Source organism: Arctopsyche grandis, chromosome 4 (genome assembly GCF_051622035.1).
Source record: "Arctopsyche grandis isolate Sample6627 chromosome 4, ASM5162203v2, whole genome shotgun sequence".
In the NCBI taxonomy this organism is placed as follows: domain Eukaryota; kingdom Metazoa; phylum Arthropoda; class Insecta; order Trichoptera; family Hydropsychidae; genus Arctopsyche; species Arctopsyche grandis.
In genome coordinates, this window is record NC_135358.1 from 18,970,248 (window position 1) to 19,254,611 (window position 284,364).

General features: G+C 32.9%; 7 protein-coding genes across 10 annotated transcripts; 5 read left to right on the top strand and 2 right to left on the bottom strand.

Moving 5' to 3' along the window:
* Positions 1-60,241: 60,241 nt before the first annotated feature.
* On the top strand, positions 60,242-77,257 carry rut (adenylate cyclase rutabaga). Its single transcript, XM_077428570.1, has 18 exons — positions 60,242-60,361; positions 62,588-62,737; positions 63,621-63,739; positions 63,819-63,930; positions 64,005-64,132; positions 64,206-64,364; positions 64,434-64,591; positions 64,701-64,846; positions 66,487-66,570; positions 68,011-68,196; positions 68,273-68,551; positions 69,337-69,596; positions 69,848-70,088; positions 72,324-72,485; positions 72,559-72,772; positions 72,858-74,562; positions 74,640-74,724; positions 74,795-77,257. Exons 1-18 carry the CDS (start codon positions 60,242-60,244, stop codon positions 75,215-75,217), a joined length of 4,731 nt encoding a protein of 1,576 aa, XP_077284696.1. The 3' UTR covers positions 75,218-77,257.
* A 2,883-nt stretch (positions 77,258-80,140) lies between these two features.
* Positions 80,141-123,524, top strand: baz (par-3 family cell polarity regulator). 2 transcript variants are annotated; one of them, XM_077429267.1, is made up of 19 exons: positions 80,141-80,475; positions 116,664-116,867; positions 116,942-117,091; positions 117,164-117,363; positions 117,440-117,565; positions 117,780-117,877; positions 117,966-118,162; positions 118,260-118,460; positions 118,536-118,781; positions 118,855-119,030; positions 119,104-119,255; positions 119,339-119,996; positions 120,066-120,244; positions 120,324-120,461; positions 120,531-120,648; positions 120,721-121,078; positions 121,154-121,218; positions 121,405-121,491; positions 121,576-121,901. In XM_077429267.1, the coding sequence occupies exons 1-19, from the start codon at positions 80,356-80,358 to the stop codon at positions 121,712-121,714; spliced, it is 3,612 nt and encodes a 1,203-aa protein (XP_077285393.1). In that variant the 5' UTR covers positions 80,141-80,355; the 3' UTR covers positions 121,715-121,901. The 2 variants fall into 2 exon arrangements, with proteins under 2 accessions (XP_077285393.1, XP_077285392.1); XM_077429266.1 differs by lacking the exon at positions 80,141-80,475 and adding an exon at positions 102,999-103,301 and having other exon boundaries at positions 121,576-123,524.
* Positions 123,525-125,737: 2,213 nt separating this feature from the next.
* On the top strand, positions 125,738-129,378 carry Golgin84 (golgin A5). 2 transcript variants are annotated; one of them, XM_077430216.1, is made up of 10 exons: positions 125,738-126,283; positions 126,354-126,521; positions 126,600-126,777; positions 126,861-127,139; positions 127,222-127,399; positions 127,532-127,629; positions 127,735-127,882; positions 127,956-128,031; positions 128,110-128,270; positions 129,050-129,378. In XM_077430216.1, exons 1-10 carry the CDS (start codon positions 125,887-125,889, stop codon positions 129,116-129,118), a joined length of 1,752 nt encoding a protein of 583 aa, XP_077286342.1. In that variant the 5' UTR covers positions 125,738-125,886; the 3' UTR covers positions 129,119-129,378. The 2 variants fall into 2 exon arrangements, with proteins under 2 accessions (XP_077286342.1, XP_077286343.1); XM_077430217.1 differs by having other exon boundaries at positions 128,116-128,270.
* Positions 129,351-134,261, top strand: Rlip (Ral interacting protein). Of its 2 annotated transcripts, none has more exons than XM_077430214.1 (10): positions 129,351-129,520; positions 129,758-129,893; positions 130,003-130,198; positions 130,270-130,417; positions 130,499-130,608; positions 130,946-131,097; positions 132,165-132,333; positions 132,407-132,531; positions 132,961-133,141; positions 133,242-134,261. In XM_077430214.1, exons 1-10 carry the CDS (start codon positions 129,445-129,447, stop codon positions 133,998-134,000), a joined length of 2,052 nt encoding a protein of 683 aa, XP_077286340.1. In that variant the 5' UTR covers positions 129,351-129,444; the 3' UTR covers positions 134,001-134,261. The 2 variants fall into 2 exon arrangements, with proteins under 2 accessions (XP_077286340.1, XP_077286341.1); XM_077430215.1 differs by having other exon boundaries at positions 129,384-129,520; positions 130,006-130,198.
* LOC143911358 (putative glutathione-specific gamma-glutamylcyclotransferase 2) lies at positions 133,980-135,449 on the bottom strand. Its single transcript, XM_077430218.1, has 3 exons — positions 135,047-135,449; positions 134,672-134,900; positions 133,980-134,594 (listed from the first exon to the last, which is right to left on the bottom strand). Exons 1-3 carry the CDS (start codon positions 135,179-135,181, stop codon positions 134,410-134,412), a joined length of 549 nt encoding a protein of 182 aa, XP_077286344.1. The 5' UTR covers positions 135,182-135,449; the 3' UTR covers positions 133,980-134,409.
* Positions 135,450-142,251: 6,802 nt separating this feature from the next.
* Fmo-1 (Flavin-containing monooxygenase 1) lies at positions 142,252-150,626 on the top strand. Its single transcript, XM_077428638.1, has 8 exons — positions 142,252-142,333; positions 144,344-144,562; positions 144,642-144,780; positions 145,052-145,223; positions 145,309-145,584; positions 145,660-145,823; positions 145,908-146,051; positions 149,769-150,626. The coding sequence occupies exons 2-8, from the start codon at positions 144,369-144,371 to the stop codon at positions 149,961-149,963; spliced, it is 1,284 nt and encodes a 427-aa protein (XP_077284764.1). The 5' UTR covers positions 142,252-142,333; positions 144,344-144,368; the 3' UTR covers positions 149,964-150,626.
* A 3,077-nt stretch (positions 150,627-153,703) lies between these two features.
* On the bottom strand, positions 153,704-243,143 carry wge (BAH domain and coiled-coil containing protein winged eye). Its single transcript, XM_077429380.1, has 14 exons — positions 243,120-243,143; positions 241,423-241,543; positions 241,295-241,381; positions 190,592-190,696; positions 180,093-180,860; positions 177,236-177,385; positions 165,145-165,228; positions 159,823-159,981; positions 156,567-159,742; positions 156,257-156,485; positions 155,212-156,125; positions 154,949-155,134; positions 154,705-154,869; positions 153,704-154,613 (listed from the first exon to the last, which is right to left on the bottom strand). The coding sequence occupies exons 1-14, from the start codon at positions 243,141-243,143 to the stop codon at positions 154,413-154,415; spliced, it is 6,369 nt and encodes a 2,122-aa protein (XP_077285506.1). The 3' UTR covers positions 153,704-154,412.
* Positions 243,144-284,364: the final 41,221 nt, after the last annotated feature.

The window sequence follows — 284,364 nt, forward strand, 5'->3', positions numbered from 1 at the left end:
TTAGTGAAACACGTTCCTTTATAAGATTTATGTTTCTTTAAATTTTTGTTTAATTCTTCTCTAGTGGATTTTCTTATTTATGATTTTCCAATATTTTTTTCTTTGAAACATTTTCTATATTTTCATAATACTCTTTTTTGATTAACCGTTTACAAATATAATTGCATAATTACATATTTCAATTAATATCACAATCGAAAGATTATTAAATTAGAAAATTGAGAAAAGTTCTCACTTTTTCTTTAATTTTAAACCCTGACGTATTTATTAGAAATAAAATCAAGTGTCCGAATTTTGTGTAATTTTCCATATATTTCGAAACGTATCTGTTTAATATTCCGATATTAATCGCGCGACCTCTATTGAACCCGCATTATAATGCCTACGCCCCCACGTATTCATAAATTGGATTTCTGCGGCACATTTTCCAATTTTCCGACAAAATTTCAATCGTCGGGCTCACCCTTTCGCCTTAATTCGAATTTTGGGATAAAAATCGACCAAGTCGACGTTTCCCTCGGGGTGCTTTCTTTTCCAGCATCAGGTGTCGATGTATCATTTTGTTTGGCCGAGGAGCGCAGGCGCCAATCACTATAATCCTCCCACTCAGTGGCGGCACTCCTCAAACCCGCAAAAATGCCTTACTTCATCCACCTTTCCAGTGGATTTTATACTCTCCAGTTTCACCCAGTCGTTCCACTTGCAATATTGGTGTTTGCCGCACCGGTATAATGTTTGCGGATGCGCTCTTTCGGAACGCGTTTATTCTGCAGAATCCGACCGCTGTTGATATTGCAAAATAAATGCCAAAGGTTGCCATCGTTTATTTTTTCGCTGTCGTCTAATTTCCTTTTTAATATATGTATGTTTCCCTTTTAATACATACATATGTACGTACACGTTCTTATTGTTTCATTTACATATTTCAAAGGGTTATAACAAACATTTAATGTAAACATGTAGTGAAAATCTTTGTAAATTGCACGTTAATCGAATCTTAAACTGTCTTCTATTTATCTACTAAATCGAATTATAGATGGTAGATTTATCTTTGAATTTCGTCATATTTAATAAATTTACAATTTATTCACGGTTATAATGAAATGAATTCCACAATCGAGCGAATAATTGAATTTTCACAATAGTGCATATATGGCGGTAACGCAATCAATATATTTTTTCGTTTTTAATATGCCTCACTCAAAACTCGTTATTAATGGGTACCATTTATCGGCCATAATATGCAAATGAGCATCTCTAAAACATTTCACCCGGCAAATAAAAAGATTGCCCCTCTCTAAAATAGCTCGCACGACCCAATCGGGGTCCGCCCGGAAAATCAAACGTCAAATGGGTTGCCAGTAACAAAAATAAAATTTAAATGAATAAAACCAACTCTAACTTAACCTAACGTAACCTAACCTATCCTTAAATAAATAAGTGTTGGCTGCTAAGATATTACGATGTGTTCGCTTCCGCATCCAGTCCCACACATGCGACTTAAAAAAAAGCCAAATCAAAACAGATAACAAAAAGTGGACCAAGAGAAGCGCTATCATCCAACTGTAAAAATTATAATTTTACGGATAGGGGCCAGTTAAAATGTAATTGGATATTATTTCACTGTACTATACCCAGTGAAAATGTAACTGGTTATGATTTCACTGAAATGTCAAATTTTATTTTTACTAACCTCCTTTATTGTTACTCATGCAACCCATTTGACGTTTGATTAGCCGGGCGGACCCCGATTGGGTCGTGCGAGCTATTTTAGTGATGTTAATTTGACATTAAATATCGTTTTGACATACATATGTCTTGTAATTTATTTTAGAACCGTGCAAAAACTATTATTCCGTAATTAATTGCTGATTACGACTGAAATTAGATTTATTTTTGTCTACAAAACCTAAAAATAGTTGTCACGTTGTCATCTATCAACCTTACTGATTCACTGAAGGTTAACGGATTGTTGATCAACCAGTTTACAGCTGTTAGGATAAGTTACTACCATTCTTTTTTTAAACTCGTCTATGTAGTATGCAATTTACACGAAATTATATTCCGCTCTACATACACACTAATGTTGGTATTTATTAAAGCATTTTTCTTTGTATAATGGCATTCGATAAAATCTTATACACCTACATATGTATGTATTCCGTTTTTGTACTTTTTGTTTGTCCGCGTGCTTTATCGTCTCGAGGAATGTTTGAAAATTAACTTTCACAAATGAATACGTACGGAGTTTTCGCGGTTTTGATACGATATTATACTTACATTACGAAAAGTGTCTGTTGGAAGCGTCATCGGGGGAAATCCGTCATTTTAGTTCGTTGTGTCCATTTGCCGCCGTCTCTTTCAGTAATTTAATATTCGAAAATGGCTACAGTTCCATCTCAAAGGAAAATATCCGACGGTATTAATTATTTTTAGCACTTCCATTCACTCATCTACTTGGCGTTCGTATTTTATTTGCCAACGTTTTATTGTGACTTTTAAACAGCGAAATACATACATACATAAATCATGCACAAGTGCCGGCAGTTGGAGAGTGTGTAAAATGGATGTTTTACCTATTTCCCAGTGGTAGCATTCGAATGCAACTAATCTCGTGTATAAATAGTTCATAACACGAATAGCATTAGATATTTACCTCTCTCGTACGCGTGTGCATTCGTAAATGCAATTGCAACGTTCCAACCTCCCCGTTTAATATGATCTCGTGCATATATGAAATTAAATGTGTCCGCCTGGTCAGTTTTTCGCAACCATTCTAACTTAGGTTCCAATTTCGAGTTAAATTTTTTAATGGCATTTCAATGAGTTTAATAATTTGTGTGCATGTTTTATGAGTAACGAATATGATGATGGATGATACTGAATCATCAATGCAGCAATATTCGTCGCATTTGTTATTGGAATTGATCTACATACCATGTATGCACATAAAAGCGGGTGTAAAAAAAAATATTATTTTTGAAATTGAAGTCCAGAATCAGGGCTGGAGTATAGATTGGAGACATATTTTTTTATTTAGAATACTCCATAGTCCTGTTGGAAAATGCAAAAATTTATATCTCGAATTATAAATTTATATCTTAAAATAATTACCATTATTTTAAGGTTCCAAATAACCGTAAAATAATGGTAACCGGTTTCGGGCGATTTTTCTTATGGATTACCCGGTTAACCGATATTTAGTATTGAAAATAATAATACGTATGTACATACATATTACCTATTATGTATGCATGTACATATGTAGGTCTTGAATTTTTTTCTTATAGAAATTAATAAAAATTAATAATAAATTTTCACGTACATAAAACTATATACATAGATACATATGTTTTTATGTACATGCATATATACATTGTAAACACTCTGGAATTTTTTTAATTTTCTTTTATAAACAGATATTTTCCGATGACCATTGAGTATAAAAGTGTCGGGTTATTATTACTACTAACAAAAACATCTGGTGGAATATTTTTTTACATCTACATTCAGCTGCAATTTTTTTTTTATTATTAAATAACCGTTGAGCCGAAAAACGTGATGAAGTTAGTTCTCTATAGTCTATACTGTGCATTTTATTTTTCAATAAAAAGTTTTCCTTAGTGGCTTGTTGTTGCTTTTTTCTCGATAATTAGGTTAAAAAATCGATATGGATCGTATAATCATCCAAATCTTGCTGGCATAGGTAGGTCGACATATATGTAATTTAACTAATAATGATTTCGGCTGAAATTTGAACCCACGACTTCTCAAACGGTATTACATATGTACATTATACTTCAAATATTGTGGAATGTAATTAGTATGTATAAGCAGTTGTATATTTTTTTCCACATATATGCTATTTTTATTCGCAGTCATTATAAAAATGCCACATTCTCAAATGTTTGAAACAACTAAGCCAGAGTATATGTATGTATGTACATACATATGTATGGATTTACTCATAGGTAAATGTAATGCGGTAGCGTGCCACATTTTATATCTCGTCTACGTTGAAAATGGTTGTCAAATCTTGATTTGTATGTCGACTGGGGCGACTGTGTTTGTTTATTTTTGCCATGTTTATATTTGTGGCTGATTCATCTTGTTACAGTGGTTTCCTCGGCGCGTCAGCTAAAAATGAACCACCTGGCTGTCGTGTGGTCACAAGCCAAACTCTCGTTTTCCCGTGACCAACAAAATTCGGAAGTTTTTCCGCTCTTTCCTTCTACGTCACGATGAATTTTATTTTCGCACCCAGTTTCTACCTTAATCGGCTCACCGTTAATTAATTGAACTGATCTCATCGCGTGCTCGACCATTTGCGCCAATTTCGCACTCCTTCCAACTGGCGAATCGGTTTAACTGGTCGTTCACATCTCGCTAAATAAATTTATTTTATTGGATTTCTTTTAAACACTCCGTAGTAAAACGTGGGCGTATCGTACGTATTATTAAATTTATTGCGTTTTCATTTATTTATTCCTCCTAAAAATACATGAGCGTATTTCTGCGAAATTTATATCATATAATGTTATATCATATTTGAGCCACGAATTGTAAATATTGTTTCGATGGCTTTATTGAGCAATAGACGATTTAAATACTCCAAACATTTTTATAATAAAATGCATTTATGTAATAGTATGATCAAAATTCATCCAATATTCCAGACATTCTACCAGTGGCGTAGCGTTGGCGGAGTGCAGTCGGCAGCAAAATATCCCACTCCTGTCGCAATTGATCGTTTGTACCATTTTTGGATAGTTTTCTATCCCAAATCCATGACAGATTTTTAGGACGTAAACATATACTTGAAAATTTCAAATGTTTGCTTGCTGATGGAAAAAGCTCCAGAAAGAAAAAGTGTTTTAAAAAATAAAAAGTGTTTTAAAAAATAAGATACAGACTTCGGGGGAAATTTACAACCAAGATATATTTTGTGGGCCTTGCATTCTAACTGGAGAGTTGGAAATGTGGTGGCAATATATAAGGACTAGTGAAAATCGACCAAAAAACGCACTAGCTGCAATTGCAATTTGCAATCCTTCCAATATTTACATACTTCTAAAAATTCTAGCAACACTTCCGGTGACAACAGCCACACTACGATGACGAAAAACATATTTAAGAAATACGATGTCGGAAAATCGACTAAATGGACTTGCTTTATTAGATATTCATAAATATAAATTTAGTGCAGAAAAAATATTAGATAAATACGCGATTGGATTGGATTGGATCTGTGAATTTCGTCCTTTTTTAAAGTATTCATTATTTTTATTTTATTTGAATTTTGTTCATACCATATGTTTATTACGTATTTACTTTATTACTTTATCTATGTCTTTTATATGTTGTGATTTTATATTAATTAAATATAAATTATCTTGCCTTTTTTCCTGTCAAACCCCCCCCCCCCCTTGACAAAATCCTGGCTACGCCACTGCATTCTACACTCCGTTTTTTTATTTTATTTATTCTTGATGATACTTTAACTATCGTTTTAATTATTGCAGTCAATTATGTATGCATAATTTCCATATAATGTCGGCTTAAATTACATGTTATTAATTCACTTGCATTGTATAGTGTTTCACAATTATAATTTTTAATATTACACAATTTTTATTGAAATTTTTCACGCTTACAAGTTTGTTCGTCAAGGTTTTTCGTAGTGCGAATCTCGTTATAAGCGTCTTCGTACATCGTAGCTCACTTGGTATATTAAGTATATCATATTATTTACACTCGTTCACTTGCGCGGATAAACCCTTCTTGATATTGATTTATCGTCTCGTACATAAATTTCTATGTACATACCTTGTATAAATGTATACATACGTACATAATACATTTATCAATATATAGCTATCATGTGAAATAACGCACATTCTCCACGCACTCCAGATTCATTATTAATGTATGTACATATATAATTCAATTTAACTATTGTTTGTTAACACCACATACATATATGTTTGTATGTTTGTATGTTCATAAATACATATACATATATCTACATTCGATGTTCAGCATCTCGCGAACTTCTGAAATGGCATTAACGTAGAAGGTCAAAACAGTCTTTTTTCGTCGCATTTTCCGAGTATCGAATTACTCGTCAAAATTGAAGTTTGCCTAGTGAAAGTAAACAACGCTTTAATTCGATTTTCCTTTGCCTGTAAGTTATATCGAAAATATGTACATATTATTTGTATGTTTAATACAAATATGAATATACAAATCTATTTCTAGATATGTCTCAATCATAAATCAAAGTTTTATGTACATACATATGTATGTAAGTTTTATGTTGTTTGATTTTTTTCTGTATATCTATATATTCTGCGTCGAATTTTTTGCTACAGAATTGTTTTTGTGAAGATTATCTTAGAATTATCTATTTTGGGAAACTTTGTTTCCTGATTGACTGCTACCCGTTGCTATTTGTACCAGAAACGATTTTTTATTTATTTTAAACATAATGAAAAGATGTTGTCCAATTTTTCAAGTAACATGCACATATTTAACATCCATTATATTTTTAATATAGAATTCAACAACTGAAATATTATAACACATTACAAGATTTATTATTTAATTTAAATTTAATGAAAACAAATGATTATTAAATTATTTATAAACCAGAAAATATTGAAAATGATGTCGGAACGATATTTTTCACACAAAGATAATCATTTATTTACAGATATATTTATATTGTAAGGTTTTCTTCTATATCTATGAGAATGTCTGTATAGTGTGCGTTAATTAGCAGCATTGATAAACATCCATTCTCTTATATACTTGTAGATAAATATTTTTCGTTCGATATTCTGTTTAATGTAACCGTTGGAATTTCTTAACATTTGTAATTTGCGTGGGTGTGTTCATTACTGGGCGTATCGTAGTTTTTCATCTGAGGGGGTTTTCTTTGTCGTCGTGGTAATTTTCGGCGTATACGTGGGGAAGTTTTGAATTATCGCAGTGAAAATTGTGTTCGTGTTTCGTATCATTAAAAAATTGTATAATTGTATAAAAAATTGTATCATTTACAATATCAGTGGAAATCAACGCTGTCGCCTAATGAGTCTTGTTTTTTTTCTTTTAGTTGAAAATGCTTTTATCTTCATGTCAGTGAACTGGGGTACTTGATGTAGAAACTTATTTGTTTTATTTTAATTTGTTTCAGATACCACTATTGGTTCAAACGCTGAAAGCGAATCTTACATATAAAACATGTACTTATGAAACGTGATACAACAGTTTGAGATTCGCAAGTCATTTTATCGTAAGTGTGAATTTATATGAACGTTATCCTGATTCTATTTATTGTCCGTTATTATTTATATTAAATTAAATCTCTTAAGATTGGAGAAATCTTCAATTATTAAATTTAACGTTTGATTTTTTCCGTCAACGGTTTATATTTTATAACTGTTTTTTTTCTTTTCATCATAAAAAAAATCTATCGACGAATGAAAAGTTCCGCATCTTTCGCCGTTTAATACACATTCAAAGAGAATATAAATAATGTAAAAAATAGGGCGCACGGACGGTTCTTTTTCGCAGAATTTTAGGTATTTGGATTTAAAATAAATATCGCTTATTTTTTGTTTGTTCTCGATAAATCAGGATGGGATTGATTTTATAACGCAAACTTTTATTGCTTCTTTTTTTAGAAAAATATTTCCTTTTATTTACTTTATACATTTGTTATTTCAGTTATTGTTACATTTGTTTCTCGTACAAATCCCTAGGCAATATTATGATTTTTTTCTGGCAATGATACGTCTTTTTCTTCAACGAATTTTAGTGAAACACGTTCCTTTATAAGATTTATGTTTCTTTAAATTTTTGTTTAATTCTTCTCTAGTGGATTTTCTTATTTATGATTTTCCAATATTTTTTTCTTTGAAACATTTTCTATATTTTCATAATACTCTTTTTTGATTAACCGTTTACAAATATAATTGCATAATTACATATTTCAATTAATATCACAATCGAAAGATTATTAAATTAGAAAATTGAGAAAAGTTCTCACTTTTTCTTTAATTTTAAACCCTGACGTATTTATTAGAAATAAAATCAAGTGTCCGAATTTTGTGTAATTTTCCATATATTTCGAAACGTATCTGTTTAATATTCCGATATTAATCGCGCGACCTCTATTGAACCCGCATTATAATGCCTACGCCCCCACGTATTCATAAATTGGATTTCTGCGGCACATTTTCCAATTTTCCGACAAAATTTCAATCGTCGGGCTCACCCTTTCGCCTTAATTCGAATTTTGGGATAAAAATCGACCAAGTCGACGTTTCCCTCGGGGTGCTTTCTTTTCCAGCATCAGGTGTCGATGTATCATTTTGTTTGGCCGAGGAGCGCAGGCGCCAATCACTATAATCCTCCCACTCAGTGGCGGCACTCCTCAAACCCGCAAAAATGCCTTACTTCATCCACCTTTCCAGTGGATTTTATACTCTCCAGTTTCACCCAGTCGTTCCACTTGCAATATTGGTGTTTGCCGCACCGGTATAATGTTTGCGGATGCGCTCTTTCGGAACGCGTTTATTCTGCAGAATCCGACCGCTGTTGATATTGCAAAATAAATGCCAAAGGTTGCCATCGTTTATTTTTTCGCTGTCGTCTAATTTCCTTTTTAATATATGTATGTTTCCCTTTTAATACATACATATGTACGTACACGTTCTTATTGTTTCATTTACATATTTCAAAGGGTTATAACAAACATTTAATGTAAACATGTAGTGAAAATCTTTGTAAATTGCACGTTAATCGAATCTTAAACTGTCTTCTATTTATCTACTAAATCGAATTATAGATGGTAGATTTATCTTTGAATTTCGTCATATTTAATAAATTTACAATTTATTCACGGTTATAATGAAATGAATTCCACAATCGAGCGAATAATTGAATTTTCACAATAGTGCATATATGGCGGTAACGCAATCAATATATTTTTTCGTTTTTAATATGCCTCACTCAAAACTCGTTATTAATGGGTACCATTTATCGGCCATAATATGCAAATGAGCATCTCTAAAACATTTCACCCGGCAAATAAAAAGATTGCCCCTCTCTAAAATAGCTCGCACGACCCAATCGGGGTCCGCCCGGAAAATCAAACGTCAAATGGGTTGCCAGTAACAAAAATAAAATTTAAATGAATAAAACCAACTCTAACTTAACCTAACGTAACCTAACCTATCCTTAAATAAATAAGTGTTGGCTGCTAAGATATTACGATGTGTTCGCTTCCGCATCCAGTCCCACACATGCGACTTAAAAAAAAGCCAAATCAAAACAGATAACAAAAAGTGGACCAAGAGAAGCGCTATCATCCAACTGTAAAAATTATAATTTTACGGATAGGGGCCAGTTAAAATGTAATTGGATATTATTTCACTGTACTATACCCAGTGAAAATGTAACTGGTTATGATTTCACTGAAATGTCAAATTTTATTTTTACTAACCTCCTTTATTGTTACTCATGCAACCCATTTGACGTTTGATTAGCCGGGCGGACCCCGATTGGGTCGTGCGAGCTATTTTAGTGATGTTAATTTGACATTAAATATCGTTTTGACATACATATGTCTTGTAATTTATTTTAGAACCGTGCAAAAACTATTATTCCGTAATTAATTGCTGATTACGACTGAAATTAGATTTATTTTTGTCTACAAAACCTAAAAATAGTTGTCACGTTGTCATCTATCAACGCTACCGATTCACTGAAGGTTAACGGATTGTTGATCAACCAGTTTACAGCTGTTAGGATAAGTTACTACCATTCTTTTTTTAAACTCGTCTATGTAGTATGCAATTTACACGAAATTATATTCCGCTCTACATACACACTAATGTTGGTATTTATTAAAGCATTTTTCTTTGTATAATGGCATTCGATAAAATCTTATACACCTACATATGTATGTATTCCGTTTTTGTACTTTTTGTTTGTCCGCGTGCTTTATCGTCTCGAGGAATGTTTGAAAATTAACTTTCACAAATGAATACGTACGGAGTTTTCGCGGTTTTGATACGATATTATACTTACATTACGAAAAGTGTCTGTTGGAAGCGTCATCGGGGGAAATCCGTCATTTTAGTTCGTTGTGTCCATTTGCCGCCGTCTCTTTCAGTAATTTAATATTCGAAAATGGCTACAGTTCCATCTCAAAGGAAAATATCCGACGGCTCGCGGCGTCATTTTCAATACATTTTCAGATGGAAGTGTCCCGGCTGCCTGCGATACGCTCATCTTCTTCAATTTATCGTGTTTCAAATTTATCTCTTTGTTCCTACCTCCCCTAGAGACTGAAATAATAAAACCGAGAGCCGGCTTGCGGAACTATAACCGAAAAATGAGTCGATTTCTTCCATTCGAGTATTTTACATATATACATACATATATACCATTACTTTCTATAATATTCTTGCATTTATATTCATTTTACTATCGCACAAATGTGTCTCGTTATTTTTTATCGCTCCTATTTCAGTTTCTTTGTGAGAGAACGAGCCGAATGTGAGAGGGGGGGGAGGGTACGTTAAAGAATAATTTAAAAGATAAAGTTAAACAGTCGTTTTGCGAAAATTTAATAAACAGTTATCATTTGTACTGTATTTCACCCATACAGACACGAAACATCTATAGCAGATACGTTTTGATAAGAGTGAGAATAAAATCCATTGTCACGTTTTATAAACCGGTCTGTTGAACCACACCCAAGAAATGCTTGCATATGACCGGGTTGGGGTATTTTTAATTGCCATCTGTCACGATACTTTTTGTTTGTACCTACATATTTTTATTCATGAAATGGTTATAAATTTATATAAAAATTAAATTCAATTATGCGCTATTTTTGATATCGCTCGAAGAACTTCCAGTTGTCGTTCTTTGCAGATGCCTTTTGACCCATCCCATCGTTTAATTTAATCAATGTGCATATATGTAGTATAGTATAATACATAGTATAGTATGATTTGTAATAAACAGTTTTAATTATATACATTTAGTTATTATCGTGGCCTCGTTATACTCTCGTCTGTAAATAAGGGGATTGGAAAATTGTATATTTTCCTATAATAATTACGTTTCTCGTGAAAATACTTGGACAAAGATGTAAATTTTCGTTAAATATTTGTTTGTTGATCAAAGCATTATTCTCTCCTGAAAAATTATTTCGCTGTGCCTCAATTGAGAGTTTTCTTATTTTGATTACTTTGTATTTTTCCTGGTGGTAATTTTTTTTTACCAAATGTGTATTACAAAGGATTACAGGTTTATTTACCTTTTAATACAATATTCATTACTTTTTTTATATGCATATTTATGTATAATATAAACGTAGCACAAAAATTTGCTCTGAAGCCAATAAAAGCACAACTTTTGATATCAAATAAGGATATTTCCAAACTTTTCGTTCATTGACTTTTAATGCGTTCCTCGAGCATCTCTCTTGTTGAATAAAACCATACATACATATTTATTTGTTACGAAAAGCATATTTTGAAATTGAACAGAAGGAAGTGTTATTGATCTGGCACACGGTTGTTATATACATATAGAATGTATAATAGATGTATTGACATACATACGTCTTCCATTTTTCTTTTCTGCTGTTATATTAGATGTATGAACATATGAATAATAGAAGTGGAAAAGTGTCGAAAATAAGTTTTTCAATCAAAGTACAGGTCGTCCGCTTACATGTGCTCTGTTTTCGTTGTTTACCGAACCTTTGTCAAACTATGTGTCGTCTGTTGAAAACGTGTCGCGAAAAATAAAATAGGTGCTCACCGACCCTTATTTCATTTTTTTTTTATATTTTCGCACAACACGGAGACGATCCGCTTGACCTCTCTTATGTTTTTACCGTCGCATCTTCGAGAGGTCGACCGTGTGTTTTCCGACTGAGGGGACTCGAAAAATCAGTAGATACATCAGTGCGTAGAATTATTTAAACATCCCCTCATCTCGAATGGATGCTCATTTAAATAATATTTATATAAAATTGTATTTATTTCAGTGTGTTCGTAATAAGTTTCATCTTGCTCCTCGTGGCTTCCCTTTACCCCGGTTTCGCTCCCCAGGATGAACGTCGCGACGCTCCAGGATTATTAATTTTCCGGCGGGTGCGCTGCGATATGATGTTACATAGTCGTGTTATCCTAAGAGATTTATTAAAATCGTAATTGCTTTTCTTTGTCACTGGGTCTCTGCCGTTTCATTTTTGCGGTTATTGTCGCGTATTTCTGTTACCATATTCAATTCATTAACGCGCCAACATTCTAAAAGGTATTCATTCAACTTTAATTGCGTCTACTTATTTGTATGGGACAATTGTAGTTTTCATACACTACGTTATATTATTCGCATGCCATTCCGTATGTTTTTATAGCCCGAAAATCGTCGCTGACATTTGGAATTTTCAGTTTGATTTCATACATTTGTTATATGCAATATCACCACACTATTCCACTAGCATGTACGACAAAACATTCAGACAACTGCCATCTCATCGCTAGCTATTTTTTTTCGTAAACTCAATAAAGCAGATTTATTTCATCATTTGTATGAAAATTTAATGGCGTATATCATTTAGCAGTACAAACTTCATTCTCGTTATTTTAATTTCAATTTTACTGAATGTCATATTATTAAACCACTTTTAAAATTCAATGAACGTATAAAACCCTCAACATGAGGCCATCACTACTTCAACGAATACAATCTCAATGACCCTGAAAGACACATAGCTGCTGTATTTTTTTAAAAAATCACAATATAAAATGACAAAATCACATGCACACATTAAGGGCAACCAAGCCGCACCGTGCGACTTGCGGGTGACTTGGTTGAGGGTGACCAGACCAATGCATGCTGGTAGATGGGACATGCCACACCCGTCACATATTTGTCGCACACATTTCCATACATTTTTTCGCAAAGACAAAGTTGCACGGTGCGGCCCGGCCCTAAGGAATGCATGCGATAAGGAACTCAAGGATATATGTGTATATATATATATATATATATATATATATATATATATATATATATATATATATATATATATATATATATATATATATATATATATATGTATGCTCTCTGTGTACATATATATCATTTATGTAAATATAGATACATAATTTATTTTCAAATCAAAAACTCTCACCTGTCATATGTTGGTTTTTCGAAACGAATTTTCGAGTTATCGCAAAGAAGATATGGTATCTGAAATTGAATATGCACTCGTTAAATTTATCTACATCTATGTGTGTATGTAGTTGCCGTCGTTTCCGACGTTTGAAGATATCTTTGAATTTCCACGTGTCACGTTTTCGCTTTTACATTTGGTCTTTGTCCAAATATCAGTAGCTTGTCAATTCTACAATGTCGAAATATTATCGAACTAAAGTTGGTTCATATTCTAAAATAGCAACGACAACTTGCATATAAGAAAATTTTCATCTTTTTTTTATGTCTCTATATCACACGTTCATTTAAGTACAATTTTCAACGTGAAACAATTACAACATTTTTATTACCATTATTAGTTTGACTTTACACTAGTTAAATGTTAAATACGAATTTACATTATAATAATAAAATACGATGAATTTTTGAAAAATTATGTAAATTTTTTTCGTGCAGATTACTTTAAAGCAAATTACTTTTTTGGTGTTGTGTAATTTTTGTCCAGGGTGATACATTTTTATTGTTAGGCTTTTTTCTACAGACGAAATTTAAAAATGAATAGAATTTCGCGGTTAATTCGTAATAAAATACTAACAGTATTTTTAACAATATCTCGTAATTATTTTTTCCTCATTGCAAAACTCATTTTTAAAGTAGAAACAATGAATATAATACACGCTTTTCCATTATTTTCGAAAAAAATGGCGAGCTTTTTATGTGCGAATATAAAAATATTTGTATTCGAAAAATAACGTAATACTCGACCATTTCTTTGACCTTCGTATTAAAATTTAACGGGAAAGCTCGCACCAGAAAAAAATTACGTGCTTTCGTTTGTTACGTTAAGTTAAGTTACGAAAAAGACGTCGTGCTTTCGTTTGTTTCTTGCGAAAAATCTAGTGTTTTGTTTGCTGAAAGTTGACTTAATCCATTCCTCCATTGTTTGTTTTTATGTATTTTGTGACTATATGCTTTTCATTCTTTTTTATATGCGAAATTGTTCGAAGCGTTTTCGCAGATACAATTAAAGTCATTTGCTACAAGAAGGACTGTATTTTATAACTTTTAACGGTTCATTAAGTCTGCTTACCAGAACTGTCCTAATTGCATTAGCGATTTTCGCTCATTCTATTCGAACTCGCATTTTATTTTTCCAGCCCTGTAATCAAAACCATTCGAGTGTTTTTAATCGAAATCGTCCACATACTAAACAACTGGGGCTGTTTTCAGCCATCGGTTTGTAATAATTTATAGTGGAATAATGCGATTTTTCGCTTCGTTCGATTTCGGTCATTTTTTTACTAACATTCCGGCCGAATTGTGCTATCGAAATTGACATTGAGTTATTTTCTTCATTTTAAACTCCTAAAAATAATATACTAGTCAAAAATAGACGACTCTTTAATTTATGTATATAATCTTGTATAATATGTGTACATACATGATAGGAATTGTAAGATAGTTCATCATTTTTGCGAAATTTGAAAGCTTGCCAATTTTTCTATGAAAAACATTTTCTTCTTTGTGTACAACAAGATTCATCGTATCATGCTGAAAAAATTAAAACACATCACTTGGGACATTGATCTTCATAATCGCCTATCTTCTTACAAGGCCCAAGTTGCTTTTATCATAATTGTTGTATTATACAAGTCTATCATCATTCATTGTCTTTCTATTTTTTTCCGATTCAGTGATGTATGTATGTAAACATCTCGGCTCTTTATCGACGATTTGTACATAATTCTATCGATAAATAATCAATCGAAGTGTCAGTTTATCGAAAATAAATTGCACAAATCTCAAAAAGCTTATTATTTTTACAACTAACAAGCTGCGTGAATATCACAAACAGTTTTGTTATCATCTGAATAATCGATAGTGTTAATTTCTAATTTGTGACTTGTATTGATAAAATAGTAGGGCACGCATATTATGTAGTACCTTTATATATAGGCGGTATGAACAACAAAGTACATACATATGTATATTGTACGTATGTAGAATTCAAGGAATAATTTCTGCTATTTTGTATGACATTTGTTTGGATGCTCGATCGCTGCAGCTACTGAAAAGGAAATTGCACCAAGCATAAATTATACGCGTTCATATTGTTCGATCGTCAGATGCCGAACGCACATGCAAATCATCAACAGAAGGATATTGTTATACATATCGAACGCGTGCAGCGATGCATCGGCGTGCGTCGACTGTTTTACGGTGTGCAACAATTTCGTATTTGCACGGTAAAATTCCGTTTACCCTTCCGATGTAAATTTCCGGGTTAGGCAGTGTGCAGATTTGGGTCAGACATTGTGCAGCCATGCGATATTTGCGCAGGTGACCATCCAATTAGGACTACACCCTCCGTATCGACCTGTTTGCTAATGTCACACAACATTGATTTGACCTTAACCCTGCCGAGTTTAAATGTTCAGTTTTTTTTTTTTCGAATATAAATTCCGACTATTTTTAATGTAATTTCATAATTTGGTAGTACATCTTCAATTATTTTTAACAGTTTACTATTGCTGATCGTGTTATTTCCCTAGTGGTTTTAAGGTTCGTTTATACATATCAGTACAGCCCAAGCCGGAAATCTGCACGTAAACAGCAGCTCGAAAAATATTCGTGCTGCTGTTAACGTGATAAATAGTACATGTATGTACATCCTATATAAACACATTCACATCTTAATGTCCAAAGTATCCAAAACAGCAGTAAGCGCCACAATCTATTCACATTATATTGCAGTATATGTCACCGAAATGCATCAAGCAGAAATGGTCACTGAAAATAATTCATGCATCACGTTACGTCATAGTAGCAAGTGCACCCGTACTAATTATTAGAGGTAGGATAGCCAAGGGGCCGCTCATTGTTCCATTGTTGTAAATCCTTTGTAAAAAAGGTTCGGCAAACCTTTAACAATGCATTTACAACATTTGAACAATACGCGGCACCTTCTGGGTCCGGGCTTTACTAATTATAGTGTCATTCTATTGTTAGTACAACATTGACAATATTGACAATGATACGACGCAGGCAATATTGTGCCGTATCGTTGCGCTCTGTAACGTATTTGTAAGCCGATTTTGCTTTGCATTCGTCCAAAACAAGTATAAATGTGCCGAAAATGGGCGGTGCTGTATAGTATGAATATGAGTAGTGTTGTGTCGATCTGTTCACATGCGCTCTATTTCAAATATTAAATTGATTCAAGTACATACATATGTGTGTATGTCGTTTGAGAATATCTCAAATAGCTTTTGTAATTCTGGACAATTGTTCAGCACAGTCCAAAAGGGTACGAAATGCGGAAATGCTTTTACCGCAAACCGTACTTTTACCGCAAGCCGTACTTTTACCGTTCATAATATTGTTTTAACACCAATGAAAATATTTGCCATTCAAACACGTTGCTATGTATTTTCTCATTGAAAGTATTTGGAATTAGCGTATGAATGTAAACTAACTTTTATTTAATGGTAAATATTTGATTCGAAAAGTTATTTACACGGTGTTGAATTGTACACATTTGAACTATGTATGTACATATGTTTCATATATTTTTATTTGAATAAGCACACCTTTATTTATTTGCGAATTTGTGTCGTCGCTATAATAAAAATCAACCAATTTTTTTGATGTGGAAAGTCTGAATTAAACTTATAATATCATATTCATGTTTGTGACATTTTCGATTAGTTACGTCAATTTCTTTTAGAGAAATAAAGTTTGTTTCTTAATACTTTCCTTTCACATCTCGCCGAAATTCATTTTTTTTCTAGAAGGAAAACTCCGACATGTAATAAGATGTGTGTTTTTTTCATCGCGCTTTTGCGGCCCTCCAGTTTTTCCGAATTTTCTCGCCTTGTGCCGAACATTCGAGAAAATTGCTTTCGAGCTTCTCTCGATCCTTAAAAATCTCCATGAAACAGATATATTTTAATTCGAGACGTATGTACTTCTTCGAAATCCTTAGTCTGTATATTTATTATATTAATATTTATACTTAAAGACAGTTATTTAGTAAACCTGTTATTTGTTTTATATTTAACAATCATCTGCAAAACTTCAACTAATGCCATTGTGTAGTGCAATTATATTATATTCTCCCAATTGTGTATGTTAACGATGACGTTAATTTGTCTGCGATGTAAAGGTCGGTTATTCATCATTTTCTTGCACAAAAAACTACGCGACTCTTTCTTAATGTACTTTATACCTACGCAACGTTGTCATATCATTGTGTGATTATCTTTTCGAAAATGTGTAATTAAGATAATGTACCCACATTATATGTATGTTTCCGAATAAATTGAAACTCATTCTTCGCTTAGTAATGAAGCAAACATTCAACCGCTTAATATAAATAGCAACGTATTCCATAAATGAGCGAGCATATCAATTTTTCCTAGTCTGTGGATAATGTCGAGATATTTTCGTAAATTATTTTTTTGTTTTACCTTGTAATCGTGAAAAATTGATCGCATGTGCTACGCAATTTTTGTGAACGGGATATTTAAATTTGGCGAAAACTTTTTCGCGAAGTAATTTGCTCCGTACGTATGTATATAAATATTTATGCGTCCGCACATATGTTTGATCATATAATTGAATAAGTGTTGGGGATTCTAGATATTTTAAACGATGAATTTCGGATTTAGCTTCCATAACTTCAATTTAGAACAATTGATGGAAAAGTACACTAACCTATGTACTTATTTTGAAGTACCTTCACATTTGAGCTTGCAAACAAACATCTAACGCACATATTTGATTGAAGGTGTGGTTTTTAGTTTATTTACATACTAGCTGAACCCGGCATGCGTTGCAACGCCACAATAACGCATGCAATTCCCGTTCCCGTTTTCATTCCCGTTCCCATCTGTCCGTTGAGCGGTTTAGGAGATAATTGAATCCAAAAAAAAAAAAAGACACCTACATATATGAGTCATTTATAAAATTTAGTTAAGATCCGTCAGCTGGAAGTGGCAGTTTACTTGAGTTGTGGCCACTATTCTGTCCACACCCCTGAACGTATCAAGCTGAAAATTTATATTTGTATTCTTTATGTACTAACTTAGAGCTGATAAGGTTTTGATCTGAATTCGTAAACCGGAAGTAGTACTTTTTTTTAAAACAGTATTTCATTATTTTATTTTAACCTTTTAAATTATTTTTATTTTCGTGATATTTAATGTGTATAATAATTATAGTGATTTTAAGTAATAAAAGTTTATGTTTAATACCAAGTAATTTATAAAATTTAGTCTAGATCCGTCAAACGGAAGTTGCAGTTTACTATTGCTCGATTTTTTTTCCACTATTTTTTTCGACCCTTTAAATATATGTACATACATATGTATGTGCTCTTCACGAAAAAAAATCCAATATGTTTCTTGTATCAATGTGATGTAAAAAAAATCAACAAATTTGATAAGTGGAATTTTTTTCCCTTAGAACAGTCGAAAATATTGTGACCACACGATTTTTTTTACCCTTCCTAACTGAAAATTTATATTTGTATTCGTTATGTACGAACTTGCAGTTGATACGGTTTTGGTTAGAATTCATAAACTGGAAGTTATGATTTTTTTTAAAACAATTTTTTCATTATTTTATTTTGACCTTTTAAATTATTTTTATCTACGTGATATTTTATGCTTAAGCAATTACTTATAGTTTTATTAAGTAATAGAAAAATTTGAAAAAAATCCGACAACCTTAACTTTGAACTTTTGATTTGTGTGAGTTTTCCTGCATTAGCGCTCAAACTTGTATCGAAAATTTTCTCATAGCCAGTAGATGTGAAAGTGCACATACATATGTGTGCGCCATTGTCGAATTTTTTTTAGAGATTTTCAAATATTACATATCTTGCATATTTTTTTCTATTTAAGCTATTTAATTAGGAATATGAAAGGACCCACATTAACGCGTTTAAAATGGTTCTCAAAAGTTTTTTTTTTTTTTTTTTGAGAATTTTTCAGTTCGGCAGACGCTGTGTTTTAACAGCATCCCTCTGTGATGTCAATCCATTTAATAGTCTTAGCTGGAAATACCGAAATTTCCTTCTCTCACTTCGCCAGCACCGTACCCCATATTTATTTATGTTGAATAGAGCTTTGTACGCTGAATTCGGGAACAACACCTCTTTGTTGCGGTACGTGTGAAATGGACGCGGCTTTTTTATTCTTTTGTAAAATTTATCTTATGAGCGCTCCATTATGAATTTCTTCTTTATCTCTTTATATCGCATGTCCTTTATTCATTATTCCATAGTAGGTAAATCTTTTTTGCTTACAAGTGCGCATGGAATCGTTGAAAATTTTTCAGCGTAGTCATATTATTTCTAAGCGTAGTTTCAGAGCTTGTTTTCATATCGGTATATTTTGTGCTTAATATGTTGAAGAGTGTGCTTTTAACATATTTGCAGAGTGCGTCGGTCGCATGCAACGGTAAAGTGCACTCGGTCCGTTTGCATGTAAATAATGTCGAAGTAAATTCGGCCGGCAATGTGGTCTCATAGCTGCACTTGTGTGCATTGGAATTTCTCTCACAATGCTGTTGTTGAATATATGTAAATATTGTTTTTGATTGATTTTTTTGTCACGATCATTAAATTATGCCATCGTCCTGTCTTTTTTTGCTGTATTGATCGCAATACTGTAAGCGTATAATACCTACATAAATCGTAATCACACGAGTAGTGATAATTCTTAATCCACAGCAATCCAATTTTGAAGAAGTTGTTCGCCGTTCGTTAATGGTTTGTAGAACGCCGTTCGTTAATGGTTTGTAGCAATTTTTGCTATTAGAAAAATAATGTATTATATTTATAAGGCGGATGGAAGTTTTAATGACTTTCAAGTAAACGTATCGTTGGCTTAAAAGTAACTCAAAGTAACGGTTTGAGGATTTACGAATTCGTTAGTGTATTCAAAGAAATTATTTATAGAAATATGCGGCAAGGTACTTATTTAAATTAAAGGAAAACTTTGTTACTGACGAGGGATCTTGAACAGTGGCCTGTGGGTCCTTTGACAGTTTGTATATTGGTTTCAGAAAGTTTTTATAATTTCCCTTTGTTTTGAAACATACTTTTGTAAAGTAAATTGAAACAAATCAATTATTAATGAAGTCTTTTTATTTTAACCTTATGTAAAAAAACGTTTTTATTTTAAAACATTAATTTGCTTATACAACGTTTTGTAATTTAATATTTGCCAGTGAAGTTTCCCCAAGAGAGGTTTTACGGTCATTTTCTGCTGTATTGCAATTACTACTTAATGCCCGAACTTTAATCGTATATTTAATCGTAATGTATAGTTTAATCGAACTTTAATTTAAGAGATCGTGTTCAGGTTTGTTTGAAGTATTTAGATTTAGTGGTTAAAAATTAACAATATCGTTCAACAAGACATTTCCGACCCTCACATAATTTTCACTATTTTTTAATATTCTACGGTATGTATATGTTTACATTTTTACATACATATGTACGTAGTAACAATAGTAAAAGTTTTGTTAATGCGAAAACTCGAGATTTTGACTGATTGAACACTGATCACATTTTTATGGTCTAGAAAAAATGTGTTTGTGTTTATCTTGAAGATTTTTTGAAAATCTATTTTTTTTCGATACTTCGATAGTCATATCGAACTGAAATGTAATATCCTTTTTGGTTTCAATTTCGACAACCGGAAGTAGAGCTTTTGTCTTGTGTGAATTTCCCTACATTGGAGCTCAGAATTGTATCGAATATGTTTTCGTCGTTATCGAATATGCTTTTTTTATACTTCTTATATTCCTCAAATACATACATAAATAATTTCATGGGTTGGTCACTTTTTTTATTTTATTACATACATTTCTATCTTAGGTGCCGTGACTGGAATCACTCCAAGGTGACACATATTGTTATATTGTTTTTGTGCATAAGTACTAACTTTCAAACATTACTGTACAATTATATATTTGTATAATACAATAGATACATCTATGGACAGACTTTGATATACATATGTACATATGTACAGCAAATTTGAGAGAAATACTTATTTATAGAGAATGTATGTACGTAAGTATCATATTTAGCCAGCAGCATGGCTCGGTAGTTGCGTTGATACTAAGCACCGAGAGGTCGCCTGGTTCGATCCCGTGAGCTGACCGCGATTTAATAGAATTTATTCCGAGTATAATCATTAATGCTGCTGGTCAGATTTGGATATTTGTGACTCCAAGATCTCCCCAGCAGCGTATTTGGTTAGACCGCTCTACTGGTAAAAAAATGCTTGAATTTGGATAAGCATATTCACACGTACATACATATTTCATTATTCTGAAAAGGATTCATTACATTGAAGCCTTCTCCGGTTTATATCCGAAGGCCAAGTTTTCGATTTATGTAACTTTATTAATTGCGCATACGGCACAAGTTTTAATTAAAATTTGAATAATGTGTGACGAAACATCGCGTTTCTGTCTTAATGAATCAAAACGTACAATTGAACAGTGCCATATCGTACACGTGAACCATTTAGTTAGAGGGTATGTACATAATTAATGCTTTAGCAACTGCAAGTGACTGCTTCTCCCCCGGCTTAAGCTACATTCAATTTCTCCAATCTGTTAAGTGCTTTCACTTCTAATCATAAAGCCGGATTTATGAGGATTATACGTTAATTTTATATATTTGGGGCACACATATTATGTATATGTATGTACATACATATGTACATTGTACGTACCCAGCACCGCGGAACACCAGATCAATTTTAGGATGTTGTCCTCGCATCGGAAATGGGTTCACATTAATTTTCTATCCAGGATTTAAACCTAATTACATGCGGTATTAGTAATCCTCGTTAATATGTACGCTAACATCGGATCGATTCAATGTATCAGGTTTGGCGAAGCTCGTCTTTAGCTAATGGTCCATGTAAATAATTTGAAACACGTTGCACTAATGTTATATGTATTAAGTGCAGCATAGGACAGTGTCGCGCGTGACCTTATTTAAATATGTAAATTTGCACATGAAATGTTATAAAATTGAATGTGAATGCGTATGGTCATACAAACATATGTATGTTCATCGATAAATAATTTTTTTTTGAACAAAAATATAATATACAATAGAATTGTGCGTTGCACTCATATACTATAGTGCATACCTTTTTATACTATTTATTATGTGACTATACATTTTTATTCATTGTTATTTTTGTTTCAGATTTTTTCCAACATGTTTGAGACTTCCTGTGAGAACGTTGGCAATTTTTTGAAGTAACGACACTGGTAAGACATTTCAATTCAAATTTAATAGCCATTTTATTTTTAAAGTGGGTGTAATTGCCCATTTACACAATTATACACCTATTGATATTTTGAAGTTCAATGTCAGTTTAACGTCTTCAAAGCCTTTTATTAGTTAATAATTATTTTATATTGACGGACACACCCACACCTTAATTCTTTATAAATTGTAATCGATAATAATTTATTAATTTTTAAAATTATTCTTTAAAACCGAAATAGCATTGACATATTGTTCGAGTTTTTAGCTAGCAATTTTACCGATTTAAAATTCAGCACACTTCCAAATAACCCTTTTAAACGAAAACAAAAAATAGTGTGGCCAGAACACTATCCCAATAAACATGTTACAATAGAAAATACTCAGTATAAAATAGTATTAATAGTAGGGAAAAATCCCAAATGAAAATACGTACTTTTGATTTGAACTGGACGACATTTAGAGAGATTTGAAAGCTGAAAAGTACTACAAATGAAAGATAAAATACCCGACTATAGATTCCAATATTCATTTTTAACAGAAAATTGACATCGACCGAACAACACCAAGATATAGAAAAATCGCGCGATTTAAAAAACACATACATATCTCCGAATCTCGAGCCAATCAACATTTTTTATTGCCAGATTCGTGTTCACTGTGCATAGATCTATAAGAAAAGTCATATCTTGTCTCTGAACCAAAAAAAAAAAAAAAAAAACAGTGTAATCAATCAAGTCAATTAAACTCAATATGTATATTTAATGATACCTTCATTTGTTCTTCTGTTCGGCGTAAGTTTACTTCAATGTTGGGTCTTAAAAACCTATTTGTATTACTTTCTATTTATGTCCATTTTTGTATAGTGTGATACTTTTGTACATATGTACATATATGTACATATGTGTATAGAAGGAACACCTTCGAGGGAGTCTCAGTGTTTGAAACATTAATGTCATATGTAGTTATATAATAATATCCTAAATAGCATAATTTTAATTGTGCCTCTCCACTTTTATTCAATTAATCACTTGCCGTTTTCACTTTTTGCTGATCCTCATTTGAATGCAGATGTGTATGTATGTATGGAGATGCCTTTGCCTTGATGTTCGGTTGAATGTTTTGTTTGCGCATATTATTTGTCAACAGTCAGTCATAGCAGTAAACCACTCTCGCGGAAACCCAAAACGGTATAAAATGTCCCCTTTATTATACCAATAATATTTTCCCTTTGTTTTCGTCTTTGTCGATTTTCGCCCCCGTATTCATTCTCTCTGTCCTTGGATTATTTCATGCTGTCGCTAAGATCTTTTAGTAGTGTGTTTACTCTAGTTCAATCGGCTAAGGTTAAATATAAATTGCCATTGAATTTTTACGTTCAATTTGGGGTGTAGTATTTCCCACGGGGACCGCTCACAGCTCTTTGGACTTTTTTCCCCTCTTTTCCCCCATATGTGGGAGTTCCCGAGCTGGCACAGCACGTTTGTTCGGATCGAGCCGTGATTTCCAACGCTCAAACCTATTACGTTTTCCTTTTCACGTTCCTTACGTAAGTTTTCCTTTGCCAATTTTACCGCCCACGTCTATTTTTCAGCCGCGATAATTTATCACGACAAATTTTAACGCTTTCGACTTCACCCCCTATGATAGCTATACGGCACATAAAATATTATCCTACGCCGGATACGTATGGAACTTTTACGAAACCACGCTAATTTTGACCCAATTTTTTTTATTTGGGAATATTTCAGCAGTACCTATTGCGTATACATATTTAATTTTTAATTTATATACTTTTCGGTATACACAATTTGTCACTTTATCGTCTGAGGTGGTAATGAGTGGTTCCGTAGCGGCGAAACTCATTTGTATGAGAAACGATGCGTTGTTCCTTGAGAGTTTCCAGTCAAAACTTTTCTTCGTTAATATGATAATTGCCCCGTTAATATCTCGGGAGTGACTTGTCAGTTTACCTTTATAAATTACTCGTTAATTTGTCCTACGCTAAATCCTGTCTCGGTGTTTGCAATTTGTCTTCCGTTCAAAAGTATTTTCCCCTCCCCACCTACGTCGTTACACGAGCTAGCGATTGTCGTTCACTACATATGTATCCTATGTATCAGAAGTTGTCAAACTACGGTTTGCCACTCGCATTTAACTCGCCCATACATTGGCTAAAACTTTTATATCATTTTTGATTCGAAATATGTTTTTAATATCTACAACACTAACACTCAATAACAAATTGTTTCCTGATTTTTTTTTGATTCGTTGTTTGGATACCTTGAAATTATATTGTATTATAATAGACGTTACAAAACTTATTTTATTTATCTTAACCACATGTAATATTACAATTATCATAATAATTACTAATTTAAAACTATCCAGCTAAAAAATTGAAGTTTTACTAGGTTTATTTTAATTAGGTGATGTAATACATATGTAGACAAGAATACTTGCAATCAATTTTTGACCAAACAATTTTTTTTAATTTTACAATTATAAATATATTTATTTTAATTATGTATAGACAGCAAAGAGTTCCTAGGTTCAAGTCCCAGCTAAATATGCTGCTGGCGAGATCTTATTGAAACAGATCGACCGTCTCCTGTTAGAATCTTCCTATTTTTACAAACCTCTTCTTACTTCAGAAACGATTTGGTCATGTGACAAAGTTTGTTTTAAGCTTAATTGTTGTGACGGATCCAATAAATCGGTATCCCCCTCCTTCAGTTTCTCGCAAATTCGAGTTATTAGGATTTCGAATTTGTTGATTCTTAATGCTACCCTCATAATGTATTTCTCGCAAATTTTCTGTTTGTCAAAAAAAAATGTTGAGTATCCATAGATGTCTCTATTGTATTCTATGTACTATTATGGTTGAAAAATTGTAAGTAGGTACTTATGTATGTATGTTCAAAAATAATTTTACCATACGTGTCGCCTTGGGGTAGTTCCTGTTATGGCACATATGACGTATGAATGCAATTAAATACTAATAAAACTTGTTGTCAATGTGATATTTAATCAAATTTTTTGAATAATTGTATTCAACATTCAATTATAGAATTTCAGTGTGTGAATATGTCATATTTTCCAAGTTGATACATAAAAATGAAGTATTTTTAACTATGTTTATTATATTTATAAGAAGAATAAATACATTATACAGAATTCGGTTCATTCGCTCCACTATTAAAGTTGGTCATCCCTCCGTTATCTATACATCCTTTAAATAACACCAGTGGAGTGTGGAATACGTGAGACAAATCGCTGGAAGCGATGTATTTTTACTCTCTGGATCTGAATTAAACAATTTGTGCGGTCGCTCTCGTATCCAAACATGCTTCGGTAAGCGCCCCGGGGCGGCTGCTTTTCTTCAAGTACGTTAAGCTCACGAGTTCCGCTTGTCGTGCTGACCTTTTCCAAACCTCCGCTTATCTCACCCACTAGTACTGTAGTACTCTATGGAACACCTGAGGTGAACGAGCTTTCGAGCTTTAGAACCTGGCGAAAATCGAAATGTCACCTCTGCGACCCGACATTCCGACGAGAGCGTCACCGTGACAAATCTAGAGGAAAGACTCACACCCATTATACGCCCGACCTCGGATCAAATGGCTTTCGTGAAGCTTTTCCGAGTTTTCTCCGCAGCTACAATCTATCTCTCATATGTGCGTGATTAATATCGCACTCTCTCGCTGTATGGATGACAAATTCTTTCTTATTGTATTCAAGTTGTTATTTACGCTTGATTGTCTCTATACAATATGTAATTTCGCCGTGATATTAGAACATTCTCGTGTAAGCTAAGCTCTTATTCGTCCTACAATAATTAGATATACGGAATCAAACTTAAATAATAGCGCAGTATTCTGAAAATGTATTTAATACGGGGCTAGTCGAGAGATATATTCCTTAATTTATTTAAAATATTCGATTGAAGTACATATACATACATATATGAAAATGATTATAAAAAAATCCGGCAAAATGTTTCAGCGATTAGTTTGTCTCTACACTTTATATTATATCCACTTCACAGTTGTCGGTATTTATAACGGGCAAAACGACAGTATAATAGTCACTGTAACTACCTAAATTTACATAAAAACTTCAGATTTATAAACATGAACGTTCCAGTCTATGAAGCCATTGAATAAAACTGCCAGAACTTTCCATCTTTCTTTTGAAATTTACTATTTTTTTTTTATTAAAAACAACTTTATTTCTAAAAGCCGATTATTAGCATTGAAAGCATATCTACTTTTAAAAAACAAACGTCCCGCTGTACGTTAATATTATTCAATTTTCTTTTATCTATAATAAAATCCTTTGAGAATTGCTCTATTAATTTTTCATTCAAATCGCTCAGAGATGTTTCTTTCAAAGCCATGCATTTCAATGCTTAACTGAAGCGTAAAACACCACACAGCACTAACGAGTTTGTCCAAACCAAGCTAGAGAAGCACCGCAAAAAGCATGAAACATTTTACACATTTTGGGGTACTTTCCATTCATTAACATTATCATAAAATAGTCATTAATTCACTTGCTTTATTAGTCGCCGTGTTCTACGATTTGGGTATTGCGTGTTGATTTTTTTGATACAGGCACGAATCGAGATGGTGAGAGTGATTAGGTTAAGTAACGTTAAGATCGCGACGCAACACCCCACGTCCAGAGTTATATCTTCTTTCTGGTTCACAAATTAGCCGAGGGGCCTTCGTTAATTACTGGGGGGCCCAAACTGGGGCCTAGTGTGGAATTGGTGGTGGCTTTTGCCAGCCAATAGATGTTAATCTCAATTGTTTTGCGCATTTTTGTGTTGCGTTATGCCGCATACTTATATTACGGACACGCGCAACACAATATACGAGCTCTATAAAATGGCCCCGCAATGAAAATTTATTCTCTGATGTAATTTCTCGATGTAAACACACTATGTGGTTTTACGTACGATATGATGTGTGCGAGCTCGTTGTATCGACAATGAACCTGTGCGTTGCACGTGTTCGTTTATTGACTCGTAAAGAAGATGTTTTAATGTTTTTTTTCCGGCACGTGATGTTTACGTTGTGTGTCTATTAAATTGATATTCGACGTGTAATATGTATGTATTTGCTCTGTGAAAATTAAATAAACCATGGTCCAATTTGAGATGTTGTGCTCCAAATATTTCTATGTATGATATAAGAATTGTATCTACGAATGTAATTCATCGATTTCGATTATTTTGCTCGTATTATGTATATAACTGCTATTGTTCAATTAATTATTTTATGGCTTATTGTATTACAGTATTACATAATGGCGAATCGTATAATAGTGTCGTTTTGTATATGAATCGATTTAAATTTATTTTTGTTTTCATTCAAATTTGATTTGATTTGACTCGGTACGTTATTAAATGTGGTAAATATATTTAGAATTTTATTGGAATATCTTTTGATGTTCTGAATAACATATGTATATTTTTAATTACTTATTGTTGGAATATGCGAATTATAAATTAATCTAAGTCAAATTGGCGTTTATCGTTTTTGAAAAAAAAGAAGAAGCAAATAAAGATAGATTATACAGGTCGTGGTTTAACTTGTCTTACCTCTTAAAAACCTCTAAAAAAGGTTTTAACTCTTAAAAATTTTTGATGGAACCTCTATTATTTTTTCTGTTGACACAGATGGTTGTATTCATTTCTATTTGATTGACTAAACATTAGACAAACAAAAAAAAAATAACTGACTAGCATACCACTTTTAACTTTTAACCAATCAACTGTGTAATTTTGGTGTGTTTACTAAAAATTAAATAAAAATAAGGGGAGTTACCATTGCCAGTCAACTTAAAAATTTGAAAAAAACTTCAGTATCAGTTCGATCGGACTAACGGTGTTCAAAAAATTCCCAAAATACACAGACACTCACACACACATTTCGCGTGATCACAAAACTTTATCTATTGTTACCACGTACATAGATAAAGTAAAAAACCGCAAGACTTTGGACTGAGGTATTTGCGGCTCAAAATGATCCAAATGATATGAGCTTTCAACCCTTTAAGGCTTTGCACTTAGCTACCAAACACCCTGTATATTAAAATTAGATAACTAATTGAATAAATTCGTTGATATTAATCAATTCTTTGAATAGCGAAATTTCCGAGAAATCAACATAAGTTCAGGGCGTGTATATTTCTGTAGAGTTAAAAGCTTTCGTTGTGAACGTTTTTGCTGCTAAAATTAATTGAAACAGTGCTTTAATTCAATCCATTTACCATCCTCAAATTTTCGCAAAACTTTCAGTCGAACTCCTGAAACAAATGCTGCCCGAGATTAATTGCGTTTAGCGCGTTCTCTAAACACACGCATTTCGTTATTTTCTTTAGTAAAATATTTAAGGTATTTTGTTCTTTAGTCAGTTTCGCTCGTATTTCATCAAGGGTACATATTTCGACTACCTTTTAATATTTTTAAATTTCAATGAAATCCGAAAAACATACAACCCATCAAGCCGTGAAAACAGTGTGTTACATATTTTCGCTATTGATTCGGCAATTTGATTAAAGTCTAAATTTTCTACATCGTCATATGTCATATCGTCATATGTATGTACATCGTCATAAGTATGTACATCGTCATTTACAGCCATTCACCATCCACTGTTGGATGAAAGCCTCTCCAACACATTTCCATTCGTCTCTGTTTTGCGCATCTCTCATCCAACTCATCCACAGATTTTTCTAACTTAGTCTACCCATCTTCCTTGCGGCCTTTCTTTCACCCGTTTACATTCTCTTGGGTACCACTTCTTTCCTCTATTCTTATAGTTACGTGACCCACCCATTGCTATTTCAATTTCTTCAGTCTCTCCACTATTCATATACATATGTACATATGTATGTAGATACTAACTACCCTTGTCATACTTCTCACCCATGTATTCCGTTTCTCATATATTTTACCACTTCCGACCATACAGCGTTCAATACTTGAAGTACATTGCACTTTGTGTAATATCTTGACACTCATGCATATGTGCATACTATAATATAACAATATATGCTCACATACATATGTACATATGTACATGACGTAATCTTTTAAATACGCAAAGTTAAAAAGTTTTGTTGAAACATCTCTAAAATTATTTAAATAATATTTAAATATACACATTTTGAATTATTTTCACATAAAAAGATTATATATAACGCTTATTTTTAAGAACCTCCATTGTGCAGAGAAGCAGACGTTGGGTTTTTTTTTTCAATGGATTACATGCTGTATTCATGAGAAGGGTTGTTATCGAAGCATCGACCAATGGCGTGAAGCGCTGAAGTGAATTTGAGTAGAGTCTACGGTTATAAAAATTGAATTTGCTTTAGTCATGCGACATTTACGGCTCGAGGGGGTTAATTAAATGGTATTTAACCCTCGTACGACAAACGCTCGGATGTTTGCGGTCAAACAGCCGCGTGTGTCGGTTTCATTCCCTGTAACATGTGCCACACGTCAGGTCAGACTATCCCGCAATTGTTTCATATCAAATGTCTTTTAATTTCCTACTGCGATCGTGTTACCTTTTGATGTGTCCGTCGGTAAAACAGAAAGGGTTCTATTTGTGTATATAAATATACATTCATATATCTACATACCCTCCACGTCCGCTCGCAACGGCCACGTGGGTACTGTTCAATTATCCTCTCAATTAGTCAAGAGTGTTTCACTTTTATTTGAGATGATTTTACGGTTGAAATGTTTTTTGCTTTGTGCCTATGTAAATTGATCATTTATTTTTCATTCCAATGTTGACTATCGTGCTCGATTCTATCATAAAATTGTTCTCATTAGTTATTTTTTTCCTCTCGCTGTAAAGTTTCATCGAAGGTTATCGCAGAAATTGCTTTTTTTTATCCATTACGCCTACGGTCAATATTGTGCATACTTAATTAGGTAGTTACAATATTGGACATAAAGATAAATTTAACGCATTTTCTCTCAGTCGTAATAATTTCAGTGACGATCATGTTTAAGCTAGTGTTTTTTATTGCAAAATATAGCCTTAGTAGTGGTTTTACCCGGCTTCGCTCGGTAATTGTAATATAAACAGCTTAAACATGGCTAATCTTATAGTAAACATTCATTTGTTTATTTATTAAATTTATTTTAATCAAAAAAAATAATATTCAATCATTAAAATTGATTTATTTTCGATGCTCCCAACCAAACCTTACATAAATAGTTACATTAAACCTTAAATACAAAGTCTGTCGAAATTTTATATTAGATGTGATGTTACATATGTATATCTTTCATAAACCTTGTCACTTTCTGGATTGTAGAAAATTAAATAATGTACAGTGATCTACTAATAACCTTGTTTACATTTATACCTAATTAGTATGTAATACTATTCTTACCCAATTTACAATAATTCAATGAATTGCATTCAATCCGAACTGTTATTTTGTTGAGTAATTTACTAAAAATTTACGATTATTTCTAAATAACAACTAGAAAATGTTTACTTTTACAACGATGGCAAATTTTGGCTCGATTTAAAAATTAACTGGGTTTTAACCTTATATTATATATTAATAACAATTATTACAGAACATTAATAAAATAATTGATTATATCAGATGCACGCGTATCGTAGATGCTTTTCCGGCTCGCCCACTTCCTTTCGATGAAAATCGCGAGTTTTCCCCGACGCACACACTACGAGTATATTACGGTCTCGGGATTAACGAGATAGGCGATAACAAACGAGCTCGGCATATTTAGTTCAGATTGAATGGAACACAAGCCGTGAATTTTATATGAGGGGCTCGATTAACAATGAAAGTGCGTGGGTGGCAAGAAAAACGAATGACTTGGCGTATTTCCATTGATTAAACACTGGCTCCGAACATGCGGAAAAACGCACAACAACAAACACACATGTATATATCTACGTATACATATGTATATAATATGGGCATTGTGTGCCATACGACCCTGAATACTCTTACCGTTTGTATTATTGCCCCCACGGAGTCTGAAACGAGTGCCTATTTTTCAGCTATGAAAGTCCTTTTATCGACCTGTTTTCGTCGCTGCTGGTGAAACTCGGTTAAAATATATTAAAACGGAAACGGGAAATGAAAATTATTTTGTGCGACACATGTTACTCCTACAACTCTTCTCCAGGAATACTATTTTCATACTGTTATTTTTGCTTGCAAGCTTCCTCTGGAGACGTGCGTTTATGCATTGCATACATTTATATGTATAATGCTTGCATATCCTCGAATTGTTACCTAATATAATTCTGTAGTGTCCAACGTACCGTTGTACATTTTTATAATTACTATGCATATTAATTTGAATTTGGCCTAATTGTGTCTGTAGTATTTGTGTAAAAAATTTATCTTTAAAATTACAATTATTCTATTATATGTATCTACCTACATATTTTAACTCGAGCGTAAAGGGGTTGCTTTAATTTAATTAAAATTACAGTTGAATTGCGAAACACTGTATAATATATAAAATGTTAGAATAAGTATTTCATTCCACAATTGGAAAATGTTATCCGCTTCTCTCAACTTCTATATTATTCTTCGTTTCTATGTATGTATATGTAGGTCGAAAGGCTAGAAAAACGATCCAGTTTTTTCCTCTAGTTTGCGTATTTGATTTCTTTATCTCTTTTTTCGACGGATGTACATTCATATGTGGTTTCGGGTTATGGAATGATTGTATTTATCACTTTAATGCCATTTAATTCAATGAAGTGACGGGAAGGAAATGATAATGATTCGATTGTGTCCTAATCTACTAAATAATTACATACATATTTCAAATTATTGTTAAAACTTGCATATTGTAACGGCATACTTCTCGATAGTATCTCTATACATATGGTATTACATACATACGGGTCTACGTGACGAGCCAGAATGTTAAATTACAGAAAACACAAATATCGAAAATCGAAAGATCTTAAGTCGAAAGATCAAAAAAAAAGGGTGCATGGTAAACGGTACATACTCACTTAAGTTGCGCGAGCAGGGTACAACAGGAACAAGAGGAACTCTTACATTCTGGCTCGTCACGGAGACCGCATACATACATATGTACTTAATTTTTTTCTTTAGAATATTCTCAAATCATTTAAACAAATTAACCGACAAACTTTCCTCTTTACAAATTAGAGAAAATCGTTTAATAACTTTTCTGAGTAATCTAAACCATTTTAATCCCAATGCTTTATAACTAATTAATATACTGAAGTATATATTTAAAATTGAAAACACTTTCAAAATTTTATGGCAAATTAACATTATTAAGGCTCAAACCGCGCAAATGCTATTGGTACGGTAATGTTGGAAAAACCAACACAATAATTTATTCAATTCCCAAAGCTATCAAAAATAATAATAAAAAGGGATTTTATAATTCCCATTACCGTATACAAACAAGTTATTTTCATTACTAAACATTTCTCCGCAGCCTTTTATCTAATTCACAGTTGGGCACGATAATTATACGAAGGTGTATATTAGTAATAATTGTTTTTCCGGCACGAATGCGTTCAACTTTTTTTTTGTTTTAACTCGTTAGGTATATTTGATTTCGTTTCCCGTCTGAACCACCCTTTTTCCTCCCCCACCGTTAACAGGTAGATATTACGAATACATGAAGTTGCGTTTGTCGGCCCTTTTTTATCGCATGAAAACTGGGTGCGCCACGGGCAAACACGACCCCTACAAAGTTTTCAAATAATAATTATTATATATATATATATATATATATATATATATATATATGTGGGATTTTATGTGTGTGAGCGAATTATGTAATGGGTAATGTTAAGGAGTGATGTACAAACAGTGGTACACATGAGTGTACACTGTTTGTGAGTTGGCAGAAGTGTGATGCCAACTGACGGTGAGTAGTCGAACCGTTGGCCGGGCGGCCGCCGGTGGTGCGTACGCGCACGTGTTTATACTCAATGGTACAATAAACGTACATTGATGGACCAACATCGTCTTTGATTATCTCTCCCGCAATCCTCCCTATATCTTTGGATTCTACATATATATATATATATATATATATATATATATATATATATATATATATATATATGTATATCGCAAATGAGTGTTTTTTTTCCTATTCATACGTAATTCAAACGAAACACAAATGTTTGAGGGCACGTAATTGAGAATAATTTAATTTTTTCTTTCTTTTTTTATACGAAATTCGCGAGGAAGCTGTCAGTGTCAAAATTACTTGAACTGCTCGTTGCGTATCACATGAAAATTCAATTAAAACCTCCCACGCGTATTTGTGTGTATCGTACGCTTGTGTGTAATTTAATTTTTCGGTCTTACAAATACATTTTTCATTTGTCGCTTGTATAATATTAAACATTCTAAATGAGCCTTGTGTGAAAGATGCACATATTCGATGGTTGTTCGTTTACTACACCCATAATTGAGCCGTAGTGTACGATCGCATAATTAAATAGACAGGTTGCGTATCTATCGAATCAACCGCTTTTTGAGATTTTAATTGAACGCGGTATATAATCAGCGAGAAAATCGTTTTTAGACGATGTAAAATAATACACTTAAAACTAAGATGTTTTTGTTGTCGAAATATGCTATAATAATACAGTACATAATAATATAAATATGTATAGAGATAATTTTAAGGCACTCGGTGTATGGACGGAAACAGAGGAAGGGGTCGATTCCAATTTAAAAATTGCATTTTTTACCGCTCAACTACGAAAAATGATGGAATAGCACCATATATTTGCAATGTCAATTCTATAGGGAAGTGGTTTTTACGCTTTTTTAACTTTTTAACTGCATTATTAACACATACCCTGTATTTTTAATAAAATTTCATTAAAAGGTGTATTTTTAAATCCTCCAAACTTCATACAAAAAATGTTATTTAAAAGATTTAATTTCAAACTTCCATTCATAGATATCATGCCAGCATATCTTTATCCAAAATATTGATAAATAAATTAAAAAATATATACAGCCGTGGACAAATGTATTAGGCCACTTGTAAAATATGCTTTTGACCGAAAATACACGGGTATTTGAGACACCCACTGTCCGCATTGCAGCTTACTAAGAATTCCTCTATTGTTTTTACCCTACTTTCTCTTCTTTGGGTTGCTTATTATGTATTTAAGTAAAATTTGAAATTGTCCTTTTTACGAAAATCAGTGTTTCGAGAGTTGTGGTTGCCTCGTATTGTTTTTGTTGTTACCGTTTTTTTTTTTTTTTTAATGAAGTGCACCTTCTTTTATTGAAAAATACCAAAAGCACGGGAATCTAGTGAAGGGAACAGGGCTAAGATGATTTTAATACATTTCCAAATGTAGGGAGCAGTTAAAATTTCCAAACAACTTAAATTATCGCGATGTGCGGCACAAACGAGATTAAAAGCATATAGTGAAATTGGTTCTTTAAAAAATTGATCAAAATCGTGAAGAAGCGGGCTCTCATAGAGATTTTTCGTAAAATTCGAGCAGTTCATAATGAGTTTATATTATACAAATATAAGTATACATGAAATGACAGAAAGAATAGTGATGTCGATGCCAATTTTTCAATCAGAATATACTGTAAAGTAGTACATATCATAATTGTGAAAATTCCCTATTTTAATATAATACTACTGTAGAGTTCGAGATATAGGGAAGATTGCAGGAGAGATAATCAAAGGCGATCTTAGTTCAACCTTATGCGTTTATTGTTCAATATAAGAATATACACACGCACGTAGCCGGTGGCCGCGGCCACACTCTACTGTCTACCGGAGTCTGGGGTACGAACTGTTAACACTATACACTCATGTGTACCACTGCCTGTATACCATTCCTCAACATTACTCATTACATAATTCACTCACACACATAAAATCCTACACTAAATAGTATCGTTGAAAGCAGAAAACCAATTTTTAACCTCTCATAGCAATATACTTATGAATTCGAGCATTCTTAATAACAATATAGCAAAGTAAGAAAACGATCGGATAAGAGGCAAACTTTTTCCTGAATTTTAATCGTAAGTGAAACGCAAAAGAGGTTAGTAAAAAGGGACTTCATCATATCAAGGACTTCGCTGCGTCGATAAGTGTCATTAAAAAATAATCTTTCCCAAAAAAATTCAATAATCGTTCATAGATGTATTTTATATTTAGATTTCATCCATACTAAAAATGTATATGTATACATATGTATATGTATGTATTTTCCAAAAAATCAGAAACTAATTATTATATATTGTAAGATAGACTCATCAAACGGAACTAATGATGGATTAAGAGTGCAATATTCGCTTTGCTCGTGCCAACAGGCTGTCGTGATTGAACTATGATATTTAACAATGTGTATGTGTTGGGATATAAATCTGGGTTTATCGAGGAAGCCCTGCAGGGATGACTGCTTACGCACTGTTTGCCGCGTAATGGCAGAAGTTGGCCGTTCAAACGAAGACATAACTTGCTTAGTTATCGATTCAAAGCACGGAACCACAGGCTTTAGAAGCCTCTGTTCAAATCGTTGTGGCCTCTCTTCATTTTTGAAGGAATTACCTGAAATTGATTTCGATGGAATTATTCGCTCGTGCAGAAATCCTCGCCTTGCTCTCTCTCGCGAGACGAAATTTAAGATATTTATACGTGAAAGTATTCGCAAACCTGCCGGCGAACGTCTTTTCTGCAATCTGTTCTTATAATATTGTATGAACGCTGTTGATGTATGCACGCTATTGAACGTATTTGATTTAATAAGTGTGAAGCGTGCGAATTCCGTCTCGTAATAAATGTTATTTTTTAAGTACTACATAGCTTTGACGTTAGCTTATTTCGGGCTTTTTCAATATGTGTATGTATGTAATTGGATTTGAGAACATGTGAGCCATGCTGTTGAATTTAATTTGTATCTCTAATTCTGGCAAATTCATACAAACAATACATAAATGAACCCCGTCCCGGTGACAGCTTTTACGCAGTACAAACGGTAATAATAACATTCGAGTTCAAAATCTCAATACAAAGGATTTCACTTTAATTTGCTTCTTGTACAAAGAAAATGTCCTAAATGCGTTTAAGTCTTAACAAATGATAGCGGTTTCCAATTAAAATATTTTTGACTTATTTATGACGTATGAAATTAGGATGGAGTGTATTTGGGCGATTGAATGCCGTTTTCAAATCTATAATTATTATCTTATTCAGCAGTGGCGTACCTGAATAAGAAAAAGATCTTCGATCAGTATCTTGCCAGTGATGACGTATGGGTGCGAAACTGGGGCATTGAACACCAGAATGCTGCACTAGGTCCAGTACACTCAAAGAAGTATGGAACGCAATATGCTTGACATAACGAGGAGAGATATAAAACGGAATGCGGAATGCGGAAAGTGTTTGATATAATGATGAGGGTAAAGAGATTAAGATGCCAATGGGTGGGTCACGTAGCTAGAAGAACGGACGATAGATGGATGAAAGAATGTAAAACGGTGCTAGGAAGGCCGCAAAGCAGAGAAAAATTTATGGGATTAGGATAAATAATAGTTGCCCAAAACGGAACGAATGGAAGCATGTTGGAAAGGCCTTCATCCAGCAATGGATGGCGAATGGTTGTGAATGATGATGATGATGATGACATTTCGTTATTATAATGTTATTAATCATTTTAAATACATCAACGTAAAAAAGATTTAGTCGTATATCATGTTTTTGACTATTCAAAAATAACGACAAGCATCAACATGCGTCCGCATATGGGTAAAGCCAACAGGCAACTGGATGACTCATACGCTCGCGCACTCCGAAAATATAGCTGTCTCTTTCTGTCGTATTGATTCGTCGATCAACAAGAATATGCAAGCTAACAGTCAAAAACGTGACTTACGCTACCGCCATTAAATCATACTTTGGAACGTAGAAATGTATAAATGTATTTTTTTACGATCTACCCCTTTTCTAAATCATACAAAATCTTTTGAAATAAATTTCTTGCAGTTCATTCTCGGAATACAAGAAATAGAGGGTGTATAGCTTTGAAAACCACAGTTATTGCGAAAAACGTAAAAATGGGGGCACTCGCATACCCCACTTCGGTGAGGGAGGGTTAATCAAAATTTGTCACAAGCGGTATAAATTTATTTAAAAATAATGATTTGATAACTTTATACATATACATGTGTAATTGTGTACATACATCGATTTTTAATAGGAATTTCATGTACTCGATAAAAATGCAAAAAATCTTTTTGGAGCGAGTTTTATTGGAATGAATACCTATGTACATATTTATACGTAAATGGATTAAATTTAAGTCTTCTTCGGCTTCTGATTAATTTTAATACTACATTGGTTCTTTAAATACATCGAACAGTTATTACTAGACATCGGATGGTCGTCGGGGCAATTATTGCAAATATCAATACACCGTTCCAATAATTTTACCTACATATAATAAAACTTCTTATCCGATTTCTAGTTTTTACAGATGTACTGATATTTAATAAAAAATCTTTTTGTTCCTGGATCGCTAGAATTTTTTAAGTGATGAGGGTTCATACTTTTAGGCTTACTGAAATTTAATTGTATGTATAATTTACATATATTCACCCGTGTAATATTGTTTATCTTTAATTCGATTGAATTAAATCGCGTCTTTTGTAAGCACGCCTACGCCATATGTGGTATAAAATATATATTTTTAATTAATTGGATTATTAGGGGAGTAAGGGATTTCATCGTTATGCTTGTTGAAAAATTAAAACGCAAAGTCCAACATTGAAACGTAGGGCTCAATGTTAAGGTCGCATAATCTGCCGCCGTACAATAAGCGAAGACTCCGGGAATAATTTTATTCATGGTGTGGTGATTTTCCAACGTTTGTTTTGTTTTGAATACGTAATTTTATTGCTCTAAGGAAATTGTAATTCGCATTACTACTAGTGTTTTTTTTATCGTTTTATGAGATGAAATTGTATTACTTACACATGTCTATCAAGCTATTGTATAAATTTAAATTATGATTCCTAATCGATTTCAATAACGTACAAGTTTTATCAGTATGGAGCGGCACTACATATTATACATATGACGTGCCATTTGATTTTGGCTCAAATTTTACACATCGTTGAACACTGATATCATTAATTAATATTTACCAAACATACCGTATTTTTTTCAGTGTACGAACTTGCATAATGATTTTTATGAAATCTTATTACATCTAATTTTTTTTTCTTTTAGGTAAACGGTTTAAATTGTTACGAAACGCTGAGCGAGGACCTAACGAACACACTTCCATTATTTTTTAATTAACGCCAGATAGGTTTTTTCACGAACACAAAGCAATTATAAGGGCGAAAAGAGAAATGGATAAAATAATGGAAGTTATTATATATTTCGGCGGCATTGCAAAGTATCAGATTAATCCCAGATTTTACGTTAATAATATATTTTTACAGCACTAATGAGAATTATGTAAGTGCATATCTCTCAGATTATTCGTTTCTACTATTAATTTCGATATCAATGCGAAAATTTTGATGAATTTAAAATTTATCACATTATCCCACGGAACCTCAAACTACGGCCTATAATAGGCTAGAATTTAGCCCTACCGGAATTTTTTCTGACCTTCAAACATACATACTTACATATGTATATCAAATTGCAAGAATCTCAACCATACCATAACGTATACATTAATGTAAATCCAGTAAATTTCCTCCTGATACTTAATATTCTTATTTGGCCCTCGTCCTAAAAACTTTTGAGACCCTACATTATACCATAAATGGAAATTACATTTATCAACTAAGAACGTACAAATATATGCAAAAAGAGACAAATTGTTGAAATTTATTCAACTTCGTTTATGTCAATACAAAAAGCTAGCTTTTGACATGAATATATATGTATACATAAATATTATAAATATAAAATTTTATATACATAAATATAATAAATATTTTTTGAAATTATGCACATTCAAATAATGATGGCCAATAGGCGGTAAGTGGCTAATGTGGTTAGGAATCGTTTTAATAATGAAATCAGATAAATTGGCACTCTCTGGTAGGAAAAGAGTGACTTGAATTTACAAATATCCGAGTATGACTCGGAATACATTCTTTTCAATCGAGGTCAAACTAGGACTTGAATCAGGGACCTCTCGATGGTTAGCATTAACTCTAACATAGATTTATGCTACTGGCTAACTATGTATATGACTTCATTATTTATGTATACTTATCGAACTGTCACCTTAACGGTTTATTATTTTTTAATCACGATTATGCTATAATATATAAAAAAAAAATATATATATATATATACATATATATATATATATATATATATATATATATATATATATATATATATATATATATATATATGTACCATTTAATCAATCACTTTGCGATTGACCTATGTACATACATATGTATGTATGTTCCTAGCTAGGACTTGCTACTTACTGTTTTTCTATGCATTCATCTGTATTTGATGAATAAGATATCATTCTTTTTCGTGTGATTAATTGAATTGTATACAGAATGCAGAGCTCTTCATATTTTTATTGGTATCAATGATCTTCGTAAAGCAGAATCCGTAATTAATAATGAATATCTTATGCCAATATTCAATTCTATGATATCGCCGAGCCTCATTACTTTTCTTTCTTCTTCGACGTCTATCAAAGGAGATTTATTCTTAGCGGAATAACTGGATTTCCAATGCGATCTCAACTGAAAGTTCAATCTAGTTCCAATCAGTTACATTGATTAGTTGCCATTCCTAGCGAAACGTCACTTTTGCTCAGCAATTCAATTTGAAACCACAGATTGCAAACGAACAAAGTATGTATTATATATTCTCAACTTGTTCAAATGTCAATCGGTGATCAGTGCTGCAGTGATATCTAAGATCCTCTTTTGTTGACACTTGGACACGTATCCTAAACATCGATGTGGAATGAATCAAGAATGGGTGCGGCCATCCGTGCAAAAATATACAAATATTTCGTACTTGGTGAAATGTCGTATCGGCTTGTGTGAAGTACATATGTACATACGTGAGTATTGTTATCGATTGAATTTGGGTCTATAGAAAATGAGTTTTTAACACAAGTAGGCGGAACTCTTCTACGAGTTCCGTATGCAATGTATTCATTCGTGTCAATGTAGAGTTATAAACGTGGGAAGATCAAGTTTATTGAACTTAAAAACAGTGTGTAGCAAAATGCGTGTGCACGCTGCATACTAGCGCCACATTTAAGTAATTTGAACGCGTTATATTGATTTTGGTATAAAATTGCCGATTTTAACTCCCGAATATTTTTATTATTATAGCGTAATTGTAAATTAGTTTCGTGTTATGTTTCACAAACTTTTCGATTAATTAATGCTTTAGGTTGTGCTAACTTTTTATCGAAAAGTTTTCAAATTAACAATCGTTGTCTGCGCATCTAGAGCCCAATAGTAATTTTATACCGTTGAATTTATGAGAAACCTTACATCGATTATTCTGATCGTATTATTATTATGTCGCCTTTCGAATTCTACCTTTAAATTTTCGTTCCCATCTTTTTGATTAACCTTTCAGTGGAGTTTGTCATTCGTGCGCTTGAGATAAAATTGTCTGTTTCGCATTAAATATTTTTTTATCTCGCTCATTAAACGCGACGAGTTGATTTATTGGGTTTCAAGTTTTTTTATAATGACACATTCAATGATTCAATTTACTATGCAGATTGGCGACCATTTTGAATTTTTATCTCTTCACTCCAATAAAGATATTCGAAATGTTTTGAACCTTATTCTTTGTAAATATTCAGAACTAATTACATTAAACCGTTCTCTAGTTTTAAATCCGCGAACATGAGAAGTTTTCATTGTTTATTCTATATAATTATCCAGCATCATAGTTTGGTGGTTGCGTTAATGTTAATCACCGAGAGATTGCCGGGTTCGATTCCGTAGGTTGACCTCGATTGAAAAGAATTTTAATCAGAGTATTTATATAGTGCTACTTGGATATTTGTGATTCCAAGTCGATCGTTTCCTCTCAGAGTTTACCAATTCATCTGATTTAATTGTTTATGTCCATCCGGTGTAGGATGACCCATAAGCCAGCAGCGTGGCTCGGTCGTTAAGCTTCTGCTTAACACTGAGAGGCGCCGAGTTCGATCCCTTGAGCTGACCTCGATTGAAAAGAATTTTTCTGAGTATATCTGTAATGCTGCTGGTCAGACCAGGATTTGTGACTCCTGGTTGATCGTTTCCTATCAGAGTTTGCCAATTTTCTCTGATTTCATTGTTGAAACGATTCCCGATTAAAAATTGGCTAAAAATCCTTCCTACCCACTATGTCACCACTATTTGAGTATGATTAATGTAAATATTACAATAAAAATGTATGTACAATTCATAGATGTCTCGTTAATTGTCGAGTTTAAGTCAGTGTCTCGTAATTTAGCGACTTATATAATAAAAAATGCTGTATTGTTTGTAATTTGGCCAGGAAGGCGCATTGGGGTTTACCTGTAATGCCTTCCTGGTATGAAAAAAAAAAAAAAAAAAAAAAAATAAAAAAGATAAAACGCATATAGCTCAGTGGTTGCGTTTATGTTTAGCACCGAGAGTTTATTGGGTTCGATCCCGGGCTAATCTTTAATATACTGCTGGTTAGACTTGGATGTTTGTGAGTCCAAGTCGATCGTTTCTTAACAGAGTTTGCCAATTTCATATGATCATTATTGAAACGGTTCCTTAAAATTGGCAAAAAAAAATCATCCTACCTGCTGTCACAAATCTTCTTTATTAATGTATGTATAATTTGTAAAAATTTATGTACAAGTATAAAAATCCATAGTTGTCTCAACTGATTGATTAATAAATTAATTGTTAATTTCGTGTTCTTAAGCTTCTCGAAATACAGTGATTTATGTAATAAAAATACTGCATTGTTTGTAATTAATTGTCCATTGGGATCTTCCTATTATGCCTTCCTGGTATATATCTATGTAAAAATAAAATATGCTGTCCTTTTCACCCCATTACGGCCAATAGCATTTCGCGCGTACAATATTCTACTGTCTGCACGAAATGCTATTGGTTGAGAGGCGGTGAAAAAGATAGCATATACGTTTTTCCTAAGTCTCTTCCAACAGCGGACCAAGTATAAAACGGTTCCTCATAAAATTGGACAAAACCATCCCACCCACTATGTCACCAATATTTGAATAAGATTTCAAAATTTATAATCAATAAATTTATATATGTACAAGTTTAATAACCTAGATTTTATCCCGGGGCAACCCGGAAATGGCATCATAGGAAATATTTTAAATTGGGTCCATCGGCTATGCCAAGTATTAAATTATTAATAATTACATATGATGCAGCGAAATTTGATTAAATACTTAATTCCACATTTAATGTCGCCCACTTTCAATAACAACCCAGCAGGAATTTTCCGACTTCCTAGCGATTCAATCTGATCCAAACAGGTGAAATGTCAGCGCTTGAAATAAACTGCAACGTCATTTTAAGCAGAATTTCATGCCACACGCCAGGTATCACACTTGTCCAACTTAAGCCACGCAAACCTCAGATCGTGTGATAATAACGATTACCGTCGATCTTACATACATTAGTCGTGTGGGATATCATTTTAAGGCACAACACTGCCTCTGTATGTGGCTATAGCTCCAACAACTCAATTGCCCCAACGAGAAGCTTGAATCTTGAACAGTTGAAGCTCGTCTTGCACATGAGCTCGACCCGTTTCGCGATACCACCAGTTCATAATGAGTCAATGGGCAGTCATCGCCAAGCCTTGCCCCTCGTCTGTTGTATTTATCTATCGGCGGTTCTAAGCGTCTGGCCCGAGATGCGGCCATTAGCGCCGGTGGGCCGCATCTATATTTAAATGGTGGGCGTGAGATGCTGTTTACAAACTAGTTGGCCTGTGTGATTCTCTGTGTTCCACAATGACGTACCTCTGGAATCTCTTTGGTGTCGACCGTACTTCAACGAGTGCCCATAACTACATATTTTACGGTACTAGCTCTCACCCAGTGCTACTGCTACTATACATACATATGGATGTGTTGGCGTATCGTCTCAACTTCCGACCAACTCTCGAGTATTGGTACAGGCCTTTCAATTAGACGTACCGCAACTGTGTTTACTCCAAAGTTGTCTAATGGTGGTGTGTAAGTGGTATGCGCTAGTATAAATTGACTTTTTGATAATAAATTGTGCTCGTTTTCGAGTGTAACTGTTTCACTATAATAGTCTTTTTTGTGCTATGCAAAGTGTCTTAAATAAGCAATACACGCTCTCGAGTTTACATGTATACTCAAAAATTACTCGGTTTGAACTTTTTTAGTGTTCATTTAAAAGTTCTTATTCCTACGATCAAACAATACTTTCCAAGCTCGTGAGTGTGCTTCAAATGAATCGCCGACTTTAGAAATGATGCTCATAATAATGCTCTTTTATTTACTAAGATGACTTTAGTGTGGTGAACATTTATCAATTTTTATTATATTATGCATACTCAAAAAATAAGGCTGGTAGTTTAATCCTGATAAAAGTTTTGTGTGCTTTTAGTAGCCCTGGATAAGGCATAATATTGTTAATTGAGAAGTTCGAAGTTCAAATCCTGGCTGAAATGTTAAAACCCTGTATAAATACATATTTCATTTTCTCAGTTATTTGTATTTGTATATTATCTCCACTAAAAGGCGACAATACCGAGTTGACACGATACTAGTGCACTCAGACAAAGTTCGCTAATTTGGTCACTCGGACGTTACTCGAATGCTACTCAGGAGGTGCCACGTTACGAGTAGCGTCCGAGCGCAATGGTCTGGGTTTACTCGTATCGTGTGAAGCCGATATTACTTAAGAAAGTATTCATCGCGATGATATGTATAAATTTCGTTCGAAATGTATTATGCTGAAAAGAATTTAGATAATTGAAAAATTATATTTAAGGCAAAACTCAATATAATCACTTTTATATCAATAAATTTCCCATGAGAGAAGTAAAGCATATTGCGAGCTTAACTGCTAGTAAATAACAACTTCGTTATTAAGAAAAACGTACTAAACGAGCCTTTTTGTTTCGTATATTCGTATATGTATGTATGTAGGTGATCCCTGTAAGGCTTTTTTTCCTTAATGAGTTTTTGCAAATGAATAGTTCGAAACACGTTGAATCTATTGATCATATATTAAAACATGAATTATGCGATTATGTTATTAAAATATAATGTAATTCATAGTAGCTGGAAAGTCTTGTATCTTGTAAACTAACTAACTTCTACCACGGAAAATAAAGACACTGTTTAATATAATCACTGAGTTGTGGAGTAAGGAGTAAGAAGTTTTGGAAACCAAACTCATGTGAAACGCTTGAATATTATACTTTGTAGTCAAATTACTATAATAATATTATGTAATTACGTATCTCAAAGCAAAACACACTTGGAGAAGCCATCGCGTACTTTATAATAATTAATATGTTGGAATTCTATTACGCGATGGCTACTGACTTTTTTTACATATTGCCCATCAGTTCTACCACATTGCCTCTATCCATGCTGTGCGACCATTAAATTTTCTCAGAAGCAATAAAATAAATTGCTATTATAGCATACTTTGGTGTTGGCGGTTTAATTGAATTTTATTGTGACAGGATGATCGGATGGCTCAAGTGAGCGCAGAATATACATATATAAGCAGGAGGAGGATGGGATAAGGTGATTTTGAGCTGTTTTAGTTAAAGCGAGTAACTGGAGTCTTCGTCTTCCGTACTCTGAGTTCTTCTTCCATATAAATTGCGTAATATAACAGTGTATTCGATTAAACGGAGCGAAATTTGAACTTTGATAACAAGGCTACCTTCCCATCGTTCAATCAAGGCAAATCGAAAACATATTGAAGTCTTTTTATATATAACTGATCGAATAACAGATAAACGTATTGAATCAAAATAGTTGGATCTAACTAAAGTTTGAAATTTTGTACGGTGTAAGATGAAAATTATAGCTCTATACTTCAACGATAACGGAAGTCACCAATACTATAATATGGTACATATGTATAGTGGTGTAGTGCCAAATAAAAAAGAACCAGGTCGGTGTTTAATTTTTATGACCCCCCCCCCGCTTTTTTCCTTACTAAAAAAAAGTTGTATCCTTATATTGGTAGTTGAAATATTTATAAAAAAAAATCAAATAATAATTAACAAATATTCTTACTTGTTGAAATTATGATGTATATTTTTTATATTTTATATACTTCCATAATGCACCCTTTTCAACATCTTTGATTTTGCAAAACCCGTGTTTGTGTGTCAACAGCAACATTTGCTTTTAGCAATGCTAAAACCATGTAAATATGTACATACATATGTATACATATGTCAAAAAACTATCAAATTTTAGCATATGAATTCAGAGATGACTGAGTTCCCTCATTTTATCTATCCTTAAGTGCATATGGTCAATAGTTGAAAGAATGTTTTCTTTCGAAGTTTTGGGTGGTTTTAGATAAAAAAAGTCAGTAAATTTCATTAAACGTCTTTTAAGTTTTGAATGTGCTCAGATTACTATTCGATTGTGGTCATCGAGAGTTAGAACGAGAGTCTGCTCACAATATTTTGAATACAAAATTGTATATGAAATTTTAGTCAAAATATTTGTAATTGTACTCGAAAAACAATGTTTATATCAATCGAAGTGCCAGGGCAGCGACCTGGCTCAAAAAGAAGTACCCGGTCGGTGACCTGGCCCGACTACACCACTGGGTATATATGTATGTTATCTGTGAAATTCGATTAAAAATGGTAAATATATTTGGGGCTCAGTGACTTTTTTCTACTTGAAATACAAACACATTACATTTAAAAGATGTAATCCAATGAGTTTCACCTCCATCCCCAAACTAAAAGAAAAACAAAGAAACGAAAAATGGAGAAACATTAGAAAATTTACCAAATTAACAACTGCAAAATAAGAAAAAAAAATACCGGATTATTTTTTGCACATTGTATAATGCATTGTGCAAAAAATATTTTTATCCTCCAAAATTAAATACGGGGTAACGCTCCGTTTTGACGCATATAAGGATTCATTCAAAACGAGTTAATGTTATTTCGAATGCCTATTTATATTTGCTAAAATTAACAACCGTATCCCCTTGTTATACATATATATCTAAAAATACATATACTAATTGTTTAATTTCGCAAATAAACGCTCTTGATTTAAATTCTGAAATACAATTTATTATCTGACTGTATTTCCGATGGTTTTTTCTCAATTTTATTTATGTTTACTTTGAAAATTTTACATCCACATACGATGAATATCATGGAATAGTCAGCTGCCAACTGTCATTTTCCGCATCCTCTATTGCTATTGACACGTGGTTAACCCCACCCATGACACGTGTCTTTTCATATCCCTGCAGCTCTTTTAAATAACGGGCTTAATCCACTAATTGGAAAATTTACAATCTATCTATCTATCATAAACAACTTCGAAACGAGTCACTTAAATTTGTTGTTAATTAATTTTCTTTCCTATTCTACGGATTTTAATTATTTGATACGAATATCGTAATTCATATTATACATAAATCACTCCCTCATATAGAATTTCTAAAACCATCAAATATGTATCGTCGGTATATTAGAAAAATTTATCAATTCCACATTTCGACTTTTCTGTGTTATTCATTCCGCCATATTTATTTTTACTTTAAATAGCAAGTCGCATTTATAAATATGTAGATGTTAATAAAACGACACTGAGCATTATTAATCACGTCCAACAACAAAGCATTTATTTTCTGCTTACCGTATATTTGGTCATACATAGGTTCATATGTACATACGTATGTATGCATACTTAAAAAAATGATAAAAGAGTGGAAATAATTTGGACTTGGTCAATTTTCCAGCATACCGACGAAAGGTTTTTCAATTCCCTTATTTGGGACTCTGAAATGAAACCTTTTCCTTTTTACAAGCCTCTTGTATATTTCACTTCGCTCTTTTTATTAGAGATTTTGCTTTATATTATACATTTGTAGTACTCCATTCAAGCCTTTCTTTAATTTAAGTATTAATGTACGCGTAATTAAATATTTCAAGTACATATTTTATATTGGGCGTTCATTCTTCGTCTGCTCATTCTTTCATTTTTTATTCCGTATTTTCATTTAAAATTATGTACTTTTGTTCATTTAAGTTCGTTCACGAACATACTAGTTTGTTCATACACAAACTATTGGTATTAGTTTAGGTGCTAACAGTCAAAAGCTATCTTCAAAAAGACTCACCAGGTGTCGAGTGAAACTTTTAACTGTCAAAACCTTTTGGATGTCAAAACGCCAAGTATTTAAAAGGGAAATTCTTTGGAGACCACATTACAACGTGGCTGTAAATCCCGGTAATAAAGCATGGGACAAATGATCGACAATACTTAAATTTATGCCTTATAGTTTCTGCATAAACAAACTAGTGCATTTGTAAATTTATTCTTTTTCTTTACGTTATAACCGGCCAGATTGGTTCGTCTATGAACAAACTGGTATGTTCATGAACAAATATATGTACACTTGGGCTGTAACGTATACATACATACATACATACATAGAAGTTCTATGATAGAATATTTATCGGAAAAATGCAAGGGCAATTGAAGTAAAATGATAAAAGCGCTATTTCACAATGGAATTGAACGTTTTATATGCAACCCAGCGATATAAAGGACACATTACATTGTACGTATTATATATTATATGTACAATATATATATTGCTTTAGGTTGTTGTCGATTTTATTTTGTATTCGAAACTGTACGTTTATTCAAGGGTAATAAAAGCACACAGACGGATTAAAGCCGATTGGAGCTTTGTATTGGAAGACGTACAAAGCACGGTTGCATAAGCAAATCACGCATTCAGTATACGGCTTCAAATCCCAACAGGCACTGATGGCTAATGAGTCCACTGTGTGTGTCTCACAACAATCCCCCTCAAACATTATGGCTCAATGTCTCCTGATGGATTTGCGAATATCCAATGCCCAGTATCTGCAACATAATATATAGTTTGTTAGTCCATTATAAATCAATTAGCCCCATAAACCACTACGGCGCCGAATCATAAACAAAAAATCTTAACGTGTAACACATACATACATACATTGTATATTGTTTGAGATGTGGTTAATTGTTTGTTTTTGATTTATGAAATACTTGTGATCACTTTTGAATTTTAATGTTAAGAATATATCCATGGTTAGAACGCGAAAAAAGTATACGGACATTGATGTATGAAGATCGTTTTGCGATTTGCAGAGCAAAGTTGGCTCACTTTATTCATCTGTCAAACCTTCGACAGGCTGGTGTCTAACCAACAAAAGCTGATTTATTGCGAATGATAAGTTAAGCATGAGGAACGCCCCCTCCTCCCCTCTTCATGGAAGTGGTTGTATTTCGACCAGTGCGAAAACGATTGATAGTCTACGAGAACTCGATCTGATTGGTCATTCAAAACCATGTCGACAAGGACAAAAGCGAAATCGAAAATGAACTAAATTTAAAATAATCACTTAATAATAATTTTAATACACCTACAGTTTTACCACATCTCTAAAAGCCTACATTTTAAACTTTGATTTTAAGCCTACATTTTAAACTTTGATTTTAAGCCTACATTTTAAACTTTACATTTTAAGTCTTTGATTCCCAGCTCTAACCCAAATAAATATATTTACAGTCTCCAATGCTTTCCAGCTGCCGAATTCCACTTGCTACATGACAAATGTACATATGTAGTTGTTGAATCTTTCTCTTATTTATTTTAAAATGGTTTCCTGAAGGCTTTTCGTGTTTCTGACGTTCTCTCCCTACTTTTATGCCCTCTACACATGCTGACGATCCGAATCTAAAAGTTTCTACGCGCTTCAATCGACTTTATCTTGAATTGTTGGAAACCTTCTCCATCCACTCTTTAAGGAAAAGTTTAAAAAGCTCGAGTGGTTCGTTTCATAAATTATCCGAAATCGTTGGGTCCAGGCCAAAAGGGATTGACTACCTTTCCTGTACTTGAAGGTACCAAATTGACCGCATATACATATGTACCAAAGAAAAACAACATATAAAATATATATCTATTGCTTAAAATCTTACAAAATATTTCGTATTTTCAGTAGCTGTTTATATCCGTAGCTACATATATAATATACATTCATAGGTTGGGTCGGTACCCAGAGACTGTAAACCCCAGTTAGAACTTGGAACTTAATTGCAGGCCACTTGATTGATCTGCGCACCACTAGTACATCAATCGGTTTTTGATGTGGGCACGTTTGTCTACATAGAGATACATTTAATTAATTTATATAGTTGATTATCCCCGGGAGAGGCTTATAAATTTTACTTGTAAATTCAATTGCCTCTTATCGGGATACAAGTTTGGCTCTCTAGGGATTTTTCAAAACTCATTCGCGCGTCAGTCACTTTTTCTTACCAAACATATATCATTTATTTATTAGGTTAGTCCTTTTCCTTCAAAAGTTAGTGTGGGACACAACTTTCAAACGGGTCAATCGAAGTTTTTCATCTATTATTATCGTTCGAATTTTTTGCTTCGTAAAATTGTGCACTTTATTCTACTATTTCTGTGAAAGCAGGCAAGTGAGGCAACGTAGCTACGATAATACATACTTTTTATTTGTTTATTTTTTTTATATTTTCCCATGATGCCACTACGGATTTCCCCTGAGCGACACCTATGATATTAAACTTGTACATATATAAATTTGTAATCATATTCCAATAGTGGCGACATAATGGGTAGGGTGGATTTGCTAATTTGATGAGGAACCATTTCAATAATGAAATCAGATAAATTGGCCAACTCTGATAGGAAATGATCGAAAATATCTATGTCTGACCAGCAGCATTACAGAAATACTTCCGAATAAAATCAAGGTGAACCCAGGAACCTCTCGGCGGTAGCATTAAGAGGGCTGTACACCTGAAACCTTAATTTTGTTGCCGTTCCTTTCTTCGATATATATATTGAGTGAATGCGACAATATTTTATTTACTTATTTTTAATTTCATTTCATACCAGGAAGGCATTACAGGTAAACCCCAATGCGCCTTCCTGGCCAAATTACAAACAATACAGCATTTTTTATTATATAAGTCGCTAAATTACGAGACACTGACTTAAACTCGACAATTAACGAGACATCTATGAATTGTACATACATTTTTTATTGTAATATTTACATTAATCATACTCAAATAGTGGTGACATAGTGGGTAGGAAGGATTTTTAGCCAATTTTTAATCGGGAATCGTTTCAACAATGAAATTAGAGAAAATTGGCAAACTCTGATAGGAAACGATCAACCAGGAGTCACAAATCCTGGTCTGACCAGCAGCATTACAGATATACTCTTTAAAAATTCTTTTCAATCGAGGTCAGCTCAAGGGATCGAACTCGGCGCCTCTCAGTGTTAAGCAGAAGCTTAACGACCGAGCCACGCTGCTGGCTGGCTATATCAATATATATATATATATATATATATATTGAGTGAATGCGAAAGTTGTGCTTCGACCAGATAAAACGTATTTTAAATTGACAAAATCGAGGTTTCGAATTCTCCTACTTTCTCCTCCAAAACTGGACCAATTTTAAAAAAAAAATCATCATCGGTATGAGTAAGATATTTTCTGTGCAACTATGCGCGTATTTTTTTTTAAATCGACCGTTAAATAAGCACGATGGACTCTTTTCGTGGGTGTAAAAAAGAAGCGATTTTATTGATGTTTGGCGGCTCCTAGCTCCTATAAAAAAAAAGTAATAACTAAACGATAGATGCAAACCAATGGTGGACATCCATAGCATATTAAAAAATAATTTCTCTAGTGCCATAATTGAGGAAGGGAGAAGTCTAATACGTTTGTATGGACAAGGCGTTGGTGTCCAGTCCTCTTAACGCAACCGCCGAACTATGCTGCTGGCTTAATTAATCCAAAATCTCAACTGGTTTAATTACGTAAACGTCCGAAAAGCAGTACGCTATTCGTTCATTCGGTTAAAAATAATTCCGAATAATTCTATTGAAAATTTTAATGGATTATTTATTAAACAATGTCGCGAACGCGTCACGTCCTCTTAAAATTATAATGCTTTTATAGAAACTCTACCCCTTCCTTTACGGACTTAGCTAATTTAATGCCCCGTTTCAACCGGAAACTTTCGCGTCAATTTCAACTTTGTTTAAAATCATATTCTTTCGAGATGGCTTTATGAGCGGCAAAAGTTTCTCGCGTGGGTTGCTTTTCACGCCTCACTTTTCACAAGCTTTCGCGGATGGTTAAATAAATGTTTTAGTTTTAATATATATATTTATATATCCAGGAGTCTTTACAATCTAATGTAGATAGAACAAGTAACCTTTTCGACTTTGCTCTTTTTATGTATCGCCTCTTTTTCAGTCGGTAGCTCGCCAGCAAAAACAGCGTTACTCTTGTCGCATCGTCGGCACGTGGGGTATTATTAATTCACAATTGAGTTGGCATTGTTTCCGAAACTGTTGGACGCGGTACAGGCGAGCTTTCCATCCCCTTTGTCTTCTCGTTGATGTCTCTCAGGAACGCTGAAAACTTTTTGACTTGTCTTCTGCGGTGTTCGCTTTTGCACAGTTGACAGTCTTTGTTCCTCAAGTATTTGACCCTCTTTGTTCTACGACTATTTGACAGATTCTTCTACTTTCGCTCTCGACAAAAATCGCTCACAAAATGAACAACGTAATAATGGCATAGAAACGGAGGTAAATAAATTTTATATCTATATATGAAGCCTGTACATACATACATTCACGTTTTAAAACGGAATATCGAAAAAAATATTTAAGCTTCGACTGAAATGAAAAATGGTGCATTTATTTTAGCCAACCAGCATATACCTAATACTTGCGAACAAAGTGGTCACGGATTCAATCCAATTGGTTGCTGCTGGTCAGACCTTTGATATGTGACTCCAGGTTTATCTTTTCCTATTAGAGTTTGTCAATTTATCTGATTTTTATTGAAACGGTTCCAAAAAATTGGCAACCTATACCTATTTTCTCGCAAAATTTCGAGTTTTTCAGCATGTCGAATTTTGCTGATTTGTATTAAATGCTTCAAATTTGTCCATATATGTCTATGTAGATGTTAATTGTTGTTTGTATTTGCCTTTTATAATACTTACAATACTTCTGTACAATATTTGACCATAGATGTCAAACATTGTACATATGTATGTATTATGTAAATATGTATATAAGTGTATGCGATTAATAATCTGTATACCACACTTGTCGCTTTGGAGCAATCTATTAATACGATTGCGCATGATTGATTGAAATAAAATATACGTGTATATTTGTAATATTTTTGTTTGAAATAAATTAAGAAAAGATTGTCTTATGTTCAAAATAGTTGCTTCAATTTGTAATTGCATTTTATTTCAAATTTTGCAAGAGTTTCAATGGTCGTGATCAATATCCCGTTGAAGATGTTATTTGAAATGTTACATTATTCTAAATTAACCAATTTATTCAAATATTACGCCTCGGCGAATATTCGTCGAAATTTGCGCTCGGCTCCTTATTTACATATTATTTTAATTGAGAATTGAATTTTTTGAATTTTTTCGTTTTTAACTTAAAACTTTTCCATATTGTGTTGAAAATAGGTCACCAAAGCTTTGTCTAATACGTATTAACATTATATATTATACTCACATACATACATATACGCAATCTAATAAATAAGAAAGTTTCTATAATAACACAATTTCCCGACAGCGTACTTTAATAAATAATGAAATATTATTTTCCGTTTTAGCACGATGTCCTCGTATGAATTATGATAAAAATAACAGTATAAATGTGTGTATACCAAAAGTGTATATTTGCCACTTCTATATTCTACCGGCTTTGCGCCATTTTGCTACGGAAATGTCCACATAATCAGGATAAGATTTATTTATTTCGACAAGAAATTTTATATGTACCTACCCATGTTCTTTGTGGGTTGGAGGAATATTCTCTTCAGCAAAAAAAAAGCGCTCCCCTCGAGGGAAACGTTTTCCCTTTCACGGTCATTCTAATCTCCTTTTGTGAATTTTCCGCGAGAGATTTCATAGGTCAGCATGCTTTGACTTATCAAATCGAGTTACAAAAAAAGATGTATCCGCATACATATGTATATCGAATTAGCATATCTTAATATTTCCAGGTTCCGGAACGGAAATGCCCGTGCACTGTATTGTGAAATAAATCAAAAAGAGTGTATATATATATGTATATGTACATGTTATATAATATATTCGTTCATGTGCTTGACGGCTCACATTTATATGTTAACAAATTAGACGGGATAACGTCTTCCGGATCGAGTCAATTAAGCCCTTGCAATTTTTCCCATTTCCGACAAGTCGACCATAAGCTGAATGTATTGACCCTCGTCGAAACCATCTCTGTTTTAATCCAATTCCCGAAGGGATGAATTACGTTCGCCATTTGTGCCATATTTTCCCTTAGGAGGAAAATTATATTTTTTAACGTGCGCTTATACTGCGATGTCCGGAAATTTATCGTTCGAGACGAAATTTTATTATTTACTTGAAAATATACATGAAGAAAATGGAATATCATTAATGAATAAGTACTTTAATTTTTTTCAAACGATTATTTTTTTCCAAATAGATTCAATATTATAATCCTATTATATTTTGTATATAAAAACGAATTTTTGGATTTGAATTCACATTTGTAGTCGCCATTTTACATCTCCCTTCTATTTTCCTTTTTCTTATATGCGGTTTTCTTTACGCATGTTTTCGTCGACGTAGATTTTGCTCTGATATTAAATGATATGGAAAAGTAGACATATCTATTACAAAAGTATATATATGTATGTAGGTACATATGTACGTTCAATTTCCTCAAAAATTGTGTTAAATAGGTCTTTATTTTTGTATGTATTTACATACATTTGTATAACTAAGGCGAGTACATATTAGCCGTTATATTTGAAACTCCAATTTTCAGTTCCAAAAACACTATTTCTGTTCGACTTAATTCACAAATTGTTATGACTTATTTTTTTAATTCGATATGTCCAGAATCACGGAAAAGCAGAATAAATGTATTACAGGCCATCATTATTTTTTTTTAATTACATATTAAACGCAACACATTTTGTTCAATGTTTTGCGAAATATTTCTCTAAATGAAAAGTCAACTTATGCCACTTTCAAATATAACGGCTCATATATTGTTCGTTATATTATATTTTAATAAATGTGTGTATTAAAATACAGAAATCGTATGTACATACATATGTATTAACATAATTAGGTATGTATATTTATAACTAAATATTGTACTCACATGTGTATATAATCGTACCTGCATAGTTTTGTCGACCTTTCTAGCAGTATTACATATATTATACGTAGTATTTTTTAGATAATTCAAACAACCGTTGTAATTAGAAAACTTTAATTGGGAGGGTTGTTTCTTATTAGCTTGCTTAGGTTCGACGCACCTACTAATTACTACGAAGAATAATATTTTGATGATTAATATTATTCTCTTGGCCGTTCCCACCCATCCCTTCCATCGATCGTCTGTGGATAATCAAACAGACTTTTATGCTTCGTACTGTTGTTTCAAAGTGTCGTTCGCGCATTTTTCTTCTATCTGATCCTCCCGCATATAATATTTTTTTCTTTTCCCACCAGAAAGTTTCTTATTTTAAACTTTTATGTCAATAATCGTTTTAGGTTTTCTTCCTCTCATAGGAACTTTATGGAACGTTCGAAGTTAGTCAGCTCCTCGGCAAAAGTTTAGCTTCTCTCGTGTTAATCTTGAGTTACTTTGCGGTTTAAGGGTATCATGTCCTCAAGTCGAGGGGCTACACAAGACACATCAACCATTTGAGAAAATTGGCCGAGTTTCATATTTATGTGTCCGCATTATATAATAAATGGGATCGAGCGAGTCATTTGTTGACTCGCCGAATGGATCGAACTGTTTACTTTCACCGCATTGTAACCTCTCCTAGGGGTGAAATTCTCTTTTTCTCTATCTTTTGTTTTGGTTTTATTCTTCATAGTGGGGAGATCGGTCCCCCGGACCATTATCCGGGTCGTATCTTTCGCCCTTACTTCGAATATACGCCGTTTCATGATTGAAGTTTTTATGTTATCCTCATTATCATATTATGTTATTTCGCTAGTTTCAAACATATTTTTCTTTTCGATTCGAAGCCTACCTTTTTTGCGAACGAAGTTACCCTTAGAATAAATTTTCTAGTGAATTTTTCACCATTGAAATTTATTTCTGAACATTTTTTTATAGTTTGCAGTTAGTTTATCGTAGTTTCGTACCGCTATTGTTACGCTACTGCATTTCCACTGCAGTTCCATCAATACGACGACAACTTTCATCCTATAAAAATACGTTGGAAAAAAATATACCTTCGGTGATTTCATTTAAATAATTAATACACAGATATACAGATTTCAATACATATAAACACGTAACTGGAAATCAACTAACGTATACATATTTTAACTGCGTCGATTGTTTACAAATTTTATCAGATTAGAAACACATTTGATTTCTAATTGTAATTACGTGCAATGAGTACTACGTACTTCATCATAAGTATTATTTCATGTTAATAAATTATAATATAATATATATGTATAAAATTTTATTAAAATACTTGAATTACTTAAACAATTTTACGATCAAAACCGTACGTTTCATTTTTATTAAAAAAAACTTTTCACTTACGTTACATTGGGGAATGCTCTTTATGTTTGTTTTTTATTTCACATTTATTACCAGTTGAAAAGTATGAATTTCAAATCCACATAAAGCCCACATGCAGACAGACAGACGGACGGGTCCTGTTTGGTTCGATAACGTCGTTGCTTTTTTTTTCCTCGTCTTTTCCACACCACCATCCGTAAAGCCATCACGGATGGACCAGTTTTACGTTTACGTCATAAAAGCAAAAGAAGCAAGGAAAAATAACGAATGAGATCGTTGTTCCTATTTACGGTTGATTTATCTCGCCCTTGCGGGTTTTATGTGTCTTCTGAATATAAATGAAGTCTATTTCGTAATCTAACCCTTCAGGTTATTACCTTCACATTGATACAAAAATACCGTCACATTGATTTACATACATATGTATGTAATTGCGTACTATAAATTCGACGATAATTTAAAATTATTGAAAGTACCAATTTTTACAATGTTTCGAATATACATTGTAGTTTAGTTTCCACGCGTGTTACGTAAAATACCACACCCTCTTCAATATATGATTGACGAAAGCTTTCATCTTTTTCTTTTTAGCATCTACCTCACGTTTACATTAAATATATCTCAAAAGATTTATGGCACGAATAAAATCCCTCTCAACTTAATTGCCCAAAGTCGTAAAATAAAAACTTTCTATATATAATATTAAATTATTGTTTCAGGTACAACCTTTTGAGTTTTCAGTACTATCCATCAGTGCGATTTTATACATTTTTTACTTTCATACTATATATGTACGTGTATTATACATGTATACATAGGATTTTGCTGAACCCATTTCGGATTGACGGGTAATCGAACACTGAGCCTAGGGGTTCGTTCTTCCGATTTATTTTATTATCTCCGAAACGTAAACTATACGCTCTTACATTTTTTCTGAGGAAGCAGACCGGACTACTAAATATGCGAAAGCTCGCTCGCCTTTAGAGTGAAGAATAACTTTAGTGGTTTCAATAAGGAATGTATGTTTGCTCGTACCTAAACTCTAGTAAAAGCGAAATTTCAATCCCCGAATTTTTTATGTAACCGAATAAACATTTTTCATAGAAAATATTTCTGGAATGACTATGACCGTATTCGTAATTTCCTGACATTCTCTATTTTAGTAATCTAGTAAAGCATTTCAGAACCTTGTGGCGTGACTTATAACCTATTCGCTCTTTACAAATTACTGTGAAGTTGAACTTTGCAATTTTCCGCACGATATATCGTTCAAGGGTGACTTTTTGCCTTTGCAATCGATCTGCAGGAACTTCAATGTCAACTGAATTTTCCTGCCTGAACATCAAATACTATTTTTTAAAAGTATGCCATAAAAAGTATATTTTTCTATACCCCAATCCGATAACTCTTGCAATGTAATAATTTAGTGAAACCCTTATTTTTAACGTTATTATTAACCCTCATGGTTTTGCGGTCGGTCAGTCGCTTCAAGGCATGGCGTGATATTAGACGCCTTATTTTTATAGTCTGAATCGATTTTTACGTTAAAATAGAAAGTTAAAGTTAACTTATGGCAGGTCGGAAAATTTCTCCCTCTCTCCCTGGTCTCTATTATTTTGTTAAATTTGGAACGGTATCTTTTTATGTATATCTAAGATTTTAATCTTTTCGGAAGAGCCAAAATAATCGTTATTTCGTTATTACACAAAATCCCTGTTTGTTTCATTATCTGAATTTTTTTCGACCTCGGTCCATTGATCATTCGAAAGAAAATCAAATTATAGATTTATTATCATCTCTTTTTGTGTTATATTATTTCATTAGGTGTTTGTATTTTTAATAAGTATGTATGTACGTATGTACATACATATGTACATTAAAATAAATAAGTATTCGCTTTTAGATGGCTTTTTTTTTAACTGAAATCAGAAAAATGTAATCCGCGTGGTGGAGACTTTTGGGATTATTAAAATTCTTTATATTTGCTTATCGTTACATTTTTCCAAAAAAAAAAATTAATAGTAAAGTAAAAATGCAAATTATAATTTAAAATCCCCTTGTAAATAAATTCGTGATTAAGTATCCTTTCGTTGTGTTTTCGTAATTGTATATTAATTCAATCCCAAAAACATTTTCCAATAAATGATATTATAATATAATACTATTCGTAATACTCATAAATCTCATTTTGCTGAATAACTCATTAGCGAATTGAATATTCCGAACCATTAAATTTATCATAGTAGGTTTCCTGGTGAATCGAATATTGTAGAAACCAACACATCGTTTATACATGCATGCATAAATATCTCTCCATGCAACATCACACCAAATAATAAATTTTCGTTGGATATCCACCACCATGATGAAGTTTAATACAATCTTCTAATGTCACAAGAGTATAAGTTCTCATATAGAGAATAGAAGCGTAACGGAAAGTGAACACTTGTGGTCAGAACGGTTCGGTGTCAATTTCGCACATGGCGAGCTCGCACACGACAATCGAGAATTGGAGTGTCAGATATTCCGTATTCGCAATTTTCGTGGCAACGATTGTTGTCGTTTACCGGTAAGAACACACTGGATCGTACGGCACGGACGTGCTCTTGGTTTCCAGGCGTATCTTTATGTCATTATTAATTCGCATGATCTTATTAAATTTTTCCTATATTTCTTCAAATATGAGAATTACCGGTATCGATCACTGTCAATACAAAGATAAAATATGCTTGCCGTGTACCACCCTGTGTCTGCATATTTATAGGACATATGAGAGCGCGATGGGAATAACTGATATTTAATACTAGTGTTGTACCCGATGACATATCATCTCATGGATGTTGGTATATTAAGTTATTAAATAAAAAAAAAGTAAAAATGTGTTGGTTCGATCCGCACGCGGTTTAATTTTTTCAAATAAGGTATTTGAAAAAATATATTTAATTTAATATTTATATTTAATTGCTTACTATGAAAAAAAAGGTAAAAACTACTTACATACATACTTACATGTAAACAATATAAAACACCAATAGAAAAATTAATCAATTAAATGAATTTTCAATACATGGCGGTAAATTCTCTGCCTAGAGGAAAAATTGGTAGCAAATAGTATATATATAAGTTTTTTTCTTTTGTTATATCTTATCGTATACGATTTGGCAGTGGTTTAGCTGTGACGTACATATATATGTCGAATCGAAACGACTATTATAGTACAGCGAGCGTTATCTCAGACACACAGAATAGCGATATTATATATATGATATTTAACCTTATGTGTTCATTTCTTTCCAGGATGTTGAGAAGGGTGCTCGGCCCTTAGCGGCATGGACCACGCGGTGAAGGCAACTGGTCCTCGCAGTGTGTCTCGCCTGCTGGACCGACAACGGTTCGAAAATGAAGAGTTGGAAGCACTCTACAGACGATATGCGCTCAAATTGCAGAGAGCTTCGGTTTCAACAGCGCTGGGGCTCGTGCTCGTGCTGGCTACCTGCCTGGGGGCGCTCGGAGCCATCTATGCGCGCGCCCCAACCCCCCAGAGCCTCTGGTACGGGGGCGGAGCCGCCTGGTGCGGGGCTCTGCTCCTGGCCGTGCATGCAAGGCCGGCCAGCGACTCGCGTCTATCGTGGGCCTGTAGGGGTGCTCTCGCCGCTGCAGCCCTTCTGGCCGTGGCTGGACTTTCTGCCGGAGCCGCCCGGGGCAAAGCCGCCGCCCAGGGCGCCTGGCATGTCGTATTTGCCGTATTCGTCGCTTATGGCATGCTACCAGTGAGGGGGTGGGTTGCAGCTCTTGTGGGATTGCTACTTCCACTGGCTCACACACTCACTGTCATCTTCCTGCTGATGCCCACTGACTTCCCCAACCTCGCCTGGCAACAGGTACATATATGTATTTTAAAAATATATTTTTTCCCATGATGCCGTCACAAGTTGCCCCTGAGTGACACCTATGGGATTCAACTTGGACATATATTTATTTATTTATTTTAAACATACCATTGTGGCATAACAGGAATTCCTAAAGCGCCACAATGGTCAAAAAATATAACACAAAAAAGAAAAAAAACAAAATAACAATTAAACATAAACATAAATACATTCATACATAAACATAAAAAATAGCATTTAATAATAACAGATAAAGTAAAAATATCAAATAAAATATAGCATAAGGAATGCCTTGCACCTACAGCCAGTTTCAATAAATATGTAAGAAACAACTACAAATACAAAACATCCCTGTAAGGCCCAAATGGAAGAGAGTTAATCAAAATTTCACTCATAAATCACAATCAATCATGAAAACAATGATGAGCGCAGACTACCAGATAAATGGGTTAGAGTAATTTCCGACAATTTACGCTCACTAAGGTGGAAAATATCACATTCAGTCTCGGCAGCAACGATTTCATTAAGAAGTCGGATAGCCCTTGGAATAGGAGCCATTCGAAAAAGGACTGTGCGGGCAGGAGGTACAGCCAGCAAATGATGATGTCTACCACGCACATAGTGATATATAAATTAATAGATTATAAATTCGAAATCATATTCAAATAGTGGTGACATAGTGGGTACGGTGATTTTGCCAATTTGATCAGGAACCGTTTCAGCAATGAAATTTAGATAAATTGGCAAACTCTGATAGGAAACGATCGACTTGTCACAAATATCCAAGTCTGACCAGCAACATTAAAGATTAGCACGGGATCGAACCCGGTAACCTCTCAGTGCTAAACATAAATGCACCAGCAGTTTCGAAATATTTCTGCAGTGCTACCAGCAGCACTGCAGAAATAATTCTGAATACATTCATTTCCATCTAGGTCAACCCAGGGCTTCTTGGGAACCTCTCGGTGGGTAGCATCAACGCAACTGTCAAGCTATGCTGCTGACTAATATTTATAGGACTGTAAGTAAGAAAGTACATCTGTAGTGCTGCTGGTTGGATTTGGATATTGTGACTCCAGGTCGATCGTTTCCTATCAGAGTTTGTCAATTTTCTCTGATTTCATTATTGAAACGGTTCCCGTTTAAAAAAAAATTGGCTATAAATCCTTCCTACCTACTATGTCACCACTATTTGAAGTATGATTAATGTACAATAAAATGTATATACAATTCATAGATGTCTCGTTAGTTTTTCAGTGTCTCGTAATTATTATTTTGATTCTTTTCTTTTCTGTTATATTTTTGACCATTGTGGCGCATTAGGAATTCCTGTAATGCTACAATGGTCCAAACTTTAAATAAATAAAATAAGCGTCGATTTGAGGCGTTCTTGGCATAGGGAAAATTCAATTAAAAAAAATTGTATATCTTGCCTAATGTTCATTATGAAATATAAATTTCATAATAAAATTTATAATATTGATTTTACTCTCCAATCTTGATACTTGTTTTAACATTCTGGTACATACATATATATTTACTTTCAAAACAGTATGCTTTCATGTTCTGAATCTAGTTAATGCAGTACAAGTGCATGAATGCGGATTATCAATATTATTCATGTTAGGGTTGAACTGGTAAAACGTGTATTCAGTTTCAATTTACTTTTATGTGTGTATTCCGGTTTTTTTACATTGAAGAAGAATTGAGATGGTTCTTCTTAATTAATATTCCATAATTTAATAAAATTTGTTCGCTAATTCTGTAATACATCCATCAAAGATATTTTTCCGGACTTTGACTGGCGAATTTATGCACGCTCTGATGGGTCAATAAGTTAATCAGTTTAATTTTTCTATATTGTCTCTAATCAAAGGCACGACCGACGGCTCGATTTCCCGATATGCCGTGAAATCGCGTTTTTGAAATCCTGTAACACTATTAATGTCACCCTTTGAAGCGATCTCGTTTCAGCCGGTTAGCCCCGTTTTCGGTTAACTGGTTCAGAAACTTATGCTCACTCTTTAACTGCGATCCGACGCTCACCCGAACGACCCTTTCATATGATAATATGTATAATTATAAACACACACAACACCACGTTCGTTTTCTAATTTTATCCCCCAGCAATAATATTTGTATATAAATTTCTTTGTGGAAACACTGCCATGTGAAGCAATTGTCGCATTGAAATAATGCTATTTAACGGGATTGCAGATGATCGCAAACGTTTTGGTTTTTGTGTGCGTGAACGTCGTCGGAATCCTGATGCATAACCTAATGGAACATGCACAAAGACGAGCTTTCCTAGACACCAGGAATTGTATTGCAGCTCGCTTGGAAATGGAAGATGAAAATGAAAAATTGGTAAAATCTAGCTTATACACATTTAAACCAATAACACTGAGCAACAAAAAATATTACCAGAGTGGAGACTAACCAATCTTTACTAAGTTTGATCCACTGAATTCGAATATGATAATGATTTTTGTTGGTTGGTGATCGTTTAATCTAGTATTGTTGTGCTCAAAGTGAGTATTGGAATCAATAGTCAGATATTTTTTCTATTGATTGTGATTTTTTATTGTTTTAAAATACTGGTAATTGATTTTCTAGCTAATTTTAAAAGTCAAAAATACATATTTTTTTACGGATGGCAAGTCCGCCACTTACGTGCGTAAGTGGCGGACTCTCGCTTGCCGTCCCGCTTGCACCAACGTTTCTGGTGTACGCTCACGGAAACTGAACGAAAGTTAGCAATTACCGCTCGAGTTAGTACGTTTAGATAAAAATAAAAAAAATATAGAGATAGAAAACCAATCCTTCTGAACGTGGTGAAATAAAAAACTGACCAAAAAAATGCAAAATAGCACAGAAAAAATCCGTAAAAAAAATTTATATTTTTGTCTTTTAAAATTCATTATAAGTATTTTATAACAATAAAAAATCACAATCAATAGAAAAAACATCTGACCATTGATTCCAATACTCACTTTGAGCACAGCAATACTACATTTTGAATTAAAGACCGCAAAAGCAAAAAATCTGTAAAAAGTGCGCATTTTTTTAAACGCTCATATCTCGTTAAGGACACCCAAACAACAAAAATCATTATCATATTCGAATTCAGTGGGTCAAACTCAGTAAAGATTGGTTAGTCTCTGCTTTGGTAACTTAAAAACGTGATTTTTTGTTGCTCAGTGTAATTAATTAGTATTTACTTTACTTGTACGTATTGTATATGTTTTAGGAAAGACTATTATTATCAGTATTACCACAACATGTTGCAATGGAGATGAAAAATGATATTATATCACCTGTCGAAGGACAATTTCACAAAATTTATATACAAAAGCATGAGCAAGTCAGGTTAGTCTTCGTTGTATTGACGAATTGACAAATTATTTCGTATAAATTGTATTATTCAATGTTTTACATTGTTTTCTAGCATATTATTTGCTGATATTGTTGGTTTTACGGTTTTGGCATCACAATGTAGTGCTCAAGAGTTGGTCAGATTGCTCAACGAACTCTTTGGTAGATTCGATCAACTGGCCAACGTAAGTATCATACAATTCATACACATAATATGAAAATTTATTTTCTTTGTATTCATTTTTTTTATACTTTATAGGATAATCATTGCTTGAGGATAAAAATTTTGGGAGATTGCTACTATTGTGTATCAGGATTGCCAGAACCTCGGTCCGACCATGCCAAGTGTTGTGTAGAAATGGGACTGGATATGATCGATGCTATTGCGTGAGTGTTTAAGCATTGTTTGTTGTTTTTTTTGTAAAGGGAAGAAAAATTTATGCAACGTTTTTGATTGTAGATCTGTTGTGGAAGCTACTGACGTCCAATTGAACATGCGTGTGGGTATACATTCTGGACGTGTATTGTGTGGAGTGTTGGGATTACGTAAGTGGCAATATGATGTTTGGAGTAATGATGTCACGCTGGCTAATAATATGGAGGCTGGTGGAGAACCTGGGTAAGTTTATTGAATCATGCAAAATGATTTTTGTTTTATGCGTATGTTTTTAATTAAATTAATTTTCAGTCGAGTACATATTACTCAAGCTACTCTGGAATATTTGGGAGGTGCTTACGAAGTGGAAGCAGGGCAAGGTAGTACAAGAAACGCATACTTGAGGGACCATAGTGTCACCACGTATTTTATTGTTCCACCTCCGAGACGAAGGAAGGTAAGATTTCTTCGTACACTCAATTGTAAAATATGTATGTGACGTATAGTGTGATTTATTAATACTATTTTTACTATCGGTATGTGTGTGTTTTCAGATGTGCCTTGGTGGAAACATGATAGGTAGTGCCGCAAAACGAAAGCTTTCGTTTAAAAATGTTTCAAATGTTGTGGTCCAATTACTACATTCTATTAAATTTAACGTCGACGTACCTTTTTCGAATATGGCCGCCTCGCCTCAGGATTTGAAAGCAAATGCTGCGCGAAAGGTATACTTTTTTAATTATGTAGTGCAGACGTTGTATTGTATTAGATTGAGTCTCGATTGAAAAGTTGAAGGTGGTGGGTTTTGAAAAATATTTTTGGTATAGATAATGCCTTGATTAACACATGCATGCCCTCCTGAAATAAAAATTATATTTCAGTCAAATTTCTCGATACATAATCTAAGAAAATTCATGTAATTTTCAAATAAACAGTAACACGTATGTATGTGATTTTAAGTCTATTTCAATTTAAAAAAAAATTAAGCCATTTTATATTGATTATATTAAATTAAAATTTCACATATACACTATGAAATATTATTGTATTTATTTTATATTATTTAATTTTGTATGTATAATCATGACACGGTTTTATTTCACTTAAGCTTTTCAATAGTTTCAATTGATATTTTATACACAAGCTTAGGTTTATTGTTTTATTAATATAAATAGTGTTAATATTTATTATTTGCAGATAAGTTCTAATTACAGAAATATGCTTTAATTTGAAAATTTATTTTTGAATATATAGGATAATATGTATTTTTATGTTTGATAAACAGAAATGAGTATGCACATATAATAAAATAATTTACTCAGTTTGAATATTTCAAATAAATGTTTTGTAGACTACATTCAGATTGAATAAGAAATGAATTCTGCGAACACATTTTTTAAGTGCTATAAAAATTATTATCAATATATACATACATAGACTATTAAGCATGTTTAATCGTAATCGCTTGAATTCTATAGGTAATTTGGTATTCTAATTGAATTCGTAAAACTTCAAATTGAAATCCCTTTATACTTTATTTTATTTTAATATTCCAAAATTTATTGTGTACGTCAATTTCAGTTTGGTATGTATAATATTACGTTGATTATAAAAGTCAACTAAAAACAGTATACTCATTTAATTTTGTATTATATTTTTGTTTCAAAAAAAAACGTAGCAAAGAATAAAAGTTATAGCTTACTGAAAATTAAAAATTGCAAGCGCACAAATGCAAACTACTATGTTTATGATCATATGAATGAAGTAAATTGCGTTTGCATCGATTGTTAATTTTCAGCATGCCATATTTTATCGATATTGTGTGTGTACTTCTATACCTATCTAGATGTTAAATATTGTAAAATCACTAAAAGCATGGGTCACTGTTGCATTATAGCTTTTTTATATTGGCAAAATCTAAAAAGTACGTATTATACATATGTATCACCAAAACATATATTCGCGTGATTAAGGTGAAAATTTAAAATATTTTGACAACGAGTTCCCAACCAGATTTTAAAATAATGCTACAAATAAGGAATGTGAAATCGTTTTTGAATAGCGGTGTTTCTACATCAGTATAGAATAAAACTGTTATGTCAATCAAGAGTTTAAATGTGTGTGTATATTTTATATTGTCAGTGTTGATTTGATATATTTTAAATACATATATTCCAACGTTGTTTGGATTGAAACTTATCGTATTTGTAAATTATGTACATACATATTTATGTGTTAATTCAAACAAAAGTCACTGTCGATAATCTTCGATGTGTCTTAATTACAAATTGGGATAAGTTTTCGATGTTGTAAAATTGTATGTTAGTTGGGTATATTATTTTGTATAACGGGCAATGCGTGGCAGGTACTGGATCTTCAGAGAGCCCTCCATGCAGAGCCTGGCAGTGCCGAAGCTGTATTGCCGCTGCGGGCAGTCGGTGTATCCTCTGTGAGTGTGCTGCCCCGCGCCCCCGTCCCCGCCACTGCCCCTGCCCTTCCTGACACGCCCCCGGCCACATTCGATGCCACCATGGCCAACTATGCAACCATTGCACATTCATCGTCGACACTTTACTATCAAACAAACGTATTTATTGGTTTTTTGGTTTATTGCTATTCATTTTTCTTTTGTTTCTTTTTTTTCTTTTTTTGGTTTTGGGTTGGGAGCATTTTACAGTTTTTTGCTAAGAAAATATTTGACTCAAATTTTACAAAGCACTCAATCGGCGAGTTTTGTTGGTTGCAAAAGCGTTTTACAATTATTAGGATAATAATATGTTTATGGTGTGTCATTTTTGCCTGTTTATTTAATTATAATAATAATTTGTTTAGCTTTTGTGTTGTTTCTTTTTACATATGGACTACTTGTGGTAATGGATCTATTCCACAAAAGATTTTTTTTTTACATTTGCAACTTCTCAAGTATTTTTTGTATAAAAGACAAGAAAAACCGTATTAAACAACAGATTGTTTGTATGTACTTATATATTCTTATCGCTGTTACATATTATTTCAAAATTTTGTAAGTTTGATTTGATGGTGTACATAAAAGATTGAGACGTTATTAATGTAAAAAATATCCTTATTTAATATGAAATCCACATAGTTCCACTATGCAGAACTAAAATATATGCTTTTTTTATATTTAATTTTGTTTTGCTTTTTTAATTTGCTACTGTAATAAAATAAATTTAACATGTATAGAATGCATCTTCAAAATAAATAAAAAAAAAAACAATTGAATTCTTTATATTAACTGTTTTCTATTATTTAGTGTTTTAATTTAATATTTCAAAGTTTCAATTATATTTTAAGTCTGTGTAAAATTATTCTGATGATTATGTACTTATATTTAAGTGTTTTTATTTAAACTGTTTAATTCTAAGTTTCTATTTAATTAATATTTTGCATTTTTTTAAATTTGTGAAGCTTCAATGTATTTTATTGGCATAAAATTTACTAGTACTCACTATGTGCATCCGATTAAATGCATTTCATCTAGTAAAGTTGGTTTGCAATGGCTATGCATGAACAAAAATGGTCGTGGGGTGGTTTGTTAATACATTCTCCTATTATTACACAATCTACTAATAAATCCATTAAACGCATGATATCTAACGATACATTTATATGTTCATACTCATTCAATTACAATGTTTCAAATCAACATTTATTTTTCACTAATATTTTTGCATGGATTTTGTTTTCATTTAATACATAATATATAATCCAATTTCCATTTAACAACAATAACAGCATGTATGCAACTTTCTTTTTTATTCAATTTCAATCAATTACTATTCATAACATTTGTTAAATATGTTTTAAAATGTATATTTCAAATTTTACTTTGAGTACTGTGATTATTATCCCAATTAATTCATTTTAGAACAAAGTGACGGATAAATTTAAAAGACCTTTGAAAAAGAGACACTCATCAGTCTATCATCAACCATCTAACAGGGTGAACAAATATTTAGCGCAAGCTATTGAAGCTCGTAGTGTTGATAGAGAAAAATCTACCCATGTTAATTTAGCGACTTTGTGTTTCAAAGATTCCAACAAAGAAGCTCAGGTATGCTTTTAACACTAATGTATATAAATCAACGATATTATTGTTTTAGGTTATTAAAAGTTGTATTTACTTTTAGTACCATGCTGATGTTGATGGCGGTTGGGTAGGATCTCTAGCTTGCGGTTTGGTCGTACTAGTATCCGTGGGATTATTGCAAGCTGCGGTTTTACCCCGGACTACCATACTTTTACTGTTGTTTCTAACGGCATTCGCTTGGTTGTCAGTTGTCCTGATGCTCCTCATGGCAGTACGCTTGAGGTGGATTTTATGGGATATGTCTAGATCTTTCCCTCTACGCCATGCTGTTACTGCATTTACGATTATATTAATTTACACGGTGGCCCAAGTGAATGTGGTGAGTAGACTTTATTTAAATTGTAATATACATACATATATACTATGGATATAAGTATGGCTCGGGGGTTGCTTTTATGTTAAGCACCGAGTGGTTACCAGGTTCGATCCCGTGCTAATCTTTAATGCTGCTGGTCAGACTTGCCAATTTATCTGATATCATTGATGAACCGGGTCCTCCAAATTGGACAGCCATGGCTCTAGCCCAGGGGCCCGGGTTCGCGAGGAAGCCCAGCCCCGAAATATATTTTTTTTAATTTCTTATGAAATTGAGAAGTGTCTTTCGTCTTCGTAGTTATGTTCAAGTAGTAACTTGTCGATGATACCATGACTTCTATTTGAAACTTGTGAAAATATTTGTTATCACTTATCAGGTGATCGTCAATCTTATAACTCCTTAATGTGTATTTTGAAAAATATTAATGAAATGATTTATAATTTCAATTTTGAAACTTTTTTTGGGGGGGGGGGGTCGAGCATGCTAGCCTAGGGGCCCGGCTTGGGATGTACGGGCCATGATGTCACCAATATCTGAATTTGATTTACATATGTACAATATATAAAAATTTATGTACAAGTCTAAATCCATAGTTGTCTCTATTTATTAATTAATTAAATAATTAATAGCTCATTTCGTGTTCTTCAGCATATTGAAATTCAGCGATTAATGTAATAAAAAAAATGCTACAATGTTTGTAATTGTCTAGGAAGGCGCATTGAGGTTTCTGTTAAGCCTTCCTGGTATATATCTATGTAAATAAATAAATAAATTGCTTTTGCTTCCAGTTTACTTGCCGACGTGTGGATTTTTGTGGTGAACAAAATCTCACCAATTCCGAGCAACACACATGGTCTGATCATCGCGCATGTCCAATTCCTCTATACATTTCACTGTCGTGTTGTTTATCTTTACTCGGCGTGGCTGTCTTTCTAAGACTTCCCATAGTCTTGAAAGGAGGTTTGCTCGGTATTATGACTACTGGATATCTATTATTGATGCAGGGGACTCACTATCATTTGTTCGATTGTTATGACAAAATTATTGGGTTGGTATTTTTAGTACTTACAGGGGCTAGACCCTAGCGCCTTGTCCATACAAAGGTATTAGACTTCTCCCTACCTCAATTATGGCACTAGAGAAATTATTTTTTAATATGCTATGGATATCCACCATAGACATGGTTCTATTTTTCTTATACGTTTGTATGGACAAGACGCTGGGGTCCAGCCCTCTTAACTATATCACCATAACAAACCTTGTAAAAAGAGAGCTTTCTATTGTTTAATTGAATTTTAGATCTGTGGTACCATCTGGAGTTGTTTCTTGTGTTGAGGTTGTAGCCTTGGCCCTAGCCGTTATACTACACGCTCGACAAGTGGAGTGGACCGCCCGGTTAGATTTTCTATGGCAAGCTCAAGCTCGCGAAGAAAAACGCGAAATGGACGCGTTGCAGACAAGCAATAAACGAATATTATTTAACTTATTACCAGCGCACGTGGCTACGCATTTCCTCGATAACCAATTCCGAACGAATATGGTAAGTCAACCATTTTTTTGCGTAAATTGATTAATTTGCTAAAAGTGAATATTTTATTACGTATTTTTAAACACATTAACAATGTTTTATCATGATATATCTATGCTATAGATTTTATATGCGTATTTGATTTTTGAAGAATATTTTTAGTTGTATTGTGATGTGTAGTAGATGTAACGTGACAATTTCCGTTAAATATAATATGCATAGCAATCCGTCAGTATTTTCGATTAGATATGAGCATGCTCATAATAAATTCCATTAAAAGTAAACATCATTTCATATATAATATTTAGCTTTTGTGACAAATAATATTTGTTTAGTATTGATTTAAAATATCTGTACAATTTGATAGTAGGCAATTTGACTTAAAAGTATCTTTTTTAAAATTTCCCAATGCATAGAATTTCGTAGATTCCTTTAAAGAATTCATTTTTGGAATCCATCGTTGAAAGTAGAATACATACATACATACATATATTGTTGAACACATTAACCATACAATTTTATTTTATTTTTACATAATTTTGGTTATGTCGTTTGATCATTTATCACTTTGATCTACAATTGTCATCAAATGGTTGTTTATATACCTACATATATATATGCAGTATAATATTTACATATCAAATCAGTGACTCACATATATAAAAAGTTTCCTCGACAAAAGGTATAACGATACAAAGTCTACGACAAAATGATAACGTGACTAAATAATTACGGGCAAAATGTTTTCACGACATAATGTGCACAGACAAAATGATAACGCAACATAATGTCTAAAGACAAAATGATTACATGACATGATAGATACACAAGAATTTCATGTCTTCTTATTTACGTAACAATAACGTTGATTACACATTCGAAAATCTTTACAATCATTATGGTACTTTTTGGAACTCATTATATTTAAAAAAAAAACTAAGTCTTATACAATGAATCAAACGTGCGTTGTACATATTCTAATATTATGTAATTCTGTTGATTATGAAAAGCATTTACAATTGTCGCTGTAAAAAATATGTATAACGTCTATTTTAGTTACGTGTACCTAGGTATGATTAGTCATAAGAAGAAAAAATCAAGCCCACCAAAGGTTCACAATAAAGAAAGTCAAAAAAATCATTGTTTTCTTATTAATACGTAGAATTCGAAACTTCTTATGTTTGTTATTTATGGTTAAATTTCCATTAGACTTGCTTATCTAATATTTATTTATTAATAGTACAAAGGACGTTTATATGTAAATCTTCGTCACCACTCTTTTTATTGAATACTTGTACGTTTTTTTCGTTAAAAAAATTTGTTTTTCAAAGTATGAATGTTTTGTATAAGTACATTATGTTGCGTAATAATTTTATCGGCAGACATTATGTAGCGTCATAATTTTTTTTCCGTTGACATTTATGTCGCGTTATCATTTTGTCGTAGATGTTGTGCCGTTAGACGTTTTGTCCGTAGACATTTTGTCGTGACACCATATAAAATATGTTGTAATTATTTTCCTATCAGTTTTATCAAAATTTTAATGGGAGATTCGTGTGTTGTATAAATAAGTAATTTGAAATTCCATGAATTTGTATTATTCAGATGTTAAAACGGTTCGGTGATTACATCCCAAATGTGAATCGTTACCAGGATAACCGTCATTACAATAATCGCTCGCGCGGGTCTTCTGTCGCATGAAAATTCGTCGTATAGGATAATTTCCATACAGAAAACTGTTCAAAACTGCCCAAATCTCGTAAAAAAAAAGCATTTGCTGAGCAATATTTTGGCAGTTTTCTGTTCGGCAATTTTCCTGTGCGACGAATTTTCGTGCGACAGGAATCCGCGCGAGTGATTTTCGTAGCAGCGGTTATCCTGGTAGCGATTTACATTTGGGATGTAACCCGTTTACCGATAAAACACTATCATGGTGGTGGCAATTTAAAACAAAAATGTGTTATTTTCATATAATGCATGAACAACCAATCAAAACTTTGTGTTTTTGTATTAAAACCATTAATAATGAGGCTGCTGTAGTATTTATTCACATTTTAATATTCTTACAAATTCGTTATTAAACAGCTCATTATTTCAAGTCACGGTTTCATAATTTTTTTTTTATTAATATCACGCCAAACATTATTTTCATGTATTATTATCACTTTGTGACTTAATCCCTGTAGTTTAGGCTTGGTGCATGTTTATATTGGGTGTTTTTGTTTGTGGTGTACTGTACGCGTACAGAACACATTGTCCCAGGACCTGTATCATCAGTCGTACAGCCGCGTTGGAGTCGTGTTCGCGTCCATCACCAACTACCACGAGTTCTACATGGAGCTGGACGGGAACAATCAGGGCATGGAGTGTCTGCGTCTTCTGAATGAAATTATCGCTGACTTCGATGAAGTAACTTTCGTATCTGTAACATGTACGGAATTATTCAGAGTTGCTGTATTTTAAATTATGTTTCGTTTTTTAGCTCTTAGGAGAGGAACGATTTACAGCAATTGATAAAATCAAAACTGTTGGCTCGACTTATATGGCAGCCGTAGGTCTCATGCCTGCTAAGCGAATGACTGATGATGCCTCTTCTAAAAAATATTTAGCTACCTTAGTTGAGTTTGTATTTGCCATGCGAGACAAATTGAAAGATATTAATGAGAACTCATATAATAATTTCATGCTTCGAGTTGGTAGGGTTTTTTTATTATTGAGTAATTTATAATTTTTCTAGTTCGTATAGTTGAGGAAAAAGTAGTTACGTATTTCTATTTATAGGTATCAATATCGGACCTGTCGTAGCTGGTGTAATCGGTGCAAGAAAACCGCAATATGATATATGGGGTAACACGGTAAATGTGGCTTCAAGGATGGACTCTACAGGTTTACCTAATCACACTCAGGTTACGGAAGAAGTATACCAAATTCTTAAAGACATGCCATATCAGTTTGTATGCCGAGGCAAAGTCAAAGTAAAAGGCAAAGGTGAAATGACTACTTTCTTCATTACTGAAAAACTTATGCCAGGTACTGTAGGTCAAAGTCCGACCATGCCACCCGGTATGTCGAATGCTTATGGAGGTGTAGCTACACCATTAGCTATGATTCAAAATCCTAGTCGACGCGTTGCTCCACCACCTCGCATGCCGTCATTGAGAGAAGCTCCAACTTCCCAATGTGGTAATACAAACGGCCACGAAGAAAGTGATCCCCTTCTCCCGACAGGCTCAAAAACGACTAATTCCAATAACAACAAAGGAAGTAGAAGTCGAAAAAATAGTGGTAAAAAAAACGTCACTGAAGAAGAACTTCCGCCACCACCTCTACCACCACATCAAAATGCATGTTATGCTGGTCCACGTTGGCCTCCTCCACCTCGGGCTCTTGTTCCACCTTGGCCTCGACCACAACCCAGGCAACCACTTCCAAGAGCACCACCTTCACCTGCTAGACGTCGAGCTAAGCCGCGTGCTCTAACACGGCATCGTTCTTCGGAGAGTCTCCCAGGAGCTTCATCTCGAAGTCCAAGAATACACTCGTCTGCCGATGAATTGAGTTCACTCACACGATCTCCTAGCATTAGTTCTTCTGATGAAAGCTACTCCCGTACGACAGACGCTTCCCCGTCACCACCGAGAGCATCACTAGCACCTCCACTTCCAGCACCGTGGTTATTCCCCACAGGAGTGCTCGTAGATCCCGCTGGTCCGACGCCAAACAGAGGAGATAGTTGTGCCAGTTTTGAATATATTAGTCGACAAACAAAAGTACCAAATAATATTTTAAGTGATCGCATTAGACATAAAGTTACCAAACTGAAAAGTTCGCCTGGCGAAGACAGATTGCACAATGGTGTTATCACAACCTCGAGTAGAGAAGACGATACTTCATCGAGGGCTACAATAAACCACAGTGAGGTGTCGTCAAAACGAGATGGTTGCAGTCAGACAGATAAAAAAGATGTAACCTCTGCCCATCAGGGTCAAAGAATACCAACATATTCTAGCTCTGGAAGTATTAATAAGCATTCTCCCATGACAGCAGCTAATGTTAAAATATTAAATAATGAAACAAGAGATACATATGTGAAACGCAGTCCACATGACATTGCCTGTGTTCCACCATTTGAAAGAGAAATACAGAAAATTTTAGATGACCAAAATTTACTTAAAAACAACCCACCCAAACCCGAAAGGAAAGAATTGAGATTAGATCTGGATCCAATTAGGAATTGCAACAATAATAATAGTCCAATGCACGCTGTTGGATTAGCTGCTATAACCCAATTAGCTAGACAGCAAGATGAACTAACGAGTCCACAAAGAAATGGTACATGTAATGGTATCATTACTGGACCGATTACAATGAATGGACCCATAAATTCTCCAATGAGACCAAATTCAGAATTTCCCGGAGTCCTTCCTACAGATGTTGTTGTCACTATACCATCACCTAACAACACATTGAATAATATGCATAGAAGGTATTTTAAATTAATTGTTTTGAAGTTCGACACATGTATTTATTAATACTGAAAATAACAATCATATCATTTTTCAGCTATTCTTGTGAAAAAACTGACAATGAGTCATCAAATGAAATTATTGAAGATTGTCATTCTCATCTTCATAATCAAAGAAATCAGGTTGGGATTTGATTTTTGTAATTTTTTTATTCCTATAATGAGTATTTTCGTAATCACTTTGATTTTTCAGGACCACTCTGGAGCCATTACTGAAAGAGGTGTCTTTGGCGAAAGTCAATCGGAATGGAGTTCATCGTGTTCCGAAGGTGAAGCAGACAATGGTCCTGCTGAAAGTACGGGATACATCACCGATGATCCTGCTCTTGAAAACGTTTCAATGTTAAATGAAGCTGGACTTACGGATGCTGAAGGTGCGTTAAGTGATGTCAATTCATGCTATTTCGACCGAGAAGATGCTAGTGTGTCGTCACGGGCATCTTCTCGTCTTTTAGACTCTGAAGCCCTCGTTTCATTGGAATCGTTGAGCGGTGTGTACGATTCAGATGAACCAGCCAACCGTTACCTCGCCAACATTCGCACGATGAGTGAGTCTATCACAAGGAACTTTGGTCAAGCAAATCTCGCGACTACGGACGGCGACAGTGACGCGTAGTAAACTGTGATAGCAACAATTTTGTTACCCTTAATTTTTAATGTTTCACTTTGTATTAAAATGTAAACTTGTACTTTATCAAGTCGTTAAGAAATTTTCATATAATTTTTGTAATTGAAACGTATATTTGAGTGATTAAAGCCATACTTTGCTGTTATACAGTTTTGATGTGGTTGTAAATGTACATATAATTGTATAATATTAAGAATTTTAGCAAAGCCAAGCATTTGAGATAATTTAGTAGTATGTATGTAATTCTATACATTGACAGACTGAGAAAATATATTAAGTAAAGGGGGACTTAAATTTGCTTTATTTTTCCATTGATTATTTACATAAATATCTTTCTTTTAAAATTATTGTGCTATCACTTCGATTTAAGTACATCACATTTTAATTTCCTGGTTATGTTTTTAAACTTCGTTCTTAAAAATGTATTCATGTATTTGCATAGCTTTATTGTAAATCATTTTAACATTCTATTTGAATTATTTTTTATGAAAGGGGCATAAAATTGTCTTTGTTGAAGAGATATTTATTCGTTCATTGTCTTAATTGATAATTTAAAATGAATGTTAATTAAGTGTCTTTAGTATTTGATTCTTAATATCGTATGTACTTAATTTATTATATTAACAAGTTACTAAATTTTATAAGAAAAAAATGGATTTAAATATTTTAAAATGTACGTATTTTGCGAATTGTATGCATAGTATTATTTTTAGACGTTTTGAAAATAATAGCAAATTTGGATTTCTCTTCTCTCTTAATTGTGCCTATGCCTTTGCAGTCTGAAATACATAAAATCCTATTCAACAGTTGTTTGTGTAATACACACATGTTTACATTAATGTAAACTGAAATCTTGGATTTGATACTTTGTCGTGAGAGCACTGCTTTCAATCCTTTAGAATTGTTATATTAAAAAGCATAATACATAGTTGTGTACTGGACACTTAATATTTTATCGTCTGATCTCGAAGGCAGTACAGGAAATGTACATGTATTTGTTACAGATATTACAAAAAAATAATTTATTTAAAGATTTGAACATTTTTATTATTTCATAGAATAAAAAAATTTAGCCCATTATATTCTGTTGTCTCAATGTGGATTGTGCAATTTTTTATATGTACATATGTATATGTAAAATAATCATAGAGAGCAACAAATGGTGACAAAATAAATATTTGTAAATAAATATGTAATTGATTATACAGTGATCTCTACAATTATAAGGTGCTTTCACAGATGTGCAGTATTTTTGTTAATTTGTTTTCGGTTATGATTTTTTGTAGTCTATTTATTATCATTTTTTTAATATTTATTATACATATTTCCATTGTTTAAGAACGTACAATGAAAACATTGATATTATATCTATTTGTAGTGATCGTAACTGGATAAAGTATTATTTTTTCCATAAAAATGTATTAAATCTATGAGATTTAATTTATTTAATATTAAATCAGCCTTCAATTTTATCGTGTAATGAAGGGTTAATATAAAATCGGAGTAACGGGTTTGTATATGTAATTCATTATTCTCGCCATGATCAAAATTTCTATCTATGTAGTAGTTTCGTATACTCTTATCATAATTACATGTATTTTTTTATTATAAATTTATAAATATCATTTATCGAATATCTATTGTGTGCTATCGAACAATATTTACGACAGTATGAATTGTAAACATTTTAATTTTGAAATTTACCAACTTTTTGTATCGCAAAATTTTCTGTTTCGAAAAATCATAATGTATTTAGTCAATTATAGTAGTCGAATAATCTTTCTAAAATTGTGTATTTTGTAAGTGTTATATTGTGAAAAATTGATGAAAATTTTCCTTTTTTAATAATGTTCGATTAAAAAATTACTCAATTGTAATGATGATATTTATTTTGTATTACTACTTTAAATTTATTTTATATATTATTGATACTGCACATCCGTCATTATGAATATTGTGTAATAATATTTTATTTGTTATATTTCACTGTCGAAATATTGTTGTTTTTAATAAAAGCAATATTTATCAAAACCATTTTTTATTTTAAGTTGATTTACTATTTCTAAAGATCAATAATTATATTACTAAATTAAATCAGTCAACCAAAGAGCTATTCAAAGTCGACGACCGTTGGGTAGAATTGTATGGTATCCCTTTTAAATTACACGTGAAAAATTTTCGACCAGATTCAGAAACACAATTTATTTTAAAATTACATGAAATAAAACATGGAATTTATTTCTCAATGCAAAAAATAGTACAGAACATAAATATTTGTCATTCATAGAATGGCGCAGTGCGCCGTGTTGTGATCGGGTCGGTATGGCAACATCGAGCCAACGGCTATATTCAATTGCATCCTTGTACCTGCGTCACAACGCGCACATATTACATATTAAAATCATCGATGATATAGTACATACAAACCTAATACTAGATATTATAATTGCATGGGCTAAATTTTTCTATTGTTTACTAAATTAGAAACTTTGTTTAACAAATTAGAAAAATTCACTTTCTTTCAAAAATAAGAATCGGTTCAAGATCCGGTCTCGTAAATCCAGTCCAAGAGTTCTTACTATATAACAACTAGGGCATCCAATCCTGGAATCCCGGTGTTTTCTGGTACCGTGAATCGTGGTGCTGAAACTAGTCTCAATACCGGGATTACGGTGCTGGCAGAAACTAATATATATAAAATATAAAACAACGTTATATTAGGTCATCCTTTTTTAAAATCAGGATTTTTGAGAATCAGTTGTGTTTCAACCGTCGGTCTGAATACGTGTTCTGGACGCATGCACTCTTCGTCATCAAATTTTGAGCGCCTAAATAAATCATCAATAATGAACCTGGTTGTTAGCATGTACAAATCATTAGATAATATTTTAGAGCCAGATGCAGAAACACATGTAATAGACGACGACCTAGAGGAAGGCGAACTAGAAGTTGAACAGTCCTTGTAAGAAAAACTTGATAAATCAATTAACAAAAAATTAAATTCAAACACCAGATTAATTAAATATAGTCAAAAAAGAGCTTCAAAATTTCAGAATTGATGGTAAGCGTGGAGCAAAGTTCAAAAATTGTTATTATAATTTAAGCTTCATACCACCCGCTAGTGTGAAATCTGAACGTATTTTTTCAGCATGCGGAATAATCGCGACTAAAATAAGATCATCGTTGGACGATGAAACCTTAAACACTTTAAATTTACTTCGATCTCATTTCAAAAATAATAATAATAATTAAATTCAGTACTATATAATAAAAATAACAAATATAATAATATCTAGATACACGTATACTGTGTAATGATTTTTTTTCCTCTTATTTTGTTATTTATACTCTTATTTTATTATATATTATTATCACTAATATTTTAAGTATATTTGTATTTATGTGTATTTTTTTAAATAAATATAAAAATATTCAAATTGAAAAAAAAAAATTTTTATACATTTAATTTCCCGGGATCCCGGCATCGGAAATTTTCTGCACTGGACAATATGTTGCTTATCAAAGTAAAAAAACCTTCAGCTGGTGCATTTTTTCCTGATAAATAGAAACAACATTTGACTAATTTGCCAATATTTTTGTAGGAGACATCAATTTCGCCGAAGAATTTGTATATTTATCCATCTATTACATAAAAAAGTGTGTTGGTTTTATCTCACGACTTACCAGGACAGACACCCAAAAAACCAGTACTGTCCCGATAAAATCAGTACGAATGGCCACCTTACATTAAATATAATAAAGCATAATTGAAATTAACTGTAGCTTAGTGTAAATATGATAATTTACAAAACGTCGCACAAAATTTCAGGCCACCCATTATTATTGTTGCAAAGCATCATTCTCGCAAAATTCAACGACATAACCATTATTAATATCCGAGGAATACTTTGATTTTTAAATGCTTTTAATTATTGCCAAATTATTTTCACAATACATCTTATATATACTTTAACAGCTATTGATCAACTGATCATTTTTTATTTTACAATTTTAATTTAATTTGGTTAGTAATCATAATATTATATTAGTCTAATGTTAATGTACAGCATAATAGGAAAAATAGTTTACAATTCTTATAAATGCTCATAATACATCTAATGCATAATATTAATTAAAGACTCTGTAAAGTCGATGACCCAAAGCAGATTGTGTTTAGGTAATCTGTGTTTATACCTGAAGGGTATAGACATTTTGTTGTAATCACCGAGACTCTTCACAAGTGTGTTAGTATGGTTATTAGTGATTCTGTCATAGAATCTACTGGTTAGTTTGTTAGTAATGTCTGTAACAAACGGAGTATTATTTATGGCACGCAGTTTTTTCAAGTTAGTATAAATGGGTGTGTTATAAATTATTTTTAGGGATTTATTTTGTATTATTTGGAGTTTGGAAAGGTAAGTATTTGAGGTGTTATTCCATACAGGCGAAGTATAGGTGGTTAATAATGGTAATATGAGCACGCGATATAATTTTATTTTATTTTGAGTTGATAAAGAACTATGGCGATTAAATATTGGGTATATTGAGGATAAACCCAGCATCACCTTGTATTTCACATCACGGTGATTACCGAAACTCTTCACGAGTGTGTGTTAGTATGGTTATTAGTGATGCTGTCATAGAATCTACTGGTTAGTTTGTTAGTAATGTCTGTGACTAATGGAATATTATTTAAAGGAATAATTTCGGACGGACGCACATATAGCGAAACGTTCGAAACGTTCGTCGTGTACATGTGTTCGTGGATGAAAAAGCACGACGCAAAAATGAACGCAGGTGCAAGGTGTGTTGAGTGTGGCTTTGGTGCGCGTTGATTGGCGGTGGAAACCGGTTGCGAGGCGAAGGGGGGGGAAACGCGCGGGGAATGGGCAAGAGGGGGGGAGGCGAGTTGAGTTTGAAAGTTGCGTCGGCGGCGCCGAACGCGTCTCCCGCATTCGCATTCGCATTCGCGGCTCTCTTTCGCCGGCCTCTGTTTCCGATTCGTTTGCGATCGTCGCCACTCGCGAGTGCGTATTCCTCATGCCTGTGACGAAAGTGACCAGTGATCAGTGACTTTAGATAGTTTGGATCGGAGTCAGAGCTGGTGCTGGTGCTGGTGGTGGAATATGAAGGTGACTGTGTGCTTCGGGTCAGTGCGCGTGTTGGTGCCGTGCGGCGGCGGACAACTTCTGGTGCGAGAGCTGGTCGCCGAGGCCACCAGGCGATACCGCAACGCCACCGGCAAGGTCAGACCCCACACACCCCACACAACCCACACCCCACACCCCACACCCCTCACCCCTCACCCCACACACTCCAGAAACTCCTCACTCCGCGACTCACCTGCATTCCTCATCGTCGAAAATCTGCCAGCGCCCTCCCCTCCCCTCGCAACAAAGCGAATGACAGGTGTGCCATCCCCCTCTACAAAGCCCTGTAAACAAACCGACGTCAAAGTTCATTTGTTTTTTTTTTTTTATTTCAATTTTTAATTCGAATTCAATTCCGCCATTTTATTTTTCCACATTCTACTATACAAAATATGCATTCCCTCCCCCTAATTATCATGTACGTACATAACATACGTGACCGTTGTTGAATCGTATTATTCATCTCGACCGCAAATCTCTACAATACAAATGTGCACGCCGTATGGCCGTCCGTCCACTCTGTACGATTTTTTGCACGTACCATAGTGCATATATATTGCACGTGAAAAAGTTTCGCCAAATTGTCCAAATTGTTTGCAAGACTTAACCTCTCACTCACTCGCTCGCAATATGTATAATATGTATATATATGTATAATGTATGCGCACGTTTGATCGTTGACATAACTTGCGAGTCAATAACCTTCGCGCCAAATCCTCGTGGACCTCTTTAAATTCGATACCGAACCGAGAGAGACTCCTCGAGTTGTCTCTATTTACGATTTGGATGTAGGAAGTTCCTCGCACTGGAAACCTTGACGACTTCATTTGCATCGTTATGTGCGAACTTACCGCATCGACGACTGATTAATTGTTTTCGTTTGTTGGTCGGTTCAATGCTGGCCCCTTTCGCCTTTCGAAGGATGTCGAAGAAGTTGACATTTTTGCGCGAAAGCAGGTGTTTTCAATTGCGAGCCGTTAAATGCAACGCACACTGTACGAAAGGAAGAAAGGTCAAAGACGTTGAAAAGACGTGAAAAACTTGAAATGTTAATTTATACTATTTATAAATTTATACTATATATACTATACATAAGAATGTATATACATTTGCCTTTTTTCACACGTATGTACATGATGATTTTGCGAAATATTATACGACATAAAAATTAAGTAAACTATGTTTTAAAATATAGGTTTTTCATTTCAAATGACATTGAAACGGGGTCAATTTGAAATGAAAATTATTTAATTTGAAATGAAAAAGTGTCAATTTGAATTGAAAAAGGATCAATTTGGAATGAAAAACCTGTATAACATTCTCAAAAAAAAACTGAATTCTTTTCAAGACAATTCCATTGTGCATTCAAAGAATGGGGAATAAATGAAGGAATAATGTAAAAAAAAAAGAAATAAATAAAGGAATAATGTAATGTAATGGGGAATAAATAAAGGAATAATGTAATTTATTTTTTTACATGTGATAAAATTATGTAAGTTAAAAACATTTTCACCTGTATGTATGTATATACCTATGTGGATATTTCACTAAGCACCTTTATCACTATAAGTAGAGGTAGGACCGGAAGCGTGCCGTTTATTGTTCAATTGTTGTAAATCCTTTGTAAAAAAGGTTCGGCAAACCTTTAACAATGCATTTACAATATTTGAACAATATACAGCCCCCTCAGGGTCCGGGCTTTATTTATGTCTCTAATACCATGTCGTTGACACCCAAAGTCTCTTAAAGCTGATGTGTATATTTTGATGATAGTTAATGTCTAAACTGACTGCGTCATCCATTTGATTTGATCAATTTTTGTATCATCTACCTAAGTTGACAATTTTGAATCACATCAATGACTAATTGGTGAACGTTTTCTGTCTTATCTCAAAAATGTTTAGTCGTTTCCTTTTAGTGCACCTACTCTTTAACGATTATCGTATAAAGTGAAAATGGTTCTTGACTCATTTCAAATTAAAATATATAGTAGATATACTTCAAATTCTGTGTCGTAAATGTTTTACTGGAAAGAGATCATACATTTTCACTTTTGCATTGAATATATAATTTTGCTATTATTAAAACATTTCATAAAATTAAACCATTTGTACCAAATACGATGTTCATCAAGATGTATTAGCGTAATGTATCTTAATACTTTCCAAAATTTATGTGAAGAAATATTTACTATTTCAACTTTAAACATACTACTTTACAACTCCATACATATGAGCCGTTATATTTGAAGTCCAATTTTCAGTTCCAAAAACACTGTTTTTGTAAATACATAATTCACAAATTGTTATCACTTTTTTTAATTCCGTATGTCCAGAATCTTTGAAAAGCAAAATAAATGTATTAGAGGCCACCAGTTTTTTTTTTTATATTTTTAAACACGGCATTATATTTAATGTTTTGCGAGATATTATATCTCGAAATATAGGAAAAGTCGACTTATGCCACTTTCAATTATAACGGCTCTTATATATGTATGTGTGTATGTATGTAGTTGACTTTTCGAGAAACATCGTAATTATCATGGATAACCTAACCCTTTTTTAGTTGCTATCTACTGATTTCTATAAAAATATCACGATCTACGAATATGCAGGGAGGAATTAATAATCTTTTATATGAAGTTTAAAAATATAGAGCATTTATTAAAAATTCAGTAGAAAAAAAAAATAATCATATAAAAATATAGGACCGTAATCTTTTACTACATTAGATAAATTATTTTTGATGAGATCGTTGACACTGCCCAGATTTCGCAATATTTTTAAAGTCGGTATTATACAATGAAAGAGATAATCGTTAACGATGATCAATATGTTCATCACCCAAAGAATATCGTGTATCTGATTTTATAATGTCCATATTAGAAAATTTGGATTCAGCGAAAACAAGCCAAATGTGGCGTCCCCCAGGCCAGTTTGGTTTTCAGCGTTCTCATTTTCTTTCAACAATGAAAAGTTATTCTTTAACATGTATTGAAAATAAGTTTCATTGAACGTTAAAGAAGAATTTTCATTCATATTAAGAGGGCTGGACAGCAGCACCTTGTCCATACAAACGTACTATACTTCTCCCTTCCTCAATTATGGCACTAGAGAAATTATTTTTTAATATGCTATGAATATCCACCATTGGGGTGCATCTATCGTTTTATTTTTTTGGTTAATTATTTTTTATAGGAGCTAGGAGCCGCCAAACATCTATAAAATCGCCTCTTTTTTACACCAACGAAACGAGTCTAGCGTGCTTATTTAACGGTCGATTTAAAAAAAAATACGCCGATAGATGCACAGAAAGTATCTTTCTCATACCGATGATGAAATTTTTTTAAAAATTGGTCCAGTTTTGGAGAAGAAAATAGGAGAATACGAAACCTCGATTTTGTCAATTTAAAATACGTTTTATCTGGTCGAAGCGCAACTGTCGCATTCACTCAATATATATATTGATATATATTGTCGCATTCACTCAATATATATATCGAAGAAAGGAACGGTAACAAAATTAAGGTTTCGGGTGTACAGCCCTCTTAAATATTTAGTTTTGAGTCACGTTTCAACAATATTTTATTAAAATAAAATTCCAAGCAACGATTTACACCGACGACAGTTGATCGTTCGACTTGTTTTATTTGCGAGTATTTCATATTTGATAGTCAACTTCCTGCATTCCTTGTAATTCACAATATTTTATAGTTAGTATTGTTATATCAAGTAGACAAATAGAGTGAATGCAAAATGGTTTATAAATTGTAAAAGTTTTTTTTTACTAGCCTCTTCGCTTTCGATTTTTTTCAATATTATAGTTAAAAACAAATAAGGGCGTCTCACGACGCCCCTTGGCCATAGCGCCCGTAGGCCTAGGCCTTGTGTACTGTCCCCTAGAGCCAGCCCTGTGTGTACATATTAATACATCAGTACAATAAATACTTTTAAAAATATATATTTTTTTTAAGTTTTAAAAAGTTCAAAAGTTTATTTTTATCTTTAATATATAATTTCGAAAAAGACTGTATTTATTTTACATAGATATATACCAGGAAGCCTTGATAGGGAGACCCCAATGCGCCTTCCTGGATAATCAATTACAAACAATGCAGCATTTTATTATTACATAAATCACTGTATTTTCAGAAGCTGAAGAACACGAAATAACAATTAATTATAGAATTAATCCATCGAGACATCTATGGATTTAGATTTTGTACATAATTTTACAAATTATACACACAATAAATACAGAAGATTTGTTTGAGGAATCGTTTCAACAATGATCAGATAAAATTGGCAAACTCTGATAAGAAACGATCGATTTGGAGTCACAAATACCCCCAAATCTAACCAGCAGTATGGTGGATCGAACCCACTGATCACTTGGTGCTAAACATAAGCCATACTGCTGGCTATATGTATGTAACTATCGTTGGTTCGTAGAATCCGTGACGTAAAGTTTAACAAAAATCAAATAAATTTAAATAAAATAAAACTATCAAATAAATTTAATAAATGTCTACTATTAGATTAGCTATGTTTAAGCGGTTTATATTACAAATACCGAGCGAAGCCGGGTAAAACAACTAGTTTCTTATAATTAGAAGATCCAATTTTCAACCATTTTATAAATTTCTCAGTTAAAGCATTTGAGAAATTGAGTTGATCATCCCAGAAGGATGGAAAAGCAAACACGCAAATAGGAATTTCCAATGAATTTTTCAGAGGTTTTTCCTTCATCAACGTGACTTACCGTCTCGAAAAGTCACAAACGCATTAGGACTGCGGTAAACGCAAACTTATTTTTAGGAGAAGGAGTTCTAATCTAATCGGAGGGCACAACCCGTATCAGTCTCGGAAGTAGTAGTAGCGTGAGTCAACGCGACTCTCCTTATCGATTGCATTGTTCGCGAAGGTGTTGCCCACCGAGCAGGTTCAGGTATCGGCATTCGCCAAACATTGGCTAACAAATTACGCAACCGCGGATTCCACATTCTCAAAACTCGGCAGATTCGATCGAGATATAACCGGCATTTGACCCGCGGCGCACTTTCGGAAAAAGGTCTTGAGATCCAGTACGTGAGACCGCACTCTATTGACGTCTTCAAATCATCTGAGTACCCTGCAATCTGCTAGGAAACCTTAACGACTCTTCTTTGAAGCATTTGTAAATCAGAAAAAATATCAAAGATGAAACCACTTCGGTTTGTGAATTCAACCATTCTTTCTTTGCACCATACCGAAACATTCACCGTATTTTTTGATCACACCTCGTGTATTTTTATTGCTGTCTGCTTTTTTTTTGTTGGTAGGTATTTGCTCTATTCGAAAATCGGATCGAAGGCTACTCTGCTCCAAAATGGCACTTCTCTCCACATTACATGTATACATCTACATTTTGCTATAGTTGTGTGCATTTTAGACTTCTGAATCACGTAGTATATACTACCTGTATACACGTCAGTTGGAAATGAGAGGCCCGCACGTGGGTTGGCACTCATTCCAACTGCTTGCAATATTGATTTGTGGAAACCTTACAAGTCCTGGTCTCACAAATACGTGTGTAGAGCGCATCAATCACGAACTGTGTGCTAACAATTGAACACGCTCAAATATGCATACGTAGTATTTAGCAGATTGACTGATTATTTTTTTTTAGAGCTTTTTCTTGTTCTGTTAGGAGACAAGGCTGCTGTCAAGTGTGCAGGTAGTGAAAATTTAAAATTAGCATCACGTGTACATGGCGTTGCCCACACCCATGCTTTGTTTTCATTATGCCAAACGCGTGCATAATGCGTGCTCACGATCACAACGTTTACATTCGTGTCTTTTGCATGGTTGTTTTAGGTCTGTCTTGGTTTTGATGCTTACCTGTTGAGTGGTTGAAGCTTTACCCGATGTATACCTGTGGCTATTGGAGACGACAGGTATGCTGTGTATTATCTCGGTATGGTAAATAATTTACTTGTTTCAATGGTGTGTAAATCGGTAGCCAATTCCTTTTCAGCTTACTTTAATATCTTTGAGAAATGCTTTATATGAATGCCTAGGAGATAGAAGATCTATTTGCGTCTCGCATACTGAATGATGATCTTTCGCATTTCCGGTGATGATTTTCAGAAATGATTTTAATTGTTTTGGGAAGATTGAAGACTCCCTTATTTAGACCGGAGCCAGATTTTTGTCCTGTTGCTTAAAATTTTATAACTCGACCCGTATTTATTTAGTTAATATGTGTATATGTAGCTACACATCGACTGCTATATACGATTATGCTCGTTCTTTCATACTTAACAATGGTTGACGTTTGAAATCTAATTAATGAAAACTGCATTCCGTGAAGACGTTTGTGTTAATTTTTTTTTGCACATAAGCTAACGGCTACCATTTACGGTTTTCAAATCTCCAAACATGTGAATTTGTTCATTATTTGTTAACTTGTACATATGTAAAACAAGTGATTAAGCCATTTTGGCCTTACTGACAAAAATACGTGCAAGCTTTTTTCAATGCATATGTACATTGGTTTTTCAGAGTTTGTTAAAATTCTTCTATTGTCTTAGTAATAGAATACCTTTATTATCACAATAGTCTAATGCAACTTAACTGTTGAGAAGTGTCAAACTGTCAAATATGTATGTATGTAGGTTCAGCATGCGAGGTATTTTAATTGATATTACAAGTCTTCACTAGTCTTCGGCGTTGACTAGGTGCTCGTCAAATAACAATAGCCTGCTCAATTTATATTTATTTAAATTGGCACACATACAGTATAATATATAAACAAGAAAGCAGAATAATGAGACAAAAAAATAATAAATACAAATAAAAATATAATACTCCATATACAGTGAGCAATGCACATATATACAATGCAAGAGAGCATGGTTGACAATAGTAAACCATTTTTTGTGCCAAAAGCATCGTCCCAATGCCGATCTCTGCTCATCACTAAGCTTCGGCGCGACCCTGCGCACCATTGTTCATTTTTATGGTGAACCTTTTTTTTTGCTCTCTAGCTTTGTAGTTTGCCCTCTTTCCTGGAAAATAGCCCCAAAACTCCAATTTTTTGTTCAAAAAGCGCGGTCCCGCGCCTATCTCTACTCATCACTAAGGACCGGCGGACAAGATAATTGAAGTCTAAAAAAAATGGTTCACTATTGTCAACGGTCTTTTTTATATCCTGCTTTCTCGGACAATGGAGAGGTCTATTGTTATTTTATGGCAGCAACAGCATTTATGTCACCGGACCCAGAAGGTGCCGTGTATTGTTCAAAGGTTGTAAATGCATTGTTAAAGGTTTGCCGAACCTTTTTTTACAAAGGATTTACAACAATGGAACAATGGATAGCACTGTGACTATCCTACCTCTATTTATGACTATCCTTTACCAATTCCAAGATACTGATAATTTATTTGATTTTCGAACGTCGATTAATATTCCACTTATTGTAATTTATATTCTAAATGGTTCACAAATAAAACTACGTCTCTTTTAAATACATCCATTAATAATGAGTTACCAACGTGTGGCTAACTTATTGAGAGCTGGATACCTCGTCGATTTATATGCCACTCTCAAAATTACCAAGTTGAACAATTACGTTATAGTGAGGTTTACTTGTCGATACAAATCGATACTTCAGTCTTACCATTACAAATTCGTTTCCGCACACATTTCGGCGAACACAATAGACGAAAAATATGTAATAATAATCGTTTCCTATGTACGTATAATATAAAAAAAGAACAATGAAACGTTTGTGATTTTTCTCCGCCATAATAAAAGTTGCGATGCTTTGATGAATATGCGTCAATTGATTCGCATAACCGTTGATTTCGTCTTATCACCGCGCGTAATAATTACGCGATGATGCAACGATTTGTTTTTCGTCAAGACTTTTGATAGACGAAATTCTGATAAAATGCATTTTTATATGACCTGAAATAGGCGTACTTAAATATTCATACGAATTTATCCTGTTCGTTTTGATCTTTGTCAGTGCATGATGCACATTGTATCGACTTGCATGTCATATCGAACGTGAGTCGAATTCCGGCTATTGTCCTCGTGAATGCATACATGTATAATAAATATGTTCTTATAATTTGTCACAATTGAAATGTCGCCGATTTTATAACCCTCTCGTTCCACCACATTCAAAATGCACGCGATTATTTTTCTCCGTTTCAGTTTTCCAAGAAAATTGCCATATTTAAACGTAAACGCTCGAATTATTGATTGCTCTGTTAATTACACCCGAAATTACGGCGCAATTGTTTTTCATGCCGCATAATGTTTTTCATCCATTTTCACTCGAAATTCATGTCATATGTGTGTTCGCTGATTCGTTAAAGTGTGCTTTGACCGTTAATTAGTACAGCTAACTTGAATGCGTTGATTTGAAATCAGTAGAATTACTTTTGAGTTATAATAGTTTTCGTGCAGGAATTTAAAATTAAGTTGTCGAATGTCGTTTATATGTATATCAAAGGTTCTTTTGAAACTCGTAAACATAAAACAAAATGTCGCAATAGTTAATAAACTATCAAAAGTATTTAATCTAATTAAAATCTTGGTCTGATTCGTATTATTTCGAATACATATTTTGGATCAAACGAAAAATTAATATGCTTGAAATGATTTGTTTGTTATTATATTTCTTAGGGTCTTATATTTTAATCAAAGTATTTTATTATGTTTGAAGGCTTTAAAAACTTCATAGCGGATTATGTACTTAGTATCTGAAGCTCATATCGTTTTTTAGGGGGTTCAAAGGGTTTATATTTGGAGTTGCCTACATGACCTTTATAAGCCATAATGATGATGCTCAAGTTAAATCCTCATTCATTATAACTTTATTTGAGAAAATTTTCGCCTGTAACACTATTGAGAAGTGCACTAACTACAATCACAATTGCTTGAGCATTTAGTTAATTATAAATGACATAAGCCAATTATAAATGACAAGTACTGAATATTGACATACTACTTGAATATGTCAATATTCAAGTAGTATGTCAATATTGAAATACGTATATATGTACATACGTTCATTTTTACAAAGTTTATTTTAAGTTTACTTAATCAATCAAAACTTTGCCATTTTGCGAGGTTTGGCCGACAATATAGATTTAAATTGCTTCCGCTAGTTCGATGGTGAAATATAATTGTAATAAACACGTTTAAAAAACCAACAATTTTGCAGGCGATGACAGCTAACCAAATAAATTATCTAGATGGCATATTTTTATAAGATTCAACAAATTTATCGGATCCGTCACTACTACAAGATCTTGCCAAAAGGGTATTTGGCCGGGACTTGAATCTAGAACCTCTCTATTGGTGTGCAATTGCTCTACAGTGCACCATGCGGTGGCTTTTGTTGTTTCTTTTTTTACAAACCTCTTCTAAGCTTGTCTTCGTTTTGTATTCGGTGAGCCACATTTGATGTTACATATGCAGAAATAACCTCAATAACCGAAGCTACAGTTTGACCACACACAAATCGAAGAATATGGGTGTGTACGTTCAAAGTGAAAATGTTACTTACGAATTCCCCAACCTTCAACCGAAAAGTTTCCTCAAACCGAAGTGTGCTTCTTTGAAGTTAAGCTACATATGTACATATTTATCTCTTCAGCAAATTTCTCAAAGTCTATTTTATATTCAATTTCCACTAACAACCTTATCAATTTCGCCTTTGATAAAGTCAACCATTTACTTTGATCCTGCAACGTATGTACATACGTTGATATTTACTTTCGGTTTAACCCCTCACGGTCGACCGACGGTTTTCAACGGCTCTTGCGTAGGTGTGTTGCACAGGTGTGTTCTCCCCCACCTGCCCTCTTGCCCTTCCCCATTAAAATTTCATATCGTGACGTCATCGTTCGGAATGTTGCGTGTTTGTATGCCAGAGTACATGCTATTATACTACCTGTGTGGTTACATTGCGGTCCTCTCATTACTGCGCCCGAATTCCTTTGGTCCTCATCTAGGATAGATCGGAAAGGACCTCTTTGTAGACGAAACGGGTTCCACAGGTACATGTATGATGCATAGCATCGAGTTTCCCTCGTCCTTTCTGATCTATCCTGGGTGTACGTGACGAGAAAGTACTCCTTTAATTTTTTTCTCCTCTTCCACGTCACGGAATTTTTGACTATTGTAGATAGACCCTCTCGAGCCGCACGTACCTCTGCCCCAGAGCATCTCGGCCGGACAAAAAATTTCGTCGGAATGTAAAATAACCAAAAAGTATCATCACTCGGGGGAATTATATAGTTTGAAGTTGCCCGACTATCGTAATCTTCATTCTGAACTAAACCTCTTGTTTTCAAACTGTGTTGTTAAGCCTGCGGTTGATTCAACTTGTGGGGGACTACTCATTTTAAAATTTAACCAATATACAAAATACAGAGGCATTGAATATGATGTTAAATTTATGATCTTGGTTGTTTATTCGTGTACTGTCAACTCTTCCATAACATGCTAAAACAGATATAAGAAGGTAAATGAAACATATGTATGTAGTTGTGAAAAACATGATTCAAAATTAACGTCCTCCTGCATATGTATGTATCTTTTGACACATATGTCTTTTTGTTGAACTTGGAGGGTTGACACAATTTATTTCTAACAGTCTAGCAATAAAATCATTGCTTCGTTCTTATTCGTCCCACGTTGAAAGGTCAAAGAGTATCATCGGAGATGTCAGTAATCCAACTGTTGTCCATCTTTGTCCATTTACTCCATTATAATAAACAGTATTCAAATCCATTTAAAATCCATCAACTAATACAATGTTGTGACCTATCTATGACCTAACCCAGTACCGCATTCCTAGGATGTAAGTATGTATGTAGAGCTAGCTAGCTGATCGCTTAAATCCAATTTAGACGTATGCTCGACACTGATAAAGCTATTATAATTAACGAGGCTACCTGTACAGGGTCCGAGGTTGAGGTCGTACTATATGCCTGTCTATATATACTTATACTAATCAATTTAATTCCCCGTGCTCTTACTTCGAAGTTCTGTTTCTGGAGAATTTCCATGTGTATTTTTCAAGGCTGTGGAGTCATTGAAAATTGAGTTGTTTCTCATTGTATGTACTAAGTTTGAAATATCTCTTGAGTACTAATACAGAGTGCCGAGTATATACGTGAGATGATTTGATAATCTTTTAATATAAACTTTTTTCTTTTAAAGTTTTATTTATTTATTACATACCTCTTATTATTTATGAACATTCATGAAACTAATAAAATGTAATCATTTAGACTATCCAGCACTGCAAGACAACAACCCTGCACAGCAGTGCACGGAAAAGATTGCTTCTATTCATACTATACAGCAGCGCATGTTCCGACTTGACGATATTTGACAATTCACAAAGTTAAATTTTGTCACAATATGACGTTTCCGAAAATATTAATATACGCATGCACATTTTCATCAGTACGCTTGCACTTGCTACTGTCCCGTCGTGCGTGAATATTTCCAGTGACGTGTACTGCTGTATAATATGAAGAGATTGTGTCGGCTACTGCTGCTACGTCTACGCCACGTACATATACTCTTCGTACTGCCGTTTACGTGCAGCTGCCGGTCTATGCTGTGCCAGTATGAACAGATATTTCGCAGTAACGAATTTGTCAAATATCAGGCCTGTCCTCAATTTCACCTAAACATGAGAAAAAGATAGAAACACCGCCTCTCAGATCTGCGTACAGTACGATATTCATATACATTATTAAATAAATAAATACATGTCGGAGTCGGAGTCGGAGTCGCTCGAATTTTTAATATGTTTATATGTAGTCGCGACTCCACAGCCCTGGTTTTTTTTTTATTCGAATCCACGTTGAATGAAATGATGTGGTGGAAAAAAGTCTTCTCATCACAAGTCTTTTGAGGCTTTTAAAAAGACGCGAGGACTCTATTGAAGCGGTAGTATTATAGGTATACATAAATACTCTGCCTATACATACATATATACATACGTGTATGTATACTGATGATGTTTTCGAAAAGCGTTTGAGATTTCTGTTCTGTACGTGCAGTATGTTTATTGGTGGTTCGTGTTTCGTGTTGTAAACGGGTATACATACGTACGCATTTTAATAAGTGTGCTTTATTTTTAAAAGCGCATTTCATTTTATTTTAAATATTTACAAACCGGTCCACATTGTTTTCCGCATACAAATAACCATACGCACGCACGACATAGTAAATGTTGCATTCAATAATTTTGATTGAATTTTCACGTTTACATTTGTTGAATAAAAAGACTGCATTTAAATTTATGAATTTGTACAACATTATTTTTTTCATTATTTAAAAACTTTTAGTTATTTTGGACACGGACATTGTATGTGAACAGCCGACGAATATTTATTGTATGAATATTTAAGTTTTACAGTACAAAGCTTTTCATTAAAAGTTTGATTTATCCTCTACTTATGTACCTGCATAATTTGATTTAAATAAATTAATGTATAGGATAATGATAAATAGCCAAAATAAAATATTCAAAGCAATAACTGATACTAACTTTAAAATATTGTTACTATTTATACTATTGTCACTAATATCTATCGTATATACTGCACTAATTTGATTTATATCAAAATGTTCCTGAATATACGTACATATTTTAAAGGTTTTTTTTGTATCATGCCATGTACTCGTATATGGCGAATTCATCGACATTATGTAGTTATAGGTGTCCCGACAAAACCGCACGGGACAAAATCGCTTGAACGAAACTGTGCAGCGACAAAAGCGCGCAGACCAAAATACCGCGTCTACAAAATAATAAATATAGAAGGGGCTTATAAATAAATACAAAAACAAGTAATTGAAAACAAGTATTAGAAAAATCCGGTAGAACACAACAGTGATAAAATAATAATTGTTTATTTATTTTGAAAGTGTACTTTTTGATTATTTTGGTATTTAAGTACGATTTTGTCGCTGCGCGGTTTCGTCCAAGCGATTTTTTCCCGCAAGGTTTTTCGCCGTACTTAAAACCCCCCCCCAACAAAAGTTTTTCTATATGTGCAGTGTATAAATGTTTAATTACATCAGAAGGCAAATTCGATGATGTTAGACCGACTTGCAGTTTGTCCAAATACAGCTTCATATGAGGATCGTTTGATTCCTTAATGGAATTTTTCAGAAATTTGATAGTCCTCAGTCCTTTCTTACAATTGGTGCTGTTATGATCTAGCATCCAAATCGATATCATGTTTTCACCGACTGGGTTGGCGAAATTATACTTCTATTATTGAAATAATAATTTCACTGTAACATATTGCATATGTTGAGATTGAAATTTAATAAGATTATACTCCGAGCAAACACACAGAATATAAGGAACATCGTACATATTATAATTTATACATTATCATACACGTTGTTAGTCACAGGTAGTTTCCGGTTAGGGACTTAATTCGCACACCTTGCTCTTATTCTTGGAAATGATTACACACGCACACGTATTTACTTTACTTTGCCCCATTCAAGTGCCACTATGTGGAGGCTCAAACGAAGATGAGCTGATGTATTATATGTACATACATATCTTCGCTTTTGTTATTGTTTGTTTGTTATTTCTAGCGCACGTGGATGACAGGCTTGTTGCCCGACCTTTTATCATAGACTGTGGTTATGGTTCCGATTTTAAAAACTGCGATATTAATACGTACATAAGTACGCAGTATATTACTTCTGTGTTTGCATATGTATGTACAATGCTCTCATGTTGGGGGAAACAATTGTCAACATTTATGTTTGCAATTCGTAATTTTTTATTAGTTCGGAAATTCTTTTATCGCAATATAATAGAAATATTTACACGAACACGATTGTATTATTAACTGTCCAAAAACCACTCATTTTCAATATATAGAAAATTATTTCGCATGTGTATGAAACTCTAGGAAAACGTGTTTTACTGTACCGATTATTAAAAAAAAACACGCTGTCATCACATATTTGTTTGAAGCCTCTTCCAACGTATATTGTACTAAATTTTTAATTGTTCATTTTTCGCTTTCGATTCTTATACCGGGTTGACACTAGGGATTCCAATTCTGAATATTCGATTACTTTTTATACGAACTTATTTTTTTTATTTTCAATCTACAGCACATTTAGTTATCTTGAACTTCTTAAAACTACAAATAAATAATTTAAAGCTACTATTCGAATATATTGGAATATTTGGGATCCCTAGCTGACACGATACAAGTGCACTAAGACCGAGTTCGCTAATATGGTCAATCGGACGTTACTCGTAATGTGGCAATGTCCGAGTAGAGTGACATCCGAGTAACGTCCGAGTGAGTGCATTCGTATCGTGTCAACCCGGTGTAAGAATCGAAAGCGAAGCTACATATGTATGTATATATATATTAATAAATAATTATTAATTACGGAAAAACATTGCGCATTATCTGACCTCGGTTTGCGTTGTCTCTTTTGCCAAAAGTTGCATGGGCGGCTTCTTATATTTATTCGTTTTGTCAAATCTAATACTAAATGAAAAAAAAAGAATTCAGAAAACAAAAAAAAAATGAAGCATCGGAAACATAAAAATATCATGACATCCGAAAAATGATCCAAAATGCAAATTAGCATCATTTTGATGGAATATTTGCCGATGAGCGTTGTTAAAATTGTCAGAAAAAATATCTACTGCAATTTTGTCTCTAAATAGACAGATATTTCTTACAAAAAAATTGGAAAAATCCTTCTTTTCAAATAGAGTGGCTATATTTGGATTAGTCTTCCAAATGTATTAGTAACTTATAGTAACCTCTGTAAAAATAAACTTGATGATATCCCGAAAAATAATGGATTTTTGTAATTCTTCTTTCCTTTTTTAGTATATTCTTTTTGTATTTTATTTCCTCTAGTTTGGTTTTATATTTATTTTTTGTTATTATAATTGTCAAACCCCTTGGGTCCATCGGATAATGCAGCTTTTCCCAAGTATTTTAAATAAAAAATAAACATGTATAGCAAAGATTTAAATATTTTTAATCTCTATTAGTACAACTGGGAGGATGGGGGGCGTTAAACGCCTTATTAAATTACAAAATAAATTATTATGTATGGTATGATTTTTGAAAATAGGCTGCCAAGGGGTAGGCGAATCAAAAGGTAAACCGATATTATGAACTAATATGTATGTTTGTCCCTGTATGTATGTACAAGGCTTTACTCCTAGTATTCTAAACAACAGAGAAAGCATCACTAATCGATTTCTTATTGCGTATATCGAAATCGTTTCATTTTATTGCAAACATTCGAAAGAGCAACGTTTGTACCGCGGAAAACCAGTGTGGGTCGTCGCCTATTTCACAATTCAATTTTTTAACTTCGTTTATCGGTCGTTCTCAAATTGTCGTTGCGTAAACATTCTGCGGCATGCAAATACGATTTAAATTTTAGCATACATAATATGCAATGTCGTTCCTGTTCGTTTGAATAACGCATGACATTGTACAGAGTCGAGATCAAACGTGCATTCTTAATTAGGAATCAAGGTGTGTATCACCGCAAATATCTACGGTGTGATTCAGTCGATATTGAATACCACTATGAATGTGTATATATGTACATATATATGGTGCTCCATATTCCATTCATTGTTCTATCCGACGCAGTGAGAATATCGTTACATAATTAAAAAAAAATTGCACATGCACGCTCCGAAATATGCGTTTCGCAACGTGAAGTGCATACGGTGGTTTTTTTGTTTTTTATTGAAACTCGGATACTTTAGATTCAGAATGCAGTTATTATTTGTTATTAATCGTTTTGGGGGCGTTATTTGTATCGGTTTCTCACGCGTTTTGTTTCGCACGCTGGCATGATAGTGTTTTAGATTTCGTGTTGAATGTTCCTCTATGTATGGTATCGATTCGATGCTGTATTGTTTCAAATTTTTGAGTATTATGTGTTTTTGAAGGAGACAGTGTGATTTTCATTGAGTCTGCGACACATCCTGTTGCATTTGAACACCATTCAGTGTATGTATATGTTACAGTCCGAGTGTTCACTCCGGTTCGTTCACGAACATACTAGTATGTTCATGAATGAACTATTTTAGTTTAAGTGCTAAGTTCAGTCAAAGTTATCTTTAAATAGACTTACACAAGTGTCGCATGAAATTTAAGCTGTCAAAACCATTGAGATGTCAAAACGCGAAGTATTTAAAAAATAAATTCAATGGAAACCACATTACAACGTAGCTATAATTCCTGTTTCCGTTAATATATTCAAAATATTGGAACCTAGAGTAAGCATAGAGGGTGGGACAAACAATTGAGAATACTTAAACTTATGCCTAATAGTTTGTGCATGAAGAAATTGGTTCGTTTGTTAAATTTTTATTTACTGTACAATATAACTGGCCAGTTTGGTTCATATTATGAGCAAGCTAGTACGTTCATGAACGAACGAAATGTACACTTCGACTGTAACATATTACATATGTATTCAATGTATTGTAGAAGTTGCTATAAATATTTAAATTATTATATACTAGTGTTTTTACCCGGCTACGCTCGGTATTTATAATATAAACGCTTAAACATGGCCAATCTAATTGTAAACATTTTATTAAATTTATTTGAATAGTTTTATTTCATTAAATTGAACGTCACTGATTCTACGACCCGTGAACAAACGAAACAAACAAACATACATACATATAAAGTCTCTTTCGAAATTATATATAAGATTTGCTGCATAAATGTATTGCATTATCGGTTTTTTTTATCTATGCTTCACGCAATAGATGACGTTCAAGAGAAAATTTGGCCTTGATATTTTATCTGATTTGAATCTAGTATCGATTCCTGATCATATTTTCATATATCATATTTTTTGGAGCTTATTCGAACATATTTAATCTTATCACACTGAAACTTTTGTAAATGAAATGCTAATCGCTACGTTATAGTTTTATATCTCCTAAATTGCATAATACTTTAGTTGAATCTTTTCTTCATACGATATTTTTTTCTGAACCGGAAGTACCTTTTTGTATAGGTTTTAGCTTGTTTTTCGTGCATGCATGTTAATTTAGTTAACGTATGGTGTTGTATATCTCATTGTATAGAACGTAGTCGATACACTTGCTTATAATATTTATATGATTGCTCAATGAAATAATGGCAGTGCTGAGAATTTTAAATATTGGTTGGATTCACCGTATCAATTCTAGATTTACTATCACAGTTCACTGCCGTGAAAACGTGAATTTTTCTTCGAATTTTGTTTGAGCTGTCAGATAAGTTATTAAATTAGCATCAGATAATGTTAATTTGTCGTTCCATCACATGGAACGTTCTGAACTATCATGATCAAGATGACACGATCGTATACATCAGGAATGAGATCGACATTTCCAGATATAATTATGTATGTATGTATATGCAGAATATAATACGTATTTGTGATCAATGTTTAATCATTGGTCACTAATGCAGTTACAATTTAAACGTGTGAGTTTCATATTCGTTTGAAATCTGCCCAATAACAATGTACTTGCATCGAAATCCTATTGCAGTGACTCACTTTTGATATTAAAATAAGTAATGGTGTGCAGTGTGTAAAAAAAAATAGGCTTTGATCATTTGGTTCCGTAAGTTAGATAGATGGTCGAATGTGCATTTTTGCAATTGCATCACCTTTTCGTTGCTACCTTCAAATATGCACATACATAGTTGATTTTAACGGAAAGAGAATATTTTTTTGTGGTATCGTATGTTATATGGTCGTGTACTTTTCGTTGAATTGTTTGCATTTAACGTACTTCAGTATGATTATCTTCAGGTATTCACGTTTTTATTTGATTAACAGGTACGTTACTTAGATTACAAATGTGTGCATAGTATTTCAAAAAATTCTTATCAATTCTACACAATCCGATAGTTGTCTTCATACGCCCACTTTTTTGCAGTGCTAAACTTTAATAGACATGAATTTACACAAATATTTTGCTTTTTTTTCATAATTTATTGTTTTTTATCGCATTTTGTTTGCATAATATTACACAGGTGGTGTATAATTTTTAACTGGTGTGCGACTTTGCTAACTTTACTTTAAAGCTTGTATGAATTTTCGATAGATGGCGCTATGTACTTGGTAATAATTTAAAACATTTTAGCGGTATGTACATATTTGGTAACTAACCTGAAGTGTTTATTCAGAATGTGGCCGTATTTTTTCAATATTTGCTCTGCACATTTTAATATGTTTGAAACCCAATCTGTCGAACAGTTTATAATTAATCAAAAAGAAATGTTGAATCAATACGTATTTGTATGAGTCATCGAGATTACACTTTTTTTCATTCGCGGAATTTTCGTATTGTTAACACTACTAGATAGTATTAGGAACGTTCTTGTGCAATACTGTGTCTGTCTTGCACAAGTGCCGAGAGCCACGAAAGCGGGTTATCTTGTCAGAAAACTCCACAACCATTGCAAATAATAAAACGCGAAACTATGCGCGAAGAAAGTACGTGGGAATGTTTTCTGTAGCGAAGTAAATGCATTTGGAACGTTTATTGGAAATACAAGATTTCGCTGGATCTATCTATCAACATTTAAAAAAAGACGAAGTGATTCACATACACTGATTTGAAATTGTACGTTTGAATCACACGGAACAAACAGGTTTTTCGTGCCCTTCCTAAGTCAGTGTCTTGAACGAGATGTAGGGGTTGTTGCCGGATATCCCGTGTTGCGGCTCAGCGAATCTGACCTCTTTGTTGTGTCGAGAATAGTCGGAGTTGAACTTGAAATACCTAATACTATGCCTATACATGCCTTTTTATAGTATTCATATTCATGCCTCGATACATTATGTAAAAATCTGCTTCATTTACAAACACACATTAAAAAAAAATGGTATCAACGAATTTTTCACATCTTCACAAGTAGCAATGAAAGTTTTAATAGTAAATTTTTTTTTTTTATATATACATACATATGATGTCCAATGCACTTAAAGAAGTATGGAACACTGTACGCTCGGCACTACGAAGAGAGAGGTAGGGAAACGAATAAGTGGGTGAGAAGTATTTATTTCAGTTTAAGTTTGGACCATTGTGGCCAGGGCCGGCCCTAAGAGGCATCAGACTAGGCACGTGCCTAGGGCGCTACGAGGCGCCCCCATTTTTCTTTTTTTTTGATTATTAAATTAAAAATAATTTGGTTTTCTTTGAACTTATAAAACATTCTATATTCAACTTAATTTTTCTACTCGAAGTAACAATACTGCTTGTAAAATATTACAATTTATGAGGAACGCAGAACTGTCAAATATCAACGATTCACGAATAAAAGTTGCAAACTGTCGTCGGTACAATGGTAATTTGAAATTGTGTTTCATATAAAATAGAGCTGAAACATGTACATATTTATATATACATACATATGTATATATCAGGGATGGATTTGCTTCACGAGATTAAATATCAACCAACCATATTCGAAAAAAAAATGTCTATAAATTGTTGAATATAAATTAATAATTAATTAGAGTTATCCGTTTATTTTATTTTATTCATTTTTATATATAAAACGTTTTTGTTTTTGTCTTAATATATTTTTCTTCAACATAAAATTTCAAGAACTTTCATGAAATTTATTGTTAAAAATGTATGGGGCTATCTGAAACCAATCTCCCTATGGGCGCCATATACCCTCGGGCCGGGCATGATTGTGGCATTACAGGAGTTATACAAAACATGTCGATAATATACAGAAATATGAGAAAACAAGATATGTATACATATATGTATATTAAGACAAAAATACATTTATACATAATCACAAAAAAAAAACAATAGCATTAAAATGATAACAGATAAGTATGACGGAGGTAGTGGATAATAGTGAAGAGATTAAAATGAGGTGACATAGATTGAGAATGGATGAAAGATGGACAAAATAACTGCTTGAATGGTACCCGTGACAGACTGTCGCCGACAGTGTAAAAGGTAGGCTGGACGGAAGATGAGTAGACGAAATTAGGAAATTGTGAGGTGAGATAGAGGAGAGTTGCTCAAAGCAGAGACGAATGGAAGCGTGTTGGAGAGGCGTTCATCCATTGGATTTTGAGTGGCTTTCGATGCTGATATACATATTATTTTACAACTGTACAAGCTTGACGCTTGCTAGTATTGGGTGTATTTACGCAGATGCAATACATTTTTGCAAAAAAATATTTATTTGAATGACACACTTATGTACATCCAACAGGAAGATCTATTCTAGTTAATGACTACTATTATATCAATTAATTCATAAAAAATAATAGTCCTAAAAGATTGATTAACTATAGTTATCTTTTGACTTTCATTCCTTAACATTTAATGATCGTTCTATGATAATGATAACCGTCATTGACAACACTGATCGCCAGTAGGGATGTTTGTAGAAAAATACTGACTACATTAAACTGTTTTCTAGAAAGTACCGTTTTTCTTCTGCATTGTCATTCATAACTTGAGATTTAGGACAGAAGAACTATCCTCGATGACGGCTAGTACCGCTTTTAACTGTTGTATTTATGACTTTCTTCGTACACATTTCTTTATTTATGACACAAGAACATTTTTCGCACTTATTATTGTTTGCTACTTTCACTTTTGTATTTTCATTCAAAAATCCTTTATTTATATGCGCGCTTAATGACAGAAAGTCATCACATGCTAATCTATTTTAGTGTGGAATTTTTATGCCATATACACAAATTGCGTTTATTGTTAATTATATGTGAATAAAAAAACCATATTACCGTATTTTTTTTATTATCAAAATGAAAATTTTCTCCATATCCTTCACTCTCGGGGGGGGATTTACCAGAGCAAATAATAATGTGAAAGGTTATCAAATGCAGGTCATTTTCGTACTTTGATGATTGGCGGCGTCGTTTTGACCTTACTGCGAATGTCAATTAATATTAATTAGCTTATTCTTCCTTTTATTTTCTATATACATTTATTTTTTTGGTTTAAAATACTGGGTCACAAATTTGGCTAATAGAGGTGATTGAACTCTGCGTACGTACCTACATATGTATACATATTTTGAGTGTCTTTTTTTTTCTCTTTACAGTTACGTATTGATTGTGTATTTTGCGAACATGCGATGTGCATATATTAATTTACTCTATATATGCCTTTAAAATTAATATTTCTCAAAATTACCATTCGACATCAAAATAATGTTTGTTGTGAATGAAAAGCACACTCACGATGGATTATTCGAGAATATTTCATAAGCAACTATGTTCATAACTAATTTATGAATACAAATACAATTTTCTTCTGGCCTCTAATGGTAAGAAGACACTCAAAAGTGAGGCACGGTGTGCGTAGATACACTCCAGCTGTGAGAGGCGTATCTTAATGTATTTATTAATTCATACAATCGTACTATTTCGACACGTTTCTCGTGCATTTATTCAAATATAAGAATCAGTGTTATCAATTATGTACTGTCATACGAGGATAAAATATCGCCGAAAACACTCCAGGGTGTGTTTTGTGAAGGGATGCGAAGGTACAGATTTGGCCTATCAAACTCATATCTAAAACTATTAAATTAAAACACGTACCGCATACTTCTGTCTACCTGAAAGGTAGCCACTGTTAAAACGAAATATTGTTTTTGAGTCTAAAATGATGGACTCACAATCCTCCATCAATTGCGATTTGCTCTAAACAAACCGCCCTCGTCTTTATTCTTAATAGCATGATCAATTTAAACTTAAATCACAACAAAAATTGTTATTGCTTTCTTCAGATTTATATTGTCTTCTTAAGATATTATTATGGAAACTTTTTAGGGAGAATTATTTTAGTATGTTTGATGATGCTTTTATTTGCACAGAGCCGTCAACACGATTCAGTCAAATATAATTGGCAAACTGTGACAGGAGATGATCGATCTGATTTTTATGTCATCTGTGTATAGGTATGTAGATCCTGTCGATAGCAACTGGCAATCATCGATTTTTTTTTTGCAATTTCAGCCAGGTTTTAAAACCACGACCAGTAAGTAGGTGAACACTCTAAATGATGTCTTGAATATTTCCTTGTCCAATTTATGTACAAGGAAACTCGTGCATATTTACATTCATTGATGCATTTGTGGTATACTACAGTGTAACTTGATAAGCTGCATATCAAATTAATGAGTCAGAACTACTGATGTTTTGAAAAAAATCTGATTCTTCTGACGCTATCTGCTATTTATTTAATCAATTGCAAAATTGCTTTTATCTCAAATCGCTATTCGTCTTTATACCCTAGTACAGTCTGATAAAAACATGCATGATTCCAAGCGCGTACGTTCGCCACTCGCTCGACTTTTTCATTCAGCTGAACGAAATCGACAACAGCACTGCATCGGTTTATTGACTTTTGATTTGAGAGTCGACATTATCGATGGGGCAGTGTAAAAAACATAAATAAATAACCAAACGGAATATGTAATGAGCGTGTTGAATGTCGGAGAGAACACAATAGGCAACAGGTGAGCGCGAGGCCTCGCGTGGCTGAGCTCAGCCAATTCAGTGCGCGTTGCAACGCAGACCTCTTCACACGTCTCCAAACCATCTTCAAAACATACCTGAAACTCTGAAAAACTATCGTGTGAAATCTTGTGCAGTTCGGCTGTGATTGTGCTGTGCTGGACCCTCGTGTAACGGGAGTCCGACCTCTCGCCGGGTTCACTCTTCGTCTGAAATGTAAAATGCGCGACGCAGGACCCCGTTGCGGTGATCATGTCACCGACAAGATCATCAGGTTGTTCGGATGGAGGCAGAGTTATCCCGTGGAGAAGCTCCAGAGGAGTATCCAACCCAGGATAGATTCGGTGAGATTCGTTATCGGATGATTTCAATCTGAAGGGCTCCGTTCTGTACATACTTTCTATGATTTTCCGCTTGCTTACGTGTCAATTTTATCTTATTAATTAAGACTTGCTTCCCAAGCTCCCCCCGCTCATGTATTTATTCATTGCTTGGATTTTTTTTCGTAATATTCTATTCCCATGAGTTGCGATAAGGTGTATTGTTTTAAATGCGACGGAGTTTTCCCACGAGATCTGACTCTTCTTCAATGCTAAACGCGAACGTTGAAGTTTTATATTCAAGTATGGATTTTTAAAATTTGTCCTTCAGTGTTGAATTCTTGTTTTGAGAAATTGTCGCTTGTGTCAATATAGTGCTAATTTTCACCTTGTTTGTATCTCTCTCTCTGTCGTCATCAGGCCAATTAACCGTCGCCATAATGACTGTCCCGTAATGTTTGATTATTTTCATAACCTCTGTGATTTAATGAATTGAAAACGATGGTTTTAATTTGACGTGTTTTTGGTAATCTTCTTCAATTTTGTATACGATTTATTTGATCGGAAGTGTTTCTGGGATGCTTTTAAGCACTTTCATATCGAATTATGTGTGTTTAATTTAATTCTATCCGGTAGTTTTGTTTCTAACCAATTTTATAATCATATATCGTACAAATAAATGTACATATGTATACGCAATATTTCCGCTATTACGTATAGAAATGATTTTTTTATTATATTAGAATTACTACCGGAATACCGCTTCAAATTAATGAAAGAAAGGTGTTATTTTATGTAAGTAAAAAAAAAAACGTTGATTTTTCAGTACGTTTCATACGTTTCATCATAATAAAAGAGGTTTGTAAAAATATACCTTAAGTTAAGATAAATATTATACATTAAAAATAGAGAAATGCAAATATTATACATGCATACGCATCAGAAATTAATATGGACTCTGTGTTATGTCTTATGTATACAGAAGCAGCCGTGCTAAATTTGCTTTTATAATTGACATTGTAGATTTTCTATATATGTATGTACATATGTGAAACATTTAGCAGCAAAGTGATGTGCAGATTGGATACAAACTTATAAAACGCTTGTCAACATTCGATTCCAAAGATAAAGAAAATTTCCCTTAAATGTGAAACTTATATCAATACATTTATGTACTTTTGTCGACACACAGAGTTCAACGCAGCTCGTGTATTTTTGTTTACATAGTTTTACTCGTAAAAAAACTAGCTCGCCTGATCTATACTATGGCAATCCAGGCCAAAATTCATTCCTTGGAATATTTTCGGTGATATTTTATCCTTATATTGACAGTGATCAATAGCGGTGATATTCCCATATTTGAAGAAATGATGGAGACACTTGTCTAAATAATAATATCGTACGAATTTACAATGACATAAGGATACGACCATCACAGCTGGAGTCTACCTAGGCAAGCTGTGACGTACGATTTATTGTCTGCGCCCTTATGCACGTATGGGTTCTATGATAATTCCTAACAAGAGGATTACCCACGTTAGTATTGCTCACACGAAGATCCCAAACATAAAAACGAAACCAATAGAAAAAACTCTTCTGGGAAATAGTACGTTCACCGTACATGTGTATCTCGAGACTCACAAATTACCCAGACCTCGTTTAAAATTATCGTATCGTTAAATTGTCTTTTGCAAATAGCCGGTCATTATGTATAATTGTATTTATTTATTTAAATATTCCTTCGGTAATTTATACTCGTATGTTTGCGACCGTGCGTGATATGAAAGTAAAAAGAAAGGCGTTCTCTCACCGGTATTAATTTTCATTATTGTGTTTGCGAGCCGGTCAGTTGGAAAATGTTTTAGTTATTCACTAAAAAAAACAACGAAAGAGTGAAACTATTATTATTTCAAATTCGATGGATTACATAAACGATACGATATTGCATTATGATAAATTAATTGCACAATTATGTCGCTCATTTACATATGACGACTGGCTCCGAAAATGTGGTAATTTTTCAAACACTGATTCTTCTGTGTTTTGTGTTGTTTTTTTTTATTGTTTGATGCGGATCAGTTTCCGCCGTTGTGTGCCTGTTTTCGGTGAAAGTATACCGGCACTGGAGCTCGAACTGCTCCAGTGACGGGAATGACATGGCAGATAACCACGGCTCTCGGTTTCAAATCCTATTATTACCGTGTCAAACGGCCGATGTCGTTTTGCTTCCTATGTCTTGCTAACAATAATTGAAATTGTCATGAACGAATTCAATCGAATTATCAGTTTCATGTCTGCAATCAAACTTATATGTATATTCATAGTTTAAATAATTGACATGTCCGGTAGTAAAGAAGAAGAAATGAAGAGACGTATGAAATTAGGATGGAGTGCATTTGGACGAATGAATGCGGTTTTTAAATAAAAAATGCCACTTTGCCTGAAGAAAAAGATCTTCGATCAACGTGCTTTGCCAGTGATGACGTATGGATGTGAAACTTGGACATTGAACGTCAAGTTGCTATACAAAATCCAATTTACTCAAAGAAGTATGGAACGTTGTATGCTTGGCATAACGAGGAAAGACAGGAAACGAAAAACGTGGGTGAGAAGTATGACAAGGTTTGTGGATATAGTGAAGAGATTGAAATGAAAATGAGCGGGCCACGTGGCTAGAAGAATTGACGAAAGGTGGACAAAAGAAATGCTAGAATGGTACCCGAGAGAATGCAAAACTGGTAAAAGGAAGACCGCAGGGAAGATGGGTAGACGATGAGTAAAATGTGTGTAGTGAGATGTATGAGAGTTGCGCAAAGCAGAGACATGTGGAAGCGTGTTGGAGAGGCCTTCATCCAGCAGTGGATTGCGAATGGCTGTAGATGATGATGATGATTCAATGTAAACCATTTTCTGATTATTTGCAATTCGTTATAAGCAACTTTTTCGTCAAACTACACAGTGAAATGATGCAACTTAACAATGCTACCCCAATAATTCCTAATAGATTAAGTAAATATGTATACTTCCAGATTTTAAATTCAAATTTTATTTATTTTTTATTTTGTTTCATTATACAATTCTCGATAAATATTAAAGAAGGTGATTAAAAACATGAACAAATACAAATACATATAATACAGTATATCATAATGCAAAAATATAGGCAAATTTACAATAAATTAAAAATTTTATTTAGTTTTCCTAATTTTAACATAATAATACTATAGAAATACTAAAGCATTGAGAGACTTATCCTCCAATGCCGATCTCAGTTTATTACAGAGGTATACCAATATTATATTTATATTCGGTCAAGAATAAAACTGATTTTTTAAGAGAATTACAAGAAATAATTAAAATAAAGTATTCACCTTCTTCACCGAAATCAGATATCATCATCATTATCAAATATGATGATGATGATGATATCTGATGATAAATCTGTAGTACATTTTTATAAAATTTGCAACGTTCATCGATTTTTAAATCAAAGGCATAGATAAAGAAAAACATGTTATAAAAAGTGAATATATTTATATTCATCTATCCTCATCGTCAATCTATTTTAGGAAAATATTTTGTTAAATAATTCTTTGGATGTCATGTTATTTTATTCGTTTATTTCTATTTGGTATTATATTCGACATAAAATAGATACGAAAATGATGATGGTTATTATTTTTTGCGACCCGGTTGGAATTCCCTCTATGTCTAAACATATGTAGAAATATTCAAATGTTTTCAATTTAATTTTCATATCCGATAAGCGATCAATTTTAACTACACATTTTTATTCTTTCAACATTTCCACTTGACATATGTATTGTGGCATCGACGATAGTACACCTGTATGTAAGCACCTGAAAGGCCTTCGAGTCTTGAACCACAGATATTAAATACATATATACATACGGTCTGATAACATTCCAATCTTTGGTTTACACCTAAGCTCAAATACACCTTGACGTGAGCAATTAGTAATTTAAATAATAATTTCGCGACATATCTACATACATTTGTTTATATAGTACAACACAATTAAACCATGAACGTAGATAATCCAGGTGACTCCATCTATTCCAAGTACACCTGTAATCACAGATTAGTCACCGACCTCGCACTGTTAATTACATTAAAATTAATTAACATCGTCTCTACGAAAGGCAATTGAACTAATATTGCTGTAATCAGTGGTTGCTTCACATTCAATCAATCGATAAATGACATGATCAAACGTGCATTTATTTCTTAAATCGTACATTTTTAAACCCATCCAAGATAGTTGTGTTCGAAACAAATATATATCCATACGTCGGCTTATATTTATTTATTACAATTTTGTCATAGTGACATACCATAGTCAGTATGGCACGTTACGGTCCCAAATTAAACAATCCCTCAACTATGTAGATCAGTATATTTTAGATAAAACAATTAAAAATTAATATAAATCTGGTTGAGTAGCTTGATGCCCTTGGCAATAGGCGATGAAACCATGTACGTGCCCCATGTGAAGAGAATAAGGACGAAAACACACCAAGAGGCAAACTGCACGTTTTTTTTAAGATACTTTTGCACGTTGAAAATATACGCATGCGCGCATAACCATTCCTGAGGCACGCAGTCCCAAAAAATCACCCCCTAGAGTGTTTGCAGTGATATTTTATCCTTGTAGTAACATTGCTTGCTTTGACAGTGATCGATAACGGTGATTCCCATACATATTTGAAGAAATATAAGAGAGACTTGTCGAAGTAACCCTTCGGTGTATTTTCGCTTTAAATTGCGGTTTCTAATTTATCTGAGTTGGCTGGGAACATTGAATATGACATGACGGCAATAGCGCTAGCAATTCCAAAAAAAATATGATATTTTTATTTTTTCAATTGATAACGTTCTAATTATGAAATCCAAGATGAATGAACAAACTAGTTTGGCAGATCAGCATATTTTTTTTGTAAAAGTTTCATGCCTTCTACTTATTATACATATATATGTATGGTTAAGTGCAACTTTATTTTCACTTCCGTTTCCTCGCTCCCATATTAGTCGGTACTTTAATCTATTCCTTACAGATTTCTGATACAATGGATTTCTTTCTAGATTTGCTTCTTTCAAACGTACATATTTATTATTTTCATACATAGTTTCGCGTCTCCATCATTAGCTAATTAATCATTATATCTATTCAATATTCATTAATATGTATTATTATTATTATTATTATTATGGTGATTTATGCTATGAAAGGAATTTAGTTTTCAATGCGGAAGAATTGCGGTACCAAGAAGTGATGTCGCTTACGTTTTGAATGTTTTCAATGAATTATCCGCACGAAGTATTTATTAATTCATTATTAATAAATTAAAAATTCTGACGTTTTCACTGAAAAATTCCTCGTCGACAAAAAATTCCAACCAAATACTTTCTTCGGACGTTACGTGTTGCGTGTCATTTGATCCAAGTCTTGGTTTCGATTTTAATCGTATTATGTATGTACACGCGGATAATACACTTGTTAAAAGCGAAAAGACATATTTCAGATAATTGTGTAATTTTCAACACGTTCAACTAATTATTCAACCAATTTGCGAACACGATACATCATTTGTACAACAAATTCATAGTAGAATCGATTGAGAACGACGCTCAATTAAAAATGTAAATACCTCGCGTTCATATAAATCATTTTATCAATTTCAGGATCAATTTCGAATACAGTGACAATATAATTAATAATGATAATTATATTATTGGTACGTCACCAATCAAGACAGGATTACGTTATCTGTTATCGTTTGACCCATCCGTCATGAACTGCTCGGATTTTCCCATTTTTTTTTCTTCCGATACGTTTTATTAAGATTGGGTCGCGTTCTTATCGTTTTATTTGGGTTTCTACAGGTGAACTTGTCTTGTGCTACGATTGGAATTGAGATTGAGCATCACATATTGACGTCATCTCTTTATCCCAATCCCTTCCGGGTATTTTTCCTGCCGGATATGCGAAAAATCCTATTCAATCGCGTTACTTGGTCATTATAGCTGTATGTACTGTATATGTAGTTTGAAATCTGTCAATTTAACTTCTAGTTTCATTTATAGGAATTTGCTTAGATTTTGGTTATATATGCGATTCCATTCTTACCTCTGAGGTATCTTATTTCCGCTGTCTAAAATCTTTATTAGGATTCAAAAATTGTATCCAGCTAAAAATCCTGATCCCATGCATCTCTGTTTTATAACGTCTAGGATTTAGGAATTATTTCACATGCCGTTTTCTAACCTACATAACATATGTAAAATGCTTCTGTGACCGAAGAAATATATATTCGATTATTGTCTTACCACTAATGACGTATGGATGCGAAACTTGGATATTGAACGCCAGAATGTTGCATAAGGCCCAGTGCACTAAAATAAGTGTGGAACGCTGTATTCTTCGCATAATGAGAGGTAGAAAAAATACGTGGGTTAGAAATATCACAAAGGTGGTTTATGTAATGGTGTGAGAGTAAAGATATTTAATTTACAAAATAGTGGGTGACGTAACTAGAAGAATGGACAAATTAAATGAAATGAAAAAAAAGGGCTAGAATGTTATCCGAGAGAATTTAAAACGGTGAAAAGGAAGGTCGCATGTGTAGATGAAATTAGGAAAACAAATGGGGTGAAATGGATGAGAGTTGCCCAAAACAGAAACGAATAGAAGCGTGTTGGAGAGACTTTCATCCAGGAGTGAATGATGAGTGGATGATGATGGTGACGACTTCTATTAATGTGTCTTATTCTTCTTCCTGATGATGATGATGTACAGAAAACGGAATACGTGGGTGAGACGTATGACAGGTTGATGTAATGTTAAAAGTGAAGAGATTTAAATGGCATTGGGCGGGTCATGTATCAAGAAGAACGGACAAAAGAAGTTCTCGAATGGCACCAGAGAGAATGTTAAAGGAGCCACAGGGGAAATAGGTGGATGAAATAAAAAAAAATGTGTGGGATGACATGGATGATAGTTGAAAAATAAATCAAAGACTAATGGAAGCGTGTTGGAGAGGCCTTTATCGAACAATGGATGGTGAATGGCTATTGATCATGACATTCATAATTTACACTTTATTAATCTTAACTGAATGTTGATGAAATTAACACCATTAAATTGACTCTAAAAAGCAAAATAAAATCTTTCCAACAGTGACGTATATGCATACACATTTATTATATTATTTAGTAGTTCTAAATACGTCAACGAGAAACAACCGAATAGTTAAACTGAGCAACAAAAATAAATATCAGGGCGGAGACTAGCCAATCTTTACTAAGTTTGACCCACTGAATTCGAATATGATATTGATTTTTGTTGGTGGGCGATCGTTTACGAGATATGAGCGTTTAAAAAAATCCGCGATTTTTACAGTTTTTTGGCTTTTGCGGTCTTTAACTCAAAATTTAGGATTGTTACGCTCAAAGTGAGTACTGGAATCAATAGTCAGATATTTTTCCTATTAATTGTTATATTTCATTGCTTTAAAATACTTCTAATTCATTGTCTAGCGAATTTTAAAAGTCCGACCGCTGTACTCTTTGAGGTGGATTATATGCCATCTCGCTTGCACCTAACATATTACGCGATACAACCATATATACAAAAGCATTTAAATTGCAATTACCGCTTTAGTTAGTACGTTTAGATAAAAAAAAATATTGAGATAGAAAACCAATCCTTATAAACGTGGTGAAATAAAAAATTTGCCAAATAAATGAAAAATAGCACGGAAAAAAAATATATTTTTGACTTTTTTGGCTTGTCTCCGCTCTGGTAACTCAAAAACGTGATTTTTTGTTGCTCAGTGTTATCAAAGGCGTTAAAAAATACTAATTCTCTCTTGTAATTATCGATTGCTTCAAATAAAACTAGGATTTTTTAACGCCTTAGATTACTATTCGGTTGTTTCTCGTTGCTTTATTAGGCAACTTACTACTAAATAATAGAATAAATGTTTATGATACACGTCACTGTTGGAAAGATTTTATTTTGCTTTTTTGGAGTCAATTTAATGGTGTTTTAATTTCATTAAGATTCAGTTAAGATTAATTAAGTGTAAATTATTCCACTTTTTAAAGCAATATCAACATTTAGATTATATGGCGTCATTAGTATCTTAATAAAAGTAGTTTCACTCGAATTTTAGTGTGGTTTTATTATGGAGTATGAAATTTTATTGCGCCTATCAATTCATTCGAGCGTCGATTATTTATCGAACTCCTAAACGATTTTACAGATTTATTTCGATCGTTTTTGAAGTTTCTATTCGAAATCGATCCGTGTAATTATCCATTAATGACCTATGTTCGTACAGCACACGGCCACAGTCGCCTGTCAAGCGTGTCGTATTTTGACTCGATCCATCAAACGGAAACGATGGAATTCAATCTGGAGGGTGTCAAGTGTACTATTCGATGGAAAAATGCACAGTGCTAAATTTCGCATCCAATTGGCATCTTATTCATATTGTGGAATTCAACCACAATGACCCTATTCAGCAGGCCGTGCCTCCCATTGTGAATATCTCTTCTGCTAGAATTGAATATTATTATCGAACAGTTTCAGTAACCGTTGAACGTTAACGTATGTGTGGTTTTGACTTTTTTTTTCTTTCTGATCGTGTGAAAAATTCATTCTAAATTTTATTTTTACATATATACCAGGAAGGCCTTACAGGAAAATCCCAATGCGCCTTCCTGGCCAATTACAAATACAAATGCAGCATTTTTTTATTATAAGTCGTTGAATTGCGAGACACTGAAAAAACTCGCAAATTAACGAGACATCTATGAATTGTACATAAATTTTTATTGTACATCCATCAAATTTCAAATAGTGGTGACATAGTAGGTAGGAAGGATTTTTAGCCATTTTTTTTTCCGGGAACCGTTTCAACAATGAAATCAGAGAAAATTGGCAAACTCTGATAGGAAACGATCAACCTGGAGTCACAAATCCAGGTCTGACCAACAGCATACTCTGAAAAATTCATTTTCATTCAGGGATAGAACCCGGCACCTTCTTGACGGTAAGCAGAAGCTTAACGTCCGAGCTATGCTGCTGGCTATATACCTATACGAGCTACTCTAACCGCTAGGCAGATGAATTTCGGTCGCTTATATGTATGACTGTCCCGTTTTGAACTTTGGAGTCAAGTCGATCTGATTTTGATGTGGATCTGTTTTTACTTTTTTTGTAGTTGGATTTACGGTAACCTCTGGTTTTTTGTGTGTCTTCATCATTATTCTGACGTAGCCACTTCCTATTTATTACTTGCGTAGGAAGCAACCATATACAGACACTTTGGCAAATTATTAAAACAACACCCGTAAACCCGTCATGTCTTCTTTCGATAGACTCTTCAAATAAGGACGTATCTAATGTATGGTCGCAAAATAATTTTTATTTGATTTGTCTGAGTTTTATTATATTGGGTTGTGCTGAGTTCCAAAAGATGGTTTGGAACTCATTCGCTACAACTTCAGATTTCTTATTAGTTAGGGCGATACACGTTCAGTTTATTTGTGGATGCGAAAAAAATGCGTTTTGTATTATATTTGGGTGCATGAGTAGATCTGGTACACGAAACCTACAATCCTTTCAACAAGACCATCTTAAACATCATCAGTCGAGCTTTATAAATGAGATGATTAGGTATACAATTTATACGATCTTCGTTTTTTTCTCACAATGATATATTAACGGATAGAAAAGTTTTACAAAAACACTTTTACTGTATGTTAAGAGGAAAATCTAAAACCTCCTTAGTGATTTCGTTTTATAATCTTTAATAGTAATACATCTAATTTTGCTGAACTTTCATATGCATAGTCTTTGAGCGTGTTTACATATATTTTATTCTGTACGCTACCCAAAAATGTTTTTACAAATCTAATACAAATATTAGTTCTACGTTCTAATATTAATTTGCAATTGTAATATCTACAGTTCAATATGTATGTCCTTACAAACTTTCAGTAGACTTTGTGACATATAATGCTATAAACGGTTGACAGACTATTGACCGAATGGACACTTGACCGACGGACACTAAGCCGAACGGAAATATGGCCGAATAAAATTTCTAATTGTTAAATGTATCAAAAATATGAAATTTGAGTGAGGTCGAGGTGATTTCCGAATAATGTATATGTTTTCAGGGATTTCGATATACAATTATCCTAATGTCCTTTCGGTCAAACTTCCCTCGACCTAATGTCCGTTCGGCCAAAAGTCCATCGGCCAAGTGTCCATTAGGTCAAAAGCCACGCACAAGTTGTGGAGTCGGTTCAAAATTTACCGACTCCGACTTTTATGATTCGACTCCAACTTGAACGAATTTAGTAAGATCTACTTTTCTTTCCAACATACAAAATCGTTAGTAATAAAAGTAATGGCGATTTTCAAAATATAAAAATTTAAAGGAATTAAAAAATCACTAAAAATTGACTTATTGTAATGAAAATGGGTATAAATAAAAAGTAAGTCCTTTCATAGTATACGTGTATGAATTTCACAAATAAATCTATTTAATAAAAAAAAGTATGAGACGGAGGAAATCGGTTTTGGCCACAACACATCAAAATACGTGCAATTCAACGATTTTATTTATAATGTAATTTAAATTTACGATTTTATAAAAAAAAATTTTTTTTTGAGCAGCATCTTCACATTACAGGGGTTGCCTAAATCAAATTCTGGTTTATACGCAACCGGCTTCGGACGTGCATTTATACGATCATATTATTTCGACAAGTTTCTCCTACATTTCTACAAATATGAGAATCGGCGTTATCGATTACTGTCAAACCTATGTCAATAAAAAGATAAAATATCACTGAAAACACTCCAGGGGGTGAGGCTTGCGAAGGGAAGCTGTGGTACTGATTTTCTGTGGCAGCTTAATTTGTATTTGTATTATCAATTAGATTTCAAATTGTGCAGTGTTTCTCGAGGTGGTATTACACACGTGATATCATATACGATTCGGCGAGTATAAATTGCAAATCGGACACCAGTCTAATATCGATACCATCACGACACAAATGCAAATGCAGGGTGTAAAATTGGATGTGCATCAACTTGTAAACACCGAGTTACCAGTGGCGGCGCGGGTGGGGTTTCGACGTCGTAATTTGCGTCAGTCAAAAGGCGTCCGTAACGCGGTTCACCGGATTTTCCAACGTAGCTTCACCGACGTCTATAAAATCGCAATTTCCATCTGCTAAATTGCATTTTCACATTAGGAAGCGGCTCCCATATTTACATCAGTGCCGCGCCCTTTTTTTGTATATCCGTCGACACATCCTTTTCAATTTCCCATCGGTTGCGAACCAAGTATTTCAATCACACGCAACTTTATTGAAATCTTTATGATTTTTTTTTAATTTTGTTGCGTATGAGCTATTTTTCAAGTCACTCGTTCACATACTATTTCTATGTACATGGTGCAATAAGTGTCTGTTGTATTGTTTACCTGAATACGTTTCCACGTTTATATATATAAGTGTGATTTGTTCCGAGTTTTGATGTGATGTTCAATTTGCATGTTTTAGACCGTACTTGGTCAATTCAAAACCGTTTGCTGGTCGTATTATATGCATCTTCGGTTTAACGGTATTGCAAAGTAAGCTCAAAACACCTGTATTATTATGTTATATAGTATGCAATTTATGCAGAAGTATGCATTTGCAAATAACCTGTCGCAGAGTGGTCTGTTCCACGTGAACCGCTAATTGAAACCCTTTCGTTTCTTCCGTTAATGCTCAAAGCCATGTAAGTGGCCTCTACGAATGTTCCAGTTATGTGCGAAAGAAATTTCAAGTGTCCTAGTCTGAAAAATGTTCGTGTTGTCGACGGATTTGGTGTAATGTTTCAGTCATTCGATTCAATGGCGGGATGTGGTGATTCTTCGTTCGTGAATTCAATTTGTGACAATGACTTTTCGGCGTTGTGTTATTTTTTTTGCGTAATGTCTCCTTGAATTCGTTATATTGTGAAAAATCGGAATGGCGAATGAACAACGCGCGCCGATTCCTCCTCCTCGTTGGAAGAAATTAGCGAGATTAGCAGCTGAGAAACGCTTAGTAAATAAAGTGGTAAACTCAGTTATATTAAGTACATGTTATTAATAACTTTCGCTCTGTTCTGAATGTAATATATGGTATTTCCAAACAAAATGATTAACTCTTCTTGGAAATCCAACTAGTTATTAATTTTACCTTTTCTAGTCTCACTTATAATCTTTTTGAGTTCTAAGAGTGTCATCAAAGTATAATTTTTGATTAAAATATAATAACTAGGACAGTATATGTAGGTCTAAAGTTTAAAATTAAATATTCATCCTACTCACCCAATCATTGTCCCTTATTTTATATACCTTTTTACAATGCTTTCATACTAGCAGTGAAGGTATACTCTCACTGGCGTTTTAGGGAATTCATATTTTTCTAATACTTTACATTTACTTCTGATACTTATATTAATGTTTTCTTATTCTTTTACCTCTGACAAAATTTTTTCGATATCTTATGTGTGTAAATGTTTAATTACACCAGAAGGCAAATTTGATGAAGTTTAGATCAACTTTTAGAATTTGTCCAAATACAACTTCATATGGGGACCGTTTGATTCCCGATCGGAACTCCCTATTTTTTAAAAATTGGATCGTCCTCAGTCCTTTCTTCCATTTGGTGCTGTTATGATCCGACATCCATGTTGAAAATATGTTTTCAATGTTCTGATTTGTGCAATATGTTTTCACTGATTGAGTTGGCGAAAGTATACTTCTACCAGTGAAAGTATAATTTCACTGGGTAATATAGATTCACAATAACAGATACAGGTAAATAACTTCTAAAAATCAAGTTTCTGTTTAGTACATATATAATGTATTTTTACAAGCCTCTTATTATTGTATAATCATATCCCTTTGTAAAAATTGAAGTTCACTAGAGTGAGTACTTTCATTAAAAATTAATTCTTATGCATTCAACTCGTATCGAGATAATAAGTCTTCCTTGTAACTACATACATGCATAGTGTTAGCAATGCATGCCCTAGTTTTTTCTCATTCATGGCAGTGACATTGACGGTAGAACGATGACTAAAAAGCCTTTAGAAAACTCGCTTCTTTGAGTTTAGTATAGTGTAAATATTTAATGTATGCTTTTTATGCCTCTTATACAAACAAAACATTGTTTCATCAGTTGGAAAACAAGATTCTATTTTATTATTCAATTCATCGCGCCCTATTAATGGATTCTCTGTGCATTATACTGAAACCGTTAATAAGTTCCAGTATGACAGTAATTTCATTTTCCGATTTTTTATTACAGGGATCAGAATCATGGATAGTTGTGCGAAATTTACGATCGGAAACTGGTGGAATTCTCGATCCAGACGATCAGCTGAAAGATGTAGCAGATGACAGAGAAACGCTGGTGGCTACGCTCGAAGGACGACATGATTCTCATTTGCATCATGGAGGAGACGGGGCTAGCGGCAGTTCTGTGGGAACGGCCAGTCCTGATCTATTTCGGGTACATTGTAACATTCAGTTTATTTCTTATTTTGTGCTTAAAAATGGATTTTTATTTTATGATTTTGTTTTTAGGGAGGTAATGGACTAGGAGTAGGTGCTGATGCCTGCGGTGTGGAAGTTGGAGCTGGTGGTCCGGGGGAAATGGCTGCAGGCGGCCTTCAAGTACGACGTGGTAGTGAACCTACACTCAATCAAGATAATATTCCACTTGGTCAACCAACTGTAAGTAAAATTGTTATCATATTTGAAAAACAAAATAATGTATTTTTGATTGAAAGTTTTTTTTCAATTCAGATGGCGGCATCGAAAAGATGGTCAGCAGCTGTAGTGTTTAGAGATATGACTAGTTCCCATATGGTAAACGATAACATGGATTCTCAGTTAAAGGATAAACAAATGCCAATCCACAATGATTCCAATAAACTACATTCACATTTAGGTCAACCATTTCAAAGGCAAACGAATAGACTTTCAATGCAATTTTCTGGTCCCGGGTTGGTTTTTATTCTTATTTTTAATCATATTATATTTGTAACATATTTTGCATTTTTATTTATATTATTGTTTCAGGAGTGGGAATTGGATTGATGCTGCAGATCGGGTACAAGTTAATAATACTAAAAGTTTACCAAGAGATTCTGCTAGGAAAGAGCCTTTAGGTCAAGATACTAGTGTCATTAATAGTCAAAATCATAGGTGTTTATACTTCTTTAACTACTGAAAATAACTTTTTTTAATAACTTCATTACATAATTTTCATTATAGTATCAAATATCAAAATTTAAACATACCTGTGAAACATAACTACCATGCGTTTGATTTATAACACAATACTAATCGTCTTTGGCTGAAATTCTTCATAATTATTATAGTAAAGACGTATTTTTACACTGTAATTTTATTTTGTTAGGGTTGAAGATATGCTACGATGGGTATCAGGTGTAAATAATAATCTACCACAAATGCATATGCAAGAACGTCCATTAGATAGGCTGCCAGAAATACCAGGTGTTATAAACATTTTTATGTACATGTTATTGAAAAATGTATGGTTAATTTATACTAATGAAGGTGATTTATTGGTTCTTGTTTTTAGTGAATTCTTCTAATTTAATGGATAATGTCAATGGTGGAATGGAAATTGATGTTGGTGTATCGGTTTCAAGTCGAGGAGGTCAACTCACAACCGTTCTTCTCGTGAAAGGTGAACGTGGCTTAGGATTTACAATTACAACTAGAGATAATCCCACTGGAGGGATATGCCCTATTTATATTAAGAATATTTTACCAAAGGTATAATAATTGATTTAAATTACCGATTATATAATATATGTACTACATATAATCATGTGAGCGCTTAGTAATTGTTTTATTTAACATATTTTGATAGGGCGCTGCAGTAACAGATGGACGACTCAGAGCTGGAGATAGAATGGTGTCTGTAAACGGAGTATCTGTCAGTGGCTTATCACAACAGCAGGTTGTCACATTATTGCGCAATACACCAACACATTCTACTGTTACCATTGTTGTCGAAAGACCACAGACAGCTGCAGTCCAAACTGTCAGTGCTGTACATAATAGAACCCAAGTATGTGTTGCACTTTTGATTGTGATCACTTTGTTAATTACAAGCGTTTTTATTTTTGTATTTATTTTTTTGTAGCGAGTTGAACCTCAACCTAATTATAACAAATATAGAGATATGCAAGACACGGGGTCACCCAAGAAAACGCCGAATAAAGATGACGCCGGTCGAGTATCATCGATGGTACATGCAATCAATCAAAATCATAATAGTTCAATGAGAGGCCATATTAGGAAAAGTTCATCGAAAGATGATATTTTGTATAGAGAACAAGTTAATAAATCTGACCAATCATTGCAGGATGCTTTAAATTCTTCAAATACTGTAATTTTATATTTTTATTTATTTTCCTAATTTATAAAAGTGATAATTTAAATAATCGGTGTTGACTTTTAAGGTTTTGGGACTTCGACATCGTTCTGTGATGCGATTAGACATTCCAGTATATGACTCTGAAAAGGCTGGATTAGGTATAAGTGTTAAAGGAAAAGTGACCGTAGGGTCTAATCCTCAAGATTTAGGTATTTTTATTAAATCGGTACTCAACGGTGGTGCTGCTTCACGAGATGGAAGGTTTGTGCATTTTCATTGTTTTTTTTTTCTAATTTTTAAGTAATGTCTTATTTTATTTTTCTACAAATTTCAGATTACATACAAATGATCAGTTATTGAATATTAACGGTGTTTCGTTAGTTGGTCAATCTAATGCAGAAGCAATGGAAACACTTAGGAGAGCTTTAGTTCATACAAGAAGTAATATTCAAGGCAACATATCACTCACAATTGCGAGAAGAACAGGTGATGTTTTGTCATAACCGTAGATGTCTTTTTTAATTATCTTAGCACTCTGTATTTATAATTATTTTGATTTTTCTCAACAGAAAGTATGGATAGTATAGCGCGATGGAAGGACGACACACCTCCAAATGTTAACGAATCATCAAATTCTAATGATAATATCTTAACTCATTCCCAATCATTTTCACCGTCTCAAAATACTGTGATATATAATTCAAATTCTCCACATAAATCAATAAATTCAAATTTATCTAGAGAACAAAACAAATCAGTCGTTATGTTAGATTCTAATTATAATAAGAGTATTCAAGTCGATTCTAATTTAAGCAAAGTAGGTGAGCAGCACATAGGTAGTAATAATATCAATTCATCCAATTCCAAAAAGCATTCTTCCATTGTTAATATAAACAATAATAATACAACTTGGATAAATGACAAAGTTGAAGATAGTCGAAATTTCCAAGAAATGGATAATAAATTACGCGAAACAAGCGATAGAGACGCAAAGAGAGATAGTTTTGAATGGGGTAGACTAGATGGTTGGAATCCGGTTATTGATCGTTTGACTGGTTTGAGAAACGTTAGCTACTGTTTGGCTACCCAAGACGATTCTACTATATTAAACGGTGGACGAGAACATGTCTCAAGAGCAATGCATCCTCCGAATGCTTTGAGACATAATCTTCGTTCCTCCCAACCTCAACATAATGTTATAATTGAAGAAGATTATGGATCTAACAAGTTAGTATTGTCAATTTAAATATTACAAATGGTTTTAGAACACTTTTTAAATTTATTTCTTTATAATAGAAATGGACCTGGTGGCGTTTGGGAATCAGGTAGTGAGAGTGGTTGTGGAAATGATGCAATTGGATTCTCAAGAGATGCCGTCGGTCGTAGATCAATGTCTGAAAAGAGACATGCTGCAATGGATGCCAAAAACACAGGAACTTACAAAAAACTGAAAGAGCAACGAAGTGCCAACAGTGGTAGGTTTTTATTAATTTCCACGTTTATTTGGTTAATGTTCGACCTTATTCTGATCTCTTTTTCGGTTTGTTTTTGTAGCTGCACCAGTTGGACCCTCATTAGGAATGCGAAAATCTTCCAGCTTAGAATCTTTACAGACAGCCATTCAAGAAGTTACCCTTCATGGACACCATCATTTAAGACAAAATGATCCTCTTTATGGAAGGGTACATCAACGTAAGTTCGTTTAAATTAATAAATAATCTTTTTGTGTAATTCTTTATAACACTGTTTAACGATTTACAGCTCGAAAACATTGGTTGACAGATAATGGCAATGAAGGAATGGTTAGAGGAACTCCAACTCAATCATCACTGACTCATAAAAAACCTTCAATATTCAAATCATTGTCATCTATGTTAGGGTTAGTTTTTGTTTCCAAATTGTATGTTTTTTTGTTAATCTAATTTGTTGTTAACGCTCTGAAATTATTTAGATTTGGAAAACAGCGTCCTAAAATATCTGAAACACGTTCGGAAATATACAGCAGTGTTCCGAGTCGTTCTCATCCTGGCAGAGCTTCAGAAAAGTCCTTAAAGAGTGATGCTATCGAAAGATTGCAACAAGAAGCTCCACCAAAAAATTCCGACGGCAACAGCAATAGCGACGGTACAAATCAGGCAAGGCGCAATGAACAACAGCCTATTCACAATGGCACGCATAGCAGACAACCAAGCAGCGATAGACTAGCTGACGGCGAAGACAGATTGGTCGATTCGAGAGGGATGCAGTGGGTACCTCCTTACAGACATCCACCTTCTAGAACCGGTACAGGCAGTCATACAGTATCGCAGGTAAAAATATCGTTACTTCTGTCATAAATGATTTACTTTAAACGATTTTTTCATGAATAATTATTTTTCTTTTAGGTAATGGAAGGTCCTTGGGGAGGAGATCATTATGTTAACTATGATGAAATACAACAAAATCTCAAGTAAATAAGATTAGTCAATTTATTTAGTATAGCGTTTTCCTGGTTTTGAATTGCTTGATAAATATGCATCAGATAAAATGTTGTGTTTGTTTGTTTTGTTTTTTTTTTCCTATATTTATATTTGTCTTAGAAGCATACTCTTCGTTTTCATTTTCATATTTTGATGAATGGTTACGTTACTTTCAGTGCTCGACGAGAGAGATTGAGCGAAGTTCAAATTGGTCAAATGAGAAGACAGGTTCACGCACAGAGAGTAAAAGCAGAAGAAGAAAGGTATGTTCATATAATATAATTTTTTTTAAATATGTTGTGCTATTTATTTATTTATTTTTTTTAATTTTGCATTTTTGATTTCAGTAGGAGGGGTGCAGTCGGTGGCTACCACTCACAGAGAGCCGCAAGAGGAGAAATTCATCGACCACAATCTAATTTTTACGAATATGAAAGCATTCAACATGCGAGACCTATAAATGCCAAGTTGACGCAGTATCATTAACTTTTTTTTTACTAAAATAAGACTTGAAAGATCTCACCTCTGTAATAATATTGTACCATTTCATATTTTTAAGTAGATATATTTCTTTAATAAATTTTTATTTTTATTTCAATATTTGAGTATGAATTTTTTATTTTATTTTTACATTCTGTGATGTTTTCCAATGAAATGAAATAAATATATACATAAATAATATGCAAGCTATTTTTACTTTATGTTTTATAGATGTAACTGCGTAGCATAGAATACAGCGAATTTTGTGATGTTATAGTCAGTTAGATAATGTATGTACGTATAAAGTTCATGATTTTGTCTCATTTTAATTAAATGTTTTTTTTCTTAAATATTTGATATTTTTATTTGTGAAATTAGGAAGTTCAAACATTAAATAAATATAATGTTAAGGTTAACATTAATTATAATTTAATAAGAATAGAAGAGGACTTGCAAGCGAAAAAGTGACAAATTATGTAGTCTCAACTGACGTCATTATATTAATACTTAATATTTTAAGTTAAAACTCATTGCATATCATAGTTTACCAATTTTAGTATTATTATTATATTAATAATTAACTACCTATCGGTACAATATTTTTTTAGGTTGTGCGCACTTTTCATAAACATTTACACATATACTTTTTCAGAAACTGACTGTGTTATAATATTAATATTCTCGTAGTTCCACATATGCTGTAGGCGTTACATATTAATTTGAATAAATTATATAATATAATATAATATTTGGTAATTACCAAACAAATATACATTTTTAAAAACTAAACTATTGTATTCTGTTTATAATTCTTGTTAATATTATATTTATAAATTGGATCATGAATGGATATAAATTTAAAAATATACGATATTTCAGATTTTATTATAATTTTCTAGAAATATATTATTATTGTCTATTCAATCTTAAAAGTAAAGTTAATACAATCAAATTGTAATATCAAAGTAAACCGTCCTGAAATTATGTGAACAACAAATGTGTGAAAGAAAACATTGAAAAAGTAATAAATATACGTATAATTATATATATGTATGTACAACTTCTTATTTCAATAGTGAACATGTGTGCAGAACTTTTCATTCATAGAAATTTAAATTTCAAGGTGAATTGAATTGTATATTAAGTATGTTTGTATTCTATTAGTTTTTTACTATAATTCTGCTCATTAATGTTATGTGCCATTGATACTGTTTATCTGCTGTTAAAAAGTGTATCTTCATAAATCAATTATGTACATGAATTCATAATCATTATACATATGGTAAAACTTTGCTTTAATAGCACTTCACCATATCTGAAGCCGTAGATTTTTGCATTATAAAAACGTATTACAGGATTCATTATCAATTATCAACTGACGTGAATATTTGTACTGCCACTATTATTCGATAATTTTTATATTGTCAATATTCTACATAAAGTAATTTAAACTTTTGCAAAATCGGTTTTGTCACAAACTAATAAATACTTCAATCTAACTACTAAGCAGTAATAATTATGAATTTCTATTTATCTATGTCAGATTGAATCTGCACTTAATTAATTTCTATTAGTCAGCTTTATTAACGAAAATTTCCCAGTGAATTATTAAAACTTAATAAAAAAGGTTACTATGTAATATTGAAGGTGCTAATGAAACGGATATATCTATGTATGTGAATTCACTCGTTATAATTTACATTGTCACCATTATTATATTTAAATATTATACTCATGTGATTGTTAATTGAGATTGAAAAATAGTATTGTACATTAAAAATCAACATTTTGTATAAAATTAAAATGAATGGACAGTAAAGTTATACATGTTTTTTTTAATCAAAAATCCTCTATAATCCTTTAAACTTATAAATACAATATAATATAAACTAATTTTCAAATTAGGAATTCTTAAAGGCGGCTAAGAATCTAAACTAAAACAGTGCTTTTGTTATTTGTACTATTTGAGGCACAAATTAAATGAATAAAATTGTATTAGATCTAAACTAAACTAAATTCAGGCCACAACAAAATATATATTGCCCATGAAAGGTAAGTAGGTCGCTAAAGAATCTTAGGCTGGCTTTCAGTGGCGGTTTATCATACATGAAAATAAGCGCACGCTTGGGCCCCCCGAATCTTGGAAGCTCTGAAATAGGCCTTTTCTACCAAAATTTACAACTTACAAATTATTATCATTGTCCACAATACGTACGAAAGAATAAATTAAATTAATACCTATTTTATTACTAGGATTTTTTTAAATAGTATTTTATAATAGTACCTATTTTATTTAAAAAACTGTTAGTGTGTAGGCGGGGTAGGTATGTGTTGACCGTATCCCAGCCTAATGAAACACTGTTGTGCTTGTTTTTGTAAAGTTTTATTGTTTGCCTATGGTTGTACAAAGGTATTATATTTGGGCAAAAGTATGTCGTTCAGCGGTCTCTGGATATGGTAGAGTGTCGCTGGCTCGGCATTCAGCTATGTTCAGAAGGTCTCTGGATGCGGCAGTGTGTTGCTGGCTCGTTGTTCGGCTATGTTCAGAAGGTCTCTGGATGCGGCAGTGTGTTGCTGGCTCGTCGTTCGGCTATGTTCGGAAGGTCTCTGGATGCGGCAGTGTGTTGCTGGCTCGTTGTTCGGCTATGTTCAGAAGGTCTCTGGTCTGCTGCTGTGTGTCGACGCTTGCTGCTGTGGGTCGACTGGCGTTGTTTGGGTTGTACCTCCTTTTATAGTGTTTCTGGAATCACCTGACCCATGGTGGTGGTTGTTGATGCGTAAGCGAGGAATGTGCTTTTGTCGAGGGGTAGACTTTTCTGGAACGATTGGCGCCGTTCCGCTCGATGTAGTTTAATGGCTGCGGTGTGCTTCGACTGGTTTGTTTCCGCTCGACTGGTAGGGGCGTTCCGCTTGAGTTTAGTATAATGGCTGCAGGTGTGCTTCGACTGGTTTTATTCCGCTCGAGTGTGAGGGGTGGAACATTCTCGAAGGATTTGGCACCGTTCCGCTTGAGTTTAATATAATGGTTGCAGGTGTGCTTCGACTGGTTTTGTTCCACTCGAGTGTGAGGGGTGGAACTGTCTCGAAGGTTTTGGCGATTGATTCCAAGAAGTGCACGTGTTGTTTACGTGTGCGAGTTCTTCGCGGAATGTGGTTTGTTGTTGTGGAATATTCTTGAATGTTTCGATGACGATGACGATGACGAGATTCCTACAAGTGTTTCAAGTACATATAGTATGTAAATTAAAAAAATATGACTAAAATCCTAATGAAAAATCGGTAAACGGACTACTAGTCATATGTGAACCAGTCACAGGACAACTGGTCGCTCTAGATCGGTCACACGTGATCACCCATCACACTAAAACTGGTCACACCCAAAAATTGGTCACGAAAAAACCTGTCACACACAAAAATTCGACCAATTTTTAATGCTGGTGCACTGCAGAATAGAGGGTGGATTCTGATGTGGCTAAAATGCAGACAAAATACATTTTTTCTTATTCATGTGTACTTTATTGAACTTTTTATCGGGCCATGCTTTTAGGAACATCTAGTAGTTTGTTTTATTCTAGAATCGCTACGAGGATAACCGCCGCTACGAAAATCACTCGCGCAGATCTCCTGTCACACAGGAAAATTGCAATACAGGAAAATGCCCAAATCTCGTATAAAAGAAGCATTTGTTGAGCAATATTTGGGCAATTTTCCTGTGCGACAGGAGACCCGCACGAATGATTTTCGTAGCGGCGGTTTTCCTGGTAACTATTCACATTTAGGATATAGCCGTATACCATACCCGCTATCCCGTTATTTCCCCGAATTATAGTTTAGGTGTGTTACAAGCTGTAAATTGCAACAGCAATCCACAAGTATACAACAAAACAACCTAAATATAATTATTTCGACTCTCATTTCTTTCGGCCTCCCGTGTGCGTTGCACACATTTGTACATATGGTACGGCTTTGTCCCTACCGTTTATGTAATTATAAAATAATTTTTGAAAATACTCTATAAATATATGGTCGGAAATAGAGCGGCTATGAACAGGTACGTCATATTTGACATTTGACAGATCTGTTTGCGTGTCATTAAAGTCTCTGATTTTGATTAGTGTTCATTGGTATTAGACTCATAATATTCACAATTGTTGAAATTAGTTTTGAAGTATTTAATTATGTCCTGGCTAAGTGATTTGGCTGACAGAGCAGAAATATTATTAAACAAAATAGATCAAAATGCAGCAGCAGTTTTACAAGAAAAGGATAAAAAGGCCTTGACTTATACGATTCCAGTAGAAAAAGGAGTCGTTACAAATGAAGAAAAACAATTTAATGGATATTCTTCGGCTAGTTCTAGTATAGAAAGTAGTACTACTGCATCATTTTCTACGTTAGAACAAAATCTAATTAATAATAAACCCAAGCTAAAGGTATCGAAAAAATTAGGACTTAACTCCCCAAAAGCCAAAAATTCTTCATCGCCTTTAAGGCTTAAAGAAATTGTTGTGCCTGAAATAGAACACCAAATGGAGAATCCATCAATAAACTTGTCACAAATTGAAAACATTGAAGGTAAATATTTCCCAGTTGATTTTAATATTGATGCACTTTTTTGCTATTTATTCATGATGTACTTTTAAAGAAGTTTCATGTTCGACACCTGAAAATACTACAGTGAATACAGACTCTTCGATTTTATTTGACGAAGAAAATGCCATGGATTTTGAAAAAGAAATGTTAAAAAATGAAATTTCCGTTGTAAATAATGAACTGTCTTTATTGTTAACGAAAGTAAAGAGCGCTGAAAAAGGTATATTTACATAATAGCTAGGAAATGACAAAAGTTATAATAAAAGTGGTAATTATTTTTTTCCATTTTTATTTATAGCACAAGCACAATTTTTGCAAATGGAGACAACTTATTTACAAGTATTAAAGGAAAATGAACAATTGAAAAATATGACTTCATCTTATGACAACACATCACAAAATTGTGATGTGTCTGTGGAATCTCACAATGATATTATACAATCTTTACAAGAAGATAAAAAATCTTTAGAAGAAAAGTAATCTATATTTATATATTTAATCATTTTCTTAAAATTTTGTTGCAACGAGATAATATTTTTAATGGTATTATTAATTACAGAATTAATGAATTAGATCTTCAAATTGTTTCAAATAAATCAATGCAACGTGAATTTGAAATTGAATTGAAATCATCACAAGAAATGTGCCAGGATCTTTCCAACCAATTGGAAAAGGCGAGAAATGAAACTTCCAATATACTCAGTGAATGGAAGAATTATAAGATTCGCGCTAGTAATACATTAAATATGAAAGAAAAAATTATAGAACAATTGGGAAGTCAGGATAATGGGGAAGCGTCTACTGTAGATTCATTAGATTCTCAGTTAAATCAAATAAAGTATTATTATATTCAATTAATTAAAAATTATAAATATAAATATAAATATTATGTCAATTATGTGATTATTATTCGGTTTTAGAATTGATCAAGAGGTATCTGAACTTAGAGCTGAACATCGCAATAAAATAAAGGAAATTGAGCAGCTTGAAAATAGAGTGAAACTATCAGAGAAACAAACATCTATATTCAGAGAAGCTTTAAAGCAAGAAAAATCTGCCAGGGATATTGCCGAAAAAAATGTCAATTCTCTCAATAAAGTATGTTGTCAAATTCTCATTCTGATAAAATATGCAATACAGTGTCACTGTCATTAATGCGATAGCTCCTATCAATGCGGAAAATACTTTAAAACTATGTATTTATTTATAAAAATCCACATTTTTCTCCAGGAACTGAAATCTTTGCATTCTGAAACTGCCAAACAAATATCATCTCTTCGTGTAAAATTTAAAGAACACAAATTTGGAGATTCTGAAAAACAAACGAGGTTCAAGTTTTATAATTTTTATTCAAATGTATATTTGATTTCACATACAAAGTAAATTTAATAGCTGAAGTGTTTATAACAATTTTTTTGGTTTTCATGTTGTAGTAATTTGGCTATGAATTCATTAAATGTAGCTGAATCTGGAGACGAAAGGGTACGTTCATTAACCCAAGCATTAGTAGCCAAACAAGCTGCTTTGGAAAGCGTTACAACTGATAGGAATGCACTTCGACTTCAATTGGAAAAAACCGAGGTATGACGTATGTATTTATAAATATTTATTTTTAATGAATTGTTTTACAATGTCCGAGATTGCTCATTTTCAGACTAAGTATCGTTCAGATCTTGTCAGCATGCGAAATAATCAACCAAGAATAATTAATGTAAATGATACAGACGACGGTAAGTATCATATACACAAGTACACTATAAAATTATATTCATATATATGATGCATTCAGAATTTCTTCGAAATTCCAGTTAAAGCAAGATTTCCTCTACTTTTACAAGAATCACCTTGGGACTCTGGGCTATCCCGCCGAGTTAAAAAGGCCTATTCATCTTTAGACACCTTCAGCGTCAGGGTTGGGGTATTTTTAAGACGTAATCCAGTTGCTCGAATTTTTATCATATCGTACATGGTGAGAGTTATGCATTTTTATTATTAATGATTTACTAATTACACTGAGCAACAAAAAATCACGTTTTTGAGTTACCAGAACGGAGACTAACCAATCTTTACTAAGTTTGACCCACTAAATTCGAATATGATAATGATTTTTGTTGGTTGGTGATCGTTTACGAGATATGAGCGTTTAAAAAAATGCGCGGTTTTTACACTTTTTTGGCTTTTGCGGTCTTAAACTCAAAATCTAGTATTGTTGTGCTCAAAGTGAGTATTGGAACTAATAGTCAGATGTTTTTTCTATTGATTGTGATTTTTTATTGTTTTAAAAAATTTATAATTAATTGTCTAGCGAATTTTAAAAGTCAAAAATATATATTTTTTTACGGATTTTTTCTCCGTGCTATTTTGCGTTTATTTGTAAGTTTAACGCAAAATAGCACGGAGAAAAAATCCGTAAAAATATATATATTTTTGACTTTTAAAATTCGCTAGACAATTAATTATAAGTTTTTTAAAACAATAAAAAATCACAATCAATAGAAAAAACATCTGACTATTGATTCCAATACTCACTTTGACCACAACAATACTAGATTTTGAGTTAAAGACCGCAAAAGCCAAAAAATTGTAAAAACCGCGCATTTTTTTAAACGCTCTTATCTCGTTAACGATCACCAACCAACAAAAATCATTAAAATCAAACTTAGTAAAGATTGGTTAGTCTCCGCGCTGGTAATTTTTTTGTTGCTCAGTGTTATTAAAATGACTAAATTACTATATTTTTTATTTTAGATGATTCTCCACTTTTGGGTGCTAATAGTACTTTGCACGTATACTCCAGAAGTTCATTCCAAACAATAATTTGACAATGGCGCAGTATTCTAAATATGTATTGTAATTAGGGCGAAATTGTATATTCTAACATGATGTAATTTTTTATGTAAATTTAAAATTGTTATTAAATGTATTATGTAAGGAAAAGATTGAAATTTATTTCCCAAGTAACTAAATATCCAAGAAAAACCGAAATACCTAATATAAAATCGTCAAAATAAGCTGCAGAGATTAGGGTGGTTGGTAGCGCTGAGAGTACTAATAACATTCAGGTTGTCGGCCATGATTGTGCAGCTGTCACTTTGACAGTGGGCTGGACAGCGAGCGTTCTATCAGCTCACGGGTACGTTGGGATGGAGTTCGACAACGAGGATGGATTTCCAGGACTATACCACGGCGAGCCAGGAAAAAGAAACAATGATAGTGACTGTAATATCCTTTTCAATACCCACATATGTATTATTTAAAAAAGCCATTTGTTCATTCCTACTTCCGCGCTATCGAATGAATGTCGGTGATTTCGTTTAATTTACAAAGTAAACATTGATTAGCATGCGAAATTTATATTTTAATCCCTATTTTATTATTTAGTTTTAATTAACCTAAGATAACTTATAAGCTTGCTTACTAATGAGTTTAACCCATGCGTCTTTTATTATGTATTAGACAGCGACGATGGTGAGAAACCAAGTAAAAAAGACCTTTTGATTGGACGTAGGAAAGATAAGAAGGAATCAAAAAAAGATAGAGGCTACGCTGCTTTGGAGGGTGAAAGCTCGCCAGAAGAAGAAACTGAAACCAAGTAAATGCTTCAAATAATGATTGTGAATTGATTTAGCTCATATACAAAATAATTGCATTTTGATTGTGTTTTAAAATTGCTTGATTACAATTGTAATTTTAAATTGCAGAAGCCCCTCAAAATCAAAAAAGAGTAAAACGTTCAAATTTCCTTCTAAAAGTAAGGAGAAAAGAGAAAAATCACGAGACAAGGAAAAGGTTGGCGAAAAGGAGTTAAAAGAAAAGGAGAAGGAACAACTTGAAAAAGAGAAAAAAAAAGAAAAATTGAAAAAGGAAAAGGAGAAGCGCGACAAAGTTAAGGAAAAGGTAATTTTTTTTTCAAGAAAATTGTTTTATTTATATTACATATTAAAATTTCGTTTGATACTTCATTACAGGAAAGAGAAGAAAAAAATAAAAACAAGGAACTAAAAGACAAAGAAAAGCTCAAGGATAAAGACAAAGACAAAAAAGAAAAGAAATCTAGTAAATTGCAACCAGCAATTGCTGTTGGAGTACCCTTTGAAGAAATATTTACACTCGGAAGTAAAATCAATTAAAATTTTTATACAATTCTTCATGCATTATCTTTTCGTATTAATTTATTATAACATTGCCAAATTCCAGTTACTCAACCTATATTTGGTGTACCCCTTGGGCTAGCCGTCGAGAGGTCTCGATGTCATGATGATACAAATTTACCATTAGTTATTAGAGATTGTATCGATTATCTCCAGGTTAGTTTTTACAAACTTTTTATTATTTACTTTTTAATGTTGTGTTATTTATATTCACGAAAAGTATGACAAGAGTAGTGGATATAGTGGAGAGAAGGAAAAGATTGAAATGCTAGAACATAGCTAGAAGAATGGACAAAAGAAGTGCTAGAATGGTACTCGAGAGAATGTAAAAGAGTAAAAGGAATATGAGTAGACGATATTAGAATAATGTGTGGGGTGAGATGAGAGTTGCACAAAACAGAGACAAATGGAAGCGTGTTGGATAGGCCTTCATCCAGCAGCGGATGGTGAATGCCTGTAAATGATGATATAATTCAAACTTATTAATTTTTAGGAACATGGCCTTCAATCGGAATTATTATATCGAGCAGAACCCCCAAAGCCAAAAATGCAAACACTTAAGCAACAATATACTGATAGAGAACTAATTTCCGATTCGGAGTACGATATACCAACAGCATGTGGTTTACTCAAATTATTTATATCGTGAGTATTTTCATTTCGCACTAATTTTACGCTATTCTGTGTGTGTGTGTCCCAACGTTAGCCAAACATAATAATGAATCGATAAAAAGCCTAAACTTTGTATAAATTCATTCGGAATCGAACCTGCGTACCCTCGCGCGAACACAAATATCCGAAGCCAATGTCGAATTTTCAATTGGCCTTTTTTTAAAACATTAATTTAAATTTTTTCTTTCTCGCCATCTAAAAATACGTAATAATAATTTTATTTAGCGAGGTTTTGAACCATTTTTTGGTTTTCATATTAAACAATTAAATATATATTTTTTAATTAAAATTAATTATATTTTAACGATATTTGAAAAATAAAATGAAATTGAGATTGCGGAACAGTACACCACGACGGCTGAAAGAGGAAGCGTTCTGAATTTAATTTATAATATTCAAGGTTGCGAGATCAATGACCGGGGTTTGCTGATACATAATTGTAGGTATTAGGTTTTGTAAACTAAACATACAAAGCTTATGCTTTTTCCTTATGAGCTTTTTTCATATTATCCGATTGCCGATTCCGATTCCGACTTCGATTTTGACTTTGGGTTTTATAATTGTATTATTATTTTTTATTGGATAATTTAATTGACATAACCTATGCGAAGATATTTCATCCGGCTTACCACTTAGATATACATATGTATATATGTACATACATATATATATATATATATATATATATATATAAACGGGAGCGATTTATTATATGTTTATATACATATACATATGTATGTATTATTAATTATTATCGTACATCGATTTCGATTCCTTTTTCAGTTCCAATTCCCAATTTTTGTTTAAGTTCCGAATCCCGATTTCTGTTTCACTTCCGATTTCCGATCCCTGTTTCAGTTCCAATACCCTATTTCTGTTTCAGTTCTGATTCCGATTAATTATTACTATTCGTATTGTAACTTTATTAAATCATGTATCACTTTGTTTCCGAAACCACCTGTTGAAATTTTAACGGGCATAACACTAGTATATATATATAACGTTAACTATTCCATATCCAATGGTTATTTTTTATTTAGTGAATTACCAGAACCTGTGTTGACTACTGAGTTGTGCTCTACATTTGAAGACATGGCAAAGCAACCCACGCCAACATTGGGACCGCTCGTTGCACAATTACCGACGAGTAATCGAGCACTTTTAGGTTGGCTTATTACACATTTCACCAGTGTTCTATCTCATGAAAAGGTATAGATAGCCAAATTATGATTATTAGAACTTCATTTCACTGCGATAAATTAAATTTATACATTTATTACAGACAAACAAGTTAAATATACAAACTCTGGGTACTTTGCTTGGTCCTACACTAGACATGTCGACTAATCTGCTCTCTACTTTTATCAGCAATTCTAAAACCTTGTTCCCCGACATTATTTTATCTAGGTGAGTCTCTTTACAAATGTACTTTTGAAAAAGTTCAAGTTATATTTAAAATTTCTGGTATATATATATTATTACTTTTGAGCCCGTACTTGAGTTGTTTATTTACTGAGCTAAAATAGATTCAACGTTAACAAGATAAGAACACGAAATGATTTTTTTCTGTGACTGTTGCGCATTAGCTGTTGTGTGCCATCAGGTATAACTTATGTTGCATATTTAAAATATAAAACTTTGTTAAAAAGCATTATGTTCAGTTCAGATCATTTTAAATTGAAGAATAATAATAAATCAAGTACCGGGTGTTTCTCTATGGTTTTCAACAGGTTGGAAAATAGACGCAAACCATATATGTACAGTTTAAAATTAGTAATTTATTCATCTGCAGTAGTTTCTGTAAATATTATTCTATATGATATGCTTTTTATACAGATATGTACCTCCTTTAACATCAACTGCAAGACTTCCTGAAAACGTTGACGATATTAAAAAAGAACTGCGCAAACAAGAATCTCTATTAAGTCAAATCCATGCTGAAATGCATGCAGGTTCTGTCTGTAAAAAAAGAGAAGAACAATTATGGGAAGGGCAGAGAATTGTAACCCAATTGAAGGTAAATATTTTATATGTACATATATTTGCATTTTATATATATACGTAGATATTTCATCGGAAAGTCTCTGACGAGTCTAAAATTTTCATGAATATTTCAGCGCAAACTCAGATCTGTCCAAAAATCTTTTGATGTTCCTAATGTCGCCCAGACACAATTGTCAATCGATGAAAAACAAAGTGAAAACATTGAAAAAACATCACAAAATGAAACTGCTATTCAGTCTACGTCTAATTCAAGTGAAGACATAGTTCAGCAGCCCGCAAAGATTCCCACTACAAGCATACCTCAAAATGAATCCAAAGCGCCATTTTTGGACAAAGCTACCAACGATACCGAAACTGACGGAAAAATTAGTTTTCCTACTGGAAGTTTCGAGGATAATTTCGAAAATTTCGATGAAATAACAGAATCCATAACAACCAATTCCAATAAAAACGATATGACCGATTCCATGTATTCCACCAGTTCCGAAACGGCGCAAATTAAAGACGAAAAACCTACGCTGTCAGAAGAGGAATTGCAACTGATGAGATCACAGCTTGAGCATGCCGAATATTTACAATTGAAGTCAATACTTCAAGCGAAAATAAATTCTGAAAGGTTTGAAATCGTCAAACTGAGAAGTCACATGGCTATCAAAAATAAGCAAGAGAACAACGTAATACAAATGCAGAACGCGAAGGATGTCGCTAATGTGCAAAATTATACAGATAGCGAAATAGAAGAACGGCATAGGTTGCTAAAAGAAAATATGCTGTTGGAGCAGAAACGTTTATCTCTGGCTAATCAGATATTTCAAGAACGAATGTCATGTGTTCAATTAAAAATACAAATTGCTATGAATGAAATTCTCTAATAATGTTCGCAAAACTATAAAAAAAACCTATCGTAAATATTTTCACTGTTAATAAATAATGCATATTATATTTTGTGATGATACAAATACATGTTCTTATATATTGACAAGTTGATATATGTATATCAATTCTTCAAATTTTAAATTTTATGTAAAACTCATGTCAAAATCGATTGATTGTTCATAAATTTATATTTATTATCGAAAAATTTTAGCATAAATTGATTTATTATTTTAAATACATATCTTTACATAAGCATTAAGTATTGTTTTACTTATTTAATTTTTCTATTGCTATATTGAAAATTGACTAATTAAAACTAATTTTAATATCACAAAGCTTTCATATTGCGTGCATAATTAATTGTCCAAAATAAGTCACGAAACGGAATACTGAATAAAAATTTTGCTAATTTATCAAATCTTGATCTAGATTTTGAACAGCCTTTTCCAGATCAAATAGATGACTGTCTATAATGCTGGGAGCAATTGATCTCATTGCTGCTGCAAGTCGATAAACATATTCTTTATTTGTTCCACTCGGACCAGAGCAAGATACAATTTGCTTGGCGATCGTCTCAATATCTGCTTCACCTATTAAAATCACATGTCAAATTTTAAATAGTTATCTTTAGTTATATTTTACTGAACGTCAAACAAATCATTTGTACCAGCAAACGAGACATTGTCAGGCGTAGCGACATATATTATTAACTCAAACGGGTGTAAATCTGAATCTAGATTTGGATAGAATTTAACAGACGTTTTGGTGTATCCGTTTTTTTCTCTGAAATCTAAGTGATTTGAAACAACTTCGATATCTTCTTCACAAATTTCATATGCTGTACCCCAAACTGTATCGTTTTCATCACCTGGTATCAGGGTAACGACACGACCTGGCTGAAAAATACATTAAGTCATATAAATTTTTTAAATCAAAATACGTTTTATTGAAAAATAAACGCAAAGTATGTCATATGAATAGCATTTTGTATGATTAATTAGCATATCTATTGTGACATGCTTGTGATGTACCTAAGTACAACCTTGTGAGGAAGTCCACGGTGGTCGATACTATGCTGATAGAAACGGCGAACATATCCACGGATGTGTCCCACAACTTGTCTTTTTATCGGAAAATCCACTTTCCATATTAATGATCCATACCCAAAAATCCACATGTCTGATTTTTAATTTAAAATATAGTTCTGTCTAATGCCAGTAAACAATTAATAAATTGTAATAAAAGTTATATAGTTAAAAATTTTAAATCTCTGGGGTTTTTTGACAGTCAAGTGGTGAATTATTACAATTTTAATTAATGACAAGATTCAAAAAGACTAACGGTTGTGTAAAGTCTAGTTTTAAGTATGAAATCGCAGGATCAACAATGACAGTTCGCAGACATCCGAATGTAGTGTTACCAGTAAGGAAGCCATGTCGTTAATTGCCAGTAGAAAAATATAAATAAGTGAATTTTGTCATTACATTCGGTAATTGAATTATAACGCACATTGCGATCGCCCAAAATGCCGTAGAAATCGCGAATACGGAATATTTGGCACTCGAGTTCTCGTTAGTATGATGGACTTTTTGGCTGCCAGATGTTCCCTTATAGAGATTTTAGTGACTTTTGAGCGAGCGCTTTGTGGGCAATAATAATCACCGAACCTTTACATTCATACCTAGGTAAGGGCGAAATCACACAGGGAAGAATTGCACGTCGTGTGCTTGGCTCCCCGCTGTGGGGGTTCTCCTACATTTCTTCAAATATGGATACACCGTTATCGATCACTGTCAAGCAAGGTTAAATACAAGGATAACATTTTACCGAAAACACTCCAGGGGGTGATTTTGGAACGGTGTGTGCTGGGCGTGTCTTGAATATGCGCTGGGCATTTCACATTTTTTTCGCATATTTAAAAGCATCTAAAAAACCATGTGCCACGTTCATTGTTGTGTGCTTTCGCTCTAAGATACAGTAAGTACAATTGTGGATTACGGAGTTGTTGGCTACTTGAATTTTAATTCAAAAAAATAAGAACCCTATGGAACCAATTATTTTATCGACGGTGTTCCTGTTCATTACTGACTGATATCAATAAATTAATTTAATAAATAAATTGGTGTTGGATTTAATTAAATAAGAGGAAAAGTCTTGTAAACAACGACTATATTGTTTCCCCTGTTTAAAAATGGATAAATTCATTGATCATTTCATCTTAAAATTTTATTTCTGTTAGTGTAATCATTTCATAAATTAAAGTTTCCACTAAAAATATAACCTTTGATTTTCAATTGTTTTTATACTGTTTCAAAAAAAAATTATATGACTAAAAATAAATTTTTATCAATAAAATCTATTGAATAGAAAAAATATACATATTTCAATCATTTTCGTTTACATTTCAAAGACTTCACGTCTAGAGAAAATCGTTAATAGATAATTGGGTTATCGATTGAAAGGTTTCCGATACAATATCAACAGCAATTAAGTGACGCATATTCGTATATGTAGGGCACAATTTATTTGTTTGCATACATATGTACATATGTATGTATTTACAGTGGCGTGCCCAATATTTAGGTTTGGAAGAAGGCAGGCCCCGGTCCAGCTTTCTTGCAATTTTTTTTTGCCGCCCCTTATTTATTATTATTTAAAAAAAAATTATTTCTAAATCAAATTTTGTAGGTATTTTTGAAAAATTAAAAAAATATTTAAAACCATCTACAGCCACTCACCATCCACTGCTGGATGAAGGCCTCGTCTCTGGTTTGCGCAACTCTCATCCATCTCACCTAACACATTTTCCTAATTTCATCTAACCATCTTCCCCGTGGTCTTCATTTTACCCTTTTGCATTCTCTCGGGTACCATTCTAGCACTTTTTTTGTCAATCTTTCGTCCATTCTTCTAGCCACGTAGCCCGTCCATTGTTTATTTCTTCTTCTTTACTGCCGGACATGTATATTTGACATAAATATAAATAATTATTTACTACTTCTACTAGTTTATCACCTAAATGAAATGCACATACAATAACTATTGAACATAAATTTGGTCTTATCTACGTTAATTTTGAATCCTACTTTCCTATTTTCTCTGTCCAGCTGTGTTAGTCTGTTAAGGGGGAAAACACACAGTATGTGACGTCACGTCCTTCTTTTTTTTGCTTTAGCTTCCCGTTGGGACCGTGTTAACAATGGGTGTTCTCCAAACCGAATTTGAGTGCACTTGCACGTGCAGAATGCATATGTCATATATGTATATTGGGAGGTCAACCGACAAGTTTCTCCTACATTTCTTTAAATATGGGATTCACCATGTCGATCACTGCCAATAAAGATGAAAGTCTGAAAACCGAAGATGACTCAAAAAGAGACCGTTGGTTTTTAGTCCAACTGTATCTCATTTCAAGTTCCTGAAAACTCTCTCAAGTACCGCATTGAATAATTTGGGCGAGATGGCGTCTCCCTATCTTGCTCATTTTCATATGATAATATTATAAATAAGAATTTTAATTTTTTAAAAATACCTATAAAATTTGATGTTATAAAATTATGTTTTAAAATAATAATAAATAAGGGGCGGCAAAAATATATATTGAAGGGTCACCCAACATCTTAAGTATTTGCGGAGCGTTACAAATGTGCAACACATTTGTGTTTTATAATTTTTTATTTGTTGACATTAATTTCTTTTTTCTTTACGTCAATTTTTGTTGCCCTCGAACCTGCCGCCCCTGGGGAAATGCCCAGTTTTTCACCCCCTAGATCTGGGCCTGGAAGAGGACAGGAGGGGTAAATTGAATGGTTTTGTTTTCAAATTCAATCAAATTTGTTAAATGGTTATACAAATCAATTCAAATAATGAATTTTATAAAAACTTGTACTATCTTTCTATTTATTTTGTTTGGGGGCAAAATATGTAGTAAGTTTGTATATATATATTTATATATATACATATACAATGGTCCAAATTTAAACTTAAATAAATAAATCATATATGTATATCCACATACTTATTTAATAATTTAGGAAACGGGCATTGGCGTAACTAGAAAATTTGGGCCCACATGCAAATGTTAGCAAAAAGCCCCCCTTTTAGTATTTTTTTTATAAAAATTAAATTGATAATTTTTTTTCCTCACCTTCAAAGTCGCAAATTCTGCAATTACATCTTTCAAAGACACTTTAGAAGCATCTTCATGTTAAATTGATAGTAGTGCTAATTCACTGAGTCTGGGTTGATTCATCAAATTTCTTTTGTAGTCTTTTATTAATTTAGTAGAAAAGGAATTCAAACATTATGTTTGAAAAAAAAACACAAGTAAATAAGGTTATCGAATATTTTATTTAAGATTAAATAACTATCCGAAAATCTTAAACGATATCAAATGCGAAAACGTCTCTCTGGCGTTTCTAAAAGAAAACTGAAGATTCATAATATATGTACGTACAAATGAAACGAAAATATCTTATTAACCATTGTTTCTTATTTTTTATTATAACATTACAGACAAATATTATAACTGTACCATAACGGAAAACTATTACATGTCATGAGAAGGAGTACAACATCGTGAAAATTTGACATGCAATATGTTGCGTATCAAATTTGGAGTATATACTTTTAACTAGTGCTTCTTATTAATAATATGAATAATTTTAAGAAAACTTTATTTTAAGATTTAAGATTTTTATTTGTTAAATGTCTAGTATTTTTATTTAAAATCCTTTTGGGCCCATAAAGTGGGCCGCATGCACCGAATGTCCGTGCGGCATAATAGTTACGCGCCTGGCACCAGGGCATTAAGAAAATATTTTTTGCATAATACTACATATTTCAAAAGAGTCAAAGTTTAGTGGTGCATAAAAAACAGATCATTTTTTTAATATAAATTATGTTATTTTGACATTAATATTTTATACTGATTACGGTATTAAATCCGACTCAAACTGGAAAGTGCACGCGTTCGAATTTTGATGCTTTTATTTTGACTAGTTCTAATCAATAAATTGATATATTATATTATACTGGTTTTTATATCCGGCTTCACTCGGTATTTGTAATATAAACAGCTTAAACATGGCGAATCTAATAGTAAATATTCATTTGTTTTTTTTATTAAATTTATTTGATTCGAAAAAAATATATATCGAATCGTCATAGAAATTGTTTTGTTAACGAAGTTGCCAATCAAATATACAATTAAGTCTCTTTAGAAATTATATATTAAATGTATTATATATTATACCAGAATCCCCCCCCCCCCCCCCCGGTGTTATTCGAATAAAAAAAAATCGAATCATCATAGAAACTTCGATTTGTTTTCGATGTTACCAACCAACATTACATATTTATTTACATACTTACATACATACAAAGTCTCTTTCGAAATTATATATTAAAGACTAAATATTGAATATAGTTAAGCAAATTTAAATGCTAAATCAAATCGCAAGACCGTTATATAAAACTAATATCTACTGAATGTAATTACTAACAATGTTTCGCATAGTTGTTTATACATATATGACATTGCTCTCGTTTTAAGTAATTATGTAAATTTATTTCCGGAAATCAAATCGATCAATTCATCCAGTTGCAACTGGATAAATCATGCAATAAAGGTCAATAGAAAGATCCAGATACGAAATCGACCCTCAACGTTGGTCAAAACCGCTTGTAGCTTATTATTTTGATAATAATTAAGAAAGTCAATAGGAATGTACAGCTCGCATAGAATATGTCCCAAATTTAAGCTAATAAATCCAAGAAACTCAATTTACTATTGGATATTTAATAGTAGACTTTTCCTTTATGTGATCGATTCTACTAAATTTTTTTTGAAACGAAATACCTTCTTTCGTCAATCAATTGTTTGAATGAAATATGAAGTGTGCAGCATTCAATTGACATGTAGTACGCTGCACATGTAGAAAATGCTTATCCAATATGTAGGTGTTTATGTGATTCATCAAAGATAATGAAAATAAAACCATACAAAAACAAGCATCATCGGATTCAATTATATCTATATACATATATAAAAATTAATGTCTGTGTGTGTGTCTCGAATAGGCTGCTAAACCACTGAACCGATTACGATGAAACTTTCAGGATTTGTTGTGTGCATGTCCGGGAAGATTACTGTGAAAAAATCGCCCAAAAATGGGAACGGAAACAGGAAAACCGGGAATTAGTGTCTTTGCAACGCAATAATTTCAAATGTTTTCGCGTCGCGACCTGCGTTCTTAGGGTAAAATAAACAAACAATTGTATTATTTCAAATATGTTCACTGCCTGAAAAAAAACGGGAAAAAACGGGAACGGAAACGGGAAAAACGGGAATGAGTGTCATTGCAACGCAATAATTTCAAATGTGTTCGCTACCTGCGTTTTTCCGACAAATGGGAACGGGAACGAGAACGGGAACGGGAATTGCATGCGTTATTATGGCATTGCAACGCATGCCGGGGTTCAGCTAGTTATATTATTATATATATAAAAATGAATGTCTGTGTGTGGGTGTGTGTCCCGAATAGGCTCCTAAGCCACTGAAGCGATTACGATAGAACTTTCTGGATTTGTTGTATGCATGTCCGGGAAGATTACTGTGAAAAAAAAACGGGAACGGAAACGGGAAAAAAGGGAATGAGTGTCATTCGCTATAATTTCAAATGTTTTCGCGTTGCGACCAGGGTGTTCGCTGCCTGCGTTTTTCCAAAAAATGGGAACGGGAACGAGAACGGGAACGGGAATTGCATGCGTTATTTTGGCATTGCAACGCATGCAGGGTTCAGCTAGTAATTATATATATTTATTAAACATTGAAAATATACATTGTTTACCAAATGTATTATTGTTAAAGTTCTAATGGAATCCAGATCATGTGTTTAACGATAAGAAATATTTTATTTTGTATTCGAACTCATTAAAATTAATGCTGTGTATCTTATTTGTGTCAATTTGACACCGCTTGACCACTAGGGTCAATCTGGAGTAGTACATATTCTTCGGAAACAATTCCTACATATCTCCGATATTTTATGTTCTATGCACATTTTTACTTTTCACCCATGTATATTTATTTATTAGTTTCATGATACAATTACTAAAATACTTCAATTGAAAAACCACTGTATCTTCTAAAAAAGGCTTTTAAAATTTAAGTTTTAGGTTTAGTCCAGAAACCAAATTTAACGATTATGAAGAATAAAGTTCGAGTTTTATATGTGTGCCGGTACCATTATTTGTATCTATGTAGAAGAAAAAAATCAGAATCCGGGAACTATGTAGTAGATTTTGAAGAATTCCAGTTAAACGGAATCGAAAGTTTTGAGTTACAGGGTTTCAGTTTTACTTTGTTATTAGGTACATATATGTACGTATGTATATATTATATTTTGTAGCCACTTTAAAACCATCCATTTATAGATTATGAAATAATAATTATACGATAAATTAATTGTTAATGAATGAAAAATAGCCTTGAAAATTTTAGTTAACATGGTAACAGATTTTTCAATAATGTAATTAACACAATTTTTTCTAGACCATTCTAATGATTAAATAATTTGTGTCAGTTGACTCACATGTGTAATATATAATCATTACTTTTTACATTGAACTGGATTCACCTCTTGAATTTTATGCAAAATACATCTCTCTACTATTTGTTTGAGCGAATAAATAAATGTCATTGACGTATTCGATACAAACTATTTCTATTGTTTTATAACAACAACGAAAATAAAAACCAAATAGCAAACTAAAATATGTATTTTATTTAATAATTATGAAATAAAATCGAACTTTTAAATGTGAATGCCCTAAATAAATACACATGTTGTAACATAAGGGTATCGACATGGAGTACATACAATTTATGTATATGTACATAAATGTCTTGCATGATGTAATACAAATTCAAATTTTCGTCTCACAAAGTGTCCCACACTTTAATCGGAGATAAAATAGCACCCAAAGATCATCAAAAAGAACGACATATATTAGTTTAGCTTTTTAAATATATTTTGTGATATTTTTCTAAGTTCATTCAATTGAAAAGATGGCAAGGGAAATTATTAAATATATTACCATTTTCAAAATGGTCACCTATCGTTTATTTAGCCGATTCCAATATCCAAGAACCTTCACCATGTAATCGCATAGTTTGAGAAGTACTGATCAATGCATCTCTTGAACTCGCGTTGGGTATATAATGACTCGTGTAACTGATCTCTTATCAGTTGTTTTTATTTAATCTGCGTACAGACGTTCGCTACTTTCCAAACTTTAATTAAGCAGTTGTTACATTAGATCAAAGGTAAGAAATTTGTTTTGTTAATATTTCATTTTCTTTTCGTTTCGTTATGCTGGCAGAAAACGTTGTCAAAAATTGGGTGTTTTGAATTTGTTGAGTCAAAAAATGAATAATGATTTACATAGGACACAAATTAGAGAGCTTCAAATTTGTCGATTTTCTCAATCCAAGTATTTTTAATTTTTAAGAAAGCGTTAGCTTTCTGCCAGTATATCGACGATACCTTACAATACACATAATTTTTTCCAAAAGTGTGTCTTATATGGTTCCCGGAAAAATTAGAATTTCACAAAAAAAGGTTGACACCCTCGGATAACATACAAATACTCCTTGACTCTTTTTTGTAGAATTCTATTGCGTTAGTTCTCCTTGAGCATCTTTGAAAGTTTGGATGTCTCGAGAGTAAAACTATCTCGAGTGCATTTTTCCGGTCACCCTAAATATATAATATAAATAATAATTAAACAGATACAATCGCCCTATTTTTATAGTATTTAGTTTTCGATCATCAGCTTATTTTCTAAAGTGATTTATCTATTTCTACCTGTGGATTATTTTGTGAGCTTCGGTGTTGAAAATACATAATAGTGTTGCATCAGCCAATCATAGACATATAAAGCTAGTTGATCAAACTAAACCCGTCATTTAATCGAACCCTTCGAATTAAGCTGGTTAGTCCTTGCAATTTTTCGGTAAATATTAATTTGTCTTAAACTTTCCAATACTGGAATGTTTCGTATGTACAATGTATATTCATTATAAACTGTTGATATTATACACATTTATAGATTAGCGTCTGGTTAAAGTTTTCTTTGTGGAAAAGTTTCCGCACTCCGATATATGCACATACACAATGACAGTGTTCTGTAAACTTAATTAAAAAACAAGTTTGCATTTATTTTCTTTATATAGTTGAGTTTCATTGTCAACATATTTTTCGTACGCTAACAGGCTTTTTTTACATATCCATATTTTAGTTTTAATACTTTTTTTCTTTAATATGTAATTAGACAATGATGAACTTTTATTTCAATAAAATATCCACTATTAAAATTGTTTTATGAAAACTATTTTTATAGTGTAGTATAAAATGTTTATATGTACATGCATTTTGATGTATGTATGTGCGTAATACATACACTTACAAACAAAGTAAAGCCACATGGCCTAATTTCGTCGAAACTATTTAAATCGTTTATATTAGAAAGTTGATTTGTAAGTTTTTCACATTTTCCACTTAATTGCTATATCTTCAATTTTGATACATAAAAGTGTTTTTTATATAATTTACTAGCTGAACCCAGCATGCGTTGCTATGCCACAATAACGCATGCAATTCCCGTTCCCGTTCCCATTTGTCGTCATTCCCGTTTTTCCCGTTTCCGTTCCCGTTTTTGGGCAATTTTTTTTCACAGTAATCTTCCCGGACATGCATATAACAAATCCTGAAAGTTCCATCGTTATCGGTTCAGTGGTTTAGGAGCCTATTCGAGACACACACACAGACATTCATTTTTATATACATACTAGTTGAACCGGGCATGTGTTGCAATGCCATAATAACGCATGTAATTCCTGTTCCCGTTCTCGTACCCGTTCCCGTTCCCGTTGCCATTTGTCGGAAAAACGCAGGCAGTGAACATATTTGAAATAATACAATTGTTTGTTTATTTTACCCTAACAACGCAGGTCGCGACGCGAAAACATTTGAAATTATTGCGTTGCAATGACACTAATTCCCGGTTTTCCTGTTTCCGTTCCCGTTTTTGGGCGATTTTTTCACAGTAATCTTCCCGGACATGCATACAACAAATCCTGAAAGTTCCATCGTTATCGGTTCAGAGGTTTAGGAGCCTATTCCAGACACACACACACACACACACATACATTCATTTTTATATACATATATAGATTTCCGATTATATACGAAGAGATTTTTACGTTATCTACATATGTATGTACGTAGTAACAATGGATAAAATAAAATTTTACCGATTTTTTGTTGATATACAGGTTAAACCATATTTCATTGAACACAATGAAGGCTAGAGTTTGTGTAGTCGGAGCTGGTGCTTCAGGTCTTTGTGCCGCGAAACATCTTCTAGGTACTGGAATTACTCCAGTGGTGTTAGAGAGAGCAACAACTCTCGGTGGAACTTGGGTGTACACGGAGACTACAGGATACGATGCACATGGACTTCCTATTCACACCAGCATGTATAAAAGTCTTCGGTGAGCATTTTTCCATACGTTTCATATTTCGTATACTTGACTAAAATAGAATACAAGCAATTTTATAAATTGTGTTTAGGACTAATCTTCCAAAGGAGATTATGGGATTTCCCGATTTTCCTGTGCCAGAAAATAATAAATCGTATCTTCCAGCTAAGGACATGCTTGCATTCCTTCAACTCTATTCTGATAAGCATGATGTTACCAGACATATAAAGGTAAATAAATATACATTGTGAAAATATTCCGTATGCAAGGAAATACAATTTTCTTATTTTAATAATAATTAATCATTATCTGATTTGAACTAAAATTAAATTTTTATTTTGCTTATGATACGTCTACTAAATTGTGCAATAAGTCATTTATCATTTAAAGTATGTATTAATATAACTGTTACATGGTAATTCAATGCAATAGTCCGTACAAATTATATTATTTCATTATTATTTAATCTAACAAATAATTTTATATATATATATTTTTTAGTTCAATCACTTTGTGAAGTTGATTAAACCTCGAGGAGATTTATGGGATGTTCATTACCAAAATTTAATAGATGACGAAGAAATCGTGGAAGAATTTGATTATGTGATGATATGTAATGGCCACTACAATACACCATTCATTCCAGATGTTAGAGGAATGCATACTTTTAAAGGTATTTATTATATTGCTTTAGAAAAAAAAAAACAGTTATATATAAATGATATTTAGTATATGATAATAATTATCTATAATTTCAGGTGACGTAATTCACAGTCATGACTACAGAGTACCAGAGTTATTCACCGACAAGAAGGTTTTAGTTATTGGGGCAGGTCCTTCTGGAATGGACATTGCGCTGGAAATCTGTTCAGTGACCAAAAGAGTTCTTTTAAGTCATCACTTAAAAGAAAAACCAAAGTCTATATTTCCCAAAAATTTGGTACAAAAACCAGACATTCGGGAGTTGAACGAAAACAGAGTTATCTTCACAGATGGAACTTGCGAAGAAATTGATGTAGTCTTCTTCTGCACAGGTTATAATCAAAACATAATTCTAATATTGTAGTTGCTATATATATTTATTTTTTTGTTTTTTTTTATTATTATAGGATATTTATATAATTTTCCATTCTTGGATTCAACCTGTGGTGTGACCGTTGAACAGAACTATGTACAACCCCTCTACAAGCATTTGGTCAACATTGAGCATCCAACAATGTGTTTCATCGGAATACCATATTATGTGTGTGCTTTCTCAATGTTCGATTTACAGGTATATTTTTAATAAAAAGATTTTTTTTATGATGCATAAGTGCATACTCACATATAATTAATTATTTTATTTCTTTGTGTTCAGGTTCGTTACTACATTAAGGCAATGCAAGGACATTTTAAGTTACCAGACAAGCAGCAAATGTACGATGCCAACAAGGCCGAGTTCGAAGACAGGACTATGCGAGGATATACAAAAAGACAAGCTCACTTGATGGGTCCAGTTCAGGTAATTGCAATTCACTATTATTAACTTGTTATCCATTGAACGAAAATACGGAAATGACTTTCATATAACAAAGGATAAATATTCATATTATCACACATGTTTGCCGTGAATATTTAGACTCTTATTTTGGTAGAATTATACCAAAAATGTCAACTCAATTTTGAATTACTTTGTTATTGTTTTTGCATAAAACAAAGACGAAAAACCTGTTAAGAACTGACTACCAATTATGGACTTTAAGAATAATAAACAAATCCTTAGTTGGCTGCATGTTCAATTTCCTGTTTGAATTTTAAATCTTATAGCTCATGTGATTTTGAATTGCTGGAATTATAATGCTATATAATAAGATGTATTATTGAAAAATGGTATTATAAAAAAGGGAATCTAATATATAATTTCGAAAGAGACTGTATGTATGTACATATATATCTTTGGTTGGGAATTTCGTCAATAATAAGTCAAAATTTCTATAACGAGTCGATTTTTTTATTTCGATTCAAATAAATTGAATAAATATTTACTATTAGATTCGCCAAGTTTACGCTGTTTATATTACAAATACTGAGCGAAGCCGGGTAAAACAGCTAGTGTCATATAAATTAGTATATATGTACATACTATAGGATTTTAAATTTGAGCTTGGTAAATGTAGTGTTCGTATTTTTATGTACTAGAAAAACTGCTTTCAAAAAGTTAGACGGTGGAACAAAATAATGATAAATTTAATGTTTTATCAAATGATAAGATTAATTACTATGTACACACAAATACGTACTGATATGAATATATTTATAACATTTTTGAAAGTTTAAAATATGAATTACAAAAACAAAACTGTTTTGTCTGCTTTGAGTGTAAATTTACGTTTGGTGTAATCGTCCGCTTAATTCGTGCAATAAACTTTGTTGTTGTCGATAAACTGTGAACCTATGGAACTCGCAGATCAATTATAATATATGTAAAATACGAATAATATACTGGGTAGATTAAATATTAAAATCCTAAATACATATATTATGTTTTTGTTATGCTTGATTAAAAATGTATCTCAATTAGCAACAAACATTAATGTAAATATTTGTGTGATACTAGAGAATTAAAATTCGTTTGTCGCCATCATCATTTATTTACGTAATAATGATATAATTACTAAAAACGATAATATAATAATAATAAATATAGGAGGAATATTACAATTCACTCTCGGACGAAGGCAAAGTGGAACCATTACCACGAGTGTTAACCACGGTCCACATCAAGACTGAAGAGATGTTTAAAGATGACATAGCTGGGTTTAGAAATTACAACATCAAGTTGATCAATGATTATGAATATTCTATTGAGCGTGCATAGTCCAATGGAGAAATTATTTAGCACATGCAACATATAAAATGCGATAAATAAGTGCCTACATATAAATGAAAAATATTATAAATATTAATCAAAAAATGCTTTATTTTAAAATGTTTTATATAAAATATAATAACATGATTAGATTATAAAAATTGATAATATTGACATCATTGCTATTTGTAGTATTATATTAACATATATTCATAGTGTGAGTTACAAAATGTAAACAATAAATACGATTTTATCACAAATTTTTTATTGTTATCTAAATAATATAATTTTATATCAATTAAGCAAATTTTCCTATATCAGGCTATTTTTTACATTGCAATATGTTGTGAAACTCATGAAAAAAAGTTATTTAAAGATCATCTTTTCATCTTTTTCGTAAAACAAAAATTTAGATTTAATAAATGTAAATAATTGGGTGATGCAAATAAAATGCAATTTAATAATACATATTTTCCTGTGTCAACAATCTTTACTTTTTATATGGGTACGATATTTAAAAACTGCATTATTGACTGGGATGTAGTTTTGCAAAAAATATCTAGTCGAAAGATTATATGTATTTCACAACTGTATTTTAAAAATTCTATGATCACAAAATTGTATTAGTTTTTTCTTATATTGCACAAAATTATTCAAGAAATTTCAGTGCTTGGAATATTATTTATGTGGATTGTATCTTTTTACTAGCTTCTTTTTATTTATAGAATCAGGTTCATCTATAGATACAATATACATAAGTATTTTAGTTTGATATTCTAATAATTCATTATTTCTATAACTTTCAAACCGTTTTAAAAATCAAATTTAATTGCAATATTTCTACTTACCATATCCTAATAATCGGTTATAAACGATTTACTAAAATCTTATTAACAGTAATAATTTGATATTACATATTTATTGCAATATTTCTTCTGGCTATATTTTTAATAATAGCCACATATTCTTTTTATTTTAGTTCTCACAGTGCTTCATAAAATTTACTAAAATTTATATTATGAGATGATTGGTATGAGAACTAATAATCTCATATATATATATATATATATATATATATATATATATATATATATATATATATATATATATATATATATATATATATATACATATATACATATATATATATATATATATATATATATATATATATATATATATATATATATATATATATATATATATATATATATATATATTATATGTATGCATTTCAGATAAAACATTTAGTAAATATATATTTCGCACATGTGTATATAATTTATTTTATTATAGAAAGGAGGCAGTGGTGTCACCATAATGGTTTCCGGAAACCCGTTATTTAAGCTAAAAATTCATAAAATTTTTGTCAAAAATTATACAAATCTTGAAAATTTAATGAACTTTCGTGTAATAGTTCCTTGGCCAAAAAAAAAAAATGTATTGTACATATATATTTTCAAAATGATTTTATGGAAAAAAAAAATCGGAAACCCGATGTTACAAAATTTGGGTGACACCACTGAAAGGAGGGATGTTGGAGTTGTTTTGAATAAAACGCATTATACTCATATATATTTCAGAATCTTACATATTACATAGAATATTATCTATTATAAATTATTTATTTATTTTCAGTGACGAATCTTCCAACAATACTAAAACAAAATTCATATTTTTTTAAATATAATAGTTGTAATATAACTTTTAATGATTTTTTAATCTTACTTGTTATTCCTTTGTATGATTATGTAATTCCTACAGCACGTTCTTTACCCGCAGAAATGCAGAATTGCACTGAGCTGTTCAAACCAGTTCTCCTATATACTATTTTTGTTGAGAATGAATTATGTGATTCAATACAAGGTTATTTTCGCAAAGGACAGAGTTTATCAACATACAATTTCCTTGTGCAAATTTGCGTTTCTTCTATATATGTAAAACAATTGAATCAGGTTTAAATCATTATTTGTACTTTTTCAGTATGTATTTCGTATTAAGTGTTTATCAAAAAAACTTCGACATTCAATAATGTGGTTAATATATTATTAAATGATGCTAATTTTGGATTTCCATATGTGTATATACATACATATAGATACAAATGTACATATGTTTATATGAACATATTTATTTTCTAATATATTGACGAAATTTTTAAAATTGATAATAATTGTAGTTATGGACACTGGAATTGTGTTTTATCGAATTCCTAGTGTATAGAATAAAATACAATTTTATACCTCTGTTAGTGATAAAAATTGGCCAAAGATTAACATTTATTACGCAACAAACATTATATTTAAACAATGGTAGATAAAATAATCTGTTTGTCTACATGTCTAATAAAAATATTTTATTTTGTTTTAGGAAAATTATTACAAGTCTTTGGCAGATGAGGCTGATACTCAAAGTCTTCCATCTGTAGTTACCATGATTCGAGACGAAAGCTCCCTACGGTTCCTGCACAATCTACAACATTACCGTGACGATGTTTACAAAATCATAGATGACAAAACGTACGAGATCATAAGCAATGGTCGAACGGATATCATTTCGTATTAGGATCTCAGAAAAGTTCTTCACGTTATTAACATAAATAGCCAATTTTCAATTTTAAAAACATAGATATGTATCTATTTATTTGTATAATTGTAGGTTATCGAATTTTTATTTTAAATTTTATTATTCAAATTTGAAAATCGAATACTCATAGCTATTATCTTATTTAAGACTTTGACTGATAGATTTTGACTTTGAATATGAATATGAACATCTCACTCGGAGTAATTTCTAGCAGTGTAAAGAAGCTGCTATTATTTTTACAATGAAACATGTGCAGGGCCGCCTTAAGGAATCCCGGGCCTTGGGAAAAAATAATTCCAGGCCCTATGACAACTAACAAAAGGATCTTGTAGATATATATTTTCATATGAAAAAAATCTATCTCTAATAGTCCGGGCCCTGAAACTTTACCCCGAGACACCCCCCCCCTCTCATCGGCCCTGGTTACATGTATTGTAAAATATGTATAAATAATTGTAATCTCAATATGTTTATTTTGGAACTTGAACTTGAATTGGAAGGTGGATGTGTAATTTTATATCATTTAAACATATTTATTACTAGATCTAGTATTATAGTTTAAACTACTTAGAATAATATGAAAATGATGTGGTATTATGAACTGCTTTTATATGTATTCAATAAATTGAAGTAAGAAAATGTAAAGAAGTGGTATTTTCAATTAACTGTACTTATTTAATTGAAGAGATTCAAATGTACACACAGAATATTCATAGAAATGAAACAATATTGCAAGAGAAAATATTTTATTTAAGCGTATTTTTCATATAGGTTTATAAAGTAAATTCTACTCTATATGGCTTTCTACACAACTTAATTAATAAAATACCATTTATTTGTATTGAACACCCAATACATAATTTTACAGCCATTCGATCCACACTCACGCACACACATACGCACACGCAAAGGTGTGAAATGTATTGATATAAGTTTTTATGTATGTTACAAATTTATACATAGTCATCAGCACAATGTTTTCATATGAATGTTAATAGAAATTCAACACACGATTATTAAGAGTGAAACAAATATGATAAATTTACAGTGAAATGAGAGCTCGGTATCATTATACATATGTATAATATTAAAGTTTTTTGAGATTTTTAAATATTGTGCTGATTGACTTTTGCTTAACCTCCACCATTAGAATAATCTAACAATGTAGGCAGATTGTGTGGGTGTTTAAAAAATATGCTAAACTTATGTACGCATCAAACTATCAATACACATGGTATGTATCACTCATTTTGAAATCACACTTTATTCTCACAAAATACGTTTTCGTCCCAAAGATACAAAACAGTCCATAATGTTAGTCAAAATTTCACATATAAAGTTATACAATAACCCTTAAGATACTAACTATCAAACACGTTTAAGAAATATGACATATTTGTACCAAAGTAATTTCATTAGAAATTGTTACGCTAAGGATTTTTAATTAACTTCGAGTTTGTATTATTTGAATTTTGAAAAAAAAATGTAACATTTGTAAAGAGAATGTTTTTACTGTAAATTAAATCACAAACAAATTTGCATGTAGCATGTTAACTGAGTCGATTATTTATATGTATGTATGACTGTCCTGACTACATATCAGAATCATTCGAACTTATTGAAACAATTCAAAATCAAATTATGTGATATCTAGGAAACATTAAAAAAAAATAGTTTCAAATGTACAGAAAGGGATATATCTACATAAAGTTTGACATATTAAAATTAATTCACCACTGATTTTACAATTCATTAGCTTAGAGACGCTTTTAGAAACAATTACACATAAACAAATAAGCATACATATAGAATCATTAACCTTTCAAAGTAAATAAAGGCACACCTCAAGTAACTTTTGCATACTTGTTTGCGTGACATTTAAAGTTTCTGTAAATTTTAATGAAGATGTCAAATATTCTCGCAAACGTTTACATAAGTTTGATCGAGTTAGCATTTATTCAAAAATATAGCGAATCATACCTGAGGTATTCCGCATAAGCGATTAAAGGAAAAAAAGAAAAACCATCGAGAGATACATATCTTTAAAGATAAAACTAAAAACAGTGCAACAAAATTTACAAATAACATTCTATGTGTAGTGGTTATTCTTGCCATCAAGAAAAGAAAGTCAACAATGCAAAATAAAATAAGAAAAAATATAATAACAGTAGCACCAATAACAATGTATTTCATATACACAATATCCAACATGCAATTTATGGAATAGATAACTCAATCGTTACCAACCGACTGTCTACGTGATAAATGATACTTGTTGTTAGACAAAATTACATTCCCATAAATCACATGTTTGATATACATATCATACCCAAGAGTCCTCGAAATGACTACATGTGAACATACACATACATATACATATTCTGCATACACATTCATATATGTACATATATACTGAATTCTAGTGTAGTCCTTCTGATGACTGCTATACACACAAAAACACCTTCATATAAGTTACATAAGTTGTTCAATATAAATTTGAATTGAATATTGACCAGATAACTATGACTAAGAATTCCTACAAAAACCCTGCTTTTCAATATTTCCACACACAATGCGCATATAAACTATATCGTTGTAAATTGATTACATCACGCGTCGACGTGTCCCATTTTCAATCTTATTACATGCGCAAGCGCCAGTCATCAGAATAAATGAGATAACTTCTTCTATGCTGAATATCAAATACTTAAGTCAAAATTCAATAATTTTAAGTTGTATATCAGAGTATAAAAATTTAATTGGCCATTTTATCGTTCAGGTTGTAAACCTCACAAATTTCCATATTCACATTCCTCGGACATTTCTACAGGTATATAAAAATATCAAATTTCTGCCTACCCTGTGAAAAGCGATAAAGTTATAAGTGACACTTTTAAATTTTTTCATTTTGATAATACAAATACAAACGTACTGTGCATATCTCAAAAACACAATTTTGCACAAAAAGATTTGTCAAAAACTTTTTTTTTTTTTGAAACTAATAGTTTCAGAAATTTATATAAAAAATCTAATTTTATGGAAAAAATGTTGTAATTCAAATCTATTGATAAAAAATTGAAATCACTTTCAATTTTATTACTGATGCTTTTCTCTAAACGTTAAATTACAATTGTCATGGAAACATATCAGTGGTTAGAGCGAAAAAAGTATGATTTATAAGGAACAACTTTCAATATGAATTCAACACAAAAATACCAATACGATTTTTTTTAAATATAATATATTGGTAATTAAAATTCGGAACGAAGGAGATACAATTTTACGACAGAATTTTTTGAGAAATATGATTCGATTCACAATACATAAAAAATAAAGTAAAAATTAAATGTAAGTAGAGGAAAATGCTGTATATAAAATTAAAATTCTACGAGTAGGACATCTATTAAAAAATAATTTGCAATAAGTAATAAGGAGTATTTACAAAGTTATACATATATAATTTTTCAAGTTTCTTCTTCAGTATACATTTAAATCACAAGTCCTTTTTGACAATCTTACATCTCTAACTGAAACCTGGAAAAAATAACTTACGCTGGATTTATTCCTTGATCAAAGATGCAAAATAAAATGCAAAGATAAAATCAAAGATGCTCAACTATAATAATTATTAAATATATTTTTAATATTTTAAATATGTAATAAAAATATCTTTTAAATACTATCCATTTAAAATTACGTTTTTGAATATATTTTTTTTTCATTCTTACAAAAAAATTCTATTATATGTATATTGTTGAAGAATTTGAACTATAAAAATATAGTCGACATATACTTTTAAGTAAACATACATTAAGTAAATCAAACTTTACAATCAATTTGTTAGTAAATAGCCATATTAACTCTATGTTAATACAATACACACGTCAACGAAATTATGAAAATACTGTATTTTAAATATGTAGAAATGCATTCTGTACAGAATGATATCCTTTTTAATTTCAACAACACATTTATTGAAAAACGTAAAATTTTTAAGATGATAACGTTACTAGTAAAATATTGCTCATTCGACAATATAGACATATCATACCCAAAATGATCTATATAATATTTATCAACTGAAATATGAAATTTTTATGTAATATAAAATATATCTTCTGAAAATAGCTACATATGTATAATATATATATATACATATATGTATGTATGATATTATCTGGTAATCATTTTTTTTTTATAAAAATGGAAAAAAAATCATTAAATGTAAGATGCAATTACCATTACATTTTTATAGAAATCAAAAGTAGCAAATATGGCTACTTGACGAATGCAATATTGCATTTCCAATCTTTTAACATGTACTTTTAAGATAAAACATAAACATCATATTTACATCAAAATAATTAAAACAAACACAACTGTTTACTTATATGTGATGTACACATAGTTAGGAGGTTGCCAACTCATCTAAGTATCTATTGGTATATCAGGTTCCATTTGTAGAGTTTGGAATGATGGATTATAGTATCCAGCTTTATAGTAGGTATCACTAGTATCTGGAGCAGCTGCCAATCTCTTTTGATACTGAGCCAAAGCCACCACTTCACATTTATGAGATATTGTCTGCACATCATTTTCATCTGTGTGTGGCGACTCGAATAAACCTCCCTAAGAACATATTTGTTTTTAGATGAAATAATCCAAGGATGACAATTTGTACAGTAAGCATAGTAAGTATATTAAAGATATTAAAACTCACAGGAGATGAAAGTTTTCCCGGACAACCAACAGTTTCTTCAGGATGGTAATACCATCGTACCCGGACCGCCATGTTGCCCTGCCAACCTTCCCAAAGAGATTCAACCTGACCAATATATGGCCTATCTGGCCGACCAGTTGATAAAAAGACTGCGGAGTCCCCGACCTAAAACCGAAAATTTCATTTTAATAAAAATAACCAATAAATCATCTCAATTACTGACATATGTAATATGAATACGAACATTAATTATTTCACTGCCACGTTGAATAGAGCGATAGAAGCATTTTCTAGCTTTACCACGTGCTTGAGGACGGCGATGACCAGATCCATTCCAGGACCACAACTTTGCTCCGGCTGGTAAAAATGCAGCCATTTTACTTGCACTCCCGTTTCCGCTATTTTCTGATGTTGTTCGAGTTTTAACTGTCTGCAAAGATGACATAAAAAAGTATGGATAAATATGAGAGAAATAAAACTAGATAAATATATTGTATATTTATTTACCTTTCCAGTCTTCTCTTTTTTAATGGGAGAATCATTATTGACTTTTGGAGTACTTTTATCTTCGACTACAGAATCTTCATTTACAGGTTTTGTATCGCGAACTTTAGAATTAATTTTCTTTGTAATTTTTGTTTTCTTAGTTATTTTAGTTGCTTTTGCAGTATTATCTGCATCTTCTAACACAGAGTTATTTTCAATACATACATTATTATCTGGTACAATTTCTTTTGATATGACGTTTTTAATTGCAGCCGTTTTTTTCAAAGGCTTGGATGTTAATGGCCGTTTCTTGATAGGTTTTGGTTTCGATTTCTGAGAAGTATCTGGTTCAACAACAGTTTCACTTTTGGAGTCGTGATTAAGTTGCGATTCTAAAACAAGTTCATTTGAATTTGTTGTTGCAGTATCCAAAGCGATAGAAGGCTTAGTAACATCTATATCTTCTTCCTTTGTAGGGATAAATGTAGCTTGACTCAACGGAGAAGACAACAACGAATTTTTAATTGGATCGTCACTAGAAGATCCTGATTGCTCTTTTGAACTAGAATGATGATGTCGTTTGTGTTTACGGTGATGCTTTCTATGATGCTTTCGATGCTTACAATGTTCATCACAGCATTTATGTTTTTTCTTTTTCTTTCGAATGAACTCTTCTTTGTTTGAATTTTCATCTCCACTTCTTGACAGCAATCTTTTCAATTTTTCTTTTTTGTGTTTTTTCAATCGCTTGCGTTCTCTGTGACTAAATTCTGCTTCAAGTTGAGAATGCTCGGACGTTGAAATTATAACGTCCATACTACTTTTTGGCATTTGACAACTGCTAGATGTTAGATCTAAAGAATTCGTAGAACTGACTGATGTGTTGTGCTTTTTGTCATCTGTACTGTTTACACTAGTTTGGCGCCTTCTTTTTCCTAATGTCAAAAGAGGATTTGGATCATATTCTAAAAAATAAAATACACATACACATAGATGCACAAAAAGTACATTATTTACTTGCTATTAGACAAAATACAATAACAATTATGATTTTTTTTATTCTTACCTACAATAGGGTAATCAGGTTGTAGAAGTCTTATATCTTCGAGAGCAATACGACCTGAATCTCCATCGTCGAACTCTACAGACACAAACTTTTCATCATTGACAGGGTCTGGGGAAGAAGGTTCAGCTACTGTTCCTGGATATAAACACCTGTATTGCTGAGACCAATATGCACAGAGTCGTGTACCTGGCACAAGTTCCTTCGTTGAAGTGGGACAAACCTCTGAAATCTGACAAAAATAAATTAATAAACCAGATGTACATATGCACTTAACTTGTATCATCCAACCCTTAGATGCGATGGTACTTACTGCATCGCGTAATGCCTCCTCTCTAGAGAGTATATGAGGTCTGTTGCCACGTTCACCATCTAAAGTAACCGCATACACGTCAGGTGCACGTATGGCTTTTAAGCATCCTGCATAAAACAGTCCTCCCATTGCAGTTAACACTCGCATTTCTCCACTTCCCAGTGTGTCAAGAGAGATAGCACACTGGCCCTTGTCAACTTTTACAGCTTGTGAATTGTCAATTGGTTTAGGTGATGGTGTGTCTAAAAATTTGCTCCCTCTTCTTTTCTTGGGGCTTTTTTCGCTATCACTATCACTGGAGGCATAGAAATCATCGAAATTTCTCTTTTTTGAACAGTTAATCTTAGGGATATTTTTTTTGTGCTTGAGTGCCAACTGGTCTGTTTTAATTTTGTTTTTAAGATGAACTTCTTGCAAGCTTTCCATTGATGAGCTTTGGGATTTAATATCAGTAAGATTGGACTGAGAGCCACACCAGTCGTTAATTTCATCTTCTTCTGAATAATCTTTGAGTTTTGGTTCTGCCTTCAATTTAGGTCTCATTTTACTTGCAGTGTTTGTTGACTCTCCACTCAATAAAGAAGCATATTTCTGTTTCACGTCATAACCAACAGGATACTTACATTCTGAAAGGGAACTGGCAGGACTAGAATAGCAGTTATTATTATCAGATTTTTGATTACTTTTAAGTTTTACATTTTTATTAATTTTTGAGTAAAGCTTTTTAGAATGAAGATCATCTTCATAAGGCCTAGGGGGATTTGTTTTGGAATAAATTATTCCACCTTTGTTTGTAGACATGTTTAATCTACTTTTGGCAGCAAGTAAATAGCCAACTAAGCTGCTTTTTGATTTTGGTTTCTTGGCTACAATTGTTTCGGTAGCAATTTGTGATCCGGGCGTAGATAATAATTTCTTTGGCCTCCCAACTTTACGTTTTTTGGATGATCCCAAGGTGGCTACAGATGATTGACTACTATTACTATCTGCAATCGGAGAGATACTTCTTATGCGATCATTCATACTACTATTTTCATCTTCAGATTTTATGTAGTTCGAGTTTCTAGATGGAAGTTTCCCACACTCATCTAACGTTTCATCATGAATCGGTAAAGTAGGAGTAAAAATTCCAGTTGCTTTAGTATTAAAAACAAATTTATCTCTAGAATCGAGACATATATTTGAGCTTAGAGATTCGGATGCTGTAGATTTTTTTCTGGGCCTACCAGGGCCTCTTTTGATTGGTTCTTCAGTTAGTTTTTTAGGGGTCAATTTGATAAGTTCTCTTTGTGTTTCTTTATATAATCTCTGTAGATCCGCAAGCTTTTTTATCATAGTCATCTCCATTGCATTCATTACTTCGGGAGAGAAGTTTTTCCCTTCCGCACAGGTATGTTTATCACTTTTTCCACAATCACATTTAGAAGACGTTTTTGACTTATTATCAAAAGATGGGCTGCTTAAAATATCTGTACTGCCGCTAGAATTACTTTTATTTTTTTGCAGAGATGACTTATGTGATTTATCTTTCTTAATTTTGTCAAAAGATTTCCTTTCTGCTGAAGTTCGTATGGGAGTCGTTTCTTTATATTTCTTTTCGTAAGTCCTTATTCGTTCATCTTTTATAACATTTGAATTTTTATTTTTAAGATTGGCAAAACTACGATCGACTGAATTTCTTCTGTGTTCAAATAAAGTGCTATGGTGGCCATTAGAATATGTATCATTGTCTGTCTTATTTTTATGTCTGAATTCATCTTTTGGTTTAACTTTTAAATAATCATCTGGATAACTTTTATCAACCCTTTCTATTTTTATACTTTTGACAGGGGTTTTTTCATATTTATCAGGTTCTGGACAATTATTAGCAATTTTCCTTTCTTCAACTTCTTCCATAAATCTTTGTTCTGCCAAGGCACAAAGTAAACCAAGCCCTCCGAGCGAATTGCCTTCTTCACATAAACTATTTCTATATGTCTTTGTAGGTGAAAAACTAAAATGCGTACCCTCTACATCTGTCACAGACTTGGGTGATTTCGGTGAAGTTTTTATTAATATTAATGGAGGTGGATGAAGAGAGTTCTTGACATCTACAGAAAGAGCGGACGTAGACGGATGGTGATGATCGCCAAGAGTTGGCATATCCAACACAGAAGTCTTACACAATTCTAAAGATTTAGACCTGGTTTCGAACTGTTCAATACTGTTTGACAATAACTCTAAACCGCTTAGATCTAATTGCTTTTGAGGAGCAATTTCAATTTTAGACTGCATTAACGAAGGCGCCTCCATTGAAGTCTCTGGAGAAATGTTTTGCTCACTGTCGATAACGAGCCCACCAGAACTTGCACCGTTAGAACTGGGATCCGACAACGCCTCCGACTGAACGATAACCATTAAATTATCATTGTTTAAATCTCGACTGTCTTCTGAATATTTCGGCGGAAAACTAGTATCGGCACTCATCGAAGTGTTCAATATTTTAATGTTCGTGGACGTAACCATCGTATCGCAAGTCATGAGAGCGGAACCGAAACTCAACGTGTTGCATGTCTTCGATTCTTGCTTGGTTTGGAACGTCATCGAGTCTTCGCTCTCGTTTGCGATGTGCAATTTAATGTTTTCCATTGACGCATCTAACTTCTGAGGCAAGAGCGAGAAACTCTTCGTATCCTCGACGGCATTGTCCGAATTCGTGAACGAAGGTTGGCTGCAAGGCACCTCGTCCTCTTCGCTGAAAGTAGGCGTGTCGGTTTGGTTTGAGGCGTCTTGGACGTCCGGTGGAGCACCATCAGGAGGTGGTGTGAGGCAAGGTGCTGCCGTCACAACTGGAGCTGCTATCGGTTGGGGCACGGTGATAATGGGTGAGCCAACTTGCGATCGACAATCACCCAGTTGGTAAACTAAAAATCCCGTTTCTGGGATTTGAGGAGGGCACTCGTCGAATTTCATTATGGCCTGTTTCGGTCGTTTGGGATCGGCGGCAAGGGCGACCAGTCTCGTACTATGCGTTTGGGTGTGGTGGTGCAAAGTTGTGGACGCCGTCAGGAGCTCAGCTCCCAAGAGTTGGAGCGGAGCCATGGGCGGTGGGAGTAACACGCCAGCGCCAACCCCGACCCCTACTCCGACGCCGACTCCTCCATAACCACCCCAAACGACGGCTTGTTGATATTGTTCTGTAACGTTCAAATCGGCAATTTCAGTGAGAGTGTTTCAGGTATAAAATTAGCACTACATTTGCATTATTAGCGTGTACCTGCGGCAGGCATTAGTATGAGAGCTCCCGTCGAGGGATCTCGTACAAGTTGCACTCCCGCGGGAGCGGTGCCAAGTCCCGTCAACGCCCCCATAGTGCCCATCGTCCCCATTCCTCCCACTCCACCGACGCCCATCATGGAGTCAACGGTCATTTGAGCTGCAAATTTCATTTCATTTAATACTAAAATCAGTTCTAAACTAAAACCTACATACATAGATATATACATATACACATTTGAAAGTGGCGGAAGTCCAATTTTCACTTCCAAAAACACTATTTCAGTTTCAGACTTAATTCACAATTTGTTATCGCTTATTTTTATTCGATATGTCCAGAATCTCGGAACAGCAGAATAAACCTATTACAGGCCAACACTATTTTTAAATTTTGTAAAACACAAAACATTATATTTAATGTTTTGCGAGATATGGTCTCGAAATGAAGAAAAGTGGACTGACGCCAATTTCAAATGTAACATACAATATACATAGATATATCATTTACTAGTTTCATAAAATGGATAAAAAAAATGAAGTTTATAACTACATTTAATAAATGAAACGGTCTACATACATTAAAGACTGAGACGTTGCAATGTGGAATACGAAACGCGCAATACGATAAAATCGCAGACTGATAGTGGAAAGATGAAATTGCTGCACCGGATTGAATTTCAATGCGGAATGTAAATGTTGAGAATCGTACTTGTACCAATCGACCCAGAGTTTTCCGAACTGTAAACCTTACACATATCAAGTAATTACGTACTTACCTACTTACTTAACGATAAAACTGTTTTATAACGCTACAACAATTATAGAAATAGCAGATCAGCGAGTTAAATGAAATGCGCAGAAATTAAAAAAGAAAAATAATGATAAAATACATCGCTTTTCAGTTATTTTTAAATCGTTTCAAGTAAAAGATTATGGTCCACTGGGTGCTTGAATTTTTCCGTAAGCGTACCTACAGGCTGTTTCCGGACACGAACTTTGCGGAAAGAAAAGAAAGAAGAAAGGAAATTTCGGACGCGATCTTTCCGTACATGATTTTTGCGGACACTGATAATTCAGTTAATAACTGATTACCTCGTAAGTTGAACAATTCAAACACTTGCGTTATTTTTAATTTCGATATACCTAATATTAAAAATATTTTTTGTCCGAAATAATCACAAAAATCATGCACTGAAAAAACTGTCTGCAAAGTTCGTGTCCGGAAATATCCCGTACGGAATATTCTCTGAACCAATTCAGTGGTTTTTCATCTACGGTTGAGATGTACTTTGTCCATTAATCGAGTACAAAAGTGTACGTACATAATTTTTTTATATCTATCTATATACACATACATAGTACACGCTCTCAACGGAATTATTCAAAATGTTAACTATTTTTCACCATCATCGAATCATAAAAATCGATTGAAATTTCCAACGTTGACCAAACCGCGCAAAATGTCGAAAGTTTCAAAACAATCGGGAAACCGTAGGAATTTCAGCTCAATCGTTTGCGAAGTGAAGCATAGAAAAGCCTAGTAAAATATATTTCATCAATAGCAACAGATTTATATTGAATCCGTTGAACCGTCCGAAATTATATGCGAATCATATAATTTCGAACGGTTGGGCAGCGTACGGAAATATTCCGAATTCCGGTAAAAGTGGTTAATTATTTATAGTTTTGGATCATTGTGGCATTACAGGAAGAACCTAATGCGCCACAATGGCCTACATTTGATATAGAAGAAAAATAAAGATAAAAAATAAGTAAAATTCATACGCAAAATGTAGAAAATATGTGGATGCGTGTGAAAAGAAAGATGAAGCGTCGTTTTGATTCACATTTAGATGAATTTGTATTGAACCATTTGATATATTCCATTTGCAATATGTGGAATATTTCCTTACGCTGCCCAACCGTCCGAAATTACATGCGAACCAAGCAGTATATATGTCGGAGTATTTCATCAGGTAAAAGTCGAGTTAATTCAGGGCACGGCAATACTAGAGTACTCGCAAAGAGCAACCAATCGCAGGAAGGAGCGGGTCGACCGAGTCTAGAGGGTCCGCCCTGTCAAGAATTCCGACTTTTACCCGTTATTTTACATAACATCGCAATCATTTTCATTTAAAAATGGAAAAAAAAATCCAACAGCCAAATACACTAAAGCGTGGAGTTCATCGCACGAAGACAGTGCAAGAATGTGCAACGCGCTCTTGCGAAAATCACACCAGAAATTAAATCCAAAGACAACAGCAACAAAAAAAAACACTGTCTGATCAGGCCATACATAATAGCTTTGCATGAGTTTTCGTTTCCCAAGATCTTTTCGGGTCACGAATGAGCAGCAGCATCCACACGTCGCACTTCCAGCGCACGTTGCTGAACGGCCGAAGTGAAAGCGATCGCGATAAATCCGAGCCAAGTAAGTAGCCACAACTGCACAAATCCGAATAACTAACTCGCTTGAAATAAACCGCGAGATATAGCCAGAACTAATGGGCGCGCATAAAAAATGCACACACACAAAACAAAAAAGAGAAGTGGCGGCCGCACTAAAAAAACAGTTAATTTATTCGGCACTCTGACGGCGCGACGTAGTCATGTGACGAGGTGTGGCGAAGCCCCGCCTCCCCGGCACGCCATTGGTCCATCCGAGAGGAGGGGGCGTTCCATGCAAGTCCCGCCTCCAGTGCAAGCTACTAGCCCGCTTAGGAATTTGATAAACAATGGTCGTCCGAGTCTTTGTTGGTAAATATCGCATTCGAGGTGCAACGCAACAATTGCGCTCGCACTCGGATCGTAATGCGATAATTCGCCCAGATAGTCGGATCGCCACGGTGACTCTGTCGGATTGCCACGCTGGGTAAATTAGAAAAAACGCATCCATGTGTACTTATCTAATTTAGAAGCGATTAGGTGAACAATGGGTCCCCCCTAATAAAATCAAAATCCATCACATGACACACACACACACACTTGGGACGATTGCGTGTGTGTCTTATCTATCTGACGGCGAGTAGTTTCAATTTCGTATTATTATTGCTGTCGCGTTGTTATTTTTGATTTGTAGACGGACGAGTAACGTCGACAGTCTGCACATATGGGTCATAATTATCTCGAGTGACAGACGGTCAAATTCGGCGGAGTTATGTCTAACGCGTGAGATTTTTTCATACATATGTATGTGATAGAAGGTGTTGCACTAATAGAAATAGATAAAAATCAAGGGCGTCATTTCAGCTTTTCCCAGGGGGGGGGGGGCAAAATTTTTGAGCAGTTAGGAATGACTTTCTAAGTGGGGGGGTATTATATAAAAATAATTGTATTCAAAAACAACCATAAAAGGACACCTAATAAAAGGGGAGGTGACATTTTAGGTCAACTTAAAAATTTGAAAAAAGTTTACGTCGTATCGATAAGAATTTCAGTAATCGATACTAAGTTTCAGTTCGATAGGACTAACGGTGTTCAAAAAATCCCCAAAATACACAGACACATTTTTTCTAGATCATGAAAACGTGATCAGTGATCGATTCTGAGTTCGAATCAGTCAAAATCTCGAGTTCGAATTTTCTATTGTTACTACGTACGTAGATAAGGTAAAAATGGCAAAGTTTGAAAACGATTGAATAAGAACCCAAACTTCGTCACGTGACAAAATTGATTTTGAACTAAGACGAGGTTAGTAATTAGTAATAAAAATAGGATTTTTTTCTCGCTCAGTGTTGTCAGACAGTTTTATTTGATGTTGGCCTTACGTTCATCTATTGTTACACTAATACGAAGATAAAGTAATGTGTATATGAGTGTATGTATATGAATTTTAACTATTTCTTTTAATCATTTTTTCAATAATAGAAAGGCAACAATTTAAAAATTTGACAATTTAACAATTTGTTGCGTATTTCCCAATGTATGCTCCCAAATATATTTTCTTTTTCTGGGAAAAATGGACGTGTATAATTCTTTAGTGTACGGTGGTTGTTGATGTTGGGTGTGCTGTGTGTAAAAAATTGATTTCATGAAAGCCTAATTGAAAAATTCATTTCTAAAGAGCGAAGAATCGATGTTTTAAGAAATATCAATTTTTTTATTTTTCATATACAGCACACCCAAAATCAATAACACCGTACACCACTGGTATGTTTATACCTGACAGTGTTTTAAAGAATTTCAATATTCTATTTTTGTTGGTTTAATAATTTAATTCAAATTCATAATAATAGATACATTAAACAACGTGGATAATACTGTTCAATTCTAGGGGGGCGGCTGCCTCCCTTCAAATGAAGCCCCTGACAAAAATGGAAGAGTAAGTAGATGAGTGCTCACATATCATAGTAAACATGGGCATCAATTTTCGCATTTAAGTCATACGTAGTTTTCTTCTCGGAAACTGACATGGTATTAAATTGGACTGACCTCGAGTCGTGAATATATATTAATAGCATTAATTACAATGAAAGCAAATATATTTAAAAATTAGTTAATAAACCACCGATAGATATCTATATCCAATGGCTGATTACGTGCGGTTAACCGCAATTCTTGTGAAATGGTATTGTCATTTGTGTATTTTTCGAGATATCAAGTGGTGGATTTAAACATATGTATAAAATGATGAATCGATTGAAAACAAACATTCAACACAACACACATTTTAATAACACGTGCGCAACTAAAGTGCACAGTGGAAAATAAAATTGGACAATGAACCATGTCTTCTACAGTTTCAATTACTATAAATAAGTAAATACATTCATGATTTTTCAACCTTTATATACCAGAGGTCATCTAGTCACTGTTATTATTAACTCAAACGAATAGAAAACTGTGATCGTTGATGAGAAAATGAGGGCAAATCTGCCATTTTGTTTATTTTACATTCTTTTTCATTAAAAGGTAATCGGCAACTTATCACAATAAAAGTATGAAAATGCTACATCAGACCTCTAATTGGCTCAAACTATCTGATTTACACCATATTCATCGTAAATTAACACACTTTCAATTAGGCACTCAATTTACTTTTTTTTTATTCAGAATGACAACTCAAGTAAAAAATCTACACACCACCGTATCAGAACAATATCCCATATTCGTATTTAGTTTTCTACGTCACATTTTTGTCAAAAGCGATGTTTACGTGTTTTTCATATTCCTACCATTTACCAGCAGTAAAATGAGTTAAGAAACAAGTAAGATAGATATTCACCTACATATATGAATAAAAATGAGTAGTATATACATATTGTAAAAATAGTATATACATATTATAAAAATAGTATATATATACATATTGTGTGATACTTACGAGGGTACTGCCAGAGGGCGGGGGGCCAGTGCGGCAGGTGGGCGGAGCGCTCGTCAGGGCCCGCAGACGCCCCCGCGCCACAACCTGCGAACACAACCAACAATGATTAGTTAAGTCACCCAAAAACAACAGAAAATCATGCCAATGCATCGCATCATCGTCGTGTTGAAAAAACTCTTCTCGTCAACGGTCTGTTTTTTAACGACACGTATCCAAGTGAATGGATATTTTAACTAACAAGTCAACCAAAATCCTCACAGAAAAATTGTCAAGTATAGATAAGCATAGAACAAACTGCAATCAGTAGGAAAGTGACTACTCGTTTTTAATATTTATATATTATACTTGTGGTCAAATATCGAACCTAGCATGGCGATAGAGCATCTCTTATCTAAAATTGGTGAAAATAATTCAAAAGTGCAACCGGTAAGCTTGTCTAGGAGATTCGGAGCCTGCCTAGTACTAAAATATAGAAAGTTTATCGTGTAGGTACATATGTACAAAACAGAGCATCGTCAATCAGAATATGTATGTAAAAATGTACAAATGTGCACATACTCATCATACTTATCGTATTCCAATTACAAATACGATATCGAAATGATTGAAATTCATAAGTGATGTGTAAGGCAGTAGTCAAGTACCAATCTACATATGCCCTTATCGGTCCAGAAACATGAAACATGTCGAAAATGAGTAAATATGTATGTATATGTGTATGTAGGTAATTGTATACTTTTTGTCATTTTTAAAATAAAGTTGAGGTATGCACCCATGAGATTTTTTTAGGTTTAATTAACGACGGTTTTGTATTATTGTATTACTTTATTAACATTAAACCAACAATAAATTCAATCAAAACTAAGTATCGAGTAGTTAAATTCTCTATCATCTATCAGTTTTAAGAGAAATATTAATCCCACGCAGGCAAAAAGTAAAATTTCCTTATCAGGATTCAAACGATGTACCTACATATGTACATATAATACGTACAACAAATTTTACACCATATTCTTGAAATTGCTCGTTTCATGGAAATATAAAAAATGCAAAAAGTACAAAGTTTTTGCAAGGTTGTTGCTTTTTTTCATGAAATTGTTAAAAATATCTGCTGATTTCATGAAATACGCAAAATAGTTACAGCATATTTCATAAAATTGACAATGATTATTTAAAATCAATATCAAAAATTGAAATGCATAAGAATAATTCGTTTATTAATAGATTGTCTTACGATTAAGATGGATTTGCTTAATATTTACACATGTAAAAGTCAAACTTAGATAAATTCAATGAGCATTAAGGATGATACAAAATAACCACCTAATTGTAATATAAGATATAAGTATTTTACCCATTCTTACCCCCAGAGGGGGGGGGGGGAGGTAACGAAGCGATTTTTTAAAATTAAATTTTATAATAGATTTTATTAACCATCTCTCATCGGAAAACATTTTGATTGAAAAAATATTGCCCAAACGAAAACTTTCAATTGGTTACGATTAAATCTGACTAAAATGACGAGTGTATAGCATAGCATCGCAAGCTTCGCCACTATCTGAGTTGCACTCCTATATTTAATTTTAATGTTATTGCAATATGATCAAATGGCGGAAAGTAAAGAAAATGACAAAATAAACGAGACAAATGTAATTGTGATGGAATGTTTTCTAATAATTTACATAAGATTATTTAATAAATAAATGTGAGCTTGGTTAAGGAAAATGTATATTTAGATACATTTCCGAGAAAGACTATCAGGGAACTCGTTGTTGTCATCTTGACGAACAAAGAAACGAAACGAAACATCACACGCGGAGTCAGGCGCCAACACACTGACAGCTTCGTCCCTCTCTTTTGCACCAGTTTACTCGCCCGTCGTCTTTCTCTTTCTAACGTACTGCGTGGCGGCGGTGAATAAATAGCCTATCGTTGTCTCTATCTATCGCCAAGACGGCTGCGTGTGAAACTATACCCGTTCCCTTCTAACGTGATGCATTATAGGGCCAAGCCAGGGGTCCATCAGTGAACGTCAAACTTAAAGAAAGATTGAACCTTTTACATTTTAATAATAATAATATGGATCGAATACTTTAATCAGGTAGTATTCGACTTAATGATTGACACGTGTATGCAGACATGTTTCTGTAAATAAAAAATGACTCAATATTATAGGTGTAATATTAACTTGAGATATCACACCGCCTAAAAACGTCTAAAATGATCATCTCGGTGCAAAAATGGGTCCGAGAACGTGATAACTAGAGAGCGGATAGAGAGCGTGCTTTTTCCAGGAATCGGGGCGGTTTGGCTCTATTTACAAACCTAGAGTGCAAAAGAAAAAAGGTTCTGCGAACCTTTAACAATGCATTTACAACAATTGAACAATGAACGGCGCGCTCTGGGTCCACTCTTTAGTGATAACATATAGCGTTCAGTCGTTGTTGCCCAAAATGCAACTGCACTCTGCAAGTTTGGTTAGGAATTATTAGTGAAACGGTATCTCATTTAATTGCAATTTTCCGCCGAGCGATTATAAATTTAAATGTAGAACTTCCTGTTAAGTTAATAAACTATCACCGTGATTTGGGACTAAGGTTAAAAGCGCACCAAATCGCCAATAATCGCACCGCGTAAAATAGAACTGATCGCGTTTGTTTTTCCACAACCGACCAAATGAGAAAATCTCGACCGCATGTGTCTGTCCTCGCGCTAAATACCATTACAATTATACGCGTGACAGCTCATATAAAAATGAAAATTCAAAGGTTATTTTTAAAGATTCTAGCATTCGTCGAAATACAACTCTCGGTTGTTGTATCAGGATATAAGCATACCAATGTACTTTGAAAACACATACATTTTTTGCAGGGTTGTAGAATTGGAACCGGGATCGTCGAAACGACTAACGATTCCTCTTTTTTACTTTTTCTACATATAATAAGTTTTATACTTACGTAATAACAATAGATGAAAAAACACATAAAAACCATGGCAATGGTCATGGTATTGGTTTTATTAGAAGATAATGTTATACCATTAGTGTTAATATATGATATCGGGCATATGGGCACCGTGGGTGGTTTGTATAAAGCGCAATCTGAAGTCTAATTGTCGTACTTTTTCGAGCAGCTGTATATCGGCAATAACGCAGCAAAGGCTTCCAAGTCATCCATCGTCTCTGGTTTATTGGCGTTCAATCACGCGATCTTGGAGTAAAACTCACGACCGTAAAATGGACGTAGCGTAGCGAAAAGGTAAGTTTCGCGAACTGAACCACGATTTTTTGAAAAAAATTGCAAGCGTTGTTCTAGCGCAAGTCTATTCATGGTGAAATGGCAAACCAAACTGAGCGCAAATCAGCTTTTCAACTGTCAACTGTCAAATTGGCAACGCCGATCGGCGTTTTGCCAACAAGTCCATGAGCCTGAAATACACTGATGGGCGTTGTTTTTTGAGTATGTAAAAAATAAACAAAAATACTACCCGCTAAGCCTTTCCAGGTAGCATTGAAAAAAATGGGTCATTGAACATGGGTCGTGAAATCCGTGTCAATGTTTATAAAGACTGTTTTACACCGGAATTTCTGAATTTATAACCATAGCAGAATTTCTCGATGGAAATCCCTAACTGCCGTGTATTTTAGGTTATGGCTTGGCATTTAGACTGTGAGCATTACAATTGAACAACAATGAAGAAGATGGAACTAGTTTTGGAAAAATACATTCATTAATAAACTTCTTTTGTTTATTTTATATTGCTGCAAGATATATTAGAGCAGGGGTTCCCAACCTTTTTGTACCCTAGAGCGCATTCTAAAATATCGGTAGGGCGGCGAGTACCACCTATTGTTTCTAAGGATATTTAACAAACAATCATAAAGATGCTCATCGGTGATTCGAGATCTATATCTTGATTTTATTAAATTCTGTCGCGGTCGAATAGTAGCAGGCGCATACAAATCGGTCCGCGGGCGCCATGGCTCCCGCGGGCACGGGGTTGGGAACCCCGGTATTAGAGTCTAAACACACCTTGACAAAACTCGAAATCCTCGGCGGTAGTTATCTAGAGTAGTAGTCTAGGGTTTGTTTGGATTATCTACAATTTGTATACCTGCATTCTAATGGATTTCTAAATAGTTCTAGTTGGAAATTTTCAGCGTGGCGGGCTTTCAACAGAAAAGACGCCAGAATTCAAACGGTTAATACATAATATACTCTGCAAGTTTTTCTGCTTCTCTGATACAACGCTCGAGGAGTCAATCGCAACGAACCAGTACATAGCATACGTATCCGAATGAACGACGACAGCACGGTTTCCAATTGCGCTTAAAAGATGAACACCTGAATAAATTCCCAAATGTTGAGAGTCGCCGCGGTTGTAAAATGTAAATATAGCGCTTGCGACTGTGTGCGTTTGCACCGGCAAACGTTGAGTGTGTATGCGAGAGAGTAGTCTGAGTCGAGATCGCACCTCCTGCTGCTCCGTGTCGCCCTGGTAGACGCGACCGTAGAGGAAATGAATAGAGTCGGAGGTGAGCGAGCGGTAGAGCGGTGGAGCGGCAGATTCATTTCCACGGGCAGATTTCCTCAGGCGCGCGCCGGGGGCGGCCGGAGGCGGTCGGAGGCTTTCGGGCCCGACAACTCCACTCCACTCCACTCCACTCTGCGCGACCGGTAACGACGCATCGAGGCGAAGCGAACCGAAGCGAACCGAAGCGAACCGAACCGAACCGAACCTTACAACTCCATCCCACATATCACTCCATCATCGGCCGAACCGATGCGATGCGATCCGATCCGATCCGATCCGATCCTACGGCCCCGTGAGGTCTGACGTGCGGCAATGCGCGCGCCCACCCACACACCTTTACGAATGCTCAATGCAGATTTCACACACACTCCGCGTTTAGATGCTCTCGTACTCGTTGCTCACATGTGCTCACCTTCAGCCGTTCACAATCCATCTTGCTCACAATGGGCCGCGTAATGAGCTGACAAACAGCAGTGTCCCGCCGCAAACCCGCATCCAGAGTGTTTGCAAGCGTTCGCGTGTACGTACGAATCACACCAACAGCTCCGTAAGTACTCTCCGAGCTGAATACTTAATTCAGAGCGAAAGTGAGACCATTTCGATATAAATACGTTTGTATACCATTTAGAAATAAACGAAGACCGTGTGAAACGTAAAGGAGGTTTGTAAAAAGCGATTCGTATTGGAAGCGACTACTCACAGTATACGCAAAATATATACAAGAATCGGGGAGGTCTTCATAACTCATAATTAAAGGGCGGATAGGAAGCGTGCTTTTTCCAGGAATCAGGGGATTTTGGGTCTATTTACAAAGCTAGAGTGCAAAAAAAAGGTTCTTCATAAAATTGAACAAAACACATCAACAATGAGCAAACAAAAACAGGTTAACAATAGAAATTGACAAAAGGAACCCATTTATTTCGAGCTGGCGCATCACAGCGCCGGAGTCTACTCATAACTAGTCACCGGACCCAGAAGGTGCCGCGTATTGTTCAAAGGTTGTAAATGAATTGTTAAAGGTTTGCCGAACCTTTTTTACAAAGGATTTACAACAATGGAACAATGGATAGCACTGTGACTATCCTATCTCTACTCGTATGATTACAAGTAATACAATCAAAATGATCACACTGGATACTATAGACAAAATTTATGAATCATATGATGAAATTCCCTTACACAGAGAGTATTGTGTTGAATCATGAAAAAAAATTGTTGATTTCAACAATGAAAGCTTTTATTGTGAGCGTTAATTACTCACTTCCTGACCATTTTGACAGGAGCTTTATACTGGCATTATTATACACAATAAATTATTCATCCCTGTCTACACAGAATTGTTCAAAGTTTATAAACTAAAAAAGTAGTATAAACCGAAGTAGAACACCGTACATTAAAAACGATCGAAATGTACACACCCAATATACTTTATCTATAAAAAAAAGTACATACAAAACACGAAATAAAAAAAAACTGCTGCGTAAATTTCAAACTGGTTCCCAACAGAAAGATCGAATGACTGGATAACGAAGGAAGGCTTTATATTGCGTTTTTTTTAATACATACCTCCAATCTTTAGGAAATTGTATTATTATAGCCATTTTGCTTCGATAATAATAAAAATTGATTCGAATTCGTGACGTTAACCAGCGATGGCATTTTCATGAAATACACACGTACTTAGTTCTAAATAACGCAAGTGTATGTTTTATTAATTCCTATTTAAAAATTGAAATACGTTACGTGTACACCGGTCACAATAGATGCCACTGTTGAGCGTGTTCATTTATAATTCCGAAGACATTCCTGAGCTCCTGGTATACTTGTGCGATCAACGCAAGAAAATCAAACATTTTATATCGCGGGCTCGACAAATAAATAAAACCCAACTACTATATCAATCATTGAATTATTATAAATAAAAATCCGAGCCAATAAATTACTTATCATTCAAATATTTACGCGTTCGCGTCTACCGAGAAAAAAATATTAATTTTCATTATGCGATTGAGGAATGAATATGAATGGCGATAGCGCGGAGATAAATCATTTTTAATGAAAGATATTTACAAATACACGTTTAGTATAAATTTTAAATATTATCGAGTACATTTGCGGTGCGCGATTTCTATCAGGAGACTATGATCAGAGTGGAACAATCTTGTGATGGTGGAAATGTAAAAAAAAACGTAGCGATCAAACATCTGCGCACACTTCACAACCACACGCGCGTTTCTTTTTTACACATTGTAAGCATTCTGGATTTGGAAATAATGAGATTTTAGATATGTATATATTTAGTCGATTATAAAATAATAATTAAGCAATTATCAAGTAAATTGTTATCAAGTAAATAAGCCTAGATGAATATACGCACAACTGTACTTACGTGAAAGATAAGCAAATTCAATTGGAACGATATCATTTGATTGGTTAAGTGAAAAATGAACGACTAAATTCATCTTGCGACTTTGCGACCATATTGATAAAACACATGGGAGTTAATGATTAGAAATTGTAACCAGATGGAGACAAACACCGGTAAGCTACGATGTCACATACGAGTACATATGCATGCATGTATGTACATATACAGGAAAATATTAAAAGCAACATTTACATATGATAAGGGCCCATTCTATGAAACAATGTAATAAATAATTTAAAAAGGCGTTTATTATGACGGGTTGTTTTATTCGTGTTAATTTTTCTCATCAAATATTAGAAAGTGTGAGTGTATTTTATTTTTACATAGATATATGCCAGGAAGGCCTTACAGGTAAACCCCAATGCGCCTTCTTAGACAATTAATTACAAACATTGCAGCATTTTTTTTATTTTGGCAAATTGACAAACTGTGATAAGAAACGATCCACTTGAAGTCACAAATATCCAAGTTTTACCAGTAGCATTAAATATTAGCACGGGATCGAACCACCGAGCCAAACTGCTAGCTATTGATCACATTATGCGTTTATTCGATGAATTCATGTATTTGTTCAATTATCGCAATTACAAAGTCACGAAAGTGATGAATTATAAGTATACAAAGCGACACGGCTATATGTAATTTTATAACTGAAAATGAAAATAAAGATTAAGTAAAAAAAGGAGGTATGTAAAAAATGTCATGCACACAGATCATGATAAATCCAATACGCAATGCAACATGTATTTCATTATGTTTTTGCGTCAGCTGTTTTCGCGGTCATGGGTCACAATCAAATCCCAAGAGTATAAAACGTTTTATCTCTCTCTCTCTCTTTTCAATTTTACATCGTGGTTATCAATCGCTAATCATTCATTCATTGCGGTGTTCGTTTTCGTGTATTGAAAACAACAAACACGTTCATTGTACCTACTTCACAACTTCCTTTATATAACCTAGGTAAACGTGTGAATCAAAATTGCGAAAGCCAGTGAGACATCGAGAGTGTTGAACGGAAATGAATTCCCCAGCTAAGCGTACAAATATACATATACATAGTTGGGGTTATATGTATGTATGCACATGATGAGGTCGAGAGGGAAACGGGAATCTTAGCAAGGCGCATTTCTTTGACGGGGCTGGAGGGCTCGCGAAACAGCGAACCAACCCACTCGAGTCGCTTTGCCTTCAAAAGTTGCAGTTCACGGCAAGTCAACTTTTCCATTCCCTCTGTACGGGCTTGACGTCGCTCCTTCTCGCTCTGGCAGAGAGTGGGTGGTGGGAGATGCCCACGTGCTGTTTTCCTTTTTCTGGGCAACTTTTTCGAACACAATCTCGCTTTGACTTATGAGTTTTGATTACCGTAACGAAAATGGATTTTTATTGTGACGCCGTAGAAACGGACGAATTACACCCAATTAATAAGGCAAATTTGATTTAAAATCAAACGCATGGGATTCAGATCTTTTACGAATGATATTAAAATCTTAATAAATACATATTTAGATGCACAATTATAAAAAAAAAAAAAAAAAATGAAAAACATTTTATGTATAGTTCTATTTTAAAAAAACGGCAAAGTTTTAAAACGGTTGAATAAGAACCCAAACTTCGTCACATGACAAAATTGATGTTGAACTAAAAGTGGTTAGAAATTAGTAATAAAAATAGGATTTTTTTCTCGCTCAGTGTTGTCAAACAGCTTTATTTGATGTTGGCTTTATATACATATACATGCATAAAGTAATTTACTCGTTATTATTTTCTATTACATATATGTAATATTAACATTATGACCCAATAACCAGATTAATTACATGAGTGGTAAGTAATTAATCCATAAATAACGAATGGACATACATATACATAAATAGCTTATTTAGCACAAATGTACATATGTATGTATATACACATTACACATACAGTTCCAGCGGGAGAGTCGAACAAACGGAAGTCAACCCGATCTCGTTTGAATTTGTCAAAAGCTATGTGCATAATTTACACAAGATCAAAGCTAGATATGTACTCGTACATATGTTGTATGCACGTTCTTGGTCATTATGGGCAAGAGCACACGATACAGTGTTAGTTCAGTGACGTCATAGCATGTGCAACCGGTTCGAGTGACGCAAGAGAGTACTCGCATCCCTGCCGCGGTGGGTGCAGTTTACGATTCGGGGTCGGTTCGTGTGACCCGGAAAACCTTCAAGTTCTTTTTGTAAACTGTCTGCCGCCCCCTCCTCTCAGTCCTAGTTTACCCGTCATTCCACTCTTTCTCCCTTAATCCCTTCCTCTCTGCCCTCCCGCCTCCCAACCGGTAAGTGCCGCGTTCCTAGCAACAGTATTTTTCGGGATTCTCCTGTCTAGCCCGCGGGCTCAATGCGTCACACACAACACAATCAACTGCTATTACAGTGTTTTCACAACTTTGCCTGGGTCTCTAATTAGCGAATTTAACACGGAACATTTTAAAACACTCCAATGTATTATGCATGTATGATTCAAACACCGGTTGGTTCTAAATGGATAAATCTTCATAGAAGTAGGATTGAAGTGTTCGCCATTAGAATACTGACTGAGCCTAATATTGAAATCGAGTCATTTATTTTATCAATTTATTTAATATTAGCCTGTGGTTAATGTGGTATTAAAAAAAAGAATGTTTATTTTTCCTAATTTAACTTATATACCTACATATATTCAAAAATATATTCTAATAAAATATAATATTTATCTATGAAAATCATTGCTTTATTGCACGCGCTTAAGAGGGCTGGATACCCGAACCCTTAATTTTGTTGCCGTTCGTTTCTTCGATATACATATATATTGAGAGAATGCGACAATATATACGAGTACATATCAATATATACATTGAGTGAATGCAACACTTGCGCCTCGACCAGATAATACCTATTTTAAATCGACAAAATTGAGGTTTCGTATTCTCCAGTTTTCTCCTCCGAAACTGGACCAATTTAAAAAAAAAAATTCATCATCGGTATGAGAGAGATATGTTCTGTTTGTGTCTTTGTGTATTTTTCAACATCAACCGTTAAATTAGCACGCTGGACTATTTTCGTGGGTGTAAAAACGAGGCAATTTTATAGATTTTTGGTGGCTCCTAACTCCTATAAAAAATAACTAATCAAAAAAATAAAAAGATAAAAACATGCCTATGGTGGACATCCATACCATATTAAAAATAATTTCTCTAGTGCCATAATTGAGGAAGGGAGAAGGGTAATACGTTTGTATGGACAAGGCGCTGGTGTCCAGCCCTCTAAAGCTCGGGCAATAAAAATTTGGCCTAAAATCACACGAGCCAACAGTGAATGGTTTTTTAATAAAACACTTCTTTTTAGATATTGTATTGTATATAATTTATTTTATTGTATATAATCTAATGAAAATTTAAGCAACAAGGAATAATCCGTATTTGGGGAAGTTTGAGAATGCGTGTGGTAACACTACTGCATGGTCCAGATAAGGGTAGGGAACGTCTGTAGCAGAGGGGAGGAAAATGACAGGGCCGATACGGGGCCCCCTCCAGAAGACACGACTAATGTGATTGTGCCGTCATTACACGGACCCTTTCGGTGTCCTCAGTACTAGTGTGAAGCGCACCCGGAATCACCTAAAACTGCCCCTGCACATCTTCACAAGATCATTTGTCGTAACTGAGAAATATTCATAGCGTTTATGCAAATTGTAACTACTCAAATGTACATACGAATATGGAAAGTTCACGTATGTACGTATTAACCTGAAGAGAAACTATGTATGTACTACATGATCTCGCTCAATTACGATTCTACATAATCAATGCGAACGGAACGTAACAAATCAACACCTGAATATGACCCATATGTGGTTATACATTTCAAACGAATAAAATATTCCCGCAATAGAGTTACATAAATATACTGACCTATACCACGGGGATCGATGATGATGGTTTACCGAGAAGGGCGAGTCTTCTGACAACCCTCGTATGTATGTATGTACATATATAAGCTCTCATTACATAAAATAACGATAGGACGCACATTCGTATGAATTTAAATGACACTGTGATATTAGTATCTTTGTAGAGTTGCACAGAATAATTAAAACTTAATATCACACCAACTATGTATGCAGACACCGGTTTTTACCATTACGAAGGCTTTTTATAAAAATTCAAAGATGAATAAAAAAATTTCAATAATGCATCCAAAGTTTCATGGCAAAAACAATAGTAGGTATGGGTCTTTTTGCGTGAAATATCCAGAGAGTTTGCCAAATTTAAAATGGTTTTAGAAACAAATGGCAAATTAACAAGCGGCCTTCAGATAATTTATGTCACATAAATTACCTTAAAAGGAAAACCCTGAATTATTCCATTATCTACAAACTTAAAATTGGATACAAATTTAAAAAATATGGACATACAATATATGTGCATCAAGCCATCGATATGTATGTATGTATATTTCAGTGTCGTATAAATGAAAATTACATGTAAAATCAACAATGTACATATGTATTTATATGTAGTGTTTGAATTTATGTGCAATATGACTACTTATCAATTCATATTTTACGCATATTAAAGGTGTGGGTATTATATCCTTCAACATATTTGTTATTTATTTAGAACTAATAATAACCATTACGAGCCCAGCCCGAAATAGACTAAGCTATACTACTGTCGTTAGAAATACAAAAGTATCGTCTGACTGTCGGATTTACTCGCATAAGACACACACATACATACATACATCTGTGTGAACACACATACACATGTATGTATCTTAAACAAAATAAAAATGAAAATATTATGATGTAATAAAAAAAACGACAAACTACGTTTAAAGGTTAGGGTTATATGTATAATAACTATAAAATTAAAATGAACAGTTTAATTTGTAGGCAATGGACGGTATGGGTTATCACAAAAATTTGTAAATTTGATAGGACGCACAAGGAATTTTAATGCATTTGCTTCCGTAGTATTCTGTAGGTAATCTGTTCTAAAGCAGACAATATTTTTTTGTTGAAAAAAACCGAGTCGAATACCAAATGAAGGTGCGTACGGAATCGTGGGTGAAATTTTCTATTGGAAATAAAAATAAAAATAGGACTCACCCAAATCTTGGAAGCGAGGAATCATCTCTTTGCTGGGCATTGTCGAAATATGCGGCAACGCAGTAGTTAGCAAACCTCCTCCATTGCCAGCAGTTCCGAGCTCGTGAGGCAGCCTTTGTCTCGCCACGGCGATACCCACGGGAATTGAACCTGGAACGGGAATATGTCATGTCAAAATGTGGGCAGTTAATCTCCAATTATATAGAGCTTGTGTGTAGCGTTAGCAAATAAGGTCACCGTGTATGTGTGTGTCGCTATGATCGAGATATACTCTAATTGCAGTTGCACACATGTATGTAATAACCGATCAGCGCCGGTCTCGGGGTGTGTGTACGTACCTACGGAAAAATCTTCACATTCCTGAGAAATTCTTTCGATGCTGATATGTGTAATTGGCAGAATCGTACAACATCAATTTCTATTGATTATGTTAGCGTTTGAAAAATGCATCGGAAGGGAAGGCTTCGAATTAGGTGAAAATCGGGCGATAATCGCGCCGACGAATTGTTGATGAGCGGCCATACAGAATGCTTGGTATTCAAAAGTTCGAACGTAACATAACCGGGCGCATTCCCCTTGTGAATACATAATCGAGCCGGTTTTCGGCCGGAGCTGTGCTGTCATCAAAGCACTGGACAGGGGCCGAGAGAGGGCTGGACAGGTGCGCCAGTTAGCGAAACAAGACCAATATCCGGTGGCGTCTGTGAACACCTGAATATAGTAACCCCATTGAAAGTTTCATGGGATTGGTATCGGTGGCGAATTTCGCATTATCAAGAAACTCGGGAGTACTTAGCCCCTTGGCGATGAATACGGATGAGAACTAAAACCAACATCATTTCGATGTTACTGCGAAGATAAAAAAGCTATTTGCAAAAAGTAATAAAAACCTTACAAAAAAATAGCTACCTTTCAAATAACGTGTTTCAAAACTCAAAAATAAGTTCACACTCAATCCACCGATCAGTCAGTATATAGTATTCAGAATGACGTGTGTGAAATGACGAATTACATATTGAATAACGCAGATAGTGTCGCATTCGAAAATGAAAAGAAGAAAACCGACGAAACTTCTAAGTTTTATATGTATGTAGGTATATACATACATACATGTACATCCTAAAGAAACAAAGTTTACAGGAAATTTGTACAATATACATATGTAAATTTAAAATACAATGCAAGCTAACATAACGACGATATATGTACAAACGTTCAGAAGAATCACATTATATTATGTACAAGTATAATATTTAAGTAGTGCATGGGTAATATGATGAACGTAAATGAAAAGTGAAAAAGATTATCAAAAAACTCAATTCCCCTATTTTGAAAGAATTACAAACTTATTCATACACAGAGTTTAAGTATCGCATGTTCCATGTAAATTTAACCATTCGTCATACGTCGAGAAAGCCATCGTTCTATTTGCGAAAAATATATGAAATTTAAGAGAAGCAGATAAGACAGATACACGTTTTAACCATAAGATAACAAATGAAAATATGAACCATTCGATTTCAAGATTAAATTTAATGATTTCATATCAACATAGGAATCGATTTTGATTCATTTGCAATATATGTATGTATAGCCGACATATAAAAGATATGTACTTCTTCAACTGCATTAATAAATCACAACGCTTGAAGATATCACGTAGAGTATATTAAAATAAAATTATAATACGTCAAGCTAACAGAGTGAGCACAAGAAGAATTTAACAAATAAAAACTTCAGTTGATCTGATTGAGCTAAAATCTGAAGCCTTTTATCAGTGGCGCAACTATTATAATATTGCGCGGGCTTTTGGGGTCAATAGTAAATAAATCCAAGAAAATCAATTCATAAAAAACTGAAAACTTGAATACAACTTATGTGAAAATTCTTGTAAAATTGTCATGGCTCAGAAAGGAAGCACTCATTATATTTCGTTTATATCCCGAAATTCGAAACGCAATGCAATACATACTAAATATGTATATGGTTTGACGCTTTATTAATTTGTAGAGAAAGGTTCTCGTTTCAGGTATATATGTAAATGTGTTTATAGAACAATTAGATTTTGAAATTATTCAAGTGATAAAAACAATGAATACAACGATTCAATTTAAAAACACATGGAAATACATATATATAATTGTATGGAAAGTGAATTATCTGAAATACTTATATACATATGTACGTTCTTTTCGTTATTTTCCACATTGCCAGCTACTGACTCATTAGTCAGGCCACACACCAAAGATACATGCAGCATGTACGCTGCAAATACTTCAGGATGCATGTATTAAACCCATATATTTGAATGGTAGCACGCACACCGGGCAAAACATTTGCTGCGCGGCGTATTATGAAAAATAAATGCTTCCTGAAGCAATTGCAGCGTGCATGCTGTATGCGCCCAAAGAACAACTTGGTTGAGGGCGACCAGACCAATGCATGCAGGTAGATGGGACATGCCACACCCGTCAACTTGCTTGTCGTACATATTTCCATACACTTTTTCGTGTCGCGCAACTTGTCGGCCGACAAAGTTGCCCGGTGCGGCCCGGCTCTTAGGTGTGCGGCCTGACTTAGTGTGTGGAAGGCACATTCAGAATTCCATCAGTCAATTCAAGCTCAATGAACTGACACAAAGTTAGCAATCGAACAATAAAGAAACGTACTAAATGTTTTTTCAAAATACTTGATTGCAGAATTTGGAACATTAAAAGCGAAGAAGATAAGATAAACATTTAAAATTTGTAAGTTCACTAATATCATAGGGAGGGCCCTTGGGTAACTTAAACACGCGGACCAAATTTTTCTAGTTACGCCACTGCCCTTTATACAAAATAAATATGCATGTAATCACCATTGGTATTCGAAGTGGACAGGCTGGCTACGGTGGAGTGGTGGACACCAGCCGAGGTTAGGAGGTCGGTCGAAGGTGATTTTCCCGTGGGTGAGCTCTGCTCTATCTTGACAACAGTGCCGACTGGAAGCATGTGTCCAGCCGAGAGTACGGTGGCAGAGGTAGCGGCCCCCATAGCGAGTCCGGAACCCGCCATGAGTGGTTGTCCGCAATTCACCTCACCCACCTGACATGTCGGGATGGTCTGCGGCTCCCGCTTCACGTGCACCTGGAGAGCAGCAAGGGGTGCACCCGCCGCCCACGATATCGGATTGGTCCTGCTGCAGCCGCCATTCGACATTGGGGCGCAGTCGTTCACGGCTCCATGCTGAGCCACCAGCTTCTTGGGCGATTCGGTCACGCAAGTCGACTTCTTCGTCTCCGTCTTTATCGTGACGACATCGTCCTGTCTGGGCTCAACGCAACAGGCGATTGCAGGCGCCGCGGCGCTATTGTACAGCTGTCTCGACGACGCTATAAATTTCGTCTCTTCCTTTTTGCCGTGGAAAGTATGGCCGGCCTGCGACGACAGCACGCTCTGCTCCGTCTGCTGCTGCTCGATGAGCACGCTGTTTGTGTGATGATGGTGGTGGTGCTGGTGATTGGAGTACGCGCTGGACAGGAACTCCAGCTGCAGAGGTGAATAAGGAGATCCGGGGGGTGGAGTGGGTGCGCCGAGCGCCCCTACTGCATAGCCACTTGTCGCTGCCGAGAACAGTGATTCAGATACTGTAACAAAACAAAATTACACGATTACAATCGAACACTATACGTATAGTGTGGCCGAAACTAATGCATGTCAGGAATTTAATTGAATTACGTCACTGATCGAGCGGCGGAATTGCAAACTTTCAGCAGTCTAAATATCATATGAAATATTTAAAGCTCTAGAAAATTTCAATACAAGAAACGGCGCTAGTTAAAAAAATATATATAAAAGCAAAATTTCTAAAATAGAAACAAATGAGTTGGAGAGACAGCGGACGGTGTATGACTGGAAATTATGTCGAAAGGAGACAAAAAAGTTATAGCATTAAATTATAGAGAAAATGCAATTTCCGATTGGTAGAAAATTATGAAAAAGTACAAAACACACTTTTATAATAACAAAGTTTGCTTAAAACAGTTTTGAATGTTATATATTGAGACAAAGTTTTGGATATTAGGGAAAGGTACATCATTTATTTATTTTGAAAAAATTCAGACGATTCAGATGTATATGTATATGTATTATTTATTTATCTCATTCGTCTGGTATGCACTAAGGTAAATGTTAGGATTTACAGACAAACCCTAGTATTTACCAAATTTCGGAGATTTACATAACATACATAAACCACATAAAATGAATGGCAAAATAATATATCGATGATTCATACTGCATACTGTCGAATTTCTCCTATTCATAATATTACTACTTCAGGAAATATTTCATCGCTTATTTGAATGAAGATTTAATGGACGTGCCTAAAAATTATATGTAGATGGACATATGTGCATATTGGTTTTTATTGCTGAAAAAATAATTGTATCTATTTGCATAAGTATATGAGAAGTAAATATGTATGTACATGTATATATAATATGTATGCAATTAAAATAAAAACGACTACTCATTTCTTTCAAAATTTGAAATTTTTGTAGAAATTATATATTTACATGTTTGATACTACATATAGCTCTCGTATATGTATGTATGTAGTATACACATAAGAGACAGATACAATAGAAGACCAATTAACAACACGACCGGTTCGGTTGTGTTACTATAAAATACCTGTTCTCCTTGAAAAACAAAGTGCGTGCCTGTTAGTGAGGCGATACGTAATAAATAATAAAAAATAAGCTTTTTTTATCGCGGCATCCCAAAGATACCTTCATGCCTCTCGCACAAGGGAGAGATATTTTTAATTTTCAAATCTGAATACACACAATCAACGAAGCGAACGGATCTATAAAAGACATTTCCAGGAAGAATTCAATCTGGGATTAGCACTCGGGGTAGGTGAATGCATATTGTACATCTACGTAAGAATATAATATACAAATGTTGGTATTAAGACAAGTAGGATAAAAGCGTTCGTGCCAAACATGTCCAATTTATTCAAAAATGTTGCGTGACCAACACGTTACTTTCCATGCATTTCATTTTACGACGGAAATTTGCCTATGGCGCCGGTTTGGCCCGTCACTGAAATAAAATTGAATACATATGTACATACGTATGTGTATATTTGCACGTACATAAAACAGAGCTATGCACTGAAGAATCTGTATATGACATACATACATAATAATCCAAGGTTTCCCAAGTTCCTCTTATCACATTATACAAAAATATTTTCTACTAGTACGATACAGAAATGACGGGGGAAAATGATTTATACAATATGTATGTACTAGGGTTTCTGACCCGGGTCGACCCGGGACAGACATTCCCGGAAATTCATGGAATTTTTGTTGTCCCGTGTCCCGGAAATTCTTACCTCGAATCCCGGGAATTGGATTTAAAAAAATCTTGAAAATATACAACATTTTCACGTCTGAAATAATAAATCAAATACACCAAGAATTGTAAAATAATCTCAAAAGGTTTGTTGTTTAGCACTAAGTACAGCGCATTCCCCGAACGTAGAAGTTTTATGAGCATAATGGCCAAAATCGATTCTTATAATTCTATTTTTGGAAAATCTCAATACCGAAGGACTTAGCCTTACCGATAAATTATTCCGAGAATTGAAAATTAAAATCGAAGAAAGAGGAAGCCTGAAACTTATTTTTTTTAACACAAATTTTAAATAATTCTAATTTTATAACGAACAAAACATTTTTGAGTGTTGTAATAAAAGCAAATGTGTATCCTAGGGTGAAACTATTATGAAGCGAGTATATCCTTCTTGTATTGACTTGATTGGACTGATTCCACAATGGTAGAAACTCTTTTAGATTCGGATGAAGATGAAACAATTGTGTGTTTGACGATGAATGAAGAATTAAATAAGGAGTTATCAAAGACAAATATACAAAACAACGTAAATAAAAATAACCTCGACTTTAAAAAAGAAATTAAAATATACATACTGATAGGAGAAAAAACCGATAATTAAAAAAAAAAAACTCGTCCCTTTTAATAATAAAACCAAATTAATAGTTTTTTTCCAGTTAATAGATGTATCATGTAATATTTACTTTTTTTATATTTTCTAAATACATAATTATTGTTTTTAGTAATAAAATATATATTAAATTGAAAAAAAATGTTTTTTTACACGTGTCCCGGGATCCCGGGAATCCCGGGAACGATCCCAGGCTCCGTCCCGTATCCCGGGAATTGAAAAAGTCCGGGAAATCAGAAACCCTAGTATGTACATGTATAGTATGAAGAGGAATATATGTACATATATTGATCTATCAATTTTTTTTTTTAATTATATTTACCATTACGGGCTTTGCCCCAAGACGATACAGATGTCTAAAATTGTACAAATGTATGTACTTTCTATAAATTTATAAAATTATTATAAATTTGAAATCATATCCAAATAATGGTGAAAAAAAAAGATAAGACTGCCAATTTTTTGGAATCATTTCAACAATGAAATCAGATAAATTGGTAAACTCTGATAGAAAACGATCGACCTGGAGTCACATACAATATTCAAGGTCTGGCCAGCAGCACTGAACCAGGAATAGAACCCATGACCCCTCATTTGATAGGATTCTACACTAACTACCGGGTTGTTGTTGGTTATAAATGAACGGAAAGCTTTAATCGGGATTAATCTTAACATCAGTTAAAAAACTTACAATACATATGTACATACATCATATGTATGTATAATTTTAGTTTCATATCCCTGTGAATGACTTTTCTTCATAATTTATTTCAAACATTTTTAATAAATATATACATAGGTAAAAAAATGAACATTCAAAAAGTGAGTGTAAATAATCCTAAGTTAAAAGTAAAAGTGGATCTTTTCAAAGTTACATGCAACGTCAATCTGCAGAATCAACATCATATTCGCAGTCTACTTGATACAAGATGAGCCCCCCTCCCCACTTAAATGACGTTCCATGCAAGCAATTTGAGTGTGGATTACCGTAATTACTCAAACACGTCTCAAAAACGATAGAATTTGCATGAAAGCTTATCAAAGTGTTGAAGGTTCAATATTTAACCTTCAACTTGCAACCTGCATTGATGGCCTGGCCATTAATTTTTAGTGCACAGACCGATGGTTAATCTACAGAGGATGCAAGAAAAACAATAGTTTTAAATGACAATGCCGCTTTTGTTGTCATTTAAATAATCAACCTACGAGTGAGTATGCATTTTTTTCCTAAACAAAATTTTTAACTTGAATAAATGGGCAAAATAATACCAATAACAGTGACCGCTTGGTATAAATAAATCATTTAAGTCACTGTAATTCATATTTTAATTTAAAAATAAAGAACCTTGTATGTATGTGTGTCGGATAGTATACAGAACATCACATATTGATGAGTGATTAACGATAGTTTCACTATGATATATTGGTCAAGTCATCCATGAAGTATATATGTACTGTTTGAACCACCAGCAGTTAACGATTTAGTTTTTAGGGCTACCAAAACTATTTAAAATGAAAAGTTTTGAAGAATATACTTGAAGCAGGTGTAATTTCTCCACAGGAAAATCAGAATTCAGTTCAACGTTTTAAATTTGCTAACAAAAACTATCGTTAATCTTTCGAGATACATTTTTTCCCCTTCAAAATAATTTATAATCAAAAAAGTTATCTGCCAAATTTAATTTATTGGAACAAAGCGCGAAACTCGTGAGATCAATCGTTTATTTTAGTTATCAATTAAGCCTTCAAACTTTTTGGAAATTAATAACGAAACTGTGATTGATTTCCCACAGTAAAAATTCAAATAATCGGTAATATTTCGACACTTACATATCCATTGCCCGTAAAATCCCATCGTTATCCGTTTGCAAACTGATGGCACTTTTTATATTGCAATATCAAAGCACGAAAAAATCGTTGTTTTCATAAGAACAAAAAAACAGCCATTACTGCAATGTGAAAACAATTGAAGTCAAATTATACGCTTATAAAAACAAAACTTTTTTTTAAATTTGAATTAATTATTTTTAATTGAATACATGCTAACTACGGTTTTAATACGGTTTTGTAATATCATACAAACCTATAATTATCATAATAATAATTGATTCAAATATTTATTATAGTGCTACCCAACCCTTTTTTACTGGCGAGCTACTTTTTTTTAGCAATCTAGCTATGTTGAAGAGAGAAAATACCGAAAGTAAGAAACCAAAATACTGTCTCTTACAATGAAATAACCTAATCATTATTGAAAGAAGATGACTTACCAAAACACACATCGCGATCGATAGGCTGGTCAACGCTGGTATACATACATACATATAGCTATCGTAATTGTAAAATCTTGACCCAAACTATATTATAGACGCAATATAATAATCGACAATTGAGTTCATCGTTGGAAAATATACTGTTTTATTGTATCAATCGACGAGGTAACCGACTTCTTTACATACAAGTAGGTACAGGTTTATACATATACATACATAAATACTTTCGGTCGAACATTTTCTTTTTCCAATTGCATAAATATTTTAAGCCGGAGATTCATTTGTAACACACTCACGAGGTTTATTTATAAAATATTCATTTCAAAAATAAAATTAAAATAATTTAAGTTAAAGAACACTGAAGTTCAAACTCAGTATTTTTGGGTACATAGTAAGCACTCTGTGGGCTCTCATTTCATTAAAAAAAATCGAGAACTTTGTACAGTTGACTAAATGTATGTACATGAAAAATAATTTTAAAACAAACTCATTATCACAAATTTAATAAAATCAAATATGTACGTATGTAAATTTAAAATATTTCAATATAATCAAAATTAAATCGTAGTAAAATTTCGTATAAATGTGTACATATATATGCAAAATGCAAAACAGCCAAATTATTATCGTCTTATTGCAGTATTTGAGTTCTTACGATGAGAAAGATCAAAATCCTGATACTTGCTTCTGTGTTAAAAAGCTTTATTCTTAGATCTGATTTTATTTTACTTTTAGCCTATTTCTGTATTTGACTGTATCACAAAAAGCCTGTTCATATAAACGTGTGGTAGAAAACGGAAATAAATGTTTAATTGCTTCTATTTGAAAGGTCAGAACAAACCGATTTTAGACAAATATGGGTTATCTATTTTATAGAATTATGGATTTTAAATGTCACATAATAGATTAATGAGATTGTCTTGCTCAAATATAGATTAATTTCCATTATCAATAAAGTAAGTTTCGAATGGGTTTAATTGCTGCTGAAAACAGGACACATTACATAGCTGGTTTTTAGAATTTAGATAAACATTTACTGTAATTCAGTGGATCCTTTATAATTAATTACTTCGCGAACTCTAATTTACACGTAATTAGATTGATTAAAACGTTCAGGTAAATTTCACATTAAATAATCAATTTAATTTTAAATCTGTATTTCATACTGTTACGCTGCATGACGAAATCTGCCTCCACTCCAATGCCTATCAACGCACAAATGTATGAAAACGTTGCATGTAAATTCACACTCGTATCGTTTGCAATTTGCCGTTTTCCTCAATATAATAAAAAATATATATTTGCGACCAAGGTCAAGCGGAGGGTGTGTTTGTACATAGGGGGAGAGAATGAGAAGAGGTGGGTTTATGCATCCAGCGCAAGGATTCGAAGTTTGCGCGGGCCTCATCCGACACAGGCTGTACGACAGGGGGGTTTGAAGGGGTGCTCACCCACACCTCCCCCTATTTCTGGCTGGAAGAGGGTGCTAGATCGATAAAATCCCCACCCATTGCCTCAACTGCAGGCCCTCCGTGTCAGGTGACCGTCAATATTAATGACAGTATCAATCGCGTGCAGCACACATATGGGTCACTGTTGCACCAAACAGATCTTTTTAATTTATCTTCACACGTGTAGGAAATTTATTTATTTCCTATAAAAAAACAAAAAGCGGTAAATAATTCCACTTATAATAAAAATGAAGAACAAAATTACGGTTGAACGATGCTCCTTGCATGTATGTGAGTATTTTCATATGTGTTTGTGTGTATGGATGTCTTTTTTTTCTCATATATTCAATGATTATTACTTTTTTTGCAATTGGCCGGGAAGGCGCATTGGGTTTACCTGTTAGGTCTTCCTGGTATAAATAAATAAAATAAAATCTTCGTATCGATTTATGCCTATATGAATATGTATAAAATAATTAATTCTACGTATGAAGTCATTGGAGCGAAGTGATATCGACATTATCATGGGTGTTCTTAATATTGCCGGAGTTTATCTATATAAATATGTACAGAGTTACAGTATATTCAAATGTATTGTATCATTGTATCAAATGTATTGTTCATGTATTGTATAAGGTAGAATAGGTCAACTTTTTGCATTAAAAAAAATTACCACGTTTACCAACTCGCCAAATTGAACACATTCAAGTCCCCTGGGATAATGGACTATAGAGGAGAGATAAAATTGGAATATAAAACAACGTTAAATCGTATTAATAATAAAATTGTTATTGTGCTGCTGGGTAATGGAGCCCATATAAGCTCAGAGGTAAAAAAATGTTTCTATGAATAATATAATATAATACATTATATTATGTTTTGCGGCATTGCATAAGTGGAATAAATAATATTTGAGAATTTGGCAATATCGCACGCTATACCGTGCAAATTAATGAAATTATGAATACGATCGCGATCGACCAAAATTTGATTTGCCCATACATATAATGGGTCTACGTGACGAGCCGGAATGTTAAATTACCGAAAACGCAAATATCGGAAGGCAAAGATCGAAAATCGAAAGATCTTAAGTCGAAAGATCAAAAAAAAGGGTGCATGGTAAACGGTACATACTCACTTAATTTGCGCGAGCAGGATACAACAGGAACAAGAGGAACAGGCATTTCCTCCCGTATTCTGCGCGCGCACATTAATACGGGAGGAAAAGCCTGTTCCTCTTGTTCCTGTTGTATCCTGCTCGCGCAAATTAAGTGAGTTTGTACGTGAGTATGTACCGTTTACCATGCACCCTTTTTTTGATCTTTCGACTTAAGATCTTTCGATTTTTGATCTTTGCCTTCCGATATTTGCGTTTTCGGTAATACTTTTACAAATGTATGTTATTATTACATATACTAAGGATCTTAGTATAAGTAGAGAAGTAGTATTGCTTCACTTTTGAAAAAGAAAAGGTTGAGTTCTTCGAGTTGATATATGTATTAGTACGTAGGCTTGAATATACTGACGTAAAAATTACAACCTCGTTATTTAAATCTCTTCTGTGAGCTACTAAACGTCAAGTAACACTCAAAATATGATGATTACTGTAAGTACGCTCAATTTTTTTTATTTTGTATAACTGGTTTGATTTTGAATAACAAAAATTATATGAACCCACAACCCTATTTGTAAGACAGGAACGTACATACATATATGTATATTATGAAAAATTGCGCAAACAATGGAAAACAAGATCGAAGCTTATAAAACTACAAAACGTTTCTTAAAATATGTACAATCGATGTAAATTGACTGTCATCATTTATAGCTATTCACCATTCTGCTAGTGGATAAAGGCCTTTCCAACACGCTTCCACTTGTCTCATCTTTCTCCACACTTTCTTCTAATTGTATCCACCGATCTCCCTCGCAGCTTTCTTTATACGATTTTACATTCTCTCGGGTACCATTCCAGGACTTAATTTGTCCACCTTTCATCCATTCTTTTAGCCATATGACCCGCCCATTGCCATTTCAATCTCTTCGCTCTTTCCACTATAACAACAGCCTTCGTCAAACCTCTTACCCACTAATTCCGTTTCATATCTCTCATTATGCTGAGTATAGGTTCCACACATTTTGGCGTTCAATGTCCAAGTTTCACATCCATACGTCATCAGTGGCAAAACACATTTATCCAAGACATTTTTATTCGAAGTTGAATTTTTTTATTTAAAAATGGCTTCTATAATTTTGTCCTAAATATCGGGTCTACCTCACGGCACCGAAAGTGAAAAGGTCGAAAAAGCAAATATCGAATGACAAAGATTGAAAATCGAAAGATAAAAAAAGGGTGCATGATAAACGGTACTTTGTATATACATATAATATATATCAGTGGCATGCAGTGAAATTATCTCTTTTTGTCATACTGCCTTGTTTAATGTGCGCGCGCAGGATACGGGAGGAAAAGCCTGTTCCTTTTGTTCCTGTTGTATCCTGCTCGCGCAAATTAAGTGAGGATGTACGACGGGGGAGAGAGTTTTACCGCACGCCACTGATATATATATACTAACCGTTTTTCATATGTATGCATGGTAAACGAATATTTTTGACTTTTTCACTGTCGACTTTTTTACGGTCACCCGTTTAAGCTTTTTATATTACAAATACCGAGCGAAGCCGGGTAAAACCACTAGTATTGTATACTTACTAAATACTTATTTTTTTATCATGTAATGAAACATGAATTAATACTTAACTTTATTACTAAAATTACCTAATTTTAGTTGAAAGGCACACTAAAATTAAATGTGTAATATATCTATAGTCTGGAAGTTTCGTAGCATTTTTTACGATAAAATTATTATAATAATTTAAAAGAGTCATTAATCTTCTATTCATGAATATGGCGGACAGGTTAACGCCACTTTTTTATAATGTGTATATATTTTGCTCTATTCCGTTAATAGCTTCTGCGTTTTATTTTGAACTTTCAAATTGTCATGTGGTCAGCAAATCTGATAATTTCCCGGCATTTTTTTCATTTTTCATAATTGCAACTCAGGCATAAACACACACATATGTCATATGTATGTAGATACAAATGGGAACATGCTTCATTTTGAACGCGAAGGTTTATCGGCTCTGCGATGTATGTATATAGAGAGAGAACCGAATAGATAACGAACACTTGAGGGATATGAGGCTGCCGATATATCTTCGGTTTCCCATGGCATTACACAAAATGGGCAAGGTTAACTTGGGATTTGAACTGGCAACTGCTGGTAATCAATCACGCTGAATTTTGTCCATTTGCGAACACGATACGAGGCAGGGAAATACGACCGAAATGGGTTATCGCAGCCGTCGATACATATCGACTATTTTACGTTATTCATAAGCGTGACTGGAAAAACCATCACGAGAGATTTTCCTGCATTGATTTTAACATATTGCATAAAAAATACAGTAAAGGTCGAATAAATTATTGCTGAATACATCTCTTGGCTCACGACTCAACTATCGACTAATCTGCGTATAATATAATATGTATGTAAGTTGGGTCTGAAATTATGAAATACAATCAAAAGCGAAGTAAATAATCTTAGTGTTTTTACCTTTGTGAAATGCTTGTGTAGTGGTTGTAGTAGTGAACCTCTGTCCAGCGGGGGGCGGATGGGAACCAGGAGAAAATAAAGAATAAACTCCATAGCGCCCAAAACCTAAAAGAATAAAAAATACAATTATTTTCTTTTCAAAAATGACACAATAAAAAAAGATAAATAAAATGATGTCACACGTGCGTTGAAGTGTTGATAATTTAAACGCCGATCGATAATGCATAATACGATTAATTAATTCATAATATATGTAGGTGCCCGAGTTCACAACGGCTGCTACATACTTCTCAGAGCGGAGATATGAGATTATAATGGATATTAAATTACGGGATAAATTAATACATTCTGATAGGGCATAAGGGGTACCTATAAAACAGGATATGATAAACACACTGGGTAGTAATTAACAAAACCGGTCGTAGCACATGTCCAATGATCCACAAAAGTACTGCGGATGCATGTGCTGCGGATGCAAGCTTAAACGTAATTATGTACACACTTGCAAATATATTATACATATACCCCTCGAACACTTCCTTTCCATTTGATAATTATTAAATTTATATTTTATATGAATATTTAACATTATACATCCAGTATACATATATAACAAGACTATTTCCATAGACGCTCAATTTTAATTATATATCCATGTTACGTAGGTATGTATCCGAGCTCTAAAGAAGTATTTCAATATTTCCAATAGAATTTAAATTATATATTTCTTTCAAATATTCGCAAGGCAGTGAGGAACTAGATATATGAATGTATGTGGAATCAAGATAAGAGGTTTGAATATTTCGAGATAAAACTTTTACGTGTGTGCATATGTACAGTAATAAATAACAGGGTATAAAGTGATACATTGAAACAATAATAACTTTACAACTTTTCTAACGTCAATCTAATATTGTTCAGACCTCATTTATACATAGCAAAATATTGTATTATTTTTTATCTTTTTGAAAATAGTCGTGATTTTATAGGGGTGGGCTGCGCTGCCGAAAATAGAGGAATATGGCACATATATTTACATATACCATTGATTTATTTTGAATTAATCATAATTACATTTCTGACGAAAAATCACAGAAAATTCCTAAATTCTCGATAGCACAGTCCGCCGATTATTCAGAATACTCGATTTACCAGGATGGGGTAAACATGAAGCAGTTTTACCTGTAAAATTGGGTCTATTTTGGGTATAAAAATTGGGTCTATTTTGATGTATCGACGAGATCTAGGATATTGATGCATGAACTATGTATAATATACATATATATACATATATAACCATTGTATAATATACATATATATATATATATATATATATATATATATATATATATATATATATATATATATATATATATATATATATATATATATATATGTATATTATACAATGTGCACATGATAATTAAATTTGTATTGTTTAATTATTTTATTTGGATTAGCCATAGAATTAATTTTCTTAACTTTTACCATTTATCCGGGTATATCGAGATTGTATCGTATTTCGCCATATATAATATATGTATGAAGTGTCTTTGGTGTAAACTACTTAATGCATATATTTTAATTAAGTAAGTCTCCCAAAATTGTCAAAGGGTTTGTATGTGGTAGCGTAAGTAATGCTTTGTACGGCAACTAATTAATTAACTAGTAATAAGCAACAAAGGGGGAGGAAAATCAACGGATGAAAGAGTGAAAAAATGAAAACAACGAAGAAGAAAGTGAAGGAGAAAGAAAATAAGCATAGAAATATTTTTGAAATACGTCTGAATTATGGTGCTGCACTAGCTGTAAAACCAAAAAGGCTAACATACAAACATACATATATACTACTCCTAGTGCTTAGGTACTGTGTCGGGCACTGAATTGAATTGAAAATGTAAACAGGCGAATTAGCGAGCGAGTGTAAAACTGCAAAGGAAAAAGCGAAAAGCGAGAAATGTTCAGAGCTCAGAAGTGCGGGAATGGGAAAGCGAGAGGGGGGGATGCAGACGAGGCTCCCTAAAGGGCCTCGGGGAAGGGTGGGGTTATGAGGGTGTGCGTGCGGGAAACGTGCAGCCGGTTGTGCAGGGTTAGGGATGCGTGAATGCGTGAGTATACGTGAGTATGCGTGAGTGGGGTGAGGAAGGTTTAGGGATGGGTCAGGGGTGGGTCAGGATGGATAATGGTGTGGGTACGCACCGTCTGCACCGATGGCGGGGGCGGCGGCGGTGGCGGGGAGATGTGCCATGAGAGGGGGCGGCGGGAGAGAGGGCGGAGCGCCCGCGCCCCCCGCTGCGCCCCGCGCCCCGCCGCACGCCGCTACCTCACCCTCGCCCTCGCCCTCACCCGCTGGGATACCTGCACACACATAACACACCGTTACCCCATCTCCACGTGACAATCCGTAGCGGATTTACAGCGAAAGGGAAAACTCTTTGATTTTTATTATTCTTGAAATTCACTTTTGTGCGATCCAAGTTTTCTTGGCATGCATTCGATTCTTGTTGTTTTGTGCTGCAAGTTCATACATATATGGCACTGAAAGATTATGTAGATCTGTTCAACTTCATCGAAATTAAAGAAATGCATTGTAAAATCGGCTAATTAAATAGAAATTTATCTAGACAAGCCTCTGACAACTACGTTTTAACGCAATGAAATATTTTCTGGTTATTGAAGTATACTATGTATTATTATATTTTTAACTAATAAAAATGAAAAGTGTGTGAGCAAATATTATAAGGGCAGCCATTGACGGAGATTTTTTTATTCGCCGATAAATAGCTGGCTACGATATTTTTGTAGTAAGTAACGCTACGAGAGATTTATCGAGAGACAAATCTCTCGAATCCTATCTGAGAAATATTTTTCTCTAAGACTTTCAATATAATTCATCAAATGCAATATTGCGATCACATTCTTCATAAAGCTAAAGCATCATGTCTCTTATTTAAGAATATTTTGAGTTATTAACCCTTTGAATGCTGACCAACGCCTTTCGGCGTTTTGCCAAGAATCACATGAGCCTGAAATACGCCAATCGGCGTTATTTTTTGAGTATGTAAAAAATAAACGTCAATTATAAGTGTCAATGTTTATAAAGACTGGTTTACACCGAAATGTAACTAGTTTTGGAAAAATACATTCATTAATAGACTTCTTTTCTTCTTTTTATATTGTTGCAAGATATATTAGAGAGTATAAACACACTTTTAGAAAACTCGAAATCCTCGGCGGTAGTTATCTAGGGTTGTGATCTAGGTTTTGTTTGGATTAGCTAAAATTTTTATACCTGCTTTCTATTGATTTCTAAATAATTCTAGTTGGAAATGTTGGCGAAATTTTCAGCCAACGGGCGTGGCTTTCAACAGAAAAGAGCACTCAAAGGTTTAATAAATGACACTATACATTTTGGTATTGTCAAGTTGCTCTTGGTTATTAAAGTTTCAAACTGCAAACTCGCTACGCCAGTGGGCTATTAAACACATTGTAAAATTTGTAACTTATGTAATTTTTATTGATTTGAAAATGTATCTTTTCAAGTATTAAACTGAGTGATATAAATAGAATTTACGGAGCTGTCTGAACATCACATTACATTGTATAAAATGAAATGTGCAACATAATATGCGATGAATACAAACAAGGCGTCAAGGTGCAACGTATTTCCGTAATGATGCAGTTTTCCAATTTAGCAGGAGATTGTATAAATATTTCATACGAAATACATAATAATTAACAAGCTTCATTTTGAAATTTACATTAAAGTTTTGTTTTTACACCGTATATAACGAAACAAGTTTTTCAATATTTCTGACGGTTTTTTAAATGAATTATTATTTACTTACTGAGGAAACAGAATAACTATTAAAAAAACACATTATTTTACATTTAAATAAAAAACGCGATATCGAAAACATTTTAAAACGGTCGCTGACCATCGATGAAGCACAACGAAAATTTACCGCATGAAAGCACATCGTCACCTGAAACTTACAGTTAAATAAAGTTATATAAATGTATATTATTTCGTTATTGTGTCGATTCAGTTGAGATAATAGATATAGGCATCGATATAAAAAAACACACACACAAACACAGGTAAATTTATAAGTACAATACACACTCCAAAATAATGAATTCGTTATTATCCCTATCAATTCGCAAGATGGATACTGAGTGGATTGTTGATAAGAGCAAACAATCCACTCAATTCAAATTATTCGTGGAACTTGGCTAAATAAATATGCGTATGTATGTACATACATATATTCATAGATATATCAAATTGCTCGTGGAACGTGTCTAATTATACTATAGATGTGGTTTTGCTTAATTGAACTAGCCCGCACGAATAATTTTTTGGCATTCACAAATTCACGAATATTTTTACACAATGTAAAAACAAACTATTTAGTAGCACTGGGTAGGCAAAAAAAGTAGCAAAGTAATATCGTTTTTCACTATTATTAAATTTTATGAGATTGGGTTTGGGATATCAGAAAAACACTCGCGTTGATTGGTTAGATTAAAATAATATTGAATCATTAATTGCAAATGAATGAAATTACGTTCTTAAAAAGTTTTAAAAATTGAACGGGGATAAAAGAGAAGACACGAAGAATCAGAAAACCCTAATACATATTTATGCACATTCATATGTACATATTGGTAAAGGTCACCATACGTCATTTATTTAAAGTTCTGTCCTTTAGGTTAATTGATATTCTAAAATTGTCCACTTGTCTTTAATTTTGTGAATTGACTATCACCGTCATATGAAATGAAGAGCCCTGTAAACATAGATGGGTTGAAATTTAAAAATATTTCATAGAAAACACGTTCCTTCTGAAAACATTATAAAAATCGTTGTACATGCGTTGAATTCTCCCTGGAACTAATGTTTTTCACTGGTACACATACATAAGTGAACAACCTGTGAAAAACCCAATTAAAAATAAGAAACATTTATAAGCATGCATGTATTCTAAATGCAACATTGAAATGAGCTGTATATAATTTTATTAATTTTCAAAACACACTCGATAATTAAAAAATTTCATTCTTGTGAAAAATATCAAAATTAATTTCAATAATGATAATGATTGTTTAAAATCCTATATGCAGTATGCTTATATTTTATAATAAACGTCATAAACCTTTTAGTTTTAGTGTAACAAAAAAGCGCCATCAGCTTATTTCACGTTATGATACAATTCGTTATAGTACATGTCTTTTAGTTTTTAAACAAAAATATATATGGTCACCTTTCTCATACACAACAGTTCGAAAAAAATTTGGTATTGAAAAAGTTTTTTCAGATTGTATGCATACATCATACAAATTCAAGAGAAAAGTATTCTATGGGTATCTGAAAAATTTACTGAAACGTTACATCTTATGATAAAAACAAACATAATTTTAGCATTGTTGTTGAAAAAAACACATACGATTGCAGGTATCATCGCTCATATCGAACCCAAGTCTGCCAGATTTTCAACTAAAACCAACACATCGAAAGTATTTAAGATCATTAACACTCAAAACATATGCCGAAAACCATGAAAGTGATTCAAACCACAACATCGTAATAGTTTGTTGCTAGGAGTTTGTACAAAACAAAAAGCACAAGGGTCGAATGGCTTGGAGAGGAGTGACTTTCATAATCACAGGCATAAAATTTCACATACAATTTAAAACTGGATTGATTGATTGATTTACAATGTGTCATTTGATGTACGCGAACGGTTTCCGAGTGTATGGTAAAATGGAGGCATGTCGAGCGCGCGAGTGGACCAGGAGACTCGGCGCGGTGCATCCGACTGAGCGGATCGGCGTGCGGCGTGCATCGATCGTCTCTCGTCTCGCTCGCACCTCCTCCGACAGTGGAAGCGCGAGTGCGGGTGCGAGAGGGACGCACGATGAGGAGACCGGCGCGCTCGTCCCAGCACTTCTCGCCCGCCACCCCACACCGCACCGCACCGACAACAGACGCGCATCGACACCGAACGGTAGGCCACGTCCGTCTATTTCTCATATTATGTATGTACGTACACATTAGGCTAAATCAAAAATGCTAATTTTCGATTTCCCACGACGGACCTAGTGGAAAACTTGCGTCGTATCAAAGGAACACTAAATACAAAATTCAATCGATTTTAAGCATTATCCTGTGCCTCCAACCAATCTATTTCATCATCTACAACCATCCACTGCTGGATGAAAGCCTCTCCAACGCGCTTCCACTCGTCTCTGTTTTGCGCAACTCTCATCCATCTCACCCCCCACATTTTCCTAATTTCGTCTACCCATCTTTCCTGTGATCTTCCTTTTACCCTTTTGCATTCCCTCTTCACCATTCTAACACTTTTTTAATCCATCCCGTGACCCGTCCATTTCAATTTCAATTGATTTACTTTCATCATTACATCAACCACTTTTGTCATATGTACTTCTAATCCACGTATTCCGTTTTCTATCTCTCGTTATGCCAAGTATACAGCGTTCCATACTTCTTTGAGTACACTGGAACTTGTGCAGCATTCTGGCGTTCAATGCCCAAGTTTCGACTCACTGCCAAAACACACGGATCGAAGATCTTTTTCTTCAGGTACAGAGACATCCTCTCGGGTACCATTCTAGCACTTATTTTGTCCAACTCTCGTCTATTATTCTAGCCACGTGGCCCGCTCATCTCTTCACTTTATCCACAATTTTAGTTGACTTAATTAATGGATTGTTTGTGAAGTTGTTAAAAATTGTTGATTTCTATTATTATTAAGCGTACCCTTGATATAACGAAAGCTTTTTATTAGATCTATATGCTGCATATACACACTTTTGCACTTTATCGTATACGAGTATTTTGCACTTAATAATCGTATACGAATTTTGCCGAATTTTGATTTTGCTAACATTTTTATAAATGTGTGGATCAATGATTATAAGACGTTAATTTATTAAATAAGGTGTGCAATATATGCATTGAGGTGATGAGAAAAAAAATGTTTGTTCGCAATAAAAAACGGAAAGGTTGAGATAAGATTTGATGTATGTACATATAACATAAGCCACCAGCGCGAATGACTGCAGGGTTTTCATAAATCTCATTTCATCAATGTATTTCAAAAACTATACCTTATAAAAAAAACAATTACCATTGTATGGGTGTACTTTTAAACATTCCTACAATTTTTAATTTCAACTGGAAGACTGTTTAATCACATGTCAAAAATGATCATTAATATTTATATAAACTTATCAGTAAGGTTCAAAATAATATCCAATAGGATGTATTTACTGTGGCTATTTTTAAATATAATCAAATTTTTATAAAAAAAAACGTCAATTTTATTTTATTTCTTATATTCAGATTTTCAAAAAAAAAATGCAATAAGCATCTTCATGTTAGCCTAACCACCCAATCATTTAAGAAGAAAAACCTCATCTATTGTTACTACTTACATAAATAAAGTAAAAATCCAAGATAAAGTTACCGTAATTACTATGTAATATATACATCTGGAAGATATTTACTTACACATAATATAATATATCAAAAACACCGGCATTATTCGTATTAGGGTGAAAGGATGAAGACAGACGACCGATACTTCCTCCCAACGAAATGGGTTGCTTAGAAACGACGAACTACCGAACTTGAGGGTTTCAAGTTCAATAAATATCTACAATTCAAGGGTAAAAGCTATAGTGAATATAAACGTGTCTATAATATAACATAGATAAAATCTAAAACTTTGCAATTCAAACAATTATGTTTAAACTAAAAAAATATTTGCAAGTAGGTAAATAATTAAAATATACAAAGTGTACTTTTTGCATTTTGTTAAGAACTACGAAAAAACTTTTTTTTTTTACTACAAAATAAAATGGTTTCAATATATAAAAAAGACGTATACATACATCTATATATTCGATTTATATCTATTATAGAAACGGCATTGGAAATCATAATATTTGTCACGGTGGAAACGCGAATTTATGATCCGAAACATGCGAGCGTATATCCGGAACTAAAATAAGGATTTTTATTCAATACAGCAGTCTAGCGTTAGAAAAAACTTTAAAGTAATAATTTTAGATTATTATATAGATATGCACTGATCAAACGTCATTAGTGGTATTAATGAAAGAGAAATAATATTATATCTTTTAAGTTTCGAATAGTTAAAAAACGACGTATTCATAGAAGAATTCATAGTACAACAACATACAAAACATGCACAAAATCACATACTCGGTATAAAATTGAGTTTATAAACCGGCACACAACGACAGGAGAGACATTGGCAGAAATATCAGATACGAAGGGTTGAGTTTGTGTCGAGGAAAGAGAGCACAACGCCGAGTGCGAAAGGGAGAGGGAGTTAATTTGAAGCGTGCGTCAGCATAAACCTCTTTGTTTTCTTACAACTTCCACTTGTTGCTCAACACGCTCATGGCCGCCTGTGGCAGGATATCACATTTTCTGTTAGAAGCAAACACACTTATTTGCGTACATGTGCATTTATCGGCCGAGTTTAGAGCGAGCACTGATGTTCTTTCAAAACTGTGACCAAGGTAATGTCCCCCCCCCCCCCCCCCGCTCACAAAGTTGGATGGTAACTCTATAAATTTTCAACCAAGTATCGCATTCATTAGATATTTTGGTTTTATCTCAAATTTGATGGTGCGCTTTATACCTCAAAGTTTTTACGAAAAATCATCAAAATATTTCGAGTTCTTTTAAAGTACATAGAGATATTTTTACATTTAACCGAACTCCTCACATCTGTTAAAAATCCAAAGAACAAAAGAACTTCCTTTCGATTAGTTTAACCCTTTGGGATAACCCTTTTGATGCATGCAAAGGTCAGATGGTCTACAATGATTATTGGTCAGTTTGGCTCACAGACATTTTTATTACACACGCATATGTAAAACATTGAGGACACGCTATAGTAGTACATATGTTCATACATATGTATGTAACAAGACTCTGTTGGTGTTTTACCTACATATGTAGATAAGGTAGATCAAACCTTACATTTAACAAAAAAAAAAACAACTGCGAGCTTCCAAGTTTAAAATTAATCACGCGTATCGTTTGCTTGTAACGAAGAGATCAAAGTTCGGATTGATTCTCAATTTATCAAATCACTTGTAGAATTGATTTCGTATTCTGAAAAAGCGAAGAACACACACGAAACGTTGTTCGAAAAGAATATTTACCAAATATTATTGACAGCTTCCGGCTGTCAAAGCCCCCAGATAAAAGAGAGAGACGATAACGCAACCATAAGCTTGAGCCGATAAGCGTACATGAACGAACAAACGTATCGTACATATAGGTACATACATATGCATGCATACAGACTGAAGCATTTGTGTGTATAAACTACATACATATATGCGTTAAGGGGTCAAATTTTGAAAATTAAACAGGGAAGGAATGTGTGAATGCACAAATATTGCGCGCATTTACAATGTAATCTCACGCTCGGTTGCATGCTAACTTTGTGTTTAGATGGCTCGCTACGAGCCGAAAGGTTTCGCTCAAAACCAACTTTATTACAAATGAAAATATTTCAGTAAAGATAACAATATTGGTCCACATCAAACTATGTATGTATGATAAAATACGTTGAATCTACCTTATTCATAAAGCAGATTTCAAAGGTGCTAAGATTCAAAACTAATAAGATAACTCGACGTTAAAAGTTGGTACACGATTTGAATTAGGTACCGAGGATTTGTGATCTTTTGGTGTTGATTTACGGGCTGTATAATTTTTCTGTTAAATTTAGAGAATAGTATTTTGATGGTATGAGCATTCGTATATGCACGTAACTACATATGTACATATATGTAGATGTAATACATTGCTCTTAGCGTATTTTATTGGATGTTATTGTGTTATAGAAACGTTATGAAAATGCAATCAAATAAAAATGTTTCCAAGAAATTGAAAAGTCACACGATATAAAGTCAAGTTATTACATTACAGTGAAATCGTATTTCTAGAATCTGTAGGAGAGATGGTTAAGTGCGCATTAATCGAGGGGGTTGTCAAATCGAGTTTGTGTTTTCTCGTTTCGTAGAAAATTACAAATTTTCACGCCAGGCTACGGAAATTGATGCCTCCGCGAGAGTCGAGTTAAGCCCTCCGCAGTCTGCTCAGACAAATTCAATTTATTTTCCGTAACTAAATACATACAATCGCGTGGTGGAACTGCCAACTTCTGATTTATCATGAAAAACTCTCGGTCTTGAACTATACGATATATTTCCAAAATTGGAGATGTAGACCAACATGAATGTCACCAATTTGATAGGAATCGTGAAAGCGGCGATAACGATACCCATATTAACATTTGTACATTGGAGAATAAAGGATCGACGTGGCTAAAGCCTAAAATTGAATGTTTGCGATTGATTTATTGCATATATGTAGATGATGCATAGGCCTTGATTTGAGCACAATTTGTATAGGTGACTTATAATCACTATTATCGTATCGTCCGTGCTTATAGATATGTATATTTGCGGTGATGACAAATACAGGTAGCCGGCAATAAAGAGGAATCGATCGCAATTAATTATTCAATTTCCGTGTAAAAAGAATCTCTGTTTCGTTCTCGTCTTGTTTATAAATTGGAAATTGGTTTTAGAAAAGTGCCGAGAGCCATAATAAAAGAAGAGATAAAACGTTTCGGACGTGAAACACTATTAAATCGCCATTTTCTAAAACGCAGGTAATAAATTGAATGCGTTCTAGGAAAAGATATTCAACGCTTCGTTAAGAAAACAACCCGTTTTGTGACGTATGACATACTTCGGGTATCCGCAGGTAAAAATGCATTCAACAGATACAGGAGATACCTTTGCTGGGATTAGGACGAATGTTTTAAATAGCAATAATGTCGAAACGCAAAAAATTAGTATTATACTACCTGTCTTTATAAATACCAAATACGAAAATTAAATAAAAATATTACTTTCATAAGCAACTCTATTTTTTAAATTTTATTTATCAAAAAATTATACGAACTAATAAATAATTACTTTTCAGGTTCTATTATTATACATAGGTATATTACTGAAATGCTTTGAAATATAAAAGTTTACGACTCATTAACATTTGTGTACCTTTTTATAGCTTATCGATTTTATCTAAGATGGGAACGCAATGCCTTTTAGCGAACCATTAGTGATTTAAGATAAATACTTTGAAATTCAACTTCTAGTAACCACAATGTTCACATTTAAATGCAGATTTGTAAATTAAAATAAATTACTTACGTGTATTAGTCTAATAGTTAGAACTTTCGAAAAAAAAAATAATACTTATAAAATAAAATTTCACTAATTCACTCGTTTTAAGCCAACAACTGCAGTTACAGTAATTATTTAAACATATAAAAGAAAATTTGGATAGGAATTAAATTGCGTATAAAAAAACTAACTTATAACAAAATTATCAATATGTACATAAATGGGAATAGACTTACATATATGCGAAATATATATCTACACATGTAATGCGAATAAGTATTCAATAAAAATAATAACAAAATAGTTGTAAACGTATCGCCCATTATGAAAATTTCAAGTTATCACAAACGAAATGTAATCATTTCGTATTCAATTTCGTTGGACAGGGGTTAATGAACAATGGTATCGCGTTTATATTTATTTGGTACATACTATCCTGAGCTGTTCGATCATTTCGTACTACACAATATAACAAATATAATACACATGAGAAAATTTAACAATGGTGTTTGCCGTAGTTTGCAGTTGTTGTGTACGTGTTGCTTTATCGCCACGAAGAGGCAAATAAAAATACATTTTAGTGGGAGAATTCAGTAATATAAGCTCCGGAGACCACACGCAAGGTATGCCGACGTTGATAAAATATGTTTTACAGTATATATTATATATATTCAAACGTAGACAGGATTGTAGATATATTTCCGTGAGACGTCTCGCAGCTTGGACGAAGATGCAAATTGTTTGCAGCCAAATACCGAACGAGATTGCTAGTGACTTATATTAGAATTGGCTGACCGAAGTCGTACGACTAAGTTCATATGCAAAGACTATTAATACGATTTAAATATAATTTGAGATTGAAATGTAAAATACATGAACTAAATATACATGCGGCAAATATTATAATGATGTAAAACGAAAACATGTACAACATAAACATTGCGCACATCACGATGAATCATTTACGAAATGTAATAGTGCAAAAACACGAATTGCGTTTATTGCGAACGTATATAAAAACAGCAATAGTACCATTAATTATTTTACGAGATCGATATCGTCCAAAAAAGCATAAATTTATAGTTTTCATTTAGACCGGCGCTACTGCGACATTTAGCGTCGAATTCGATTATAAATCTGCACTTTTATATTGTGTATTTCTGGAATTATTTAAGAAGTGCACATACAAGACTTTGGCAATAAATTTCTAAAGAGTCAATTGAAGAAATCGCGTGTCAAAGTCAGAGAGCAGCTCAATTCGATTCCTGCTACAATGGATATTTCGGAAAGCAAATCCGAGACGAGCGAGCTATTTGAGAACGACTTTGACACGCGAGCTTTTAGAGTTGCATAGTGGATATCAAATGAATTTTATAAAACGGATTAACTTTTTAATATCACATAGTTTATTATGTATGTATGTGAATCGGGCATCTACGCTAAAATAAGTGAAATCACGTATTTCAACAGCTGCACTTTGACTTGCAATTGTTTAGTAGGGTTGCCTTCGATTTTATTAAAATTTCACACGGTGATTTACGAAATCAAAAGTGATTTGATAGCACGAGCTAATTTATCAGCATTTGATCAGGAATGCAAATTAGTTTGCCATAAAAAGTTGCACGACACTACAAACTTTCAAGACAATTACTAGCCGAGTAACTTTTTATATCAAATTCAATTCAACTCCAAAACACTGAAACAAAAACTAAATAAAGTATAAATCTGTTTCTAATATGATTTATTTATTTATTTAAAGCTTGGCCCATTGTGGCAATACGGGAATTCTAATGCGCCACAATTGTCAAAAATATAACAGAAAAGAAACAAAATAATTAACTATATTAACAAGCACTGTCCAATAATGTTTTATAATACAATGCTCAACAACCTTAATGTATTGGAGAGTAAAATAGGTTTATAAATCAATTTAATAAATTGGATTTTTATTTTCGGGTACTGCATTTTGGAACGCTTGATACAGTTTATCATGAGCAGATATCGGCGGAGAAGTTTATTTTGCCCACAAAAAATGGTTCACTATTGTCCTACAAAGCAAGAGTGTAAAAAAAACGTTGATAATAGTGAACCATATTTTGTCGGCAAAAGAAACTTGTCCGCCGTTCTCTGATCATGAGTTATAATTTAAGACAACGATTCTTTTGTCAGTTAATTAATACAAAAACGGTCAGTAACGGTCACTAAGCATTCATAAATGGATCAGTAAAAAGCAATAAACGGTTATTAAAAAACATTATATATGCTGAATTGACACCATATATCAATGTTGAATTAAATTCATAAAATTTGAAAAATTCATTTTTGGTATCTCGGTATGGTCCAAACAGCACTGTTCTACATACATAGATACATACTTACATCAAGAATAATTTTGGTTTAATACTAATTTTGTTTAAATACTATCAAATAGTTAATTATTTTCATCTCATTTTTGAGCATCAAGTCCTTTTCTAACAACATGTCATGTATTTTTTTTACAGGAATGTTCAAATCTTACAATGATTTGATTTATGTTTAAATGTTTTTGTTTTTATCTTATCTTAAAGACATTCGATTAAACTGTTCTGTGAGTGTCCTTCTTTTGATTACTGACTATTTTATTTAAATACTAACCCTTTTATATAAATTACCGATTATTTAAATTCATTTCACATTTATATAAAACTATAGGAACTAATCATTTGTATATATTACTGACAAATTAATTGATTTACTGACCGAAAAGAGAAATTAGTAACTGACCATTTAAATAAAGACTAACCTAACTATTGAATTTAATTTTTGATCACGATCCCAAAATGTTCCAATCGGCATGAAAAATATTAAAAAAAATATGGTTCCATCATAAAAAAATTTGAATAAAATTGATTATTATTTAATAAAAATTATATTAAATCAGGAATTGAATCTTGAAATGGTGAGCCGAGTTCAATATAAAATATCTCCTCGTCTAAGCAAACAAACGGAAGTTCGAATTAGCACTTTTGTTAATCGTTATGTATGAGTCGTGATGGAATTGGTAGGGCTGCTACACTTGGAGCGGCGGTCTAGTCAGCGGCTACCTGGTCTTTTTGTTTATATTCTCATTATCCGGAGGATAAAGGATCAGCGTCGTCGGCTGACGTGTCGTTTTTCATAAGGATATAACACAATAGGCCATTAGAAACTGGCTGCTAGTGCGCGTTGAGATACGCTGCTACGGCGAGTTGTGCGTCCATCTTATTAAACAAGGGTAGGGGCCATTTTACTTGTGGACACGTTAATTTCGAACACACACGCGACTAGGGATTGCAATTTACCAGTCAACATTTTTTTACACTATCGGTATACCGGTAAATGGAAAAAAATTGGATTAGATGGATTGTATGTAGTTAATTTTCCTAAAAACGTAAACCTAAATTGAATCATAAATAATCATGAATTATATAAATATACACAGACAAAAAATACATTTGTACATAATCATAAAAAATAATAGCAGATAAAGTAAAATACCAAATAATAAAATACAGAGTAGGGAATGTCTTACACTATAGCCAGCACCAATATATAAGAACCAGCCGCAAATAAAAAAAACATCTCTGCGAGGCCCAAATGGAAGAGAGAGGATCAAAATTTCATTCATAAATCACATTCAATTATGAAAATAATGATAAGCGCAGGCTAGACAAATAGTTTAAAATAATCTACGCTCACTGAGGTGGAAAATATCGCATACAGGCTCAGCAGCAACGATTTCAATGAGAAGTCGAATGGCTCTTGGAATATGAGTCATTCGATAAAGAACTGTGCGAGCAGGAGGTACAACCATCAAATGATGATGTCTACCACGCACATAATTATTAGGGACAAAGTCCCAGCTGTTCCAGCAACGACGGGTATGATGTATTACCACGTAGAAGCTGGAGAACAAAACGAATTAATGAGAAGTTTCTCCAAAGTTCAAGGGAACTATACCCAATCATGTAAGGATTGTAAATAGGTTTTTGAGCTCTTTTTCCTATTATGCTTTAGATTAACATTAGAATAATATAATACTGTAATTTCTAACCAAATTAAATTAAAATTGTAAAATAGAAAATGATCAGTAGATCAGTAGCTATTAAAATAGATATAAGATGTATTGTGAACATAATTTCGTAATAATAAAAAGCATTTAAAAATCAAATCAAAAATACCCAATCATGCCCAAAAGGAAAGGAGTAGGGTAGAAATATGGATAATACACATACTCTTTCCTACATATATAGGAAACGAAGAAATGCTTTTTGCAATTTCTCAATCATTAGAGAGTAATTTCCTTCAAGCGGATTCCACATGCTCGCATTATATTCTAGCTAGCTTCGCACAAATGAGAAGACAAAGGGTTGGAGAAAAACCTAGCATATCACGAGACAAATCCGAGTTATAGAAAGGAAACTTCAGTGACTGTATTGATGTGGTTGTGAAAGGTAAGTTGAGCATAGATTCCACACGCTTCAACAAGACGGATCCTATGGAAATTTAGCCAATCATATTTATTTATTGAAGGGATGGGTCATAATTAAAACGATCTGATCCATAGATATAGAATAATTACGATTTGGTTGGTCCTTGTTGCTACTCTCAAGTAATCATCTTTTTGGAAATTTAATACCGAAAATAAACAAATTCCAGACTACCTAATTCACAATACGCCATATGCATCGATTTTTAATGCAATATTATGCCTGTATATAACATATCCACATACATCAATAATTTAATTAATGTAGCTGTGTGTAGGCATATTGATAAAAATGTTGCTGTGAATCAAATTTAAACGAAATCATAGGTTTATAAAATACTAGTTGTTTTACCCGGCTTCGCTCAGTATTTGTAATATAAACAGCTTACACATGGCGAATCTAATAGTAAATATTCATTAAATTTATTTGAATCCAAAAAAAGATAATATTCAACCAATTGAATTGTCGTCATAGAAACTTTGTATTGTTTACGAAGTTCCTAACCAAAGATACTCACATACATATATACATACTTACATACAAAGTCTCTTTCGAAATTATATATTAGATATACAAACATATGCACAGAACGTGTATGTATATTTTTTATCCATTTAATGGATGATATTCACAATTAATAATACTTAAATGTATCAAACTGTACACTAATTAAAATTTATTTAAGTATATTTAGATAAATACAGTTTTAACGACTCATAGAATTGTATCCAATAGACATTTTACTCAATAAATAGAAGTGTTTACGTCTTTGTTTAATGGAACCATTACAAGAATGATTTATTCGTTATTGATCTACGTGGCATATGATTTAGCAATGAGTATTACAAACTAAATAAAAGCTTTTAAAAATAAGGCATCTACATATGTAGGTATATTTTATTGCTATTATATGTAACCAAATTTACCTGTATTAAGTTTGCTTTTATGCTTTATCTGTATTATACAAAAATAATCCATAGTATTGCGATCGATAAAACTTTATTCCGGATAATAATCACAAAAATATATGCATAAATATTAAAATAGAATAATTGCGCATAACTAAGGACATTTCATTTCATAACGTAACTGATAGTATGCAAGTTTTACTTGGTTTAAGTAAAATAGTTGATGGTTAAATTATCATGATAAATAAAAATCAATTAGATAAAGAAAAAAGCGTTGAATGAATTACATCATTATGAATCTATGTATAATATATTGAAACCAATTTTACATGTTGAACCCGAAGTATTCAATTCATTCCTGTCATCTAAAATAGCAATCTTATCAAAAAGTTAGCAAAACCATTCATTGTTGCCATTGAACAATCAACCCTTTACACTTTGAGAAAATTTTCTATTAATTTAATCTAATCCAAAATTTTAAGACAATAACGTCGAATACAACAACGTTCGACATGTCAGTTAAATGTGAATGATATCTTATCAATGACAACAAAAGATAAGGCATCAAATGAAATCAATTGCATTTAACTTCAATAATGACGACTTCGTACAATGGTTAGTAAAATAACAGTGAATTTTTAACAATAACAACATCCTTTTATTTTCTATGAATTTATACGGTCAGCGTTTAAGTGAAAATTCAAATGGGAGATTTTTCGAATGGGAGACAAGAGGGTGGGTGGGAGCGGTAGAGATAAAAAATGACAATGAAAAGCAACGTTGTAGGGCCACAGAGATACCTGTATATATTTATTTCAAACATTTTTTTCCGTGACGAGCATCCGGTGCCTTTTGTGCATTCGATGGGGTTTATTTGCATTGACTGTCATTTGCATAACCATAGCACACATGCGCGGGACAATAATTTACTTATTAATTAATTACTCCGGGCTATTTTACGTTAATTGTGGGCAAAAATTACCATGATTAATGCACGTCGATTGTGCACATGCTAATCAATTCGACGCACTTACATACGTACGTGTGACATCAGCGCTCATCGAAAAACCAATTTGAAGACACCCAATTAGTATAAATGCTAAAATTTCCCGAAACAATTACAAATACAAAATAAACAGTAGATTTGGAAAGCATTAAATGACATGAATAATCGTTTGTTAAAAATTTATATTGAAAACAACTTTGTATCCATACGTAATGACTGGACATTCAGTTTGATAGTGTATGTTTTTTCTGCACACGATTGAACACTAGATTAAAATGCAATCATTTTCAGATTGAATTTATGACAATACGAGATTATCCTCATACACTCTTAGTATGTAAATAGCTTTTATGCATTTGTGAAAGATGAGTCGTTGGTTCAATCATTTGTGTACTTTTTCGATATCAGCGATAAATGAGTGTTTCAACTTTCGATGACAGAGCATTTGGAGCATTAGTTATAGCATTTTTTTCATTTCCCTATTGTAAAAATAAAATACAAAACTTATTATATATATATATATATATATACATATATATATATATATATATATATATATATATATATATATATATATATATATATATATATATATATATATATACACATATATTATATATATATATATATATATATATATATATATATATATATATATATATATATATATATATATATATATATATATACGGTTGCTTTCAATCAATAATATGTATATTATATGCACTATGTATAAGTATTCGTTTTACAAATAAATATAGAAGTCACAACTGATAATTGTCGCTCGTGCGTGATATTCGAAACAAACGAGTTTCACGTTTTAGCATTTACTTAGGATAACTATATCACAATATCTTTTAGATATTTGTATGTATGTATGTATGTACATATTCATATATACATAAGTAAGATAATTGAGACCGTCTGTATCGACAGCAGACTTTGATAAATAAATATTCGGCGAAACCATAATAATTTTGAGATATTTATACTAATCACCACTTGTGAAACCTATACTCAACAATCAACAGTAATGAAATTTCTCAAGGGTAAAAAATGAACGTTAGAAAGAAGTCGACATTGTTCACCCTGGTTCGTTCATGAACATATTAGTCTGTTCGTACACTATTAGTTTTAGGTGCTAACGATCATAATCTACCTTCAAATAGACACCCGGTGTTACGTGAAAAATTCAAGATTCAAATAGATGTCAAAGCGCCAAGTATTTGAAATGGGAAATTTCATGGTAACCGCATTACAACTTTTCTATAATTCCCGTTTCAGCTAATATTAAAAATATTAATATTAAAATAGAGGGTGGGGCAAGCGATTGAGAATACTTATAACTAATAGTTTGTGCATGAACAAACTAGTTCGTTTGTTAATTTGTGTACAATATAATGTACACTTGGACTGTGACATATAGAATTGAATTCCTTATTGTCTATATTGCATCATACATTAACAGCCATCAATGATTAATACATATCGATGGCTTGGTGCACAGATATTGTATGTCCATTTTTGAATTTGTATCGAATTTTAAGTTTGTAGATGCTGGAATAATTCAGGTTTTTCCTTTCATTGTATACATATACCAAATTTATATATACCACAAAAATTACCTTGAACGGTAATTTTTGTGGTATATATAAACGTACAAATAATAATACATTTTAATTTGAACTAACCCAAATATGTACTGATGATGGTGCCTTTGCATATGTAAGTTTGAATTGCATCATATTGCCAATTAATTATACGAAAATAAATACGAACGTCATCCATTTGTTGAAAGGTTCGTGACGAAAAGAAAGGAAATCTTCAACACCTTTAACAATAAAACAGTGTTTACTTTAACAAAACGTGGTCTTTGGGCACGTGCGATGTAAGTAATACATACATGTACATACATACATATATATCAAGTGTCACTGTTTCGCAGAAGGAGGCGATCAATCGAATGCAACGCTATGAGAATGTTTAATTAATTTTATTGTCCTAAGAATCAGCAGTTACTAAATGCATGGGTCGAAAACGTAGTATTTCAATATTATACTGCAGAATTGAATCACTCCTTGTTTGGGGTCATCGACGTGTGGGGACAGAGTTGCATATTACGTCAAGTACTACGAGCGTCTTGAACTTCCGATGTTAAGCATAGCTCGCTCAAAATAAATCGAACAAAAGAAGGATAACAGTCAGACAGCTCTCCCGGACTTCATTTGCAAATTGTGTACATTATGTCATCTAGGATATTCTTGATGCATACTGAATTTTTTTGCGCTGCTGCTTTTCGACATGTCGAGCATATTAATGTATTTGTAGTATTTCAGGAAATGTCACGATCTAGTCGTTTTATAGTCGCTTTCTAGGCGATACATAATTAGTAGAGAGATGTGATGATGTGAAATATAAATGAAAGTACAGATTAAATGATATAAAATTTAAGATTTATTTTATCTCTCTTTAAGTAGGTAATAACTTAATAAGCGTCCTGCGAGTTTATGAACATTTAAAGTGTTCCAAGAATGGTGAAATATATATTTCATATATGTAGTACTGTGTATATACAGGCATTCATACTTTTTTTATAACAATTTCTTCTCAATTTCTACGAAGAATATTATGGAAATTTTACAACTTTGAATTACAGTCTATTGCGGTCTATTACTTTCTAGATATTATGTTGACTGCTACGCGTTGAACAATACTATTTATTATTCGAGTAAATATATGTACACATACATGTACGTATATGTATACTAAATTCTCAATGCTCTAACTATTGTATTATTTTTGACGACTAATTAAAATTGCAAAATATGGCTCATATTCCAAGAGCTATTCGACTTCTCAATGAAATCGTTGTTGCTGAGCTTGAATGCGATATTTTCCACATTAGTGAGCGTAGATTATCGGATATTATTTTAATCTATTTGTTTGGTAGGCTGCGCTCATCATTATTTTCATAATTGAACGTGGTGTATGAGTGGAATTTGGATCTTCTCTATTCCATTTGGGCCTCGCAGAGATGTTTTGTCATATATTATATAATACATCTTATTTTATTCTTATTTTCCTTATGTTTTCGTTTGTTTTTTACCGTATTTTCCTGTTTATGCCATTAATTTATTTTTATTCTATATATTAATTTTTCTCTCTTGTTTTCTTATGTAGGCCAATGTGGCGCATTAGGTTCTTCCTATAATGTCACAATGGTTCAAAACTATAAATAAACAAAAAAATATGTATCAATTTGAAAAATCACTAACTTGATACATATGCAATTAGTATCGATAAGCGATTTCCGACAATCGCTAGACACATTGCGCAAATTCAACACGCGACACGCCCCATGTATACGAAAAAAAAAACCAACAAAATAAAATTTAAATAAAAACTATATATATATATCTGTCTCTCGTGTATACGCAACGGCGTGTTTTCCGTTTTAATATACTTTTAAATTAGGACCCAATTTACCGGTCGAAATTTTTTTGTAGATTGCGTGTGTTTTCGCGTCGGTAAATTAAATAGGAGTGTGAGCTAATCGAAACACGTACAGTAGTAGTACGTACATCCGTACAAAATAAAAAAAGCTCAATAACGAAAAGTGGTATCACGGTCGGTCATCATCTCCCAGTATCTAATACATGTATGTACATATTTTTGGGAAGCACGCGCTAATTACAGATACATATCGTAATTTCGAGTCGGTTACAAATTTCAAAATAGGAAATGTTTACTTGCTACAAACGAGAGCGCATATATAAAACGTTAATGAAATCATCAGAGCAGTAAGGTAGAGCGGAACGTCTCTTGCTATCAACACATGCGGGACAGGTCATAATTTGTTTCATTTAAAGCAGATTCACACGCATCGACGATGACATCGCTGAAGTCAGTGTTTTTCAACATTTTACTATCGTGCGCGAGAACAAAAATAATACTGACATCTGAAGTCAGAAAATGAAGCTGCAATGGACAAACCGAAATACAACCAGCTGTTTTAAATTCAGCGCAAGTTTAACTCAGTCCTGATAGCTTTCACATGCTTTACTAATTGCCATACTCATATTTGAGTACGTCCAAAAATGAGTAAATCCTGCGATGAAAGAATTGAACTACATATGTATATTCCAACTCCTACCAAAATTTTCAATAAGCATCTATTGTTACATTTTGACCAACTGATTTATACAAGATATTTATCAGTGTTTACCTCAATTGAAATTTAAATGGTAACATTTGTAAATCTTAAAATTTTCCCATAACAAAAATTAGCTTGTATGTATACAACCAAAATCAATGTATGTAGGTGACATCCCACTATTCACAGCCGTTCACCATCCACTGCTGAACGAAAACCTCTCCAACATGCTTCCATTCGTATATTTTTTGTCCAATACTCATCCCACACATTTTTCTGATTTCATCCACCCATCTACCCCTGCGGCCTTCCTTTCACTTTTTTACATTCTGTCGGGTACCATTCTTTTTCTTTTGTCCGTCTATCGTAAGTTCCTCTAAATATGTAAAAAATATTAACTCGAAAAATTAATATGCATCTCAAAAAGAAGCCTTTTTGTAATTTCATATATATATATATTTGTCATTCAAAAAGTTTCATGTGTACTGGTTTGGATGATCCGAAATGATTCCTTGAAAAATGTGAGGTGTGATAAAATGAAAACGTCTGGGTTTCTTTCGGCGGCACGACCGTGATGCTAAAACGTAGATGGAAAATCGAAACAGGTTTTCGAACAATGTAACGGTTGTGGATCACAAAATTTTACGGACATTAAACAGAAAGATGCTGCGTAGGAAGGCATTATACATGGAATATATGTATGAATATACGTGAAGAAAATGGTGGTATCCGAATAATTTTCGACCGATGTGTTCCTCAACTTTGCTTTGCTTTTAAATATCCGATATTGTCAACACCTACAATTTCAATGATTATGTAAATGAAACGGTCAAGGAAAAAGTGAAGTATATAATCACAACTGATATATCACCATTGAAATAAAAGCAAATGTTTGAATGAAACATTAACATTGTATACATCAATTATGAAAAGATTTGTTACTAACATAATTCCATAAAATAAGTCTACTAAATATATTGAGAATGGGTTTTATCAGGCGTGTTTTTGAATCACTAGGTTGCAATGTGTGTGTATAAATTGGTTGAAATTCAACGAACGTTCATTTTAAGCTTTTTGAGCATTAGATGCGAAATATGTAGGAATATTTTGAATAGGACAGGACAATCTTATGGCTTCCTAAAAAGTAAATATGTTACAGTGAGTACGAATATAACAATATTTACAAATTCACTTTTCAATGTCAGTGAATTTGTAATTCGAATTACAACGTACTACCAACCCTAACAACCTAATTTTAAATAAATAAAACCAACCCTAACTTAACCTAACCTTAAATAAATAAAAAAGTGTTGGCTGCTAAGATATCATGTGTTTGCTTTCTTATCCAGTCCCACACATACGGCATCAAAAAAAGCCAAATCGAAACAGATAGTGTACCACGAGAGTAGCAATGGACAGGAGCAGGGTTGCGGGGAGGGCGCGTGAGGGCGAGTGCGGAATCGGAATGGGAATGGAGAGGACTGAGGTTGTGATTTGGGGTGGCGCGATTCGTATCGGCGACGCACTATCATCCAAATGTCAAAAGTTGGATGATCCAAAAGTTGGAAATCCAGTGAAAATGTAACTGGTTATGATTTCACTGAAACGTTGGTGAATTTATAATTTCACTGTGACATATACATACATGTTATATGATCGCCCGTCTGAAAGATTACGTGATGTCACTGCTGACCGATTGTAATATTTATGAAAATTATATATGTAAGTAAAATGCTTCATTTAAAATAAATCAAAATAAGATTTTCAATACAATAAGTAAATGCTAAGACTTTTCGAGCATTTTGACCGTGGATCAAGAAAACAATACGAATTCACGCCCAAGTCCTTAACGCGATGATGCAATAATAATTATGACGTATTGTTGTCACTGAGTTTGATTAGACATACCCCAGTTCCCAGTGGGATGATAAATACTTACAAGCGACCCTTACTAGCATCGAGCAGAATAATGAAGTGCCGACTCAAAACAATTCCATCACTAATTTGAAGCCAAATGATTTAACGCAAACTACATTACAATTATTTAATAACTGAAATAGGCCAAGTTGTGTCAGGGCGCGGAAAAACGGTGGCCCGAGGCCCTCCACCACTGGTTACACCCACGATGAATTGCCATAATAATCGCTAATTAAAGGTTCGCTAGCGGGCCAAATTATTATTTCCAACGCGAACAACACGCCTTTGCTTCTGCTGATATAATATAGCTATACATATGTAATTATAACATTTTCGACTTTTTTTCCCAGCATCATATATGTACATACATTACTTAAGTGTGTTTTCCGTGCACAATACGCACATTGTGCATGTGAAATGTAAATATTGGTAGACGATTTGCTCGTTCGATTGTGCGCATATCTAAACGTAACCTGGTTGAATTAGAATACAGCCGTGATAACGGGGGATGTTTATTCTGATATAATGCAAACTAACAATATACCCAAATGTTTGCTTAATTTAACATTATATATTAGGGATACAAAACAACAAAAATGTATCTGCATATATGTTCATATATACTCGCGTATAAATGAGATCATTTATTTTATACAGCATGCCCCAGATTAGATAGGTGGCAAATGTCGCGCCCGTTCAGGAGAATATAAATAGATGGTCAATTATAGGATTAAAGTGATACAAAAACGGGTCTGTTGATCAATAAACGATTTTTTAATGGATTGGTGTATTCTTTCTCAGTAACAATATATTAACCGTGTCTACAGAAATCTTTATATAGATAAATCAAATTGATTTCGGTTTCCAACCCCATTAAAAAATCGGCTATGGTCTAATTTATAATACCCTGAGATAGTATGTATGTCAAATTTGATGGTTATACATACATATATTGCATGCCCGATAGTATTAAATTAGACAATAGGGCAGTAGAAGTAGTTAAAAACTATTTATATCAATTCGGGTCAAATCATTGACATGTCAGGTAATAAAGAAGAATAAATAAGGACGCGTATGAAATTAGGATGGTGTGTATTCAAATTTAAAATGCTCTTTGTAACTGAAGAAAAAGATCTTCGATCAATGTGTCTTGCCAGTGACGCGAAAATTGGGCATGGAACGCCAGAATGCTGCATAAGGTCCAGTGTACTCAAAGAAGTATGGACTGCTGTATACTTGCATAACGAGAGATAGAAAACGGAATACGTGGATTAGAAGTACACATGACAAAGGTGTTTGATGTAATGGTGAGAGTAAATCAATTGAAATTGGAATGGGCGTGTCGCCCATTGAATGGAGTAAAAAAGTGCTAGAATGGTAAAGAGAGAATGTAAAAGGGTGCATGAAAGACCACAGGGAGATGGGTGGATGAAATCAGAAATATGCGTGGGGTGAGATGGATGAGAGTTGCTCAAAACAGAGACGAATGGTAGTGCGTTGGATAGGCCTTCATCCAGCAGTGGATGGCGAATGACTGTGGATGATGATGATGATGATATTGAGACCCGTGGAATTAAATAGCAGACAAGCGTACTCGCTCGGCGTCGTCAGGGTGTTTTAGTATAGGATCCTTTTGATACAGAGCTCCGAGCTCTTCCAAAATATTTCTATGCTTTTAAGCTGAAACGTGAGCTTGAGATAATATACCAAATTTTGATGATCCTAAATTTAAAAAAATAGTATATAATTATGAGAATTTTTCATTTGTTTCCAAATATAGAATATTGTTCTGGTACTTTGCGAACTTTAAATGAGTATTGCAAAATGTAAAGAATGTTATATTTTCGATAAACTTTATTGTTTTAGTTTTTTAAATCCGGAAGAAAACTGATCACTCGAATATCGGTTTTAGATTGTGAATTATCACTAAAGCAATATATGTATGGATTAAAGTAATATTACATTCAAGAATAATTATTAATTGATAAGTAAAGGTATATTGTGATGGAGATAAAAAAAACAGGTATGTATGTATGAAATTTAATGGGCCTAAACAAACAGTTTCAAAAATATATATAAACGAAATGAACATAGATGAAGTAAAAAAAAAATCTGTAATGTGATATTAATGTATTTCTGTTAGGTTTAAATTGTATAAATATAAGAGCCCTAATACTTCAAAGTGGCATAAATCCACTTTTGTTTATTTCGAGAAATATCTCACAAAACATTAAATATAATGCTTTGCATTTAACAATATTTAAAAAAAAAATACAGGTGGCCTTGTAATACGTTTAATCTGCTTTCCCAAGATTTTGGACACATCGAATTAAAATAAGTGATAGCAATTTGTGAATGAAGTCAAACAGAAATATTGTTTTTGAAACTAGAACTTGGACTTTCGCCACTATCAAAGATAACGGCTCATTTATGTACATTTGTATTAATAACACCTTTAGGTTTGTAGCAGAAGTTTCATGCAGTCAAAATGTGTTGTTGTGAACATAATGCACCTTACAACAATAGAGGCTTATGGATGAATCACGATTTCGGGGGTTCCTTTTAGCAATGGGGTATTCCAAGGTCGCTCGATAAACTATAATGTCGATTTACCCACTGCGTAATATCCACCATTATATTGCTTGACTTTATACAGAAATGCACAAAACAAAATATCCGCAATAGCGTATTTTTACTAGCCTCTTATTATTTCAAATTTTAAAATTAAAAAACAATGACAAAAAGAATGTGTTATAAATAAATGGAAAACACAATTCAAACTGTAGTAAATTTGAACTGAAAGTGTAGACCGCACACGACAATAATACAAAAGCAAATATCATGAATTGCGTCAGCAATTACGCACAGGTACAATTCAAGCAAAACGCAGATGCATTAACTCAAATTATAAACGTAGCAATAAATTTTCCCAATTTTCTTTGTCACTGCATATATGTATACTATGTTTGCGGCAAATATACACATATGTACGTACAAACCGACGCACATTTACGTACTACATATATACTACGTCGCATTCTAAACGTATTGCGCATCTCGACCACTCGAGGAACGGCGGGTTAAGGGTTACCATATATACATATATACCCACCCACTCCGACAAACCCTCCCATGAGTACTCACCCCATCCCCTCACTAATTATTTGCGTCGTTTTCGCTCCGGGGCTGTGGCGTCGAGCCATTGCGAAACATTCACTACCTGTGCCCGTGCATATGCTTAGACTGGACTTGTACCATAGATACGACAATAATATATGATATAAGCCTTTAGAAATAGTTTTCATTTCAATCAAGGTCAATAGCGAAAAAGTAAACGCCAAATATTTAAAAGGAGATAAAATGATTGAATAGGGCTGAAACACGGCGGAAATACCTTCAAAAAGATACGTACAATTTCACTAATTATTTTGAAAGGTTTAGTCAATTGAAAACAATACCTTATATATCGATACTTTTTATATAAAGTAATATAAGATATGAAAGGATACCACGCACTTTGAATCAAGTATACTACCCTTTAAGTAATTTATGTAGATTAATCGTATTGATCGTATTGAGTGAATGTCAATGAAATGCGCTGACCAATAGTTCTATTCTTAATTCATCGATGTCATCACCGTCGACCAATGGGATTGCGCTACGACCAAGTCACTCACACTTAAGGATTCCAATCGAATATTTATATATATTAGGCCTTTTTTGGATACTCGAAAAATGATATATTTTTTAATTTTATTCGAATATTATTTGTTATAATTTAATTAGGTCATTTTACGGAAACAATGGCCGAATTTGCGAAGACATAATGAACAAAAAACGTACGTTCAAAGATTTCGACCATTTAAAAAAAATAAGAGAGACGTTAAATATATTGTACTAGTTGTTTTACCCGGCTTCGCTCAGTATTTATAATATAAACAGCTTAAACATGGCGAATCTAATAGTAAATATTCATTTGTTTTATTAAATTTGATGTTACCAACCAACATTACATATTTACAAAGTCTCTTTCGAAATTATATATGTACATAGTAGATGATTCTTTATTAATTATTAAGCCTACATCGACCGCAACTGAAAAATAGTATTTTCTACAGCGGGATCAATCAAGACTAAACTGCGAACTAATCTTAAATTTGAAACTTTTAATGCACTTTTATTTTTAAAATATGTATTTTTAAATTTTAAATCAATATATTGTTATGAATATGCTAGTTTTTTTCGTTTTAGTAATTTTTTTTCAATATCTTAAAATTTATATAATTTTTCGAATATATTCGAATATCTACTAGAATATATTTTATTTGAAGAATATTTGGAATTCCTACTCACACTACTACGATTCTCACACACATTTCACTTCACATGTTATTAGTATTGATTATACTTATCATATTAGACAGGTTTAAAATTTAAACGTGTGCGCGCACTGAAACTACTATAAATATTGTGAATATCTCACATATTGGGTATTTAATCTTAGAGAGGACCTTCTATCAGTTTAAATTGTGAGATAAATATACCGTGGTAAAACAAAAACATCGTATTTTTTAGATTTGATTGAATGTAATTAGAGGTAGTAGATTAGAATGAAATTTATAATTCTATTAAAATTACTGCATAATTAAATGCAATTTTTTTCCGTTTTTAATTTTTTGTCGTATTGAGCACACGTCCCAATATGTACCAGTCAAAGTGCAAGATTTTACCCGCATTATTTACGGCTAGCTATAATATAAACACTGCAATGAAAATGCAAGCGGTCGTCCGTGGTGCGATTTATCGCGACGTGGGGGGGGAGGGGGGCTAGAATTTACGGTATTGTTCATTGCAATGATTCAAAATAAATAGAAATCAAATTTAACCAAAGTATGTGCATAGGACTTTTTATCATCTTTGCCCGATCGGAGTTTATTGTTAGTAAATTGATTGCGACGGTAGAAAATAATTGACATTAGATAATTATACAATTTTCAGAACCTGTAATCATTATGATTAAAAAATAACAGTTTACATTCATATGTACATATGTATATTTTTAACAGTCAGATTAAAATAGATGACATTATAGCAAAAGGTCACACTCCCCTTATACGTTTCATTGGGTAATGAATAATTCTAAAAATAAAAATTATTATAAATTAGCACAGCATTATACGAAACTACAAATTAGTATATGCATGTTACAATCGAAGTGAACTTTCAGTTTTAATATATTCTAACTGGTGTTTTAGGTCAAACATATTGGAATACAATTCAACTAGTAAATTATAACTCTACGAGCGTTTTGATGTTTTTACGAATTCTTTAGAATTCAATAATGCGTTAATATTACGAATTATGGTAATGAGTATCATATTACAATAACGCTAAGAATGTGTTCAAAACAAAATTGTGACTCTCCAACTCAATTTACTAGTCGAGTGACGTTTTCACGGAAACCTAACTTCTCCATTTAACCCGGTACCAACTTATAGTTGAACAATATTTCCAGTAATATATTTTGACAACTTGGAATGTAATTCGCCATATGAATCAAGTAACGTGGGCTAGAAGGACTATATTCCAACTAATCAAAATATATTACTACTAAAAATACACTTCAACTTAACGGTAGTTGATACCAGGTTAGATGGACTATATTCCAACTAGTCACAATGTATTACAACTGGAAGACACACTTCAACTGTAACATATAAATTATAAAGTAATATTTGTTTTAGATTATTATAGTTATTTTAGATTCCTTTAACCGGGACTATGCATTTTTTTCGCTTTAGCTAATATGCATATTTTAGGATGATTTCGAAGCAATTCTGTGTATACCATCAAATTATTTTTATTGAATCGAATCAACAAGAATTGAATATAGAGAAAATTATTCGAATATATTTTCGGCAACGCTTGCATAATATGTATATAAAAATTACATAATAGATAAATAAATGTAATAAAAAAACAAAATACAAGAATGAAGCGATATGCAAATTAGCGACAGTAAAAATAATTAAAAATTCGTTAACGATAATTTTGTGCCTACACAAAACACGTTTCTTTTGACGCGATTGGCGGAATCTCTCAGCGCCAAAAATTAATAATTTCGATAATTGCTGACCGTAAATTACGATTTAAATCGAATGCAAAATTTTCGACTAGGTATTGTCGGGCGTTACGAAATTTTGGCGACGGGGGTCAATAGCACCGAAAAGGTCATCGAGAGTGCATCCGAGCCGGCCCGGGGCGTTCTTCCAATAATAATCATATGAATAATGAAAAAAAATGCAACACAACAATAAAAAGCGAACCGTTATTATACAAGCCGAAATATGCATAATCTGCTCGATTGTATGGAGTGTTATCCGTATTATCATTTCGGGCAACGTACACGCGTCACTCACGATAGTAATTTTTCGCCGTAAAATATGCAGACGCAATATTTTTTAATTACTCGATTTTTCATTATTAATCAGGGCTGTGGAGTCGTGGATTTCTGATTGGGTTCAAAGTCGTTAAAAATTCGAACGACCCCAACTCCAATTTCACGTTAATTACTTTATTTTACTGGATGTATGTACATATGTAGATCTGAGACAATGTTTCTATCTGTCTTTTTCTTATGTTTAGGTAAAGTTGAGGAGATGTCTGACATTTGCCAAACCATTATGTCAAATGCATACATTTTATTTTGTATGAATTCATAAATAAAAAATATAAATTATGAAAATAAAAAAAATTTAATGATTTATATTAGCTCACTATATGTACATATGTATGTTAATATGTATTTGTAGAAATCTGAACTAGTACCCCAGAGATATTAAAAAATAAGCCCAATGGGGAAAAAATGGATTATATATTTTAAATTTTTAAAAACGGAATCAGAGTCGTGTTTTTTTAACGACTCCACAGTCCTGTTATAAACACTGAAATTGTATGAAACACAATAAGATTTCGTGTCGAAGGAAATGTTGATTTTTTTTAACAACGGCTTCATTTCAATAAACGCAATTAAATTCGTTCCATCAAAATACGATTCGTTAAAAAAGCGGCAATAGGTAATGTAAACAAAACAAAAAAGTCTATTCAATTCTGAAATTGCATCTATAGAAAATATTATCATATCAAAACTGCTGACGTTTTAATTACTTAGACTTAAATAGGGTTCTGAAACTATTGTAACGCGTTAAGCAAATGAACTTTCACAAAATAAATACACTACAGTCAACTCTTTTATAACACGGTGGATCAGTTTAGAGATTAAGAAAAGAAAAGATAAATAGATATATATAAAAAATGTGAGAACAGTAGGTACATCATGTACACATACATCATGTGTCATCAACTCATCAAGTATCACATTTTCATTTTTGATTTCTTACTCTTTTTTTGCTTTCTCGAGGAATTGATTTACTGCTTTATAGAGGGGTTGACTGTAGGTACAATGTTTTTACATCATAAAATTTATTTTACAAATCCTTAAATCTTAAACTGGGGTCCACATAGAAATTACCAAGAGTCCGCGAAGGACATTAATGACATTAATGAAAATAAAATTACTTTTACATTATTAGGACTAACCAGAGCACGGTTTGGCCGTTTTCAAATCTCTCATTTGTGGATATTCTAATCAATATTTCCACATAAGTTATTATATTTTTAGTGAAGTTTTAATTAAATACATTAGATCATACAATTTCGTTGCATAACATGAGTCACAAGTGTAACGGACTTTTGACACGACTAAATAAAATTATATTACCAGTACATCAAAATATAGATATTCAATAATAAAAAACAATGATATTTTATAGTTTTACGGAAAATTACGAATGTCTAGGCAGTCTGCAAGCGGCCACACTGTGCAGCGGCAGTAAAACGATAGATTTCACAAACGACGTAAAATGGTTAGAGTTGGGTGGGATCCACAAAAAATGTTATTCAAGAAGAGGTCAGCGGATTACACAAGTTTAAGAGGCGCTGCTTTAAGGCATCTTTTACATAAACGTGTAGGAAAGAAATAAATATACATTAAAAATGTTTGAAATTTCGACTTCTGATTGTATGACACAAATCGACTTAAGTTAGTATTGTATGAATTATTTTATTTAGGTATGATTTTTTATACAACGAATGTTCCGTTCTTCAAGGACGTTTTGCGTAAGCGTTTAGGCAAAGAATTACCGCTATTATACATATGGATATCTATATACATATATAGATATCCCAAAAGAAAAAACAAAATTTGCTAATAAAGATACGATAATGCGTGAAATAATTAAAATAAAGCGATAGCCTCAACATAAAAAATATAATTTATTGATTAAACGCTAGGTAGTGGGTAAAGGTGCAAAAAATATTAAACGATTAATCAAGAATTATTCACATCGACGAAAACAGTCAATGAACACCTGTCGTAATTTTTTTGCGACGTAACGACGTGCCCGTACGTCACCGAAGGGTTAGTGGTGACTGGCTACGGCCACATAATGCAAAATACAGTTCATGTATAATATAATGTGTTTTTATTAAACATAAAAATGTATTTGTCGAATTATTCGTAAAATCGTCGGAGCAGGGGTGACAAACTGTGTCGGACACGGTCAGAAAACTGCACGAACACCGTTAACCCGAACCGTCACGTACAATATTGAACCAGCAAAGCAAAGCGAAACATTCCGCAGATTTAATGAATAAACCGGAGTGAAACTACCCTTTTTTGTACAATTTTTTTTCTTTGTATTTCTTTTCAACCGGAAACGATACAAAATTTCCCGCGATCGACATCCGAGACTGTGAATTCAGTTTCTTATTGATCACTGTACATAAAATATTGAAGTAGAACTATGGTATTCGTGAGGATATCGCCTTTAAAACCACTCTAAGATCGAAAAAGTAATAAAACTAATAACGTTAAATAAAATGATTCATTACAATTATTTGGCCGGGTGACTTGAGGTCACGCAGTAATTCAAAAAATGTACGCAATTTTTTACATATTATTTTCGATTAAACTTAGGTTGATTCCAAATAAACACGACCAGAGTGACAAAATAGAAGTGAAGTTTACAAATGGTTCCAAAACCCGGCCGGAATCGAAAGATTCGGATGGTTATTGAATCCACGTCCGATGTCTCCTGTTAGAGATTGACAATTTGTCTTACTTAATTTAAATGGTTCCTATAAAATCGGCATCCCCTTCCTCTCTCGCGAATGCAACTAGCCTGAATATGCTGATTTTTGAAAGTATTATATTACATATATGCATACGTGGGTGAGAAGTATGACAAGGGTAGTTGCTACAGTGTAGAATGGAGAGATTGAAATGGCAATGAACGAAAGCTGGATAAAATAAGTGCTGGAATGGTACCCGAGAGAATATAAAAGAGTGAAAGAAAGGCCGCCAGGAGAGTTGAAGAAAGGCGTGTTGGAGGCCTTCAGCCAGGAGTTGATGGAGAATGGCTGCAAATTATGATGATGATATTTATGCATGTACACAGTTTAACATGGTGCCAGTTTGGGGTGATGTAAAATAAATCTAAATTAGAAGCTGTTATAGTGGCAAGCCTGAACAGAATTGAGTCCATTGAAATGTGGTGTTACCGGAGGATGTTAAAAATCTCATGGAAGAAGCATGTGAGGAACGAAACGGTCCTCCAGCTTCTTCATAAAAAGGATAATTATAACTAAAAAAAAACCGTACTGTCCAAAAAGACCATCGTATTTGATGATATGTAATTTAGTATAACTAATTATATGTAAACCTGTATGAAGTAACCTGATTAGGATCCATTATTTCGGCGGATTTGTCGGCACGCGAAATGACAGATATAAACGTCATTCGACTTTTGGCTGAAACACCACGCTATTCGACTTAACACCACGCAATTTAACATTCATTTTAACCTCATTATATAACCTGCGAGTGCAGTAAAAATATATAAGAGAGATAAAGAGAGCATATAATGCAAATTTTATAAAATATAGTGAAAAAAGAAAAAGTTATAGGCGATTAAAAACATTAAAATCTGACACAGCGAGAAGGTGGCGAAAAGGTAAAAAAACGATCGGAAGAGTTTGGATAAATACTAATAGACGTCACCGAGAACGAAAATGGAGTATTTTCAAACGTGTCTATTACGATTATTTTTACCATCGTAATGGCGGATTTGATTTCCACATACATCGAGCAAAATGGCAAAGTTTGAAAACAATCGGTTAAGAACTCAAATTTTGTTAGACGAAAAAATCGAAAGCGAGCTAAGAAAAGGCTAGTAATAAAAAAAGAGCTTCTTGACAAGGTTAAGCGCCGTAAGATAATATTTTGGCCACGTTATTCGCGGCCCCAAATATCGCCTCCTACAAACAATCATAGAGGGAAAAATAGAAGGCAAACGATGGCTAGGGAGAAAGAAGCTCTCTTGGCTCTGGAACAACAGCTTATGGATGGGACTCGGACTCCAAAAATTGTTTCGGCTTGCCGATGATAGGGAGGAATTCGCACGGACCATTAACGATGTCTGCCAATGGTAGTCGCCTACGTCCGAATACGGATTCGGCATTAGAAGAAGAAAATAATCAATTTTTTAAGCAGTAAATTTGGTGTATGTTTTGGCAAGGCTTAGCCATGATGTGCGCAGTTCTAGGTTTAAGCATTGCGAGCGAAGCTTTTCAATTAGAAATGCGTTTGAAATTATCGTTGAAAACAAAGGTATATACAACAATAGCTATTGGGTACGTTTGAAGAACGACCGAATTGTGCAGTGGTCGTCATATGCGACACAATAGTAATTTATTCGAGCATTGTTTAAAAATTGCCGACTTCGTGGTATAATTTATGTGCGCTCGCGAATAGGCAGGCATAGACGAACGACGGCGATAAAAATCCTCATCGGTTGTCCCGAGTGTTACAAAAAAGCGTTTGTCCGTGCGCGGGTCAAATTTTGCTACCAGTTGCGTTACGTTGTTGTTGTGTTTGTTTTGGCGAAATGTAAATTTTTGAAAGCGCCGTATTGATCTTACGGTTAAGTATTTTCACTGAAAAGTTAAATATACTTTGAGCGACTTCAGAAACCATAAAAATTTTAAAAACATTTCGTAACGCAGTACGCGTTTCGAGGACAACTTTGAAACGTAAACAATCGTACGAGTTGATTATACCTAATGAATACATACAACATTATAATTACGCCGAAATGGACATTTTAATTGAATTTTCATTTATTGCGATGGACTCCGGGCATTTTTTTTAATATGCCAAGCGGTTTTACAAAAGTTACATAATGCAAGCATATTGTGCAAAATTCTGATACACACTTTTCTTCTTACCGCCTTTTATATCTGTTCTTATTTGTATTTTTCATATTGCATATTTTTTTTTATTTTTCGCCTCATTTATTTTATGACTGTGATTTGATTGCATTTTTGTAACAAGTAACAAATTCCTTAGGTCCATCGGTTTTGTCTAAATTACTACAAATAATATATTGAATATAAATTATAGTAATATAATAATAATACAATTATTATTTTATGCATATTGATTAACGTCGATAATGCGTCAAAATTCTTCGGTTTGTAACATTTACGGGAGCAAAGATTGTTAACCACTGGCATTATTTATGTCCTAATTTGTATGTATGAGGCATGTCAATAATTGTATAATAAAATAATATTTCAACTCCAGTACCTTTGAACATAAACGTATAAATGAAATCATATAGGAAAATACTCGCAAGTATTCTACCTAGGGATTACAATTGAAAATAAATACATTAAGTACATTCTTAATAATAATTAATAATCTTAATTGTAACAACCGTCTGATCGTATTTATTACGACTTAGTTGGTTTGTGTTGCCACTATTAAGCATGCGTCAGTGTAGCCACTCTTACGAATGCATCAGTGTTGATACAAGATAACTGTCAAACAGAAAAAAAGTATTTTCATAACTGTCAAAGATAAAATACAGGAGTTACGATTACTGTGTTACCACTGTAAAAAGCTTTAAGATCAAAAAAAGAGAAATAATATTTCTACGGTTGAAATATGCCTTCATCCCGCTCAAAATTTTAGTCATTTTGGACAATTAATACTGATAATAAACACAAATTCCAGACTACCTAATTTACAATACGAAATTTGCACGGATTTTCAATGCAATATTAAGCCTGTAGGTATATGAACTACATATTTACGATAAAATAATTTCCGGTAAATTTTCCAATTTACTTGTAATTAGCGAAGGCGAAATTTTGGCAATTTACCGATAAACTGATAATGCAATCCCCAATTTTAACACAAAAAAAAAAAATTATTTCTAGTGTACGATTTTATCATATCCATAAAAAAAATATTTATTTCTAGTTTACGATTTTATAAAAATATGTACATGTATGTAGTCTGATTGATTAATGTTATATTTTGATAATTGTAGCGCAATAGGCCATAATATTATAGTTGGAACCATAAAATAGATACAATAAATATCGGCCCACGATTAAGGGGATGAAAAACATTGGCAAAAAAAATAAATTTGTATTATTTTGAATACTTTACATAATTAATTTATGAATAATCTAGCATTCATTCATGTGACAATCTTACAAATTCTAAGTTCACGCACACATCCGGGATCGTTAATGTTTTGCGGTCAAAAACTACATACAATCCACAATCAGAGCACTAAATCGTAAAGTTAAACAAATAAAAAGCATTTTATTTGATGTAATCCATTCATTCGCATGCATCAGATTTGTTAGGCGGAAAATGAAACAATCGATAATATGCAATTAAAAATGAGATAAAATTTTAAGTAATATTAACTTTAATTTTAAGTAACATTAACATCTGTTGTCACGAAGTCATAAGCAGACTTAGCCGGCCAGGATGCTTTAACCCACAAAAAATGGTTCACTGTTGTCATTTACTATTGTAATTGACAATGGTGAAGCATTTTTTGTGGGTTAAAACATCCTGGCCGCCTAAGTCTGGTCATAAGTTATAACCGGAGATCGGCGGACAAGTTGCTTTTGCCCACAAAAAATGGTTCACTATCGTCAATTTTTTTTTGCTCTCTTGCTTTGTAGGACAATAGTAATTGACAATAGTGAACCATTTTTTAAGGGCAAAAGCAACTTGGCCGCCGATCTCTGATTAACACTAATAACTTATAAGAGCCGGACTTATAACTTATGAACTTATAAGCTTATAACTAATCATTTCAATGACTAGAAGAGGGTGAACAATGAAGAACTAAAATGAGAAAGACAAAGATGAAGTCACACGGGCGTTATAATACTAAATAGGTTTTCATCTGTTTTATATTTGAAAAGTTCCAACATCAAAATAACATTTATTATGTTATATTACTTTAAAAAAAAAAAAACATTGAAATATTTAAAAATCGTTAAGGGGGAGAGGGTTGAAATTTGAAACGCAGGCAAAAATGGATATGATCGTTAGTAGAAAAATATGGTACCATAGTATAAAAAACACCCAATTTTATGCACGCACACACAGACCTAATATAAAAAATCACGAATCTAATAATGAAGAAGGGGATTTTGAAGACCCGCATGCGAGCCTTTCTGTCAATTGTGACACCGGATGATTAAACACACACATAATGCTCCCAATCGCCCTCTCTTCATAGACGAAGCATTAAAACTTAATTGTGCTTCATGTGTAAAAAAAAAAATATTACAGCTATAATATTTATTTCGAACATAAAATGAAAATAGTTCCTTCGTGTGGTCACAGGCGCAGTAGGATCGTCTTCGGAAATTTTAATGAACATGACTCAACGTTTGAATGCAACGTCTTCTCAAACGTCGCATTGTGCACTCGAGCAATGCGGACAGACTGAAAGAACGGCGGATTAAAAAGCATCGTTTTTTTATTATTATTTTTGGTTTCATCTTGTCCCCGAACGAAATTTGGCGTTACCCACTTTGGCGGCAGTTGAACGCCAATAAAGCGGCGAAACGGCAGATGTGCGAGATAGCGAAACGATGTTACTCGGATAAAGTTTAGCTCATATGGCAAGGAAAAGCCAGTTCGCTCTAAAAGGATGAAATGTCATACGAAACACCTGTTTGTTATTTGGGGTTGTTGTTGTGACGTCACCGGAGCTCTTTGATAAAGGAAGCGGTGAGATAGCATTCACGTAAATATGCCCGCAACTATTTTAATAACATTCGCGAAACGTATTCTGTATTCTACATATCAATGGCTTGGTGCACAGATATTAGATCTCCATTTTTAAATTTTTACGAATTTTAAGTTTACAAATGCTGGAATAATGCAAGTTTTTCCATTCAAGGTAATTTATGTGGTATACATAAATTGAAAAGACTCCAAACCTAAAATTCGATACAAATTCAAAGATGGACATATGTATAATATTTTTGCAACAAGCCACCGATATGTACTATTTATTATATGTATATAACGTGTGACTGTCTAGAGTTGTGAATTAGCACCGAATTAATTTTAATGACATTCCGAGTTTTGGTTACAATTTTCATTGAAAGTATCATGTTTAAAAATATCATGTTTAGAAAGTATCATGTATAAAAATATATATATGTACATATTCCCTACTATTGGTAAGAAATTATCTGTTTCATGTAGCCTCGTGCTGAGGATTTTGTAGTACATACATACATATATAGACTGGAGGATGGCTATTGAAGATGTGAAATTTTTACAAGTTAACTACAAACCGCAATTGTTTGTTTTTTGTTTTATTTGAAAAAAAGTGTAACTTGGGATATAAATTTAAAAATGAATCATCATATATTTCCATTATCATCATCAGCCATTTGTCATCCACTTCTAGGTGAAGGCCTCTGCAATACGATTCCATTCGTCTCCATTTTGGGCAACTCTCATATAACTCATCCCACACCTTTTCTAATTTCATCCACCCATCTTCTTTGCGGCCTTTCTTGCACCCGTTTACATTATCTCGGGTACCATTCGAGCACTTCTTTCGTCCATCTATTGTCCGTTCTTTTAGCTACGTGACCCACCCACTGCTATTTCAATCTCTTCCCTATACCCTTGTATTACTTCTCACCCACGTATTCTGCATTATATCTCTCCTCGCTATTCCAAGCATATAGCGTTCGTATCTACGTCATATTAAATGTCATATTTCAATAAAAATGTATCCAGTGCAATTATTTTTACTTTAGAATGCACCGCGGTTTCATATTATTCAATTAATGTAGTAAAATTAAGATTTACACAATAAAATAATAGGAGACGATTGGGAAAAAATGACCAATACGATGCCAGTATAATCTTGAATAAGATGAGGCCTCATTTGCCATTTTGGTATGTCAGATACTCATTAGTGTGATCGAACGGTGAGATACATGATCTTTAGTTTTTGAAATAAATTTATACATGCATATATGACGTTAAAAATTCTATTAGTAACAAAACTACACATGTAATTTTAAGTTTTTGGTTGAGTCTCGGTTCACCAAAGTTACGGTAGATCAATATATTTTTATATTTTTGGTTCAATTCAAAACCGGTTTGCACCTCGGCTATACATTTCTATTAACACTTCAGTTAGATACGAAAGCGTTAATAATAACAATAAACGAAAAGCACGTGAAATGTGCATATTGAAAATTGATTTCGTTTAGTGAATTTACTTTTAAACTAACCCTTTGACCGGTTTCGAATTTACAAAAGGATGGAATTCACGTTTGTCTTTTGTAGGAACGAGAATTCGTGTCATCTCGAATTTATAGTGTCGTGTTCACCATTATACACAAACATACATACAAACACACGGCCATATAATATAATACGTTCATTCTAAATTTTAAATTAGAAAAACTGCTTTGGAAAAGGCTCGTCAAAATTTAACGACAACTTTTTAAGCACCCAACAGTTACATCGAAGTGATCGGCAACATTTCGACGCACGATAAATATTTTGGTGCGAAACGACGGCGTAAATTATCCTAAGTTTATAGCGATTCGCGAGCGGATGAATGATTTACAAACGAAAATGTCGAATACTACATGGTTAAAAATCAACTTTGGGGTCTTACGGAGCTGAATATGTACGGTTCGGAATCTCAGCTATGGGTTTTATTCACGGTGCTGGACCGCAGGACCATAAACTGCAGGTAAGGCCCACCTGAAGGGAACACGAGCGTCCATGTTGTTGCGGTCTCTCCGCTTTATCCAAATACTATTTCGGTCGTCGGAGCCGATCCCCCTGCATTTACATAAACAGAAAGAATACTCGAACGTTTCAATAGGGAAAGAATACCTGAACAAAAATGGGGCGAGGAGGGGGGAGGACGCACGGTACACAATAATATCCACATATTTAGCTTTATTTTCTACAAAATGCATAATTGAGTAACATGAAACTGAGATGACTTTTGACTCGGGCAGTGCAAAGACCGTCAATTAAGTGAAGGGACAGGTCTAGGAGGAATCGATGTACTCGTGTGTACATTTAATATTTACTTGTGTGGAATACCCGTTATGCACTAATGTTATACATTGAATTTTTGAGTAATCATTGCATATGTACATCCAACAAATTTGGTTTTATTGATTAAATTATAATTGACTTGCTATATAAATAATATACATATAATGCAAAGAGGTATGTGTATATGTTTGTTTTATTTAAAACTGGCAGAACTGCCTGTCATTACTAGGATGAATGAAAGTAACTTTTACAGAATTTTTTTTATGTCAGTTGGAGTATCACGAGATAGTTGTTCTAAATAATTGAAAACTATACATTTGCATAGCGAAGATCATTTCAGTACATTTTCTAAACCTAAAAAATCAAACAATTAAGGTCGGTAAGATTAAAATTAAATTCTGGGTATAGTAAACCTCAATTGGAATTTTCAAGCATGTCGGAACCGGCTCTTTTAATATGTTAAATGGTTTAATTATTGTCAGACATATCGACGTTAATCCACAATGGATAACTAATAGACGACATACCACGGCAATGGTTTAAACCTAAAACACGTTTTTAGGTATACAAATATATTTCCTACATACATATATAGATAGTTAATTAATATTAAAAAAACAAACAAACACTAGTGATTACAATTAAACGAGTAGATACTGTTTGAAAAAACCATTTCAACTTCTTCCTGTCTAATATCACTTTATTAGATTTTTTTCTGAGTTTGCTTTTGTTGGAAGTGTCTCGATAGAACGAGCGGTATTTCCTAATATATTCGATTTTATGTGTCAGCGGTCATTTATAGAGGGGTCAGCCACTAGTGGAGTTACCCTAAATGCCTAATAAATGCTTCAAATCCGAACCCATATTTTAGATATGTAGATAAAAGTGGACGAAGCAACACAAGCTTTATCGTAAAAGTATACTGCACGAATTATAGTACAAATTAAATCTGAGAATCTGCACGAATTTTAGTACAAATAAAAGTATAAAAAAAAGTACAAAAAAAAGACCCGGAGTATAAATATAATGATATAAAATCGCTTGCCTAGTTCTTTGATTTTGTCACTAAACCAACAAGTTGAGATCAATTCAACTAGTTTGGAGTATTCATCAAATGTCCATCATACGCAAAAATGACGATTTTGACTTATATTGAAAACCTTGATGGGAATCGAGTCACCCTATTATTTATACGAGACGAGTAATGACTGCGCAAAAAATAAACCACAAAATCATATTAATTCACACTCTGATATTTGAAAGTGATAAAATGTAAATTCGTCGTACTGCATATGAGGGAATTGGGGTATAACTTACACGCATTCACAAAATAATCAGTCGGGGATCTCATATCCGAAATCGACGTGAATAAATGTATCAAATACGTTTAATTGAATGCATAGTGTAAATTACATACGACCATGCATAATTCACTTCATGGATATTAATCGCTTAAAATATGTATACCAATCGTCGTCTATCGCTAAATAGTAACACAAATCAGAATTAATTTAATTTGGATAAAAAAAATCACACATACATACATATGTACGTTATATGTACCTTAAATGTGGCATGACTGAAAATTAATATGGTTGCGTATGATTTATTAACGTGGTTGATAAACTAAATTTAGATACCAGTTCTTTATAAAATCATAAATTTAATTTAATGTACAAAAAAAAACTGTACATATGAACTTTGCGTGCTTTTCGCCGGAATTCAAAGCACGACTCGAATCCCTGGCGTACCCACTCGGGGGTCAAGGATTCCGATCGGTCGTTTCAGTGTTAGCCAATTCTGTGTGATTCTTAATTCGGAATCGGATTTGGAGCTTGACACTAGTTAGCTTTTCGAAATTTAGAAAAATGTTCGGTGAAAGCGCACTAAGAAATTCAGGGCGCGACAAATTTTTTTTAGACTAAAAGAAATAAAAAAAAGTTATTATAAGATAACATTTAAAAAGTGTACATTTGTTTTTACTATTATATGCTTTTTTCTGCAATCAATTTTACTAACAAAAAATAATAATTTAATAGTTTCGAACCTACAAATAAACTGCCGGTGCCTAATAAAACAATATCTATATATACATACGTATAAATAGTTAGGTATATTATAACTATTAATAAATAAAATATGTAGGTGAAAAAAGAGGTAAGAATAGTAAAAGACAAACAAGAAGATATTGCGATATACATGTAAGCACTTACGAATAGTTATATTATAAAAAAGTGAAATATGTATTATGCGCACTAGTTTTCCTCAATAATTGATATAATGTAATAGAACATAAGAGGTAAGTAAAAAATGAATTGCGACCGATATGTAAAATTTTATCTACCTTACGAACTCGTACATACATGTTATTATATCACCAATCATCATCATGAAGGCCTCTCCAACGAGGTTCTACTCATCTCTTTTTTGCGCAACTATCATCCATCTCAACCCGCACATGTTCCTAAGTTCTTCTACCCATCTTCTCTGCGGTCTTCCTTTTACCCTTTTCCATTCTCTCGGGTACCATTCTACCATTTATTTTATCCACTTTTCGTCCATTCTTCTAACCACATGGCCTGTCATTTCAATCTCTTCACTCTATCCACTACCCTTGTCATACTTCTCACTCACGTATTCCGCCACCTGTCTTTCCTCGTTATGCCAAGTATACAATGATCAATACATTGGACGGCAAGCTATTTTTTTTAGTAAAATGAAGCTCTGTACTGTCTTATTTTAATAATGCTTGTAAGATATTATTTCAATATAAGGATACAATTTTATTTACCACAAAAAACTACTGTCGTATGTATGTATAAGATGCACAACCGACGAGTAATGATTAGAGATACGTATTATTAGCACCCGTTTCTTTTTTTTTTTCAAATTAACCAATTTCATGTTTCACTTCTGAACAGAATGTTCAGCTTTGACATAACTTTATTTTAGGCGTAACATCAAAAATAAAGATCAATTTAAATATTTGGAACACAATATTTCAAATACATACGTACAATAAACCAAATAAAATTACAATAATTAGGAAGCAATGATATTAGAAAATACATAAATAAATGTAAAAAAAATCGTACAAATTACTTTGTAGACCCGCCGAGAACACGGCAAAAATATACAAAATTAATTGATAAAAATAAGTAACATATGCATCAAAACATATGTATGTATCTAAACTTACATACATACCGAAAATGGTAAAAAAATACGGCACGGCACGCCTAGGTAGACTCCAGCTGTGATAGGTGTGTCTTCATATTATTGTTAATTCGCATGATCGTATTAATTCAACAAGTTTCTCATACATTTCTTCAAATATGAAAATCACCGTTATCGATCATAGTAAAACCTATTTCAACACAAGGATAAAATGTCACCGAAAACACTCCAGGGGATGAGTTTTTTAGCGTTTATTTTGAAAGCGCAAAACTACCTAAAAAAAAAGTGCAGCGTGCCACTCTTAACAAGGTCTCAAAAACCGTATTTTCGGGAGGGGGGAGGGGTCTACCGTATATTGCAAAATATTCAAAAACGGGTCTCTAGTAATGACTAATTCACAAAATGCTACGAATCGAAATCAAAGCGTAAGTAAGTAATTGACCAAAACGTAAGGCTTTTTTAGCATAACTGTAAGTCACCAGTCGAATAATCAATAGACGTATGTATGTTATCCTTGCTCTATTCAACGACCTACATAAGTATGATAGCTATTTATTGTGATTTTATTAAATAGCGTCATTTTTCGTGTCACTTCATACAATACCAAGAATAGACATAGTTCTACGTCGAAGAATAAACCACTATTTACATTATCGACTTGAAATAATGTGCGGTGCATTTGGATGCAATAGGCCCGTTCGGGGACCGAGCGCGGAGGGGGAGGGGGAGATTCAGGGTGACCCCACGACGAAGGGGAAGCTGCGGGACAGCCGCCGGTCCTCCCACTATTCGAGGGGGATATCGGCGAGGGAGGAAAAAAACAACAGCTGACGCCCTCATGGACAACACGTCCCCCGTCACATTATTCATACGGAAATTCATTTGGGAAGCTGCATTCGAAACAGGCGTTCGGCAAAACCGCGCACAGCAAGGGAACTATTATACAAATACGTATGACCAGCCGCAAAACGCATGGGCATTTTTATTCGTTACGTATCTATAATATCTACATACATATATTGTATGTACATATTATCGATTCCTGTCATATATGCCCATAATATTATCAACAGTATATCCTCCGGTCCAGACATTTCGTGCAATGTGGCTTTATTATTGTAACACTTTGCACGAAACGCTTCGGTCATATGTACATATGTATTTACGTGTTGAATAATCAAAGATTGCGGTGTTTTGATTGAAACTGAATGATTCATGTTCGATTGATGATATTATATTAACGCTGATATTTTGTCACAATGTTTTGCATTTGAGACAAAAAGTATTTCCTATAAATAAAAACATAACGTTGCAGTTATTCGATAAGCGTCAAATAAAAAGAAAATATATAAAAATTTAATTTAAATTCTTTATATTATTACTATTTAGTTATCGTGTATTTTTAGAGTACTTGAAATATCCACTTACTCAACTTTAATCGTGCCGCCTGAAGTCCTCGATACCTTAAAAGTTTAGAATTACTAGACATTTATCTTTTCTTAGTCACATATTTTATCTATGTATGTAGGAGTCGCCACAAAGATAGTCTTCCATCCAAGAAAAACATAGCACATCATAAGGTAAATCTTTACAAAATTTATTTTAATGCATAATCTTTATTTGAAATTAATGACATGACACATGAACATTTAATTCATACAATTTCGGAAAAAATAATAAGGTATTTAAAAGTTCTCTTGCTTGTGAAAAAAATAGCATCAAATGATTAGACTTTTTAAAACACACTACATACAAGGACATACATAGTTTTGTCTAATATATACATATGTTCACATGTTTCGTTTTGAACCAGGGCTGTGGAGTCGGATTCAGAGTCGTGACTTCAGTTGAAAAATGATTTCGCAATCATCTATTTACCTAATAATATGTATATGTACATGCATATTGAAATAATAATTTAGATTTACTCAACAATACCCAATGTATGCAGATCTGCGACGCAGTATACATATCTTGGTTAATTCTAATGTTTCTAATGTCAAATTGCGGAGATGAATAGTATTTAATAAAACCGTTAGGCCAAATGCGTACATTTTATTAGTTTCACGTATGTATTTACAAATAGAATAAGAGATAAGAGATATAAAAATTACCACTAACACGAAAACCATGTGAAATGCAAAGGAGGTATGTAAAAATACAAAATATTAAAAGAGAAAAGATTCAATTAAAGGTTAATGAATTACATCGGCTCACATATGTTTGTATAATCAACACACTGTATTCAAATTATATAAATCGGAGTAAGTGTCGGGTTGTGAGGAAATATCGGAAGCTGAGTCGTGTTTTCGACAGGCCTCTTTTGAACACTTAAAAACTTATCGTTCTTTTAATACTACATATGCTACAGTTCAAGCATTCATTCCATTTCGTTCATGAACATGCTAGTTTGCCCATACACGAACTATTGGTTTATTTCAGAGCTAACAATCAAAATTTAACCTTCAAATACACTCACCAGGTGTCAAATGAAACATTTGATATGTTAATACGAAAATGGCAAATCCTATGGAAACCGCACAACAATGTTGCTATAATTACCGTTTCATCCAATATTAAAAACATTAACAAACAACAAACAAACGTTAAGCATATGTACTTCGTTTGTCAATTGTTCATTTGTGTACACTATAACTGGCCAGATTGGTTCGTGTAGGAACACACTAGTATGTTCATGAACGAATGAATTTTTCACTTGGACTGTAGCATATACGATTCAAACTTAACAATTTGATAATGCATACATATTACCAAATTTCATAGATGCCGAAACCTCTATGAACTTTTTATGAATAAAATTGAGCAAACGTATTCAGATCAATTCATATGTATGTGGCTGAAAAATCATAACTAAATAGCCTCCATATCTTCACCATCAGTACGAAGAAAATACAAAATACACGATTACATTGCGACATCGATTCAGTAGTTACAACCGTGAACTTACAAGTCGTTCGATCGAAAACAAGTAGGCAACTGTGATTAGATCGAAATTTTCAAACTCGAACCACTCCATACACGATCTAATCTCACTTTTTGAACGAAACTGTACGATCCAATCAGAGAGGCTACTCACTACGCGGTTAGTAAGTGGTTGTGATTGCTGCCGGCATCGAGTGATCCGGTCTGGGCGTGATTACAATAAACCGAACGAACGACGGAATCTATCCTCTCGAGATGAAAATAATTTACGGATGGATTAAAAGGAGTTAACCTCCCCCCCCCCCCCTCCGCCCAACCTCTTCCTCCGGTGTTAATTAAGCCTAGAATGGACCTTCGACTTGATATGTGTTCGGATCGAGTAGATTGTTCACACTTGAGAGAGTTCTCGTTTTATGACGGTTCGATTTTTGCATTGCAGTTTTGGATTGCGCGGTGCAACTTGGCTCAATCTTACTTGGAACGTTTCTATGCCAACGAGCGACATGCTACCTGCAAAGGTTTGAATTTTCACTGGAAAAATCGAAGAGCACGTTCGTGACATTTGCACGCCATGGCGTGTCTTTATGATAATATTTCTTAATGTGAACCGGACAAGTGAAACTACTATGCAGTTGCTTGCACATACACTGCAACTTCTCATAAGCTTTCGGCCGAATTTCCACATCAAAACTTTGGGTAAAATTACATAGGTTACAAAATCTTTAAATTTATAATTTGTAGAAGTAGAAATCTTTAGATTCTGCAGCGAGGTTCGTCTTTGCAATTTTACAACATTTAAGTAATATTACATTTTTGAGCTTGTACTTTGATAACACTGAGCAACAAAAAATCATGTTTTTTTTTACAGGAGCGGAGACTACTCAATCTTTACTAAGTTTAATCCACTAAATTAAAATATGACAATGATTTCTGTTGGCTTATTCTACTTTATGAGATATAAGCGTTTAAAAAGCGCAATTTTAGCTTTTGTAGTCTTTAACTAAAAATCTATTATTGCTGTGCTGAAAGTGAGTATTGGAATCAATAGGCAGATGTTTTTTTCTATTGATTGTGATTTTTTATTGCTTTCAAATAAATATAATAAATTATCTTGCGAATTTTATATTCGAAAAAATATTGGAGGCGTTAAAATATTTTTCGCGTGGGTTGATTCCGGCAAATGTTACTTGGTTTCATAGGTAACTTTTCATATTACGTATCTATGTATTTATGTACGAGTACGGTAAAATCCACTATCAATGCATGGATTACGACTAATATACATTGTATAGTACATCATCATCATTTAGTCATTCACCATTTACTGCTGGATGAAGGCCTCACCTACATGCTTCCAATCGTCTGTTTTGCGCAAATTTTATCCATTAATAAGCCCGTTTTAAAGGCCAAGACGACGCATAAAGCCCTCAACATGAGGCCACTCCTCCCCCCACAACGAATATGGTCCGAGAGACCGTTTCGGCGGAAAACGAGACGATTTTCCAGATATATTGCACTAATAGGGTACCATTCCAGTACTTCTTTTGTCCACTTTATCTACTACTTTTGTTCTTTTGTCTCCACTTTATCTACTACCCATGTCATACTTCTCACCCTTGTATTCCGTATCCTATCTCTCCCCGTTATGCTGAGCATACAGCGTTATATACTTCCTTGAATGCATTGACTGTGTGTTCAACATTTTGGCGTTCAATGTGCAAGTTTCACATCCATACGTCATAATTGATCGAAAATCATGACTTGAGGCAAAGCGGCAATTTTTATTTAAAAACTGCATTCATTCGCCCAAATGTACTCTATCCTAATTTCATACGTATTTTTAATTCCTCTTCAGCATATACATATAACACATATTGGTTATATGCTTAGCATTTTTTTCTATATTTAAATGCCCATTAATATTTTTTTATATATTTAACATTTTTTTTTTAATATTCTCGGAATTAAATCGACGAGGCAATTTAAAATACGTTTAATTTTTTTCGCATTTCTATTCGAGTTAATAAGATACATCGCAAAATTGAGCTCCAATTTCGTGTTATTGGAAATCCGAGTTCTTTGATAACACAAGTCATTTCGATTTCCGACGAGAATGCATCCTCGCAAAAAGCTCGTTTTTTGCACGAAACCGATTGAAATTTAATAAATTAACATATTTTCTTCTCTTTCCGAAGAATCAACGCATGAAGAAAACAATAAAGACGACGCGATACGCTGAACAGCACACGATATCTGTTTAACGGCCCGATTATGGAAATGCATCTCAACCGGTGTGTGTGTGTGTGACTGCAGCTCGATGCACTTTTGCGAGCAGCTGATTTAGAATGCCCGCAAACACGAGGTCGAAATTGAACGTGTAATGTTATCTTATTTTTTACAACGGCTAAGAAATGTAATAATTGAATAACTGCGGGAACTTGGGGCAGACGATGAAAATGTCTTATCTAAAATTGGTCTCGAGATATCATCGACATTTTGTTCATCTACTTGCCGTACGCGTATGAAAATACTGCTATTTACCTGCGAAATTATGCGTTCGCATAATTTCGAACGACTATCAAAAATCGGCGTACGAGAATTGAAACGGTGCACCATTATTTTTTTTCTGTCTGTCCAATCATTATTATTACGTACTTTGATAATGATTTTTATCATAAAATACATAATATGAATATTCAAATTTTTAGAGCTACGTAAGCATGTTTCATAATAAGTACATTAGACTTTTTTATTGGGGAAAATAAATACATTGATTAAATCGTATGAGCCTGCCAGAATTAAAATAGAATTTATATTGTATAATTAAAATTTGTTTTAATAGCAACAAAAAAAAGCTTTTAAATACTGAAATTATAAATATTTTATGAGTCCAATTTTCAGATAAAAAAAAATATATTATTTCTGTTTGACTTAGTTTAAAAATTGATATCAGTTTATCAATTATTTTAATTCAATATGTCCAGAATCTGGGAAAAGCAAAATAAACGTATTACAGGCCACTGGTATTTTTACAAACCTCCTTTTTAAATATTGTTAAACGCAAAATTGTACATTGTATAATGATATTTCTTGAAATGAAGAATAGGGAAATTATGGACTCTCAATTATAACAGCTCACATGTACATACATATATGTTACAGTGCAAATGTGTGTTTCGTTTGTTCACACATGAGCCAATCTGGCCAGTTATAGTGTACACAAAAGAATAAATTAACAAACGGACTAGAATGTTCATGCACAAACTTTTAGGCATAATTTCGAGTGATCTCAATCGTTTGTCCCATCCTATTTTATGGATGCTTACCCTTGGTTGCAATATTTGTAAGAGCTTTTTTAATATAAGCGAAAACGGGAATTATAGTAACGTTGTAATGCGGTTTCCATAGGATTTCCCATTTCAAATACTCGGTATTTTAACATCTCAAAGGTTTAGACGGCTAAAAGTTTTATACGACACCTATTGGAAGTTTATTTGAAGATACCCATTGACTGTTTTAGCACTTTTAACTAAAACAAGAGTTCGTGTATGAACAAACTAGTATTTTCATAAACGAACCGGAGTAAACACATGGTTTGTAACATTATATATACAAATTTCGAATACATAAGTATGCAAGTACTTAATATTGTTATTTCACATTTTTATTTGATATCAAATAAAGCGCAATGGTTGATAAATTTACGATTTGGCTAAATTCAGTTTATGTATGTAGATTTTTCCGTTATTTTATTCTTTAGAGCACAACGGTAACTTATCAAAATAACGTTCCATTTTATTATTTGGGTATTTGTATGTACAATATAGAAAGTAATTTAAAAACCTGAATAAATCCATTCTAAAAACTACTCTTTGAAATTTCAACGGGCAAAACACTAGTATTGAAACAAATGTTTGAAAAAGGCACCACATTTGAAAGGAAGTTAACTGAAGTGAATTATTTGAAAAAATATATCATTTTTATACTAAATTTACTTAACAAATTGAAGAAATATCACAGCTGTGCTTTCGGTGAACTGTACTCAAAATGTATTTTCCAACATGAAATTCTAACAAAAAAATAAAATATTTCATTGATATGACAGCAATCGTACGCAGTTTCCAGCATATTTTTAGCACTTTAGTTAGATTTATTTACATATTTTACAAACGTTGAAAAATATCATACACATATGTATAGGTAGCTACAATGTCTCTGAATATATAAGAAAAAACTGGCCATCAGTCTTCACAATAACTTAAGTCTAATGACGTATGGAGGTAAAAAACTAATGACAATATACAATAAGGAAAAAAAGCAAAACTTGCCTGGAATGATGCAGTACTCCAGCCTAACAATCCGGTTCTGCCATGTGGAAAAAGGTGTCCGGAGACGATGTGATGGTTTCCCTCGGACTCCGTCAGTTCAAATTTCACAATGACAAATTCACTTGTACACACTTTCGAGTCGGTAGCCAACAGTGACAATACTAATCGGTCATTCTCCTCGTTCGAATGTGCACTTGCAACTGCACTTTTAGAACCTGCACTCACTGCTAAAAAACACAACAATACGACCTTTTAAAACACATTTGCATAAAGTACGCACAATCACACAACGCGCAATTTAATTTTTCTTTTGTTTTAACTTGAAACCGACCGGATATTTCTGACGTAAGTTCACAAAACGACGGCCATTGCTCAATTGTTTTCGAACCAATATATTTCAATCAGTATACACAAATCGAATTAATATCCACAAAAAAGCTTTCATTTCTTTATAATAAATACATCATCATTTATAACGCACGACATGAATTTGATTTTAAATTAAGATTTTGGAATTCGAATTGTGTTATGATCAAAGATGGCCGGACGAGTTTCTTTTGCCCACAAAAATGTTTCATTATTGTCAACCTATTTTTTTTCCTCTCGCTTTGTAGGACGATAGTAATTGACAATAGTAAACCATTTTTGTAGGCAAAATAAACTTATCCGCCGAACTCTAGTTTATGATATTTCAAAAACATAAAACATGTTTTTCCTCTTTTTTTTATTATTTAAACCGCAGACATTTGATAGGCCAAATAGTAATTGCACATATTATTTCAACACAGTTTTTTTGGTTTAAAACTAATATATCCACGTACGTGTAAAATGTGTTATGAATTGTAAATACATTTTTCGTTATATTGTATACACTATTATTACAATAAGATAATACTACAAATACTAACTATAAACTAGACTAATCATTTGATTAGTAAGTAGCTAGTGCATACAATAGATTTACGATGTACATATTGTAAACTTAATATATGAACAAAAAAAAGCATTAAAAATTACACAAAACACAATATTTGAATTTATTTAAAAGCATTAAAAAACAATCGAAAAATAATGCACATTAACACTGAAAATCATTGATGAGCACAATTGAGCACGTATGGCTGTCGACGAAGTGAATTTAGACCAATAGAAAAATTGACGGAATTATTTTAAGCGGCAGTTAGTTGCCTCGGTGAGGGTGGCTGCTCCGGATTGTGGCCGCTTGTTTGAGGTTAGTGGGAAATGAGGATGGACGAGGATATTCAGCACCAGGGAACACGTGGGAAAGGCGAAATTAAATGGTCGGATAGAATGCACAGGACGGTGAACGTGGAACGTGGAACGTGGAACGTGGAGAGGCAAAACGGCGAGCGGTGAGCGGCGGTCGCGTTCGAGGTTGAGGCTTAAAATTGGTGCGCGCGTTCGAGGTTTGTCGGTTCGTCGGTTCGTCGACTGAGGCTACATAAAACCGAGGAAGCCCGAAATCCAGACCCGCGCTTCCCCGAATCGAATGTAGCGATCGCGATGGACGCGTTTATCGTGATGGGGTCGAATGTTTGCCCACCGGAATGGTCGCCGGTGAATGCGGTGCGGTGCGGTGCGGTGCGGTGCGGTGCGGGGCGTGCGTTGTCCGACACAACGCAACGGGAATATAGTGACGCGACGAAAGCCGCGAGCTGACTGAATGCGAACGGCGAACGGCGAACGGCGAACGAATTCGGGATTACCGGTCGTTTGCGTTTGCGTTTGCAGTTCGCAGTTCGCAGTCGGCCGCCTTCACCTCTTCACTTTACAGTCGGGTGTGGGACGATCTGGCTCCGCCTACATCCCCTCCATCGTTCTCCGCCATGTTACGTTGTTTACATCCTAACTTTACACTTGCGTTCTTTTGAACGTTCATTCCACGCATGCACTAGTACACAATATGTACACATACTAAACTAGTGTTGTACCCGATGAAATATCATCGCATGCCATATGAAAGCCCGCAACGCTGAAAATTCTCAGCGTTGTTTAGAAATCCAACAGAGTATAAAAATTGTAGCTAATTCAAACAAACACTAGATCACTACCCTAGATAACCACCGCCGAGGATTTCGTATATTTAGACTCTCTAACATATCTCGCAACGATATAAAATAAACAAAAGATGAATGTATTTGTCCAAAACTAGTTCCATCTTCTTCATTGTTGTTCAAATGTAATGCTCCCAATCTAAATAACAAGCCACAATCTAAAATACTCGGCAGTTAGGGATTGCCACCGAGAAATTCTGCTATGGTTGTAAATTCAGAAATTCTGGTGTTAACCAGTTTTTATAAACATTGGCCTATGTTCAATGCATTTTTTTTTTCAATGCTACCTGGAAATGCTACGGGTGGTATTCTTGTCTTATACTCTATATGACTATCGTATATTGTTTATACTCTACATCTTGTTCACCTTGTAAGCAAAACGCCGATCGGCGTTGGTTAGCATTCAAAGAGTTAATATTTATATTTAATTTTTTAGTATGAAAAAAATGGTAAAAACTGCCTACATACCTACATATAAACAATAGAAAAATGAACTAACGAAGACCACACTAGGCCGCCTAAGACGGTCTAAGCTTTAAGGTCTGACCACACTAGGTGACACTGCTTTAAAAAAATGTGAATTTTATATGATATATTATAATATAAATAAAGTTAAAGTATAGAAAATGCACCCCAATCGGTTTTTGACACACCTATTTTTCTTTCTTTGTGATTTCCTTATAATCCAAAATATGTTATTTACTATATATATTACTAGTTGTTTTACCCGGGTTCGCTCAGTATTTGTAATATAAACAGCTTAAACATGGCAAATCTAATAGTAAATATTCATTTGTTTTTTAATTAAATTTATTTGAATCGAAAAAAATATAATGTTCAACCAATGGAATTGTCGTGATAGAAATTTGTTTTGTTTATGAAGTTCCCAACCAAAGATACTTACTTACATATATACATACTTACATGCAAAGTCTCTTTCGAAATTATATATTAAATTAAATTGAATTAATAGGAATATTCCTTTTACCCAATAGTAAGAACTTGCGAAAAAATGTTTTTTTCTTTAAATACTAATATGAATGTACACATTATGTATTCATATACATATACAAATAAATGCTCATTGCACTGTTCCGCATCGATGCTACCTGAACTATCTTGTCATACATTTCCAGTCTCCAGCGTATAATTTTTTTTAACATTGTAAAAATAATTATACCTGTCACAATTACAATTACGAATCGTTAAGTCGAAATAAATCGAGCGACCACGACTACGAATTGTAACGAGTGACTCACCAATACCAAATGTATACAGATCTGAAACACAAAGTTTTTCTATATTTGTCTTTTTCTCATGCTTAAGTCATATTAAATATATTCACATAAGTGTTATTTTATGTACTGCTGTTTTTATTTTCCACATTAGGTATTGCTGTTATTAGATGTATCTACATACACTTTAACATGAATTTTCAACTGTTCAAATGCAGTTAAGACGTGCTAGCTACATATAAACAAGTCAACTGACTTGAATCTTTAAATGCTATTGTATCACATTTTTTTCGGTGCTTAAGTTGGTAGAAATATCACTGGCAAATAATTTTGTGGCGATAACATCAAACGCATGAGCGGTTATATGTTACTCGATAAGTTTATATCTTACTATCGTTATGATTTTCTCGAGAATATGGCCCCCAGGAATTTAACACCTCCCTTCCCCCCGATCTTCAACTCGACTAACTTAAGTTTCGGTAAAACAGTACATATAGACCTAAGAAACAAAATATATTATGACGTGTGTACAATGTTGTATACGTTGAGCTAGTGGGCTCGGTAAAATTCGGGCATGTTCGGTGAAATGAAAGAGCGTTTGAGCGGTCAACGCTTGAGTGATGCAGAGGATGTAGAAGCGTGTTTGGCTCGTTTATCATCAGACGTCTGTTGATTCATGACAACAAACAAATATTATGCATCTTATGAATTATGATAAAACAGGACAAGTCATCAATATGTCTAAGAGATAAGAGACAAATCAAAAGCAGATGGAATGCATTTATTTGACCATATGATTTCCATTTTCAATTAAAAAAATGTGGCATTGCCTGAAAAAGAAAGTTTTTGATGAATGTGTTATCAAATTTAGGCAATAATAATAATCAGAAATTACTCGGGAATTCGACGCCAAAATGTTGCACAAAGTTCAATGTGCATACTATGTATGTATGTACATATGTACATTGAACTTTGTGCAACATTTCGGCGTAGAATTCCCGAGTAATTTCTGATTATTATTATTGCTTATGTATGTATGTATGTATGTATGTACCTCATACATACATACGTACTTAAATTAGTATAAAACATTTTATTATCGGTATTATAATAAGAAGCAGGAAACAAAATATATGGTGAAAGGTATAATTAGAGAAATTAACACACTAGAACGTGTCAACATACTGAAATGGTAATGGGTATGTCATGTGGTTAGAAGAAGGGATGAACGATGGACAAGGAAAGTGTTTAAGTGGTACCTAAGAAAATGTAAGAAGGTGGAAGACCACAAGTCAGGTGGGTGAAAGAAGTAGGGAAAATATGTGAATTTAGAAAAGATGAATGAGCGTTGTTCAAATCGAAGATGCATGTTGGAGAAATCTTCATGCAACAATGGAGTTTAAAATGACAACAATATGAAAAATTTGAATCCTGTTCGTATTTTTCTATTGCTTGCTTCTTGTTTATTGTACATCTTAACTTATCATCCTGAATTTTAGTGAGAGAAAATGTAAAAATATGTAGCTTAGACATATTTACGTTGTAAAATTTGCGAGTCGAAAATGTTCAATTTTTTGTTATTTCGTAAGAACATATTGAATATATTATTACTTATTCTGCTTAGGACTATGATAAATAGTCATCCAAAGCCGAACGAGATGAAATCTGATCGGACTCGAGTTCTCGCAAAACAGGTTCTTTTTTTTCAAGCAAACAAAACTGTTCGACGACTCTGATCAGTTTCAATTCGGAATTTTACATCTATTTAGGTACATATTTAACAGTTTACAAACTCATTATATTTAATTTATGGAAAGTTTATAGAATTATTGGAATCCGCTTCACTTGTCAGATTGAAAGTGTTTTACAAGTAGTGAATTCCACGTCCGCCATAGCCAAAGAACACGTATTAAATTGATTGAACTGCATTTTCCAAGTATTTTAACACATTTTCAAAATATATTAATTGCATACTGATAATATCAATTGACAGTGGTTAATCAAAGTACATGTATTCTAATATTAATGATTATAATACCTACTAACTTGTAAATATTACAAATGTATTCAGTTTCATAACGAAATACGCCTTTGTTTATGATACCTACATGCATATGTACTTAAAAACGTTCAAACAAATCTCTGAAAAGATTTGTATTTATTTATATAACTAAAGGTAGAATAATATAAGTTCAATAGGAATTATTGTTCGATTTTAGTATCTCGTTAAAATTACGAATGCAGTAAAACTATACATATCTATATAGTGTTGTAAAATTCCCGATAGTAATCTTTTGAAGAATTATTTTTTTAGAATATTGATTGTAATTAAACTTTATTAAAGCTTATGTTGTTGTTTTCAATGGATAGATATCATGGATTTGGTCAATAAGTTTAATAAACGGTCAATGAATATTATACGGTTTAAATTTGAATTTTCGGTATAAAATTTTTTTTTTTGGATAAAATTTGCATTACACTATTATCATATAGATATGTACATATGTACATATATATGAGCAGGACCGCCAAAAGGAATTATATTTAATGTTATGCGGAATATTTCTCGAAATAAAGAAAAGTGGACTTTCGCTAATTTCAAATATAACAGCTCATATGTACATACATACGTATGTATGTATAATCTAAATGAAGAAAAGTGAATTTCAAATGTTTCGGCTCATATGTACATATGTAAATATGTATGATCTAAATTTCACCAATCAATGGATATGTACATTTTCTTATTTCGAGATCTACATACATATATCTGATTCATTTTCGCTGCTAACTTGTGAAATCTTATACATTTTCTACTCACACAATATGCACACACATTATTCAACAATTAAAAAGTTTAAAATAGGAAAAACAAGTTAGAAGTTATTTTTTTACGACACTGCTTCGTCGAAAACAACACGACTTTGCGACTCTTGACTTTCAAGATTCCACAGCCTAAATAAAGTCAATTCCTTTACAAAAATACTGTTATTGATATCTGAAAAAAATTATAGTTACAAAATGCACGAATTCTTCAAAATAGTCAGAAGAATCGACTTTATTTTATATCACTTTTCAAGCACATAATATCAAAAACAACCCGTTTATAATCAACGATTAGAATATCAGAATATTTGCTGAATTTATATTTAGCATATCCTATTGAAAATGCGATTTAAATTCCTCTCATGAAGTCTAAATAGTTTCACTAGGATTTAAAAATAATCTAACATTCTCTAAATTTTCTAAAATGCTATGTGACGACTTAAAGATTTTATGACTAGGAAAATAAAATTCTCCGAGATTAATCTTTCGGAGAATATTCTCAATTCACATCACTAGCTATGTATTTGTTTGCAAAATTTATGTTCCGAATGTTTCGATTCAACAAATATTGCAAGTTGTGTAAACTTGAAAGCTATTCGTAGTTTAAGACGTATTTGCTGCTGAACAAAACTTGAAATAAATATAGATTCGTCTATTGTTCTACATTTGCAACACGTTTGAAATATTTATTTAAAATTGACGTGCTAACATACCCCATCATTGGAGGTTAACACATTGTGTTCGTAAGAAATTTCAACCTATCTATAAACATTGATTTGTATCCCTTTACAAAACTTTCTAAATTCGAAATTTTCGGCAAAATTTTGAACTCAAATACTGATTTTCATACAAAATTGTGCTTTTATTTAGAAATTTGCAAACAGAAAAAAAAGTTCGGCTACTATTGATAGATTATATATAGATTTTTAATTTATCTATGTACGTAGTAACAATAGATGTAGTTTTGTGGTCATGCGAAAATTCGAAGTTGAGATTTTGACTGATTCGAACTCAGAATCGATTACTGATCACGTTTTCATGATCTACAAAAAATGTGTGTGTGTGTCTGTGTATTTTAAGGATTTTTTGAACACTGTTAGTCCTATCAATCAGAAACTTAGTATCGGTTACTGAAATTCTCATCGACACGACGTAAATTTTTTTCAAATTTTTAAGTTGACTGGAAATGGTACCTCCCCTTATAGGTGTCCTCTTTTTTTTAAGTTTTTGAATTCAATTATCTCCCAAACTGCTAACTGAATCGGACTGAAATTTTTTTACATGTACTAAAAATAATAATCATTATACCTTTATATTTTTTAAATATTTTTATCTGAACCGGAAGTAGTACTTTTACTCCAGAGAATCGAGGTTTTTTATGTTTTTCTCAGAAACCTTTTGGTTTATTGAACTGAAATTTCATATTTTGAAGTTTAAGCATAACAGCAAGTTATGTATAAAATTTGGTAAGCATCCCTCAACCGGAAGTGGCAGTTTACTCTAGTTCGATTTTTCCTCCACTATTTTTTTCGACCCCTTAAACATGTGTGATCTTCACGAAAAAATTCATGTATAATTCTTGTAACAATGTGATGCAAAAAAAAAAAATTAATAAATTTTATAAACCGGAAGTGGGATTTTTTCCTCTTAGAAAGGTCAAAAATGTTGTCGCCACGATTCTGTCCACACCCCTGAACGTATCAAGCTGAAAATATATATTTGTATTCTTTATGTACTAACTTAGAACTGATAAGGCCTTGTTCATAGTCTCGACAATGTCGCTGCGACAAAGTCGCAGAAGTGTCGCTGTTCATACTAATGTCTAATTGTGTTCATAGTAAGCACGACAAACTGTCGCTCTTACTATGAACACTATTAGACATTAGTATGAACAGCGACACTTCGCGACACTTCTGCGACAATATATAGTTTAAGTTAAAGAAATTTGGATCTTTTGACTAATAAGTTTGCCGATTTCTGGACTAAGATATTTGGAAAAAGAATTTCCTTCCGGCTTTTTAACTTATTTTAAATAATACAAAATATAAATTTGAATGGTACATTTTGAAAATTTGATGTATATAATAATAATATTGTTGTTTCTTTATACTCACTCCATATTATTATGTGTAGGGGGGAGGGGGGTAATTAGTAAATTCAGGGGTTCCGGCACTTGTTTTTTTTTTTGGAGATTTGGAGTAATGAATACGCAAAATTGGTATAATGGTATAATGAATACGCAAAATTGTATATTTTAAAACGATTTCACGATCGCGATTTTCAAAACTGTTTAAACAAATTTCATATTTGTAAGTTTCAGCTTAATATTAAATAGCAATAAATATAGTGAAGATCTCTTAACCAGAAATAGTGGTGCCCGAAGTTATCTTGATCAATTTTTACTTTATTTTTTTCAAGTGAGACTTTTTTCTCTTAGAAAGTCACTATACGATTTTTTTGAAACTACTGAATATAGTAATTAACTACTATACGAGTAAATACGCAAAAAATTATGCTTATATTAAAGAAGGTGACCAAAATCCTTTCGACCTTTTAATAATCATTTTTTTAATGTTATTATTGGTTCATTCTACATGTATGTAAAATAATTAATTGTGAATATGTATTTTGTGGGTATCTATTCAAATTTATTATATTTATTATGATAAAATTTCATGAAGTTTTGGAACAGGAAAATTATGATAAAAACTTTCAACATTAATCAAAAGATGTCATTTTGTTTTTTTAAAAGGAGGTGAATTTCTAAACCACATACATATATAAATACATACATATATATTTATATACAACTAACTTATTACTTACCTATGTATATACATATGTATGTGGTTGTTACGTAATAATTGATTTTTTAAATAATTTAAAAATTAAATTGTGTTACATTTTATATATGTAGTAGTAATAAAATTAATTCACGATTAGTTATAATACAAACAAATTTAATAACTTTTTAAATAAATAAAATAAAATTTTTGGATATTAAAAATGAAACGATTCCTTTTTTTTTATAAAATATGATTTATTTTAAATAGTAAACATTTATCACAATCATTACAATATATGTATGTAGATACAAGTAATATTTATCTTAAATAAAAAATTACACAGATATATTCAATTTTTAATGTGTAACATATTATATTATATATTTAGTTTGACTTTTATAAAGCTCCACATTTATTTATTTCTATTGAGTGCATAGTGTGAATGAAAAGCTGTATGTATTAACATCTATTGGAATATATGTACATACATAGAATACAATAAACACAAAGGGATTTTGGAACAGTGAATTTAAAATATTGGTTTATAATTTCTTATATAAGGTTCAATTTGAATAAAATTTTGGGTCCATCGGCTATGCCGCCTCTCCAAGTATTTTTTTTAAATACATAAATTAACATTTCTGAATAAATTTAACACCCATGTATTAAAATTGGGTTGTTGATCTGTCTTTAATCAAATGTAGATGTTACACATCCATACATACATACATATTATATATACATACATACCTATAATTTTTCATACATACATAATAGTATGAAAAAATATCACATTGATAAAACTTTATCCTATTTTAAATACATTATATTATGCAAATTTATCAAATAATACGCGTTAAAAACCAACAAGCTCAAATTTTTATAATATATTAAATATAGAACAATCATTTAACATTCACTACTAAATGAATAAAATGAAAACATTATAGAAATAAATTATATAAGGGAGCATGTATGTAGTACAGATATATCTTATATGGTCAAATTCATTTTACTTTAAATTTTATTTAATTGTATAATGATAATATATTTTATTTATCGTTTATAATATTTTTATAGAAAATTATAAATATGTATATTCAGTTTTTAAGCTTCGTGTTTATATTTAATGTTTTAAAGTTTTTTTAAGGAATACAAACCGTTTTTGGCAATAGCAAATGAACTCTCAATAATGCAAAAATTTTAGAAGACTAGATTTTTAGCGTAACACATTGTATCCAAAAATTTGGCAAATATTTTTAAATATTAGAGCTGATATATATATATATATATATATATATATATATATATATATATATATATATATATATATATATATATATACATACATCATCATCATCATCATTTACAGCCATTCGCCATCCACTGCTGGATGAAGGCCTCTCCAACACGCTTCCACTCGTCTCTGTTTTGCGCAACACTCATCCATCTCATTCCGCACATTTTCCTAATTTCGTTCACCCATCTTCCTTGCGGTCTTCCTTTATATATATATATATATATATATATATATATATATATATATATATATATATATATATATATATATATATATATATATATATATATATATATATATATATATGTATTATATATGCATACATATATAATTGTATAGACAATAGGGCATTATAAGACTAATATTCATTAATGTCGTTTTGGGCATTTAAATTTTCAGAATTATTATCTTAGACACTACCTTTGTGTGTCAATTTATGTTATAAAATTTGGCAAATTATATAAAAAGGCATTCATAACAAGATGATAAGTTTATAAACTATACCGTATAACTCTTCATAAAATTATTTTTATTATTAAATGACTTTGCTTCTTACAACTTGTAAATATTTAATTAATAAATTGTTATTTTTTTATATTAATGAAATAATATTCAGAAATAAATAAAATTTTCATAAAATCTCGTATTGTATTGAGTATAATAATATATGATTGAAAACCACTATGTAATTTGAAATTAACTCGAAATATTAAAAATATTAGATAATAAAAAAAAATTACAGCCAGTCAACATTCTCTTATTGAACAAGATATATTTATTAGATTCTATCTGTAAAGAAACATGAAAATAATCAGGTTTAAATAGATACTTTTTATAAGCCAAAAAAAGTTTACATTTGAAAAATGGTATTTTGTTAACGTCAAAATATTTTCTTATTTCTTATTAATGGCACAAAACAAAATACATTTTTAGGTTTTGTTGTAATTTAAGAAGATTGTCGATTGATTGATTGGTCCCAATAAATATTTTCTGCAATAACGAATCGCTTTTATTTTAAATTCATCATCTTGTTATAAATGTTTTTTTAAATAATTATGAATAGCTACAGTAGCATTTTGTAAAAATGTTGAGACTGCTTTATATAATTTTTGACACATAGGAAAAATCGGCTCCTTTAACTGAATATTAAAATTTTTATGTTTCAACAATCAACCGATATTGAAATGTGGTTTAATTGAATTCCCAAAAATAGTTTGTAATCAAATTAGGTACCTACTCGTAAGAAATTGTTGAATATTATAATTAAAGCCCTGTAAAGTCACTGGTAAACACATATACATACATATAATTTAAATATATACATATATTGTATATGTATAAATATTTTTTGGTTAGAATAAATCAATGAATATGTTTTTACATACTTAATTTGGGATTAGAGTAACACAGATATGTCAAACATTGATCCCGTGTTATTAAATTTTTTCAATTGATATAATATAAAATTCAAAACTATTATATTTATGCAATAAAAGAGAACACAATATATAATAAAACAGTGTTTTTTTTTACATTATATTTGCAGTTTTGTCAACATCGATAATTACATATTATGTATGTAGTAGAATATTTATTTGGGAATAAAATACATATTTATTTGCTATTTTTTTTCATATAAGTAGACCATGTTTTTGGGTGATATGTGATCAGTAATTGTTAATACACGAATAAAGTATTAAATTAAAATAATTTTGGATACTTTAATTATCGTATCGATAATACGATCTTCTGCATTATAAATATGTATGAATTGGATTGATTGATTTATAACTTTATGTGTTTTTATATTATTATAAGTTGATCTAAAAGGAAGAATCCGATAGGAAAACTAATACTATGTGGAAGTAGCGATTATAAAAGTAAAAAGGAAGTCAGATACTTATTACTTGAATTTGTATTACTGATTATAGTCCGAATTTAAAAAACTTACTAATTACCATTCATTTTCATAAAAACAATACTGACCAGAAGTATTATACATTATTGTATGTATATATGTATGTATGTATAGATAAGAGTTTTAAATTGATAACGGACTTGATTTTCAGTAATGGAATAAAACATTTCTTTCAAAGAAACCCTTAACTTTTTCTTAACATATTACACCCATAAATACTCCAAAAGTAGAGTATGTCCGAGTTAACCGACATACATATTTCTGTATGCACAAAAAACATATTTTCAAAATGAATTGTTATGATAAAATAGAAATGGGTCCCCTGCGAAACATCAATTCTCGTTAAATGAACTTTCCATCACAATACTTGTCTCATCGGCTTGGTACCAGGATCATTATAATAATTATCCCGCTAATATTTTCCAATATCTCTACAATATTATGACTTATCTGAACTTTTAATTCAATATTTATTAAATGCAAATTAATTATTTTAAATAAAATCATTGTTCTAGAATATTCAATTTAAAAGCTTTCGTTACATACCACATGCATGCAGCTGTAATAAACATAAAATTATGAATATTATTTAAAATTGATTACAAATTATATTCAAGTATAGAAACGAAGAGTTCATTTAACAAGAATTGGTGAAACCACGACCACCGAATAGAAATATATTTTTCTGAAACCCACATCCACCAAATGATTATTTTGAAAAGTAGTATACCTACATATACATACTCGTATATACTATCCATCCGGTGTAGGATGAAACTTATGTAAGTAAGTCTCTTCCTACAGCGGACCAAGTATATTAGTGAAATATTTCTGTTTTTGAAATAATTGGAAAGATTGATACTTATTTTGATTTGATACTTGTACCTTTTCTGTTGTTTTTATTTTTTAACACTTAATGAATTAAATTTACATAATTAATGATGAATGCATAATCAATTTGAAAAAATCACTGCATCTTGGTTTGAGTAGTTTAATAATGAGAAGATACAGGTCAATTTACCCTAGTTAAAATTATACAATTAAAAAATATCTCATGAAATGTAGGACGGTCAATTTGTATAAAATAAATATAAATGTTTTTTCAGTTTGAAATGTGTTTTGCATGACCAAAATTTTCATTTATGATAAAAATTACGTGGACGTACAATTTTTATAACTGTGAATTAATATTTAATAATTGTCTTAATTTAAATTTTTTTTTGGGATAATTTTTGTAAAAATACTTAACAATTAAAAAACTCAAAAATAATTCAGATATACATATATGTATGTATGCAATAATAATAATGATAGAAATCGTCATTTTTATATAAAAAATATTTCTCAAATTGTATCATCACCATCACAAATATCGTTTATTAAAATTTGTAAATAAATTTATTTTAAAGTTGACGTCAAAATTTTTAATTAGAAAGCTCCGTATCAATTTGTATAAAAAAATCAGTACTTTTTAAAATATTGGAATAGTGATGATCAGCGTACAATCAGCCTTCTGAATTGAAAGATAATGTATAAATTTTCATCATAATTATATATACACACAAATACATTATACATATAATTTATGAATTTTTATACACACATTTTAAAATTTTATGTGTGAAGTATAAATATATGTGTATAAGAAAAATTAATTTTATAAATATATTTATTAATTATCTGATCTATAGAATAAAGTGATTCTCTTAGTTGTCAATTTTTATTGTAAATTAATATTTATGTGAAATATTAAATTTCAATATATGTATGTATGTACGTACATACAATTTTTTTATATTTTTGGTCTCTGCAGACAGTCGAAACATATTTTAATATTATATCGCAATATGCAAGTATAGTTCTAGACTGTGGTACGTTGGCAAATTTTGCAAAATATTTAAAATTTCAAATGGTATTCATATGCGTATTCAGACTTACATGTCTGGATTTTATTGTGCGTTTAGTTTGGCATAAAAATATACAACGTTGTTTTGTAAATATTTTTAGTTAGTAATTATGGGAATACCATTTGCTGTTTTCAATATTATTTACATACATGTTTGTGGTGTATTTACTAATAAAAAAAAATAGGGAGTTTCTTTCATATTTACATAATGTGTGATTTAGTAGCATAGGGACAAATGCAATTACTTTGATTTCAATCTGCGGGCTTTCAAATGATATTATGTATATATATATATATATATATATATATATATATATATATATATATATATATATATATATATATATATATATATATGTATTAAGAAAAACAAATAGCCTATCTATGCAAATATTCATGAGAAAGTTTGAAAGTAAATATTTGATTTATAAGAAAAAAATAGCGCTCAAATCCAAATCGTGACAAATACATCTATGTACATATTATCTTATTATTAATGGATGTAAATAATATAACTGAGTAACAAAAAATCATGTTTTTTACTTACCGGAGCAGAGATTAATCAATATTTACTTTTTTGTTAAGTTTGACTTGATGATTATTTCATGATTTTTGGTCGTTTCTTTTCGTTTAAGAGATACGAGCGTTTAAAAAAATACGCAATTTTTACAGTTTTTTTGAAGGTACTAATTCGAGCGGTAAATGATTTTAAATTACAATATGAGACGTTCTAGGTGGGGGCGTGAGCGAATGAGATGGAATGATGCGCTTTCCATCTCGCTCTTACATTATGCATATGGTCATCAACAACATAATTTTTTTAAACTCAATTCAAAATCATTCGCCGGTCGAATTAGTACGTTTAGATAAAATAAATGAGATAAAATATAACCTTGTAAACGCGATAATGTGAAAAATTACCGAAAAAAGTTCATAATTTTCCGGGAAGATGTATAAAAAAAGTATATTTTTGACTTAAAATTCGCTAGACAATTAATTATAGTATTTTGAAGAAATACAAAATTCCAATCATTAGAAAAATCATATGAATGTTGGTTCTAATACTTATTTTTAGCACAGCACTACTACGACTTTGCGTTAAATACTGCAAAAACCAAAAATCTGTAAAGATTGTGCATTTTTTCTCATAAAGAAAAGCAAACCAACAAAAGTTGTTGTCATATTCGAATTCAGTAGGTCAAACTTAGAAACGATGATCAGTCTCCGCTTCGTTAATTTTTTTGTTGTTCGGTGTATTCAATGAACGGTTAACAGATGCAAGTGTTTAAATTTTTGTAAATCTTAGTTAAAATATTACTTGATATGACGATGGATAATAATCGTATGATACACACATACATATACAAACGCACATATACCATATATCATAATTATGTTTAATTCTAGTTTATCCATTTTTATAGTATTATAGACTTTAGAATTCCCAAAAAGAAAATGTAAACAAAAAAAATGTGTTAACAATAAAATAAAAATGGATTCAAATCACATTGTAATATGACACAGTAACATAACATCTATAAAACAAAAAAAAGTTATAGGCCCATTTACTTAAAATGCAAGCATGAACATAGCTTAAACACTATACAAACATTAAAGTAATATGATATTATACACACATATATATATATATATATATATATATATATATATATATATATATATATATATATATATATATATATATATATATATATATATATGTATATGAAAAGTTTTTTATTATAAACATACACGATTTATATTATATATAGTGGGTTTATAATACACGAATTAATACAGGTTATTATAATAAATGTCGTTTGTAAACTTTTGTTACACAATTCTAACAAAAGTTTATAAGTTTGACTTTGACTAGATAGTACATACATACATAACTAAAAAAAATTGTCATTTTAAATTTAATTTAGTTATATGTGCCCCAAGAGATTTTATAAAACGTGACTAAACTTAGGGCTATTTTTGTTTCAATATTTTATGTACATATATTTAATTCAATATTAAATTGATCCATCAATAATTTTTGTTTTATTGAACATGAAAAATACTGATTTTTATTCAAAACACTGAAACATATTTTACATCGTGTGCTAGCTAACGTATCTGAGAGACGAATATGCAAAATATAGAGTGATTTGCGGAAAATGTACGAATCCTTTGTTTTGACAGTTGAAATGCAGATTTACCGGTGTATCGGGGGCACAAGTGCATGGTGGGTGCAGTCCCGGTGCAACCAGGGGAGCCTGCGCTGTATCGACCCGACAGGCCACCAGGTCACTTACCCCGTCACCGCCTGCACTGCACTGCATCATGCAAAAATGAAATTTCAGACAAATTGTTTCAAGGGAGTACATTTGCAGAATCCGAAGCCAAATCCACAATGACGCAAAACTTCGTATGATACGTACTGGCATTGTTGTCAAGCGCGAAATGAGGCTTTCATTGTTAGGAAACTTATTTTTACAGAGTTTCAATGTTATGTATAGGAAAAGCTAAGCTTTGTTTGAAAATGAGTTGAAAGGAAAATTGCGAACAAAAGTGTTTTGATATATTATATTTAATTGAACCTGTAATGTGATGCTTTAATGGATTTCGCCACACTCGCCAATACAAAGCAAAGCCTGAGGTGTCCAAGCCTTTTGATTTTGTGAGCGTGTTATAAATATACGTCTACGGTTTTCATTAGTTGTCAAGTCTGAATAGCATTGTATTACATATAATCTAATGGAGTTTTTAAACTATGTAGGTGTGTGTTTGTTTTGGCGTTGGATGGATTGTATGGGACGAATTAAACGTCGATTTTTTTTTATCATAATATACATACCAATACGTATGCATGTTTGTTTTAATATTACCTCTAGTATTATATTTTTGGATGGAAATTTAGTTTTTATATTATTTAAATTCAATTATTTTATGCAACGGAGGGCATTCGGAGCTATTCTGTAAAAATGTTAAATTAAAAGATGCCAAATAAAAAAATTTGGGGAATGAAATCATAAAAGCATAAGCACTTCACTAAAAAAAAAGCTTTTACAATGATGAAAGCAAAATTTACAGCGTGTAAGCTCTTCATCGGTATAACAGTTTAATTAGGTTTACACATTACAATAATTCATTTAAAAAATTGGTCTTTTATTGAAGGCATAGTTTTGACGTGATAAATATAATATATAAATACAGTGTTTCTAAAAAAGAATACCACCTTTTCAAACGCAGCGTATAGATATTGAATTTTTTTTTATATTTTTAAATAAATATATATATATATATATAAATTTGAAACGGCGGTATACTTTCACGCAAACCCTGTAGTTGTTACAAATTAATGAATTAATCTGATTACGAAAATCGCTATTTTGTACTTGGAAAAAACGACTTCAAATCAACAAAGTTTAAGGAATTTTAGTTATGTCATAGAAAAGTGAAGCGATGTTAAGAACACACTTGTTATAAAAGTACAATTTTCATTTGGAATACTTCATATAATCAAACAAAACAAATCATTATGAAGTGTAGGTATGCATAGACATTTATATTTTTTCTAAACAATTTTCACGATTAGTAAACACATATAATATACTAAGTAGGTATACATATATCTTAAATACACAAATTCCGGATTTGATCGTTACATGTGCAGAATTAATTTTTGGGGCCTGTCGAACCGTGTTGAAAAATTTACATATTTTAAATGTCAACACAATTCTTCCTGACACGAGTTCGAACGAGGTAATTTTATCCGTCCAGTGCGAATCGTGCTTAATTCGCGTTAATATAATGGGGTACATTTAAAATGTTTTGTATCTAAATATGTATTATGTATGTATTCAATTTTATGAAAAGGTAATGTGCACGTTTATGTAATTTTATACCTTAATTAAATTTATATTATATTATAATGTTTCTGATAATACGGATTTAGGACACATAAAAATGCTTAAAACTGTATATACGTAAATACTTTACAACATTTATAATATTACATGTAATAATTAGTTTATATATAGAGACAGTACGAATTCTTTTTAAATAGTGTTATATATGTATATATTATATAATACATACATATATGTATGTTATATATACCTTATAATTATATTTAAATTGTATCAAATAAATAAAAAGTAACTTTTATTTAACATATGTATTATATGTATACAGACAGATAAATCGTTTTCCTGCATGTATATTATTATATATTAAATTTGACGTTTTGCACCCCTACACTTTTTAATGCATATAAATCGTTTTCCACAATAGTTTTGCTTGGGGTGGGCCAATACATTGATAACATTTTATTTATTTATGTCAATTTTGATTAGTAAGCGTTCATCGATATACATATGTAAGTATGTATAGTATTTAATACAATTAGTGAAGAACTACGACAAAAATTATAAGATCGTAAAGGTGAAAGCGGTGCACATTAACGACATTTCAAAAGGACATGGACAATCTAGTCTGTATATAATAAGGGGAGGGGATTAGCCATTTCAATTGAAATGGAAATTCAGTAAACGGTCGTTCGTATTAAACTGTCGGATTTTTCACATTTGAACCAGCTATGAAAGCGATGAAAAATCATTTCACCGGAAATATTATATCTATACAGTGAATGAAGTTTGTTTGGAACGAATTGGTTCAGATCCGACTACATATGGTTGCGGTTCACTTGCTGAAAGTGAATTGGGGTGATCGTCCACATCCAATGACACAGCACCAACAGTGAATACAATTAAAATACAACAATAGTATTTCCTTATAATAGCGTTGGTCGGTCTGATAAAATTTGACATACATGTATGTGTGTGGGTCATTTAGGTTCCGGCGTCGTGGGCGGTTCGGGTTGGTTTTATGAGGGCGTCTGCTTCGGAGGGTGGAGTGGCCAGATGGGAGCCTGCGGATTTGACGAGGCCCTCTATGGAGCTCACGGTGTGGGGCGCAGTCTCTGTGGTGGAGCCTCCGCCCTCGCCCCCACCCACGCGCCCCACTATTGGCGCCCCTCCTGGCATTTGCTTCACGTTGCAGTGGATGCAGAAACATCTGAAAACAACGACAAGCGCGTTAATTTTGAATGAAATCTCGTTACAAACGAAACTTTTCCATTCGTTTCAAAACAGCAACTCTGGTGTCGGCATTTCTGCAAAAAGTTCTATATTAAGACCGTACGTACAATATTTAATTAGATTCAACTAATTGATTACAACTCTACCAAATGGAAGCTTAACGATAACCTGAGGTTTGACAATCTTTGAAATAAGCTATTGGCTAAGTGGAAATCGACATGGCTTAAGAATCTGATATATAATTTCGAAAGAGACTTTGTATGTATATACATACATATGTATGTTTGTAACTATGTAAGGTGTAAAGGTTGATTGGGAGCATCGAAAATAAATCAAAGTTTCAATGACGACGACATCGATATCGTCGATTATTATTTTTTTCGATTCAAATAAATTTAATAAACAAAAAAATGAATGTTTACTATTAGATTGTTTTGCCATGTTTAAGCTGTTTATATTACAAATACCGAGCGAAGCCGGGTAAAACCACTAGTAATTAATAAATCAGACATTTTCTACATATTAAGATGGTTCCATGGGCGTAGTTAGGCGGGAAACTTATTTCCGCATTTGGGGAAACTTCTTTCTAAACTGTGTATAACTGCCAATTCAAAGTCAACCATGATGCTGATTGGACTCAAATTGGAATTCAATATATTTAATATCTCGAACAGTTTAATGTAAGTATCCTGTCTTTTTTTTTGTAGTAAAACAAAAAGAATAGGAATGGCTCGGTCATAAGTAGAGGTAGGACCGGAAGCGTGCTTTTTCCAGGAAACGGGGCATTTTGGGTCTATTTTCCAGGAAATAAAGCAAACTACAAAGCTAGAGTGCCAAAAAAATGTTCATCATAAAAATGAACAATGCACGGCGAACAATAAACAAAGAACGGCACGCTTCCAGTCCTACCTCTAGTCATAAGGAATGGCTAGGCCAATGAATGGCTCCGTCAATTGAAAAATAACGCAGGAGCAGTTTTGAAAGTCCCATCCGAGAACCAGTGCGATGTTGTTTCTAACAGTCGGAGACTGTCACATGTTTTAAAAATTAATATTGGATTGTTGTCCTCTCCACCGAAAACATTTAAAATTATTAATTATTTATTACTATTTTTAAATAATTTTAACCATGGAGGGGGTTATTTGCACGGGGGTTTAATGTGATACAATTTAAAAAATAATTTTCTTTATTTTCAGACCCATAATTTTTAGTGATTTTTCGAGCCCGTTATTCGATTTTTCGAAATCCTAAATTGTATTTTTTAAAGCATTTAAAGCATTGAAGGACCAAACCTATTTTGGAACTATTTCGAAACTTACGGGCTATCTCGTTGATAATTAATGCATTTCCAGCATTAATTCCACCATATTGTGGTTTGCATCTCAACTACATAGGATACCTTGTTAATACTTCGGGAAAAATTGTTATAGAAATGTATTGTACTATGTAATGTAAATATGTACATATGTACTCGATTTGTACATGTGTAGTTTTATTGGTTTTTATAGTCTGTCAAAACATATTTTATTGCAAACTACTATTTTATTTTGTAGATATATGTATATGCATACATGTGTGTAATTTAAAGAAAATTTCCATGTATGATTGTCAATTTTAAAATATTTAACAATTATATTTGATCGCAATGTATAATTAATTCTCTGACAAGAAAATTTTCTGAGAAATTTAGAATCTATTCAAATTATTAATATTGTTTGTTCCCCGTGCACGTGGCTGAATTAAGCGCTTGACATAATCCATTCATAACTGTGCGCCTTGACATTACAAAGACCTCAAGTTTTGAAAGACAGATTAAGCTCGCAGAACACGGTTTTCCAATTTTCTCAAAGTTTCCATTGTCTACCCTCTAACGGAATATTTCATTTTAGCGTGTTACGTATTAGCATGCTCGATGCATGAACAATTAAAGATTACAAAAACGAACACAGCAGTCAAAAATATAAAATAATTCGTTATACGGCGACATCTTACTTTGCAAGTGCGCAGTTCACTAAATAGAACGGGTCACTTTTCCGCTTTTCCGCGAGTTTTCACGGATCGTCGAGCACCCACCCAAGCGTAAAGTCGCTGGGATATTAAGTAGACGTCGACCGCCAAAACGGCGATCTAATCTAAAAAGCTTCTGCTGGGGAAAAAAATCAGAAGATTCAGTGTCGTGATTATTAACACCAAGGTAGCTAGTAATTTTTGGATATTCTTTTGCTCATTTTCACCGGGAATTTTCTTAGATGGTAATGATTAAATGATTAGAGAAAATATAAACAATGGCAGTTTTCAGGAAGTGTTTGGGTGTATTGGTGTGACATATTCACGAACATAGACTTGGAAAAGGCTTAGTGAAATTTTCAGAAAACACTTAGTGCTCTGCCGTGTTTAATATTTAAACAGGTACGTGCGAAAAGTAAATAGATAGATATCTACAATGCGTAAAATACTCGTAAGGGAGCATAAATATATAATTTAGAAAATTAGAAAGTTTCTGTATTTCTGCTTAGCATTTGAATCTATACAGGATAATGGAATAGCAATAGCATGCGTTTCAAAACTATCGTTTGTAAAATAATTGAACAGGATCGAAATAACACTTGAAATCAACCATGTCAATGCCTATCGATATAAATAAAATTTTTATCGTACCGTTAGTAGTTTTCATAGCATAAAGGTCGATACTGATTTCCATCGAGGTCACTTTTGCGTTGTTAATCTCAAGCTATGAATGAAAATATCATGTACGTAAGAGATTCAGATTTACTAAATCATTTTATACAGTCAAATGTTACAACTCAAGTGTGTACATTTACAAAAGCGCTTTCAATTCGTTCAGTCGGCAAAACGACTGTTCTTATGAACCCTCATAAAACGCAAAAACAACTGCATCAGAAAAAATTATATAAAATATTCGAATGCATTGTTTATGTAAATGTTTTTTTTGTATTATTTACTTGTATGATTTCAAAGATATACTGTACTAGTTATTTTACCTGGCTTCGCTCAGTATTTGTAATATAAACAGCTTATACATAGCGAATCTAATAGTAAATATTCATTTGAATCGAAAAAAAAAACGATTTGGTTATAGAAATTTTGATTTGTTTTCGATGTTACCAACAAACTTTACTTACTTACATACATACATAGTTACAAACTCTCTTTCGAAATTATATATAAGATATGTGAGTCATTATATAACAGGTAGAGAATTCAAACTTCTGCGTAGTATGTACATATGTACATACATATGTCTATTGCGGCTTTGTAATTTGTTCATTTAACTTTAAGTACCAAAGTGTACAAAGGGTGTTTGTATGGAAATTTACCTGAGAGCGGTGAGAATTAGTCCGACACAGATGAGTACAGCTCCTACAGCCAAAAGGTAGTATCGGTGAGCAGCTGCCTCTGCTCCTGGAGACAATTGAACCAGACCTACCACCAAAACCACCCCTCCTAGAAGTAACGAACCTACCACCATGTGCAGAGCAGAAACCTGCAAAACATAAGTAATCAAAATCACAATTTTCCTGCAGGCCTTTGACATTCCCTGTGGTATTCGCAAATATGTATTTTACAACGACCATCCTACGCACGAGCATTATGTTCTTTATCTTAATATATTACTGTGTACAAAGAGCGTATAAAATATTTGATATAGGTAGAAATAAAAAAAAATAAAATACACGGCAGATGGTCCTTGTCACACAATTCATCCAAAATTTTCCGCTTCTATCTCATTTTCCAGGGAATTAAATTTAAATACAAAAACCCTTTTTGTGTCTATATTTGTCTTGAAACGTAATTTTCATATTATTGCGATAGGATTTCTGAGCAGAACGGACCATTTACTTTTTATTCGATGACCTTAACATTTATGAGGTAGAAAAATATGCTTTGTGACACTGGTGTACTTATTTTATATGGAGATTGTTCTGCTTTATATAAAATTATACCGTTCAATATAATTTCATCCGCGTGAAAGCATCGCGAATAATTAATGCAAATACAGCAGACGCGTCGGGTAAACAAAGCAGTTTTTTTTTAATATTGAGTCATAATATTTCAGCTGAAATTTTGCGATAAAGGTCGGTAGTAATTAGTGAATGGTTTGATGAACAACGTAAATTTTCTTGCGTTCTGCTTTTATTGGCACGGAAATTTTCTATGAAAATTAATTTTAGCCAACACATTTTTTAATACACATAATTACAAATATACGTATATCCAGTAGCGTCGCTAGGCCCATGCGGGGAGTGCTGTCTGCAAGTCCATGGGCCTGAAAAACGCCGATAGGCGTTGTATTTTGAGCATGTATTAACTAAACAAGAATACTACCCGCTAAGCCTTTCTGGGTAGCATTGAACAGAAATGTATCGAACATGGGTCGTGTAATCCGTATCATTCATTTGTCAACGTTTGTAAAGATTCGGCTTCACCGGAATTTCTGAATTTATAACCATAGCAAAATTACCCGATGGAAATTCCTAGCTGCTGAGTATTTTAGATTGTGGCTTGGCATTTAGATTGGGTTTAGCATTTTGCATTTAACATTTATCATTTTAACATCAATGATGGAACTGGTTTTGAAAAAATACATTCATTAAAATACTTCTTTTGTTTATTTTATATTGTTTCAAGATATATTAGAGAGTCTAAGCACACCTTTAAAAAACTTGAAGCAAGCTACAATTTTTATACCCGTTTTCTATTGGATATCTAAATAATTTTAGTTGAAAATGTTGGCGAAATTTTCAGCGTGGCGGGCTTTCAACAGAAAATACGCCAGCACTCAAAGGGCTAACAAATATTTATAATTAATAAAAAATATTTTTTAGTTGACACCACCACGCACCAGGTGATACCACCCCTAGCGACGCCACTGCATATGTATATCACATATGTACATATGTGTATGGCAAAAATTACGTTCTAGGGTTACATAAAAATTTATATGCTTACATTTCCTAATTAGACTTGGTTTTACATATTAGGACAGTATATTTTTCACACTAGAAATGTTGTAAAAGAAATATATAGCCAGCAGCATAGCTCGGACGTTAAGCTTCTGCTTACCGTCAAGAAGGTGCCGGGTTCTATCCCTGAATGAAAATGAATTTTTCAGAGTATGCTGTTGGTCAGACCTGGATTTGTGACTCCAGGTTGATCGTTTCCTATCAGAGTTTGCCAATTTTCTCTGATTTCATTTTTGAAACGGTTCCCGGAAAAAAAATTGGCTAAAAATCCTTCCTACCTACTATGTCACCACTATTTGAAATTTGATGGATGTACAATAAAAATTTATGTACAATTCATAGATGTCTCGTTAATTTGCGAGTTTTTTCAGTGTCTCGCAATTCAACGACTTATAATAAAAAAATGCTGCATTTGTATTTGTAATTGGCCAGGAAGGCGCATTGGGATTTTCCTGTAAGGCCTTCCTGGTATATATGTAAAATAAAATAAAATAAAATAAAATATTATGTTTATTCAAAAAAGTGTGTACAATAGGGCGTGATGTTAAACATATGTATGTATTGGTGCATGCAAATTTTCAACTTGTATCGTTCGCGTGCGCTCCATTAGTAAAAGTTTGCGAAAGTAAGAAAATGTTAGATACGGTCGAAACGTGACGGGCTTTTAAATTGTTCATAGACACATTTCTGAAAATGCGATACATACAACGTAGTACGTGTCGGATTTATTTTCCCGTTTTCACCATTATACTATTTTACGAGGTGGTTAGGCCATCATATGAAGGTCGGTGTGTAAACTTTTCCCGCTTTTTTATTTGACAATTTTATATTTTGTTTGAAATTTGAGATTTATTGAACATTTGACTATCTTTGATAATTTTATTTGAAGAGTAAAAAAAAACCAATAATAACTTCCAACTTCATTAGCACTTTTCCTGCAAGTTCAAAACACGAAGAGAAAATTCCATCGAAATGTTCATAAAACAAAATATGAGATGACGTCAAAATATTTATGTACTGTATCATTCGTATGTCCATATGTACGATGTTGTTTCTGCTTATGTAATGAAGTGTCGTGGAGAGAAATTTCTCCAATTATATATTCTTCTGGATCAAAAAATAAGGTAATAATGCAAATATACATATTTATATTTGCATCATTACAAATAAACATAGTTTTTCATTAACTATGTATGTTTATATTGCGTCTTTAGGTATCGACTGACTCGCGAGCATATTGTCGAAAAGTACAATTATTTACAAAAGTTTGAATTATTTTATTATTTTTGGCTTAAAATTTCTAAATAAAATGGTAAAACGAAATATTTTTTAAAAGTAACAAGTCAGTCGCCACCTATAGGTCAATCGCATGTAGTAGTAGGGGGGGAATGGGGGGGGGGGTAGATGACCCCGGGCGCACGATTGAGGGGGCGCCAAAACGCATTTGGTAATATCAGGATTTTTTTAATATTATTTTTATCTGAAATTTTACAGTTAATATTCATTTAAAATGTAAACGAGCTACAAGGAAGGCGCCATTCGCCCTAATCTATATAAGCTGAATTAAAATGAAAATTGATTGATTGTTAAATGAGAAAACAGTATTTTTGATATTTTACTTAATTCGAAAATTGTAAAAGAAAAAAATTAATTAATTAATAATAAATAATTAAGGCGGAGGGGACGTTAGTTGCATGTTTGACTACAGGCACAATCTACCCCTTGCTACGGGATTGATTGTAAAATTTCAGATTATAATCTAAATTTTAAAAATCATATATATATATATATAGGAAGTCCGCTGGGTAGTAGGGAGGATTGCAGGAGAGAGAGACAAGTAAAAGCGATCTCAATTCAATTCAATTCATCTTATACGTTTATTTGAGATCAATAGGTACTCGATGCGCGTACGCACCCGGTCGCGTCAAGGCGCGACTCTACTGCTGTCGCCCGGACAAGGTTCGGGAGTACCAACCTTAACATTAATACATATGTGTATAATACCAACTGTTCGGCATGAGCCACATCATTATACATAATTATAATCATTTTATATTAATATTCTACATATATGTATTTACTTATATAAAAAATCCCTGATATTACTAATACTGACAAAACCTGCGTTTTTGGCGCCCCCCTCTGCCTCCCCTTGGCCCTCAGTTTACGGCCCTGAGCGATAGTTATCTAACATTATGTTTTTCTAATTTTAATGTTACTGTGTAATATGAAAAAGGGTTCAAAACCCTAATTATCATTGTTTGAAATTGGATCAACAAAAGATGATATGTATGATAATTTTGAAGCTAATATTTTTTTGTGACACATGGTCCCTCTTAACTGAAGATGACGTGCACCTTTTTTATTTCAGAACCACATACATATACATATGTACAAACATACATTTGAGCCGTTATATTTGATACTGGCATAAGTCCACTTTTCTTCATTTCGAGAAATATTTTGCAAAACATTAAATATAATGAAAATTGGACTTCCGCCATTTTCAAATATAACGGCTCATATGTACATACATACATACATATATCGGATACATGATGAATACATGAATACATTTAAAAATATTATAATACAATATTTTTTATCAAGCCTTAAGCTTAAGGTATATGTAAATGCACTGTATTATATGCATGAATGTACATATTATATGTATTTCGTATCATATCCACTTCTGAAATGTTATATGTAGATATGTAAATATGTTTGTTTGTTTTTTCAGGATTAAAAGTCACGCTATACTATTAGTTATACAAACTTTGCAAAGTCGAAATTTCTCCAATATTTTATCATAATATTGACATGTACCATGTATAATCAGTAGGTTACACAATCCTTACGACTTAACGTGGAAAATTTATTACCGAACCAGCTCCATGAAAATTTACAGCAGTGTCTCTTATCGCGGTAAGCACACACGTTTCCATTGAATATTCGACATTAATTTTAGGACATAAAATAATATGCAAGGTCGCAAGGTTTTCTCCTCGTGATGATGAAGTGGTTAAAGCGAGCTTAAAGTGTAATTAGCACAAGGGCGCCGGAGTTGAACTTTTGGAGAATATCTCTAGATACGCATAATTAATTGATGCACTCGTGAACGCAGAAAAGATAATTAATTTTCGCGTTTATCATTTCCAGGTCTTGGTCATTTTGCGCTGAAAAAGAAAAACGGATTTTCCTTTGCTTAAAAAAAGGTCATTTTAAAGTATAATATATGTATGTGAAAACTGAAAGTTTCGTTTTATCTATCTGTCAGTATGTTCTGTGTATGAAATTATGGAACGCTGTATGCTCAGTATAACGAAAAGAGATAGGAAACGGAGTACGTGGATGAGAAGTATGACTACGGTAGTGGAGAGAGTGATGAGATTGAAATGACAATAAACAAAAGATGGACAAAGGAAGTACTAGAATGGTATCCGAGAGAATTTAAAATGGTAAAAGGAAGGCCACAAAAAATGGTTGGACGAAATTAGGAAAATGTGTGGGTGAGATGGAGGAGAGTTGCACAAAACAGATACGAATGGAAGCGTGTATGAGAGGCAGCAAATCACCCTTCATCCAGCAGTGGATGGTGAATGGCTGTAAATGATGATATATGTATGTATGTATATATACATATATGGTAAAATTTTAGTCTTGATTGGTGACACATCTCGAATAACATGAAATGCTGAATTGCCTATTTTGGCACGCGCGCTTCCACTTTGCAATATTCACAAAGCTCATTATTATTATTGCTTAAATTCACACAGTAAATACCATTGTGTTCGGGATGTTTTCCTTTTGAATATACATACTGGCAAATTAAATATTAAATACATAATAATATCATGAAAAAGTGGAAAAATGGAAGAACCAAATAAAATTTTATTTATAAAGAAAATTGTATTTACCTTTCCACATAGGTAATATTCGGGTAAACGGTCCAGATGAGGACTAGGTGATGCACTTGGTGATGGTGGTAACCACGGGCCTCCTAGATACAGTTGACTAGGTCTCTTATTTCTTTTATCTGCCCTTCTTCTTTCATGGCGTACAGCCACTGCTGGCATTGCCCCAATCATTTTGAATAGATTTTATTCTGAAAACAAATACACTGTCAATTTTTAAATAAACGATCAAAGTTCACCCAAAATCAACTGGACAAATAATTTGTAAAATTAATGAACAAAATCACATTACAATGAATCGTACTAGTCTCAATAGAAGATACTCGAAATAAACATCGTAAAATACAATGTGCGCCGGAAACGGAAGACGCACTAGAAGCTTTTGTCTGTCAGCATGTAGGACGCGACGATGGTCTCTCAGCCCGACTGCTCTCTAAGCTCTAGCACAATGAAGCTGGAGCTTTTTAACGTTGAACAAGTCGTCGACTGTATGAGCAGTTTCTGATACGAATGCCACAAGTGAAATATTATAAACTTGGTCGGCATTACATACCGACAAAAACTTGGCTATGCAGGCAGACATTTTCTCTACCCTCTTCTATATTGATTTTGTATTGCCTCTCCTAGCTTCCAGTACCGTCTATTGTGTCGTTATATGCTTTTAAATAAAACTTTGGTAATACGATAGATAGGTGAAGTATGTTCAAAGTGTTGAATACGTTCAAATTTTGTCATGAAAACTTATATACATATATGTAGTTGAGTGCCGCAGTGACTGACACAATATTATAAAAGGCCCTGCCGACAAAGGTTGGGTGTTAGACAAAAAAAATATGGCTAAATGCCAACAACCAAAAAATACTAGTATACATACATATTATATTATACTTGACTTAAAGTATTGTAGCTTTATCATCGGAAACATGCCAATTTGAAGAACTATAACGGAAAGAATATTACGATAAGAGAATGAAGGATGTGGCAGTATATTGATGGGTAGGTTGTTTATTTTTATACTAATTTTTAGATGAATTTTTATTGATATATATTATATTTTTAGATTTAAAACTAACTTTTACCATGGTGTCATTACGGGATTGCCCCTGAGCGACACTTTTCTATGGTATTAAGCTTGTACATGTATATAAATTTATAGATCATAAATTTTGAAATCAAATTCAAATAGTGGTGATATAGTGAGTAGATTTTTTTTCCAATTTGATGAGAAACCGTTTCAGCTATGAAATGAGATAAATCGGCATACTCTGATAAGAAACAGTCGACCTGGAGTCACATAATCTGTCTGGAGTTTGTCATATGGAGTCTCAGTGAGACGAAATTCTCTCTCTTGGTTGAAAGAGTTCAAAATAAGTTTCTTCAATACCTTTACACGAGGAAGGATGACGTACATATTTACCCAAACTACCCACATATTTACACAAGGTATCTTAGGATTCGACTCGCTATCTTCGAGAAGGATTGTAGCCATTTCCAAATACTTCTTTGAAGTATTAAAAGAAAGTAATGGCAACTCTTCGATTTTATCGGAGCTTAAATTTTAGGCTCCTGAATGTGGTAGAGCTTTGCGTCATTGTTGACTTCTCCAATTTATTGTTGCGAGAATATCTGCTTTTGGCAACTCGTCTCTTTTGGAAATTGTCCGGTTACTTATCGTGATAGGTGAGCAATTTGTACCTGTTTGATTGTCGTGTTGATGAATTGGTCAGATCATGAGTCTTTCTAATTGAGATTAATGATTGATAATTTATTTATTGTTGTTTTTGTTAGACTGGTGTGACGCATTGGGGTAACCGTCAGGTCACAGCGGTCATTAATTTGTTTTTATTATTATTTGTCCATTTTTTAATGTATTTATTATAACAGCATCGGGGTTTGAACCCGTAACTCATCAGTTTTTGGCATTATATGTTAGCTATTGAGCTAATTATGTATGTGTGTTCTGGTAGCGGGTAATAATAGAGTTTTTATTGAAATGTGATCGTAGCAGACCATATTGTTATGTTAAACAATATGAAATCGAGAAGGATCTATTCGGGATGATTTTCAGTAGTGAAGTGTACAGTATTATGTGCTTAAATTGTCGGTAATAGATTATCTTTTGTGTTTCCGGGCAAGTTCTAGATAAACGGCTTAATTACATATACCGTGGAGTAACATGAGAGGGGATTGATAAGCCCTCACGCTTATAGTTTATACACATTGCAGCATCAAACAACAAAAGGTCTGGGCGTATACGGTTTGTTGAATTGAACTGGAAATATGTGTAATTGAAATGGAACCACCCACTGTGTGGTTTATACTCGGAAAAATGAATAAACAGCGTATCGTGCTCTTGGCCACGGTGCACTGAGACTGGAAAACGGTATGGGTCGGGAAAATTTATACCATTTTCAATTAAAGTAAGTGCTAAGGCGAACATGTTAACTATTAGTCTGGTTGCTATTGTGCAGTATAATTTAATATATACAATAGAATACAAGATGGTGGTTATTACGGAACTTTTACATAATTCTAAGCCCCTATATGTATGTAGTAGGGATCCCAAATATTCGAATATCGAATAGTAGCTTTAAATTATTTATTTGTAGTTTTAAGAAGTTCAAGATATTATTAAAATTTTAAGAGAATCATTATTCAGAAAATCAAATAGAACTAAATGTGCTGTAGATTGAAAATAACAAAATAAGTTCGTACAAAAAGTATTCGGATTAGGGATCCCTAGTATGTATGTAGTCACTAATATTGCAATTTATTATGTTAAAATCAAAGTATCCAAACTATGAGCCACTTAGGTAATTGTTCAGTCATCGTAATCTCAAAGAGTTAATTTTTTTATGATCGTGCAATATTAACGTTACTTCCATTAAAGAGAGCAATAAAATTTTATTACATTAAGGGAAACTAATAAATATAAGGCGACAATAAAATATATTACTCATTGGATAATATCAGGTATATAAAACTATTTTTTTTATATAATTAGTCGTAATTGAAACGGTAATTTAGAATATGAGAGGGTTCAAAATTAATTTAAAGTGTATGTCACGAATTTAAATTTCATTGAAGGCCGCGTGTGAAAATAAAGCTTTTATTCAATGACCAAATATGTACATATAAATTTTGGATGAAGTCATGATTAAAATGTTTGCGAATAAATCGATGCGGTTCTCGGGGGATTGAATTTGATTCAACGGCTGTTAAAATATTCTATGTCTATGTATATTTTTTGAAACAAAGTCAACATGGAAAAATTGCAGGGGAAAATTTACAATTTCTTTTCAAATATACGTTTTTGGTAACATTCATTAAGTACACATTTTTTCCATTAAAGATGCTATACATATGTATATGTACGAGTATGTGTATGCACTTTTCTTTAGATACATACGTACATACATATATACATATGAGCCGTTATATTTGAAATTGGCGGAAGTCAACTTCTCTTCACTTCAAGAAATATCTCGTAAAAAAATTAAATATAATGTTTTGCGTTTTAAAATATTTAATAATACTAGTGGCCTATAATACTTTTATTTTACTTTTCCGAGATTCTGGACATATTGAATTAAAATAAGTGATGACAATTTGTGAATTAAGTCAAACAGAAATAGTGTTTTTGGACCTGAAAATTGGACATCCACCGCTTTCAAATATAACGGCTCATATGTATAATTTAACGATAGCAATTATATATGTACATATGTACATATACATGGTTGCCTGACAACTCGTTCACAGATTTTCCGTAAACCGAGGATGCGCTCCAGGCATTACGTATACGGCCATCTCTTTCTCACCCGGTCTGTGAAAGAGATGGCTGCATACGTAATGGCATAGTAAACGAGATCTTGGTGAACAGACGGGGTGAGAAAGAGATGGCCGTATACGTAATACCTGGAGCGCTTCCTCGGTTTACGGAAAATCTGTGAACGAGTTGTCGTGTCACCCCTGAAAATTGGACATCCACCGCTTTCAAATATAACGGCTCATATGTATAATTTAACGATAGCAATTATATATGTACATACATATATAATACATATATGCATGTATATCACACTGTATTCGAGACATTTTCCAATTAATTTTCATTATAATCACTGCCCAAAATCAGTTCTAAAAGTCTGCGATGTTTAACAATTGATATAAAATATGTTTCACCTGTGTAATTTCAATAGGTAACCACCTGTTAGGTCGGATCGATACTGTGTTTGTTTACGTGAGTGTGCCACGTTGCTTGAAACACCACCACTAGTGAAGCACATCAATCAGAACACCATTGTTTTATGGAAATTTGTTTGTTGTGTATATATGTAAATATAACAATATATTTTTTTGAATATGAGGGAAAATGTCGATGTTTTCGAAATTTATGCCACCGAATGATTTATTTAACTGTAAAATTTTATATACAACATAAAATTTTACTGTCTCCATCAAATGTTTAAATACACTTTTTATGACAGTTCAATTATTTTTCTTCTTTTATATGAATGTATGTATGATTAAAAAAGTAATAGGCTGTTATATACATACATACATACGACAGAAAATACTTCTTTGAGTGCATTGCACTTGTATTGCAGCATCTTGGCGTTCAATGTCCAAGTTTCATATTCATACGTCATCACTGGCAAAACGCATTGATCGAAGATCTATTTCTTCAGGCAGAGTGGCATTTTTGATTTAAAAACAACATGCATTCGTCCAAATGCACTCCATCCTAATTTCATACGTCTCTTTATCACTTCACCTTTACTACCGGACATGTCAATTATTTGACCTAAATATAAATAATTATTTACTATTTTCTACTGGTTTATCATCTAATGAGATGCTATCAGGCATGCAATAATTATTGAACATTAGTTCGGTCTTATCTACGTTGGTTTTTAATTCTACTTTCCTACTTTCCCTGTTCAGCTGCGTTAGTCTGTTAAGCAGGTCAGCTGGATCGCGAGCTATTGAAACTATGTATATCGTCTGCGAACCGAAGATGATTCAAAAAGCGATCGTTGATATATATAACTTGGAAACAATTTTTCCTGATTAAGCAAAAAAGGCACGTTATAAAAATTATAAGCTAATTTTTAATCATTTTAGATTTTAGTTAGCCACGTCGTAGCCCACTAGTTTAGCATTTATTTATCAGATGAAGGTTCAAATTCCGGCCGAAATTAATGAATTTAATCGATTTGCTTATCTCAGCTGGAAAAATTTGATTGTTTATGAAATCCTAATCGACTATATTCTGTCAGCTGTTAATTTTCACCATTAATAATTAAAACGATGCATCAATTCATTGACATATGTGGGTGACCGTAAAAAAGTAGACAGTGAAAAAGTCGAAAATGTTCGTTTACCATGCATACATATGAAAAACGGTTAGTATGTTATATATATAGATATATATCAGTGGCGTGCGGTAAAAGTCTCTCTCCCCCCGTCGTACATCCTCACTTAATTTGCGCGAGCAGGGTACAACAGGAACTAGAGGAACAGGCTTTTGCTCCCGTATCCTGCGCGCGCACGTTAAACAAGGCTGTATGACAAAAAGAGAGATAATTTCACCGCATGCCACTGATATATATTATATATACATAGTACCGTTTACCATGCACCCTTTTTTTTTGATCTTTCGACTTAACATCTTTCGATTTTCGATCTTTGCCTTCCGATATTTGCTTTTTCGACCTTATCACATTCGGTGCCATGAGGTAAACCCGTACATAATGTATGTATATTCGATGGATTAAACTGTTTCACCTACTGCCATTATCTATTCATTAATTTACATTTTAATTATGTATTTTAATCACATTATAACTAAATTTAATTTTTGTATTATCTTTTGCATATATGTACATATTTAATTTAAAAGAACTATAGAGATTGCACTATTATTCATTTCATTTGGAATAATAATAATAATTATTATTAAAATCATCATTCAATCCCATTTTCCTTTATTTTCTCTCCAGAAGGTAAATAGTAAATTACCGAGATAAAAATCTTTCCCACGAAAAATTTTAACACGGTGAAGTACATTGAGTTTGAAATCGATAACACGAAAATAAAATGGAATAAAAAGGAGTAAATTTATTTTCGAATTATGCACTTGGTCCAGGTGCAATTTGTTTTGTATCTGGCATTAGCGAGCATACGCGTACATGGTGTTCGCTAGGGGGCTAGTGGGAGGCTGAGTGGGTGGGTGGGTGAGTTTCCCTTTGCTCCCGGTGGGTTCAGGATCTGGCGGGAGCCGGTTGCCAGGCCACAGAGTGCGAGTGCGACGACATCATCGGTTTCTATAGAAATGGCGATGCCGAATGTCCCGTCTCGCTCCCGCCCAAAATCGATACTCAGGGCCGCTCCCGACAACACGCCGCACGTGGCGCCAATTTCGAAAATATAGGACGCCAAACCGACGTGACCTTTCATTGCACCAGCCCTGGAAAGTTCCATGTTTCATCTCGTCAAATGGCGACCGATATGTGCCACCCACCTGAAATATTCACTACGTATCCCAACCTCAATATCAAATGGGATGAAAAAGGTAAGTTACTATTGGAATTTTTCTAATTTGGAGCGAATACATCGATTTCGCCTGTTTATTTATATTATACACATATGTTCTGTTATCTAAAATATATAATTTCGAAAGAGACTTTGTATGTATGTATGTAAGTATGTACATATATCATTGGCGTGCGGTGAAATTTTCTCTCTTTTTGTCGTACAGCCTTACTTAATGTGCGCGAGCAGGATACAAGAGGAACAGGCTGTTCCCCTTGTATCCTGCTCGCGCATATTAAGTAAGGCTGTACGACAAAAAGAGAGAGATATCTTTGGTTGGGAATTTCGTAAACAAGTCAAAATTTCTATGATTCTTTCGAATTTTGTTTTTCGATTCAGATAAATTTAATAAAAAATCAAATGAATATTTACTATTAGATTCGCCATGTTTCGCTGTTTATATTAAAAATACTGAGCGAAGCCGGGTAAAACAACTAGTTCTAAATATAACATACATTTACATATGTACATACATATGTAGTTTTTTTGGTGCAAAATATTATTTGATCTGTATTGGTCAGAAAATATTAAATTTCTTCATTAAGTAATTTAAAATAAATGATCAGTTGTATATATATTGATCAGTTAATATTTCGTTTAAAAAATACTCTTTAAAATATTTACTATTAGATTCGCCATGTTTACGTTGTTTATATTACAAACACTGAGCGAAGCCGGGTAAAACAACTAGTATTATGTAATTCATATACATATGTTCGTGTATAAAATGAATGTAATTCGAATTATTCAAATTCAAACAAATGATATTATTATAAAATCTGAATATGTTATTTATAAACAAAAGAAAAATGCTTTAAATAAAATTATCTGACATCGACTCGTTCGATATTTGATTAGTGTCGTTAAAATTTAAAATATAATTGTATCTTCGATGGTGAACAAAGTGCAGTGTTTAAATTGATCCCAAAAGATCGAAACCGGAATAGTGCTAGTTTTCAAGATTATGCGATCGTTTAAAGTGAATGTGTAGCAAATTCAGTACATCCGTTTTTATTATTGAAACTGGCAAGTGATATTTTAATTTTTCAATCAAATTTTTTGCATTGGAAAATTTCAAGTTCGTAATTGAATTTATAAGTGAAACTTCGCAATCACATCAGTAAGTACTTTGAAATTTATTTTATTTATTAAAATTTTATGCATGCTGTTTTTGTATTTCTTGGATGTTGAAAATATGAAATTAAGATCTTTAGCTTTTCACAATGATATTCAAATATGTACGGACGTATATTTTTATATGTACATATGTATGTTGGTAGTTTGGTACCTTTTCTTTGTAATTTGGTAAAAACGAATGAGCAACTTTTTCAACTAAATTAACAAAATTCGACGCTTTGGAATAGTAATTTTTTTCATGTATGAAAGTTACGTTTTGTAGAGTAGATTAGAGTAGGTGGGCAAGTATCTAGTTTGTTAAAATAAAGAAATATATATGTATATGTAATCTTAATTACATACATATGTATGTCAGATGTTGTCAGAGCTCTTTTTAGATCTCATTTTAGAGAATATATAAAAAGTCCTGGCTCTATTTTTTTTCGGTTTCAATTTCAACAAGTTCTGAAGCGTTGTATACGCAGAAAAATTAACATGTAATTAAAGCATTTACCGATATTTCAAACTTTTTTACGACAGTATATTTACTGACTGGAATTGGTAATTTTCAATTAATTTTCACGAGCCAATAAGAGAGTTCTAAGAAATCATTCTACGTATCGAGTAGAAAATTCAATTAATTATCATGAAAGATAAAGAAAATTATAAACATTTTTATTATATACTAAATTCAGTTTTTACATTTTAAAGTATTCAAATTATTATATTTATATACATATATACATTGGAAATGTAACTTATTATTATTATATGTACCATCGACTACATATGTATACATACTTACATACATAGTTAAATACATTTCAACTAAAGTTTATCAAATCCTTACACCAGTAACTAGAAAAATTGGGCCCGCATATAAATGTTATAGAAAGGCCCCCTTTAGTATTTTTGTTATTAAAATTAAATTGGAAATTAACTCACATAATTTATATATTCTTATTTCCTCGCATTTGAAGTCGCAAATTAGGTAATTACATATTTCAGACATTTTCTTTTAACATCGTTATTATAGATAATTGCAGACAATTATTATTACTGTACCATAACGGAAAACTATTGAATGTCGCGCATTATATTTGGAGTATAAAATTTTAAATATTGTTTCCTATTAGTCATTTGAATAATTTTAAAATGATTTTTATTTGAAAAATGTCTAATATTTTTATTTGAAAACCTCTTGGGTCCCTAAATCTGAAATTTGGGCCCACACAGACCCCATGTCTTTGTGGCATAGTAATTACGCGCCTGCCTTACTCTGCCGTTTTCCTATCTACACCCATAATACTATTTCCGATATCTAAAAACTCTAATCCTTTAACAATTTTTATGTCAAGCGTCGATTCACTGATGATACATTCCTTTTTAAGCTCCTAAATGGTTTCCTAGATTGTCCCGATTTAATAAGTAAGGTTGGGTTAGGATCCCAGTTATAGGTATACTAGAAACGCTGCACGCTTTTCACTTAATACTTTCAAAACTAATTCTCGAAAATATTCGGATCTACAGCGTGTTTATGGTATGTTTAACAGGGAGATGAATGAGGTTGATCTATTCGTTGTTACTTTGTATTTATTCAGAATTATCATCGGCAGAGTTTTGATTGATTGATCCATTTCTACTTCTATTTTACAGGTTGACCCTTACCAAATTGACTCTTTTTCACTACAAATGATAATTTATTAATGATAATGATAAAAATATATGATATTAATGATAATTATTCTCTTCTTTCTACCTTTTTTACAATATTGATAGCATTGTATAGTATATTTGTTATTTGTTATTTTTATATCTACATATGTATGTACATATATGTATACATACATATGTATGTCCTTCTTTTTATAGTCACATACACACTTTTTATTTATCACAATTATATATATATATATATATATATATATATATATATATATATATATATATATATATATATATATATTATGCTATTTGTAAAAATATCTAATTGGGCTCAGATGTTCTTTTCTTACATTTATCTCTTTATTTTTATATATGCATTTTTACACCTATTGATTTTTTAAATAAATATATAAATAAATAGTATTATATGTAAAATGAATTCAGCATTATAAAATATACATACATATACAATAAGCTATCCAATATATAATTTCGAAAGAGACTTTGTATGTAAATATATGTGGGAATCGTAAACAAGTCAAAATTTCTATGACGACGAGTCGATTATTTTTTTCGTTTCAAATAAATTTAATAAAAAAACAAATGAATATTTACTATTAGATTTGCCATGTTTACGCTGTTTATATAATATTACAAATACTGAGATAAGTCGGGTTAAACAACTAGTATACAATATAATACAAAATATACATATGTACATGTGTAGGTTGAGATGAGGGCGGCTTATCGGCTTATATGTATCATGTATGTACATACATATATGCATGTCGGCTTATATGTATGTACATATATGCATTTGTGTTTTTGTTCTGCAGTTTGTGAATTGTTCTCGTTCGGCGAGTGAACTATTGTACGTAAGTACATACGTCTTGTATTATATAAGGATCTATCTAATATGTATGTATATTGTATAGTCTTTGTGTGCAACGTATCTACACTTTATTTTCATGTAGAAAATTTCACGTTTACCTGCATTTGAGTGCAATCTGTAGACTGTTCTATTATATATAAATAACTGCCAGATCCAATTTCTATCAGCTCCGCCCCCGCATAGCTGCGTCCATGCTACTTTGATCTGATAAAAATATTTTATATCCGATTACGAGCTAAAGGGATTGCAAACAGTCACAATTTCTTAATCTTGTTCTATGTATGTACATATATTAGATTTCATATTTATCTTTTATGTTAAACTTTGACTGGGTCGAACAAACTGGAAAGATTACCATTGTATTATATTTCGTTCAAAATTAAAAGTTACCATAAAATCTCATAAGGTTAAAATGTATATTTTGCTATTTTGAAATGGTTGTTCTTACACATGTCAAAATTTTAAATTATTCGTAAAAAAACCCTCGACATAAGATCTACATTTTGCACCATACAGCGTCGTCTGACAAATTACGAACAATCTGTCAAAACAAACTTAAAATAATAATGTAATTTAATTAAAGCACTATTTTTAAGAGTAATTAGAGCACTATTTTTACCGAAATATTAACTGATCAATATATGAATATATACAAATGATCATTTATTTTTAATTACTTAAGAGGGCTGGATACCCGAAACCTTAATTTTGTTGCCGTTCCTTTCTTCGATATATATATTGAGTGAATGCGACAGTTGTTCTTCGACCAGATAATACCTGTTTTAAATCGACAAAATCGAGGTTTCATATTCTCCAGTTTTCTCCTCTGGACCAATTTAAAAAAAATTTAAATATTTTCTGACCAATACAGATCAAATAATATTTTCTACCAAAAAAACTACATACATATGTATATGTGTTTGGAACTAGTTGTTTTACCCGGCTTCGCTCAGTATTTGTAAAATAAACAGCGTAAACATGGCAAATCTAATAGTAAATCTTCATTTGTTTTCATTTAATAGAAACACGTGTTAATGTACTAAAGTTGTCCTAAAAGCGAGCGCTGTAGTATACCGGTTAGGTAATAGATGTAAAAGCTACATATGTACATATTATGGGAATCCGTGGATACATTAAAATAGACCGGTTAACTTAGATTAGAGTAATATGTTTTTTTATTTTCATTACCTTGAAAATAAAAATTTAATTAAATATTATATACTTTAATTTAATCTTTTATGGCAGTGAAAATGATTAAATAAAAAAAATGTTATTGTATTAGATTTTCCCAGGGTATTTTTACTTCATTTTTATGAAAGCTATCGTGCGTATTCGAAAGATGAATTTAGTTATTTTTTTAATTTTGTATTTCTTTTATGATTGGTAACGGCGGTCACGATGACTGTCGATTTTTAAAGTGAATTGAAAAAGTTCAAGAACTACTGGGCCAAGTACTTTAGTCCGAAATCAAATTTTCCTCCTCTCTGATTGTTCAAAAACCGGTTAATTGTTTTTCGTCGAGATTTGATTTACGACTCGCCTTATTACAATGGCGATTATTTATTAAATATTAAAAGGGAGCGAGAAACAATGAACAGTTTTGAAAATCGTTTACTTTGGCTCGTATTATCGTTTATTGTTTCAATGCACGCTGCGAGAGCAAAATATGCACACACAAAACCGTTATATTATACACACGCCATGTATCATAAATACATATATATCGAATATCAATTTCAATTTAAAATTAATATTACATTGTGTACATATATCTAGGTCAACAACGTATCCTATCCGGAGCGGAAAACTACGCTTTCCCGTATTAAAATGTCTATGTCTATTTACCTTATGCGATGTACATATGTGTATGTATTATACATATGTATGTACGGAGGGGTGTAAAATTGTATTGCACCATTTGTCGTAAAATGTCAGAAGGATACTGCATCACTTTATGACTATTCTGTGAAGCTTTTCACATCGATACGTGCTCAGTACATACATATATAAGTATATACATACGTAAAATATCTTCTTATATATGTACATATGTATGTATGTATAACGAGCTTTCTCGTATTGGCAAGATAGGTCGGTAGAGATTCTTCCTAATGGAAGAATAATTTTTGTTTTAAAAAATATACCTTCAGTGTGTTTTGGTACAATGAAGCTATTATTACAAACATATGTACACGGTATTATGTATTTAACTAACATAACTCTGTTGGTGGAATTGAATTCTTGCAATCAATTTTTGTCACTACCGGTACTACCGCAAAACAAATTCCACTACTACTAGTAGTACAGGCATCTACTGGCTTTGATATATTGAAACAATTAGTGTAATAAAATTTAATTTTTATATTCAGTTATAAATAAATAGATGTTTTCGGATATGGTCACTGGTATAAGTCTGATATTTTCGGCTTACTTTGATATTAAATTTATGATACACTAGCTGGCTGCTTAACATGGCAGGTCAAAAAGTATGTTGAGTGTTGACTTATTCTTCTACTAAGGGCACAGGCACACAGAGAGGTACGAGGCATGAGTTTTTTTAGGTAGTTTTGCACATCTAAATAAAAACAATAGTACGCTCTATCTATGCTAAGCACCTATGTAGGTCGAAAATCCTAGTATTGATAAAGGTTTGACAGTGATCGATAACTGTGATTCAGCGTGTGCATTATTCCATATATGTACATATACTTAATTTCATAACAATTCTACTTATATAAAATTGAATTCATTATATTTCTGTACTACCGCTAATCTATTTTGTACTATTGGTAGTATCGAATTTAATTTTTTGTCCAAAACCGGTTTCGGTAGTGCCGGTATTGGAACTCCTAGTTATCGTATCAATCAATCAACAATCAGTGCTTGAATTATAGTGTTTGAATAATACTGTTTTTCCAATTTTCCGATAAGAATGAAACTTCATAGAACCAGAACAAACTTTTTTTTTTTTAATTATTTGACTATAAAATTATAAAAAAATATTTGTGATTTATTTCTGTACAAAAGAAAGTTATGGATATACTGTGTGCATTTTCAGGGGATGCTTAGATACCAACCCCACATTTTGATGACGTAACCTACAGAAGCCCTGACGTTTCGATGACGTCATCCGTACCTAGCACACCGTGTATCTGTCTGACTTGAGTACGTGGGTTTCAGCTAAATAGAATAAATCCAGAGGAATACACTCGGTGGGTAATAAAGTTTGGGGCAAACAGTGATCGCCTTCTAAAATATATACATATATTATATGTGTATTTAAATTCGCTATTTGTTTATTTGAGTCGTGTTGGTTTAGCGAGATTTTGGATATGGTTGTATTTTAAAATATTGCATGTTTTTTTTATAATATTGCATGTTTTTTATAATATTATATATATTTTGTTTATTAGCTGCATCTTCCAACGTGATCTTGTGTACATTTTATGTACGTATATGATATGTATTTCTTTATATATAAAATACAATAATTGATCAGTGCCGTTCAGATATCGTAAATACATATATAATGATTTATAGCCATATTTGGAGGATACTTTGAAGAAGATAAACTTGAAATTATTATATGTGAAATACTAAATTACATACATATGTATGTACATAGTATATATTCGTATATATGTATTTATATGATAATACCTACAAAGTTTGTGATGGAGATAGTTCAGTGTAAATTTGTTAGTAAGTGTTGTTTGTTTAGTCCTTTTGAATATTTCCCTCCATTTTCCGTTTATATAAAAGTCATTTTCAAACCTCACTGATTATTGTTGATACGGTTCCATTTAAAATCAGTACTTTTTTCTATTTCCTTTAGAAAGTAGTGGAAAATTCTCACGAAAGTCTGGAAAAATTCATAGCATTGTCCCAAGTCGAGTAATTATATATATGTATACATATATGTATATATATATATATATATATATATATATACATATATACATATATACATATATATGTACATAGGTATGTTTATACGTATGTATAGATAATGATACAAGTATATAATTATAGATGTAGAATCACCTGTTCTTCGAATTTGAATATATTTTGAGGAGTAAACAAATCGATATGAAATTAGTCAAATTATGGATAACTCCAAGGACATATGTACTTAACAATACACCGCAATAGTTTATGGCCTAAAAACAATGATTGATTATAAAAAAAATATATAGGGCGTATAAATTACTTTTATTTGGAATAAAAATTTCTATACCAGTTGTAAATTTTTCTTTAAATTTCTTTATATTTGTTATGATTAACCTTATATGATAATTTTTATATGATGTGTTTGATTCAATAGCAATATTTACATATACTATTAGTAATTTTGCAAAAATCTACATATGTGTACATGTATGCACATATGTAATATTCAAATCGATATGTATGTATTTAAAGAAAAACGTCCAAGTTGCGAGTTTATTTGTTAGTTCATGCTCGAGAGAATCTGTTATAAGGGAATAATATCAAATCTACAAGAAAGGATTACATACACACAAAATGAACAATGAAGCTGCTCCCGACATGGACGGTCGACAACATTTTCAATTCGATAAGGAAACGTCACAAGAAAAGAGATATCCATTTTTTGTATTAGTTATTTGTATTTCAGAAAAGATAAAATTATCTTGAATATTTGATACAAAATACACTTCTATGTATAATAATACCTAGGTATATTATATTGTAAATGACAACTGTAAAAAAAACAATTATTGTGGTTTGGATAGTAATGTATGCGTGT

Excerpts from the sequence above, each read along its gene's own strand:
- Rlip (XM_077430214.1), top strand. The coding sequence starts at position 129,445 with ATGGAGTTCGACAACGAGGATGGATTTCCAGGACTATACCACGGCGAG. Across the intron at positions 130,418-130,498 it reads AGAAATATTTACACTCGGAA|TTACTCAACCTATATTTGGT; the intron begins GTAAAATCAATT and ends GCCAAATTCCAG. Across the intron at positions 132,334-132,406 it reads GTGTTCTATCTCATGAAAAG|ACAAACAAGTTAAATATACA; the intron begins GTATAGATAGCC and ends CATTTATTACAG.
- LOC143911358 (XM_077430218.1), bottom strand. The coding sequence starts at position 135,181 with ATGTGGATTTTTGGGTATGGATCATTAATATGGAAAGTGGATTTTCCG. Across the intron at positions 134,901-135,046 it reads ACCGTGGACTTCCTCACAAG|CCAGGTCGTGTCGTTACCCT; the intron begins GTTGTACTTAGG and ends TGTATTTTTCAG. Across the intron at positions 134,595-134,671 it reads TGACAATGTCTCGTTTGCTG|GTGAAGCAGATATTGAGACG; the intron begins GTACAAATGATT and ends TGATTTTAATAG.
- Golgin84 (XM_077430216.1), top strand. The coding sequence starts at position 125,887 with ATGTCCTGGCTAAGTGATTTGGCTGACAGAGCAGAAATATTATTAAAC. Across the intron at positions 126,284-126,353 it reads ACAAATTGAAAACATTGAAG|AAGTTTCATGTTCGACACCT; the intron begins GTAAATATTTCC and ends GTACTTTTAAAG. Across the intron at positions 128,032-128,109 it reads TGTAAATGATACAGACGACG|TTAAAGCAAGATTTCCTCTA; the intron begins GTAAGTATCATA and ends TCGAAATTCCAG.
- baz (XM_077429266.1), top strand. The coding sequence starts at position 103,179 with ATGCGCGACGCAGGACCCCGTTGCGGTGATCATGTCACCGACAAGATC. Across the intron at positions 117,092-117,163 it reads TTCCACTTGGTCAACCAACT|ATGGCGGCATCGAAAAGATG; the intron begins GTAAGTAAAATT and ends TTTTCAATTCAG. Across the intron at positions 118,782-118,854 it reads CTTTAAATTCTTCAAATACT|GTTTTGGGACTTCGACATCG; the intron begins GTAATTTTATAT and ends TTGACTTTTAAG.
- wge (XM_077429380.1), bottom strand. The coding sequence starts at position 243,143 with ATGGCGGAGAACGATGGAGGGGAT. Across the intron at positions 159,743-159,822 it reads CATACTAATGCCTGCCGCAG|AACAATATCAACAAGCCGTC; the intron begins GTACACGCTAAT and ends TGAACGTTACAG. Across the intron at positions 154,870-154,948 it reads GTGGCAGTGAAATAATTAAT|GTCGGGGACTCCGCAGTCTT; the intron begins GTTCGTATTCAT and ends TTTCGGTTTTAG.
- Fmo-1 (XM_077428638.1), top strand. The coding sequence starts at position 144,369 with ATGAAGGCTAGAGTTTGTGTAGTCGGAGCTGGTGCTTCAGGTCTTTGT. Across the intron at positions 145,824-145,907 it reads TCTCAATGTTCGATTTACAG|GTTCGTTACTACATTAAGGC; the intron begins GTATATTTTTAA and ends CTTTGTGTTCAG. Across the intron at positions 146,052-149,768 it reads ACTTGATGGGTCCAGTTCAG|GAAAATTATTACAAGTCTTT; the intron begins GTAATTGCAATT and ends ATTTTGTTTTAG.
- rut (XM_077428570.1), top strand. The coding sequence starts at position 60,242 with ATGCTACCAGTGAGGGGGTGGGTTGCAGCTCTTGTGGGATTGCTACTT. Across the intron at positions 64,365-64,433 it reads GAGGCTGGTGGAGAACCTGG|TCGAGTACATATTACTCAAG; the intron begins GTAAGTTTATTG and ends ATTAATTTTCAG. Across the intron at positions 74,725-74,794 it reads TTCATAATCAAAGAAATCAG|GACCACTCTGGAGCCATTAC; the intron begins GTTGGGATTTGA and ends TTGATTTTTCAG.